Source organism: Pseudophryne corroboree, chromosome 3, assembly GCF_028390025.1.
Source record: "Pseudophryne corroboree isolate aPseCor3 chromosome 3, aPseCor3.hap2, whole genome shotgun sequence".
Lineage (NCBI taxonomy): Eukaryota > Metazoa > Chordata > Amphibia > Anura > Myobatrachidae > Pseudophryne > Pseudophryne corroboree.
The window spans coordinates 704,409,872-704,698,229 of record NC_086446.1 but is presented as its reverse complement, the minus strand read 5'-3'; the positions used below and the strand labels follow the sequence as shown (position 1 = coordinate 704,698,229).

Sequence of the window (288,358 nt, the reverse complement as noted above, 5' to 3'; positions counted from 1 at the left end):
CCCGCTCGTATTCTTCATCCGCAGGTAATCACTTCCTCGGGCAAATATCAGTTGCCGGATCCTCAAACTCAGCCAAGTGTGACACAGTAGAGGCAAAGTTTTCCCTCAGGATGATGCTGGCATTCTTCAGGAGACAAACGGGACCAATTGATTTGCATGGGTTCATCCTGACTTGGTGACGCAGCTTACCTGGGAGGGAGAGGCCGGAACTTAGGCCGATCTGATCGGCTACGCTCACAACCACGCTACCACATGTGGAGATCCACTGTGACACAGAGCGAAATTAACTGTTCAAGTTGATCAGGAAGATCCCTGGTGACCAACTCATCCTTAAAACGATCCGACAGCCTGCTCCAGAAGAAGGCCCTGAGGGCTTCGTTATTCCAGTGCAATTCCGATGCAATGGTCTAGAATTGGACTACGTACTGCCCTACAGAACAAGAGCCTTGTCGAACATGGAGCAATTCGGTCAAAGCTGCGGTGGACCTACCGGGCTCATCAAAAATTCTTCGGGAAAGAAGCTATGAAGTTGGTGTAATTGGAGACTAGTGGGTCTGAACGTTCCCATAACGGAGATACCCAATCCAGTGCCGAACCCTTGAGCAGGGAAATGATGTAAGCCACTTTGGATCGATCCTAAGGGAAGTTATGTGAGAGCAGTTCAAAGTGCACCTCGCACTGGTATAAGAAGCTGCGACAATGCTTTGAATCTCCATTATATCGGGATGGAGTAGGAATCTGGAGACGAGACCTAACCGCTACCAAAGGCTGGGCACTACTGGAGACTACTACCAGAGTGGGAACTGGAGCGGGGCCTGGAGCAACAGAGTTGCTTGTATTTGATACAACCAGACAATTCCTGAAGATACTGCATCACCTGACCATGTGCCACCTCCTGACTGTACACGGGAAGCCAAACTCTGTATGGCGCTTGCTTCCACGTTCTAATCCTCCAAGTCCATTGGGCCTGAGTATACTGTCACAGACCTGGGACGGGAGAGTTGGGCACTCGGGGATTCTTCCAATGGTCGGGAAGAGGAACCGTAGCTGGGTCGAAATAAAGACGGCTGGATGTATGTCTTCCTCATGCAGATTTATAAGTAGCTAATGCTAGGGAACGATTCCAAAGAACGCTGAATGAAGAAATTAAATGATGACTTGAAAACGATGCTAAAGAAGAATGAAGAAATGAGTGATGACTTGTGAAATGATGCTGAAGGACACTGAATGAAGAAAGGAGTGGTGACTTGTGAATGATACTGAAGAACACTGAATGAAGAAATGAGTGATGACTTGTGAACGATGATGAAGGACACTGAATGAAGAAAGGAGTGGTGACTTGTGAATGATACTGAAGAACACTGAATGAAGAAATGAGTGATGACTTGTGAACGATGATGAAGAACACTGAATGAAGAAATGAGTGATGACTTGTGAACGATGATGAAGAACACTGAATGAAAAAATGAGTGATGACTTGTGAACGATGATGAAGAACACTGAATGAAGAAATGAGTGATGACTTGTGAATGATGATGAAGAACACTGAATTAAGAAATAAGTGATGACTTGTGAACGATGCTGAAGAACACTGAATGAAGAAATAAGTGATGACTTCTGAACGATGCTGAAGAACACTGAATGAACACTGGAAATGCTGGAGCTCATTGAGCTGGGAAAGACACTTGATACACACTGGAAACGCTGGAGCTTCACTGAACTGGGAAAGACACTGGATACACACTGGAAACGCTGGGAACCAGATCTCCACGAAAGGCAGAGTGAGCCTGGGAGTAGCTAAACAGCGACGATATTCAGGCGCCGGAGCTTTGCACGGCGTCTCCTTTTGAACTTCCCGCTCAGTTCCTATTGGCCGCTGCGGTCACGTGATGGCCGACATTCTTCATTGGCTTTCTCCCGACATGTGACCGCTGGGGACAATGGCGGTGCCCACGGGCCGAGCAGCAGGCAAACCTCCGCCGCCTGACTGCCGAGTCCAGCAGCTCCCAGACATGGCCCGGCAATGGAGCACACAGCGGAAGGGTGAACGGCGCCTTTTTGTGACATTGACAGTCGCGCAATAAGGATGCTAAACCGATTGGCGTGGCTGATTCTCGTGCTGCATGGTATATTGTGGCTAGGTGTATGAGGACACATCTGTACATACATGAATAATACGTATACAGATGCAACAAGTCCCATAATGGAGGAATTATTAGTACTATAAGTAAAAGGAATACACGCTTTGTTGCCAAAAGGGAAAGATTCGGCCCAAAGCAACCTATGAGGGTTTATTCCAAAATGAAACAGGTGGTTATGCACACTATTTAGGGGTGATGTATCAAGCCTCCTAAGAGTGAAGAATGTGCTAGCTTACAAGCTTATTGGTTGCTATGGCCAACTTCTCCACATGTCTGCTTCTCCATTTTTTAGAAAGTTTGATACATTTGCCCCATAGACTTTGTGGCTGTACATCTGTAGACCGACCATTCCTTGTTTAGCCATACAAATTAATGGTGGTGGCTCTTTATTGCACAAGCAGAGTCCTCCCCAAATATTTATGCTATAATGATTAATTTCCACATACCCTGTGAGTGTCCCGATGTAGAGGTCAATAAGTGTAGCTAGTAGTAAATAATATGTTTAATAACTGTGTCTTCCATCATGTACAGAGCTGATATGTAAGAGATAGCAACCATGTATTCAGTTATCTCAACTATTAACTGGCGTATTTATAATAGGTGCATTGTATGGTGCACACGGGCCCCCCGAGGTCCAGGAGGGCCCACATCGCACACCCTACAGCCATTATTTTTAATACTTACCCTCCATAGTCCTGCGGTGCAGCAGCAGCTTAACAGAAATCACTGGTAAAATGTTGCAGCGCCATTTTCCCGCTGTTCTGCTCATGCACAGTAGGAAAATCACTGGGGAAATGCTCGCTGCGAGCTCTACAGCGCAGCCGGCTAGAGAGGAGGGGTCTCAGACGGAGCCTGCACACGGGCCTCCTCCTGTCTAGATATGCCACTGCAACCATTGTGTTGCATTTAAGCATCCAGCTACATAGTGGTCTCTTTGACAAAAGCTGCCTGACAACCAGATAGGTGAGCCCCACTTGAGTGCCATGGTTGCATGGACTGGGTTCTTCAAATGATGGGCTAGGCAATTACTGTAGATCACACTAGAGAGCGGGGTTAAACACTCATGCTGATAGGCTGCATCATTCAACTCTGTTGCCACCACACCATATCCAAACCGAGTGAATTCAGTGTGATCAGATCTTGATGTGCCATAATGAGCCTTCACACACAAACAGCAAGTGCCTAGTTTGGTTGCACTGTCCGAATTGAAGAAAATAAATCTTAGTTTCAGCAGCTTTAGTTGGGGGGAATAACATACCTCACAACTTTTGTGGCCGTCAAGGAGGGACATCGGCGCGGCGTACCCGCGCCTGCCGGGGAAAGGGGTGTGGCCTCTGGACAGGGGCGTGGCTTCGAGGGAGTGTCCCCCGGTTTTCATCTTTGGGGGCATGCACAGCGCTCTGTGAGCCGCTGGCATGCCCCCTCTCCCTCTAGTTAATAGACGCTGTGCCCATGCGCACAGCGTCTATTCACCGCTGCTCAGAGCAGCGAGTGCAGGAGACTACCAACTGCCCCACCCCCACCCCCACCGCTGGACACTGTGGCCCGCGGGTGGGACAGCGGGACAGTCCAAAAAAAACGGGACTGTCCCGCGAAAATCGGGACAGTTGGGAGTTGTGGAATAATAATAATTATTATTATTATTATTATTATAATAATCTCATCTCTTATGAAAACTAAACAAGTTATAACAAGAAGTACACTAAAATAAACCCAAACTAGTTTTTATATATACAGTAGTTTTGTTTTGTTTTTTTACTTCATGATGTGCCACCAGTGTAGAAACCACTGATTGACACTAAGCTAAAAATTAAATTACTCTTTTGCAGTGGTCCTCAAGCTCTGGGGTCTATTTACTAAGCCTTGGGGCCAGATGCATCATTGTTTGGAAACTGATCAAATGGAGAGTGAAAAAGTACCAGCCAATCAGCTCCTACCTGCCATTTTTCAAACACAGCCTGTGACATGGCAGTTAGGACATGATTGGCTGGTACTTTTTCACTCTCCATTTTATCACTTTCCAAGCGATGATGCATCTAGCCCTTGGAGAGAGAAAGTGGACAGGGAAAAAGTACCAACCAACCAGATCCTGTCATTTTTTAAACACAGTCTGTGACATGGTGGTTAGGAGCTGTTTGGCTGGTACTTTATCTCCATCCACTTTATCTCTCTCCATGGCTTAGTAAATAGACCCCTCAGTCCTCAGGAGGACCCCTAACAGATCACGTTTTTCAGGTCACTCAGCAAGTGCACTGTGTAATGTGACCAATTGTCACATTTTAAAGATCCACAGGTGACCTGGAAAACATGAACTGTTTGGGATCCTTAGCACTGGCGTTTCTACAATGGGTGCAGTGTGTGCAGTGCACACGGGCCCCTGAGTCCAGAGGGAGCCCCCACCGCACACCCTGCACCCATTTTTAAAATACTCACCCCTCCAGAGTCCAGCACCGGAGTCCAGCGCCGGCATCCGCAGCACTGTGAAAACACAGTGAAAATGGCTCAGTGGCAATTTTCACGGAGTTTTGCGCATGCGCAGTAGAGAAATCTCAGGGAAAATGGCCACCACGCCATTTTCCAGGAGATCCAGGAGATCCAGGAGATCTGCGCATGCGAAGTAGAGTCTGAGCCATCTAGTGCTCAGACTCTACAGCGCTCCTGGCAGAGAGGAGGGGGCCCGAACGGAGGAGGCTGAACACGGGCCTCCTCCTCTCTTAAAGCACCCCTGGTCCTTAGGACCGAGTTGGAGAACCCTTGCTTTTTTGCAATTATCGGTCCCCAAAATCTTGCTGCCTGGCACAGCTGCCTCACCCTGCTTTATAACAGACCCACTTTTGGTTGAATACAAATAATATTTTATTTACTAGCTGAAACTACTACTGTCAGATATAGTACATACTAAAATATTCATCAGAGAACTTCATATTACATACTAGTAGTAGCTTCTGTTCATAGATGTGTGTTACCAGATAGACATAAGTATGGGCCTAATTCAGCATGGATCGCAAAAGCAAAATGTGGGGCAAATGTAACATGTGCAGAGAGAGTTAGATTTGATGGGGTAGATTTTTGTTTCTGTGCAGGGTGTACAGTAGATTTCAGTTTGAACACACCCCACTCAAATCTAACTCTCTCTGCATGTTACATCTGCCCCAGGGCTGTAACTAGTTATGTCCGGAGGGGGTACCGCACATAGCGCTGCAGGGTAGGGGGCGCTGTTGGTGGCACTTGACAATTATGTGTTTTAATTTCTTTCACTTGCAGCTTCTCATTTTTTGAGCCCAGCATCTACTGACCGTCCCTGTCTCCTATCCTGATCCCTTCTGTCGCTAATACCTATACAACATTCAACTAATTTTGAGATTTCTTTGTTATTCAGTCACACTGTCTTACATTATAAGATGCTGTCAAAGTCGAAAAATATCGTAATGCATATGCCTTGTACTAACCCCATGCACATGCCCGCTACGCGTGCACTCGCTCTTCCGTGCTTGCGCATATCCGCAACTTGCGTAACGGAGCTTTTCACGGCCATGCGCCTTAGCGCGTGGTATGCGCATTTAGGGTAGAGTTTGTGAACGCATAGAGGGTTATTAGAACATTACATATTTAACCCAAATATTGTACATTTTAGATATAGTTCCCCTAGACCATGTCAGCGAGTATTAATAGTTTAAACAGTTCCTGGACTAAGGGATTCGCCTTTGCATGATAGGAAGGGTCAGATAAAGGTTGGAATGTGATGTCTAGTATCCAGCTGTAGGGTATTTTGAGGGTAACATTCCGGTGTTAGTTAGAGAAAGATTGCATGTTCCTGCGTATAGTTATGTGCAAAAGTAGAATATGAACATTAACTGTATTTGCTGTGTTTTATGTATGCGGCGGGAATCCAGAGGATACCACCCACAAGAGCAGTTGGGGAAAGACATCGCCCACCTATTCAAATCCACCTATGACCTTTTCTGTAATGAAGAGACACATCCCTGTGTCCAATGGACAATGAGATTACAGTGACCATTGTATTGTGTATGCATGTTGTGTATAAAAAGACCATTGTTGCCTGGCCGGTCAGAGGACTCTGAACGCTATCTGTATGACCAGCGGAGTACCGAGCCGGGTTGCGCTTGCGAACATTCTCACGTATGTACATTCTCTGTAGCCATTATTCTGTTTAGATTTACTTGTTAGTCTGTAGTGTATAATTTGTATTGCTTTACCTTTTTGGAATCAATCCACTGTGGCCTTAGAGGAACCCTGTGGTTTCAACTACAAATCGGTGTGGTGTCTTCACTTTCCTGCAAGGGGGTTTAAAGTAGATTTATCTGTATAAGGTGTATTGGTATTGGTATTGATAAGGTGTACGCACTGCGGATACTTTGTACCGTCAGCGCTACTTAAGGTTAAACGTATTACATCGTTGCAGTACTTTGCTGCTAAGGTTTAAAGTGTAAGCATATCATTACATTGTATCATTAACAAGGTTTAAAGGTTATCAATTTGTGTGTGCGCTCGCTGTGTGTTCTCTGTACACTCAGCGCGGAGTGTGTACGCCAAGTGCGTACCACGTGCAGGACTCTGTATGCAAATAGCGTACAAAGTGCGTAGCACGTGCATTTAGTCTAGCGGCTATAATAGTGTAATAGTGTATTTAGAGGTATAGCTTTGCGGTCTAAGATAATATCGACATTATCAATGCTGACATACCTGGGATTCGAACCCATTGCCTGTGGCATTGCAGTCAGATATTCTATTAATTGAGCTATCTGCTCTCACATAGGAAGGTAGATAATTCTAATCTAGAGAATTCTACCTATTTGAAGCTTACCTTGCACTTTGTGAAAAAAATGATCAGCATTGCGTCTGATCTGAGCAGATCTATGTAGCGTGTGGCTGGAAGAGATTGGATGTGTAGCTGCACGCTACATAGATCTGCTCAATTGCAATGATGATTATTTGTTTTACAAAGTACCAGTAGCTTCATATAGTGTTCATAGTTTTTATGCAGGATCAAAGAGCTCAATGAGTAGGGTGTTTGATTAGAATTCAACATGTTATAGGTTTGAATCCTGGGTATGGCAGTATATTGAAATGTGTTATTTAATAAAGGGTGTTGTTACTGAATAACAACGTGCTCTCAAGTTAAGTGCATGAATGTGGTATAAAGAGAATTTGTGTCCAAATCCATTTTCTTGAGGGGGGGGGGGGGGGGCATGGTTTTGCCCAGTAGAGAAAGATTTTTCTTTTGCGATCCATGCTGAATCAGGCCCTATGTCATTTGGAAGTTCCCATGGTGACACCTAGGTTTATTTTGCGATCACAATTGCCCCCCATCACTCTAGACGGGTATCTAAACACTTCAGGTGTTAAAACATTGTTTTAAACTATAGTTTTGGAAATTCTTAAATCTCATTTTGTGTTGTTTTCTAACAGAAGAAGAAGCGTCTATGATATATTATGTGCCTAACCAATGAGGTGAGTGTATGCCAATGAGCACTTTGTGCCTTAATGATGTCTCTTGTCCCTTGACTATACATAGGCTGCTGTCTCATGACTGCCGGGCTCAGGCCAGCGCCGCAAGTATGGCGGTATGTCGTACCAGTAAGAAATTTCCAGGCGGTACTCTGTACCACCGGGCCGTCCACCATACTGCATCCCGCTGGCTTCATTCTTTGTGAGGGGAGGAGAGCGCAGCGCCTCTCCTGCCCCTCAATTCTCTTTGATGCCCGGTCTCACTCTCCATCGGCGGCGAAGTGAATCTGAATAAGGCACCGGTTTGCTAGCCAATCAGAGCTTACGGACCGGCAGCCGCGGCTTCTGATTGGCTGCCGGTCCGCGAGCTCTGATTGGCTAACGAACCGGCGCCTCATTTCAGATTGACCCCGCCACCGCCGCTGAAGAGTGATACCGGGCATCAAGGAGAAATGAGGGGCAGGAGAGGTGCTGCGCTCTCCTACCCTCACATAGAAGAAACAGAGCCAGCGGTAAGGAGGGGTGTGTGGGGTGGGGGGAAGGGGGGGGGGAAATAAGCGCACAGTGGGGCAATGTATATCTGGCACAGGGTGGCATTGTATTTGTATATCTGGCACTGTGGGGCAATGTATATCTGGCACAGGGGGGCATTGTATATCTGGCACTGTGGGGCAATGTATATCTGGCACAGAAGGGCATTGTATATCTGGCACAGTGGGGGCATTGTATGTCTGGCACAGGGGGGCAATGTATATCTGGCACTGTGGGGGCATTGTACACTGCTCAAAAAAATAAAGGGAACACTTAAACAACACAATGTAACTCCAAGTCAATCACACTTCTGTGAAATCAAACTGTCCACTTAGGAAGCAACACTGATTGACAATCAATTTCACATGCTGTTGTGCAAATGGAATAAACAACAGGTGGAAATTATAGGCAATTAGCAAAACATCCCCAATAAAGGAGTTGTTCTGCAGGTGGTGACCACAGACCACTTATTAGCTCCTATGCTTTCTGGCTGATGTTTTGGTCACTTTTGAAAGCTGGCGGTGCTTTCACTCTAGTGGTAGCATGAGACGGAGTCTACAACCCACACAAGTGGCTCAGGTAGTGCAGCTCATCCAGGATGGCACATCAATGCGAGCTGTGGCAAGAAGGTTTGCTGTGTCTGTCAGCGTAGTGTCCAGAGCATGGAGGCGCTACCAGGAGACAGGCCAGTACATCAGGAGACATGAAGGAGGGCAACAACCCAGCAGCTGGACCGCCACCTCCGCCTTTGTGCAAAGAGGAACAGGAGGAGCACTGCCAGAGCCCTGCAAAATGACCTCCAGCAAGCCACAAATGTGCATGTGTCTACTCAAACGATCAGAAGCAGACTCCATGAGGGTGGTATGAGGGCCCGAGGTCCACAGGTGGGGGTTGTGCTTACAGCCCAACACCATGCAGGACGTTTGGCATTTGCCAGAGAACACCAAGATTGGCAAATTCGCCACTGGCGCCCTGTGCTCTTCACAGATGAAAGCAGATCCTCACTGAGCACATGTGACAGACATGACAGAGTCTGGAGACGCCAAGGAGAATGTTCTGCTGCATGCAACATCCTCCAGCATGACCGGTTTGGCAGTGGGTCAGTAATGGTGTGGGGTGGCATTTCTTTGGGGGGCTGCACAGAGGTAGCCTGACTGCCATTAGGTACCGAGATGAGATCCTCAGACCCCTTGTGAGACCATATGCTGGTGTGGTTGGCCCTGGGTTCCTCCTAATGCAAGACAATGCTAGACCTCATGTGGCTGGAGTGTGTCAGCAGTTCCTGCAAGACGAAGGCATTAATGCTATGGACTGGCCCGCCCATTCCCCAGACCTGAATCCAATTGAGCACATCTGGGACATCATGTCTCGCTCCATCCACCAACGCCACATTGCACCACAGACTATACAGGAGTTGGCGGATGCTTTAGTCCAGGTCTGGGAGGAGATCCCTCAGGAGACCATCCGCCACCTCATCAGGAGCATGCCCAGGCGTTGTAGGGAGGTCATACAGGCACGTGGAGGCCACACACACTACTGAGCCTCATTTTGACTTGTTTTAAGGACATTACATCAAAGTTGGATCAGCCTGTAGTGTTTTTTTCCACTTTCATTTTGAGTGTGACTCCAAATCCAGACCTTCATGGGTTAATAAATTTGATTTCCATTGATAATTTTTGTGTGATTTTGTTGTCAGCACATTCAACTATGTAAAGAACAAAGTATTTAATAAGAATATTTCATTCATTCAGATCTAGGATGTGTTATTTTAGTGTTCCCTTTATTTTTTTGAGCAGTGTATATCTGACACAGGGGGGTATTGTATATCGGGCACTGTGGGGGCAATGTGTATCTGGCACTGTGGGGGCAATGTATGTCTGGCACTGTGGGGGCATTGTATATCTGGCACTGTGGGGGCATTGTATATCTGGCATAGTGGAGCATTTGTGTATCTGGCACAGTGGGGCAATGTGTATCTGGCACAGCGGGGGCATTTGTGTATCTGACACAGTCGGGGCATTTGTGTATCTGGCACAGTGGGGGCAATGTATATCTGGCACTATGGGGCAACATTTATCTGGCACTATTGGAGTCCCCCATATGTGTATCACGCCCCCATTTTCATTGGCCACGCCCCATGTGGCATTTGCACACGCACACAGTACCTATATGACATTTTTTATACATGCACCACTGGCTCAGGCCAGAAAATGTGGGCCTCCGCTGTGTTGTTGTAACATAGGCTGATATGACATTTGGACCACACTGGAGATGGAGATAATATTCTCATTGAGCTTTATGTGTGTTATCTTTCTCATCAACTGCAGTGATCCTCATAGAACAGATAAGGCTCAATCTGACACTATTGAGATTGTATACCGCTAACAAGACAGTATCAGACCACTAAAGCATCAGGCAATGAATATAACGTGAAGAATGTTGCTGCACAATCATGGAACTGGAGAGCCCTATCTTCAAGGATATTTCCAGCCAAAATTAAACATTGTATTTGTGGTGGAATTAGGTGAATACAGATAAATAAGAAAATCACTTACCTACGGAACACTTTTTGGATACTCTGACTTTGAAGGTCTATATTAAGAGTCTAATGAGCAGGATGAGCCAATCCTGTGCAACTACAAGTTATTAGTATTGATAAGGTGTCATCAAAGCTGCAACCCCATAACCGCATTTGCTTGAGCAACTATATTTTTTAAAAACAATATTTTTAATTAACATTATATATATTAAAACTGTTGCCTACAATTCATACAATTCAACTGCCATCATAAATACTGGTGTAAAATGTGAAAACACATCAAATAAAGTTGTCAACTTAATAATTTTTTTAGTATGCACTTTAAATTGCAGGACTCATAAACTGCTATTTGTGGATTATGTGGATGTTTAATTTTTACACATTTCATATGGTAGATATTCATTTTAGAATTTGGAGGTACAGTATAGGGGCCTATTTATTTAGGTATTTTTATCTTATTGAAGTAACAGGATCATTGCATCACAATGTAATGCATCGGCCTCATGCGTCACAACGCACACCATGACATGCATATATCAGAGCATGACAACACACTCAAGAGTGGTATATCAAATACTTATAAAATGCATGGTATAATGGGGGTCATTCCGAGTTGTTCGCTCTGTAAATTTATTCGCATCGCAGCGATTTTCCGCTTAGTGCGCATGCGCAATGTTCGCACTGCGACTGCGCTAAGTAAATTTGCTATGCAGTTAGGAATTTTACTCACAGCTTTTTCTTCGTTCTGGTGATCGTACTGTGATTGACAGGAAGTGGGTGTTTCTGGGCGGAAACTGGCCGTTTTATGGGTGTGTGTGAAAAAACGCTACCGTTTCTGGGAAAAACGCGGGAGTGGCTGGAGAAACGGAGGAGTGTCTGGGCGAACGCTGGGTGTGTTTGTGACGTCAAACCAGGAACGACAAGCACTGAATTGATCGCAGATGCCGAGTAAGTTTCGAGTTACTCAGAAACTGCACAGAGATGTCTTATCGCAACATTGCGAATCTTTCGTTCGCAATTTTAAGAAGCTAAGATACACTCCCAGAGGGCGGCGGCTTAGCGTGTGCAAAGCTGCTAAAAGCAGCTTGCGAGCGAACAACTCGGAATGAGGGCCCATGACAGAAATCCCACTAACATGATTAGACTGTGTATTATTTCCCATCAAACCGCACACCTCCTAGCGTGATCACTGAACTGTTACCAAAACCTTGTCACAGATCCACAGCTGTATCACTCCACGGGCCAAATGTAATAGAGTGAGAGTTTAAAAAAAGTGAGAGATTTGGTAAGGTTTTGCAGTTTTTTTTAAAGTCTCAATCATTTACACAGCAAGATCAACCTGGTTTTGCAGTGTAAATGATTGCCACTTTAAAAAAAAACTGAAAAACCTTACCAAATCTCTCACTTTCTGAAACTCTCACTCTTACATTTGGCCCCACAACTGTAAATAATAGCATCATTCAAAGAGACACTACTCACAGAAAAGCAGCATAGAGTATCACTGCCCCACTGACAGCAGCACATCACTGACAGCAGCACATCCCTGGCTCACTGACAGCAGCACATCACTGACAGCAGCACATCCCTGCCTCACTGACAGCAGCACATCACTGACAGCAGCACATCCCTGCCTCACTGACAGCAGCACATCACTGACAGCAGCACATCCCTGCCTCACTGACAGCAGCACATCACTGACAGCAGCACATCCTGCCTCACTGACAGCAGCACATCACTGACAGCAGCACATCCCTGCCTCACTGACAGCAGCACATCACTGACAGCAGCACATCCCTGCCTCACTGACAGCAGCACATCACTGACAGCAGCACATCCCTGCCTCACTGACAGCAGCTCCAAAAAGAAAAAAAGGCGCCTCTAAGAGCCTAAGCTGACATGCTGCTCGCTGCTCTCAAAAATATAGGGTATTAGCAACCCTACAAAGACAACAAAAAACAAGAATATAGAGAGCGCAAGCAGACTATATTAACAATATTTAATGATATTAAAACTGCACAAAAGAAACAGTAATATTGAATATATATATGCAATTAATACTAAATGAATAAAAAAATGAAAAAATGGGATCCTCCAGCTTACAGTCCATTAAATGCAATAATGAATTCCAAGTGATACAGTCAAAAAGCTCCTTCTATTTAGAGCAATGGATTCATCAATTTGTGTTTAAAATAATTTTGCAGATATTTCACTTCTCTCAGAAGTTGTTTATTCCGGAGAGTCACTTATCCTTTGTTAGATTTTTAAATAACAAATGTGCTGCTTGCTCCAGCACTTTATATTCCAAATGGATAACAGCTTTATATGTTGGAAAAAGTCTTCCAGTGTGCTTTACAGCGGCTCCGTCTACCGGTCTCTCTAAAGCACACTCGGGAAATCATTCAATGTGATAGCCGCTTACCGCATCCGGATGAGTTCAAATTAACGGCACTGAAGACCACCATACACCAGACAGCTGCACCGCGGACTCCCGAGTGGAATAGATGACGGCCACGGTCCCCGTTTAGCAAGGCGGACCACTGCGGGTGGCTGTAATGAGAACAGATCCAATGGTGCGGTGCAGAAAGATGCAATAGATGATAGATGTCAGCAGCATTAATGGAGAGTGCCGGGATCCCAAGTCCAGAAAGACCCTGACGCGTTTCTCGACCTACATACACTGGTCGTTTCCTCAGAGGGAGAAAGTAACTGACAGCAGCACATCCCTGCCTCACTGACAGCAGCACATCACTGACAGCAGCAGATCCCTGTCTCACTGACAGCAGCAGATCCCTGTCTCACTGACAGCAGCACATCACTGCCTCACTGACAGCAGCCCATCACTTTCTCACTGTCAGCAGCCCATCCCTGCCTCACTGTCAGCAGCCCATCCATGCCTCACTGTCAGCAACACATCACTGACAGCAGCATATCCCTGCCTCACTGACAGTAGATCCCTGCCTCACTGTCAGCAGCCCATCTCTGTCTCACTGTCAACAGTCCATCCCTGCCTCACTGACAGCAGCCCATCTCTGTCTCACTGTCAACAGTCCATCCCTGCCTCACTGACAGCAGCATATCCCTGACAGCAGCACATCCCTGCCTCACTGACAGCAGCATATCCCTGACAGCAGCACATCTCTGCCTCACTGACAGCAGCACATCCCTGCCTCACTGACAGCAGCCCATCCCTGCCTCACTGTCAGCAGCCCATCCATGCCTCACTGTCAGCAGCCCATCTCTGTCTCACTGTCAGCTGCCCATCTCTGTCTCACTGTCAACAGTCCATCCCTGACTCACTGACAGCAGCCCATCTCTGTCTCACTGTCAACAGCCCATCCATGCCTCACTGTGAGCAACACATCACTGACAGCAGCATATCCCTGCCTCACTGACAGTAGATCCCTGCCTCACTGTCAGCAGCCCATCTCTGTCTCACTGTCATCTGCCCATCTCTGTCTCACCGTCAGCTGCCCATCTCTGTCTCACTGTCAACAGTCCATACCTGCCTCACTGACAGCAGCACATCCCTGCCTCACTGACAGCAGCCCATCCCTGCCTCACTGTCAGCTGCCCATCCCCGCCTCACTGACAGCAGCACATCCCAGCCTCACTCTCAGCAGCCCATCCCCGCCTCACTGTCAGCAGCCCATCCCCGCCTCACTGACAGCAGCCCATCCCTGCCTCACTGAGAGCAGCCCATCCCCGCCTCACTGACAGCAGCACATCCCAGCCTCACTCTCAGCAGCCCATCCCCGCCTCACTGTCAGCAGCCCATCCCCGCCTCACTGACAGCAGCACATCCCTGCCTCACTGACAGCAGCACATCCCCGCCTCACTGTCAGCAGCCCATCCCTGCCTCACTGTCAGCAGCCCATCCCCACCTCACTGACAGCAGCACATCCCCGCCTCACTGACAGCAGCACATCCCTGCCTCACTGACATCAGCCCATCCCCGCCTCACTGTCAGCAGCCCATCCCCGCCTCACTGACAGCAGCACATCCCCGCCTCACTGACAGCAGCCCATCCCCGCCTCACTGACAGCAGCACATCCCCGCCTCACTGACAGCAGCACATCCCCGCCTCACTGTCAGCAGCCCATCCCCGCCTCACTGTCAGCAGCCCATCCCCACCTCACTAACAGCAGCCCATCCCGCCTCACTGTCAGCAGCACATCCCCGCCTCACTGTCAGCAGCACATCCCCGCCTCACTGACAGCAGCACATCCCTGCCTCACTGTCAGCAGCCCATCCCCGCCTCACTGTCAGCAGCCCATCCCCACCTCACTAACAGCAGCCCATCCCCGCCTCACTGTCAGCAGCACATCCCCGCCTCACTGACAGCAGCCCATCCCCACCTCACTGTCAGCAGCTCATCCCCACCTCACTAACAGCAGCCCATCCCCGCCTCACTGTCAGCAGCACATCCCTGCCTCATGGTCAGCAGCCCATCCCCGCCTCACTGTCAGCAGCCCATCCCCGCCTCACTGACAGCAGCACATCTGTATCTGTTTCACATTACATCATAAAGCTATTTTGTCACAACAGGGGCCATTTTATGAGATAGATGTATCATTCTTGGGTGTGCAGTCATGCTCTGATACATGTACACCTTGGGTAGTTGATTGCACTTGAACTTATATCGTACGTATATCAGAGTATAAGCCACACACCGAAGAGTACTATATCTATTACATACAGTATCTCTCATATATCTTCATAGAAAAGATGCAGTGCAGCAGGCAGTAGCTCTTGTTGGGGGTGGGACCAGGTAAATACTGTTATTAGGCAGGGTCTCTAGGGGGCATATGCCCCAGAGGCCAGATTTTAGGGGGTGACCTCTAGCTGACGGAAGAGTTCCGGATGTACGTACATATGAAGGTAATCTCTTGCTGTCTCCCCCCCCCCCCCCCCCCCCCCCCATGTGCCGCAGTTTCCAGGCTGCTCCCTGGAGAGACCATCTTTCCTGGTGGCCCCTGGGGCTGCAGGGCTGGCCGGAATGATGGCGGCTTATAGCCACCCGCAGCGGGTGGAGATGGTGGCTGTGGAGCAGGGGGATGAGCTGTGAGCATTGTGCCAGCTTGATGGCTCCTCCGGTGATGGACATGGAGCAGCAGTGGGCGGACAGGTAGTACATGAAGATGCACATGGAGCTCCTCATCCTGGAGACCCAAGTGGATGCACTGCAGGAGGGGGACGAAGGGGCAGCCTTTAATGTGGACACTTGGCAGCGGGTGGAGGGTGAGTGGTGGCACCTCCTTATGCTGGCTCTACAGAGGTGGTGGAAATACAAGTCCCAGCATGGACTGACATGAATAATTATCTGTCTGTTTATATAGGTCAGCATGAGCAACTTACACTGCAGTAGTGTTACTGGGGAACTCTGCTTGTGTTGTATATCCAGAATATAGAGAATATTAATGTTGGTGACACTGTTAACAGTTCATATTTAAGGTTAATTTGGAGTATATATGAGTGTCAATTTTGATTCTTGACACAGGTACTAATATTTAAGACACTTTGTGAATATCATAGATTAAAACTTAATTTTTAATAATACTCAAAAAGAACTAAAAATCATTAAATATCACATAAATACTGTATGTATGTATAAGGTTTCAGCTAATAGAAAAGACTGTGGCCTTAATATTAAAACAACTGAAGATGTTAGGCCTGCTGGTTGTGTTATAAACTATTTAAAAGTAAACCGATGGACAATAAATCAGTTGCGCAGTTTCCTCAATGTTACGCTAACTGTTTACACTTTATTCCTAGCTACAGTGCTTAAAGTGGGCCGGAACGGGGCGGAACTGCGTTCCGTCACTTCAAATTGAAGGCGGAACCAGTTCCGCCTCCGTCCGACCACTAGCGTCTGATCAGTGCACTTGGAAGCTTGCAGCACCCGCCAGCCAATCCTGGCTCATGGGCGGACCGGCTGCCAATAAAAAGAAAGCAAGGCTTTTTTTTTTTCAACTGGGTGAGCCTGTGAGCCAATCATGGCTCGCGCACCGCCAGCCAATGAGAAGCTGCCTAGTGGCAGCTTCTCATTGGCTGGCGGTCCGCCAGCCGTGATTGGTGCACAATCGGCGCCATAATCAGATTCAAAGAGCGGCCTATTCTTTTGATCAGCAGCAGGTCCGCAGGAATGGCTGACGGCTGCTGACAACGTCAAACCTCACTACAGCTGGGACCCACTGACGCACCCTGCTACTCCTCCGTCCCACTGACAGAGGTGTGCTCCCTCCTCTCTCCCGCATCTAGCAGTGTGCAGTCCCCGGATAGCCGCCTCCCTCCAGTGCAGTGCCTCCGGCTGTCCCAATCCCTAAGATGCCGGTGGACAGCACATTTCACAGTTCAAGCTTGAGGCTTCTCTCACAAACAAGCAAATAAATAAACAATGGCCCTCATTCCGAGTTGTTCGCTCGGTATTTTTCATCGCATCGCAGTGAAAATCCGCTTAGTACGCATGCGCAATGTTCGCACTGCGACTGCGCCAAGTAACTTTACTATGAAGAAAGTATTTTTACTCACGGCTTTTTCTTCGCTCCGGCGATCGTAATGTGATTGACAGGAAATGGGTGTTACTGGGCGGATACACGGCGTTTCAGGGGCGTGTGGCTGAAAACGCTACCGTTTCCGGAAAAAACGCAGGAGTGGCCGGGGAAACGGTGGGAGTGCCTGGGCGAACGCTGGGTGTGTTTGTGACGTCAACCAGGAACGACAAGCACTGAAATGATCGCACAGGCAGAGTAAGTCTGGAGCTACTCTGAAACTGCTAACTCGTTTGTAATCGCAATATTGCGCGTACGTCGGTCGCAATTTTAAGAAGCTAAGATTCACTCCCAGTAGGCGGCGGCTTAGCGTGTGTAACTCTGCTACATTCGCCTTGCGAGCGAACAACTCGGAATGAGGGCCATTGTTTATTTATTTGTGAGGAGAAGCCTCAAACTTGAACTGTGATCTGTGCTGCCGCGGTACAGCTCCGTGCAGCCCTTTCATTTTCCAAGCAGTGCAGGGGACACTCACTGCACTACTCATCGGCAGGAACTCCGTCTTCCTCGGCTCCAGTCCACAGCTGCCAGTGCCTCCCATTATTTCACAGGTCAGATGTGTGTGAGCTGCTGCTGTCCCTGGGGAAGGAGGGAGAGGGGGAGTGTGTGTGTACTATCTGCAGTCCCAGCATATGTGTGTGTGTGTAATTTGCAGTCCCATTGTGTATATGTGTGTGTGTGGGGGGGGTGAGCATGTGTGTAATGTATTCTGCAGTTTAAGTGTCTGTGTGTGTGTGTGTGGGGGGGACAGTCTGCGGTCCCAGTGTGTGTGTGTAATTTGCAGTCCCATTGTGTATATGTGTGTGTGGGGGGGGGGGGGGGGGTGAGCATGTGTGTAATGTATTCTGCAGTTTAAGTGTCTGTGTGTGTGTGTGTGGGGGGGACAGTCTGTGGTCCCAGTGTGTGTTTGTAATTTGCAGTCATGGTGTGGTGGGGCAGACTGCAGTCCCAGTGTGCGTGTGTATGTACAGTCTGCAGTCCCAGTGTGTGTGCGGGGGCATTTTATTTATATATCACACACACACACGCCCCCCATCCTACCAAATCCTGTGTTTACCCCTGCAGTGGACGATGAGGGTGCTGCTACAGGAGTTCGGAGTTGTTGCACTGCTGTTCGGGATCTTTCTGTGAGTACCGGGGGTGAGACCCCCTCGCTGTGTTTATATAGTGATACTGCTCTGTATGTATCCAGCTGGGGTCCCCTACCCCCATCTTGGCTGTGCATTGGGTTACATGCTTCCCAGGTTGCAGGTGTAGTTTTAGGCTGGCTCAGTTTTTTCATTAACGTTAAAGTAACAGTGATGTAATTAGGTGTATTGGAGCTGATTTTTAATTGGGGGTAATATTGTGTGGCTACGCCCCTTCTTAGTGAGGCCACACACCCTTCTGCGGCGCGCGCCTACAGCGCGCAGGTGATAGTGGGGATGAGTTCCCCCACCTCTCCAGGACCACTTTAAGCCCTGCCTAGCTATGGGCGTATCTATGCATAGCGCCACTTATCGTACCTTTTGGGCATTGTGACGCTCTCTTAATAGCCTGGTGAATGTATATATATATATATCACTACAGCAATATAACACACTTAAACCTTAGCATAGCGTCGGAAGCGTCCCTGACGCTTCACCAGATTAACAAAATAACTTAGTCGAGACAGAGTAGTATATTTGGATTAAAGGTCCAACCCAATAACCTAGCGGACACAAGGGGATAACAATGCTAGTGCTACACTGTAGCAACACAATACAATTCAAAGATACAATAATATGTACATTAATATAAAACAGACACAGGGGAAATAAATGCAAGTACAATTTGCAATACAACTATACCAATACAATAGTAACAGTTACCGTCATACATACGCTAGTTTCCCTGGTGCAGGCAGCCAGTCATCAGAGCAGAGAGAGAGAGAGAGAGAGAGAGAGAGAGAGAGAGAGAGAGAGAGAGAGAGAGAGTGTGTGTGTGTGTGTGTGTGTGTGTGTGTGTGTGTGTGTGTGTGTGTGTGTGTGTGTGTGTGTGTGTGTGTGTTAGTTCTGAGATAGGTGAGTTCACTACCTGGGCCAGGAGTGTGCTCTTTTATACTAAAGTTCAAGAGGTAGTACAATAGGTATATAGTATATAGATAGATAGCCTCCTGCTATTACAATTACGTTATGAAATATACACTGCTCAAAAAAATAAAGGGAACACTAAAATAACACATCCTAGATCTGAATGAATTAAATATTCTTATTAAATACTTTGTTCTTTACATAGTTGAATGTGCTGACAACAAAATCACACAAAAATTATTAATGGAAATCAAATTTATTAACCCATGGAGGTCTGGATTTGGAGTCACCCTCAAAATTAAAGTGGAAAAACACACTACAGGCTGATCCAACTTTGATGTAATGTCCTTAAAACAAGTCAAAATGAGGCTCAGTAGTGTGTGGCCTCCACGTGCCTGTATGACCTCCCTACAACCCACACAAGTGGCTCAGGTAGTGCAGCTCATCCAGGATGGCACATCAATGTGAGCTGTGGCAAGAAGGTTTGCTGTGTCTTTCAGCGTAGTGTCCAGAGCATGGAGGCGCTACCAGGAGACAGGCCAGTACATCAGGAGACGTGGAGGAGGCCGTAGGAGGGCAACAACCCAGCAGCAGGACCGCTACCTCCGCCTTTGTGCAAGGAGGAACAGGAGGAGCACTGCCAGAGCCCTGCAAAATGACCTCCAGCAAGCCACAAATGTGCATGCATCTACTCAAATGATCAGAAACAGACTCCATGAGGGCGGTATGAGGGCCCGACATCCACAGGTGGGGGTTGTGCTTACAGCCCAACTCCGTGCAGGACGTTTGGCATTTGCCAGAGAACACCAAGATTGGCAAATTCGCCACTGGTGCCCTGTGCTCTTCACAGATGAAAGCAGGTTCTCACTGAGCACATGTGACAGACGTGACAGAGTCTGGAGACGCCAAGGAGAACGTTCTGCTGCCTGCAACATCCTCCAGCATGACCGGTTTGCCAGTGGGTCAGTAATGGTGTGGGGTGGCATTTCTTTGGGGGGCCGCACAGCCCTCCATGTGCTCGCCAGAGGTAGCCTGACTGCCATTAGGTACCGAGATGAGATCATCAGACCCCTTATGAGACCGTATGCTGGTGCGGTTGGCCCTGGGTTCCTCCTAATGCAAGACAATGCTAGACCTCATGTGGCTGGAGTGTGTCAGCAGTTCCTGCAAGACAAAGGCATTGATGCTATGGACTGGCCTTCCCATTCCGCAGACCTGAATCCAATTGAGCACATCTGGGACATCATGTCTCGCTCCATCCACCAACGCTACGTGCACCACAGCCTGTCCAGGAGTTGGCGGATGCTTTAGTCCAGGTCTGGGAGGATATCCCTCAGGAGACCATCCGCCACCTCATCAGGAGCATGCCCAGGCATTGTAGGGAGGTCATTCAGGCACGTGGAGGCCCCACACACACTACCGAGCCTCATTTTGACTTGTTTTAAGGAATAGGTAATTGAAAATATCTTTGGCGCTACCACCTTTATGTTAAGTTGCAAAGAAATGACATGATTTTTGGAGGAATAATAGAAAAGTCTATATGAATGTCCCAGATAATTTCTCTGTAAGTGACTTTGATCTTGCTTTCCTCCAAGTTTCTTTAGACCTTGAAATTCCTTATGGATATGTGTCCATACAAACAAAGGAAAAAAGGGATATATAGTGTAGTATTTTTCTTAGAAATATGGTTCAAATTTATTTCATATAGCAAAAAGATATAAAACATTTAAAAAGATTTTTCTTCCATCCAATTAAAAGTAGGTTCTTCACTTTATGTATATATGATTGGAACCGTACCGTGTCAAGCTCCCAGCATGGAGCAATGGAAAGAGCAAAAGATTGGAGTCTCCGGAATTCCTCCTTACTCCCTCCAGGCTAAACACCGGCAGCTGGACCAGGCGGGCTCCTTTATATAAGAGTGTTTCAATATTAACAAGTGTCTGTTGGTTTTAGTTCACCTGATATAGTTTTTAATTAGTGGAGTAGCATCAGACATGTGTTTTAGTAATTAGAGGGCTCCGGTATATAAAAATGCCCGAAACTATGGAGGCGGTACTTCTGATGAAACAGCCCCTGTGCTCGAGGCTGAGAAACGCGTCAAGCATCCCGCCCGACGTCCTGTCCGGTATCCTGGGTATTCAACACCCAACACACCAGCAGTGTACTTAGCGGTTCCTGCTACGGAAGCACGAGCGAACGGCTTTTGGCCCCGATCAGCCGCGAACGGCTTTCTGGTCCCGACTAGCCGCGCTCTGAAGTGGTCCGGTGAAGCGCAGCTTCCATCCAGTGTTACTGACATCTTCTTCTGTGCCGCTGTTTAGCGGTGTGGGCAGCCGGCGCCCACCATCAGGAAGGTGATATGGGAAATTTCTCTTATTGAAAGGCCTGGGTAAGCTTTTTTGCATGAGACTGTACAAATAGCGATCCAGCTTAAAAGTCACTGCACACTTATGGAAACATGTTTATCTAAGCTACCCGCAGAAAGCCTGCCTTTATCTGATGAGACTTTAATATACCAGCTGATTATAAATATATATTACTTCACTGTGGATGGACTTCCTAAACAGCATCTAAGGAATTCATGTGATTTAATTAGCCCATGCATGGAGCTTAACCCTTCAAGTACTAGTACAATATAATTGCTGCAGTATTTATCGGAAATATAAGTGGGTTTGTTCCTTTAAGGGAGTTTTTTCAATGTATTTATAATTGTTACCATTTTTAATTATTAATGTTTTGGTGTAAACTATATGTTAAATATTCCAGGATAATTGGTCTATTCACTGAAATTGTGACAGTTATATATATAAAAATACTTTTTTAATAATACATTTTATTAATACTGTTTAATGGTAGCGCTTCTCTGAGTATTTTTTGTTCTGGGCTCCTTTCCAAATATGGATGCAGGTAGATGGATCAGATGGCCGCCAACGCGTTTCGAGTTCTGGTAAACTCTTCCTCAGGGCAGAATGATCCCTACCTGCATGCATCCCTTTTTTATACTGAAATTGACCCGGAAGTGAAACATCAATTTCCTGTTTTGCAAATTAAAAATATTCTCACACCTACTTTTTCACTGGTTTATCGCCCAAACACATTTTAATCACCAAACCAATAATTATGATGATACCACAGAGACACAGGAGCAGCTTCCCTATGCTGGATGTGAGTAGGTCTGATTGTTCCATATTATCTCCCAATTTCCTGGTTTCTGGGAATTGGTGAAATCTAAATATATCAGGGATTTATCTACATGGTACTGGTGGAGTCTTAGGCTAGGGGCTCTAGATATATTCTATTTCCTGTCCACCGGTCTTCCTCCCATGTAACTCAAGTACCTCTGATAACTTTAGTGGGTATGGGATTAAGCCTACATTATTTTGTTCTTGAGGTACCTGTGAGCACACCCAACATTCTTGTTTAGTTTAAGACCTTACCCACTAGTGAGTGTTAATCACTCAAGGGATGTCTGTCAAGTTCTGCCTTATTGCTAGACTGACATCTTTGGATGCACTCATCTTCAATTATAGGGTCAAAATACTTACAAATACAGTATTCCTCAAACAATAACCCCTCACATTGTCTTCTGAACTCCATACACTCCAGACCTCTTACCCACTCCTGCTTTGAGCAAAGTGTCAGACTGTGCCTGGGATTCTATCAAGTCATCGTCGTTTCCTGAAAAACCTGTCCCAGGCCTCCACTCAATTCTATCGACTCTTCGCAAAAATAAACTGTCCTGAGAGAAATAAAGGAAAAACAAAAGGGAAAAAAAGGGAAAAAGAAAAATGGTTATTGCCGACGATCTTCCATCTCTCAGCCAAAGTGATATATCCTCCGTTTCACTTCTTTCATGAGCTTCTTCCGGGTTACTAGCTTTCTAGTAATGCGACGAATGGACCCAAGTCTCTCTTTCTGCTAGTTTCAATGAAGTGGTGCTGATTAACAAAACTTGTTACGATCCCTCCCAAAGGTCTATCAAACAACCTGAGCGTGAAAACATTTTGAATCATCACATAGTCCCCTGGTTCAATATCATGACAGTTTGAATTTGGCATATCTGGAATCAACCGTTTTAAGTTCTTTTGCTGTTCTCTCAAGTGCTTATTCATTTTTATGAGGTATTGAACTGTCACCTCATTGTTGCATTTTAAATCGTCCTGAGGATCTATCATCACATGGGTTGCCTCACAAAAAGAATTTCAAAAGGTGATAAATTGAGAGGAGCACTGGGAGTGGTCCTGTTGCTATACAACACCAGCGGCAGTGCCTCTGGTCACAGTAGTCCAGTTCCAGTCATCACTTTGCTCAATTTGCTCTTGCAAGTACTATTCACTCTCTCCACCGTTGCACTGGCTATCAATTCCCAGGAGTTTGCTCATGGCCTGAAAGACCTCCCCCATGAAGTGGGTACCCTTATCACTTTCAGTAATCCCAGGGATACCATGTTTACATACAAATTCTTGCACTATCTTCTTGGTAGTGAAGACAGCGGTGTTAGAGGCAGCTGGGAATGCCACTATCCCAATATCAATACAAACTAACACATATTTCAAATTTCTACAGGGTGGTAGCTGTATAAAGTCAATTTGTATTACCTGAAAAGGACTGTCTGCAGGAGGGATATGGGATGGCTCTGTTGGTACTGCCTTACCAATGTTCTTCCTCAGGTAAGTAAGACATGGCTTTCCTGATTACCTGAGAAGAGAGTCCTGGTGCACTCCAATAGGCTCTCACTAGTCAGCATATTCCTTCCTTGCCCTGGTGAGTCAGACCATGTGCTGCTTCATCTAGGCTGTGGAGATATGCTTTGGGAGCCACTGGCTTACCTTGTCCATCTCTTCAGAGTCCGGACGACTCTTGACCATATCCCTTTGCCTTCCAGACCACCTTTTCCTGTGGGGAACACAAATTTTGCCTTTCGATTAATTTCTGGGTGTTCGAAGGTGGGTCTAGGTATATTGTACACCTCTGTAGAAGAAGGCAAACAGATACTGGCTGTCAGGGTGAAGTGGGACAGAAAAAAGAAAACAGAACAGAGGTCAATTACAGTAAAGTGGGTAGAATGAGGAGGAATTTGCATTAGGATGACAGCTGGATTAGGCACTACGGGGAATTGTCTCTCAACTACTTTGTTTACCCTTCTTAAATCCTGCACTAGCCTGAAGCCCCTCCCCCCACTTTTTTTTTTTTTTACTGGAAAGATGGGACTATAGGTTGTGCTGGAAGTTCTGATTAGAATTCCCTGTTGGAGCAGCCTTTCAATTGCAGGATGCACCCCTGATTCCACTTCTGGCTTCAGGGGGTACTGTAGTATTCTTGGAGCTGTCCTACAGTCTTTTAATTGGATTACTATGGGTGCTACATTCGCCATTAATCCAGCGTCCTGTCCATCTTTGGTCCAAAGGGAACCCGGTATTTGCGAGATAATTTCCTCTACCTGAGATGGATGTGAATCTAGAACGGGAGAATGCAACATTAGTCTTTGGGGAGTGTCCAACATGTTCTGTACTTCCCGAGCAAAATTTCCTGGGGTGTCAAAAAATACACCATCAGGGGTACACTAAATCACACATCCCATTTTACAAAGCAAATCTCTTCCCAGTAAGTTAGTAGGGGCCGCTGTAGCCAGGAGAAAAGAGTGTTTGGCTGTCACGGACCAATAGTAACCTCTGCTTGCTTAGTTAAAAGGTAATGTTGCACAGTTCCCGTTAGCACCATTCCCAAAATAGTTCTCCCAGTCATTTCTTTGTACTTACCTATGTTTCTATCATGTATAATCAAAGCTAAGGGGAGAGTTTAGAACAGACCTGGCCGCCCCTGTATCTACCAGAAAGGTTTGCTTCACGCCGGCTATGCTGACCCATACCTGAGGTTCGCTTCTAAGGTGTCGAGTCAGCCTAACCGGCTGCAGGATACAGGTGTGACCCGCCTTCTATTGGTGTGCCTGACCCACCCGTGAAATAGTGTCAGCTAGAAAGTGAGGCGGGGCAGGCGCCGGGACCCATCTGACTCCTCCCAGTCCCTTTTATGTGTGCTGTATCTCCTAGTATTCCCTGTCACATTTTCTAGATGTGTGACCCTCTTTATTGCAATTATAGCATACAATAGGTTTTCTCTTGGGTTCCTCGTATGTGGTGTTTGCATGCGCAGCTGCGGTTTGGCTAGAGCACTACTAAAAGCTTGGATGCAAACAGTCATTAACTTGTCTGATTGTATCTCCCTGCGTTTGTGAATGTTTTTATTGTGGTCAATGGCAGATTCCCTTAAGGCGTCTACTGTCATGCCCATCCAGTTATGAAAGGAAGTCTGCACTCTGACCCTCAAGGTTTCTTTAAGCCCATCCATCAGCACAGAGACAACCATCTCCCTATGATGCGTGCTGTCTTTGAGGTTGGTGATACCTGTGTGCTTGGATATGGATTGTAAGGCCTTGCTGAAATATTTGCTCGCCGATTCACTATCTTTCTGCTTGATAGTGAATATCTTGCTATATTCGATTGTCGTCGGAAAATATACACCCAATTGCAGATTGATCAGACGTATATTTTCCTGGTTATCTGCATCGCTTAAGGACTTGTCTTCCCCCACATTACAATTCCAAATGAATTTCGGGATGTCAATATGGGATGGAAGACAAGCCCTTAACACGACCCGCCAATCTTTATTGCTGGGTTTGTGCACGTTACCCAGATCCTTTATACATTTCTGACATGCAATCAGATCTTTCTTGGGATCTGGGAATTCTGCAATAATGGACCACAGTTCCGACCTAGTCCAGGGACAGTACATATTCACTTGCCTTACAGGTATCACCCCTTCTCTGTCTGCCTTTCCATAGGGGATGTCTAGGGTGGTATCCGGTTGATAGACAGACAGTGTCTAGTTAGACAGTCAATAGATAGACACCATATGTTAGACAGACATTAGGTCGACAGGGTCAAAATGTCGACATGAAAAAAGGTTGACAGGTCAAAAGGTCAACGGTCAAAAGGTCGACATGAAAATGGTCGACATGAAAAGATAGACTAATGTTTTTTTAAATTTAACATGCTTTTGGACTATTTCATACCTTCTCTATCCATGTTGGCATAGAGTTGGTTATAAACCTTGTGGTGAGCGCAGCGAGCCACCGAGCCCGAAGCATGGCGAGCGAAGCGAGCCCCGCGAGGGTATGCCTTTCTACAATTGGGGGTCCCAAATGACAAAACTATCCACACAAACCACAAAAATGCAAAAAACATGGTGTCTATCTTTTTCATGTCGAGCATTTTCATGTTGACCTTTTGACCCTGTCAACCTTTTGACCCTGTCAACCTAATGTCTGTCTAACATATGGTGTCTATTGACTGTCTAACTAGACACTATCTTTTATACCGGAACCATCTAAGGTGCGCAGGGGGTACGTCTGTGCCACTTCCAAGCTCTCAGACACGATATTGGGTATTGTCTCTGTGCTGTGTAGTGCACCATACTTACCTACCTCTCCTGCTGTGTCGCTGACGTCAGCCGTCTTCACTGCTTGGGAAGCAGCACCCCTTCTGACTGCCTGGCTCTGCCCTTCATTTAGATTTATCACATAGGAGACGGCTGAGGTCAGGGTCATTTCATCATCACTTTCGGATTCCTTAAAGGGAGTTAACACAGGGTATAAGTTAGACGTCTTCACAATTTTGTCAGGCACTTAGTTTCCCCCTTGACGGTAACTGCCCCCTCATGTGCATATGGAGGGGGTGGTGCAGTGGCATTTACCAGGCTAATTGCACTTGCATTGGCTAAACTATTTTCCCCCTGTGCCCGACCTTCCTGTTGCCACAAGTTGAGACAATCATTATGCCTTATTCTTGCTTTGCGTGATGAGAGCAGGCATACCTTATCTCTAACAGCGTGTAAAATGTCCGGATCAAAACTGCCAACGCTCGGAAATTCTACTTTACTCTCAGCGGTCATTTTAACCCATTCCGCCATGTGAGCAACTGCGTACTCTCCGTATTTTATCTTCATGATGAACCTGGCAGACCTTTTGGGTCTTTCTTGCTCCTGATCTCTAAGTAGCACGGTCTCCCTGCGTGAACCTCTATTTCCTATTGTGATGAGATAAGATGTTCCCTGTCAGCAGAGCCCGGTGGGCAATTTTCTGAGGACCCCCAAAGACTCCTTCCTCAGTAGGCACAGCTAGTCCGACAACTAAGCGAACAGCGCACGCTACTAGGGAAATGTAATCTCAATCACATCCATATCTCACCTTCGGCCGTGCGGACCAATCATACAGCACAAGCAGTGGCGCATGCAGGGGAGGTTTCCGAGTACCCCCCTGATGAGCCAAATGTGTTATTGTTGAGACAGAGACAGCACTGTCTCCGTCGCAGCCCAAAAGCTGCGATCATGACCGCTACCGCTACCGCGGACCTCCTGCAGCACCAGCAGAGAGCTACAGTACGTAGCTCTCTGCATAGTGAAAGTCCGGGGGGGGAGGGGAGAGCTGGTGGCTGTGGGAGTCCCTGGTGGTATGTACCACCATTTATTTATATTTAAGTGTATTAGGGGACATATATGTATATATATATATATATATATATATATATGTGTGTGTATGTATATACAGTGTGTGTATTTATGTATGTGCATTTATTTATGTGTATTTATATATATATATATATATATATATGTGTATATATAGAAAACAATCCAACAATGTGGAGGTGCACTCATCCAATAACAAGGTTTCAGACAGCTTCAGTTTTTCACAGTGGTTTTATTGTAGTCGATATCAGGCTTATTTCGGTCGACGTTTCGATCCTCTGCTTAGGATCTTTATCAAGACAAGCTTCAATATACAATAGTTTGAAGGCATCACATATATAACTATAAAGAAAACAGACAAATACATTTAAATATACATACAATGAACAAAAAAACAAAAACATTAATGGACTACCAGACCCCTATAACCTTGGTATATGATAAATCACCAAATACTATCATATGTGCGATGCCACCAATTGATCCACTGCCACCGTGAGCAAGCCACAAAGCCATAGGTGTGTGCCACCAGAAACCGATGTATACTATTCGTACCTCAACATATCATGCAGCAATATCATTCCACACTAATGTAACTAACGTCATACACTTACTCGAAAAAATCAATTAGTGATATTCAGACAGTAACGGGGCTGTAGAGTTCATAAGTCAACAGTCAGACGACGATACTGCAGTAATACATCAAAACATATGGAAATGGAGACACGTCTGGAGACATATACATATCCATGTGCATACATCAAGACATATGCAGATCTGTGAATAGGCCACCACCAATCAATAGAAAAAATACTTACTCAGAAAGTTACCTAATTCTCAATCAAGGAGCAACCCAGACAACCGTAGTAGTAACTATGAAACAAATACCAGAACGCTGAAACACCCATCGTATGGAGGCCCGCATGTGTGCATATATCCAGTCAAACATAAAAATTCAGTACTCACCAACGAGGTTCAGAACTCCCTCCAAACTTAAACAGCCACACAAAGTTGAGGCTTTAGTGCTGACCTTATATACCCCCACACAGGAAATGGACAGTGTGTAGGTGAAAAAGTACCGTCCTCACGTTGTTCTACTTAATCAACTAGGTGAATGCCATCATAACAAACCTCTCATATACACTCCTGGACGCCACAATATACAGGTGACATAAAAAACGCAACTGGAAACCTAAATAACACATAACTTAATAACGCTGTCCGTGGGACGCATTGCGTTCCACCTCCCGATCCCGGAAGCGCCTAAGGTTCAGCAACGGAAGCCGTGAAGGTTCAAAAACCAAATCACACTATCGCAACATCCGCTAGCACCACCCGTGTAACGCAATGCGTTCCACGTCCAAAACAGGAAGTGTCCAGGACCCGGAGGTCACGATTTAAAGGCAAAAAGAATGTGCACAACGCATAATGCCACAAAAAAATTTGCTCGGCAGAGGGTCACACCACCACACAACATCATAGGCAGTGCACCCCATACTGTGAACCGCCAATTCAGATGTACTGACAAGGTCTATAAATGTAGTGAGCGCTCATAATATTGCTAGTAACAATACCACCTTGTAGAAAAAAACAACCAAGTAAAACTTCTAGAGTAATATCAGAAGTTGCCTACTGTAGGAATAAAGGCAACAAACGACTTATGCTGCTCAGAATGACAGTGAATCAGGGACAGATGAAAGGACACAAACGAAGGGATACATAAAGATGAAGGTTATAAGGACATGGGAGTCGAAGTTTACAGAAATTTGTAATAATCAAAAATAACAAGAATAATACATATATTGATAAAAAGTGTAAAAATTACACTGCCAGTAAGGCACCACACGATACACAAAGATGACATATCATGAAACTAGAAAATTCATATAGAACATCACTTGATCACAAGAATCTCACATTTATTGCACGTATATCACCTATGTACTGAATAAGCTCTATGTAATTGTGTACCATGTTTTGCCTCTACTAACAAAAATAGATGAAAGGAATTAGACCCCTTACCACATCAAAATGCCACGGCAGGGGCCAATTCCTGTGCACTAGTCTATACAAGACACCTAACTTATAGAAAGGCATTCATGGCTGAATGTTCATTGAGGCCTTTTCGGTGACACGGTATTGAGGTGCGAAATCAGAAACTCTCCCGTCTGCGTAATGCTAACTTGCGGTCCCCCCCATAAGGTAGCGGTGGAACCCAGTCAATCAACCTGCATTTTAAATTCGCGACCTGATGCCCTCTCAGCAAGTAATGTCGGGCTACAGGCTTGTCAGTATTGCCTGTTTGAATTGCAGTTCTAATGGACAACCGGTGGTTTGCCATTCGTTCCCGAAAACAACGTGTGGTGAGCCCTACGTAGCATAGTCCACAAGGACATGTCAGGGTATATACCACGTGATCGAGCTTACAATGCAGGTGAAACCTGATTTTAATATTCTTCCCTGAGTGCGGATGGGGAAATGTAGGGCCAGTAAGAAGGGATCTGCATGTAGTGCACTTCCCGCAGGAAAAACATCCAGGTTTACTACTCATGATCTGTAGAAAGTTTAATTTGGTCTCGGGTACCAATGTTGGCCTCATCAGCATCTGTCTTAGATTGGGTCCTCGCTTATATGCCATCATAGGAGGATCCATATGTGTGAAAGGTAACCCTGGATCAGATTTTAAAATTGGCCAGTGTTTACGCAAAGTTTTTCTCGTAAACTGGGCATAATTATCATACTTGGTGGAAAAAACCATTCTATTATTCTTTGCAGTAACCCTAGGTACAGTGCGACTGAAGATGTTTCTAGCTTTACGTAAACTGTTGCCAATCACCTTAGACGAATAGCCTCTTTCAATGAACCTTAGTTTCATTTCATTCAACTGTTCCTCCCTGGTTACCCCATCATTATTGATGCGCATTACACGCAAAAATTGCGAGATAGGTAAGTTGTCTTTTAACGAGGGAGGGTGGAAGCTACTGGTCAATAAGGTGGTGTTCCTATCAGTGGGCTTTCGATATAAAGAAGTAACAAATGCTGCATCCTTTATAGAAACCTTCATACACACACATACGTATGTACATATATATATATATATATATATATATATACACACACATATACATATATATATACACACGCACACACACACACACAAATAAATGCACATACATACTTACATACATAAATACACACACACTGTGTATATATATATATATATATATATATATATATAAAAGAAGTGTGGGTGGTAAATGGTGCTACTCCTTCCCTTAATGCCTGGAAATGTCCTTTTCCCTATTTAAGGGTTAATCTCCAATGGTTTGCTGTCCAGGCTAACCGTTTGAAAATCTAAAAGACAAAAGGTGAGAATAGGCGCCTCCTAGTGCAGTATTTAATATATATTGTGGCCACCACCTTTGGTGTCACCCCAGTGGATTCAAGGTTTACCTTGAGAGGTGGAATTCCAACCACCTATTTGTATGGCATAATATCACGATTTCAAATGTAAAATAGGGATAGTTTTCATCAGTGTTATCCTGGTGGTGCTTCTCCCCATTTTTGACCTCGTATATACACGTTTAGACAACGAAAAAACTGCGGCACTCCCAGACTTGCTTTTTAAAAAGTTTTTAAATAGGCATCTTCCATTACGCTGTGAAGGAGCCGAGTTCCGATCCTTCACAGCGGGATGGAAGACGCCTATTTAGGTGAGTTGTCAGTACACACACCGTTTGTCTGTTTTATATGTTGTGCTTGAAAACGGTGCTGTAGGGGCACCGAAACGTTGCACCTATGCAAGATGATTTTGCTTCACTAAAAACTTTTTAAAAAGCAAGTATGGGAGTACCGCAGTTTTTTTCGTTGTCAGTATCTGTACCCACACTGAAGGTACCCGAACACCAACATTATCCAGCGCAGAGTGCCAGATCGATTTTTGTTTTTTTATATATATATATATATATATATATATATATGTATATATATATATATATATATATATATATATACAGTATATTATAATTATACTCGCATACACACCCATGGAAACACAGCTGAATAAATCCTGCGTTTGCCCCCTAGCACAAGGACATTTGTTCTCCTTGTACCCTGCGATTGGTGAAACTGTATGTACTTGGCAGACCCTTTGGATCTGCTTTGTTCCGGAACTAGTGTTTCTTAACCAACACTATCGCCTCTTAACCAGCGATTTTTTTACCTTTATTTGGGAGACAATTTAACTAGACTATGTCCCCTGCACCTGGCTAATCGGTTTCAACTGGGCTACGATTCCAACACCCTCATATCCTAAACCTCACTATCGCTTCTTAACTAGCGTCACTTCACTATCGCTTCTTAACTAGCGTCACTTCACTATCGCTTCTTAACTAGCGTCACTTCACTATCGCTTCTTAACTAGCGTTCGCCTCTTAACCAGCTTTTAATGAAGAGTGAATGTGAATGTGGGTCCCAAACAATACCTTCTACAATTATATTTCTGTACAGAAACTTTCTCTGGTTGACAGTTCCTCACCGGATGTTACACGAGTATAAACCCATTAACTAATAATTTGGAATAAAATCAATAAGTTTGAATTGCTTTACTGGAAACGAAATAAAAACTACTATCATATTAATAGTAGTCCTATTAATAGTATAATTGAATATACTTATTAATAGGATTGTTTTGCGTACCGCCCGCCGCTGGACCTACACGTGCACTGTGTACGCAGTGAATGTAAGTGACCACGTGTATGCATGTGCGTGAGTTACACAACCACACCCACAGACGCCGATGGAAGTGCATCAGTGACGCAACGTTAGTACATGACAACGAACGCACGTGTGATGGTACCGCAACATGTGCACACAGTCACACCCTCTTTACGTGTGTACGGCACAACGTGTTGCCAAACACATGATGTGAGCATGCTTTCCCGTTGCTTCACGTGCGTGCGTCACTCACGCTATGCGTTACGGATGCCTCGTGTCACTGTATAGGCCCAAGCTTAATACCACATGGCAAGTTGTCGTGTGGTAGAGGCTTGGGCCTAAAACACACAACCAAGGGCATAGCTACCATAGGTGCAGGGAGTGCAGCTGTTATGGGGCCCAGAGCTGAAGAGGGGCCTACTTTCCCTGTCAAATGACATGTGTTATATACATTTTTCACTATTGGGAGTACATAATGGCCCTTACAGCTTTTTGCCATGGTGCCTGCAATATTTATATGTACAATATGCTCCTGGGCCTACTCATTGTAATGTGGTATAAAATGAATATAGTTAATATATAAAGGGGGGACAGAATGCTCAACTTAAATTAATATAAATGGGGGTGCAGGTAGCAGAACAATATTATCGGGGTGGGGGGCAGTTTATGGAGCTTACTACATGTGTAACTGGGGATGATTCAGAGGCGATGGCTGCAGCAGCAGTGATCGCACTCTGAAGGCTTTTGTGGAGTCCGCACGTGTACCCAGTAAGTCCCAGTGAGATGCATCTCACTGGGGTGATCGCCTCTGCCTGATTGACAAGCTGAGGTGGGGCAGGAGGGGGCGTGCCAACGGTGTTAGAACCGTTGCGGGAGTGGCCAGTGGCGGCTGCGTGATGTCACACACAGCCGCTGCGACCCGGGAGGTGGTGGGTAGCTGCCTGTCAGTGCAGCTAGACTGCGCAGGTAGGGAGCTACTTGGCAAGGGGGTGGTAAATAGGGCCTGACATGCGGGGCGGACTAGCCCTGTGCTGAGCATCCCCCCGCATGTCAGAGAAACTGACTAAATTTAGCACATCTACGATCAGGTCTGAATCACCCCCTGTGTTTCTTCCACAAGTTTTATGGTGATTTTCTTTAAACCAGGCTGTTGCTGTTGGTTAATGTAGGGTGTGCTTGGTATTGTTCTCATGTCATAGAATGGATCTCGTGTCGATAATCTAAAAGTGTATTATAGAGGGGTGAAGTTCTCTCCTATTAAAAGTAATTTATGTGTCATAAAATTATAGATGACTCCACTTATTCACAGCACTGAGGTTGTGGGTTTGATTCCTACCATGTGTCTGTATGGAGTTTGCATATTCTCCCCTTGTGGTTTCCTCCCACAGGTTGTTTCCCGACATAAATTAACCTTAGTGTGCAAGTGTGTGTGTGTACACTACAGTACATGAGGTAGGGAACATAGATTGTGAGCTTCACTGGGGCCAGAACTGATGTGAATGGCCAAATATTCTCTGTACAGCACTGCGGAATATGTGTGCGCTATATAAATAACTGTTAATAATGATAATAATTTTTCTCGGCAAGAAAATGCAGTTCAGTGGTGATTTTATACAGTTAGACACTAAAATAACTTTATTCTGTGATCTAAGTAATAACAGTAAGGTGAGTGTGACACACAGTATATTAATAATACAATGTAGAGCCATAGTTATTGTTGAAGTGCGGTGATAGGTAGCAATAGCCCCACTTTAATCTACACTGCTGCTTGTCACATTTTCTTCTCACCCTATGGTATTGGCACACCCCCTCCCACGCCTAGAGCTCCATAGTATGGAGGGCACAGCCCTTAACGTCGGTGGAACATCTGTTCCGGCCCCCGCTGGACTTATCTTCTAGCTTGGAGGCAGCCTGGGATTCCCCCAGACACTCCTCCCACTCTCTCGTCTCCTCCTTCTCTGCATTGAGCAGGAAAACACACCACAGTGCGAGGAGTGTGTGCTGTGTATGATGGCGGGGAGCACAGGCTATGGATTGATAGCTACCTCCCAACCCAACACTTGTAGTTCAAATAGTCATAAACTGCTCACCTGTACGGTGCCTGGGCATAGAAAAAGTGAATTACCAGAGAGAGACCAATGTTAATGTATTTACATAATTTGTGTTTACAGAGTCCGCTTATTTAATAGCCAGTATTAGCATTCCTGCAGACTTTGAAAGAATAGTTTTCAAGGAGCACCATTTTCTTATTTCCCTTATTTTTCACAGTGGCTGTGCAGCCTGCAGGGGTAGAGGGGGCAGGCATGGAAACATGTGAAGAGGAGCAGCTACAAGCTGTAGACCTGCTCTGGCATTTACTGAGCGCTGCGGCTGTAAAGTAAGGAGGGTAATGGAGAAAAGGATGGGCCAGGATGTGAGGGATGGAGCAGAATGATGGAGGAGAGGGAAAGCCAGAATGTGAGGGAACGAGGAGGTGCCGGAGTACGAGTGATGGAGGAGAGAGGGAGCTGGAGTGTGAAGGAAGGAACAGGTGATGGAGGAGAGGAGCTGATGGAGTATGAGGGATGAAGGAGATGAGGTGCCGGAGTACGAGTGATGGAGGAGAGAGGGAGCTGGAGTGTGAAGGAAGGAACAGGTGATGGAAGAGAGGAGGTGCCACAGTATGTGGGATGAAGGAGAGGAGGTGCCAGAGTGTGAAGGATGGAGGAGTTTGGGAGCCAGAATGTGAGGGAAGGAGCAGGTGATGGAGGAGAGGAGGTGCCAGAGTATGAGGGATGAAGGAGAGTGGGGGTGGGGGTGGCGGAGTGATGGAGCAGAGGGGGAGCCAGAGTGTAAGGGAATGAGCAGGTGATGGAGGAGAGGAGGTGCCGGAGTATGAGGGATGGAGGAGAGGGGGAGCCGGAGTGTGAGGAAAGGAACAGGTGATGAAGGAGAGGAGGTACTGAAGTATGAGGGATGAAGGAGAGGAGGTACCGGAGTATGAGGTATAGAGGAGAGGGGGAACTAGAATGTGAGGGAAGGAGCAGGAGATGGAGGAGAGGCGGTACTGGAGTGTGAGGGATGGAGGAGAGGGAGAGCCAGAATGTGAGGGAACGAGGAGGTGCCGGAGTACGAGTGATGGAGGAGAGAGGGAGCTGGAGTGTGAAGGAAGGAACAGGTGATGGAGGAGAGGAGCTGATGGAGTATGAGGGATGAAGGAGATGAGGTGCCGGAGTACGAGTGATGGAGGAGAGAGGGAGCTGGAGTGTGAAGGAAGGAACAGGTGATGGAGGAGAGGAGGTGCCACAGTATGTGGGATGAAGGAGAGGAGGTGCCAGAGTGTGAAGGATGGAGGAGTTTGGGAGCCAGAATGTGAGGGAAGGAGCAGCTGATGGAGGAGAGGAGGTGCCGGAGTATGAGGGATGAAGGAGAGTGGGGGTGGGGGTGGCGGAGTGATGGAGCAGAGGGGGAGCCAGAGTGTAAGGGAATGAGCAGGTGATGGAGGAGAGGAGGTGCCGGAGTATGAGGGATGGAGGAGAGGGGGAGCCGGAGTGTGAGGGAAGGAACAGGTGATGGAGGAGAGGAGGTACCGAAGTATGAGGGATGAAGGAGAGGAGGTACCGGAGTATGAGGTATAGAGGAGAGGGGGAACTAGAATGTGAGGGAAGGAGCAGGAGATGGAGGAGAGGCGGTACTGGAGTATGAGGGATGGAGGAGAGGGGGAGCCGGAGTGTGAGGGAAGGAACAGGTGATGGAGGAGAGGAGGTGCCGAAGTATGAGGGATGAAGGAGAGGAGGTGCCGGAGTATGAGGGATAGAGGAGAGGGGGAGCCAGAATGTGAGGGAAGGAGCAGGTGATGGAGGAGAGGAGGTGCCGGAGTATGAGGGATGGAGGAAAGGGTGGGCCGGAATGTGAGGGAATGAACAGGTGGGATACGGTCATTAGCTCGACACCACTTAGGTCGACAGTCATTAGGTCGACCACTATTGGTTGACAGGGTCATTAGGTCGACAGGGTCATTAGGTTGACATGTACTAGGTTGACAGTACAAAAGGTCGACATGAGGTTTTTTTAAAAAAATATTTTTGGACTTTTTAATACTTTACAATCAACGTGGACTACAATTGGGAAGCAGGGCGAGCGAAGCGACCCTTGCGAGGGGACACGGTGCACTAATTGGGGTTCCCAGTCATTTTACGAAGAAAACGACACTAAAAAAAGTAAAAAAACTCATGTCGACCTTTTGACCTGTCAACCTAGTACATGTCGACCTAATGACCATGTTGACCTAATGACCCTGTTGACCTAATGCATGTCGACCAATAGTGGTCGACCTAATGACTGTCGACCCAATGACCCATACCCCAACAGGTGATGGAGGAGAGGAGGTGCCGGAGTATAAGGGATGAAGGAGAGGAGGTGCTGGAGTATGAGTAATGGAGGAGAGGTGGGGCCGGAGTGTGAGGGAGGGAACAGGTGATGGAGGAGAGGAGGGGCTAGAGTGTGAGGGATGGAGCAGAGGAGGTGCCGGAGGCCCTAGGGGAATATGCAGGTCATGAGGCAAATTCTCAGCTTTAGCACATTTCTATATGCCATCAGACCACCCAGCCTTCAGACGCCTTCATATGCCCATATACTGTATGTCATTACACACACTTCCACATGTCTCTTATATTCCATTAGACCAAACTAGACATGCCAACTGACCCCACCCCATCATAGACTGTACCCCTTATTTAAGGCTACTTCAGAAATGTCCTTGGCTGGTTTTCCATCCCAATCCGCCCCTGCCTCCATGAATGTCAGAGCAGAGCAAGTGTTCAAAACCCGGCAACTTGCAGCATACACCAGGCCCTGGGGTCTCCTCTCCCATATTTAAGTGGTGTGTCAGTAAGTTTATCTGTGGTGTGTGTGTGTGTGTGTGTGTGTGTGTGTGTGTGTGTGTGTGTGTGTGTGTGTGTGTGTGTCAGTAAGTGTCTGTGTCAGTAGGTTTATCTGTGTTGTCTTTGTCAGTAAGTGTGTGTGTCAGTAAGTGGAATCTGTGTCAGGAAGGGGTGTCTGTGTTAGTAAGTGGTACTGTAGGGGGTGTTTGTGTCAGTAAGGGTGTCTGTGTCAATAAGGGGTGTCTGTTTATGTAAGTGTATTTGTGTCAGTAAGGGGTTTCTTTGTCAGTAAGAAGTGTCTGTTTATGTAAGTGTGTCTGTGTCAGTAAGGGTGTCTGTGTCCGTAGGGCTGTTTGAGCCAGTAAGTGTGTTTGTATCAGTAAGTGTGCCTGTGTCAGTAAGTGTATCTGGGTCAGTGCATTTGTGTCAGTAAGGGGAATCTGTGTTAGTAAGGGGTGTCTGTGTCAGTAAGTGGTATCTGACAGTAAGGGGTGTTTGTGCCTGTATGTTTGTGTCAGTAAATTGTATCTTTGTCAGTAATGGGTGTCTGTCATTAATTATGTATGTGCCAGTAAGTGGTCTGTGTCCATAAGAGGTATCTGTCAGGAAGTAGTGTCTGTGTCTATAAATGTGTGTGTCAGTAAAGTGTGTCAGTGTGTATGTGTCAGTAAGTCTTTGACAGTGGTGTGTGTGTGTGTGTGTGTGTGTGTGTGTGTGTGTGTGTGTGTGTGTGTGTGTGTGTGTGTGTCTGTATCAGTGCATCTGTCAGTAAGTGGTGTCTGTGTCGATAAGTGTGTCCCAGGAGCCCTCGGTCGCCAATCTACTCTGTATTGTATTTTCATGTTGTTACAGCTCTCTGTATTATTTGGCAGTCACTGCTATGCTCCCTGTATGATATGGTGGTCATTGATGCTCTGTATTATATGGTGGTCACAAACTTTTTCTTGTTATAGTTAACTATTAAGTGGTTAAAGGTAAGCACTAGCTACTGTATGACCTCCACGGTGATAGCCACACTCATGGCACAGATCACACCCCCTATTTATACCAAACTGGTCACATCACTAGTCACACCACTGCAGCGCTTGTCACACCTCCTTCCGAGGCACACAATAGGCCCTTCATAAGTTTCAGATCCAGGCCCATGTGGACCTTAATCTGGCACTGGAGACACCACATTTGTGGCCAAAGTCAGTGTGACACAGAAGAGACTGAATCATAATCCAGCACAACTGTTGGAGGGGTAAACGTGATGTTTTCTGCTTGAGCATTAGAGAGAGGTTCTTCTCAATTATTTCATGTTAGGGACTCACTCAAATGAATGGCTCTAATTAGTCAACCTTAATTTTGATTTATTATTGATGTTCCACATTTTGGGATTATTTATTTAGAAGATACGCATTTGTTGTACAGGGATCTTCTTTTCCTAAGGGCTGCGTAGGGTTATCGCAAGACCTTGCGGTGTTAGAAGAACAGAGTTTCAGTGATCTTGCATTGCATCAGCTTTCCATTGCACTGCAGCACTAGATGGGCCAGGAGCTCCTGTGAGGCACAAACAGTTACTGAATAAGGCCCACTATGGAGTCTCATGGTGGCTTACAGACAGGACGATGTCTGGCTTGCCAGGCTGAGGCATGCTGTGGGCACAGAGGTTAGCATTTCCTCCCACAGTCCTACATATATCAAGAAATAAGTTTGGACTGTAGAGTGGTAAACTCCACTAGGGCAGGGGCTCACTAACAAAAAAAGTTACTGCACAGTCGTGCTTAGTACTTAATATGAATAAAATAAACAAGACACACAGGTATGCTCACATGTGTGTAACTGGGATACAGAGGTATGCTCATATGTGTGTAACTGGGAGCTGTGAAAAACAAAAATAAGGCATCTGCCACAAAATATGTAACTAAAAATGCAAAAAAAATTTAAAAAAAAGAAACCCACGAGATTTTCACAAAATAAGTCTCCAGAATACGTGGAGGGGAAAATATCCAATCTTGATCCTGTGGTATACACCAGTTTATTTGCATCCCAGCATTAAATCCGAGATTATCTTAATCCCTGAAAATGGAGAAGGAGGTTTTGGCCCCTAGTATTTCAGTTTGCCCAGTAATGTGGTAATTAATAATTAAATATTTGCTTGGTTGTAGTCCTTTCTGTTGCACACCAATATAGGAGTGGAGGTGAAAGCCTGTGTATTGTTCCTGATTGCATGTGCCTCTCTAATTTTTAACCACCTTCTTGACACTGTCCTCTTCCTCTTGCCTCTTCTCATAATGAGAAAAGTAATCAAATATGGAGTTGGTTTGTTTGTAGCTAGCTAAGATTCAGAGAACTTGGAAAGCTTTTTCCAGGGGGACCACCTGTCGCTGAAATGATGGGTTTATTAAACTGTGCATATCCTGTTTAAACAACATAAGGATGAGTGGGAGGGCCCAAGACAATTCCATCTTGCACCTCTTTTTTTTCTTTGCATTATGTGCTCTTTGGGGCCTAGTTTTTAAAACCGCCATCCTGTCTGACACTGCAGTGCCACTCCTAGATGGGTCAGGTGTTTGTGCCGCCCACTTGTGTCGCTTAGCTTAGTCATCCAGCTACCTCATTGCACCTCTTTTTTTTCTTTGCGTTATGTGCTCTTTGGGGCCTAGTTTTTAAAACTGCCATCCTGTCTGACACTGCAGTGCCACTCATAGATGGGACAGGTGTTTGTGCCGCCCACTTGTGTCGCTTAGCTTGGTCATCCAGCTACCTTGTGCAACCTTTTGGTCTAAAAACAATATTGTGAGGTGTGAGGTGTGCAGAATAGACTGGAAATGAATGTTATTGAGGTTAATAATACCATAGGATCAAAGTTACCCCCAAATTCTGTGATTTTAGCTGTTTTATGTTTTTTTCACAAAAATCATCCAGATCCAAAACCAAAACCTGAAAGAGTGGTTTTGGTAAAACCAATCCAGATCCAAAGCACGAGCGGGGATCCAGATCCAAAACCAAAACACAAAACCCGAAAAGTGTCCGCCGCACATCTCTGCTTCTTACACATAATTTCACAGCTTCAATATAAGAAAGGCTCTATGCACCAGGATAAGTGAATCACAGTGGTGGACAAAATTGCACCTGGCTTGAAAATGTATATGTGTAACTAAAAGATAGGAGAGTAGATCCAAATGTTACAGTTGTCTTCCTGCCTCTGCCTTTCAGTCAGTGTGCCACACAGTGAACGGCTGGTGAGAGAGCAGATTTGCTAGTGTAGGTTAAAAAGTAGAAAGGAGACAGGGGCTTAACTAGAACTTTGTTGGCCCTATAGCAAAATATTTAAGGGGCCCCCTAACTCAGGTCTCCAGCAGAGTGGGTATGGCTAAGTGCAGTACAAGAGATGTGGATAGTAGGGATGTGCACTTGAAATTTTTCGGGTTTTGTGTTTTGGTTTTGGGTTCGGTTCCGCGGCCGTGTTTTGGGTTCGAACGCGTTTTGGCAAAACCTCACCGAATTTTTTTTGTCGGATTCGGGTGTTTTTTTCAAAAAACCCTAAAAAACAGCTTAAATCATAGAATTTGGGGGTCATTTTGATCCCACAGTATTATTAACCTCAAAAACCATAATTTCCACTCATTTTCAGTCTATTCTGAACACCTCACACCTCACAATATTATTTTTAGTCCTAAAATTTGCACCGAGGTCGCTGGATGACTAAGCTAAGCGACCCAAGTTGCCGACACAAACACCTGGCCCATCTAGGAGTGGCACTGCAGTGTCACGCAGGATGGCCCTTCCAAAAAACACTCCCCAAACAGCACATGATGCACAGAAAAAAAGAGGCGCAATGAGGTAGCTGTGTGACTAAGCTCAACGACCCAAGTGGCCGACACAAACACCTGGCCCATCTAGGAGTGTCACTGCAGTGTCACGCAGGATGGCCCTTCCAAAAAACACCCCCCAAACAGCACATGACGCAAAGAAAAAAAGAGGCGCAATGAGGTAGCTGTGTGAGTAAGCTAAGCGACCCTAGTGGCCGACACAAACACCTGGCCCATCTAGGAGTGGCACTGCAGTGTCACGCAGGCTGGCCCTTCAAAAAACTACTCCCCAAACAGCACATGACGCAAAGAAAAAAAGAGGCGCAATGAGGTAGCTGTGTGAGTAAGCTAAGCGACCCTAGTGGCCGACACAAACACCTGGCCCATCTAGGAGTGGCACTGCAGTGTCACGCAGGATGGCCCTTCAAAAAACACTCCCCAAACAGCACATGACGCAAAGAAGAAAAAAAAGAGGCGCAATGAGGTAGCTGTGTGAGTAAGCTAAGCGACCCTAGAGGCCGACACAAACACCTGGCCCATCTAGGAGTGGCACTGCAGTGTCACGCAGGATGGCCCTTCAAAAAAATACTCCCCAAACAGCACATGACGCAAAGAAAAATTAAAGAAAAAAGAGGTGCAAGATGGAATTGTCCTTGGGCCCTCCCACCCACCCTTATGTTGTATAAACAGGACATGCACACTTTAACCAACCCATCATTTCAGTGACAGGGTCTGCCACACGACTGTGACTGAAATGACGGGTTGGTTTGGACCCCCACCAAAAAAGAAGCAATTAATCTCTCCTTGCACAAACTGGCTCTACAGAGGCAAGATGTCCACCTCATCATCATCCTCCGATATATCACCGTGTACATCCCCCTCCTCACAGATTATCAATTCGTCCCCACTGGAATCCACCATCTCAGCTCCCTGTGTACTTTGTGGAGGCAATTGCTGCTGGTCAATGTCTCCACGGAGGAATTGATTATAATTCATTTTAATGAACATCATCTTCTCCACATTTTCTGGAAGTAACCTCGTACGCCGATTGCTGACAAGGTGAGCGGCGGCACTAAACACTCTTTCGGAGTACACACTTGTGGGAGGGCAACTTAGGTAGAATAAAGCCAGTTTGTGCAAGGGCCTCCAAATTGCCTCTTTTTCCTGCCAGTATAAGTACGGACTGTCTGACGTGCCTACTTGGATGCGGTCACTCATATAATCCTCCACCATTCTTTCAATGGTGAGAGAATCATATGCAGTGACAGTAGACGACATGTCCGTAATCGTTGTCAGGTCCTTCAGTCCGGACCAGATGTCAGCATCAGCAGTCGCTCCAGACTGCCCTGCATCACCGCCAGCGGGTGGGCTCGGAATTCTGAGCCTTTTCCTCGCACCCCCAGTTGCGGGAGAATGTGAAGGAGGAGATGTTGACAGGTCGCGTTCCGCTTGACTTGACAATTTTCTCACCAGCAGGTCTTTGAACCCCAGCAGACTTGTGTCTGCCGGAAAGAGAGATCCAAGGTAGGTTTTAAATCTAGGATCGAGCACGGTGGCCAAAATGTAGTGATCTGATTTCAACAGATTGACCACCCGTGAATCCTTGTTAAGCGAATTAAGGGCTCCATCCACAAGTCCCACATGCCTAGCGGAATCGCTCTGTGTTAGCTCCTCCTTCAATGTCTCCAGCTTCTTCTGCAAAAGCCTGATGAGGGGAATGACCTGACTCAGGCTGGCAGTGTCTGAACTGACTTCACGTGTGGCAAGTTCAAAAGGTTGCAGAACCTTGCACAACGTTGAAATCATTCTCCACTGCGCTTGAGACAGGTGCATTCCACCTCCTATATCGTGCTCAGTTGTATAGGCTTGAATGGCCTTTTGCTGCTCCTCCATCCTCTGAAGCATATAGAGGGTTGAATTCCACCTCGTTACCACTTCTTGCTTCAGATGATGGCAGGGCAGGTTCAGGCGTTTTTGGTGTTGCTCCAGTCTTCTGTACGTGGTGCCTGTACGCCGAAAGTGTCCCGCAATTCTTCTGGCCACCGACAGCATCTCTTGCACGCCCCTCTCGTTTTTTAAATAATTCTGCACCACCAAATTCAAGGTATGTGCAAAACATGGGACGTGCTGGAATTTGCCCAGATTTAATGCACACACAATATTGCTGGCGTTGTCCGATGCCACAAATCCACAGGAGAGTCCAATTGGGGTAAGCCATTCCGCGATGATCTTCCTCAGTTGCCGTAAGAGGTTTTCAGCTGTGTGCGTATTCTGGAAACCGGTGATACAAAGCGTAGCCTGCCTAGGAAAGAGTTGGCGTTTGCGAGATGCTGCTACTGGTGCCGCCGCTGCTGTTCTTGCGGCGGGAGTCCATACATCTACCCAGTGGGCTGTCACAGTCATATAGTCCTGACCCTGCCCTGCTCCACTTGTCCACATGTCCGTGGTTAAGTGGACATTGGGTACAGCTGCATTTTTTAGGACACTGGTGACTCTTTTTCTGAGGTCTGTGTACATTTTCGGTATCGCCTGCCTAGAGAAATGGATCCTAGATGGTATTTTGTACCGGGGACACAGTACCTCCAACAAGTCTCTAGTTGGCTCTGCAGTAATGATGGATACCGGAACCACGTTTCTCACCACCCAGGATGCCAAGGCCTCAGTTATCCGCTTTGCAGCAGGATGACTGCTGTGATATTTCATCTTCCTCGCAAAGGACTGTTGGACAGTCAATTGCTTGGTGGAAGTAGTAAAAGTGGTCTTACGACTTCCCCTCTGGGATGACCATCGACTCCCAGCAGCAACAACAGCAGCGCCAGCAGCAGTAGGCGTTACATGCATCGGAGGAATCCCAGGCAGGAGAGGACTCGTCAGAATTGCCAGTGACATGGCCTGCAGGACTATTGGCATTCCTGGGGAAGGAGGAAATTGACACTGAGGGAGTTGGTGGGGTGGTTTGCGTGAGCTTGGTTACAAGAGGAAGGGATTTACTGGTCAGTGGACTGCTTCCGCTGTCGCCCAAAGTTTTTGAACTTGTCACTGACTTATTATGAATGCGCTGCAGGTGACGTATAAGGGAGGATGTTCCGAGGTGGTTAACGTCCTTACCCCTACTTATTACAGCTTGACAAAGGCAACACACGGCTTGACAAATGTTGTCTGCATTTCTGTTGACATACTTCCACACCGAAGAGCTGATTTTTTTGGTATTTTCACCAGGCATGTCAATGGCCATATTCCTCCCATGGACAACAGGTGTCTCCCCGGGTGCCTGACTTAAACAAACCACCTCACCATCAGAATCCTCCTTGTCAATTTCCTCCCCAGCGCCAGCAACACCCATATCCTCCTCATCCTGGTGTACTTCAACACTGACATCTTCAATCTGACTATCAGGAACTGGACTGCGGGTGCTCCTTCCAGCACTTGCAGGGGGCGTGCAAATGGTGGAAGGCGCATGCTCTTCACGTCCAGTGTTGGGAAGGTCAGGCTTCGCAACCGACACAATTGGACTCTCCCTGTGGATTTGGGATTTCGAAGAACGCACAGTTCTTTGCTGTGCTTTTGCCAGCTTGAGTCTTTTCATTTTTCTAGCGAGAGGCTGAGTGCTTCCATCCTCATGTGAAGCTGAACCACTAGCCATGAACATAGGCCAGGGCCTCAGCCGTTCCTTGCCACTCCGTGTGGTAAATGGCATATTGGCAAGTTTACGCTTCTCCTCCGACAATTTTATTTTAGATTTTTGAGTCCTTTTTTTACTGATATTTGGTGTTTTGGATTTTACATGCTCTGTACTATGACATTGGGCATCGGCCTTGGCAGACGACGTTGATGGAATTTCATCGTCTCGCCCATGACTAGTGGCAGCAGCTTCAGCACGAGGTGGAAGTGGATCTTGATCTTTCCCTATTTTTGGAACCTCAACATTTTTGTTCTCCATATTTTAATAGGCACAACTAAAAGGCACCTCAGGTAAACAATGGAGATGGATGGATACTAGTATACTTATGGATGACGAGCGACTGCCGACACAGAGGTATCTACAGCCGTGGACTACCGTACTGTGTCTGCTGCTAATATAGACTGGATGATAATGAGATAAAATTAAAATATATATATATATATATCACACTAGTACTGCAGCCGGACAGGTATATATTATGTAATGACGGACCTGCTGGACACTGTCTGTCAGCACTGCAGACTCCTAAAGTAAGCTACTAGTATCAAGAAGATAGAAAAAAAAAAAACCACGGGTAGGTGGTATACAATTATGGATGGACGAGCGACTGCTGACACAGAGGTAGCTACAGCCGTGGACTACCGTACTGTGTCTGCTGCTAATATAGACTGGATGATAATGAGATAAAATTAAAATATATATATCACACTAGTACTGCAGCCGGACAGGTATATATTATGTAATGACGGACCTGCTGGACACTGTCTGTCAGCACTGCAGACTCCTAAAGTAAGCTACTAGTATCAAGAAGATAGAAAAGAAAAAAAAAACACGGGTAGGTGGTATACAATTATGGATGGACGAGCGACTGCCGACACAGAGGTAGCTACAGCCGTGGACTACCGTACTGTGTCTGCTGCTAATATAGACTGGATGATAATGAGATAAAATTAAAATATATATATATATATCACACTAGTACTGCAGCCGGACAGGTATATATTATGTAATGACGGACCTGCTGGACACTGTCTGCAGAATGCGTTTATAAAAACACCACACGACGAGTGTTTAACTTTTTCAGGCAGACAATCACAATATACTGGTGGTCAGCAGACAATCACAATATACTGGTGGTCAGCGGTCACTGGTCAGTCACACTGGCAGTGGCACTCTGGCAGCAAAAGTGTGCACTGTACTTAAAATATGTACTCCTGCTATAACTGCTCCCCAGTCTCCCCCACAATTAAGCTGTGTGAGCAGTGAGCACTCAGCACAGTCAGATAATGATATACAGTATTACATATGATGCAGCACACTGGGCTGAGCACAGATATGGTATGTGACTGTGTCACACTGTGTATCGTTTTTTTTCAGGCAGAGAACGGATTAATTAAACTGGTGGTGGTCACTGGTCACTGGTCACACTATCAGCAAGTAGTACTCCGTCCTAAGCAGACAATCACAATATACTGGTGGTCAGTGTGGTCACTGGTCAGTCACACTGGCAGTGTGGCACTCTGGCAGCAAAAGTGTGCACTGTACTTAAAATATATTATTTATGTACTCCTGCTCTAACTGCTCCCCAGTCTCCCCCACAATTAAGCTGTGTGAGCAGTGAGCACTCAGCACAGTCAGATATATAGTATTACATATGATGATGCAGCACACTGAGGCTGAGCACAGATATGGTATGTGACTGTGTCACACTGTGTATCGTTTTTTTTCAGGCAGAGAACGGATTAATTAAACTGGTGGTCAATGGTCACTGGTCACACTATCAGCAAGTAGTAGTACTCCAGTCCTAATATGCTCCCCAAAATTAGTAAATAGTGTCTCTAACTCTCTACTCTCTTCTCTATAAACGGAGAGGACGCCAGCCACGTCCTCTCCCTATCAATCTCAATGCACGTGTAAAAATGGCGGCGACGCGCGGCTCCTTATATAGAATCCGAGTCTCGCGATAGAATCCGAGCCTCGCGAGAATCCGACAGCGGGATGATGACGTTCGGGCGCGCTCGGGTTAACCGAGCAAGGCGGGAGGATCCGAGCCTGCTCGGCCCCGTGTAAAAAAAGCTGAAGTTCGGCGGGTTCGGATTCCGAGAAACCGAACCCGCTCATCACTAGTGGATAGTGTTGCCTATATTGTTTTTCACCATTATCCTTTATTAAAACTCTATGGGTATCGGGCAATGGCCAAAATAGGAATGGGGGGGGGAGTCACCAGGACTGTGTGGGTAACTCAATGTGCTTTTACCTGCCGCTCTGCTGCAGAGGGGTGGGAGTCTGCCTATCTATCTATTTATTTATCTCACTTCTGTCATATTTCCCTTTTCTTTCTTTCTTTCTTTCTTTCTTTCTTTCTTTCTTTCTTTCTTTCTTTCTTTCTTTCTTTCTTTCTTTCTTTCTTTTTCTTTCTCCTTCTTTCTTTCTTTTTCTTTCTCTCTTTTCCCTTGTTGGTTTAATACCTGCTCCCCTGTCCATTTCCAAACACTGTTGTTGTGTTTGTTTAATAGAATTTCTATCAAAACCCATTTTTGTAAAAAAATATATTTTATTTAGACATCACAAAATCAACTGCACAGCAAGTTTAATTTGGCATTGTAATCACAAGTGTAGATCAAAAGTGTTTGTCATATATCAAAATATATAATACGCACCAATGGCACAATAAATTCGTATTAACCAATACCAATACTGTTGTTACAGCTTAAATAAGACAAATAATAACAGTAGAAAAATAGTACAGAAAATCTGTTTTATAAACTGTTGTTTTAAATTATCTGACTGAATCTTATTAGCTACTTCAGGGGTGGCCAACCAGTCAGTGACAAAGAGCCAAAAAACCTTGTTAGGTACGTCAAAGAGCCGACATCAAGCCGATGACACACATGCAAAAATGGAATGTGGCCTTGTGCCTGCTAGACCACGTCCCTGGTATAAAATACACTGAAAAAGCCAGAAAGACATAAAATATTTTTTTTAAAGCCAGATCCATTGAAAAAGCCACTTTCACAAAAAATAATTGAAAAAGCCAGATTCACATAATAAACTTCAGCTCCCCCATGTGTCCCTCCTGCCAGCACCCTCCTGTCACTCCAGCCCGCTCCCCCATGTGTCACTCCTGCTAGAACCCTCCTATGTCATTCCAGCCAGCTCCCCCGTGTCACTCCAGCCAGCTCTCCCATGTGTCACTACTGCCAAGACCCTGCTGTGTCACTCCAGCCAGCTCCCCCATGTGTCACTCCAGCCAGCAACCTCCTGTCACTCCAGCCAGCTCAGCCCATGTTTCATTCCTGCTAGCAACCTATGTCACTCCAGCCAGCTCCCCCGTGTCACTCCTGCTAGCTCTCCCATGTGTCACTCCAGCCAACACCCTCCTGTCACTCCAGCCAGCTCTCCCATGTGTCACTCCAGCCAACACCCTCCTGTCACTCCAGCCAGCTCTTCCATGTGTCACTCCTGCTAGCGCCCTCCTATGTCACTCCAGCCAGCTCTCCCATGTGTCACTACTGCCAAGACCCTGCTGTGTCACTCCAGCCAGGTCTCCCATGTGTCATTACTGCCAAGACCCTGCTGTGTCACTCCAGCCAGCTACCCCATGTGTCACTCCAGCCAACACCCTCCTGTCACTCCAGCCAGCTCCCCCATGTGTCACTCCTGCTAGCACCCTCCTATGTCACTCCAGCCAGCTCCACCGTGTCACTCCAGCCAGCTCCCCCGTGTCACTCCAGCTAGCTCCCCCATGTGTCACTCCAGCCAGCTCCCCCATGTGTCACTCCTGCTAGCACCCTATGTCACTCAAGCCAGCTCTCCCATGTGTCACTACTGCCAAGACCCTGTTGTGTCACTCCAGCCAGCTCCCTCATGTGTCACTCCTGCTACCACCCTCCTATGTCACTCCAGCCATGTGTCATTACTTCCAGCACCCTCCCGCGTCACTCCTGCCAGGACCCTCCTATGTCACTCCAGCCAGCTCTCCCATGTGTCACTACTTCCAGCACCCTCCTGTCACTCCAGCCAGCTCCCCCATGTGTCACTCCTGCTACCACCCTCCTATATCACTCCAGCAAGCTCCCCCATGTGTCACTCCTGCTACCACACTCCTATGTCACTCCAGCCAGCTCTCCCATGTGTCGCTCCTGCTACCACCCACCTATGTCACTCTAGCCAGCTCTCCCATGTGTCACTACTTCCAGCACCCTCCCACGTCACTCCTGCCAGGACCCTCCTGTGTCTCTCCAGCCAGCTCTGCCACGTGTCACTCTAGCCCACCCTCATGTATCACTACAGCTCCCCCATCAAATCGTGCCATTGCAGCAGTCCCTAATGTGTCCTCTGTTTGCTTGTGGGTGTCTCACCTCTAGTATCCGACTCCTGCAGTTTTCAGTCCCTGTAGTGCTGCTGCGTGTCTGTCTGGAGTGCAGCGGTTTCTGTATCTGTTGTGGTCACATGATTTAGAGTGTTGGGAGCCACATTTGAATAAAGAAAGAGCCACATGCGGCTCAAGAGCCACAGGTTGGCCACCGCTGAGCTAGTTGGTACACTCTTTAATCAATTTCTATAATGGTTGCTGTCAGAGTGAATAAAAGAGAGACAGTCAGTGGGTTTGGAATAATTCAGAGTTAACAGTCTATTCTCCTTTGTGTATATCATAAGATCCACAAAATTCACCTTACTTTCACTTTTCTCAAATGTGAATGTAATATTGGCAGAATTGGAATTCAGGTTTGTTTGTTTTTTAAAAAGATCTAATGTGGCAGAATCACCCTTCCAAATAAACATAACATCGACAATGTGTCTCATCCAGGACACCAGACTTGTGCCATTGGTATGTTCACCCCAGATCTTACATGCCTCCCTATGTGCCATACATAGGTTGGCATAACTAGGCGTGAGTGTGCTGCCCATGGTGGTCCCTTTGAGTTGTAAATCAAAGGAACCACTGAACCAAAAAAGTCGTTATGTAATATTAAAGAGATACCCTCCAAAATGAAAGTTTTATGATTTTCTGTCATGGATTACGGGTCAAGAAAGAACTTTGTTGCTTCTAGACCAAAAGCATTGTCTAGGATAGTATATAAGCCACCCCTATTAATAATCACTATCCCGCCACCCTTATCGGCGTGTGTAATCACAATAGATTTGTTATTTTGTAGTGATTTGATGGTCAACCTCTCATTTTTGTAATGTTTCCTTTGTTTTTTTATTACAATTTTTTCTAAGTCCTCCTCAACCAATTTCTTGAGTTTATACATTTTTTTGAAATTACATCCCTGTAAAAAGAAAGTTATTACTGTAATGCTAATTGTATTTATTGAGTGTGTAAAATGTTTGGGATACTGTATATGCGTGGTGTGAATTAGATGCATGTGCAGACACAAGACTCAGTCTACTGTGTCTGACTCTGAATAAGGCCTATAATGTTGTATAATATGCTATAGTGGTGCTTGCTATATAAGATAACTACAAAAGGGACATGCAAATAATGTCATTCACCTTTTATCTACGTATCTTACTCATTATGAAAATGTGCAGAGCTGCATTAAATAGACAATAGCAGTTACCAAAACAAAAAATAATAATACACCTTCTGCCTGGCATTGGTATGTCAGTAGTTAGCAGCTGGTGTGAAATTCTGATTATCACACCAAACATGCTGCAGCATACAGTACTATACCATGCATGGTAAATATATGTATCATTTCTTATATAGATTTAGATAAAGTTACATTTTTTAATGTCACTTAAAAGCAAAAAGTTTATTTACCTCTGCTGTATATATATAGCTATATAGACAAATAGATGATGAACAGATAGAGTAGATAGAAAACATTCAGTGGTAAAATAAAAAATATTCAGTGGTAAAAACACTCCCAATTGATCTGTGAAATTAACATGTTGAAAAACCTGAATTAACAATTCCAATCCATCTGTGGCCCAAATCTGTGATCTGTGAACCCCATAAATTGCAGATTTATTGAAACAATCTATGTCCCAATTGACTGCTGATGTACAGTATGAGTCCCTTAAGCTATTTCCTGGTAGGTTGATCATGTAACAGGTTTGCATCATAAACAGTCAGCTTTGCTATAACTGCTGCTGCTTGGTGAAAAACTGTTAGTTGGGAGGGAAGAGGAAGGATGGGAGGGAAGGGACGATTGGTTGGGAGTGAAGTAGGAAGAAGGGAGAGGAGGGGTGGGGAACAGTAGGAAGGAAGACGGGGAGGAGGGGTGGAAGGATAGGGGTGGGAAGGAAGGGAATGGGGTGCAAGGCATTGGAGGGAGGGATGAGGGAGGTAGGGTAAGGTGATGTGGGAGGGGATGGGTGGGATGGCTGTTAGGGGATAGGTGGGAAAAGTGCAGGATGACAGCGTGGGTTTAGAGTCAGAGGAATTTTGAGAGAAAAAGTGGGAGTTAGGGTGATAAGATGTATGATATGGGAGTCAGTGGTATTTAGGGAGGAAGGGAGTGTGGGAGGATGGAAAGTGGGATGGTGGTAGGATGTTTGGTTGTGTGGGTGTGTGAAAGGTAGGGTTGGAAGGATTTAGGGACAGAAGGAGGAAGTGTGGGAGGAAGTATTTAGAGAGGGAGAGAGTGTGGATGGGACACAAAGTAGGCAGGAGGGAAGGAGTGTAGATGGGAAATATTTGTGGATGGACAGAGGGACTGTAGGAGGGAAGGAAAGGGGCGGGGGGCATTTAGGAATGCAGAGAAGGAAAGTGTGAGGGACTAAGGGAGTTTTAGAGGAAGGGTGGGAAGGAAGAAGGGAGTGTCTGGATTCAGTAATGGAGGGAGTGTGGGAGGGATTTATGGATGAAGAGAGAGTTATGGATCAATGGGTGAACCTTAAAAAGGATGAAAGTATCTAGGTTAACCCCAAAAGGTTGACAGGCACAATGTCAACATAGGAAAAAGGTTGATATTGACAAAAGGTCGATCATGTAAAAGTCAACACAGGAAAAGGGCGACATGAGGATTTTTTTTACTTCTTGGTGTCGTTTTCTCCGAAAAATGACTGGGAATCCCAATTAGTGCAATTAAGTATGAAAAAGTTGAAAATGAATTTTTTTCCCCCAAAATCTCATGTCGACCTTTTGTCAGTGTCAACCAATAGTGGTCAACCTATTAACTGTCGATCTTCATATTGTCTACCTATCATCCAGATACCGCAGAGAGTGGGTGTAGAAGGAAGAGAAGTGGGCAGGAGGAAGTTAAGGATCAAGTGTTGTTGGATGGATGAATGGATTCCAGTCTGATAATGAACTGTATGACAATGTTAAAAAAAAACAACAACCCAAACACATTAACCAGGATGCCTGAGGCACCCGAAGCATAATCTGCAATAAGCATCTGCTGGAGCCGAGATAACACATGGGATCGGGGACTTACCCGCGATAACACATGGGATCGGGGACTTATCCCCAATCCCATGTGTTTTCGCGTGATTACGGGTCCAATTTCGGCCAATCAAAACGGGCTTTAATTGGATACTGCAATAATGACCATCGGTTATTATTTGCAATATCCAGCCATTTTGATCTGCTGAAACGGCTTTGGGGTTATTTGGATTCCCCCCTATATTTAACTGCCCCCCCCCCTCCACAGCTCACACTGCTCTCCTCACACATTACTGCCCCACACAGCTCACACTTCCCCTTCACACCTTACTGTTCCTCCCACCAGCTCATTTACCTCATCTCACCTCACTGCCCATATAACTGCTCCCCACCCCTCACATTGGGCCTAATTCAGACCTGATCGCTAGCAAGCGATTTTTGCACTGCTGCGATCAGCTAGTCACCGCCTACAGGGGGAGTGTATTTTAGCTGTGCAAGTGTGTGAACGCATGTAGCAGAGCTGTACAAACAGATTTTGTACAGTCTCTACGGAGCCCAGGACTTACTCAGCCGCTGCGATCACATCAGCCTGTCCATGACCGGAATTGACGTCAGGAACCCACCCTGCAAACGCATAGACATGACTGCGGTTTTCCAGACACTCCCTGAAAACGGTCAGTTGACACCCACAAACGCCTTCTTCCTGTCAATCTCCTTGCGATCGCCCATGCGAACGAATCCGTCGCACAAACCCATCGCTGAGTGGCGATCCGCTTTGTACCCGTGTGACATTCCTGCGCATTGTGGTGCATATGCATGCACAGTTTGGACCTGATCGCCCGCTGTGCAAAAATGCACAGCAGCGATCAGGTCTGACTGACCCCCATTGCTTCCACCACAGCTCACTGCCCCATCATCCTTTCCCCCACACACACACACACACACACACACACACACACACACACACACACTCTTAGCTGATAAGCAGTAGAGTAGTTCTGTCACCCTCTTTGCCTGGCCTGGAAATCTGCAGCGGCTCCAACTCCCTCCCTGACAGCAGCCCTGCTCGGTCCTATGTAGCTCTTTACCCCTGCTCAGAAGTCTCCAGATGAAAAAAGTGCCAGCTGCTCAGATGAAGCTGCTTGCCCAGGGTGGGGGAAGGGGGTGGCATACTTATGTACTTATGTGCCGCCACAGCAAATGCCTACTAATGGGAAATATGCCAATGTACATACATACAAACTGGATGTGCTTTCCTGAGGGGTGTCCTGTGCCGGATCTCATGTGCACAACACGTTCAGTGCATGATGACACTGTTCGACTTTTTTTGAGTATTATTTAAAGGTAAGTATAATATGCAATTGCTACAACAAAGAGTAACCAAAAAAGGAGTTTGTCTTTTATTCACTCACTTGTGAATTTCTCCAATTCATAATGCATAATGCAAACCTGTATTTTTTTCTATATATCATTCTATGGGCTAAATGTAATAGCCTGCGAGTAGCCAGAGGTAACATAGTAGCACAACCTCACCTCCCACAATCTCATTATCTATTGATGGCACTACTATCTCCTCTAGCCCCCAAGTGCGCTGTCTTGGAGTAATCTTTGACTCCTCCCTCTCCTTCAAACCACACATTCAGCACCTCTCACAAACCTGCCGTTTTCATCTAAAAAATATTTCCAGGATCAGACCCTTTCTCACCCAGAACGCTACTAAGACCCTTATCCTCACTGGTCATCTCCAGACTGGACTACTGTAATCTCCTCCTGACTGGCATTCCTGACAAATACCGCTCTCCACTCCAATCTATCCTCAATGCTGCTGCCTGGCTCATTTTCCTCACCAAAGGCACTATGTCCACCTCTCCTCTCCTACAAGACCTTCACTGGCTTCCCTTCCCTTTCAAAATCCATTTCAAGCTTCTCACACTCACTTTCAAAGCCCTCACCCACTCCTCTCCCATCTACATCTCTGACCTTATCTCTCTTTTCTCTCCCACCCGTTCTCTTTGCTCTGCTAATGCACGCCACCCTTCCTGTTTACTGATTACTTCCTCCCACTCCTACCTCCAAGATTTCTCATGTGCTGCTCCAACTCTCTGGAATTCCCTACCTCTCCCCCTCGGACTCTCCATCTCTCTACAAAACTTCAAACGGGCTCTCAAGACCCACTTCTTCACCAAACCCAGCCAAATCTCATCCTAACCCTCTGTGTCACCCCTGTCTGTCTACCCCTCTCCTTTAGAATGTAAGCTCTCACGAGTAGGGCCCTCTTCCCTCATGTGCTTATCCTTTCTCTTACTTTAATAATCTTCAACTGCATCAACTGCAAAGTCATCTGACAGCTGATACTTATTTCAGTGTTATCTGCTGATGTAGCTATGTTTATTTACCCTGTACTTGTCCTATATTGTCTTCAACTGTAAGTTGCTGTTTTCCTGTTTTAATTATTTGTTTATGTACTCTATAATTGGGCACTGCGGAACCCTTGTGGCGCCATATAAATAATGGATAATAATAATAATAATAATAGTTCATGAGGTTGAAAAAAGGCAAAATGCCCATCGGGTTCAACCTGTAATCTGTATTAAGATGAAAACATTATCATGTCCCTGCTGAAGTAAACATTTTTAGGATTAATTAACAACTATAATTCATTTACTGTACCTCCCAGGTTATCAAAGGCAATTTTTTTTTTTAAATGCTATAACCTTGGATATCTTTTTAGTTAGAAATTTATCCAATCTATTTTTGAATGTATTTACAGACTCCGCCATTACCACCTTCTCTGGCAGGGAGTTCCAAATCTTTATTGCCCTAACTGTGAAGATCCCTTTCCTACATTGTGTACTGAATTTTCTCTCCTCTAGCCTTAGCGAGTGCCCACGTGTCCTATACAGTTTTTTTTAATGAACAAATCCCCTGATAACTCCTTGTGTTGCCCCTTTACATATTTGAAGATATTAATAATGTCTCCTCTTAGACGCCTCTTTTCTAGAGTATACATATTCAACCTAATAAGTCTTTCTTCGTAGTCCGGTGCCTCTAGCCCTTTAATCAATTTAGTAGCTCGCCTTTGAACTCTTTCGATTTCCCAGATATCTTTTTTATAATGTGGTGCCCAAAACTGAACACAATATTCCAGGTGTGGACATACCAATGATTTGCACAGTGGCAGGATTACACTCTTGTCCCTTGCCTCAATTCCCCATTTTATACACGCTAGCACCTTACTTGCCTTCTTTGTTGCACTTTGACATTGTGTACTGTTATTAAGCTTATTATCTATGAGTACCTCAAGTCTTTTTCCACTAATGTTTCCCCTAGATTTTCCCCATTTAATCTGTAGGATGCTAGTTTATTCTTTGTCCCAAAATGTGTAACTTTGCATTTTTCTATATTAAACCTCATTGTCCATTTGGTTGCCAAATTTCAAGTTTAAAAAAGTCATTCTGTAGAGACTCCACATTGATTTCCGAATTAATTACCCTACACAGTTTAGTATCAAAAGCAAAGATTGACACTGTGCTTTCCAGGGCTGTTCCTAGGTCATTAATAAAAAATATTGAACAATAGTGGCCCTAGTACGGACCCTTGTGGTATTCTGCTGACTACTGTTGCCCAGCTGGAAATTGAACACTGCTCACTGTTCCCTATTATCCACCCAACTACTTATCCATGTACAAATAGTTTTACCTAGGCCTAGCTCCATTAATTTAAGAATCAGTCTCCTGTGCAGCACTATATCGAAGGCTTTTGCAAAATCTAAATAGACCAAATCCACAGCTTTCCCCTGGTCAAGATTGTCGCTCACTTCCTCGTAGAAGTTAATTACGTTAGTTTGGTATGATCTGTCCCTCACAAACCCATGCTGGTTTATGCTAATAATCTTAGCAGTCTGCAGATAATCCTCTATGCTATCTCTTAAAATCCCTTCCAATATTTTACCCACTATAGATGTCAAACTAACTGGTCTGTAATTACCATGATGATTTTTAGTTTCCTTTTTAAATAATGGCACTACCTCAGCTATACACCAATCTTTTGGTACCATGCCTGATCAAATTGAACTATAGAAGATCAAGTATAGGGGTCTTGCTAGTTGTGACTTAAGCTCCATAAGAACCCTCGGATGAAGTCCATCTGGGCTCGGTGATTTATTAATTTAATTTTGCTTAGTCTCTCCCGGATTATATCCCCACTTAAGCAAGTATTTAGCCATGTGGCATTATCGTCACTGTCATTATAAACTACTCCCACCATCTGTTCATCTCTGGTGAACACTGATGAAAAAAATTTGTTCAGTATTTCTGCTTTTATTTTGTCATCATTAATCAAGACTCCCAATTCATCTTTTATTGTACCTACTTTCTCCTTTTTTAACCTATTACTGTTTATGTATTTAAAAAACTTTTTAGGATTGGTTTTACTCTCTATAGCAATTTGCTTTTCGTTATCTATTTTAGCGCTCGTATTACTTTTTTGCTTCTTTTATTGCATTCCTCGTAGTACTGGAATGACTCCACCGTTCCATTAGATTTAAATGCTTTGAAAGCACGTCTCTTTTTAACCATTTCTTCCTTGACCTTCTTATTAAGCCACATAGGTTTGATTTTAGTACTCCTGCGTTTACTGCCCATGGGAATGAATTTGCGAATGTTGCTATCGAGTAACCCTTTTAAAGCCTCCCACATTTCTGTAGTATTCTCCCCATGAAACAAAACTTCCCAGTCAACGTCATTTAGTGCATGTCTCAGCATACTGAATTTAGCTTTTCTAAAGTTAAATGTTTTGGTTGATCCCTTATAGCTATGTTTCTGGAAACTGATGTCAAATGTGATCATATAGTGTCAGGTCCTCAACTAATTAAGACAAGTAGTGATCCTTTAACGTATTTAAGAACCTGTTACCCCTAGCTTTTACACATGAATCGTTACTCCAATTTATATCAGGATAATTAAAATCCCCAATCACTAAGATGTCCCACAATCCCGCAGCTTTTTCAATTTGCTGCAAGAGTTGTTCTTCCTCTTGTATGCTAACATCCGGCTGTTTGTAGCACGTGCCTATGACAATTTTCTTAGCATCAGTACCCCCACTTGAGATTTCAACCCATAGTGACTCCACGTTATCTCCTGTCCCTTCATAAATAAACTCCTTTAAGTACGATTTTAGAGATGGTTTAACATAAAGACATACACCTCCTGCCCTTTTGTTAGCTCTGTCCCTCCTGAAAAGAGTATATCCCTCCAAGTTTGCAACCCCATCGTGAGAGTCGTCCAACCATGTTTCCATTATACCTATAATATACTGATCCTTTAATGCAAGTAATTCAAATTCCCCCATTTTATGCGATAGGCTACTTGTGTTCGCAAGCATACATTTTGATGTACTATTTCCCTTGTCCATTTGTTTTTTAATGGTATCCTATCGTTATTTATTAATGCCTTCCACTACTTACTCTTACCGACAGTTATTCTCCTCCCTCCCTCTCCACCCCATCATATTTAATACAGCCCTACTTACTAATTACTCTGATCGATCCATCAAGTCTTATGAAACCCTCCCCCCCGACATAAGTGTTTTCACTTGTGATAAGGACATCATTTTCTATATGCCACAGTGCTGACCCACAGTCGTCGTTAGTTTAGATCCTTGCAATACCTTCGGTACTACCCTTGTTAGAACCCATGTAAATATCCTTACTGGCTGCTCTTTCCCTTACCCCTTCTCCACCCCCATTTAGTTTGTTACCTCCATCCTTACTATTCTCACTGCATGACCCATAGATTCTAGCTAAGGCCTCCCCCCAGGCTCTTAGTTTAAGAACTCCTCCAACCTTGTGACCATCCTTCCACCCAAGAACCGCAGCCCCCTCCTCACTCAGGTGCAATCCACTGTGAAAAAAAGATGGTGTAAGTAGGTTTTTTTTGGAATCTGCACTGGAAAGAATGCAAAATATTCAAGCATGAATAGAATAATGAATAGAATATTATCATAAACCAACATAAAATTATCGAATTGCCCTTGTGGGTCAAAGATCTAATAATGACATAGTTGGCAGTGCCCCCAGAAATAGTTCAGAAAAAACTATACTCTTTTGGGGGGATTTGCGTAGAGGCAAAAGACTGTTTGGTCTTTCTGGGGCACACTTTAGTCGTAATTGATTAAAATATTTTGTTAACAGAGAATGTAATAAAACTTAACGTTTAATGCTGTCATTAAAATTTCAGAACGATCAAAAAATTTTAAAAATGTAATCAATGAATGACTCCTCGTGTTTCTTCCAATATTTGTTAATATACAGTATACAGTCAAAATCGTATGTTACGTTAAATTATATGTCTTAACATGAAGAGAACACCTTTGGAGTAAATAATGATCAAGGTAATAATGCTCAGAGCGACAATCTCATATGTTTTGTTCTTCTATCCTTGACATGTAAAATTTATTGAAGTATCACTTGCATAGAACAAAAAAACATGGGCTGTTCTCATCAATCAGCAGCTCTTATGCTATTGGTACTTATTCGTATTGATTTTCTGTCTTGATATATGTTTGAGATAAAGTTGATGTGAATTAAATCTTAAACATTAAAAGTCACAATTAATTTAAGGAATCGGGAAGACAGAAAGAATACCAGACACTTCTGCTTTTGCTCATCTGTTGCCATTGAATGAGCAATGAGAGAGTGTTATTTGCCTATTGTTTTGGTATTGGAAAAAGTAAAGTACACTTCTGCTTTCCTAGGTGTTTGAATAGTTCAGTCTATATATTTCTACAGTACCCGACATTCCCAGAAGGTCTCCCTTTCCGGTACTGATCAGGCCCAACACTGCTTGGCTTCCAAGATCAGATGGGATCGGGTATGACCAGTGTGGTGTGACTGTAGATAGTAGAAAAGCGTCACTAATAATCGCCTATATTACCTGTATTGGATGAGAGAGTGTATGTTGAAAAGATGTATGTATGCTCAGAGGATAACACAAATATACCCTTGTAAAGAACAGGAATTTGGAAAAAGTGAGAAGGAAGATAAGTTTTACACTTCTGCTGTCCAGTGGGAAGTCTCTGTTGTTAAGTTTAACATTGCAGAGCAGCAACCATGAGAGAGTATGAAAAATGAAGATTTTTAGAGAAAGTATAAACTAATTTTAGAAATCTTTAATAAATCAAATTGTTAAAGAAGAAAAATCAGAATAGTAGATATCGGATCCTAGCAAAAGTAGGGGTAGAGAAGTTAATTTATGATCCCTTGAAAATTGCACCTAACATCATTATAGTTTATTCCAGGATAAATGATTCTTAGTCTGTGGTAATACCACATAAGCAGGCTTTATCTCCCAAAGTGGAACTGTTGCGAATTCAAAATTGAGGAAAGAAACAATTGTATCAGTCACATACAAAGAGCAACATGTATGATTAGGCTACACTGAATGTATTCAGCGAATTGTATAAAACTCTCTATCACCAGTTATGTTTTTTGATCGTTCTGAAATTTTAATATGACAGCATTAAACGTTAAGTTTTATAAAATTCTCTGTTAACAAAATCTTTTCATCAATTACAACTAAAGTGTGCCCCAGAGAGACCAAACAGTCTATTGCCTCTACGCAAATCCCCCCAAAAGACAAAAAGATGGCGCCTGACTGAGAAGTCCGCCCAATGTTCTAGGAACACAAACCCCTCCTTCGTACACCAGTCTCTAAGACACACATTTGCCTCCCTAATCTCCCTCTACCTCCCTGGGCTAGCGCGTGGCACAGGTAATATTTCGGAGAATATTACCATAGATGTCCTTGCCTTTAGTTTCTGGCGTAAGTCCCTATAAACTTTCCCACCTTCCACTAACTTTGTCGTTGGTGCCAACGTGCACCAAGAACACCAGGTCTTTCCCAGCCCCTCTCAACAATCAATCTAACCAGTCCGTGATGTGCCGAACCCAAGCACCTGGGAGACAAGAGACTGTACGGCAATCATGGTCCCGGTAGCAGATTTCCCTGTCTGTCTTCCTGATAACTGAATCCCCTACCACCACGATCTGACAAGGTATCTTTCTTTTTTTTTCCCCATCTGTGCCGGAGGGACCACTCCTCTGGTTGCTAGAGGGAACAGTTTCCTGCAGCCCTGTCATTTCCTCACTATCATCCAAAGAATCTTAGTCCAATCGGGCAAATTTGTTCGGGTTTGATAGTTCAGAGATGTCATGCCAGAGATGCCTCTTAACCCTCTTTTTCCTCTTTCTAACTGTGACCCAGCTGGCTACCTGGTTGCCCTCGTCTACTGGTGTGACCCCCTGCAACTCCTCCACCGTTCTATCTATGCTTTACTCTAGATTGTGAATACCTCTCAGTCTTGTAATGGTCTGCTCTAGGTCAGTTACCTGGGCTTCTAGGGCAGCCATTCGCACAAATCCCACGCAGATGTATTCACACTGGCACTGTTGCTCCAGATGCACATACATCGTGCACGACATGCATTTTGTTAGAACTCTAACTCCCTGTTACCAACCAAAATACAATTAAAAAAACAAAACAAAACAAAAACAATACAAACTATGCAATACTGTAATACAGTCTAGCTGTGAAGAGAAACAATAAACAGCAAAACAGTCAGTATAGTAAAGTTAATGATACTTGCGTATCCGGTGGGAATCTGGACCTTTCTGGACCTTCTGCAACACAGCCACCCACAGTCTCCTTACACACAGAGCGGCAGCCACTCTCCGCTGCCCTATCTGATCAGGCAGCTCCCTTTCAGCATCACCCACACACTCTCTCCCCTGAGCAGACTCCTCACACACAAAGCGGAGTCACCGCTGCCGCTCCACTCTGTACCCGCTCTGACTCTGGAGCCCGCAACTCCTGCCTGCTGTGAAGCTGCTCCTGATTCCGGTTCACGTACAGTGCTCTTGCTGAATTACTAGAAACTGGGACTGTAATAATAAGCAATGAAAGAAAATTCATAACCAACTTTTAGAGGGAATATATGGGGTAAATGTAATAGCCTGCGAGTTGCCGGTGCAAGATTTTGTTTGAGTCTACCCATTTTTTTTAAAGTGGCAATCATTTGTAAGGCAAAACCAAGCTGGTTTTGGGCAGACTCACACAAAGCCCTGTACCTCTGGCATTTCGCAGGCTATTACATTTACCCCATATATTCCCTCTAAAAGTTGGTTATGTATTTTCTTTCATTGCTTATTATTACAGTCCTGTACAGACTGGTCATCTTTTTGGCAGAATGTACTAAAGTTTTAAGAAATGTTCTAGAATTCCACTATGCAATAGTCTTTAATATGATTAGTACAGATTTAATGAAGTAATAAACTTATTTAAATCCTGCCGGATAAGATGACATATCGCTCAATTCATGCTGGTGAGAGCCAGCCCTAGGCATAGGAGAACTAAGGAAAATGCCTAGGGCATTTGATATACCTAGGGGCACAAGCAGCTTCTGCTGATTAAAATGATATGCGGCATGCCTATGTTCTGTGTGTGACTGCGGCTGTATCTGCATAGGAAATGCTACATTACAGTGTATTCCTGGAAATCACTGTAACATAGCATTTCGTATGCAGATTCAGCCACAGTCGCACACAGAATATAGGCATACTGCATATCACTTTAATCAGCAAAACCTGCTTGTGCATCCTAGCCACATAATAATGCAAATAAGAGGCATTTTCATCAAACAAAGGCGCCCAACGTTAGCAGAGCTGCCAGCTGACTCAAGCATCTCCTGCTGTATGGCGTATTGAGGCAAGGTGTATGAGAACACATCTGTATCCAAGCAGAGGTCACAGTGTTAGCGGCCATGTGAGTCCTGTGTGTGGGTTCCTTGTGCAGTAGTGTTCGGCATATGTGTAAGGGGCATTATGTGTATAAGGGCAATAATAAAGGTTGGGATAATGTGTAAGGGGCATTATGTTTATAAGGACATTAACAATATGTCATATGTGTAAGGGGCATTACTGTGTGGTATTATGTGTATAAATGCATTACTAATGTGTGGCATTATGTGTATAAGGTGCTTTACTGTGTGGCGTAACGTATAGAAAGGGCACTACTGTGTGGCCTAATGTGAATAAAGAGCAATATGATGTGGTATAATATCAATAAGGAGCAATTCAGTGTGATGTAATGTGAATAAGGGTCACTACTGTGAGGAGTAACGTATATAAAATAAAGTAGTACTACTGTGTGATGTAACGTGAATAACGGACACTATAGCATGATAACATGAGAATAAAGTTGCACTACTGTGTGGCGTAATTTGAATTGGGGGTACCAATGTATGGCCATGCCCCTTCCCAGCAAGAACACACCCCTTTTTGAGCTGTGTGCCGAATGTGTGCACTGTTCCTATTTAAAATATAAGCACCAAAATGAGAACTGCTTTGGATAAGGTGTGATGGTGCTGGGAAAGTCTAGAAATATAGTGAGTAGGAGCACCAAAATGAGGGGGGGGGGGGGGGGGGCACCAGCCAAAATGTTGCCTAGGGCATCATACTGGTTAGGGCCGGCTCTGCTGCTGGTGCCATGGTCACTAGGGATATCGTCAGGTTTGATGTGCTGCACATCAAACCTGATATCGCTAGCATCCTATAGTATGCTAATACGGACAGAACATAATCGTTCCATCCTTCATTAAAGTTGCCCCAGTGTGTGAAGGCAGTTCTGCCTGACTGGGATTTGTTCCGATGTCAGAACAAATCCCCGTCCCTCCAGTGTGTGTATCCAGTTTTACCCTAACCACCCCCCCACAGCCTAACCCTAACACCCTTCACAGTCTAACTTTCCCCCTAATGAATAACACTATCCCAACCCCTGTACTTACCTCTGGGATGTGTCGGCCTCCTATCAGGATCCAACTGTTGGTATTTTGATCACATGCAATTTTGGGACAGACTGTACGAATAGGGAAGCAGTCAATTGACCGACGATCAGGATCCCGGCGGTCAGGATACTGACACCGGAATCCCGACACCTGCTAAAATACCGGCGGACAGAATCCTGACCGCCGGATGGTTTCCACACTTGGGTAGTGGTTTCCCCACTTGGGTGGAGGTCCACGCCACCACCTGAGGGGGAATAGAACCTTGTGGCGACCGAAGCGTGGCGAGCGCAGCGAGTCTGCAAAGGAACACACTGTGCTCGCAGCCAGGATCCCAACGTTGGCCTCCTGACCAGCGGGATACCGACCACCAGGATCTCATAGTGATCCCTACAAATAAAAGGAAGAATCCCTAAAGCAGACTGCCCATAAGGTTCAACAAGGGTGACAGTGGGACAGTATCCATTTGGCAGGTCGACCCTACTTGGTCAAATGGTCGACACATGGAAATGGTTGACACAAGGCAGGTCGACATATGAAAAGGTCGACATGGCTTTTTAAAAAAAAAATTTTTAACTTTTTAAAACTTTACCATCCACGTGGACTACGATTGTAGTAACCCGTGCCGAGCACAGCGGTAGCGGAGCGAGGCACCTTGCCCACAGCATGGCGAGAGAAGCGAGCCAAGCAAGGGGATGCGGTAAACTAATTGGGGTACCTGGTCATGTTACAGAAAAAATGACACTAAAAACAGTTAAAAAATCCATGTTGAGCTTTTCATGTGTCGACCTTCCCGTGTCGACCATTTCCATGTGTCGACTATTTGTCCATGTTAACCATGTCAACGTCAACCAATAGTGGTCGACATAATGACTGTCGACCTTAACATAGTCGACCATTTATACCAGAACCCAGTGGGACATGTGTCCAGGGAGCCCATACTACTGTATTAAAGTGTTACATTTTGTGGCTTCATTTGCTTTATCCACTCCAAAACATATTATTGTATCAATTTGACATTGACTGTTAAGCTATAACATTTTTCATACTCATCTCTCAAGAAGATGTGAGGCCAGGATCAAATTTGTCAGGTCTGGTCGGTGTTCATTCTTCTATATGGGGGTTACAGAATGATACTTTATTGTACTGTTAATGTATATTTAGTTAATTAACTTAGTAATAAATAAGTTCATTAAAACTATTTAAATGTTGTTAGTATTCTTATGATAATCCTCAATTTATTATCAGGCATAGAAATGTAAAACCTTAAGCACTTCCAGGAGCCCGCAGCCGCTTACAAACTGTCAAACTGCATTCGATGGCTGGTAATTATCAAATACCTGCAATTTGATGGAAAATGGTACTCTGATACCACATTCAGATCACAAATGCCGGATCCCACCCGGTAAGAGAAACGTGTCCTTACCGGGTGGGATCCAGCATTTGCTCTGCTATGGTGGCTTTCCGACCCGGCAATATACCGGGTCGGTTGCCATAGCAGCGGTGGGGCGCAGCAGCAGCAGGGCGGGGTTGGAGGCAGCGCTGGGAGATGAGCTCATCTCCTGCGCCGCCTCTCCCTATGCTGTGAATGGGAACCGTGTCGCATCGACGCGGCTCCCATTCACACTGCGCCTGACCCGGTATTCAACCCGGGTATAATCCTTCTTTTATACCGGGTTGAATTACCGGGTCAGGCGACCCGCTAATTCCCGCAGAGTGCTTTCACATCGCACACTGACCCGTGTCGACACGGCAATATGCCGTGTCGATACCGGGTTATTTGTGCGATGTGAAAGGGGTACTATTGGATTGGGAACATCGATGGCTGCTAACCATCGGTTTCTATTGTCCATCTCTACTCTAAAGCCCATAGCACCCTAACTTTGATTACATAATAGGCATACCCTCCAACATTTCCCACATAAAAACTGGTACAAATTAGAAAAGGGGGCGTGGCCACATCCCCTTTCCTATACTTTCACTGGAAATTTGGAGAGTCAAAAATTGGTACAAAGCCCTTTTTGGCAGGTACAGACCACAAAAAATGAATAAAGCACAAAGTGATATAGGCCCTCATTCCGAGTTGTTCGCTCGCTAGCTGCTTTTAGCAGCCGTGCAAACGCTAAGCCGCAGCCATCTGGGAGTGTATCTTAGCTTAGCAGAAGTGCGAACGAAAGGTTCGCAACACTGCTACAAAAATAGATTGTGCAGTTTCTGAGCAGCTCGAGACCTACTCCTAGCTTGCGTTCACTGCAAACTATTTAGTTCCTGTTTTGACGTCACGAACACGCCCTGCGTTCGGCCAGCCACGCCTGCGTTACCCCAGGCACGCCTGCGTTTGTATCTGACACGCATGCGTTTTTACACACACTCCCCGAAAACAGTCAGTTACCTCCCAGAAACACCCACTTCCTGTCAATCACTCTGCGGCCAGCAGTGCGATTGAAAAGCGTCGCTAGACCTTGTGTGAAACTGCATCGGCTTTTGTGAAAGTACGTCGCGCGTGCGCATTGCGCCCCATACGCATGCGCAGAATTGCCAATTTTTTGCCTGATCGGTGCACTGGGAACGAAAGCAGCTAGAGATCAACTCGGAATGACCACCATAGCGCGCTCAAAGATAACATGTATCCAATTAGCCAATATAGTTACAATCAAATGATAACATAAAGGATTCACCCTTTGTTTTGGCTTTAGTCAATAAGTTGTTAAACAGTATCAACTTGGTATGTTCCAGACTCCAAAGGATCGGATCTGAAAAATAAGTGTTTCTCTTGTTCCACACTCATAATAGGCATATGTTGTAACATCCCAATAAGCTTTTGCCCATTGGGATGTTACAACATATGCCTATTATCAGTGGCGTGCGGTGAGGTCAGTGGCTGGTGAGGCACTGCAGCCATAATGTCTGCCGAATCCTGCCAATGACCCCTACCGCCGCCAAGCCTATGCCCGCTACTGCCCCTGAGACGATGCCCGCTGCCACCGCCAGTGGCTTACAAACTCGCCCACCATCAACTGACCCAGCCCTCCGCCACTAATTTGCATCTCAGTCCGATGCCGCCAATTCCCGCTGCCTGCCTGCTCATCATACTTGTGATATATTGTACATTTTTATAGAAAAAATAATAATAGTTAGTGTTTGGGACTGGGGAAGGGAGTGGGAGGAGGACATGAATGCAATTTTGTTGTCCAGGGCTTCCATTAACTTAATAGCACCGTGGATGTGGCGCTATTAAGTTAATGGATGTCCTGGACAACAAAATAGCCAGCAGAGGGTGACGCCAGAGAGAGGGTGAAAGCAGTGGGTGACAGGGAGTGGGTGACGCCAGAATGTGACAGGAAGAGCGTGACGCCAGGAAGAGCGTGACGCCAGGGAGAGGGTCACCAGGGAGAGGGTGACAGCAGTGAGTGATGCCTGGGAGAGGGTGGCGGGAAGGGTGATGCCAGGGAGAGGGTGACAGCAGTGGGTGATGCCAGGGAAAAGGTGACAGAATTCTGTCTGGTGTCTGGAAGAAGGAGCAGTAGCTCCGAAACGTTACATCAATAAACATACCAGCATTTTTTCATATGTTCTACCCTGTGAGTGCCGTTCATGCCGCGTTTGGAGAATTATAGATAGATAGATAGATAGATAGATAGATAGATAGATAGATAGATAGATAGATAGATAGATAGATAGATAGATAGAACGGATAAACAATGGCGGCACTCTGGAGACTCGGTTAAAGATGTGTAGAAATAGTGCTGTTTATTCAACGTTTCGGGGTACAAGCCCCCGTCTTCAGGATACACAACCGTTAGTGTATCCTGAAGACGGGGGCTTGTACCCCGAAACGTTGAATAAACAGCACTATTTCTACACATCTTTAACCGAGTCGCCAGAGTGCCACCATTGTTTCTCCGTTCCATACATGCAGACCGCTGTGTTTGTTGAGGAGGGCACTGGAGCAGGAGCTTACAGTAGCTCACTTTGCCCATGGGTGAGTGCCAGACTTGTTTGCCTTCTATATATATATATATATATATTACACATACAGTACATGCACATATTCATACACAAACACATACACATGAATACATACTGTACATACACAATTGCACAAACTCACAGACATACTGTACTACATGCAAACATACAAATACACACAAACATTGGCTTTAAACTTACAGAGTCCATCTCGGGCTGGGAGCAGAAAGTGTGGCAGTGGTGGAGATGCTATAAGCAGAGAGCTCCTTAGCTCTCTCTTGCCGCTGCAGATCCGCGGTCGCGATCGCGGCTTTTGCTGAGACGGAGACAAAGCTGTCTCCGTCTCTGTGTGCGCCACTGCAGAGTCGTGCAGACTATTCCTCTTTTCAGCTGCAGACCCGGGTCCCGTTCTGTCGGTCCCCGCAGACCCCACTTGATGACGCTCATGGCCGGATGCAGTAACAGTGACAGGGGCATGCTTTCAGATACGCTGAAAGCACGCCCCTGCTGTTCAGCGGCACTTGGACAGGTGCCGCTTCCATTCATTTTTTCAATGGGCTTTTACAGCCCTCTGCTTGTCCCTGCCCCCTGCCCGCCCCCTGCTTCCGGACCATCACAATGGAGAGCAGGAGGCACCGTTCTCGGTGCCGCAAAATACATTTTAACATCAATTCAAACTGTAAAATGATTCACATAATATAAATAAAATACTTATGACACAGAAAATGTGTCATAAGTATCTTCTTTGTATTATTTTAATCATGAATGACAGGGGAGGCACTGCCTCCCCTGACTGCACGTCCCTGCCTATTATCTCCTGTACTTTGTAAGTGCAATTAGAAATTATGCCTACTTGGTTCCAAAAGGACTACTATACTATATTTGCTTAATTTTGTGTTTCTCTGATCAGGCCCGGCGCTACCTCCTCAGCGAAGGGATGCAGTGCAGGGAGGCGCTGGGACGGAGAGGCGCTCCCCCTGCTCTGAATCCCTTCCCTGCTGCTGCGCCGTCCTGTCCCCCCTGCTGCTGCTGCCAGCTGCTGTGCTGTCACTGTATGACAGGCACTGGCAGCAGCGCCGGCAGCATGAAAAGCCTCCTCCCCTCCCCTCACCTGTGTGACAGCGGCTGTGTACGGATCAGAGGAGGGGGCGGAGCTAAATGGGCCAGAAGGGGTGGAGCTAAATGGGCCAGAAGGGGGCGGAGCTACACAGACCAGGCTGCTGTACAGAGAGAGGGAGAGTAATTACAGTGGCGGCCAGCCAGACTTCGGTAAGTGGAGGGTGAGAAAGAAATGTGTGTGTGTGTGTATATATATATGTGTGAATTGTGTGTGTGTGTGTGAAGTATGTGTGCGCGCGCATTATGGACGCTACTACTGGGGGGGGCATTACTTGTAAGGACCCTACTACTACGGGGGGCATTACGTATAACAACGCTACTACTGGGGGGGCATTACATGTAAGGACGCTACTACAGTGGGGCATTACGTATGACAACGCTACTACTGGGGGGGCCATTACATACCCTCCAACATTTTACACACAAAAATCGGTACAAATTTGAAAAGGGGGCGTGGTCACGGGTAAAGGGGGCGTGACCACGCCCCTTTTCCTATACTTTCAATGGAAGTTTGGAGAGTCAAAAATAGGTACAGACCATAAAAAAAAGGTACTGTACCTATTAAAAAGGTACAGTTGGAAGGTATGCCATTACATGTAAGGGCGCTACTACTACAGGGGTAGCATTACATGTAAGTACGCTACTACTACTGGGGAGGCATTACGTATAACGACGCTACTACTGTGGGGGCATTACATGTAGGAACGCTACTACTACAGGGGGGGCATTACATGTAAGTACACTACTACTACTACTGGGGGGGCATTACGTATAAGGATGCTACTACTGGGGGAGGGGGAATTACGTATAAAGACGCTACTACTGGGGGGCATTACGTATAAGGACGTTACTATTACTGGGGGGGCATTACGTATAAGGACGCTACTACTACAGGGGGGCATTACGTATAAGGATGCTACTACTACTGGGGGGTACAAAAAGTACACAACTGGGCAAAACTATGTGCACTGCCGGTGGGGCAGATATAACGTGCAAAGAGAGTTAGATTTGGGTGGGGTGTGTTCAAACTGGAATCTAGATTGCAGTGTAAAAATAAAGCAGCCAGTATTTACCCTGCACAGAAACAATATTACCCACCCAAATCTAACTCTCCCTGCACGTGTTACATCTGACCCATAGTATTGCCTAGTTATGTGCTTCCCTGCTTCGCTTGCAACTCTGAATTTCTGAAACAAGCCTTTAGCTCAGAAGACACAATGCAGCCAACCAAACTACAAATCCCGTCATGCCCTGCTGGACTACTGACATCACTTCCGGACCCTCAGAGACGTCGCGACCATGTGAGAGCATGTGACCAAATCCCCGTGACTCCTAGCCATACAGCGAAGGCGGGGTCCTGACTGCTTGATGGTCGCTGTCCCAGGCACTCAGACCCCACTGCCCACAGCTGGCAACCCGGCTTCTGCTTCCGTTTTGCTTCCGGCTTCCGGTCTTGCTGAGCAGAAGGAGAAGTGGAAGGAGAGGAGTAAATGAGGAGTCACATGATTATGTGTAGGGATCTTTGATGATAGGGTAGGGATCAGGGGGGCTGCTGGTCACCTGTCACCTGTATTTGGGAATGAGCAGATGATATCAGGTTCATAGAAGGTCCTTGCAGGAGAGTGTGTGTGGTTAGGGGTGACTTGAAGGGACAGCTACTGGCATGCTCAGTCTGTGAGTTAGATATAATTGGTTTTGTGACCTGTACTGCAGGTCAGGATATTTCATGCCAGTGATTATTTAGGGTGAGGGGTGTCTTGTGCAGTGCGGGGAATGCTGTGCCCCCTGACGTGGAACTGAAACACTTGAATCTAAGAAAACAACATATTTGCTGCTTAAGGGGCGCAGAAGGATTGTCCGCTGAGAGCTGTCGCATCCCATTGGAAAGAAAAGGACAGATACAGGTAATATGTATACAGTTTAACAGGCTGCTGTTGGGAGGCTGGTCCCAAAATGCCCTGTCACTGCTGGGACTTGTGGTTCCATGAAAGCTGGAGAGCTGCAGGCTGCTAGTCTCTGGCCTAACGTCACATAAAGGGCAGAAATAAGCACACAGACACATGTAAAACATGGGCAATTGCTAATTCAGTTACGTACTGAAGATCACATGTTTCCATATGAAAACAGGTTTCTCAGCCCTCATTTAAAAAGTATTTACTGGGCAGAATTAGAAATATTGGACCTTAGCAGAAAGTGTGCCTGCCATCTGGCATGGACTTCGCAACTAATGGCTGATGCAAATGTTTTGTAGGTTTTTTTTATTTTAACCATCTTCACAATTAACCCATACAAAATAGTTTGTCAGTTCATTCCGTTGTTGTGTTATCCCTAGAACAGGTTACATTGTTGACTATGTTCTTGTTGGGACGATAATCCTTGCACCATGTTGTCGCTCCCTGTAAGAAAAAAAAAAAAGTACTTTGTTTTTTACTAGGATTTACATTGTGGTGTTGTCGGTGTTCTTGCGTAACTCTGATTTGTGCTGTCAGGCCCCCATTATAAAGTTAAAAGCAAATGTTTCACCAAGAGAAACCTTTTTCTGCGGCGTGGGGGTGGGGGAACTATAATATGCACAACCTGAGTCAGAGTTTTGGGGGGAGCATGGCCTAGGATAATGCTAAAATGCAGTGGGCAGTGCAGAATCAGATGGTTAGATTGAGTGCAAATTCTGTCCCAAGGCAAATATGTATTTCTAAATCGGCCTTAGCATCCACCTATAGCATACGTAGTACTGTACCTAATACGGTTACAAGAGGCAAAGAGCACATACCGGTATATACAATCTAAGACTAAGAAATCCCTCTGCTAATTGAAAACTTTTTTTCTGTTGTATTTTTTATTTCACTATTTTATTTTATTTTTTAAATTGCGTTTTACATGCATGTCATCATTGGTTAATAAAAGCCAGCTCTTTGGCTCATGCGTTTCACTGTCATGGTTCTGATACTTATGCATCTGCAGCAGTGCTTTTTTTCCTCTTTACACCTTTTATCAATACGGTCAAATAATCCAGGCCTTTGTGTTGCATGCATTGATGCTCTGATTTTAAAAAGTAGGAGATGAATGCAGTTACCACTTGTTTTCTAACTCTCTAATAAACTTTCCAAACATTATGTTAGTGAGAGCTATATAAAAATCTTTTATGCACTAAATTTGGGAGCCATCAACCTCATAAGCTACTTGCACACTTGTCCTTGGCGCCTTCATGCAGTTGTGAAATCGTTGGTGGGAGGCTTTGAAAGTGGCTTCTGCTTCTTTTATTGCATGAAGCAACTGCTGTATTCAACACTCGGATAACCATCTTCCATGTAATAGTAAATGACACAAATTATATCTAAACCTTCAGTATGGACATAAAACAAATGATTCTGTTTATAGTAAATAGGAATGAAACCTTTTAATAACAAGTTTCTTTTCTTTCTCTTTTCTTACCAAGATAGGCTTTGTCTGTGCCTTTAAAAGCATTTCCTCCCGCTGCATAGCATGTCCCTCATGCATATTTGGTTCCCTTGTGACATTATGAAATAAGCAGTTCCTCTATAGAAGCTCTCTGACATTCTCTTGTGCAGGAGAACGTATCCACTTTAGTCATGCTGAGTGTTTACCCTTCCTGCGGCAGACTTTTGCCAGCTTGCCCGCACCTTAGGCGCCTGCTGTACATGTTTGCATTTCTGATCTGGTTACTGCAATATAAAAGTAAGTAGTTACAAGGGTATTCTGGTGCTGCGGTGCTTGTACACATTTTGCATTTAAGTGTAGCTAAATGCTGAGACTGAAAATGACTGTTTTAAACTTACATCTATGTACATACACTAATGATGAATTTCCAGTTTCCTTATAATAATCTTTCTCTAACCTTTGTGCTCCCTGCAATTTTCCTTCCTTCCTTGTTCTCTCTGATAAATAATAAAATGTAACCGAGGGGCGTTTTGGGATTTGTTACACGGCAGGGGAATTCAACATGCAGCCCTCCAGCTGTTGTGGAACTACACATTCCAGCATGCCCTGACATAATTTAGCTATTAGGGCATGATAGACTGAGGCAAGGCATTCTGCGTTGTATATTTCCACAATAGTCGCATGTTGAATACCCATGTTATGTGGCATAACTGCACCACACCCCCTGTATGTCATCCTCATACACACACAGTGCCACTGAACTATTGACCTGGATGCAGTTGTGACCTCGCATTTCTCCATACTCAGTACTTATTCTTTTACAGGATGTATGCACAATTGTGGTGCGTCTGCCTAGCAGCTTGCTCAGCTATCACCTTTGGGCAGCTTGTCGATGATTGCATCCTTTCGGGAGGTGATAAGTCTAAAACAGAACAAGAAATACTCCAAAGGCTGGCTCCATTAAAGAACAAAAGGTAACCATGCACTGACAGGAACATCAGGGTCAAACATGCTTTCACAGACAGCTTGTGCTAAAGTGATATAACATATGCGCCAGTATGATATGTGTAAACTGAGAGAAAGAAAAAAGGAAAACTAACAGCAAGTTAAATAAGTTTTAAGTATGCATCTGATGCTGCTATTTCTTAGCTGTCCACCTAATAAATACTATCTCCTTTTCAAAATCTCTCTGGAGATGTTTTGTAGTATGGCTTCCAGTTACATACCTACACACACAAACGCTGGGTCACACTATATCATGTGATGGGGAAAGGTGGAGAAGGGGGGATTAGAGCCAGAGCTCGGGGTTGGGAGGTACCAAAGCCTTACTGCTCACTAAATCGTGTGCCTGGTTGCCATGATAGTCACATGATCTCTGTATCATTATTAACCACAGTAAGGGCGGGATGTATTTAAATACATTGCCACCCACCGCAGCGATGCTAATCGCATATGTTCTAACATATGCAATTAACATTGCAATGCGGTGACAGAGGCCCCCCGTAATACCTGTCAGAAGGTGTGTCTCTGTGGGGTCCGTCACCTCCCAGCCCCAGGAGGTTATGTGTGCTGGGAGTCCCCGGGCTCCTCCTCCCCCCTGCAGCCGGAAGCAGAAATGGCTGTGCTGCCGTGGGAGAATGAGCTGTGGGATCGTGGAGCGGCACCGGTGGCTGCCTGAACACTGATGAGGGGGGGTGGGCGGGAGGGTGTGGCGGCAGATGCAGCGGTGCGAAAAAAGCCCATAGGCTTCTATAGGGTATCGCCATAAAAAGATGGTGATAAGCTCAGTGGCGAAAACCCGGCAGCCGGGTCTTAGTACATATGAAAATGCGGTACCGGATTTTCCCTTTAGTACATCCTGCCCTAAGAAACAAACCAAGGAAAAATGGTAATTGCCAGTATTATTCTTATAGTCTGCTACAGTGATTTAGGTAAATAAAAGAAACATACCTATGTCCATGGTATATCTCCTGAAAGGCTAAGCATTCAGCAGTGGTCATGAATTCATGAGAAAAAACAGTTTAGTTAGCCTTATAGAAGAACTACATAAATAGACTGAGGCACAGGTGCTTACCACATCATCTGCTATTACTATATGTTTGGGGTATTATGAAAACCTATTTCGCTGATAATGCACATCACACTATAATAGATGCACCACTCTATACTGTCCCTACGATAGCTACATAAATGTGTTAGGGGAACATAATAATTAAATCCAAGCAAGGTTCAGTGACCTAGATTTATTGATTGATGTAACTAGGACACGGGTATACAAATGACTGGGGTGATATGTATTTTGTGTTGAAATGCAGAGATGTCTAATTCCCTTTTTTTTTCTTTTTTTCTTTTTTTTTAGGTTTCAGACCACTGTTCAGTTAGACAAAGATACTTTTACTTATACGTTTGAAGTTTGTGGACGGGTCGATAATAGCAGTAAAAGCTCCAATGAAGGGCTAGTGCAGACCAAAGCTGGCTCCCCAGAGACCACTGTGATTGGCCGGATCAATGACACCCACATCATTAATGGAAGTAAGACTTAATTGTCTCAGTGGATCTCATAATGTGTAAAGATTTACTGCACAGTACCGTAATACTGTAATGAAGCAATATGACAGCCTGTCTGCTCCTGGAAGTTCAGATCTCTATTTAAATTGACTTAAACCGTATTGATAATTATTCCTAAAAGAATAATATAATGCTAAGCTTGGGCTATGTTTATAAATCTGATGTTTTTTGCTTTAAGAGGATGTTTATTGTGTTTGTACATTGCAGAATAAGAGCACAATCTATTTAGGCACCGGTAGAGTGACAATCAATCCTACATCTCTAGCTTGCTGCCTTGGTATCATCCTTGTCTGCACTGTCCTGTGTTCCCCACATTCAGTTGGTTTCCAGAGCCCGTTGCATGTATCTAAAAAAACATATCCGAATCTGCCCCGTTTCCTACATAAGACATTGCAAAAACTCTCATTCATGCACTCCTTATTTCCTGATGGATTACTGCAATAGTCTCCTCACTAGTCTTTCCCAAAATCAGACTCTCACCACAACAAACTATTTTGACTGCAGCTGCGAAGCCGATTTTCCTTGCAAAATTATTATTTCTCTATCGTCCTAAGTGGATGCTGGGGTTCCTGAAAGGACCATGGGGAATAGCGGCTCCGCAGGAGACAGGGCACAAAAAAGTAAAGCTTTTACCAGATCAGGTGGTGTGCACTGGCTCCTCCCCCTATGACCCTCCTCCAGACTCCAGTTAGATTTTGTGCCCGAACGAGAAGGGTGCAATCTAGGTGGCTCTCCTAAAGAGCTGCTTAGAGAAAGTTTAGCTTAGGTTTTTTACTTTACAGTGAGTCCTGCTGGCAACAGGATCACTGCAACGAGGGACTTAGGGGAGAAGTAGTGAACTCACCTGCGTGCAGAGTGGATTTGCTGCTTGGCTACTGGACACTAGCTCCAGAGGGACGATCACAGGTACAGCCTGGATGGTCACCGGAGCCGCGCCGCCGGCCCCCTTGCAGACGCTGAAGAGAGAAGAGGTCCAAAATCGGCGGCTGAAGACTCCTGAGTCTTCATAAAGGTAGCGCACAGCACTGCAGCTGTGCGCCATTTTCCTCTCAGCACACTTCACACAACAGTCACTGAGGGTGCAGAGCGCTGGGGGGGGCGCTCTGAGAGGCAAATAAAAACCTTATTAGAGGCAAAAAATACCTCACATATAGCCCACAGAGGCTATATGGAGATATTTAACCCCTGCCTAACTTCAAAAATAGCGGGAGACGAGCCCGCCGTAAAAGGGGCGGGGCCTATCTCCTCAGCACACAGCGCCATTTTCTCTCACAGAAAAGCTGGAGAGAAGGCTCCCAGGCTCTCCCCTGCACTGCACTACAGAAACAGGGTTAAAACAGAGAGGGGGGGCACTGATTTTGGCGATATTGTATATATATAAAAGATGCTATAAGGGAGAAACACTTATATAAGGTTGTCCCTATATAATTATAGCGTTTTTGGTGTGTGCTGGCAGACTCTCCCTCTGTCTCCCCAAAGGGCTAGTGGGTCCTGTCCTCTGTCAGAGCATTCCCGGTGTGTGTGCTGTGTGTCGGTACGTGTGTGTCGACATGTATGAGGACGATGTTGGTGAGGAGGCGGAGAAATTGCCTGTAATGGTGATGTCACTCTCTAGGGAGTCGACACCGGAATGGATGGCTTATTTAGAGAATTACGTGAGAATGTCAACACGCTGCAAGGTCGGTTGACGACATGAGACGGCCGACAATCTATTAGGACCGGTCCAGGCGTCTCAGAAACACCGTCAGGGGTTTTAAAAACGCCCATTTACCTCAGTCGGTCGACACAGACACAGACACGGACACTGAATACAGTGTCGACGGTGAATAAACAAACGTATTTCTCATTAGGGCCACACGTTAAGGGCAATGAAGGAGGTGTTACGTGTTTCTGATACTACAAGTACCACAAGAAAGGGTATTATGTGGGAGTAAAAAAAAAAAAAAAAACTACCTGTAGTTTTTCCTGAATCAGATAAAATAAAATGAAGTGTGTGATGATGCGTAGGGTTACCCCGATAGCAAATATTGGCGTTATACCCTTTCCCGCCAGAAATTAGGGTACGTTGGGAAACACCCCTTAGGGTGATAAGGCGCTCACACGCTTATCAAGTGGCGTTACCGTCTCCAGATACGGCCGCCCTCAAGGAGCCAGCTGATAGGAAGCTGGAAAAATATCCTAAAAAGTATATACACACATACGGTGGTTATACTGCGACCAGCGATCGCCATCAGCCTGGAGATGCAGTGCTGGGTTGGCTTGGTCGGATTCCCTGACTGAAAATATTTTATTCATGTAGAGCATTTAATAGGATGCATTCTATATATATGTATGTGAGATGCACAGAGGGATATTTGCTCTCTGGCATCAAGATAAGTGCGTTGTCCATATCTCCCAGAAGATGTCAGGGACACGACAGTGGTCAGGTGATACAGATCCCATACGGCAGATGGAAGTATTGCTGTATAAAGGGAAGGAGTTATTTGGGGGTCGGTCCATCGGACCTGGGGACCACAGCAACAGCTGGGAAATCCAACCTTTTTTACCCCAAGTTACATCTCAGCTAAAAAAGACACCGTCTTTTCAGCCTCAATCTTTCCTTTCCCATGAGGGCATGCAGGCAAAAGGCCAGTCATATCTGCCCAGACATAGAGGTAAGGGAAGTAGACTGCAGCAGGCAGCCCTTTCCCAGGAAAAGAAGCCCTCCACCGCGTCTGCCAAGTCCTCAGCATGACGCTGGGGCCGTGCAAGCGGACTCAAGGTGGGGGGGTAGTCTCAAGAGTCTCAGGGCGCAGTGGGATCACTCGCAAGTTGACCCCTAGATCGTACGAGTATTATCCCAGGGGTAAAGATTGGAGAGTCGAGACATCTTCTCCTCGCAGGTTCCTGAAGTCTGCTTTACCAACGGCTCCCTCCGACAGGGAGGCAGCATTGGAAACAATTCACAAGCTGTATATCCAGCAGGTGATAATCAAAGTACCCCTCCTACGACAAGGAAAAGGGTATTATTTTTCCACACTATATTGTGGTACTGAAGCCAGACGGCTTGGTGACACATAGTCTAAATCTAAAATGTTTTGAACACTTACATAAAAGGTTCAAATCGAGATAAAGTCACTCAGAGCAGTGATAGCGAACCGGAAAAAAGGGGACTATATGGTGTCCCTGGACATCAAGGATTACCTCCATGTCCAAATTTTGTCCTTCTCATCAAGGGTACCTCTGGTTCGTGGTACAGAACTGTCAATATCAGTTTCAGACGATGCCGTTTGAATTATCCACGGCACCCCGGGCCTTTTTACCAAGGTAATGGCCGAAAAGATGTTTCTTCAAAGAAAAAAGGCATCTAAATTATCCCTTACTTGCACCTAAAAAGGGCAAGTTCCAGAGAACAGTTGGAGGTCGGAAGAGCACTATCTAAAGTAGTTCTTCGACGGCACGACTGGATTCTAAATATTCCAAGAATCGCAGCTGTTTTCCGACGATACGTCTGCTGTTCCTAGGGATGATTCTGGACACGGTTCAGAAAAAGGTTTTTCTTCCCGAGGAAAAAGCCAAGGAGTTATCCGACCTGTCAGGAACCTCCTAAAACCAGGAAAGGTGTCTGTACATCAATGCACAAGAGTCCTGGGAAAAATGGTGGCTTTTTACGAAGCAATTCCATTCGGCAGATTCCATGCAAGAATTTTCCAAAGGGATCTGTTGGACAAATGGTCAGGGTCGCATCCTCAGATGCACCTGCGAATAACCCTGTCGCCAAGGACAAGGGTATATCTTCTGTGGTGGTTGCAAAAGGCTCATCTATTGGAGGGCCGCAGATTCGGCATACAGGATTTGATCCTGGTGACCACGGACGCCAGCCTGAGAGGTTGGGGAGCAGTCACACAAGGAAGAAACTTCCAGGGGGTATGGACGAACCTGGAAAAGTCTCTTCACATAAACATTCTGGTACTAAGAGCAATCTAAGATGCTCTAAGCCAGGCGGAACCACTCCTGCAAGGAAAACCGGTGTTGATTCAGTCGGACAACATCACGGCGGTCGCCCATGTAAACAGACAGGGCGGCACAAGAAGCAGGAGTGCAATGGCAGAAGCTGCCAAGATTCTTCGCTGGGCGGAGAATCACGTAATAGCACTGTCAGCAGTGTTCTTCCCGGGCGTGGACAACTGGGAAGCAGACTTCCTCAGCAGACACGATATTCACCCGGGAGAGGGGGGTCTTCATCCAGAAGTCTTCCACATGCTAATAAACTGTTGGGAAAGACCAATGGTAGACATGATGGCGTCTCGCCTCAACAAGAAACTGGACAAGTATTGCGCCAGGTCAAGAGATCCACAGGCAATAGCTGTGGACGCACTGGTAACACCTTGGGTGTACAAATCAGTATATGTGTTTCCTCCTCTGCCTCTCATACCAAAGGTATTGAAGATTATACGGTGAGGAGGAGTAAGAACAATACTAGTGGCTCCGGATTGGCCAAGAAGGACTTGGTACCCGGAACTTCAAGAGTTGGTCACGGACGACCCGTGCCCTCTACTTCTGAGAAGGGACCTGCTACAACAGGGTCCCTGTCTCTTTCAAGACTTACCGCGGCTGCGTTTGACGGCATGGCGGTTGAACGCCAGATCCTAAAAGGGAAAGGCATTCCAGAAGAAGTCATTCCTACCTTGATTAAGGCAAGGAAGGAAGTCACCGCGAAACATTATCACCGCATTTGGCGAAAATATGTCGCGTGGTGCGAGGATCGGAGTGTTCCGACGGAGGAATTTCAACTGGGTCGTTTCCTACATTTCCTACAATCAGGATTGTCTATGGGTCTCAAATTGAGATCTATTAAGGTTCAAATTTCGGCCCTGTCAATATTCTTCCAAAAAGAATTGGCCTCAGTTCCTGAGGTACAGACTTTTGTTAAAGGAGTACTGCATATACAGCCTCCTGTGGTGCCTCCGGTGGCACCGTGGGATCTAAATGTAGTTTTAGATTTCCTCAAATCCCATTGGTTTGAACCATTGAAAAAGGTGGATTTTAAATATCTCACATGGAAAGTGACTATGTTACTGGCCCTGGCTTCCGCCAGGAGAGTATCTAAATTGGCGGCTTTATCTTATAAAAGCCCTTATCTAATCTTCCATTCGGATAGGGCAGAACTGAGGACTCGTCCGCATTTTCTCCCTAAGGTGGTATCAGCGTTTCACCTGAACCAACCTATTGTGGTGCCTGCGGCCACTGGCGACTTGGAGGACTCCAAGTTGTTGGACGTTGTCAGAGCCTTAAAAATATACATTTCAAGGACGGCTGAAGTCAGAAAATCTGACTCGCTGTTGATACTATATGCACCCAACAAGTTGGGTGCCCCTGCTTCTAAGCAGACGATTGCTCGTTGGATTTGTAACACAATTCAACTTGCTCATTCTGTGGCAGGCCTGCCACAGCCTAAATCTGTTAAGGCCCATTCCACAAGGAAGGTGGGCTCATCTTGGGCGGCTGCCCGAGGGGTCTCGGCATTACAATTCTGTCGAGCAGCTACGTGGTCGGGGGAAAACACGTTTGTAAAATTCTACAAATTTGATACCCTGGCAAAAGAGGACTTGGAATTCTCTCATTCGGTGCTGCAGAGTCATCCGCACTCTCCCGCCCGTTTGGGAGCTTTGGTATAATCCCCATGGTCCTTTCAGGAACCCCAGCATCCACTTAGGACGATAGAGAAAATAAGAATTTACTTACCGATAATTCTATTTCTCGGAGTCCGTAGTGGATGCTGGGCGCCCATCCCAAGTGCGGATTATCTGCAATACTGTACATAGTTATTGTTAACAAATTCGGGTTATATTGTTAAGGAGCCATCTTTAAGAGGCTCTTTCTGTTATCATACTGTTAACTGGGTTTAGATCACAAGTTGTACGGTGTGATTGGTGTGGCTGGTATGAGTCTTACCCGGGATTCAAATTGCCTCCCTTATTGTGTACGCTCGTCCGGGCACAGTACCTAACTGGAGTCTGGAGGAGGGTCATAGGGGGAGGAGCCAGTGCACACCACCTGATCTGGTAAAAGCTTTACTTTTTTGTGCCCTGTCTCCTGCGGAGCCGCTATTCCCCATGGTCCTTTCAGGAACCCCAGCATCCACTACGGACTCCGAGAAATAGAATTATCGGTAAGTAAATTCTTATTTTCTCTAACGTCCTAAGTGGATGCTGGGACTCCGTAAGGACCATGGGGAATAGCGGCTCCGCAGGAGACAGGGCACAAAATAAAAGCTTGAGATATCAGGTGGTGTGCACTGGCTCCTCCCCCTATGACCCTCCTCCAAGCCAGTTAGATTTTTGTGCCCGGCCGAGAAGGGTGCAAACTAGGTAGCTCTCCAGAGCTGCTTAGAATAAAAGTTTAGTTAGGTTTTTTTATTTTCAGTGAGTCCTGCTGGCAACAGGCTCACTGCATCGTGGGACTAAGGGGAGAAGAAGCGAACTCACCTGAGTGCAGAGTGGATTGGGCTTCTTAGGCTACTGGACGTTAGCTCCAGAGGGACGATCACAGGTTCAGCCTGGATGGGTCACCGGAGCCGCGCCGCCGTCCCCCTTACAGAGCCAGAAGAGACGAAGGTCCGGTGAAAGCGGCGGCAGAAGACATCCTGTCTTCAAGACTAAGGTAGCGCACAGCACCGCAGCTGTGCGCCATTGCTCTCAGCACACTTCACACTCCGGTCACTGAGGGTGCAGGGCGCTGGGGGGGAGCGCCCTGAGACGCAATATAACACACATATACCTTAGCTGGCAAAAGGAATACATCACATATAGCTCCAGGGCTATATGGATGTATTTTTTCCCCTGCCATTTTACACAAAAAAGCGGGAGTTAAGGACGTCGTGAAGGGGCGGGGCCTATCTCCTCAGCACACTGGCGCCATTATTCCCTCACAGCTCCGCTGGAAGGACGGCTCCCTGATTCTCCCCTGCAGTACTGCATCTGATTCAGGGTAAAAAAGAGAAGGGGGGGCATTTTGGCAGCAAATAACTAGATTAACAGCAGCTATAAGGGATTAACACTTATATAAGGTTATCCCTGTATATATATAGCGCTGGGTGTGTGCTGGCAGACTCTCCCTCTGTCTCTCCAAAGGGCTAAGTAGGGTCCTGTCCTCTATCAGAGCATTCCCGGTGTGTGTGCTGTGTGTCGGTACGCGTGTGTCGACATGTATGAGGAGGAAAATGAGGTGGAGGCGGAGCAGTTGCCTGTGTTAGTGATGTCACCCCCTAGGGAGTCGACACCTGACTGGATGATTGTGTTTAAGCAATTAAGTGATAATGTCAGCAATTTACAAAAAACTGTTGACGACATGAGAAAGCCGGCAAATCAATTAGTGCCTGTTCAGGCGTCTCAGACACCCTCAGGGGCCCTAAAACGGCCGCTACCTCAGTGGGTCGACACGGATCCAGATACAGATACTGAATCTAGTGTCGACGGTGACGAGACAAACGTAATGTCCAGTAGGGCCACACGTTACATGATCACGGCAATGAAAGAGGCATTGAACCTTTCTGACACTACAAATACCTCAAAGGCGGGTATTATGTGGGGTGTGAAAAAACTGCCAATAGTTTTTCCTGAGTCTGAGGAAATAAATGAGGTGTGTGATAAAGCGTGGGTTTCCCCCGATAAAAAACAGCTAATTTCTAATAAGTTATTAGCACTATACCCTTTCCCGCCAGAGGTTAGGGCACGGTGGGAAACACCCCCTAGGGTAGATAAGGCGCTCACACGTTTATCTAAACAAGTAGCGTTACCGTCCCCTGATACGGCCACCCTCAAAGAACCAGCTGATAGGAGGCTGGAAAATATCCTGAAAAGTATATACACACATACTGGTGTTATACTGCGACCAGCAATCGCATCAGCCTGGATGTGCAGTGCTGGAGTCGCATGGGCGGATTCCCTGACTGAGAATATTGATACCCTGGATAGGGACAATATTCTGTTAACTATAGAACATTTAAAGGATGCATTGCTATATATGCGTGATGCGCAGAGGGATATTTGTACCCTGGCATCAAGAGTAAGCGCAATGTCCATCTCTGCCAGAAGAGCATTATGGACCAGACAGTGGTCAGGGGACGCAGATTCCAAACGGCACATGGAAGTATTGCCGTATAAGGGGGAGGAGTTATTTGGGGCTGGTCTAACAGACCTGGTGGCCACGGCAACGGCTGGAAAATCCACCTTTTTACCCCAGGTTACTTCACATCAACAGAAAAAGACACAGTCTTTTCAAACTCAGTCCTTTCGTTCCCATAAGTACAAGCGAGCAAAAGGTCACTCTTTTCTGCCCAAGGGCAGAGGAAGAGGAAAAAGGCAGCACCAGGAGCAGAAGCCCTCCCCTGCTTCTGCCAAGTCTTCAGCATGACGCTGGGGCTTTACAAGCAGACTCAGACACGGTGGGGGCCCGTCTCAAGAATTTCAACGTGCAGTGGGCTCACTCGCAAGTGGATCCCTGGATTCTACAGGTAGTATCACAGGGGTACAAACTGGAATTCGAGGCGTTTCCTCCTCATCGGTTCCTGAAGTCTGCTTTACCAAAGTCTCCCTCCGACAGGGAGGCAGTTCTGGAAGCCATTCACAAGCTGTACTCCCAGCAGGTGATAATCAAGGTACCCCTCTTACAACAGGGGAAGGGGTATTATTCCACACTATTTGTGGTACCGAAGCCGGACGGCTCGGTGAGACCAATATTAAATCTAAAATCTTTGAACACTTACATAAAAAGGTTCAAATTCAAGATGGAGTCACTCAGAGCGGTGATAGCGAACCTGGAAGAGGGGGACTATATGGTGTCGCTGGACATCAAGGATGCTTATCTCTACGTCCCAATATATCCTTCTCACCAAGGGTACCTCAGGTTTGTAGTACAAAACTGTCATTATCAGTTTCAGACGCTGCCGTTTGGATTGTCCACGGCGCCTCGGGTCTTTACCAAGGTAATGGCCGAAATGATGATTCTTCTACGAAGAAAAGGCATCTTAATTATCCCTTACTTGGACGATCTCCTGATAAGGGCAAGAACCAAGGAACAGTTAGAAGTCGGAGTGGCACTATCTCAGGTAGTGCTAAGTCAGCACGGATGGATTCTAAATATTCCAAAATCGCAGCTGATTCCAACGACACGTCTACTGTTCTTAGGAATGATTCTGGACACAGTCCAGAAGAAGGTGTTTCTCCCAGAGGAGAAGGCCAGGGAGTTATCCGAGCTAGTCAGGAACCTCCTAAAACCAGGACAGGTCTCAGTGCATCAGTGCACAAGGGTCCTGGGAAAAATGGTGGCTTCTTACGAAGCGATTCCATTCGGAAGATTCCATGCAAGAACTTTTCAGTGGGATCTACTGGGAAAATGGTCCGGATCGCATCTTCAGATGCATCAACGGATAACCCTGTCGCCAAGGACAAGGGTGTCTCTCCTGTGGTGGCTTCAGAGGGCTCATCTACTAGAGGGCCGCAGATTTGGCATTCAGGATTGGATCCTGGTAACCACGGATGCCAGCCTGAGAGGCTGGGGAGCAGTCACACAGGGAAGGAATTTCCAGGGCTTGTGGTCAAGCATGGAAACATCTCTTCATATAAACATTCTAGAACTAAGGGCCATTTACAATGCCTTAATTCAAGCAAAACCTCTGCTTCAGGGTCAGGCGGTGTTGATCCAGTCGGACAACATCACGTCAGTCGCCCACATAAACAGACAGGGCGGCACGAGAAGCAGGAGGGCAATGGCAGAAACTGCAAGGATTCTTCGCTGGGCGGAAAATCATGTGATAGCACTGTCAGCAGTGTTCATTCCGGGAGTGGACAACTGGGAAGCAGACTTCCTCAGCAGACACGACCTTCACCCGGGAGAGTGGGGACTTCACCCAGAAGTCTTCCACCAAATTGTAAACCGTTGGGAAAGACAAAAGGTGGACATGATGGCGTCACGTCTAAACAAAAAACTGGACAGATATTGCGCCAGGTCAAGGGACCCTCAGGCAATAGCAGTGGACGCTCTGGTAACGCCGTGGGTGTACCAGTCAGTGTATGTATTCCCTCCTCTGCCCCTCATACCGAAAGTATTGAGAATCATAAGAAGGAGAGGAGTTAGAACTATACTCGTGGTTCCGGATTGGCCAAGAAGGTCTTGGCACCCGGAACTTCAAGAGATGCTCACGGACGAACCGTGGCCTCTACCTCTAAGACAGGACCTGCTACTGCAGGGGCCTTGTCTGTTCCAAGACTTACCGCGGCTGCGTTTGACGGCATGGCGGTTGAACGCCGGATCCTGAAGGACAAGGGCATTCCAGAAGAAGTCATCCCTACTCTGGTAAAAGCCAGAAAGGAAGTAACTGCAAAACATTATCACCGCATTTGGCGTAAATATGTTGCGTGGTGTGAGGCCAAGAAGGCCCCTACACAGGAATTTCAACTGGGTCGTTTCTTGCATTTCCTGCAAACAGGACTGTCTATGGGCCTAAAATTAGGGTCCATTAAGGTTCAAATTTCGGCCCTGTCGATATTCTTCCAGAAAGAACTGGCTTCAGTACCTGAAGTTCAGACATTTGTGAAAGGGGTGCTGCACATACAGCCTCCTTTTGTGGCACCTTGGGATCTCAATGTTGTGTTGAGATTTCTAAAATCACACTGGTTTGAACCATTGTCTACGGTAGATTTAAAATATCTCACGTGGAAGGTGTCGATGCTGTTGGCCTTGGCTTCAGCTAGGCGTGTGTCAGAATTGGCGGCTTTATCATGTAAAAGCCCTTACCTAAATTTTCATTCTGACAGGGCGGAATTGAGGACTCGTCCTCAATTTCTACCTAAGGTGGTTTCTGCATTTCACATGAACCAACCTATTGTGGTACCTGCGGCTACTAGGGACTTAGAGGACTCTAAGTTGCTGGACGTTGTCAGGGCCTTGAAAATATATGTTTCCAGGACGGCTGGAGTCAGGAAAACTGACTCGCTGTTTATCCTGTATGCACCCAACAAGCTGGGTGCTCCTGCTTCAAAGCAGACGATTGCTCGTTGGATTTGTAGTACAATTCAGCTTGCACATTCCGTGGCAGGATTGCCACAGCCAAAATCAGTAAAAGCCCATTCCACAAGGAAAGTGGGCTCATCTTGGGCGGCTGCCCGAGGGGTCTCGGCTTTACTACTTTGCCGAGCAGCTACTTGGTCAGGGGCAAACACGTTTGCTAAATTCTACAAATTTGATACCCTGGCTGAGGAGGACCTGGAGTTCTCTCATTCGGTGCTGCAGAGTCATCCGCACTCTCCCGCCCGTTTGGGAGCTTTGGTATAATCCCCATGGTCCTTACGGAGTCCCAGCATCCACTTAGGACGTTAGAGAAAATAAGATTTTACTTACCGATAAATCTATTTCTCGTAGTCCGTAGTGGATGCTGGGCGCCCATCCCTAGTGCGGATTGTCTGCAATACTTGTATATAGTTATTGTTACAAAAAATTCGGGTTATTATTGTTGAGCCATCTTTTCAGAGGCTCCTTTAAATTTATCATACTGTTAACTGGGTTCAGATCACGAGTTGTACGGTGTGATTGGTGTGGCTGGTATGAGTCTTACCCGGGATTCAATATCCTTCCTTATTATGTACGCTCGTCCGGGCACAGTATCCTAACTGGCTTGGAGGAGGGTCATAGGGGGAGGAGCCAGTGCACACCACCTGATATCTCAAGCTTTTATTTTGTGCCCTGTCTCCTGCGGAGCCGCTATTCCCCATGGTCCTTACGGAGTCCCAGCATCCACTACGGACTACGAGAAATAGATTTATCGGTAAGTAAAATCTTATTTTTTCTGCTGCTCCGCTCGGTCAGTTTCTCCATTAGTTACCTATATTCTACTGAATTCAGTATAATATTTTTTTTTTTACTTAAACATAAGGCTACTAACCAAACTACACCAACGTACATCTCTTCGCTTATCTCCAAACATCTCCCAACCTGACCTCCATAAGGTATCCAGTCTAATTACTTCCTCTCTATACAGTCCACACACAACCTCGCATATGTTCTCTTTCATTACTTTCACACCCAGCTGACCTTAGGCCAACATTGCAGTGTGACTGGATAATACAGTACCTCTGCAGTGTCGCTGGAGCGATATGTAGTATGTGACTATTTCCCTAAAGATTGTAAGCTTGTGAGCAGGGCCCTCCATCAGTCTGTCTGTTTTTACCCAGTCTTGTATATTCTTGTTTTGTTCCAAATTGTAAGGCTCAATGAAATATGCTGCACCATGTAAGTAACCGTTAATAAATAATACGAATAGTGCCCCTATATTCCTTTGTGCCTTACAATTGGGAGCAAAACGGTAATAAAAAATAAGACTGGGTAGTAACAGACAAAGAGGTCAGAGGGCCTGCTTCCAGGCTTACAGTCTATATACCAAAGAGGTCGCCGTACCCGACTCCCCACACACCCCTTCCTGATTGCATTGGCTTTCCTGAGATCCAGCTGTCACCTGTCAATCGACTTAGGCGCAGTGCACCACAGAACTGGCATTTTATGAACCATGGAGGTAGAATACAATGTGCAGTGTTTAGCTGACCGGCCACTGTGTTTAGAACAAATTAAAATAAAGTTTCTCATACGTCCTAGAGGATGCTGGGAACTCCAAAAGGACCATGGGGTATAGACGGATCCGCAGGAGCTTGGGCACACTATAAAGCCTTAAACTGGGTGTGAGCTGGCTCCTCCCTCTATGCCCCTCCTCCAGATCTCAGTTAGACTTTGTGCCCAGGAGTGATGGGTCACACACTAGGGGAGCTCTCCTGAGTTTCTCTGAAAGACTTTTAGGTTTTTTATTTTCAGGCAGACCTGCTGGCTACAGGCTCCCTGCATCGTGGGAGTGAGGGGAGAGAAGCAGACCTACTTCTTCTTCTTAGTTTAAAGGCTCTGCTTCTCGGCTACTGGACACCATTAGCTCCAGAGGGTTCGATCACTTGGTGCGCCTAGCTGCTTGTTCCCGGAGCCACAACGTCAATCCCCTCACAAAAGCCGGAAGAAAGAAGCCGGGTGAGTATTGGAAGAAAAGAAGACTTCAGTGACGGAGGTAACAGCAGCGGTAGGGCTGTGCTCCAGGCTCCCACACACCAACGTCTCTGGCAGGGCGCTGGGGGGGAGCGCCCTGGGGGCATGTTGCTGACGGTCTACAATGCTGTCGGGGGACATATTACGGTGCCTGGGCACAGCGTATGTTCACCCCGCCAGGGTGCTGGAGGGGGGAGAGACAGCGGTAGTGCTGACTCCCTGCTCCCGCGCTTACCATCACCTGCAGGGTGCTGGGGGTAGGGGAGCGCCCTGGGCAGCATATAGCATAAATTCTGTACTTCACTGGCAGGGGGACATACTTTGGTGCCCACCCCGCCAGTGCGCCGCGAACGGGAGGGAGCGGTAACGCTGCGCTCTCTGCTCCCGCTCCCCATCGGCCTGCAGGGCGCTGGGGGGGAGCGCCCTGGGCGGCATTTATAAAAGGATCCCGGGCGGGGGAGCATACCCGGACACCGGGTGTCTTCAACCCCAACGGCTTCCGTGGGTGCAGGGGGGGCGCCCTGGGCTGCGTTGGGACAAAAAGTAAGTTATACAGGGGGTTACCCCCTGCATATAGGGTCCCCAGCTAGTTTTTAGGGTATTATATATTTATATAATTGAGCGGGCTTAAGCGCGCTGGGAGGGGGCGGAGCTTAGCCCTCACAGAGGAGTCAGCGCCATTTTCCTCAGGTCCCCACCAGGATTTACTGTATAGTAAGAAGGAGGGGGGGCACAGTGTTTTTAATGCTATATGGGTGTCGTATAGCATTATGTTTAATAATGGACGCATAATCCTTGTTGTGATACATAAATTCACTGTTTCCCTGTTTTTTACCCACTATCGGTTAGTCGACCTATGTCGACAGGTGTGAGGGCTTTGTCACAAGCTGCTGTGGGGATAACTGTCGGCTTCGCCGACGCTTGGCGGTACTTGATTCGAAAAATTAAGTATTAGCAGGTTGGTTTTGTGTGCTTGAAAACAAGTAAACACGCTAGGGGAGACACAGTTGTTGGTGGATGCCCTGTCGGCATCAACTGTATTTCTGGGGTAAAAAATTAACAGGCTGTTATTGCCTTGTACCTGTATTTGTATATGTATGTATGTGTGTGTGTATATATATAATGTATGTTTACAGTGAATCAATCAGCGGCACTCAGAGACTGGGACAGCCATGAATAAAGTTCTAGGTGCTTTTAATCCAGATAAGCAAAAAATAAGTGGTCCAACGTTTCGGGGAGCGGACGCCCCTTTGTCAAGGTGAACAAATACAGAGTGACAAATAAACAGAGTGTGTTACCTTTATGGTGCAGAAGACCCAGGAGGCGGGAGGAACAGCGGTGTCCGGGGGAGCGTGGCGCTTCCGTCCCGGTGAGTGTGACGTATGTGCGCCTCAGTCACATGGTTCCAGCGCGTCATTGGAATCCGACGGTACCACGGCAACCAGGCACGCTGCTGCCATGGTTACCAGGCACTCCGTGGCTTGCTGCTCGCGGAGGTCGTGTGCCGGGGCTGTAAATACAATCAAAATCATGAAGTACAAGAGTGTAATAAAAGGAAGCATAATGTGCACATGAATAAACGTATAGGAAGTGGCCTCTATGTAATGTGGCCTACAGGACTGGTACCATAGAAACAAATAAAAGACTAGCGATGGCTGAATTCTAAACATATGAACACATGCCTATGCTACTACATGCAAGATGATAAATATTGAACGTCAGCTGGACTAACATATAGCTTAGTGCCTTGTCTTGTTGATAAGGTAAACCAGCCAGCAAAGCGTTCATTAAAAACGACATGATAAACGACTGGAAAAAGATAATATAGTGTCCAGATGTGACTACACAAGGCAGCCAGATCAGTCAGTTTAAAAGATGCTCCATTGGATTCTATCGTTAAGCCCGCTGGGTTTCACGGTGTTCAATTTAAACATCCAGCTTACTTCCCTTTTGAGCAAAGTGCCTGCCCTGTCACCTCCTCGCAGGCTGCTGGGAATGTGGTCAATGATTTGAAAGCGAAGCTCGTTGAGGGAATGTTGTTTTTCAACGTAATGTCTTGCCACGGGTTGTTCAGATTTCTTTTGTGCCAGTGCAGCCTTCACCGCAGATCTATGTAGTGCAAAACGTTCCCTGGCGTTCCGTATAGTTTTGCCTACATATTGGTATTTGCAGGGGCAAGTGATAAGGTAGATGATAAAGGTGGTTGTGCAGGTGAGCACGTGTCGTATCTTATATGTCCTGCCGGTGGAACTGGAGGTAAAGGTGGTACCCGGGTTCATGTATTTGCATGTCTCACAGCCCAAGCATTTATAACATCCCGCTGACTTGGTCAAAAAATTGGTAGCAGGTGTCTGATCAAGGCCTGTGATATCGGTACGGACTACAACATTTTTAATGCTCTTTCCCTTTGTGTGACACACCATGGGTCGCTTGTTACGTAATAGGGTGAGGCTGTTGTCCGTCGTCACAATGGGCCACAAGGCCCTGAGGGCTCGGGGGACAACTGGGCTGGATGTATTGTATCGGGAAACAAAAGGTACAATCTGCTGGTCACTCTTGATTTTCTGTTTCAAGAGGTCGTTTCTGTTCATAGTAGCCACTAGTTGCTCATGCTCACGAAGAGGTCCACTCTTGTAACCTCTGTTCACGAACCGTTTGGTTACTTCAGTTAGTGCGCCTTTACGTTTGGCAGGGTCGCTGGTAATTCTGGCTGCCCTGATGTATTGTGACTTGGGTAAACCTCTTTTGAGGGCTGCTGGATGATGGCTGTTATGGCGCAACAAGGTATTCTTATCGGTGGGCTTATGATATACTTCGGTATGTATCACATTGTCTTTGATCACATTTACGTCTAGGTAATTCAACATGTTTGGGTCGCATTGTGCTGTGACTTTGATGGGTGAATCTCTGCTGTTGATGGAGGCAATAAGAGCTTCAAATCTTGCTTTGCCGCCGGTCCACAGAATGAAGACGTCGTCTATATACCTGGAATAGAATATAATGTGTTGAGTAAATTCGCCATTGGTGAAGAACATTTATTTGTTCTTCCATTAGCATGAAGACATTTGCGAAAGAAGGAGACAAGTTGCTGCCCATGGAGCAGCCACTGACCTGGCGATTAAAATTTCCCGTCAAATAAGAAATAATTTCGGATTAACGTTAATTTTAATAGTTGAAGAAATAACGTGTGATCCAGGCTTGGCATTTGAGTTTGAATTAAGAATGCTTGCATGGCTTTTAGGCCTTGATCATGTGGTATGCTCGTGTAGAGGCTACAAATATCCACTGTACAGATCATGGTCCCCGTGGGTAAGATGCCGACGGAATTGAGCTGGTTAAGAAAGCTGGTAATGTCTTTGATGTGCTTCGGTTGTTGGCTGATACAACTGGTAAGTCTAACTTCGTGAGTTAGCCTCCTTCACAACGGTTGGTGAAGCATTTTTTTGTGGGATGCAGTCGTTTTAACCGGTTCGATACCGACAGTGGAAGGTTGAAAGGTAAGAGTTCTGCAGCCTTGGTAGGTTCGCAGAAGTGGATGTCGTTTTCTGTTTCCAACACATCCACCACTTGTCGCTGAGTCTATCTGGCTAGTTCCCACTCCGGTGAGCGCTCGTCTAATAATTTCAGTTAGTCCAGGAATAGACTAATACTTGTGAGTTATTTATAGAATCCAAAAGGGGAGCATTCTGAGTTACAGTTGTTCCCCTTACTGTTTTTCTAATAGATCTTGCCGTACCCCTCTGGATGGGGAGGTAGTACGCTACGTCATACAGAGGTGCGTCAGGTTCAGGACATTGTCCGGTTGTCCCTGTATAAAGGTGCAAATCGTTGTTTCTCTCTGACTGTTCTTCGACACAAGGATTGGCTGTTGTTTCCACCGACACAGTTGTCGGAGGTGGGTTTCAGAGTAGATACTGACCGGTTAATGTTCTGTGTTTTTCCTGTGGAAAGAGGTCTGAGGATCCATGGTTGGATCAGCTTTGCTGGGACACTTCATCAATATGTTCGGTTACTAAAACAGATGGGTGCGGCCTACGAGGCCTGTTTTGGTGAGCAGGTTTACTGCCAGAGTGGCTTTCAAGGGGCCAGTTGGAATTGTGGTCCGGGTTTCACCTGCACATGCACCGGAATATAATCCTAAAGGCCAGGACATCACTCCTGTGGTGTCTGCTCGGTTCTCTCCTTCTAGAGGGATGAAGGTTCGGGATCCAGGTTTAGATCCTGGTATCCATGCATACAGATCTCCGAGGCTGGGGAGCAGGCCTTGCAAGGGACGTATTTCCAGAGGTTAAGGTTAAGTTGGAAAGCTTGTCTGCAATAAGCTTTCTTGATTTAAGAGATATTTTCGACTAACGTATTCTTCGTGTTCGGCCCATGTTAGTTCTGCCAGACCACTTGTCAGCAGTGGCGTAAGTAAGCCGCTATGACGGAACAAGGAGCAAAGCGGCAATGGCAGAAGATGCACAGTTTTGCCGTGGGGCGAAAAGTCTGGTAGTATTCGTTCCGGTGGTAAGCGAAGGAGAAATAGATTTCCTCTGCTGGCGCGATCTCCATCCGGGAAAAATTTAGTCATCGTCGAGAAGTTTTCACCGATGTGACAACTTTTTGTGGAGGGTCGCAATTGGTCATGTTGGCGTCTCGCTTCAATGAGAGGCCTCAGGGATATTTTTTCAGGTCAAGGGACACCCTCATGACACCGTGGGTGTTTTTAGTCGGTCTATGTGGCCTCTCCTCTTTCATTTTTTTCTGAAGGTGATAAACGTAAGAAGAACAAAGGTTCAGGCGATCCTCCCGGATCTGATCTAGCCAAGGAGGTTTTGCTATCCAGTTTTTCATGATTTGCTCATGGGAGATTCCTGCCCTCTTCCTTTACGTGAGGAACTGTTACAACTACATCAGGGTGTGTATCAAGACTTACCGCGACTGCGTCTGACGGCTGAATGCCATATCCTAAGCCGGAAGGATGTTCTCAGTGAAGCCATTTCCTCAATGTTTCAGGCTAGGACAGAAGTAACGGCAAAGCCTTACCACCGTGGTTGGCGCAATTCTGTGTCTTGGTGTGAATCCAGGATGGTTCCTACGGAAGACTTTCAGCTAGGTCGTTCTTATCCATACTTTCAAGCCGGTGTGGATGCAGGCCTACAGTTAGGCTCCATTTCGGTGCAGTATGGCCTTATTATTTTCTTTAAAAAAAAAAAAATTCTCTCTTGGAAAGTGGTCATGCTATTGGCTTTGGCGTCCGCAAGGCGGGTGTCGGAAGTGGTGGTTTTGTCTCACAAGAGCCTTGTTTGATCTTCCAGGTGGATAGAGAGGAATTGTGAACTCGGATTGTAGTTCTGCCAAAGAGTGGTTTCTGGTTTTCGCAGAAAACAGTCTATTTTTGATGCCGGTGGTTACTTAGACATTAGCTGATTCAGTCTCTCAGTGTTACCGGGGATTTGAATATTTAGGTCGCCAATTTGGCTCAGTTTGGAGAAACAGAGGCTCTGTTTGTCCGGTATGCTCCCAACATGCTTGGGGCGGCTGCAGTATGCAGTCTGTTACACGCTGAATCTGTTATACGATTTGGCATGTTTGTTCTACGGTTGGATTGCCGTGACCGAAGTTGGTGGAAGCCCATTCTAATGGAAAGATGGGCTCTTCTTGGGCGGATGCCCGAGGAGTCTAGGCGGTTCAACTTTGCCGAGCGGATTATTGGTCGGGATCAAATGCTTTTGCTATGCTCTACGAGTTTGATACCATGATTGTTGGGAACCTTTTGTTTGCTCATTAGGTGCTGCAGAGTCGTCCGCACTCTCCCGCCCGTTTTGGAGCTTTGGTATAAACCCCATGGTCCTTTTGGAGTCCCCAGCATCCTCTAGGACGTATGAGAAAATAGGATTTTAGTACCTACCGGTAAATCCTTTTCTCTTAGTCCGTAGAGGATGCTGGGCGCCCGTACCAGTGCGTACGGTGTCTGCAGTTAGTGTTTTTGGTTACACCCTGGTGGTGTGTCTTCTCAGTCAGGCGCTTGCTACCGTTTTTCATGCCATGGCATGCGGGGTCTTATTTTTGCTTATGTGGACACACGGTTTGTGTTACATATTCTCTCAGCATGTGGCTGTGTTTTGTTCATGCCGTGGGCTGGTATTCTACTGAATGCCACGTTCTACGGTGTGTTTGAGGTGTGAGCTGGTAGGACACTCACCGTGTTTATAACAATAAATTCTTTCCTCGAAATGTCCATCTCTCCTGGGCACAGTTTTCTAACTGAGGTCTGGAGGAGGGGCATAGAGGGAGGAGCCAGTTCACACCCAGTTTAAGGCTTTATAGTGTACCCAAGCTCCTGCGGATCCGTCTATACCTCATGGTCCTTTGGGAGTCCCCAGCATCCTCTACGGACTAAGAGAAAAGGATTTACCGGTAGGTACTAAAATCCTATTCTTACCACCCACTCCATTACAGACACCTGAAGCTCCTCCCACTTCTTTAGGACATTGTCCTTATGGGATCTGATACAGGTCAAAAAGCTGGGAATGTAGTCGTCTGACATGGTGACATCACTGATTTAGTCAGTGATGTCATCACTGACTAAATCCACCAATCCACACCGTGCATTTCTGCAAAGCAAGTATGCCAAAGTGTCAGTAATTGTGTGCCTGCTCTTCTGTGGCAGGGGAATGAAAGTCCATGGTGGACGTGCTTAAGTATAAACTTTGATCTGTGGTTATTGGCTTCACAATACACCTCATTTGATTGACACACACAGCCTATGTGCAAAATTAATTAATGCTTATGAGCCCTTAATTTTCATGGTTCTCACGTGTCTCCCGGCTACCTTGTATCATGTACTACGTATATAGGATAGCATCTGGCATGCTGTCACACCCAGAGAAGTACAGTGAACAAAGTATGTGGAATTGTTGCATGATAACATAGTTCTACAGACTGTTCCATCAGTACAGTGGTGTATCTATAATGGGTGCAGGGTGAACGATGCAACATGAACCCCTGGGTACCCACACCACATATCATGCACCCGTTTAGTATGCTTACGTCTTAGGAGTTCCGCATCGGTACTGCACAATGGCAGCGTAAATGGTGGGCCGCCATTTTTCTGGGATTTACAAATGCGCAGTGCAGAAATCACCAGAAACATGGCACAAGCGCCATTTTCCCAGAGGCCTGCGCATGTGCAGTAGGACCTGCCACACTGCCAGAGTTTACTGGCAACATGCCAGGGCCTGATTAAGGCTGGTGGGGGCCCCCCAGTACTAACAATGGGGTCTATTTTCTAAGCCTAGGAGACGGGGACTCTGTGTGTGTGTGTGTGTGTGTGTGTGTGTGTGTGTGTGTGTGTGTGTGTGTGTGTGTGTGTACTTCGGTACAGCATGTGGCTATTACCCTCTGCAGCCCGGCAGACGCGCTCCACTGAACTCTGCACAGAACTCTTGCGATATGCTGCAAGACGTGTCTGCTCTGAACCTCCATCACAGACGCTACATGCAACAGCTGAGCTGCCGCAGAGGACTACACTGGCAGTACTGGGAATTGCAGACACTGTGGGGTCCCGGGAAGGCTGCCGCTGTTGCCCCCCTGCCCCCTTCCGGCCCTGAACAGCACCACAGAGAAAGGAGCGGGGCCACACGAAGGCTGCTCATTGGTCCTTCACCATAGCAATCTACTATTGAGTTTCCCCCAAGGTAACCTACAGATGTATCCACGCCTCCCTGTACGTTAAAGAACTCTTCAAGCCATGCCCTGCCATGGCATGACTCGTAGTGCCGAGCGTTTTTACGTGTGACTTTTCCATTAAAAGATGCACAAACAGCTTATGCTGATTAACATGATATGTGGCATGCCTATATTCTGTGTGCGACCATAGCTGTATCTGCATATGAAATTCTACGCTACAGTGTTTTCCTGGAAAACACAATAACGTATCACTTCGTATGCAGATCCAGTTGCAGATGCAGAGAGAATATAGGCATGTCGCATATCATTTTAATCAGCAGAGTCTGCTTGTGCATACCATGCGCATACAAAGATGCCCGACGCTAACAGAGTTGCACAGGACCTGTCAGCTTACTCGCGCCAGGCATCTCCGGCTTCGTGATGTATTGAAGATATATGAAGATGCATCTGTATTGAAAGGGTACTGTCCATATTCTGCAAACGGTGGAGATGTTGTCAAACTCAGTCTGTTGTGGCCACACCAGTAATAATTCAGACAATTTTATAAGCTTTTACATTGTATATTCTTACAAATGTAGTTTTTTTTTACTTCTTTACGGTTGTCCATTGGGATGGCTGTGAAATGTATTTACTAATGGTGCCCGTGCACTTGTGCGATATCGCGCTTTGATCTTCCTTGCAGCTCCCCGTGCGGTAAATTGCATCGAAAGTGCTATTTTGGTGCATTCGATGCGCATACAATCATGTGATTTATCGTATGCCCCTTGCAACCAGAGATCGGGTGGCCAGTGGTGTAGCCTGCATACCTTGTTTGGAGCAGAGCATCGTGCTTCCAGCCTCTTTCCTGTATCCTGTGCACAATGGGTGGAGGGGAGTGTACAGGAAGTGAGCTAAATACCTCGCAGATCGCACATCGCAGTGCGATAAATCGAATGTGGTAAACACAGCATGTGCGATCCGATAAATATTATGCAGCACATAACATCTTGAGATGCGAGATTCGACCAGCGTGCCTGCACATCGCATCGGGGGATACATTCCATATGCATACAATCCTGTGATTTATCGCACTGATGCGGTCGAAATCGAAGGCTTGTACCAGATATCTCACAAGTGTATGGGCACCATAAGAATCACTGGGGAACTTCAAGCCTTACTGATACCTTACTGATATCAAGTTATAGAATGTCAATAGTTCAACCCAAAATGACATTTGCAGATGATCGCTACATGTAAGATTGGAATAAAGTACCAAGTACGGATACTATTTTAATATTTGCATTTCTGTCTTTGTTCCGCAGCGGATTGGATTTTGCTTTTCTACAAATCCGGGGATAAATATGACAATCATTGCGGCCAAGAACCGAGGAAGGCTATGGTCATGATATCCTGTAACAAAGACACACTGGCGGTATGGGGGCAAATATTTGCGAGATCTCCTTTGCTGTACTCCTTAAAAAAACTATTTGTGTGTGTTGTTTTGTTTTTACTGTATATCTACTTTGATACTTTGTAATAACAACAGTGCTGTGCGTTTGTATATCATTTCTAAATAACTGAGCATCTGGTACGCTTAGTGTGGATCACTTATTTTAATATGTTTTCTTCCTTCTTGGCAGAATGGCTTCACGGTGGTTAATGAAGAGAGACAAAAGTTAAATGACTGTTTCTACCTCTTTGAGATGGACAGCAGTGTTGCCTGCCCTGTGGTGGAATATCATCTCAGCGTGGGCTCCATTCTACTTATTGTGTGAGTCTTACGTGAGAGGGTCATGGCAAAAAATATATATATTATTCCTTTACAAAGTGAACATTTTATTAGTAAATCTCCACTTTGTGGCTACAAACGTACGTTCTCAGTGGATCAGGAGTGTTAGTGAACTGTAAACACCTACTGCTTAGGAGGGATCAGGTTGGCAGTATACCTCTGCTGTGGTGCCTCATTCTAAATCCTGAGCTGCTGGTTTCTGCAATAAGAAAATGAATGAGAAAACGCAATTTGAAGCTGCTTATGACATTGAGAGATTTAGATTCTGGCTTCTGCTGGTAAGGTTTGATGCATTCTTGGAGCATTTCCTAGCAGGATGAGAGGTGGCTAGATCATACCTAGATGACTGGTATTAAGTCTACAGCAGGCATGTTCAAACTGCGGCCCTCCAGCTGTTCAGAAACTACACATCCCAGCATGCCCTGACACAGCTTTAGCATTCTCTGACAGCAAAACTGCGTCAGGGCATGCTGGAATATGTAGTTTCACAACAGCTGGAGGGCCGCAGTTTGGACATGCCTGGTCTACAGGAACTTTGGATGGAAATCAGGCATACAGTATGTTACTCCTGAACTGTGTATTTGCCCCTTGTGTGCAGAGTTGGAGGTATCTTATCATGTGCCAGTCACCATTTCCATCAGTGCGCGCTGCTCTATAGCAGGTCCAAACGATAAACCTCCAAACAGGTGCCTTTGTGCTTGTGATCAACTCTGCACAGCCTGCGGTTCTGACAACACACCCTCACTGAACTTTGCCTATATGAGAGTGCAGAATTAAAGATCCGTATCCCCTCTGAAGTCATAAATGGAGATCCAGTTGAAATACGTTAAGACTCTGCATTGCCTGTACTTTCATGTGCTCAGTTATGTGCAGTTCAGAGACGCATTCTACTTTAGGCACATTTTATGTCCGCCATCATCTGGAATCCTGGCTACCTTTGGCGAGGAATAAGAAGAGTTATAAGTGGAAGTGGCAGTTAGAACCAGTCCCATGACTGGGTACCATACAATGATGCCTAGAGGCATTGTGTTAAATTCCCCCGGTGTGACTTGTGTGCATCCTGGTCAAGACAGGTGATTGAAGAATAGCATATACAGTAGAAAAGTAGCGTGCATTCAATGTGTTATCAATGTTACAGTATTTATTTCCGTACTACCTTGCTAAATGCTCACTATGTTTTCCAAGTACTGTGTGCACAACGTACAGTTCAGTTATTCATAGATTTATATACATTTGAATACATGGCTGGGTTACACATTCAGTCCAGTTTAAATGAATAGTTTGTGTGTACTTTTGGCCTGTCTAACTTCTTTCTGCATTTCTCACTAAGGGGGGGATGTACTAACTTACCGCCAGCCTCCACCGCCCTGCGCCGCTGACGCCGACCTCCCTCCCCCCCCAGCCTCCCTCCGTCTAGGCAGCCTGGACCCAGAAGTCAAACTCCTCCTCCCCCTAGCAACACAACCGGAGGTCCTTCTGGCTGCAGGGAGGAGGAGGCGGCGCCCTGGACAGCCTGCTGCTGCTTCCCAGCCTGGGAGGAGTGTGGAGAGCCCAGGGATGTGACAGAGACCCCCCGCACATCACCTCACAGGTATTGCGGGAGGCCTCCATCACCGCATTGCGATGTTAATTGCATATGTTAGTACATATGTGATTAACATTGCTGCGATGGTCGGCGATGTATGTTAATACATCCCGCCCTTAGGGTGAGATTTAAAAAATGGGAAGATGGAGTGTTGCCCATAGCGGCCCATCATATTCTATATATCATTTTATAGACTGTACTAGATACGAACTAGAACCTGATGGGTTGCTATGAAACCTCCACTTTTCCTCTTTAGAAGGTTTGCTAAATCTAGCACACAAAATCAATTTATTAAGATTCGCAGTAGGAGATACACAAACCAATAAATGTCTGAACGTGTAAACCCCACTTTTACCTCTTTACTGCTAAGGATGAGTGGGACTTGTCCTAAGCACTGCAGTGGTTCATGTGGTGGGGGAGGGGGGGAGGGATCTTGCATCAAAGTCCCCCTTTAATAATAAATGTATCTGGGAGGTGGGAGAGCTTGATGAAACAGACTGTAATTCATGCATGGTTTCTCCCCTCCAGGTTTGCCGTGGTGGTTGCACTGTATATTATTTGTGGTTTCCTATATCAGCGCTTTGTGGTGGGAGCCAAAGGTATGGAGCAGTTCCCAAATTACACCTTCTGGCAAGAGTTTGGCAACCTTGTAGCGGTTAGTATTATAATTTGAAGCTAACAATTGTTTGTGATGTTCCCCAGTGTGCCTCAGTGATTTGCCCAGTGCTCTTCAAGGTATAGGACTCTTCCCCCTCCTCAGGAACCTACTCTGTAAAGTAAATGTGCACCTTGATGAGCAGAGAGGTGGAAATTCTTCATAGGTGCGCTGTGCAATAATGTAACTTCTCCCCAAGTCTACGCTCCTACCACCCCTTTAAACTTTTCTCCTAAAATACTTCTTGCTTTGGCCACCTGTAGAATTTTGCGTGTAGTGAAATTGATGGACTGAAGATGGTGGCAGGTTTCACCTGCTGTTACCAACCGCTAAGTATAAGCTAGGTCCAGGGTGCTTAAATGGAGACATGACCCCTAAATTTAGATGGTTGCCATGATACTGTGTTCTTTTGTTTTCAAAATAAAACCTTTATATTATGTACTAGATATGCTTAAATTCAAGTATCACGTTTTTGATAACTGGGTCTATGGTGAGATAATCTCTACTTTGTGCCCTTTTTTATATTTCAATTATTATTGGTGCTTGATCAGCCATTAGGCTGCACCCTAGGGTACCAGGTCTTGGGGAGGGAGGCACTGAGGTGGCAGCCAGGAAATAAAGTAAAGACCTAACTGATTCCATGCTGGCGGTGGCCATGGACATTCATTGCAATAATATTTGTATGAGAAGGGGGTGAGGGTGTACTCTGAGTCAATTAGCCTAGGGTTTCTGGAACTTCTAATAAGGCCGTGGCACAAACAGCAATACTCCAGTGTTCAGGATTTACAGAACCACTGGCCTGTAGTTTATTCACCATTTGTCTGAATGGCATAGACAGCATTCAGTGTGGCTCTAGCAATTACATCAGCGACTTATTCCCACAACTTTGTCACTGTCTATACACGGGCCAGCTCGCTCAGCCTGTTTCCCTGAACCAAACACAAAACAGTCTATGTAAGCCTCCTCCCCAAGCACTATCCTCTAATTACTCACACCCATGTGGTGCACCTGTGTATAGAGATATGTAGGGAGTGAATTAACCCTGTCTTTACCATAAGACCCACAGAACAGGCATTAATCTCTTTCACAAGAGACTGGGACAAACTACCCTGTTTGTCACACACAAATACATAATTACAGTGTACAGTTAGTATAATTATGTAGGGAAAACAGAAGGAGAGGATATTGTTCACTCAAGTTTAAAATCTATAGGGAATATGGCTGGACACCATATTTAGGAGAAGGCAATAACTGCAGCACTAGGAGGAGGGGGGGATAAGCCAGAATGAAGAAAATTAGTTTTAAGGGCATGTTTGTAAGCGGTCTAAAAGTGTACCAGCATGGGTGGACATACCAGAGGATGGAAACAGCCTGGAGTGGGAGTAGATGAGACTAAAGAGAGTGTGCATGATTATGTGAGGAAATGAGGCCGGGGTGATTGGATATGGGATGCTTACGATCAGAATCCCTATACCTGCTAGGTAATAGGCCCTACACACTGGCCGATTTTCTGAAAGATATGAACGATCTCGTTCATAAATGAACGAGAACTCGTTCATATCTTTCAGTGTGGAGACTCCAGCGATGAACGATGCGCGGCCCTGCGCTCGTTCATCGCTGGTCTCCCGTCGGCTGTGCATGCAGGCCAATATGGACGATCTCGTCCATATTTGCCTGCACTTCAATCCAGCCGCATGACGGGGGGAGTGAAGAAACTTCACTCCCCCCATCACTGCCCCCCCCGCCGCCGGGTCGCTCGTCGGCCGTATCCGCCGTCGGCCAGCTCGGCGGCGGGTCGGCCAGTGAGTAGGGCCCCTTAGTATTCTAACTATCCCTTTTTGGTACCTAACCCTAACTCTCCCCCCGCAGCCTAACCCTAACCTCCCCTATACTGCTTAAACCTAACCCTGCCCTCCACAGCTGTAAACCTAACCATCCCTGGGATTCCAACGTCTGCATTGTGAGCGGTGTCCATGTTTCCGGCGCCGGTCTTCTGATCAGTGTATGGATTCTGGCGTTAGTATATGGGGATGTAGGTAAGATTCATGCGTGATTGAGAGATTTGTAGCTGAGGCGTAGTGCACTTTTGAAGGAGTGAGATGTATGTTGCAAATTATGGTATAATCTCATTAAATGGTTGATCTTACAGAAAATGAGAACCATTCACTTGTATGTGGTGGAATTTGAAGCATACAATTGGAGATTGAGCAGTGTTCTAAGAGATGATTGTATCCAAGAGCCGACCTTACTATCTGGGTGGATATTTTATCAAGCTCTTCTTTACCTTTATTTTTAGGACGGATGTGATTTTGTTTGCCGATCTCAACCTCGATCTGCCGAGACGGCCTACAGAGGAGTAGGAGATGACCAGCTCGGTGAGGAGCCAGAAGAAAGAGATGACCACCTTCTACCTATGTGATTCTTGGTCACCTATGACCTTTCTGTGAAACATAGCAATTGGAAGAAGCACATACCTTCCATCACTTTCTTCCCTGCTGCTTTAGAACCTCTTTTTCTTTCCTAATGCTTCTCCGCTGCAGTATGGGATGAAAGTCCCCATGACCTTCCCCCTTGTGGAGTTATTGCTGCCACAAGTATAAGTCTGCACTTGTGTAGGCACCTGCTATGTGATGTACGTGAGAGTAGAGCCAATATCGTTCTTTCTGTCGGTAGTAAGAAGCGAGCCAGATGTCTCCTGCTATATTAGCACTGCAGAGCTACAGGCCTAAAGACCAAAATACAAACTCAGGATATGTCCGGAAACTGATATAAGAGGCAGAAGTCTATGGAAGGACTTTGGTATTACTGGGTTGGCGGGTACATTAGCAAACTAAGGTGGGGGGGGGGTTTAGTAGTCCATGTTCAGAGGGATTAAATGGCAGATGAGATCACTTTTTAGGTATTACTCATAAGATGTAGTATACTTTTTGTTTGTATGGTCTGTTGTATAACTTCACCAAAATTGGGCACACACTGTCTTCAACTCACTTTTTACACACTTGAAAACACGAGAAAAAAAACCCTTCAGCATAACAACGCCTGTGGACCTTATTGGTTTATGTGTGCTTCACACTTAGTACAGCGTCAGATCCACCATTACACCTCCTTGCGTTGCTTCTTGTCTACTACCTTTTCCAATATTTTTTTTTTTTTTCCGGGCATCTAACTTTCTATGGGTGTTTATATCTTGTGTGACTTATTGGTGAGTTTCTGGGTTTTGTTTTGTTTTTGTTTTTTATACAAAAAAAAAAATAAAGTAAAAAGAAAAAAATGGATAAGTCTATAATTTGTCAATGGGTATAGAGACAATGGGCAGAATTCCGTTGCTTTACTGCACCCGATCTACCGTTTAAAGTGGGGTGGTAGTCAATTAATCTTTTTAGCTCTGCTGTCGTGCCCATAGAAGCCTGGCTTAGTCGCGTAAAGCAGTTAAACCTGACCAAAGTGCTGAATGCAGTTGTGAAAAGTGCCATTTGGGCACCCAAATTGGTCACTTTTTGTGCATTCCAGCTCGCCACCCCCGGGAGTACAAGCCGAAATGCAGACTTAGGCAGCCATTTGTGCCTGAATGGAGCTAAAATGTAATAGCTCCATTTGGGCGCCATCTAATGGCAGTCAGCAGAAAAATGATTATTCTGTCCTATGTATATTTAACATTGTTGCAGTGGATAGAAGTGGTCGCATGTTTTTTCACATGGTGTATGTTCCTTTTCAAGCTAAAATTATTGCATTTTGGCTAGTTGTTAAAGTACATATAATTGATATCTGCAGTATTGCAAAGTTAATTGTGAGTACACAACGACCGATTCCTAAACTCAAGACACGAAGTACACAAACCGCTTTTTATATCTGTCAGTGGGTGCTGACAGTTTTGCTTGCTATAGAGATCACTAACTTACGTTGCAGAGCCTGTAGGTTAAACAATATGTAGGTTAGACATAATATAAGAGCCCATTTGAATCCATTCTTTCTTTCATTTAAGGCTTTTACACCCTAACACAAGACTAGAGTATTGCCCCCGTTCAAACAGAATCATAAGTGAGCTGGACTCTTACTGCACGACTAGAATCGGGCATGACAGCTAGCATAAATGTTTTATTTTTCCAACCACTTTGCAGTCACTGCATAGATTCTTATGTAACTGTGTCAGACAGTAAGTAGACAACTTATATATTGATGCAGAAACATATTGAAATTGCACACGGAGATGCAATTTCAGAGGGCCAATCTGGGTGATAACAGAGGTGCCTAGCCAGAAGCTGGCGTTTCACAGTTACTGACGGTGCTTAAAAACGCAAGTGCAAGGACACGAGTGCCTATGTTCAGATGGAGAATCTGCGCCTCCAGAGGGCCGGTGCAGTGACCAATGTAATACGGACAGCGGTGGATTAGCTCCGCAGCCGGTGGGTGTCTCAGTAGGAATCCCATCAGAAGTGGCATCCGCACAATGACGCAGTCACGGCTGCAACTGTGTGCACATCAGAATTATGCCCCTTGTGGTTTCTTTGTAGGGTTGTATATGTAAAAGTAACCAATAATACCTAAAAAAAACAATGCCGATAAAATGCTAAATATACAGTACACCTGAAACAAAATATGGTCACTTCCATATGAAGCAACTAACGTTAATTATCTTTTAGCAGTGGTACCTATCAAGATATTATGGCTATAGTAGATGGTAAGTTGACAGAAGGTACTTTAGGCTCCACAGCCTAACCCACCTCCCCCCTTAGTGCCATAACCGCACACGGTGGTACTTAACTCTAACCTCCTGAGTTCCGGCCCTAACCCACCTGCAATACTTACGGTCAGGATTCTGGCTGTCTGGATCTTAACCGCGTCGCAGCTGAAGATATGGGCAGGTGTAAAGTCCTGAGTGACTTCATAGAATCATTAAGGTCAGACAATTGGGTCTAACCTTTTCCAAAACATCAGGACTCTTCGGGTGCAGCAATGGTGAGTAGTCGGAGCAAAAGGAACATGAACTGCAGACAGGGTGTTGCAGCCAAAACTCAGTCATCAGATATGTCAACCAAGGCTATCCTGTTTGGTACAAAGGAACTGGCACAAATGCCCATTTTAATGATGGTGATAGGAGTAATGTATTAGAACACAAAAGTGCATCCAACCCTGCTGTGTAGCCACAGGCCACTCGTAGTGCCACGCTGATGGGCATGCAACTGTCGGAAATGGACCTTGGACCAGTGAAGGAAGGACCCCATGTCCAATCAATTCCATTTTCTCAGCCACTAGGGAACACTGGAAGCAGCTGAATACACAGAGGTATAGATGGTGGCTATAGGGAGCTGGCACTTTAAGTTTATAAAGAAGTGTAATGGCTCCTCCCTCTCTGTCCTCCATCAGCCCTCAGTTTTTAGAATTGTGCCGAGGGAGCCGGTCATCTTGGCTGAGCTCCAGTTTAATTCTTTTACTTCTAATTTATTTTAATTTCTTTATCTTTAACAAAAAAGCCTCAGGATACTCTGCCACTTAGGGGTGTGAAATTCCATTATTTTAAATAAACATTTACATACCAGTGTTATAATATACTGAAGACGCAAGTGGCGTCTAATTACCATATACAATAATAGTGCGCTGAGTGTCGCAGCACTATGTCCCTTAAGAGAAAGCAAGTAGTCGCACACATGGCTTACTGAGGTCCAACGCTCAGATGTATATAAATGTATTTGATATTAAAAAGGTATGCATACAAAATAACATGTACAATATATCATTCAGTATAACATATATAAGCCTAAGTAAGTGGTACAGAGTTAGTTACATTTTCATAAGAAACAGTTACATTCAGTATACATCACCCTTGGCTCAGAGGACAGGCATCACCAGATGGAATCGACAACACTGCACTTCCTGGGCAAGGGAAAGTACTTATATACTGTGTATTGGAGAAGGTACACATCTGGGGCTGGGGCTTCTGCTATTGGTCCAGGAGAGGGAGGTTTCTCATTCATTGTGTGTTATTGGTCAGTTTGAACACTGGGCGATACCTAATCTTGTGATGTGATTACAGTTTAGGTGGGAGCCCAGAGGTAAAGTCCAGTTCAAACCGACCACAGTATCATACAGGAATATACATGAATCCGGTATCGCTAATAACTTGTTGCTGCAATAGGTGACAATATCCTTGCAACCACCGAATTATTACTTATGTGACCCTGAACAATTTGATCCCACACACAGTGTCCTTATGCAGTCCCGTCTCTGTACTACATGCATGGCTTGATATTTAATGAAACTATATATATATATATATACACACAGTTAACCAATTGTATAAAGGCTATGTTATAACTCATTGTGTAGGGGACAGGTCAATGCTGTTTAAATCATAAAGCCATAATACATATGACATATCACTATTAATTCAAGTATCAATATCTGGTCTGTATTTTATTGGATACACAATGAGGAATCTGCATATCTTTAGCTATTGTATCTTATCTAGCTTCTTGTTTGTTAGAGACAATGACAACAATTGAGGTAAACAATGGTATTTACACATTCAATCAGTCAAAGGTCTATCTTCCATGGACACAATGTCTGTTTGGATGAAACAATCTGATATGTTTAAGACACTATTTGATTTGTATTCCTGGATGTACCACATTTGAGTGTATGTAAGAAATATTTGCTATTTTGTTACAGTATGATATTTATTAACAAATGCATCTTCTGATAGCATGCGTATTTGACGCATCCATTAGTAAATGCCATAGTGTATTCTAAATATTGAAATATGCAAATTTGACTTTGACAGGGGTCTATTCATGAAGCAGTAAAAAGTGTGGAAAAGTGAACCAGTGGAGAAGATGCCCATGGTGACCAATCAGCATTGAAGTAACATTTATAATTTGCATACTATACAATTGTACGGAGCAGCTGATTGGTTGCCGTGGGCAACTTCCCCACAAGCTCACTTCTCCACTCTTTTCACTGCTTCATCAATAGACCCCTAGAGAAGTGGGGTACGGGTGCCAGTCACTCTTGCAGAGCCATGCTCAACATGGTATCTCATACACAGGAAGGGATTGCAGTGTTTATCTGAAAAGCACTGTATCCCCAACAGATGGCCGCAATCCTGAGGCACATTGCCGGTGAGTAACATATCACCACATTACACCAGTGCGAAAGCAAGGGAATGCAGCGGCCCTCTCCCGCTGCGTGCTAATGGTCGGGGAGGGTGTGTACATTACACAGTGCAGCAGACAGCTTCTGTGAGCTGCGCACCTACACATAGTGTACCAGGCACCCAGAAATGGGCTTTGGGTCCCTGTTAGGGATGGCCATCGACCATCAATGATTTGAAATCATTGATGGTCTATAACCGATGTTGAATACTTTTACCATCGATGGTGTATAACCAGATGGTTATGCACCATCGATGGTAGCTGTATGCACGATGGATTTTATCCCCACCTTTTGATTTTAGGGCTGCCTGTTGCTGCACCGTACTGCTAGGCTGTCAGCCAGCAGCCCTGCGCAGCCTATGGCTCTTACACTATGTGTAAGTGCCGGAATAGGATGTCCCTCCTCTTTAAGTGGCTGAGCTGTCACTCACAGCTCAGCACCGCCCGAGCTCTTATACAGAAGAGCAAGCACCCAGCGCATGTGCATAAACACCGATGGTAAAACCATCGATGGCTATGCACAGAACACTTAGCTACCATCGATGGTTTTATTCGCCATCGATGGCGGTAGCACCAATGGCCATCCCTAGTCCCTGTTCAGTGCTGTTTAGGGGAGGGGCAGAGTCAATCGAGCGGGCTTGTGCTTGTTAATCAAGGCAGGGCGGGCTCCCTAAGCTGCAGGCAGCATAGTGACTGCCAGTTAAACTTGTCTCTCTCTTTCTCTACAGAACTAGGACTAGGTACCATTTTAATCTACCTGCCTTATACATGCCCTGGAGACACAGGGGTACAGGCTTATTGTAGCTCTATTCTTCCTGCCTATTAGACTCACTTTCTCTTGCTATAGTTGAGTGTGTGAGTGGTGTGTGTAACCTTCAGTTTTTACAATTAATGTCAGGGGACCAGTTGCTTAGGCGTCACAAAAGCTTTTTGTGTACACAAAATGTAATAAAAAGGCACACACTGAAGATTCCTCCTTATGTGAAATGTGCTGCGGAGGTCATCACAGGACTTCAGTTTCACCCCCTGGGTAGGGCTCACTGGAACTATGTTGCAGTTATATTCTGAGATAGCAGCGTTATGCAAAACTTGTGAGTCAGTTAGTGAGGACCCTCCACAGGGCTCACTTTCTGCTGAACCGCCTATGGTAACTGGGTTTGACAAATCTGTGGAAGGTCTGCCAAAGCTACTAGATCCTTCTACAAGTTGAGGACATCTTTACGGCTGACTAAGAAGCGACTGTTAGTGCAGATCCTCCAGTCAGGCGAAGACCTTATGTCAGAGGTTCTCAAACTCGGTCCTCGGGAGCCCACACAGTGCATGTTTTGCAGGTAACCCAGCAGGTGCACAGGTGTATTAATTACTCACTGACACATTTTAAAAGGTCCACAGGTGGAGCTAATTATTTCACTTGCGATTCTGTGAGGAGACATGCAAAACATGCACTGTGTGGGCCCCCGGGGACCGAGTTTGAGAACCTCTGCCTTATGTCCTAGGACGAAGTAGATGATGATCGTGAGTTAGGTGAGATTACAGACACTGAGTATTTGACTCCTTAGGAGGCCACACAAAGGGTTAAACCCAGTGGCGTAGCTAGGGTTTTTGGAGCCCAGGGCAAGATGTAAAAAAAAAAAAAAAAAACCAACAGCAAAAGAAGCATGTGTGCACACGGTGGGGAAAAGGGGTGTGGCCACTGAAAATGTCCCACTGTGCCAGATACAATGCCCTCCAGTGCCAGATACATTGCCCACAGTGCCAGATACAATGCCCCCCAGTGCCAGATACAATGCCCCCCAGTGCCAGATACATTGCCCCACAGTGTGCCAGATACATGCCCCACAGTGTGCCAGATACATGCCCCACTGTGCTCTCTCTCTGCCCCCCCCCCTCCTCCCCCCCGGTCACTTACAGAGTCACCGGCGCTGCTTGTTCTATGTGAGGGGAGGAGAGCGCCTCTCCTTCCCCTCACCGCTCCAGGACAGGTCTCCGGCGGCTGTGTGGCGCCGGTTCGCTAGCCATTCAGAGCTCGCGGACCGGCAGCCAATCAGGAGCCGGTCCGCAAGCTCTGATTGGCTAACGCCGCCGGAGGCCGGACACAGCAGCGCTGCTGGCGGCGCTGCTAGGGCTTTCAGCGGCGGTGAGGGGAGGGAGAGACTGTGCGCTCTCCTCCCCTCATATTTCGGCTTTCGGCATGACGGGGGCATGATGCCCTGGCCGCCGGCAGCGCCCGCCTCTCCTGGGCCTGCCAAGGCGCCCAGGGCACGTGCCCCACTCTCCCTACCCTAGATACGCCTCTGGTTAAACCCCTCATTTTAGCAGTCCGACAGATATTAAATGTATCTGATATGGTGACACCAGATTCCCAGGACACTTTTATTTGGCAAGAAGCAACGATCATCGGTAACTTACCCTTTTTCACAGAAGCTTGATGATCAGCTTTCAGAAGCTTGGAAAAACCTAGATAAGCTGTTTCAGATGCCAGAAAGGTTTCTAACAAATTACCCCTTTCCAGCGTCAATGACGGAAAAATGGGAAACTTCTCCCCAGGTGGATTCCTCTGTCACCAGAATTATCAAAAAAGATGGCATTGCCGGTCCCAGGTGCAACCTCTAAAAGACCTGGGGTATCACTTAGACCAACTTTAGTCAGTTCATGGGTTAATAAGGCAGTGGAACACTGAGCCACTAAATTTGTCAAGGGTTTACAGGAGGGAGTTCCAGGTGATGAGGTAATAATCCTAGTGAAACACATTAGGGAATAAGCAATCTATTTAGGTGGAACTGCTTGAGATATTGGTCAGAAAAATTCCAGAATTTCAGCATCTGCTATTGCGGCAAGGAGAGCGCTTTGGTTGCGCTCATGGCAAGAAGACGCAGAGTCTAAAAGGGTGGTGGAAGCTATTCCATTTACAGGGGAGAGTTCCTTTTTGGTAAGGAACTAGATAAGTGGATTTCTCAAGGGGCGGGGGGATCCACTTTTCTACATATGCCGACTCTGCAACCAAAAGGTTCCTATATGGGAACCTCCTTTTGGAACGTGCAAACCTTTTGAAGAAGAGGAAGGATTGCAACTCAGAGAGGTAGAGGATGAGGAAAGTAACAAGCAGTTGATCGTCGCCAAGAGCCAAGGCCCGCAGAGAAGACCGTGTCATGACCATGGTGGTGTAGCACTTTCGGAATTTTTAAAATGCCTGGTTTCTCATATCCAAGGATGTATGGGTTCGCAAGCTTATATCCAGAGGATACAAACTAGATTTCAAAGTTTTGCCACGAGTCAGGTTTTTCACAACAGGTCTAACAGTATCACAAGACAAGCGAATAGCTCTTCAAGGAACAATACTATCTCTGGTGGACTCAGCAGTGTTATTTCCTGTTCCACCTCACCAAAGGAAAGAGGGTTACTATTCAAATCTTTTTGTAGTACCCAAACCGGACTGATCGGTAAGACCAATCCTGAACCTGAAGTCACTAAATCAGTTTCTTGCCTATTATCAATTCAAAATGGAATTGATCAGTTTGGTCATTGTAAGTTTGGAACCCAAGGAGTTTCTCATATCCCCGGACAGAAAAGATGCGTACCTCCATATTCCGATATGGGGACCACATCAAACCTTTCTCAGATTTGTGATACACCAGGACCATGTTCAGTTCAGAGCCTTACCATTCGGACTGTCTACAGCTACCAGAGTGTTTACCAAGATCATGTCAGTGATGATCGCATATCTCAGATCATTAGGAGTTACGGTTATTCCATACCTGGACGATTTCCTCATCAAACCACCGTCCGTGGCTCTTCTCCAGGAGCATGCTCTGTTAACTTACAACATTTTGTACAGCACGGTTGAATAATCAACTTCAAGAAATCCAAGCTTCTGTCATCGCAGCATCTTCAGTTTCTCGGGATGATACTGGACACAAATGCACAGAGAATTTTCCTACCGGAAGACAAGGCTCTAAGTATCCAAATTATGGTTCAGAAGGTACTCAAGACTTGGACAGTTTCAGTCCACCTGTGTATTCGCTTGTTGGGGAAAATGGTTGCACCCTTTGACGCCCTGCAATTCAGTCATTTTCATTCATGACCCTTCCAGCTAGATCTCCTGCACCAATGGTCAGGGTCTCATCTAAAAATCCACAAGCTGATTCATTTAAACACAGATGATGTTTACAGATGAACAATCTCATTGCGGGCAAGAGGTTCGGAGTGTGAGGATTATTCTGATGATGGATGCCAGTCTCATCAGTTGGGGCGCCATAGTACTAGACTTGCAGTTCCAGTGTCATTGGTCACGACAGGAATCGCTGTTACTGATAAATGTGTTGGAACGGAGAGCGATTTACAATGTGCTGCTGGAAGGCACCCACGTTCTCCACTCAAGAGCGGTAAGAATACAGTCTGACAATGCGAAGGCTGTCACGTATGTCAACAAACAGGGAGGAATGCGAAGTTGCATGGTCAAGCAAGAGGCAGCACGGATTTTGCACGGGGCCGAGCACAATGAGGTAATTCTTTCAGCCGTGTTTATTTCGGGTGTGGACAATTGGGAGGCTGACTATCTCAGTCATCAGGATCTCTATCCGGGAGAATGGGCTCCTCACCCAGAAGTGTTCGGAGCTCTGGTATGACAGTGGGGCCAACCACAGGTAGATCTCATGGTGTCCATACTGATTCATCAACTTCCCTGATACGTGTCCAGGACACTGGATCCTCAGGCAGAGGCCTTGTCCATACGACCTCATCAATCTGTTCCCACCTTTTCAGCTTCTTCCTCGAGTCCTCAAAAGAATCAAGTGAGAATTCACCATGGTGATTCTGGTAGCACCAGATTGGCCTCAAAGAGCCTGGTTCTCGGAAATACACTCTCTTCTGGCCACTACCTCTACATCCGGATCTCTTACAAGGACCCTTTGTACACCACGATTTACCGCAGATGTGTTTAATGGGGTGGTGACACGATCTGGGTAATTCATCACCATTTCTTACCAAGTGTCTGCTGAGAGTGGCCAAGCGCTCAAAGCCTGGATTCCACCTGCGCTGTCTATGTGCAGCACGCTGTGTAACATGGCCTCAGTCTCTCACATGCTAAAGTTCAAACAAACTTTCCCTCCAGATTCAAACATGGGCGCAGCCATGTTTGGATTCATCACATGTTGCTTTACAGCCTATCAGCTGCACTCTGGACTCTGCCCGATTACCCAGCAGCTGCACTCTGGACTCTGCCTAATAATCCAGCCAATCCCTGCTCACCAGCTGGGATAAATATCCTGCTCCAGGGCTGGATAATTGTCAGTGCTTTGGTTGTCAAACCTTGAACACGTCTCTCCTGTCTGTGGAATCTACAGTTCGAGTCTCCAGGTATTCCAGCTCCTGTGTTCAACTCCTGTCATTCAGCTCCACTTACAGACCCGCACCGGTTACCAGCTTGCGGTGCAGCCTGACTTCCGTGGTTCCAGCTCTGCTCCTTGGTTATCTGCTGTGATACCTACATCAGCTTTCAGCTTCCAGCGTTGGACTCTGTTCCGCTTCCAGCTTCCAGCAGTGTTTGGTATCTCTCCACTCCCGTTGTTTGCAGCTCTCCAGCTACATCGGTGTTCCGCCATCGATCTCCAGCTACATCGGTGTTCCGCCATCGATCTCCAGCTACATCAGTGTTCCGCCATCGATCTCCAGCTACATCGGTGTTCCGCCATCGATCTCCAGCTACATCGGTGTTCCGCCATCGATCTCCAGCTACATCGGTGTTCCGCCATCGATTTCCAGCTACATCGGTGTTCCGCCATCAATCTCCAGCTCCATCGGTGTTCCGCCATCAATCTCCAGCTCCATCGGTGTTCCGCCATCAATCTCCAGCTCCATCGGTGTTCCGCCATCAATCTCCAGCTCCATCGGTGTTCCGCCATCAATCTCCAGCTCCATCGGTGTTCCGCCATCAATCTCCAGCTCCATCGGTGTTCCGCCATCAATCTCCAGCTCCATCGGTGTTCCGCCATCAATCTCCAGCTCCATCGGTGTTCCGCCATCGATTTCCAGCTTCATAGATATTCCTCACTATCAATACTCATCACCATCAATACTCACCATCGGACTCTAACATCATCAGTGAGTTCTGCTACACCTTCCCGTCTGGTCCGGTTCTATCCTGCATTCCCGGCAGTTCTCCTGTGTTTTTCTCAACCTCTCTGCATCTATCTCAACTCCAGCTCTCAAGAGTATAACCTGCTGGTCAGTACCTGCTTGTTTCCCTCTACAGTGGTTAGTTGTGGCCAACGGACATTACATCTCCGGGTCTTGCAGTGCCTTTATTACCAACTCATTCTACATTGCCACAATATCCTTCTACCACTGCGCTAAAGGAACTGTACTGTTGTTTTCATTGCACAATCTACCGTTGAATCACCTGAACTGTCTAGGTGTATCAGAACTGTGTGTTTAATAAACACACTTTATTTTACCACGTTGTCTTTGTCACGCTTTCGGGCTTCAGTGCCTAATCCTCTGCATGTCTAAGAACCCTATCCAACCATCCCGGTTCACTTACACTCCAGCCCCTACAACGGAGGCCTCCCCTCAGTTGTGACAGTAAGCACTAACCATATGGATCCGGCCGGAGACCAGCCCGATGCAAGAACTTGCAGCCCGCCTTGAAAATCAGGAGGCTGCACAGGGCCACGTGATTCGCTGTCTCCAGGACCTCTCCTCCCAGCTGGATGGGATACAAACAACCCTCCATGGTTCAGGGGCATCCAGTGTGCTGACTGCAGTACTTTCGGTGGTAACCCCACCCACCATTCATATTTCTGCTCCTCGTCTCCATTTGCCAACACCTGCCAAGTTCGATGGTTCCCCAAAAGCCCGTTGAGGTTTCCTAAATCAGTGTGAGATACACTTTGAGTTACAGCCTGGCAATTTCCCAACTGACCGCACCAAGGTTGCTTACATCATCTCTCTCCTCAGTGGCTCCACCCTAGATTGGGCATCACCTCTATGGGAGAAGTCTGATGCCCTGCTCTCTTCTTATGCAGACTTCATGGCAACCTTCAGGCACATCTCCGATGAACCAGGACGTGTGACATCTGCCTCCACTGATCTTCTCCGGCTTCGTCAGGGGACATGGACAGTCGGTCAATATCTGGTTCAATTCCAGATCCTAGCGTCTGAACTTTCTTGGAACGACGACGCTCTCTATGCGGCCTTCTGGCATGGGTTATCCGAACGGATTGAGCTAGCTACCAGAGACTTACCTCCAAAGTTAGATGAGCTTATATCCCTCTGCACCAAAGTTGATCTCCGGTTCCGCAAAAGGGCGGTTGAGCGAGGAAGGGCTATGCTTCCCAAGACCTCTGCCGTTAATCTTCTTCGTCAACCATCTCTGCCAAAAGATGATCCCATGCAGATCAACTGCTCTTGTCTGTCGCCTGCAGAGCGTAGAAGACATCTGTCCGAGCACCTGTGTCTCTATTGTTCTGCTCCATCTCATGTCATCAACGCTTGTCCAAAGCGTCAGGGAAACTCCAAATCCTAGCCAGCCAAGGAGAGGGCTGGCTAGGAGTATTGAACTCCTCTCCATCTTCATGTGATTGCAATCTCCCTGTGTCTCTTCAAGTATCTCAGCGCTTCAGGAATCTCATCGCACTTCTGGATTCTGGAGCGGCTGGGAATTTCGTGACTGCAGAATTTGTTAAACGGTGGTCCCTACCCACCGAAAGACTTTCATCTTCCGTGTGCCTGACTTCTTTGGATGGCAGCAGGATCTGTGATGCAGTCGTTAACTTCAAGACTCTGCCTATCCATCTGAAGGTAGGAGCTCTTCATTCTGAACGGATATCATTCCTAGTTATTCCGAAGACTATGCATCCTGTGGTTTTAGGCCTCCCATGGATTTGTCTCCATAATCCACAGATTGATTGGACGACTATACACATTCTGGCATGGAGTCCTCCTTGTTCCAGGACCTGTCTTCAAAAGGTACTTCCAGCCTGCACTTCTTCTTCCAAGTCTTCAGATGTTCCGCCTCCACCGTACCAAGATTTCACTGATGTCTTCAGCAAGTCCTCCGCTGATATTCTTGCTCCTCATAGGGAGTGGGATTGTCCTATTGATATCATTCCAGGGAAGACTCCACCTCGGGGACGCAGTTATCCGCTGTCACTTCCAGAGACCCACTCCACGGAGGCGTATATTAAAGAGCACCTGCCAAAGAGTTCATCCGACCTTCGTCTTCTCCAGCTGGCACAGGATTCTTCTTTGTGAAAAAGAAAGATGGCGGTCTACGACCATGTATTGACTACCGTGGGCTTAACGACATCAGTGAAAAATCGGTATCCTTTGCCTCTCATCACCGAGCTATTTGACCGTGTCAGTGGAGCCACCATCTTCTCAAAACTAGACCTGAGGGGTGCATACAACCTCATCCGTTTCCGGAAGGGTGACGAATAGAAGACTGCGTTTAACACTCGTGACGGACATTATGAGTACCTCGTCATGCCTTTCGGACTCAGCAATGCTCCAGCGGTATTTCAGCATTTCGTGAACAAAATTTTCCGAGATATCCTGTACCGTCATGTCGTGGTCTACCTCGATGATATTCTCATCTTCGCCAATGATCTGAAGGAACATCGTTGCTGGGTCAAGGAAGTCCTGTCCCGTCTCCGTGCCAACCATCTCTATTGTAAGTTGGAAAAGTGTGTCTTCGAGGTCAAATCGATTCCGTTTCTAGGTTACATTGTGTCTGGTTCCAGATTAAAGATGGATCCTGAGAAACTCCAAGCTATTCGTGATTGACCGATACCCACGTCACTTAAAGGTGTTCAACGGTTCCTGGGATTTGCAAATTATTACAGAAGGTTCATTTGTGGCTTTTCTACTGTGGTGGCACCAATCACCGCTCTCACAAGGAAAGGTGCCAATCCCTCCAAGAGGCCCGAAGAAGCTACCCCCAAGCCTTTCATCTTCTTAAACAGAAGTTTGTCTCTGCTCCAGTTCTGAAACAGCCGGATACCAGCTCAAACTTCATCCTGGAGGTGGATGTCTCTTCAGTTAGAGTCGGCACAGTTCTGTCTCAAAGAGCCGATGATGGCCACGTCCCTGTGGCTTCTTCTCATGGAAGTTCTCTCCGGCTGAGCGCAACTACGTCATTGGTGACCAAGAACTTTTAGCCATCAATCTCGCTCTCAAAGAATGGAGATATTTATTGGAGGGAGCTTCTCATACCATCACTATTCTGACAGATCACAAGAACCTTCTGTATTTGAAAGCTGCTCAATGCCTCAATCCTAGTCAAGCCAGATGGGCACTCTTCCAGGTCTGACTGTAAACTCTCATTTTGTCCAGGGTCACAGAATCACAAGGTTGATGCTCTTTCCCGCTCCTGGGAGCAAGAAAATCGGTCTGAAACCACTGGTAATCATCCTATTATTATCGATCCAGTGGCAATCTCCGCCATGGGAGTGGACTCTATGCCTCCACTAGGGAAAAGCCTCGTTAAACCGGCACTCAGAAGGAAGCTCCTGCAATGGGCACATTCCTCTTGCTTCGCCGGACACGCAGGTATTCAGAAGAGCATCGAATTTGTTTCCAGATCATACTGGTGGCTGACCCTAAAAAAAGACATTACAGAATTTATTGCATCCTGCCCCAAGTGTGTCCAGCACAAGGTTCCACACCAGTCGCCTGCTGGACAACTGGTACCCTTGTCTATTCCTCATCGTCCATGGACCCATTTATCAATGGACTTTACTACAGATCTTCCTGAGTGTAACAAATATAATACCATCTAGGTGGAAGTTGACCGGTTCACCAAGATGGCTCACTTCGTCCCTCTCACCGGTCTTCCGTCAGCTTCCAAGCTGGCTCAAGTTTTCATGCTAGAGATTTTCAGATTACACAGTCTCCCTGAAGAGATTATTTCTGACAGAGGTGTCCAGTTTGTAGCCAAATTCTGGCGAAGTTTGTGTTTGCCACTCCAAGTTAAGTTAGTTTTCTACTGCCTATCACCCCCAAACCAATGGGCAAACCGAGAGGGTGAATCAGGACTTGGAGTCCTTCCTCCGCATTTACATCTCTTCTTCTCAAGACAACTGGGTTCATCTTCCGTGGGCCGAATTTTGCCATAACAATCAATACCATTCTTCATCTTCTTCCACGCCATTCTTTACCAACTATGGGTTCCATCCCAAGGTCCCTGAGTTTCAACCGCTTCCAGCAACATCAGTACCTGCAGCTGTTATCACCCTTCGTTAGTTCTCCCAAAACTGGAAGAATGTTCGAGCAGCTCTACTAAAAGCTTTATCAAGGTACAAGAGGTTCGCGGACAAGAAGCGTAGGGCTATCCCTGCCCTCAAACCAGGAGATCGTGTTTGGCTGTCCACCAAAAATCTGAGATTGAAGGTTCCTAGTATGAAATTTGCTCCTCGGTATATCGGGCCCTATTAGATTGAACAATTTGTTAATCTGGTCGCTTATAAGCTCAAATTGCCTCCGTTTCTGAAAATCCCCGAGAACTTTTCATATTACTCTCCTCAAGCCAGTGATTCTGAATCGTTTCCACTCAGCGCTCCCAACTGCACCCAAGGTCCAGACTCAACGAGGCGTTGAGTATGAGGTCGCTAAGATTCTGGACTCACGTTTCCGGTATGGTCACCTCCAATACCTGATTGATTGGAAGGGCTATGGCCCTGAGGAACACTCCTGGACAGATGCATAAGATGTCCAGGCTTTCCACGCCAGATTTCCTCACAAGCCTAAAATGTGTCCTGGGGCCACCCCTAAAGGAGGGTGCTGTCACGATCTGGGTAATTCAGCACCATTTCCTTCCTTCCAAGTGTCTCCTGAGACTGGCCAAGCGCTCCAAGCCTGGATTCCATCTGCGCTGTCTGCGTGCAGCATGCTGTGTAACATGGCTTCCGACTCTCACATGCTAAAGTTCAAACAGACTTTCCCTCCAGATTCAAACATGGGTGCAGCCATGTTTGGATTCATTACATGTTGCTTTACAGCCTATCAGCTGCACTCTGGACTCTGCCCGATTACCCAGCAGCTGCACTCTGGACTCTGCCTAATTATCCAGCCAATCCCTGCTCACCAGCTGGGATAAATATCCTGCTCCAGGGCTGGATAATTGTCAGTGCTTTGGTTGTCAAACCTTGAACACATGTCTCTCCTGCCTGTGGAATCTACAGTTCGAGTCTCCAGGTATTCCAGCTCCTGTGTTCAACTCCTGTGATTCAGCTCCACTTAGAGACCAGCACCGGTTACCAGCTTGCGGTGCAGCCTGACTTCCGTGGTTTCAGCTCTGCTCCTTGGTTATCTGCTGTGATACCTACATCGGCTTTCAGCTTCCAGCGTTCTGCTTCCAGCTTCCAGCAGTGTTTGGTATTTCTCCACTCCCGTTGTTTGCAGCTCTGCAGCTACATCGGTGTTCCGCCATCGATCTCCAGCTACATTGGTGTTCCGCCATCGATCTCCAGCTACATTGGTGTTCCGCCATCGATCTCCAGCTGCATTGGTGTTCCACCATCGATCTCCAGCTCCATCGGTGTTCTGCCATCGATCTCCAATTCCATCAGTGTTCCGCCATCGATCTCCAGCTTCATCGATATTCATCACTATCGATACTCACCATCGGACTCTAACCTCATCGGTGAGTTCTGCTACACCTTCCCGTCTGGTCCGGTTCTATCCGGCATCCCCGGCAGTTCTCCTGTGTTTTTTTCAACCTCTCTACATCTATCTCAACTCCAGCTCTCAGAGTATAACCTGCTGGTCAGTACCTGCTTGTTTCCCTCTACAGTGGTTAGTTGTGGCCAACGGACATTACATCTCCGGGTCTTGCAGTGACTTTATTACCAACTCATTCAACATTGCCACAATATCCTTCTACCACTGCGCTAAAGGAACTGTACTGTTGTTTTCATTGCACAATCTAACGTTGAATTACCTGAACTGTCTAGGTGTATTAGAACTGTGTGTTTAATAAACACACTTTATTTTACCACGTTGTCTTCGTCACACCTTCAGGCTTCAGTGCCTAATCCTCTGCATGTCTAAGAACCCTATCCAACCATCCCGGTTCACTTACACCCCAGCCCCTACAACTGAGGCCTCCCCAGGTCAGACTCAGCCCTCAGTTGTGGCAGGTGGCTGTTGAAGCAGACATTCTGAGCCATCAAGGGATTCCGGATGCAGTAATACCTACAATGTTGTGGGCTAGAAAACCTGTTACTGCAGTCCTTTACCATCGCATATGGCCTGGTGTTAATGTCAAAAGTTTCAAACAGGGTTTTTTCACCTATTTCGGTTTCTATTGTTTCTTCAAGTGGGATTAGATTCAGGTCTCCATCTGGGATCTCTGAAGGCACAGGTTTCTGCATTGTTAGTATTCTTCCAGCGTCGATTGGTGCTTCTTCCAGGAGTGCAGACCTTCTTACAGGGATTGCTCAGAATTCAACCTCCGGTTGTACCACCTACAGCACTTTGGATTCCAACCTCGTACTTGACTTTCTCCAGTCCAGTTTCTTTGAGCCCCTAAAATATGTGGACTTGAAATACCTTATATGGAAGACTGCCTTTTAACTAGCCTTGGATTCAGCTCAGAGGATCTTGGGGTTAAGTATGTTATCCTGTAAATCTCCTTACATAATCTTCAATGATGCTAGTGCCAAATTGAGGACACATTTGTCTTTTCTTCCAAAGGTTGTTTTGGCTATTCATATCAATCAACCTATTGTGGTCCCATCTCTACGGGATGATTCTGTGATGCCTTCCACCCTGGATGTGGTTCAGGCTTTGAAGATGTATATAGCCAGAACAGCGCCTTTTGCGTAAATTTGATTCTTTGTTCGTATTGTATGATGCACCCCGCCGAGGGTGGCCAACTACAAAGCAGACACTGGGATGACGGATTCGATTGACTGTTCATCAGGCTTACCTTAACAAGGTTTAAAGGCCTGCAGTGTCAATATTTGCTCGATCAACACGTTGTGTAGGGGCATCATGGGCTGCAAGTCGGGAAGCCACGACAACCCAAATCTGCCGAGCAGCAACTTGGTCTCGGATTCATATTTTTGTTAGGTTCTACAAGTTTGATACATTTGAGGCTCCAGCTTCTGGGTTTGGCCGCTTAGTTTTACAGGTTCTTTAGCACTTTTCCACCCAGGGGTGAAACTTTGGGACGTCCCCAGTGTCTTCAGCTCCTTCCAGTCTCTTAGTCTAGATATATAAAAAGGGATCCCAGATGTTTGGTATTGGAGATGCGCTATGTATAGCTTTGCATCAGGTCAATAATGTAAGTGGATCACACTAAAGAAGTGGATTATACAAGAGGATTCCTTTATGATGCTTCGCATAGCGCAGAATCACTTGCGGACGCCGTGGAACGCAAACAGAAGTTCCGGGTAGAACGCATGATGCCACTTCCAGTTCCGGCATGGTGATATTGTAATTACTATCTTTTGAAATGCGAATTATCTCAATGGCACGCAAATGAGTCATTTCCTGTAACAAGCAGACGGAAATTAGCCAATTAAGGTGCAATTAGGTAAAGTACTACAGGGTATTTAAACCCCCAGTGTGGACTGCATGTTATCCATTCTTGAAAAAGGTTATCATAACCGAAACGCGTTGTGTGGACTACTTGCACCTTGGAGAACACTGAAGGGGGAGACATCTAATCGGTCTGTTGAAGCCTCCTGCGGTAGTGCCGAGCTTAACAGCCTGGGATCTGAACTATCATATAGCTAGCCAACCGCAGCACCTGCTTTTGGTGAGAGACTGATATAAGTCTGATGCCCCTCATGCACTGTGTCACTTTAAATATTGTACTGTGATGAATGAAAATTGCACTATTAATGTGCACCATGTCACTTTACCGATGCACTTTCATTTTTGTATTTTTCATGTGAAATATGACTGTATTTAGTCACTGTATCCAAGTTGTGTTGGAATGTTTATACAAAATAATATTTTAATATAAATCTCTCTTTAGCAAAATATCTAGGGGATACCGGCGCCTATAGATATATACTTTTCTTTGGTATTATTTCACATGTGGAACTGAGTGCTCTGTTCCTATTTTGTACATATAAGGCTGCTTGGTTGTCTCCCGTACTGCACAGAAAAAAAGGTATTCACACTTTTCCTTTTTAGATTTCAATCTAAGTCGCTGCTTGATTTTGCTTCTTGAATGTTTTGAAGTTCACAGCAGACAAAGAGGTTTATTTACTAAGCTGTGGATGGAGATAAAGTTCCAGCCAATCAGCTCCTGCCATGTCACAGGCTGTGTTTGAAAAATGACAGTTAGGAGGTGATTGGCTGGTATTTTATCTCCATCAAAGGCTTAGCAAATAGACCCCAAAGTTTGTAAATTCCTCTAAGATTTTACCATGCTATGTATGTGATTAAGCAACTCAATATAGTAGACAAATGAATAAAAAAAGACGAGCGCTAATAACATTTGTAAGTGGCACCTGTAAAGATAAAAATATTTGTTCATCAATTTATTAATGTTTGTAGCTCTTTATTGAGTATGTGAGTGGAGTCCGGCATGTGCCTGCAATCGTCCATGTTTTGGGTGGAAGCAGGTAAGGCAGATGATGATAAAAACGGTCTCTAACTCACCTTATGTTGTTCCTCCAATAGGCAATATTATTTCCACAGCTGTAGATAGCCATGCAGGGCTCCAGGGGATCGGGCTCCCATTTGTGGCTTCTGCACCATGTGGTTCCTATGCACCTGGCCACAGTGGGCTGCTGTGATGACATCAGACCGGTGGTTATCGTGGCTTGGCGCAGCAAACAGCATGGGCATCCATTTGAAGTACTGGATACCCAATATCCTACATTTTACTTACTGCATCCTGGCTTTGGCACACCCAGAAAATTAGGGTTTGCAGGAACAAAGGCCAATCCCCCCCCCCTCCCCCCACACACACAGCTGCAGCATGTCAATCATTCTGCAGCTAGGGAGAACTGCGAGCGACAACACGACTCATTCTGCATACGCAGACCCACAATAATCGCAGCAGTGGGTTTGTGTGCTCTGAATCAGGCCCAATGTCCTCTGCATGCAGGATTTACGCCGCACAGATTATCTACTTGTCTTGTACGACTCGCATAAGGGTTGATGGCCAGCTTGCCAACAGCCCATTAACTCATTGGATCACTGCTGTCAGGCTCTCCATTCCAGTCCGTGTAACCGCTCACTCTTCTAGATTTGGGTCTTCATGGGCAGCAAATCAGGGTGCCTTCAATTAGCAGCTGCAGAGCGGCATACAGTATTGGTTATTTGTGCACACATTTGCAAAGTTTTATACATTTGACACCTTTGTGTCCAGGGATGTAAGCTTTTTGTACAGGGTGTTGCACGTCCTCCCTTGTGTTCGGCAAGGTGCCTCGCTCAACTACCGCTGTGATCGGCACAGGTTACTATTCCTAATCGTAGTCCATGTGGATGGCAAAGTATGGAAAAGTTGAAAAAATAAATAAAACGTGTCAACCATACGTGTGTTGACCTTTTGACCTAATGCATGTCTACCATTAGTGGTCAACCTATTGACTGTAGACCTTTTAGTGTAGATCTATAGACCAGATACATAGCTAGAGATGTGGTTACCCTTGCAGCTCATTGATACAATGCTTAATTCCTCCTATAAATGATTCAAACCGTTGTCTCATGAATACCTGCATGCCTTTGGTCTGTCATAGTATAAAACAAAGAAATTGTGAAAAGACAAATTGTTTATTCTCCACATCTATTCTATTTATTTGACTCTTTATATTCTAAAATGGCCTGAAGATTTGCCTGTACCCCTTATAAAATATAATAATTTATATTATAATGATATTTCAAACTAATTGCTTTCTTAAATTAGTACCACATCTTCAATCATATATTTGGTCACTCAACCAATTTAAATGTAGAAAAGGGTTCACTCTGCTGTTTGGCATCATCATAAGCACCACACTTGAAGATGAACCAGAGAATATAAAGGAGAGAGTTGTCTGAGTAAATCAGAAAGAAAATTATAGACAAGCAAGTTAAAGATTTGGAGTGAAACATACTGGCCAGTGTCAGAAAGCGGTCTCAGATCTTTGGTCCTTCAAGAAGATAATGACCCAAAAATTCAGTTAAAAGCAGCCAAGAACAGAGCAGAACAAAACATTGGACTGTTCTAAAGTGGCCTTCTGAATCCTATCGAACATCTATGGAAAGTGGCCTTCTGAAAAGCATGCAGTCTGGAGAAGGCTCCCATCAAACTTGAAGCAGCAGGAGCAGTTCGCTGGGAAAGAGTGGGCCAAACTACCTGTTGACAGGTGAAGTCTGGCTATGCCAATTTATTCATGTCCTATTGGAAGGACCAAACCGTTTGGCGGGATGGTGTTCTGGGGGCAAACCTGGTGCTCTGGCGCAGATACATTGATGATTTGCTATTCATTTGGAGTGGGGACAAGGAAGAACTTAAGTCCTTCTGCAGTTCACTGAATGACGAGTTTAATATTAAACTCACTGTGAATGTTAGTAGTGAGGAACTAGTTTTCCTTGAACTTTGTATCTATATAAAAGAACAAACCTTACATACCCGGTTATATAGGAAACCGACTGACTCAAATAGCTATATTGGTATGGTGTTGATAGTCAACACCACACCAATTGGCTGAACAGTATCCCTTATAGTCCAATATACGAGTTAAACGTAATTGCAGATTCAGAAGTCTGTCAAACTCAGTCTATTGATATGACCAACCGATTTTTACAAAAGGGGTATAAAAAAGAACTTCTTAATGAAGCCCTAACTAAGGTCAATACCTTTGAATGAAAAGATTTTATCGGTAAATCAAGATCAGTTGCCAAAAGTGATACACATCAGTGGTCGTTTATGTCTAATTATAATTGTCCGCATAAAGAAATTGATCGCGTTTTTAACAAACATTGAAATATCCTGAGAAAAGACCCTGTGATAGGTTCCTGTCTACCGATAAAACCAGCTTTTACATATAGAAAGTCAAATTCTCTAAAGGATAAATTAGTACACAGTGCAATTGAGACCAATAAAATAAGTAGTATCCTTACTCAGGGGTTTCATTGTTGCGCTATGTGTAAACATGAGCAAGGCAACTAAAGGTCCCAGTAAATTAAAAGAAATTACAGTAAAGGGGGCCAATCACTACATCAGGAAATTCATAACTTGTAATTCCAAGAACGTCATATATGCTATAGAATGCCATTGCTCTCTGCTTTACATAGGTAAAACCACAAGATGCTTAAAAACAAGACTTTCGGGACATCTTTATAATATCAAAAAGGGGTTAGAAACCCACTCACTGTCCTCCCATTTTAAACATGTAAGCATAAGGCTCTAACCAACTGGACCCCGTTCTGGAGACTTGACACTGCTGGCTCTGTGATGAATCGGATTACCAGTGACATACCCCATTGGGTGATATATGTTTTTAAATCTTTTATCCATGTGAGTGTGTTTATGTCAGAATAAATTTTATATGTGATGAAGCTGTATTGCACTATGTCCGTATTCCTCTGAGTTCACAGCCCATACAGATGTTTGTTGGATTTGAGGTGTTATACCCTCTGGTGGATGATATGCAGTACTGACTCATACTTATGTGAGGGGAACCTATAAAACTTCCAATAACTTTTGCACTATTGGCTGCACTATGTCGGTTTTGTTTTAATTCTGCAGATATCAATTTTCTCTGAAAAGAGTTAATTTGTCAATCAAATAACAAAAAGTAAGTTGTGATCTTAATTTCACTACTTGTTGTATGGTGGCGCCAGGTGTGGTAATTTTTCTGTAGTGTTCTATTTGGGGTCTTAGTGAAAACTCATTTGTACCATATAGGCTGCCATTTTAATTATAAGCGCAGATCAAACAACTATTCTTGTTTTAGGTGAAGTCTCACTGAAAGCGACAGCTATCACAGAGCTACAGAAATCACTTGCTTGCAGTGATTGCCTCTAAAGGTTGTGCAACAAAATATTGTTATGGGTCCTATTATTTTTGTCACTGCCATTTTCACTTATCTTATTATTTCAAACATTCTGTTGAATCAAACAAAATCTGATTTCTATTAAGTATAGAATAAACAATAATGGATACCAATTCCTTCTGCCACTTTCAAGTAATTTCAGAGAAATATGGGTTCTTTGTTTGTGGAAGAGTACAAACATATTTGTCCACATTCCCTGAGAATGTGTTTCTTACAGCAAGTTTCCATTTTTGCTATCCTTTAGTGGACATCCATTTTCAAATGCAGAGTTTAACTGATGCATCTGTGACTTTATCAGCTTAGAAGAGGAGTCCCTGTTACTTGCTATTTACATACTAGCATCTCTGGAAGCCACCGCTTGTCCCTGCTTGCATTACCAGGAACCAGCAGGTAAAACACTAATCAAAATAGCACTTCACAAAGCTAAGGAGAAGTCACACTATGTACTTTTCCAGCTTGTTTATTTTTATTGTCTATGCAGCACTGACTAAGGTGTTAACACATTCATGAATGGTATAAAGCTGAAAAGGAAATCTATTTTTTTTTATTTTCAGGGGCAACACAAGCACATTCATCACTTTCACATAATCTAAAACTGGGAATACACTATACAATTATCTGGCAGATCATCTGCCAGATCTGGCTCGTTGGAACGAAAACTGGTAATGGATGAGCGCAAATAACAATCGACAATTTGCTCTAAAACACTGGAAAATGGACAAAACCTGTTCAGGTAAACTGGTTAAATCCTTGATTTAACCAGTTTGAATGAACAACAGTTTTTGCCTGTTTTGCAAATTGTCGATTGTAATTTGCTCTCATCCATTACCAGTTTTCGTTCCAACCAGCCAGATCTGGCAGATGATCTGCCAGATAATTGTATAGTGTATTCCCAACTTTAGTCGTGTGTATGGAACAGTGGGTTTTTGTATTTGAGACGCACAGGTTTAATAATAAGAATTTACTCACCGGTAATTCTATTTCTCATAGTCCGTAGTGGATGCTGGGACTCCGTAAGGACCATGGGGAATAGCGGCTCCGCAGGAGACTGGGCACAACTAAAAGAAAGCTTTAGACTACTGGTGTGCACTGGCTCCTCCCACTATGACCCTCCTCCAGACTTCAGTTAGGATACTGTGCCCGGAAGAGCTGACACAATAAGGAAGGATTTTGAATCCCGGGTAAGGACTCATACCAGCCACACCAATCACACCGTATAACTAGTGATACAATACCCAGTTAACAGTATGATAACAACTGAGCCTCTCAACAGATGGCTCAACAATAACCCTTTAGTTAAACAATAACTATATACAAGTATTGCAGACAATCCGCACTTGGGATGGGCGCCCAGCATCCACTACGGACTACGAGAAATAGAATTACCGATTCTATTTCTCTGACGTCCTAAGTGGATGCTGGGACTCCGTAAGGACCATGGGGATTATACCAAAGCTCCCAAACGGGCGGGAGAGTGCGGATGACTCTGCAGCACCGAATGGGCAAACTCTAGGTCCTCCTCAGCCAGGGTGTCAAACTTGTAGAATTTAGCAAATGTGTTTGACCCCGACCAAGTAGCTGCTGGGCAAAGTTGTAGAGCCGAGACCCCTCGGGCAGCCGCCCAAGAAGAGCCCACCTTCCTCGTGGAATGGGCTTTTACTGATTTAGGATGCGGCAGTCCAGCCGCAGAATGTGCAAGCTGAATCGTACTACAGATCCAGCGAGCAATAGTCTGCTTTGAAGCAGGTGCACCCAACTTGTTGGGCGCATACAGGATAAACAGCGAGTCAGTCTTTCTGACTCCAGCTGTCCTGGAAACATAAATTTTCAGGGCCCTGACTACGTCCAACAACTTGGAAGCCTCCAAGTCTTTAGTAGCCGCAGGCACCACGATAGGTTGGTTCAGATGAAAGGCTGATACCACCTTAGGGAGAAATTGGGGACGAGTCCTCAATTCTGCCATATCCATATGGAAAATCAGATAAGGACTTTTACATGACAAAGCCGCCAATTCTGATACACGCCTGGCCGAAGCCAAGGCCAACAACATGACCACTTTCCACGTGAGATATTTCAATTCCACGGTCTTAAGTGGCTCAAACCAATGTGACTTTAGGAAATCCAACACCACGTTGAGATCCCAAGGTGCCACTGGAGGCACAAAAGGGGGCTGAATATGCAGCACTCCCTTAACAAAAGTTTGAACTTCAGGTAGTGAAGCCAGTTCTCTCTGGAAGAAAATCGATAGAGCCGAAATCTGGACCTTAATGGAACCCAATTTTAGGCCCATAGTCACCCCTGACTGTAGAAAGTGCAGGAAACGGCCCAGCTGAAATTCTTCCGTTGGGGCCTTCCTGGCCTCACACCACGCAACATATTTACGCCATATGCGGTGATAATGGTTTGCCGTTACTTCTTTTCTAGCTTTAATCAGCGTAGGAATGACTTCCTCCGGAATGCCCTTTTCCTTCAGGATCCGGTGTTCAACCGCCATGCCGTCAAACGCAGCCGCGGTAAGTCTTGGAACAGACAGGGCCCCTGCTGCAGCAGGTTCTGTCTGAGCGGCAGAGGCCATGGGTCCTCTGAGATCATTTCTTGAAGTTCCGGGTACCAAGCTCTTCTTGGCCAATCCGGAACAATGAGTATAGTTCTTACTCCTCTTCTCCTTATTATCCTCAGTACCTTTGGTATGAGAGGAAGAGGAGGGAACACATAAACCGACCGGTACACCCACGGTGTCACTAGAGCGTCCACAGCTATCGCCTGCGGGTCTCTTGACCTGGCGCAATACTTTTCTAGCTTTTTGTTGAGGCGGGATGCCATCATGTCCACCTGTGGCCTTTCCCAACGGTTTACAATCGTTTGGAAGACTTCTGGATGAAGTCCCAACTCTCCCAGGTGGAGGTCGTGTCTGCTGAGGAAGTCTGCTTCCCAGTTGTCCACTCCCGGAATGAACACTGCTGACAGTGCTAATACGTGATTTTCCGCCCATCGGAGAATCCTTGTGGCTTCTGCCATCGCCGTCCTGCTTCTCGTGCCGCCCTGTCGGTTTACATGGGCGACCGCCGTGATGTTGTCTGACTGGATCAGTACCGGCTGGTTTTGAAGCAGGGGTTTTGCCTGACTTAGGGCATTGTAAATGGCCCTTAGTTCCAGAATATTTATGTGCAGGGAAGTCTCCTGACTTGACCATAGTCCTTGGAAGTTTCTTCCCTGTGTGACTGCCCCCCAGCCTCGAAAGCTGGCATCCGTGGTCACCAGGACCCAGTCCTGTATGCCGAATCTGCGGCCCTCTTGAAGATGAGCACTCTGCAGCCACCACAGCAGGGACACCCTTGTCCTTGGAGACAGGGTTATCAGCCGATGCATCTGAAGATGCGATCCGGACCACTTGTCCAACAGGTCCCACTGAAAGGTTCTTGCATGGAACCTGCCGAATGGAATTGCTTCGTAGGAAGCTACCATCTTTCCCAGGATCCGCGTGCAGTGATGCACCGACACCTGTTTTGGTTTTAGGAGGCCTCTGACTAGAGATGACAGCTCCTTGGCCTTCTCCTCCGGGAGAAACTTTTTTCTGTTCTGTGTCCAGAACCATTCCCAGGAACAGTAGACGTGTCGTAGGGACCAGCTGTGACTTTGGAATATTTAGAATCCAGCCGTGCTGTTGTAGCACCTCCCGAGATAGTGCTACCCCGACCAACAACTGTTCCCTGGACCTCGCCTTTATCAGGAGATCGTCCAAGTACGGGATAATTAAAACTCCCTTCTTTCGAAGGAGTATCATCATTTCGGCCATTACCTTGGTAAAGACCCTCGGAGCCGTGGATAGACCGAACGGCAACGTCTGGAATTGGTAATGACAATCCTGTACCACAAATCTGAGGTACTCCTGGTGAGGATGGTAAATGGGGACATGCAGGTAAGCATCCTTGATGTCCAGTGATACCATGTAATCCCCCTCGTCCAGGCTTGCAATAACCGCCCTGAGCGATTCCATCTTGAACTTGAATTTTTTGATATATGTGTTCAAGGATTTAAAATTTAAAATGGGTCTCACCGAACCGTCCGGTTTCGGTACCACAAACATTGTGGAATAGTAACCCCGTCCTTGTTGAAGTAGGGGCACCTTTACGATCACCTGTTGTGAATACAGCTTGTGAATTGCCTGTAACACTGCCTCCCTGCCTGAGGGAGTGGTTGGTAAGGCAGATTTGAGGAAACGGCGGGGGGGAGACGTCTCGAATTCCAGCTTGTACCCCTGAGATACTACTTAAAAGATCCAGGGATCCACCCGTGAGCGAGCCCACTGATTGCTGAAATATTTGAGACGGTCCCCCACCGTACCTGGCTCCGCCTGTGGAGCCCCAGCGTCATGCTGTGGACTTAGAGGAAGCGGGGGAGGACTTTTGCTCCTGGGAACTGGCTGTATGCTGCAGCTTTTTCCCTCTACCTCTGGGCAGAAAGGACGCGCCCTTAACCCGCTTGCCCCTATTGGGCCGAAAGGACTGTACCTGATAATACGGTGCTTTCTTTGGCTGTGAGGGAACATGGGGTAAAAATGTAGACTTCCCAGCTGTTGCTGTGGAAACGAGGTCCGAGAGACCACCCCCGAACAACTCCTCACCCTTATAAGGCAGAACTTCCATGTGCCTTTTAGAATCTGCATCTCCTGTGCACTGCCGAGTCCATAACCCTCTCCTGGCAGAAATGGACATTGCACTTATTTTAGATGCCAGTCGGCAAATATCCCTCTGTGCATCCCTCATGTATAAAAGTGCGTCTTTAATATGCTCTACGGTTAGCAATATAGTGTCCCTGTCTAGGGTATCAATATTTTCCGACAGGGAATCTGACCACGCAGCTGCAGCACTGCACATCCATGCTGAAGCAATAGCTGGTCTCAGTAAAACACCTCTGTGTGTATATATAGACTTCAGGATAGCCTCCTGCTTTCTATCAGCAGATTCCTTCAGGGCGGCCGTATCCGGAGACGGTAGTGCCACCTTCTTTGACAAGCGTGTGAGCGCTTTATCCACCCTGGGGGATGTTTCCCAACGTGCCCTATCCTCTGGCGGGAAAGGGTACGCCATTAGTAACCTCTTAGAAATTACCAGTTTCTTATCAGGGGAAGCCCACGCTTCTTCACACACTTCATTTAACTCCTCAGATGGAGGAAAAGCTACTGGTAGTTTTTGCTCTCCAAACATAATACCCTTTTTTGTGGTACCGGGGGTAACATCAGAAATGTGCAACACATTTTTCATTGCCTCAATCATGTAACGTGTGGCCCTACTGGAAGTTACATTAGTCTCATCGTCGTCGACACTGGAGTGAGTATCCGTGTCGACATCTGTGTCTGCCATCTGAGGTAGCGGGCGTTTTAGAGCCCCTGATGGCTTTTGAGACGCCTGGGCAGCACAGGCTGAGAAGCCGGCTTTCCCACATTTGGTATGTCGTCAAACCTTTTATGCAAGGAGTCGACACTGTCGCGTAATTCCTTCCACAGCACCATCCACTCAGGTGTCGACCCCGCAGGGGGTGACATCACATTTATCGGCATCTGCTCCGCCTCCACATAAGCCTCATCAAACATGTCGACACAGCCGTACCGACACACCGCATACACACAGGGAATGCTCTGACAGAGGACAGGACCCCACAAAGCCCTTTGGGGAGACAGAGAGAGAGTATGCCAGCACACACCAGAGCGCTATATAACACAGGGATCCCACTATAAATGAGTGTTTTCCCTTATAGCTGCTTATTTTATATATACTGCGCCTAAATTTAGTGCCCCCCCTCTCTTTTTTACCCTTATGTAGCTTGACAACTGCAGGGGAGAGCCAGGGAGCGTCCTTCCAGCGGAGCTGTGAGGGAAAAATGGCGCCAGTGTGCTGAGGGTGATGGCCCCGCCCCTTTTCCGGCGGACTTCTCCCGCTTTTTCTGGAATTCTGGCAGGGGTATTTTTACACCTATATAGCCTTCCTGACTATATATGGTGTAGATTTGCCAGCCAAGGTGTCTTATATATTGCCCTCAGGGCGCCCCCCCCCCCCCAGCGCCCTGCACCCATCAGTGACCGGAGTGTGAGGTGTGCATGAGGAGCAACGGCGCACAGCTGCAGTGCTGTGCGCTACCTTGTTGAAGACAGAAGTCTTCTGCCGCCGATTTTCAGGAACACTTCTTGCTTCTGGCTCTGTAAGGGGGCCGGCGGCGCGGCTCAGGGACCGAACAGCGAGGTCGGGTCCTGTGGTCGATCCCTCTGGAGCTAATGGTGTCCAGTAGCCTAAGAAGCCCAAGCTACCACCAGTTAGGTAGGTTCGCTTCTTCTCCACTTAGTCCCTCGTTGCAGTGAGTCTGTTGCCAGCAGATCTCACTGTAAAATAAAAAACCTAAAATATACTTTCTTTCTAGGAGCTCAGGAGAGCCCCTAGTGTGCATCCAGCTCAGCCGGGCACAAGATTCTAACTGAAGTCTGGAGGAGGGTCATAGTGGGAGGAGCCAGTGCACACCAGTAGTCTAAAGCTTTCTTTTAGTTGTGCCCAGGCTCCTGTGGAGCCGCTATTCCCCATGGTCCTTACGGAGTCCCAGCATCCACTTAGGACGTCAGAGAAAAAATGATTAGCCTAGAGTTTCCCATACTCTGCCACTGCAGTCCAGGTTTAAGGATATCTATGCTTAAATCCAGATGGTTAAATCAAATTGACTGGGGTACTAAGTAAGTCACCTGTGCTCAAGCATGGTTATACTGCACTGTAGTGGCAGTTTGGGAAATTCTGGTTAGCCTGTAAATGACCCCTACCATGACTACAACGGTATTTCTTAACCAACTACCTGGAACATTTGTCAGGTTACTTTCTCCTCTTCGCTGCTTTTTTGGCTGATATGGAAGTAATCTTGCCCCAGTTCAGTGTTTCCTTCAGGATGAGAACACCTCTGCAGGCCACAGCTTAGAAACTTTTTAATCAAGAGCTTTGACGTATATGTATGCCAAGTGCAGCAAGGTTACACACTACTGGCTTAAGCACCAGATTTGTTCAAGGCACCTATGTGGGAGGGTGTGGTATGACTTGTCGACAGTTAGCATGTAGTAGTCAGTCATCAAGATGACTTGAGAATGTCAACAGGGTTGAACTGTCGACATACATCAGCATGTCGATAGTGACCATGTTGACATTCATCATGTCTACCTGGATATATCGACATGATTCAACAAATCGTCCCTAATGGTCTACAGCATCTTCTTCCAAGCCCCGGTGGTGATGCGACAGTCCCTTCTGGCACGGACCAGTGATGCTGCAGCATTCCACTAATTCTCCCTACATCCCTAACCCTCCCGGCGGCACTATATCCTGTCGGCATCCTCAGAATGTTGACACTTCAGATGCCAACATTGTGAACCTGTCGACAGTTTGAGGATGTTGTTCTGGTGCCAGTCGACAGTTTGAACCTTGTTGACATTTATCTGTCAACATTATAAACATTGATGTGGTTACTGTTGACCAGATACTATGTAGACCCATCACCTCTAAAGAGTAAAATTGGCATGTCTTCAGGCTACATAGGCGTCCCAGTTAATGTTAATTAAAAAAAACGTGAAAACCCCCCCCCCCAATAACTGTAGAGACATATCTTATGGGAGGTAAGTTCTCTCAGCAGGCTTCATCTGCCAGACTGAAGAACCCACCTGTTGGCTGAACAGAAGCACTGCGCTTACATCACTGCAGTATGAACCATTTACATCACACCACCCCGAAATCCAAAGCAATGATTATTTTATTTCATTGTCTTCAAGTGCTGACAAAATGTAACAAAACAAAAAAGGGAAAAACATTCCAATTCCCTCCCACCCACTGCTGCTATATTCAGCTGGCCAAGTCACAGCATTCTATGGTCAGTGTTACTCCCCAGAGCGCTTACATAAAAACCTACAGAAAAGAAAATATATATTTATATATGTCAGAAATAAAAAGGGATAAAATACAAATGGGGAAAAATGCCATTACAGCAAGGATGATAACAACCAATGCAAACAATAAAGGGAACTTTAAAAATCTGTTACTCCAGGTGAAATGGTAAAAGTTTACCTGGATCATAACCAGTATGATAGTGTGCTGTGCTTGTTAGGGTTTGTAAATGACTCTACTGGTCCCGTTCACACTGCGGAGGCTGTGACTCAAACAATATTCAACCTATAAATTCACTAGGAATCCGTAACAGTACTGAGGCATCTCTTGTACCAAGTAAAGGAATGGATTGAATATTGGCTCAGCTCCATCTTGTGCAGGTGACTGTAGACCTTGGTGACCACATAGGAGGGTGCTGTGCCCAGCAGATGCATTTGCAGCATGTCAGTACAACAATAACAGGGATGGTCTTTAATGAGATGAGTATTATTAAGGCTCAGATCCCAAAGTGCGGGATGCTGGTTCACACTGGGGCTTAGGGGAAATGAAGACTGCAGTAGCGCAGCAGTGGTCTGCCTGTGACTGGGGATATCAATAGGCAGTATTGCATGCTGCAGCAATGTCTGTGGCAGATTAGTATGTCCAACATATCAAACCATTGCATATATGTGCAACAGACGAGCATACACTAATAATAGGCACACAGGGAAAAGTGTAGACATGTTTGAAATACGCATCCCTACAGCAAGTGTAGTCAGGGGATCTCACTATATACATTCAGACACATGTAGAAATATGTGTACATGAGAAGTCAGTAAAGAGACCCCTGTACAAACAACCTCAATCTGTATCTTGTCTACAGATATGCTACATGTGTGTAGACTGAGGTCTGCAGCCCCCTCCTGCAACTACTACTATACTCTCCCCTCCATAGACATACCATGTCTAGTTTATAAGGAACATTATTCTGCACAAGGACTGGCCTGTAGTAAGTCTGTTTCTGCCTGGAGCTTCTCCTTGGCAGGCATAGTACATGTATGAACAGATACAGAAGATATAGATTATATATTTAGAGTAATAATGAGGAGATGATAAAAGAAGAGCTTGGAACACGAGTGTACGGGAGTGTTTTAGAAGTGGTGGCTAGTTGTGAAGACCACTGATGTCCCACTTTTCCTTAAAGTTCTGCTTACTGCTTCCATAAATCACTCTCTTGGGAAACAACAGGGGGCCACCGGTCTGGGGGAGGCCTCGGTTGTTTTCTCTGCCACCTTGTGCTTGTAGAGAAAATGCAGTAAGTTAAGTCTCCTTTAACAAGTTGATTTTGGCGCAGATTTTCAATGCAGGTCCAAGTTTTATATTCAGGGCGCTCATCAGATGCTCCTCCTTCAGAAGTAATAAAGCCTGCCCATCAATCTCTTGAGATCGGAAGTCTTCGGCTAAATCTTGGCATCCTGAAAGGTAAGGTAAATTCAAAAACATTTTTTCCATGCTCCATATCATAAGGATGTGAAAGCTATTACCAGAACTCCTCATAAATCATTTGGGCCCCTAATTGGAACCAAACAAATACAAGCAGGTTTTTGGCCAGCCAGAGGAAAAAGGAATGAAATTACATTTGCTCCCAGACCTATAGCATTTGCACTATTTGCCCAAAGTTACAACGCACCAATGTACAGAGATTGCCCCATGCCCTACGGCAGTGGTCCTCAAACTCTGTCAGAGACCCCAAACAGTTCATGTTTTCCACATCACCTAACAGGTGCAGCCATTACTCACTGACACATTTTAAAAGATCCACAGGTGGTGCTCATTATTTCACTTGTGATTCTAGGAGACCTGGAAAACATGAACTATTTTGAGGTCCTGAGGACATAGTTTGAGAACCCATACAGTGTCTTTTTTCCCAAATGCAGCTACAAGAGCTCAGAGTTTCATGGAACTTACTGTACAAAAGGTCTCTATGTACTCTCTCATCAACGTAAAGAGTTCTCCCTGTCCCATGACATCAATGCTCAAGTGCTCCCCATGCCCAAGGCATTTACAAGCAACATACCCCCTTGTCTGCTTACACCAGTACTGTACTGTAAGGCCTGTCCCAATGCTCTTATACACAGAGTCCTCCTTATCCCATGGCTCCCCACACACATTGCTTTTTTTTTTACAAATTAAACCATAAACTGTTCCCAGTTATTTGGAAAAGAGCTACGTTTCCATTACCTTGTAAAGATGAAATAAACTCATACACTTCCTCCACACTCCAGCGACTGGGATTGCTCGACAGAAACATGGGATTAATTCCCAGCAGTTCAGAGTTTGAGGGACCACTGGTGGGGGTACTCCCATCTCGCTCCCCGTGTGGCGTTCTGCAAGATGGAGGGACAGGGGAGGTGGGAGAGAAGGCCTCGTCGTAGCTGGAGTTGTCAGATCCGCGGCTGGAATCCTCCTGCAAGAGAGGAGGGAGTCAGGAGGAGAAAGAAACCCAGCCATAGTTATGTAGAGGGAGATGGCTAGAATTTAAAAATAACTTTAAGGATTATTAACTATCATACTCTTAAAAGAATAAGCATGTAACTAACCACTCGTGGGTATTTTTTTCATAGGAAAACAATAGTAATTATTCAGCTCTCTGTAAAACTGTTAAGGGGCGTCATATTGCCTAAGGACTCATAAACTGTTATGCTCTGGTTTGCACTGTAGCATGTACAGCTACAAGTAATCAGACTATATTTATTAGTTTATTATTTACAGTTTCTTATTTAGCACAGCATATTCCATTGCGTTTTACAATTGGAAACAACAGTGATCAGACAAACTGGGTAATAACAAACAGCTATAGTGGTAGGAAGGCCCTGCTCGCAAGTTTACAATCTATAGTAAATTAGGAAGGATACACAATGTTTGGAAATTTAGAGGCTAGAGGAGAGAGTCTATATGAACAATACGTTCCACATTAAGAGACAAAGGCGTCTATTTACTAAGCCTGGGAGATAAAGTACCAGCCAATAAGCTCCAAACTGTCGTGTCACGGGCTGTGTTTAAAGAATGACAGCTAGGAGCTGGTTGGTGGGAACTTCATCTGTGTCCAAGTAAATAGACCCCTAAATTTTGAAATTGTTACTGTAGCCATAAACTACTGTGAGAATGGATATTTTGGTTGAAATAAATGTAGTTAAAAAAAAAACATTTTCAACAATTCATGTATAATGAAAAATAATATCTTAATATCAGGGCCTGATTCAGATATGTACACATTGCTGATTTATGGAGTAGAGTGATTATTGGCTAAATGCACAGGCATCACAGTACTTGCACACAAGGGTATTAACCAAACTACACAAATGTACATCTCATTGCTCATCTCAGAATATCTCCCAACCTGACCTCTCTGCTCTGAGTCTCGCACCCACACACATTACGCACTCCCATTTATTGCAGGACTTACACACCTGCAATGAATGGTAATTGAAACGCACTTACTCTGTGGAACGCCCTCCCACGCATAATAAGACTCACCTGCAGTCTTCAAACGTTCCCTGTACTCACCTCTTCAGGCACGCTTACCAAATTACGGAAACGCTCACATAACCTTCATAAAACGTTTTCATCCAATTACATCCCCACTGTACTGTCTACACCTATCCTCATATTTTCTCTTTCTTCACTTTCCCATCCTCCTGTTCCCAGGCCAACATTGGCTGTGTGACCACATCATGCAGCCCATCAAGAACCATTGGACCATTATGCAATAGGTAGCACCTATCCTTGTGTATCAATGACTATGACTGTCTGTAATTAGTTTTGTTTTATCACTGTTGTTTCCAACTGTAAAGCGCAACGGAATTCTGCGCTATATGAGAGACTGCTAATAATAACAACAACAACAATAATAATAATAATAATAATAATAATAATAATAATATCTTAGTGGTTTGACAATGTGTCTGTAGGGTTGGGAATACCACCTTCTTAAGTGCCAGTATAGGCTCGGTCACATTCACACACTGCAATAAACTTGTCTCTTTACGTAAACTACTACAAAGAAACATTAAGGGAGTTATGCAATAAGTTCCAAGATTACGGATCTGGCAGGATTTCAGTGAGTTCGCTGCTCAATTTAAAGTGGCAATCAGTTATTATGCTGGCTTCAAATTACAAAAGTGAAACCAAAGTTGTGACAATGCTGAAGATCTTCCTTATAGTCTTTGCATAGACGGGTTTCAAAGTAAGAAGGCGCAAGGCACCTCTGTTACCCGTAATCGCTTTCCCTGGATCTTGGCACGTGCAATCTCCGAGCTGTTTCTCCGTGGGCCGCGCCTGCGCACTCTCACGCCTCCCGCTTCCTGGAGCTCCTTTAGTTTCTTTCTCTGAAGACGGAGTTGGTGGCTGCAGCTGACGTTATATCTGAGAGAAAAGGTTTTGTTGAGAAGTTAAACACTAAACATCCTTACTTAGAGTACAAGCAAGCTACAGCAACCGCATACAGTACTTCCCACATGTTGCAAAAATAGGATTTTGGTACTTACCAGGTAAATCCTTTTCTTTGAATCCATAGGGGGCACTGAAGTACTCTTGGGATATGGACGGCTTTAGCAGGAACAGGACACTGAATATTTCAATTTAGAACTCTCCTCCCCTTCATAACCCAGAGTACCTCAGTGTTTTTTACTGAGCCGAACAGGAGCGATAGAGAGGTTGACAATGGAGAATTACATATAACATAACGGACAACAATAAAGTTGACACATAACGTTACTGACAACTAAACAGTTGACACCATAACCGATAGAACTTGAAAATTTGAACCAAACGGTGAGAGTGTGTTACCATAAGATCCCCTGAACTTACCACAACCCAGGTAAACTGCTCTGGGTGGGCGTCCAGTGCCCCCTATGGATTCAAAGAAAAGGATTTACCTGGTAAGTACCAAAATCCTATTTTCTTTTTCATCCACTAGGGGTCACTGGAGTACTCTTGGGACGTACGAAAGCTTCCCTCGTGGGCGGGAGAGCTGTTTGGCACCTGTAACACTAGGCGGCCAAAGCTAGACGCTGATGCCGCAAACGTATCAAACTTGTAAAAGCGCACAAACGTGTGCACTGATGACCATGTAGCCGCACGGCAAAGCTGCGTCGTAGAAGCCCCATGAAGTTCCCACAGAAAGTGTGGAATGAGCTGTTACTGATGTAGGCGGCTGTAACCTAGCATGAAGGTAAGCCTGACGTATGGTCAGTTTTATCCATCTGGATAAGGTCTGCTTAGAAGCTGGCCAACCCATCTTGGCAGCATCATAGAGAACAAACAACGTATCCGTCTTACGAACTGAAGACGTTCGGGATACATAAACGCGTAATGCGCGTACCACATCCAAAGTTCCAGAATTTCCTGTTAACACAGGAACTACTATTGGTTGATTGATGTGAAAAGATGACACTACCTTTGGTAAGAAAGCGGGATTCGTCCGAAGTTCCGCGCCGTCATCATGAAACACCAAATACGGTGGCTTGCATGACAAGGAACCCAAATCTGAAACACGCCTTGACGAAAATAAGGCTAGTAGAAAGATTGTTTTCCAAGTGAGAAACTTAATATCCACTTGTTGTAAGGGTTCAAAATATGAAGACTGTAAGAAATCTAAAACCAGATTCAAGTCCCATGGCGCTGTAGGTGGAATGAATGGAGGCTGCACTCGGAGGACACCTTGCAGAAAAGTGTGTACAGACGGCAATAGAGCCAATCGCCTTTGAAAGTAAATTGACAAAGCAGATACCTGCACCTTTAGTGTAGATAAACGCAGTCCTCCATCTAACCCCGTCTGTAGAAATAACAAAAGACGGGATAACTTGAAAGATGATGTCGGAAACTTCCGAGCTTCACACCAACCTATATAGGCACGCCAAATTCTGTAATAATGAGCTGCCGTAACCGGCTTCCTAGCACGTAACATGGTTGGTATAACAGATTCTGGAATGCCCTCTCTTCTTAAGAGGGCGGTCTCAACAGCCACCCCGTCAAACGCAGCCGCGCTAAATCGGGGTAAAGGAACGGACCCTGTTGTAACAGGTCCGGACGTAGTGGGAGCGGCCAAGGATCGTCTGTGAGTAGTCAGCGGAGATCCGAGAACCAAGCTCTCCGAGGCCAATGAGGTGCCACTAGTATGACTGTGGCGGACTTTCTTTTGATCCGTTTTAGCAACAGAGGGAGCAGCAGAAACGGTGGAAACAGATACACGAGGCTGTACGGCCACGCGATTGTGAGAGCATCCACCGCCACTGCCTTTGGATCTCGCGTTCTGGACACATACTGGGGCGTTTGGTGATTGTGGCGAGATGCCATCAGGTCCACTTGAGGGTAACCCCACCTCTGGACCAACATGTGAAACACTTCTGGATTTAATGCCCATTCTCCTGGATATAAATCCCGACGGCTGAGATAATCCGCCTCCCAGTTGTCCACTCCCGGAATGAACACTGCCGACAATATCACTTGGTGATGCTCGGCCCAATTGAGGATTCAAGCTACTTCCCGCATTGCCATGCGGCTTCTCGTTCCTCCTTGTTTGTTGATGTACGCGACCGCCGTCGCGTTGTCTGACTGCACCTGGACAGTCTGAGACCGAAGCATGTGCACTGCTTGTCGTAGCGCATTGTAAACTGCCCAGAGTTCCAGGACATTTATAGATAGCAATCTTTCGTGATCCGCCCAGAGACCCTGGAGCTGACAATTTTGAATGACAGCTCCAACCTCTGAGACTCGCGTCCGTCGTTAGAATTATCCAATTCCAGGCGCCGAACCGTTTCCCTGCGGTTAGATTGTGTACTTTGAGCCACCAGAGTAGAGATACTCTGGCCCGTGGTGACAACCTCACCCTGTGGTGAATCTGCAGATGCGAGCCCGACCACTGTGCGAGCACATCCAGTTGAAAAGGACGTGAGTGAAATCTTCCGAACTGAAGCGCTTCGAAAGCCGCCACCATTGTGCCTAAGAGGCGAATGCACAAATGTACCAAGACTGTGCGTGGCTTGAGCACTAATTGTACCAGATGACGAATAATCTGTACTTTCTGTTCTGGTAAGTAAATTATTTGATTTACCGTATCGAGAATCATACCTAGGAATTGAAGTCGTTGAGACGGAATTAGATGTGATTTCTTGAAGTTGACAGTCCAACCGTGCTGAACTAGTACATTGTACGTTAGCAACGCATGTTGGAGGAGCATCTGTTGAGACGGAGCTTTGATGAGCAGATCGTCCAAGTACGGTACTATTATCACTCCCAGGGATCTGAGATGAGCTATCATCACAGACATCACTTTGGTGAATACCCGAGGCGCTGACGAGAGGCCAAACGGTAGAGCCTAAAACTGGTAATGGTTCTGCCGTAACGCAAAACGCAAGAACCTCTGATGAGGTGGCCAAATCGGAATGTGTAAGTACGCATGCTTGAGATCCAGCGCAATCATGAATTCCTGTGGCTCCAAACCTGCAATTACTGACCGCAGAGATTCCATCTTGAATCTGTAGTAAGTGACGTACTGATGGAGACCCTTTAAGTTCAATATTGGCCTGACCGAACCATCCGGCTTTGGTACCACAAACAGACTGGAATAATAACCCTGACCTTGTTGGTGTACAGGGACCGGAATCAAAACTGCTGAATCCAGCAGAGACTAAATGGCAATTTGCAAAACCGCCCTCTTGTCGTTCGACACAGGCAGTCCTGTCTTGAAAAACCGCAGTGGTGGGAGACAGTCGAACTCTATTTTGGAACCTTTTAACACTAAATTGCGGATCCACCCATCTGTGGATGTCTGGAACCACACCAAATGGAACGTCTGAAGGCATGCTGGAGATCCGAGATGGGCTGGGAGCCCGTCATGCCACTGGCTTGTCGGTGACCTTTGCGTCCTGACGACTGGTGTTGGTTTGTTGGAAACCACGTCCTCGACCTCGTCTGCCAGGCGTGGCTGTTCCTCTACCACGGCCTCGAAAGGGCTGAGGTCTAAAAGATTTGAACGCCGGGCCAGAGTATTTCCGTCTAGGTACAGTTGGAGGCAATGGTAGGAAAACAGACTTTCCTCCCGTGGCCTCAGAAATCCATTTGTCCAATTCAGGACCAAACAACTTCTCGCCACCATAAGGTAACGCCTCTATACCTCTTTTGACTTCTGCCTCCGCTTGCCAAGAACGCAGCCAGAGTGCTCGTCATGCTGTAACTAGCGACGATGAAAGGCGAGAAGTGAGCAGACAGAAGTCAGTAGAAGCTGTACATAGATACTCAGCAGCTTCACAGATTTGATCAGCGAGAAGTATAAGGTGATCGTCATGTAGGGCAGACTTGAGTTCTGTTATCCATACTATTAGCGCCTTAGTTACCCAAATGCCAACCAACCCAGGTCTAAGCAACACCCCTGCTGCTATATACATGGACTTTAGCATAGCTTCTATTTTACGGTCTGAAGGGTCTTTAAGCGTAGTAGCCGTTGGTACCGGTATGGTTAATTTCTTTGTAAGTTTTCACACAGACGAATCCACCATTGGCGGATTCTCCCATGTAGATGTCACAGACTCTGGAAACGGGTAACTAGACTAAAATCTGCGAGGTATAGAAAACAGTTTATCCGGATTCTTTCGTGTTTCTACTAACATCTTATTAAGAGATTCCGAAACAAGAAAACACATCGGAGATCTGTCGTTTAGTAAATACGACTTCATCATTTGTCAGAGGCTCCTCAGTTTCTGTAAACTTCAGAGACTGACGCACCGCTCTGATGAGATTATCAATGCCTGGGCTGTCAAAATCTTCACTATCTGACTACTGGTCTACTTCGCCCTCCTCACCCTCATCTTGCGCAATCAGGTCTGGCATAGAATCGTCAGAATGCAACATAGAAGAAACTGGTAAATCATAAGACAAATGAAATTTATCCCTTCTACCTAAAGTGGACTTGGACTGTTGGCAAGACTGAGACCCCTCCGGTAGTTCTAGCGGTCTCATCCTAGACTCAGATCTTGCCGCTTCCCGCTCTTGTCGAGCGGCGGCCAATTTTGATTGCAATCCAGCCATGACATCTGTTAGCATAGCCCATGGAGGGTCCGGGGATGAAACCGGCTTTGAAACCGGTGCGGAAATTGTATTCGTATCAGAATTCACAAAATATACTGTACATGTGGTAGATCCATCCGGTAACACACTGTTACAGACCTTGCAGTGAAACTGCTTTTTAGTTTTTGCTGGTGCCTTACTCATTATGCAGACAGACAATACAATAGACAAAGACAGACAACTTGCACGACTCAGTAATATAGTACTAAGGTGTGTCTATATATATATATATATATATATATATATATATATATATATATATATATATATATATATATATATATATATATATATATATATATATATATATATATATATATATCTGGCCAAGTGCAGTGCACGTGGCCAGTACTATATGAAATCTGATCCCAAATTCCCACTAACACCCCTGCGCCTCCGGTGGAGTAGTGATGCAGGACAGGAACGTTCTGGAATCACAACAGGAAGAACAGGAAGCATGGTTAAAATGGTCCCCATGCCATGCTTACAGTTAAAATCACAGTACAGGTTATAATTTGAGAAAAACATATATAACCTGAAAATATGCTGTTTAACAAATCCTGTTAATAAAGGCTTAATAGCCTATACAATTCTTACAACCCATGCAGCCTTGTATACTGCTGCTGCTATGGGTATTATACACTTCTCCCCCCTGTGCAGCTGCGCTGCCTGAGAGACTTCTCTCCTCCTCCCCCCCCCCCCCCCCGCCAGTGGCTCAGTGTACCGCTGTATATTCCAGCGTGGAGCGAGTACATGGAGCCGGGAAACGTTACAGGGAGCCGGGGAGCGCGTGCCCTGTTCCTGCTAAAGCCGTCCATATCCCAAGAGTACTCCAGTGACCCCTAGTGGATGAAAAAGAAATGCCAATTGTCACAGCTAGAAAGAAAATGAGGAAGAGTTTTGCCGAGGCACAAAAATGGGATTTTTTTTACTCACTGAAAAATCTCTTCCTCGGATTCCATCAGGGGGACGTTGCGTCATTACATCTAACCCCTCCCACCTCCAGCAGAGCCTCAGTCTACGATTAGCCAAACCGCATGGAGGAAGCACATAATAAAAACAACCAGAACAATGTCAATAAAACCAGATAAGGGAGCGAAGGATTGCAGCGTCCCCTAGATGGATTCAGAGGAAGAGATTTTACGGTGAGTAAAAAATCCCATTACCTCTACCATCTATCTGGGGGACGCTGCGTCATTACCTCTGGGAATTCCCAAAGCAAGCTAACAGAGGAAAGGTGGTGGGGGACGACACATTCTGTGTCACCCACTACTAGACGGCCCTAATGACCCATGCACTGGCCAGGATGGGACGTAGGGATACTCCCGTCAGGGTGAATATGGACTTTAAGACAGCTTCACTTTTCCTAACTGCTGGATCCTTTAAGGTGGTGGTTTGTACAGTGGGAATCACTGTTGCTTTTGCCAATCTTGTGATGGGTGTGTCCACGTTTGGCGGAATCTCCCATAACTTGGTGTCCTCGTCCTTGAAAGGATATAACAACTTAAGCTTCTTGGGGACCTGGACCTGTGTATCAGGCATCAAACAGGCTTCCTTTAATTCCTCATCAAAATAAGAAAATGAAGGAAAAACTGCCACCCGAGCCTTTTTCCTTTTAAATAACGAAGTGGAAGTAGACTCCAGTACCGAGGCTTCCTCGAGCTGTAACGTCTGACGAACAGCTTCAATCAAAAGTTTGACCCCAGAGTCTGAAGAAGAACTGTCTTCATATCCAGGAGTGTCTTCCCAATCTTGGTCCATCTCCCTATCCTCCTGAAGAGAGGCATCTGAATCACCTGGAAAGGAGACAGGGGAGGATGCTGGCCTGGGCCTTGTACCAGTGGACCCTGAGGAAGTCACCATCTTATTTAAAGAAGTGGCCATTTCGGACAAACACCTGACCATGTTACGGGCCCAGAGGGGCTCCTCAGCTGCATCAGAGGAGGGTCTAACATCAGAACTAGATACTGCATTCATCAGCACCATAAGACTGTTGTAGCTCGGCTCTAGCGTCTGCCATAGCTCTGGCCCATTGTGGCATATCAGACTGGGCTGCCGAAGTGCCAGGAAGCGATACAGCGGGTGTTGCAGCGCAGCCTGAGCAGAGAGTACCCGGATCTGTGCAGCCTTTAGGTAATTTCTTGGCACATTGTGCACAAGAGAAATAAACAGCAGAGCCTGCTTTGGTTTTAGACCCTTTATCTGGCTTGCCTGACATTGTAAATAACAGCAAATTATTTAACAGTTTCTTATATAGCGCAGCAAATTCCGTAGCGCTTTACAATTGGAAAATAAGAATTTACTTACCGATAATTCTATTTCTCGTAGTCCGTAGTGGATGCTGGGAACTCCGTAAGGACCATGGGGAATAGCGGCTCCGCAGGAGACTGGGCACAAAAGTAAAGCTTTAGGACTACCTGGTGTGCACTGGCTCCTCCCCCTATGACCCTCCTCCAAGCCTCAGTTAGGATACTGTGCCCGGACGAGCGTACACAATAAGGAAGGATTTTGAATCCCGGGTAAGACTCATACCAGCCACACCGTACAACCTGTGATCTGAACCCAGTTAACAGCATGATAACAGAGGAGCCTCTGAAAAGATGGCTCACAACAATAATAACCCGATTTTTGTAACAATAACTATGTACAAGTATTGCAGACAATCCGCACTTGGGATGGGCGCCCAGCATCCACTACGGACTACGAGAAATAGAATTATCGGTAAGTAAATTCTTATTTTCTCTGACGTCCTAGTGGATGCTGGGAACTCCGTAAGGACCATGGGGATTATACCAAAGCTCCCAAACGGGCGGGAGAGTGCGGATGACTCTGCAGCACCGAATGAGAGAACTCCAGGTCCTCCTCAGCCAGGGTATCAAATTTGTAGAATTTAGCAAACGTGTTTGCCCCTGACCAAGTAGCTGCTCGGCAAAGTTGTAAAGCCGAGACCCCTCGGGCAGCCGCCCAAGATGAGCCCACCTTCCTTGTGGAATGGGCTTTTACAGATTTTGGCTGTGGCAGGCCTGCCACAGAATGTGCAAGCTGAATTGTACTACAAATCCAACGAGCAATAGTCTGCTTAGAAGCAGGACCACCCAGCTTGTTGGGTGCATACAGGATAAACAGCGAGTCAGATTTTCTGACTCCAGCCGTCCTGGAAACATATATTTTTAGGGCCCTGACTACGTCCAGCAACTTGGAGTCCTCCAAGTCCCTAGTAGCCGCAGGTACCACAATAGGCTGGTTCAAGTGAAACGCTGAAACCACCTTAGGGTGAAACTGAGGACGAGTCCTCAATTCTGCCCTGTCCGTATGAAAAATTAGGTAAGGGCTTTTATAGGATAAAGCCGCCAATTCTGAGACACGCCTGGCTGAAGCCAGGGCCAACAGCATTACCACTTTCCATGTGAGATATTTTAAGTCCACAGTGGTGAGTGGTTCAAATCAATGTGATTTTAGGAACCCCAAAACTACATTGAGATCCCAAGGTGCCACTGGAGGCACAAAAGGAGGCTGTATATGCAGTACCCCCTTGACAAACGTCTGAACTTCAGGAACTGAAGCCAGTTCTTTCTGGAAGAAAATCGACAGGGCCGAAATTTGAACCTTAATGGACCCTAATTTTAGGCCCATAGACAGTCCTGTTTGCAGGAAATGCAGGAAACGACCCAGTTGAAATTCCTCTGTAGGGGCCTTCCTGGCCTCGCACCACGCAACATATTTACGCCAAATACGGTGATAATGCTGTACGGTTACATCCTTCCTGGCTTTGATCAGGGTAGGGATGACTTCATCCGGAATGCCTTTTTCCTTCAGGATCCGGCGTTCAACCGCCATGCCGTCAAACGCAGCCGCGGTAAGTCTTGGAACAGACAGGGTCCCTGCTGGAGCAGGTCCCTTCTTAGAGGTAGAGGCCACGGGTCCTCTGTGAGCATCTCTTGAAGTTCCGGGTACCAAGTCCTTCTTGGCCAATCCGGAGCCACGAGTATAGTCCTTACTCCTCTCCTTATGATTCTCAGTACCTTGGGTATGAGAGGCAGAGGAGGGAACACATACACTGACTGGTACACCCACGGTGTTACCAGAGCGTCCACAGCTATTGCCTGAGGGTCCCTTGACCTGGCGCAATACCTGTCTAGTTTTTTGTTGAGGCGGGACGCCATCATGTCCACCTTTGGTTTTTCCCAACGGTTCACAATCATGTGGAAGACTTCTGGGTGAAGTCCCCACTCTGCCATTGCCCTCCTGCTTCTTGTGCCGCCCTGTCTGTTTACGTGGGCGACTGCCGTGATGTTGTCTGACTGGATCAGCACCGGCTGACCTTGAAGCAGAGGTCTTGCTAGGCTTAGAGCATTGTAGATGGCCCTTAGCTCCAGGATATTTATGTGAAGTGATGTCTCCAGGCTTGACCACAAGCCCTGGAAATTTCTTCCCTGTGTGACTGCTCCCCAGCCTCTCAGGCTGGCATCCGTGGTCACCAGGACCCAGTCCTGAATGCCGAATCTGCGGCCCTCTAGAAGATGAGCACTCTGCAACCACCACAGGAGAGACACCCTTGTCCTTGGTGACAAGATTATCCGCTGATGCATCTGAAGATGCGACCCGGACCATTTGTCTAGCAGATCCCACTGGAAGGTTCTTGCGTGGAATCTGCCGAATGGGATTGCTTCGTAAGAAGCCACCATCTTTCCCAGGACCCTTGTGCATTGATGCACTGAGACTTGGCCTGGTTTTAGGAGATTTCTGACTAGTTCGGATAACTCCCTGGCTTTCTCCTCCGGGAGAAACACCTTTTTCTGGACTGTGTCCAGGATCATCCCTAGGAATAGAAGTCGTGTCGTCGGGATCAGCTGCGATTTTGGAATATTTAGAATCCAACCGTGCTGGCGCAGCACTATCTGAGATAGTGCTACTCCGACTTCCAACTGTTCCCTGGATCTTGCCCTTATCAGGAGATCGTCCAAGTAAGGGATAACTAAAACTCCCTTCCTTCGAAGGAGTATCATCATTTCGGCCATTACCTTGGTAAAGACCCGGGGTGCCGTGGACAATCCAAACGGCAGCGTCTGAAACTGATAGTGACAGTTCTGTACCACAAACCTGAGGTACCCTTGGTGAGAAGGGTAAATTGGGACATGTAGGTAAGCATCTTTAATGTCCAGAGACACCATATAGTCCCCTTCTTCCAGGTTTGCAATCACTGCTCTGAGTGACTCCATCTTGAATTTGAACCTTTGTATGTAAGTGTTCAAGGATTTTAGGTTTAAAATTGGTCTCACCGAGCCGTCCGGCTTCGGTACCACAAATAGTGTGAAATAGTACCCCTTTCCCTGTTGTAGGAGGGGTACCTTGATTATCACCTGCTGGGAATATAGCTTGTGAATGGCTTCCAATACTGCCTCCCTGTCTGAGGGAGACGTCGGTAAAGCAGACTTTAGAAAACGGCGAGGGGGAGACGTCTCGAATTCCAATTTGTACCCCTGAGATACCACCTGAAGGATCCAGGGGTCCACTTGCGAGTGGGCCCACTGCGCACTGAACTTCTGGAGACGGGCCCCCACCGTGCCTGAGTCCGCTTGTAAAGCCCCAGCGTCATGCTGAGGATTTTGCGGAGGCGGGAGAGGGCTTTTGTTCCTGGGAACTGGCTGTTTGTTGCAGCCTTTTTCCTCTCCCTCTGCCACGGGGCAGAAATGAGGCGCCTTTTGCCCGCTTGCCCTTATGGGGCCGAAAGGACTGCGCCTGATAATACGGCGTCTTCTTAGGTTGAGAAGCTACCTGGGGTAAAAATGTGGATTCTGATAGACCTACCCCAAATAACTCCTCCCCCTTATAAGGCAATACTTCCATGTGCCTTTTAGAATCCGCATCACCTGACCACTGCCGCGTCCATAAACCTCTTCTTGCAGAAATGGACAGCGCGCTAACTCTTGATGCCAGTCGGCAAATATCCCTCTGTGCATCACGCATATATAGAAATGCATCCTTCAAATGCTCTATAGTCAGTAATATACTGTCCCTATCTAGGGTATCAATATTTTCAGTCAGGGAATCCGACCACGCCAGGCCCGCACTGCACATCCAGGCTGAGGCGATTGCTGGTCGCAGTATAACACCCGTGTGAGTGTATACACATTTTAGGATATTCTCCAGCTTTCTATCGGCAGGTTCCTTTAGGGCGGCCGTATCAGGAGAGGGTAGTGCTACCTGTTTAGACAAGCGTGTGAGCGCTTTATCCACCCTAGGGGGTGTTTCCCAACGTGCCATATCCTCTGGCGGGAAAGGGTACGATGCCAATAACCTTTTAGGAATTATCAGTTTTTTATCGGGGGAAACCCACGCCTCATCACACACTTCATTTAATTCCTCGGATACAGGAAAAACTACAGGCAGTTTTTTCTCACCAAACATAATACCCTTTTTAGTGGTACTTGTATTATCAGAGATATGCAATACATTTTTCATTGCTTCAATCATGTAACGTGTGGCCCTAGTGGAAGTCATGTTTGTCTCCTCATCATCGACACTGGAGTCAGTATCCGTGTCTGTGTCTGCCATTTGAGGTAACGGGCGTTTTAAAGCCCCTGATGGCGTTTGAGACCCCTGGACAGGCACAAGCTGAGTAGCCGGCTGTCTCATGTCGTCAACTGTCTGTCGTAAAGAGCTGACACTGTCACGCAATTCCTTCCATAAGCTCATCCACTCAGGTGTCGACTCCCTAGGGGGTGACAACTCTATAATAGGCAATTGCTCCGCCTCCATCTCATTTTCCTCCTCAAACATGTCGACACAATCGTACAGACACACCGCACACACACAGGGAATGCTCTGATAGAGGACAGGACCCCACTAGCCCTTTGGGGAGACAGAGGGAGAGTATGCCAGCACACACCAGAGCGCTATATATATACAGGAATACCACTATAAAATGTGCTTTTCCCTTTATAGCTGCTGTTAGTATTAAAACTGCGCCAAATTAGTGCCCCCCTCTCTTTTTTTACCCTTTTCTGTAGTGCAGGACTGCAGGGGAGAGTCAGGGAGACGTCCTTCCAGCGGAGCTGTGATGGAAAATGGCGCCAGTGTGCTGAGGAGATAGGCTCCGCCCCCTTCTCGGCGGCCTTTTCTCCCGCTTTTTGGTGAGTTCTGGCAGGGGTTAAAATACATCCATATAGCCCTGGGGGTTATATGTGGTGTATTTATGCCAGCCAAGGTGTTTACATTGCTGCTCAGGGCGCCCCCCCCTAGCGCCCTGCACCCTCAGTGACCGAAGTGTGCCTGAGTAACAATGGCGCACAGCTGCAGTGCTGTGCGCTACCTTGTTGAAGACTGATGTCTTCTGCCGCCGATTTTTCCGGACCTCTTCTTGCTTCTGGCTCTGTAAGGGGGCCGGCGGCGCGGCTCTGGGACCGAGCTCCGAGGCTGGGCCTGTGTTCGGTCCCTCTGGAGCGAATGGTGTCCAGTAGCCTAAGAAGCCCAAGCTGGCTGCAAGCAGGCAGGTTCGCTTCTTCTCCCCTTAGTCCCTCGATGCAGTGAGCCTGTTGCCAGCAGGTCTCACTGAAAATAAAAAACCTAAAACTAAACTTTCACTAAGAAGCTCAAGAGAGCCCCTAGTGTGCACCCTTCTCGGCTGGGCACAAAAATCTGAGGCTTGGAGGAGGGTCATAGGGGGAGGAGCCAGTGCACACCAGGTAGTCCTAAAGCTTTACTTTTGTGCCCAGTCTCCTGCGAAGCCGCTATTCCCCATGGTTCTTACGGAGTTCCCAGCATCCACTAGGACGTCAGAGAAATAATGATATAACAAAACTGGGTAATAAACAGTCAGAGGTAGGAAGGCCCTGCTCGCAAGCTTACAATCTATAGGGAAATAGGCATGGAAACACAATGATAGGTGCTATCTATTGCCTAGTTGTCCACCAGATTGCAAAGGTTCCTGGTGGGCTGTGTGATATGGTCACACAGCAATGATGAACTGGGGGCGAGAGGAAGGGAAAGTGAAGGATGAGAAGATATGTGTGGACTGTGCAGAGTGGATGCAACTTGATAGGAAGGTTTATGAAAGTTATGTGGGCGGTTCTGGAATTTGATATGCTTGCCTGAAGAGGTGAGTTTTCAGGGAACGCTTGAAAGTTCGGAGACTAGAGGAGGGTCTTATGGTGCGTGGTAGGGCATTCCACAGAATGGGTGCAGCCCGATGAAAGTCCTGCAATCTTGAGTGGGAGCGAGTAATGAGTGTGGATGAGAGACGCAGGCAGTGCTTAAAGTGGTTCAAGAGAGGTGGTGGAACTCACTCCCCCCTCCCCGCGGCACCCATGTAATAAAAGGCAAAAAAGGGGCATGGTCTCGAAAAGAAAGGCGCGTGGTCACACAATAGTAATAATGCCCACAGTAGTAGCACCCAGTGGTCGATGTGGAAATTTTGAAGTGGGGGTATGGACAAGTGAAGGTTGTAATTATGTGCGTGAAGGGGGCATGGCCACTCAGAAGGGGGCGTGTCCTTCCGTGTAGTTTACCACACCATATACGCCTTATACACATTATGCACCACAATAGTAGGACCCCCTTACTGGTGCCCCTTCCACATTATAGCACACGGTATGAGCCGAAATTCACATGCACACGGTATGAGCCGAAATTCACATTATAGAACACAGTGACAGCAGGGATAGGGAAAGTGACAGAGAGAGGGACATGGAAAGTGACAGAGAAAGGGACATGGAAAGTGAGAGGCACAGCAAGGGCATACAGTAGGGACTAGGGAGAGAGAAAGGCAGCAGGGTAAGATTACCTGTTTAGCAGGTGCGGTGGATGAGGAGGCTGTGGTAGGCGTGGGGTGGAGGAGGCTGTGGGCCTCGGAGATACTGCGGATGAGGAGGCTGTGGGCGTGCAGAGGTCTGCAGGCTGCAAAGGAGGCTGAGGGCGGCTGCAGCGGATCTGGGACCAGGCTGGCTTTATTATCCCCCAGCGGTAATGCCTCTACAGTTATGACCCCAGTAGAACAACCCTGTTCAGCCTAACATCTTTCCTTATGAATGGTAAGATGCCATGTGTGTCTGATAATTGCAATCAAGGCCTAAAACCCCACCCCCAGTTACAGAGCATGCCATAAAAGGCAAATAAAACAAACACTGACATAGGAGTTTACCAACTATTTCAAAGTTGAAATAAAGTATCATCCTAGAATACAATTTTGCTTATGACAGAGGTTCCCAAACTGTGTGCGGTGGCTCCATGGGGTGGGTGCCCTGGGTTGGTGGTCCAGGACCAATTCAAATTATTCATGGTCAATAAAATAGGCAAAACCAGTGCTGGTGGCTGCCAGTCATAAAATATGTGGCCAAACAGAAGCAAATCTTGTCCCTCACCACACAACTGACCCTAAGGATGACATATAAACGCAATCTACTTAATGTAATATTTCTTTCTAAATTTCTCAATAAGAAATTTTTGGCCTAGGGGTGCCGTGAAATTTTTTTTTTTATATTCTAGGGCGCCGTGATTCAAAAAAGTTTGGAAACCACTGGCTTATGATGTAAAAATTGACAGTGTAGATTACCTAATATAATAAAAATATCACTGCAGAATCGATATTCTAAGCAGACTCAAACTCCAAATGATGAGTGTAGATTACCTAATGTAATTAAAATTAAATTATCCTAAACAGTGTCGGCAACCTTAATCACAAATAGTGAAAATCAGCCAGAAAATATGTGAGTGGGCTTATAACTAAGTAACGGTCCCAGCACACTAGCAGAAATGATGAGAAAAAAAATAAGAATTTACTCACCGGTAATTCTATTTCTCGTAGTCCGTAGTGGATGCTGGGGACTCCGTCAGGACCATGGGGATTAGCGGCTCCGCAGGAGACAGGGCACAAAATTTAAAAGTTTGACCACTAGGTGGTGTGTACTGGCTCCTCTCCCTATGACCCTCCTCCAAGCCTCAGTTAGGATACTGTGCCCGGACGAGCGTACACAATAAGGAAGGATTTTGAATCCCGGGTAAGACTCATACCAGCCACACCAATCACACCGTACAACTTGTGATCTGAACCCAGTTAACAGTATGATAACGTAGGAGCCTCTGAAAAGATGGCTCACAACAATAAACAACCCGATTTTTTTGTAACAATAACTATGTACAAGTATTGCAGACAATCCGCACTTGGGATGGGCGCCCAGCATCCACTACGGACTACGAGAAATAGAATTACCGGTGAATAGAATTACCGGTGAGTAAATTCTTATTTTCTCTGACGTCCTAGTGGATGCTGGGGACTCCGTCAGGACCATGGGGATTATACCAAAGCTCCCAAAGGGGCGGGAGAGTGCGGATGACTCTGCAGCACCGAATGAGAGAACTCCAGGTCCTCCTTAGCCAGGGTATCAAATTTGTAGAATTTTACAAACGTGTTCTCCCCTGACCACGTAGCTGCTCGGCAGAGTTGTAATGCCGAGACCCCTCGGGCAGCCGCCCAAGATGAGCCCACCTTCCTTGTGGAGTGGGCATTGACAGATTTAGGCTGTGGCAGGCCTGCCACAGAATGTGCCAGTTGAATTGTGCTACAAATCCAACGAGCAATCGTCTGCTTAGAAGCAGGAGCACCCAGCTTGTTGGGTGCATACTGAAATATATATTTTCAATGCTCTGACAACGTCCAGCAACTTGGAATCCTCCAAATCGCTAGTAGCCGCAGGCACCACAATAGGCTGGTTCAGGTGAAACGCTGATACCACCTTAGGCAGAAAATGAGGACGCGTCCTCAATTCTGCCCTGTCCGAATGGAAAATCAGATATGGGCTTTTATACGATAAAGCCGCCAATTCCGACACTCTCCTGGCTGAAGCCAGGGCCAGTAGCATGGTTACTTTCCATGTAAGATATTTCAAATCTACCGATTTGAGTGGCTCAAACCAAGGGGATTTGAGAAAATCCAAAACTACATTGAGATCCCACGGTGCCACTGGGGGCACAACCGGGGGCTGTATATGTAGTACTCCTTTTACAAAAGTCTGGACTTCAGGAACTGAAGCCAATTCTTTCTGGAAGAAAATCGACAGGGCCGAAATTTGAACCTTAATGGACCCTAATTTGAGGCCCATAGATAATCCTGTTTGCAGGAAATGTAGGAATCGACCCAGTTGAAATTCCTCTGTCGGGGCCTTCCTGGCCTCACACCATGCAACATATTTTCTCCAAATGCGGTGATAATGTTGTGCAGTCACCTCCTTCCTGGCTTTGACCAGGGTAGGGATGACCTCTTCCGGAATGCCTTTTTCCCTTAGGATCCGGCGTTCAACCGCCATGCCGTCAAACGCAGCCGCGGTAAGTCTTGGAATAGACACGGTCTCTGCTGAAGCAGATCCCTTCTTAGAGGTAGAGGCCACGGATCTTCCGTGAGCATCTCCTGAAGTTCCGGGTACCAAGTCCTTCTTGGCCAGTCCGGAGCCACTAGTATCGTTCTTACTCCCCTTTGCCGTATAATTCTCAGTACCTTGGGTATGAGAGGCAGAGGAGGGAACACATACACTGACTGGTACACCCATGGTGTTACCAGAGCGTCCACAGCTATTGCCTGAGGGTCTCTTGACCTGGCGCAATACCTGTCCAGTTTTTTGTTGAGGCGGGACGCCATCATGTCCACCATTGGTCTTTCCCAATGGACTACAATCATGTGGTGAACACTGCTGACAGTGCTATCACATGATTTTCCGCCCAGCGAAGAATCCTTGCAGCTTCTGCCATTGCCCTCCTGCTTCTTGTGCCGCCCTGTCTGTTTACGTGGGCGACTGCCGTGATGTTGTCCGACTGGATCAACACCGGCTGACCCTGAAGCAGAGGTTTTGCCAGGCTTAGAGCATTGTAGATTGCTCTTAGTTCCAGTATATTTATGTGAAGAGACGTTTCCAGGCTTAACCACACGCCCTGGAAGTTTCTTCCTTGTGTGACCGCTCCCCAGCCTCTCAGGCTGGCATCCGTGGTCACTAGGACCCAGTTCTGTATGCCGAATCTGCGGCCCTCTAACAGATGAGCACTCTGCAACCACCATAGCAGAGACACCCTTGTCCTTGTCGACAATTTTATCCGCTGATGCATCTGCAGATGCGATCCGGACCATTTGTCTAGCAGATCCCACTGAAAAATTCGTGCATGGAATCTGCCGAATGGAATCGCTTCGTAAGAAGCCACCATTTTTCCCAGGACTCTTGTGCATTGATGCACAGACACTGTCCCTGGTTTTAGGAGGTTCCTGACGAGTTCGGATAACTCCCTGGCTTTCTCCTCCGGAAGAAATACCTTTTTCTGAACAGTGTCCAGAATCATCCCTAGGAACAGCAGACGTGTCGTCGGGATCAGTTGGGATTTTGGAAAATTCAGAATCCACCCGTGCTGTTGGAGCACTACTTGAGTTAGTGCTACTCCGACCTCCAGCTGTTCTCTGGATCTTGCCCTTATCAAGAGATCGTCCAAGTAAGGGATAATTAATACGCCTTCTCTTCGAAGAAGGATCATCATTTCGGCCATTACCTTGGTAAAGACCCTGGGTGCCGTGGACAATCCAAACGGCAGCGTCTGAAACTGATAATGACAGTTTTGTACCACGAACCTGAGGTACCCTTGGTGTGAAGGGCAAATTGGGACATGAAGGTAAGCATCCTTGATGTCCAAGGACACCATAAAATCCCCTTCTTCCAGATTCGCTATCACTGCTCTGAGTGACTCCATCTTGAACTTGAATCTTTGTATGTACAGGTTCAGAGATTTCAGATTTAGAATAGGTCTTACCGAGCCGTCCGGCTTCGGTACCACAAATAGCGTGGAGTAATACCCCTTTCCCTGTTGTAGAAGGGGTACCTTGATTATCACCTGCTGAGAATACAGCTTGTGAATGGCTTCCAATACCGTCGCCCTGTCTGAGGGAGACGTTGGCAAAGCAGATTTTAGGAACCGGCGAGGGGGAGACTTCTCGAATTCCAACCTGTAACCCTGAGATACTACCTGCAGGATCCAGGGGTCCACCTGCGAGTGAGCCCACTGTGCGCTGAAATTCTTGAGGCGACCCCCCACCGCCCCTGAGTCCGCTTGTAAGGTCCCAGCGTCATGCTGAGGCCTTTGCAGAAGCCGGGGAGGACTTCTGCTCCTGGGAAGGGGCTGCTTGCTGCAGTCTCTTACACTTTCCTTTGCCTCGGGGCAAATATGAATGTCCTTTTGCTCGCTTGTTCTTATAGGAACGAAAGGACTGCGGCTGAAAAGACTGCGTCTTTTTCTGCTGGGAGGGGACTTGAGGTAAAAAGGTGGACTTCCCGGCTGTTGCCGTGGCTACCAAATCCGATAGACCGACCCCAAATAATTCCTCCCCTTTATACGGCAATACTTCCATATGCCGTTTGGAATCCGCATCGCCTGACCACTGTCGTGTCCATAGACTTCTTCTGGCAGATATGGACATCGCACTTACTCTTGATGCAAGAGTGCAGATATCCCTCTGTGCATCTCGCATATAAAGGAATGCATCCTTTAATTGCTCTATAGTCAATAAAATACTGTCCCTATCCAGGGTATCAATATTTTCAGTCAGGGAATCCGACCAAGCCACCCCAGCACTGCACATCCAGGCTGAGGCGATTGCTGGTCGCAGTATAACACCAGTATGTGTGTATATACTTTTTAGAGTATTTTCCAGCCTCCTATCAGCTGGATCCTTGAGGGCGGCCGTATCAGGAGACGGTAACGCCACTTGTTTGGATAAACGTGTGAGCGCCTTGTCCACCCTAGGGGGTGTTTCCCAGCGCGCCCTAACCTCTGGCGGGAAAGGGTATAACGCCAATAACTTCTTTGAAATTAGCAGTTTTTTATCAGGGGTAACCCACGCTTCATCACACACGTCATTCAATTCCTCTGATTCAGGAAAAACTACAGGTAGTTTTTTCAGACCCCACATAATACCCCTTTTTGTGGTACTTGCAGTATCAGAGATATGCAAAGCCTCCTTCATTGCCGTGATCATATAACGTGTGGCCCTACTACAGCCCCTGACGGTGTTTGAGACGCCTGTACAGGTACTAACTGGTTTGCCGGTCGTCTCATGTCGTCAACCGACTTTTGCAGCGTGCTGACATTATCACGTAATTCCATAAACAAAGCCATCCATTCCGGTGTCGACTCCCTAGGGGGTGACATCACCATTACCGGCAATTGCTCCGCCTCCACACCAACATCGTCCTCATACATGTCGACACACACGTACCGACACACAGCAGACACACAGGGAATGCTCTGATAGAAGACAGGACCCCACTAGCCCTTTGGGGAGACAGAGGGAGAGTTTGCCAGCACACACCAAAGCGCTATAATTATATAGGAACAACCTTATATAAGTGTTGTTTCCTTATAGCTGCTTAAATATATATAATATCGCCAAAAAATGCCCCCCCTCTCTGTTTTTTACCCTGTTTCTGTAGTGCAGTGCAGGGGAGAGCCTGGGAGCCTTCCTAGCAGCGGAGCTGTGTAGGAAAATGGCGCTGTGTGCTGAGGAGATAGGCCCCGCCCCCTATTCCGGCGGGCTCTTCTCCCGGTTTTTCTGAGACCTGGCAGGGGTGAAATACATCCATATAGCCTCATGGACTATATGTGATGTATTCTTTTTAGCCAGAAAGGTATTAACATTGCTGCCCAGGGCGCCCCCCCCAGCGCCCTGCACCCTCAGTGACCGCCGGTGTGAAGTGTGCCTGAGCGCAATGGCGCACAGCTGCAGTGCTGTGCGCTACCTCATGAAGACTGAAAAGCCTTCAGCCGCCGGTTTCTGGACCTCTTCTTACTTCGGCATCTGCAAGGGGGTCGGCGGCGCGGCTCCGGTGACCCATCCAGGCTGTACCTGTGATCGTCGCTCTGGAGCCAGTGTCCAGTAGCCTAAGAAGCAAATCCATCCTGCACGCAGGTGAGTTCACTTCTTCTCCCCTAGGTCCCTCGTTGCAGTGAGCCTGTTGCCAGCAGGACTCACTGAAAATAATAAAACTATCAAAACTTTTACTCTAAGCAGCTCTTTATGAGAGCCACCTAGATTGCACCCTGCTCGGACGGGCACAAAAACCTAACTGAGGCTTGGAGGAGGGTCATAGGGGGAGGAGCCAGTACACACCACCTAGTGGTCAAACTTTTAAATTTTGTGCCCTGTCTCCTGCGGAGCCGCTAATCCCCATGGTCCTGACGGAGTCCCCAGCATCCACTAGGACGTCAGAGAAAAACTTGGTAAGATAAGGCCTGTGGGCTAAATACAGTGTACTGTAATAGTCCCACATCAAATCAGTGTATAGAGTATAAAATCAGTGGGCTAAATACCAAATCAGTAAAAGTCCCACAATACTTGCTGTGTGGTCTGTCCCTGTGTGGAGGATGACAGGCAGCGTTACCCAGCGTGCTGTAGCAGAAAAGGAGAGAGCAATGGCGCCAGGGACTTCCTGCAGTGCTGTATGGTGTGGAGCTTACGGTACGCATCCCTGGGAGATGCCCAAGCAAATCTCCCGACCACGGGAGCAGGCGGTGGCGGGGCTAGTCTGTAAGGAGTGCTTTCAAAAAGGCGGTGCTCTGATGCAAGGGTGGGCTTAGCGGCGCCGCAAAATGGGACCCCAGTGCTGATTTAAGCAAGCCCCAAATCTCTTTTCACTAGCGCCGGGCAAGACAGGGCAGCGACCCCCCCCCCCCCACACACACACAATGTAGCACACAGGGGGTGCAAATGGCAGAGCTGCGCTGGCGAAAGCATACACACAGGGGACACAGCAACACAAGGCTGCTCTTACCTGATCCAGCGCCTCCTGAGATTTCTGTGATCTGGTGGGAGGGTGACCCAGGGACCACAGTGGTATAGTGACTCCCCAAGAGGCAGTAAAGAGTGTGAGAGAGGAGAGCTCACAGAAGCTCCTAAACTAAACATCATCACTCTGGTTATGCTTGTCGCCTGTAATAGGGACTAAGCAGCCATTTAAAAGTAAAATAAAGAAACCAAACCTAGCTAAAATCTAGAAAGAAATAAAAAGTGTGCCTTTCCTTCAAAACACAAAAAAATAGACTTCTCTGCTGTAGATGGGAGGAGTCAGCTTTTAGTGTATTTTTTTGTGCCTAACCTCCATAGCTCACACTCTAACCCCAGAGGTAATGACGCAGCATATCCCAGATGGATGATAGAGGAACAGGATAGATATTCCTAAAAACAGTAAATGTTAAAGACTTTTAATAACTGGCAGAGTAATACTATAGCAAATACTGTATACTGAGAACTACTTTTGAAAAGCATGTTTCATACTGTAGGACTGTTTTTACCTAATTCTACATATGTGCAGAGAAAGCCTACAGTAGCTTACTTAGATATTTTATACATCTTATATCCAATGTATCTTCACGTTTGTTTCCTTTGTATTTTATGCAGATTCTACTGTTAATGAACAGTATCAAGTACAAACAGTAAAGGGCCCTACAAACTAAGCGATTACACTGAAAGATATGGACGATCTCGTTTATTAATGAATGAGATAGTGTTCATATCTTTCAGTGTGTAGGCACCAACAATGAACTATGTGCAGCCATGTGCACGTTCATCGTTAGTGCCAGCTCGTTTAAACATGCAAGCCAATATGGACAATCTCATCCATATTAGCATGCAGGGCTATGGAGCCGGGTGACAGGGGGTGCGAAGAAACTTCACTCGCCCCGAAATCCCCCCCCTCCCTCCCCTCCTCCCACCTCCGGGTCGCCTGTGTCGGGCACATCAGCGGCACATCGCACTGTGGGGGTAATTCTGAGTTGATCGCAGCAGAAACTTTGTTAGCAGTTGGGCAAAACCATGTGCACTGCAGGGGAGACAGATGTAACATGTGCAGAGAGAGTTAGATTTGGGTGGGTTATTTTGTTTCTGTGCAGGGTAAATACTGGCTGCTTTATTTTTACACTGCAATTTAGATTGCAGATTGAACACACCACACCCAAATCCAATATTACACACTTCACAGTGCGAGCTAAGAGTTTATTCTTTACTAGGGGCTTCACTCTTTATGAGGCTTGATACATCTTTCCCATTATCCATCAACAATTCTTAGGAACTTAAGTCAAATTATGTATGCCACTGTTTTAACAAAGACTTTGCATACAACACCTTTCTTAGAAAAATATAGGATTTTAATACCTACCGGTAAATCCTTTTCTCGTAGTCCAGGGATGGGGAACCTTCAGCCCTTCAGCTGTTGTAGAACTACAAATACCAGCATGCCTTGCTACATTTTTGCTATTTGGCCATGCTTAAACTGTTGCAGGACATGCTGGGATGTGTAGTTCAACAGCTGGAGAGCCAAAGGTTCCCCATCCCTGTCGTAGTCCTTAAGGGATATTGGGGACACATTAGTACGATGGGGTATAGACAGGGTCCAAAGGAGCCAGTGCACTTTAAATTTCTTCCACTGGGTGTGCTGGCTCCTCCCCTCTATACCTCCTCCAACAGGCAGTTATAGGTAAAACAGTGGCCGAAGGAGAAAGGACATACTTGAGAGAAGGAACATAACAATAAGTGTGGTGCGATTTACACACCAGCACACCATAACATAACCGAGCCAGCAACGGCTGGCAACATAACAGCAACAGCTGAACAGGTAAAACAAAACAGAGAACCTGCAGAAAGTCACCGCACAGAGGCGGGCGCCCAATATCCCTTATGGACTACGAGAAAAGGATTTACAGGTAGATATTAAAATCCTATTTTCTCTAGCATCCATAAGGGATATTGGGGACACATTAGTATGATGGGGATGTCCCAAAGATTCCAGAACGTGTGGGAATGTGCGGAGATATCTGCAGCACGCCTGCCCAAACTAGGTATCCTCTTTGGCCAGGGTATCAAATTTGTAGAACTTCACAAAGGTGTTCTTCACCGACCAGGTAGCAGCTCGGCATAGTTGCAGGGCCGAGACTCCATGGGCAGCTGCCCAGGAAGAGCCCACCAATTTTGTAGAGTCGGCCTTCAGAGACTTAGGAATAGGTAAGGCTGCCGCCACATAGGCCTGTTGGATATTAAGTCGAATCCAACGAGCAATAGACTGCTTTGAAGCAGGGCAACTCTTCTTCTGCGCATTATAGAGCACGAACAAGGAATCCGTCTTTCTGATCCGAGCCGTCCTCTTGACATAGATTTTCAAGGCTCGCACAGCATCCAATGCATCCGGAGGCGCAGAAGTGCCAGAACTGGACGGAATCACAATAGGTTGATTCAAGTGAAACGCGGAGACAACCTTCGGCTGGAACCGCTGTCTAGTCCTGAGCTCCGCTCTGACCTTGTAAAAGACCAAGTATAGACTTTTACATGATAAGGTCCCCAATTCCGAGACACATCTAGCAGAAGCCAGGGCCAGTAACATCACCGTCTTCCACGTGAGGTACTTGTCTTCCACCGTCATCAGAGGTTCAAACCAGGAGGACTGCATAAAACGTACCACCACATCCAAATCCCAAGGTGCCGTAGGCGGCACAAACGGAGGTTGTATGTGAAGCACCCCTTACAAAAAGGTCTGAACTTCTAGCAATAGAGCCAACTTCTTCTGTAAGAAGACGGAAAGAGCTGAAATCTGGACCTTAATGGATCCCAGACGTAAGCCTTTATCCACTCCAGTTTGCAGGAAACGAAGGAATCTTCCCAAGTGGAAGTCTGCAGATGGATATGTGCGTTCCTCGCACCAGGAAACATATCTCCACCAGATATGATGATAGTGTTTTGACGTCACAGGTTTTCTGGCTTGCACCATACTGGCAATGACCTTTTTGGAAAGCCCTTTGTGAACTAGGATGTTCCGCTCAACCTCCATGCTATCAAATGAAGTTGCTGTAAGTCCGGGTAGACGAACGGTCCTTGCTGAAGAAGATCCCTTCTTAGTGGCAGAGGCAAAGGGTCTTCTACGGACATGTCAGGGAGAGCCACGTACCACGCTCTTCGGGGCCAATCCGGGGCAATCAAGATTGCTTGCATTCCTTGATGCCTGATCCTCTTGAGCACCGTTGGGATCAACAAAATCGAGGAAATAGGTAGACCAGCTGGTAAGGCCAAGGCACTCACCTGAGGGTCTCTGGTCCGTGCGCAATAGTGGCGAAGCTTCTTGTTGAGGCGAGACGTCATCACATCAATCTGTGGGCATCCCTACCGGTCGATGATCTGTTGAAACACCTGAGGGTGGAGTCCACACTCCCCCGGGTGGAGATCGTGTCGACTCAGGAAGTCCGCTTCCCAGTTGTCCACTCCCGGAATGAAGTTTGCGGACAGTGCTCTTGCATTTCATTCCGCCCAGAGGAGTATCCTTGACACTTCTCGCATGCAGGCCCTGCTTTTTGTCCCTCCTTTGTCCCTCCTTGTCGATTGATGTCCGACTGAACCTGGATTGCCACATTACGGAGCAGAGGGGAGGCCTGAATCAGAGCACTGTAGATAGCCCGAAGTTCCAGGATGTTGATCGGAAAGTAGGGCCTCTTGGGCAGACCACCTGCCCTGGAACTGTGCCCCCTGGGTGACAGCTCCCCAACCTCTTAGACGCGCATCCGTCGTGAGGAGGACCCAATCCTGAATCCCGAAGTGTCGACCTTCCAGTAGATTGGAAGACTGTAGCCACCACAGGAGAGAAATCCTGGCCTGAGGTGACAACTGAATCATCCGGTGCATCTGGAGATGGGAACCGGACCATTTGTTCAGAATGTCCAATTGGAAGTGTCTGGTATGGAACCTTCCATACTGTATTGCCTCATACGAGGCCACCATCTTTCCCAACAATTTGAAGCAAAGATGAATGGATATTCGAGCAGGTCGGAGAATCATGCGAACCATTACCTGGAGCGTTCTCGCTTTGTCCTCTGGGAGGAATAATCGTTGTGCTACAGTATCCAACAGCATACCCAGAAACAGGAGCCGTTGAGGCGGGTCCAAGTGGGACTTCTGCAGATTTAGGATCCACCCGTGGTGAGACAGAAGTTGTATCGTGCAATCTATATGGAGCAGGAGAAGCTCCCGGGAATTTGCTTTTATCAGGAGATCGTCCAGGTAAGGGACAATGTTGACCCCCTGGACTCTGTAGTTGAAACATCATTTCCGCCATCACCTTCGTGAACACCCTCGGAGCAGTAGACAGGTCGAAGGGTAACGTCTGGAACGGATAGTGATCGTTCAGCAGGGCAAACCTCAGATAGGCCTGATGAGGAGGCCAAATCGGGATATGGAGGTAGGCGTCCTTGATATCCAGGGATACCAAGAATTCCTGTGGTTCCAGGCCTGCGAACACCGCTCTTAAAGAATCCATCTTGAATTTGAAAACCTTCAGGTAAGGATTCAAGAACTTCAGATTCAAAATGGGTCTCACAGTCCCGTCTGGTTTTGGTACTACGAATAGGCTGGAGTAGTAACCTTGTCCCTGTTGATTCAGGTGCACTGGAACAATGACCTGGGACTGGACCAACTTTGTGATGGCCAGTAGCAGCGTAACACACATTTTCCAAAGCTGGTAAGCTTGATTTGAAAAATCGTTGGGGAGGAGTACTGTCGAACTCCAGCTTGTAACCCTGAGAAATTAGTTCTTTTACGCAGACATCCTGGCAGGAACCTTCCCAGATGTGACTGAAGCGATGTAACCGAGCTCCCACCACGAGATCCTCTCGGGTTGGGCGGGCACAGTCATGCTGAAGCTTTTGCGGAAGCTGAACTGGTGCTCTGTTCCGGAGAGCCGGCAACGGCTGGTTTCTTAGGCTTACCTCTGGTGCCTCTAGCTGCGTTGGAGGCACCCCTGGTCCTAGATCGAAATCTAGTGGACCGAAAGGACTGGGTAGATGGTCCCCGGTAGGTACGTCTAGCAGGGGGAGCCCCAGATGGAAGAAACATGGAATTTCCATTCAGCTGTAAAGGGAAGAGATTCCACATTGCGATTGGAGTCAGCGTCTGCAATCCACTGAGGCAACCATATGGCTCTGCGAGCAGATACAGCCATTGCAGTGGTCCTAGCGTTAATATTGCCAATCTCATTTAGGGAGTCACAGAGGACTCTAGCCGTGTCCTGAATGTGTTTGAGGAAAGTAACTGTAGTAACCAGGGTCATATCTCCCGAGAGACTCTCCTGAATTTGAGTAGCCCAGGAATGAATTACATGTGTCATCCAGCAACCTGCAATGACTGGTCTTTGAGATATACCCGCAGCAGGATAGATAGATTTCAGTGTGGCCTCAATTTTTCTATCCCATGAGTCCTTTACCGTAAAGGATCCTGGGGCAGGGAGTACCGCCTTCTTGGAAAGGCGAGACACAGACATTTACAGCTGGAGATTCTTCCCTGAACTTTCTGCCTTCAGGGGCAAAGGGGAAGGTATGCAAAAATCGTTTTGACACCTGATATTTTTTATCAGGAGTTTTCCAGGCTAATTTAAACAAATCATCTAATCCTTGGAATCAGGAAATGTGACAGTCCGTTTGTCTTGTAGGAGGAAAAATGACTGCTGATTTGTAGCGTCCTCGAGGGGGAGCTTTAGCACATCCCTTATAGCCAAAATGAGGGGTTCAATACCCTGTACAGGGGTGGAGTCCCCACTTATGGGGTCCACATCATTCTGTATATCATCCTCAGTATCTGATAGGAGTGCAGGTAAAGCACGTTTATGTGCACCTGTAGTAGACAGAGGGGGATGGAGGGGGGCATCAGCCCTGGCAGCTAGACTTGCTACTGCTTGTTGCAGTTCTTGTGTTTTATTGGCATTAGCAGTTAATTGAGATGACATATCAGACATTATAAACACAAAAAACAAAATTCCTGCGCACTGATCAAGGGTATAAGACACTCTATTAGATGTCAGTAAATGAAAAAACCCATCTAGGTTTAGCGTTCAGAATGGGTATGAAAGAACAGTCTCAGTGGATCAATTTCAGAGACGGTTAAAGTTCAAAAAATAAGATTTTACTCACCGGTAAATCTATTTCTCGTAGTCCGTAGTGGATGCTGGGAACTCCGAAAGGACCATGGGGAATAGCGGCTCCGCAGGAGACTGGGCACAACTAAAGAAAGCTTTAGGTCACCTGGTGTGCACTGGCTCCTCCCACTATGACCCTCCTCCAAGCCTCAGTTAGGATACTGTGCCCAGAAGAGCTGACACAATAAGGAAGGATTTTGAATCCCGGGTAAGACTCATACCAGCCACACCAATCACACAGTATAACTCGTGATACTATACCCAGTTAACAGTATGAAAACACTGAGCCTCTCAACAGATGGCTCAACAATAACCCTTTTGTTAACAATAACTATGTACAAGTATTGCAGACAATCCGCACTTGGGATGGGCGCCCAGCATCCACTACGGACTACGAGAAATAGATTTACCGGTGAGTAAAATCTTATTTTCTCTGACGTCCTAGTGGATGCTGGGAACTCCGAAAGGACCATGGGGATTATACCAAAGCTCCCAAACGGGCGGGAGAGTGCGGATGACTCTGCAGCACCAAATGAGAGAACTCAAGGTCCTCCTCAGCCAGGGTATCAAATTTGTAGAATTTTGCAAACGTGTTTGCCCCTGAACAAGTAGCAGCTCGGCAAAGTTGTAAAGCCGAGACCCCTCGGGCAGCCGCCCAAGATGAGCCCACCTTCCTTGTGGAATGGGCTTTTACTGATATAGGATGCGGCAGTCCAGCCGCAGAATGCGCCAGCTGAATTGTGCTACAAATCCAGCGAGCAATAGTCTGCTTAGAAGCAGGAGCACCCAGTTTGTTGGGTGCATACAGGATAAATAGCGAGTCAGTTTTCCTGACTCTAGCCGTCCTGGAAACATAAATTTTCAAGGCCCTGACTACGTCCAGTAACTTGGAATCCTCCAAGTCCCTAGTAGCCGCAGGCACCACAATAGGTTGGTTCAAGTGAAAAGCTGATACCACCTTAGGGAGAAACTGGGGACGAGTCCTCAATTCCGCCCTATCCATATGGAAAATCAGATAAGGGCTTTTACATGACAAAGCCGCCAATTCTGACACACGCCTGGTCGAAGCCAAGGCCAATAACATGACCACTTTCCACGTGAGATATTTTAGATCCACGGTTTTAAGTGGTTCAAACCAATGTGATTTTAAGAAACTCAACACCACGTTGAGATCCCAAGGTGCCACTGGAGGCACAAAAGGGGGCTGAATATGCAGCACTCCCTTTACAAAAGTCTGAACTTCATGCAGTGAAGCCAGTTCTTTCTGAAAGAAAATCGACAGAGCCAAAATCTGGACCTTAATGGAACCCAATTTTAGGCCCATAGTCACTCCTGACTGTAGGAAGTGCAGAAATCGACCCAGCTGAAATTCCTCCGTTGGGGCCTTCCTGGCCTCACACCACGCAACATATTTTCGCCAAATACGGTGATAATGGTTTGCGGTTACTTCTTTCCTAGCTTTTATCAGAGTAGGAATGACTTCCTCCGGAATGCCCTTTTCCTTTAGGATCCGGTGTTCAACCGCCATGCCGTCAAACGCAGTCGCGGTAAGTCTTGGAACAGACAGGGCCCCTGCTGTAGCAGATCCTGTCTGAGCGGTAGAGGCCATGGGTCCTCTGAGATCATTTCTTGGAGTTCTGGTTACCAAGCTCTTCTTGGCCCACCCGGAACCACGAGTATCGTTCTTACTCCTCGCCTTCTTATTATCCTCAGTAACTTTGGTATGAGAGGCAGAGGGGGGAACACATAAACCGACTGGTACACCCACGGTGTCACTAGAGCGTCCACAGCTATTGCCTGAGGGTCTCTTGACCTGGCGCAATATTTCTCTAGTTTTTTGTTTAAGCGGGACGCCATCATGTCCACCTGTGGCCTTTCCCAACGGTTTACCATCAGTTGGAAGACTTCTGGATGAAGTCCCCACTCTCCCGGGTGTAGATCGTGTCTGCTGAGGAAGTCTGCTTCCCAGTTATCCACTCCCGGAATGAACACTGCTGACAGTGCTAACACGTGATTTTCCGCCCATCGGAGAATCCTTGTGGCTTCTGCCATCGCCATCCTGCTTCTTGTGCCGCCCTGTCTGTTTACATGGGCGACTGCCGTGATGTTGTCTGATTGGATCAGTACCGGCTGGTTTTGAAGCAGAGGCCTTGCCTGACTCAGGGCATTGTAAATGGCCCTCAGTTCCAGAATATTTATGTGTAGGGAAGTCTCATGACTTGACCAAAGTCCCTCGAAGTTTCTTCCCTGTGTGACTGCCCCCCAGCCTCAAAGGCTGGCATCCGTGGTCACCAGGACCCAGTCCTGTATGCCGAACCTGCGGCCCTCTTGAAGATGGGCACTCTGTAGCCACCACAGTAGAGATACCCTGGTCCTTGGAGACAGGGTTATCAGCCGATGCATCTGAAGATGCGATCCGGACCACTTGTCCAACAGGTCCCACTGAAAAGTTCTTGCATGGAACCTGCCGAAAGGGATTGCTTCGTAGGAAGCTACCATTTTTCCCAGGACTCGCGTGCAATGATGCACCGATACCTGTTTCGGCTTCAGGAGGTCTCTGACTAGAGATGACAGCTCCTTGGCTTTCTCCTCCGGGAGAAACACTTTTTTCTGGTCTGTGTCCAGAACCATCCCCAGGAACAGTAGACGTGTCGTAGGAACCAGCTGTGACTTTGGAATGTTTAGAATCCAACCGTGCTGTTGTAGCACTTTCCGAGATAGTGCTACCCCGACTAACAACTGCTCCTTGGACCTCGCCTTTATAAGGAGATCGTCCAAGTACGGGATAATTAAAACTCCCTTTTTTCGAAGGAGTATCATCATTTCGGCCATTACCTTGGTAAACACCCTCGGTGCCGTGTACAGTCCAAACGGCAGTGTCTGGACTTGGTAATGGCAATCCTGTACCACAAATCTGAGGTACTCCTGGTGAGGATGGTAAATGGGGACATGCAGGTAAGCATCCTTGATGTCCAGGGATACCATGTAATCCCCCTCGTCCAGGCTTGCAATAACCGCCCTGAGCGATTCCATCTTGAACTTGAATTTTTTTATGTATGTGTTCAAGGATTTTAAATATAAAATGGGTCTCACCGAACCGTGCGGTTTCGGTACCCCAAACAGTGTGGAATAGTAACCCCGTCCTTGTTGAAGTAGGGGCACATTGACTATCACCTGCTGGGAATACAGCTTGTGAATTGCCTCTAGCACAGCCTCTCTGCCTGAGGGAGTTGTCGGCAAGGCAGATTTGAGGAAACGGCGGAGGGGAGACATCTCGAATTCCAGCTTGTACCCCTGAGATACTACTTGAAGGAAACAGGGATCCACCTGTGAGCGAACCCACTGATCGCTGAAATTTTTGAGGCAGCGCCCCACCGTACCTGGCTACGCCTGTGGAGCCCCCGCGTCATGCGGTGGACCCAGAGGAAGCGGGAGAAGAATTTTGATTCTGGGAACTGGCTGACTGGTGCAGCTTTTTTCCTCTTCCCTCGTCTCTGTGCAGAAAGGAAGCGCCTTTGACCCGCTTGCTTTTCTGAAGCCGAAAGGACTGTACCTGATAATACAGTGCTTTCTTAGGCTGTGAGGAAACCTGAGGTAAAAAATTTTCTTCCCAGCTGTTGCTGTGGATACGAGGTCCCAGAGACCATCCCCACATAATTCCTCACCCTTATAAGGCAGAATCTCTATGCGCTCAGCATCACCTGTCCAGTGACAGGTCTCTAATACCCTCCTGACAGAATGGACATTACATTAATTTTGGATGCCAGCTGGTAAAATATCCCTCTGTGCATCCCTCATATATATATATGTTAGCAAACTAGTATCCCTGTTTGACAGGGTCACCGACCACGCTGCAGCAGCACGATCTGCAGGTCTCAGTCTAGTACCTGAGTGTGTAAATACAGACTTCAGGATAGCCTCCTGCTTTTTATCAACAGGTACCTTCAAAGTGGCCGTATCCTAAGACGTCAGTGCCACCTTTTTTGACAACCGTGTGAGCGCTTTATCCACCCTAGGGGATATCTCCCAGCGTAACTTATCCTCTGGCGGGAAAGGGTACGCCATCAGTAACTTTTTATAAATTACCAGTTTCTTATCGGGGGAACCCACGCTTTTTCACACACTTCATTCACTCATCTGATGGGGGAACAAAACACTGCCTGCTTTTTCTCCCCAAACATAAAACCCATTTTTAGAGGTACTTGGGTTAATGTCAGAAATGTGTAACACATTTTTTATTGCCGGGATCAAGTCACGGATGTTCCTAGTGGATTGTGTATATGTCTCAACCTTGTCGACACTGGAGTCAGACTCCGTGTCGACATCTGTGTCTGCCATCTGAGGGAGCGGGCGTTTTTAAGCCCCTGATGGCCTTTGAGACGCCTGGGCAGGCGCGGGCTGAGAAGCCGTCTGTCCCACAGCTGTTACGTCATCCAGCCTTTTATGTAAGGAGTTGACACTGTCTGTTAATACCTTCCACCTATCCATCCACTCTGGTGTCGGCCCCACAGGGGGCGACAGCACATTTATCGGCATCTGCTCCGTCACCACATAAGTCTCCTCATCAAACATGTCGACACAGCCGTACCGACACACCGCACACACACAGGGAATGCTCTGATGAGGACAGGACCCCACAAAGCCCTTTGGGGAGACCGAGAGAGTATGCCAGCACACACCAGAGCGCTATATAATGTGGGGATTAACACTATAACTGAGTGAATTTTCCCCAATAGCTGCTTGTATATACAATATTGCGCCTAAATTTAGTGCCCCCCCTCTCTTTTTAACCCTTTGAGCCTGAAAACTACAGGGGAAAGCCTGGGGAGCTGTCTTCCAGCTGCACTGTGAAGAGAAAATGGTGCCAGTGTGCTGAGGGAGATAGCTCCGCCCCTTTTTCAGGGACTTTTCTCCCGCTTTTTTATGGATTCTGGCAGGGGTATTTATCACATATATAGCCTCTGGGACTATATATTGTGATTATTTTGCCAGCCCAGGTCTTATTATTGCTGCTCAGGGCCCCCCCCCCAGCGCCCTGCACCCTCAGTGACCGGAGTGTGAAGTGTGTATGAGGAGCAATGGTGCACAGCTGCAGTGCTGTGCGCTACCTTGGTGAAGACTGATGTCTTCTGCCGCCGATTTTCCGGACCTCTTCTTGCTTCTGGCTCTGTAAGGGGGGCGGCGGAGCGGCTCCGGGACCGAACACCAAGGACGGGCCTGCGGTCGATCCCTCTGGAGCTAATGGTGTCCAGTAGCCTAAGAAGCCCAAGCTAGCTGCAAGCAGGTAGGTTCGCTTCTTCTCCCCTTAGTCCCTCGGTGCAGTGAGCCTGTTGCCAGCAGGTCTCACTGTAAAATAAAAAACCTAACATATACTTTCTTTCTAGAAGCTCAGGAGAGCCCCTAGTGTGCATCCAGCTCGGCCGGGCACAAAGATCTAACTGAGGCTTGGAGGAGGGTCATAGTGGGAGGAGCCAGTGCACACCAGGTGACCTAAAGCTTTCTTTAGTTGTGCCCAGTCTCCTGCGGAGCCGCTATTCCCCATGGTCCTTTCGGAGTTCCCAGCATCCACTAGGACGTTAGAGAAAAATATATATACTACAGTCAATCCTTTTGCTGATCTCCTTTGAATATAGAAGATCAGGCCAATAGTTTGAAGCAATGTCCCAATAAAATTAATTTTAACAGTCAAATGTAGATTCTCTTATCTGGCCTCGTCCTGGGTCCTCCAACCAAACAGTAAACGTGATAAAACTTGAATTCAGTCAACCCAACCGTTTTTCAATTCTTTGTCTCTGTCCTCAAGCAGTGGTACATGAAAGACAAATATTGGGGAATCATAGTGCAGACTTATAAAAGTTTATTTAAACACGTTTACAATTAAAAGACTTAGCATGCGTACCCTAAGTGACCTTCGGTGGAAGGAACAATAATAGGCGTATAGGGGTAATACAGAAGCTTCCCCTATTAAGCTTTTACCTTCACCGAGTTCTGGGCCGCAGGAAACACCAACGCGTTTCAACCAGTATGGTCTTTATCAAGGTGACCATACTGGTTGAAACGCGTTGGTGTTTTTTTGAACTTTAACCGTCTCTGAAATTGATCCACCGAGACTGTTCTTTCATACCCAGTCTGAACGCTAAACCTAGATGGGTTTTTTCATTTACTGACATCTAATAGAGTGTCTTATACCCTTGATCAGTGCGCAGGAATTTTGTTTTTTGTGTTTATATTGTGTTTTAGTGATTGGTGCGAGTCACGTTTAATTTCTGCAGCCAGACTTTAAGCAAGGAGCGCAGGTGATTATCCATTTTTTGCATTCACATATCAGACATTATATTTTTGATATCCCCCAGGAGGGCTTGTGACTCTCCCCCACATTGTCAGCATTTTGTGATGGCTTGACTACACTGCTCACATGATAAGGAGCCAGATGAGGGAGGGGAGAATCTGGCATCACATACACTGCATAATTTTGTTTCACCATTATGGAGTAACACACAATAATACAAACAACCCTACTCTACTGCACGTGAGAGGAGACAAATAGTAAGAGAGGACACCAGCACACCACCGCTGCAAAGCCCCAGTGAGGCTGTCAGCGTTATTAGATAGATATATCAGTTAAACTGTTTCTAACTAGGATTCCCCTAGAGGAATATTGTGCACAAATTGTGGCTCTTCCCCTACTCAAACACACTGTACCAGTGCGGCCCGGGACGGCTATTTGGACTTTAAAGAACTTGTTTGAGAACTTTTTATGGGTTCTCAAACCCTCTGGTAATTCTTCCGCTTTTTTCCCCTGTGGCTCCCACACCTGGGTTTTATCATTTCCACAATCTGTCTATATTTACTGTTTTATGTGAATTGTGTCCTCCCTCCCCTTTCATTGTTTATTGTGTATGTATATGTGATTAAAAAAAAAAAACTGTACTACACATGTGCTCTCCTCTCCCCTCTATTTGCATATGCTGCATTTAAACAATTCACGTTGCGAGGAGGAGGTGTGAGCCTTTGGAGGTCGGACACTACGCCCTAGAAGAAAAAGGGCTGTATACGCTACTATCATTGTTTATAAACGCCCAGTAATTCATACATTGTTTGTTTTAGGCGCCTAGCGGGACCCGTGGTCATAATTTTTTATGTGCTACACTGTACCAGTGATCCAGCGTGTGACAGACCGGAGGATCTGTGTGAGGCTGCTGCAACTGCTTATGCAGAGGAAGGCGCCAAAATGCAGTTGAGCCCGCTCTGATATAGCTCCGCCCCCCGTAATGGTCCCAGAGCTACTGTTACATATTTATACTGGCTATGTCTCCTAAATGCGCTGTAGTGTCACATAAATGTTAAGTACAGCTAATGTCAGCCAGTGTCAAACAGGGGCTACAGCGGGTCCCCCCAGGAGGGACCCGTAGGCCTCACCCGCGCTTTTGCCGCACTATGAACCAGAGGACCCCGATGTGTACTCACCACCGACGACCACCTTCAGGCAGCATTAGGGGTGTGCGGCATGCTGCGACAGGTAAGGTGCAGTGCCCCGCTGAACAAACAGCCCCTCAAGGTGCAGCGGGGAAGCGGCTCTGCACCTCACAAGACCGGTGACCGCCCCCCCTCCCCTCCCCCCTAACTCCCATGGCGCAGGTATGCAATTGTCCAAACAGCATACCGAAAATAATAAAGTTTTAAAATAAATTGAAGAAACCTCTCTGGAGCTGCAGAGATGCACATCCTCTCCTGAGGGCACTTTTTTCTAAACTGCCTGTGGGAAGATCATAGAGGGGAGGAGCCAGTACACCCAGTGGAAGAAATTTAAAGTGCACTGGCTCCTTTGGACCCCGTCTATACCCCATTGTACTAATGTGTCCCCAATATCCCTTATGGATGCTAGAGAAAAGCTAAATAAATGTTTTCTTTTATGCAGAGTGCTTCATAATTAATGAAACATCCTGACTGAGGTTTGCAGTCAAGATGGTTGCCCACACAGCCCAAAAGGAAAGACTTAATGGTACTTCAACAGGAATTATTGCAGATCAACCTTTATTGTATTCTTAGGGCAATATACAGTAACTGCACTAAGGAGTCTATGTACTAAGCCTTGGAGAGATACAGTGGATGGAGATAATTTATCAGCTAATCAGCTCCTATCTGCCATGTTACAGTTTGGAGATGGTTCTCGCTCTCTTAGGCTTAGCAGACAGACAGCCTATGTCAGTAATACTTCTTCATTCTCCTCTGCTACTTCCACAGGCTTACCTTTTCCCACAAGTGATCGAGCAGAACCTCTTTGAGCCACGAAATTGCATTGCTGGCGCAAACTTCCCACAGTACTCACACTTCAACATCTTTGTGCTACCAGAATCTGTAAATCATGATGTTAAATGAAGAAAAGTGTCACAGGGGAAATGGGAACACATGGAATGCAGCAGGTGGTATGCACAAATGAGAGAGAACGAGAAAAGCAGATGTTACAAAAAATCCATAGAAAATATTTAGGGACACAGAGGCAGCTGTACTTAGCCTTGAAGAGTGAAAAAGTGGAGAGAGATAAAGCCTCAACCAATCAGCTCATAACTGCCATGTTTCAGGCTGTGTTTGAAAAAACGAAAGTTAGGAGCGGGTTGGTTGGTACTTTATCTCTCTCCACAGCTTAGTACATCTCCACCACAAAGATAAAAGCAAACACTTTCTGGGAGTTCTAAGTCATCCATACAACAATGCGTTCACAGCATTACCCCAATTATTCCCAGCTAAAAATATTCAGCTTGTTTATCCAGAAAATGAAGAATGCCTGGACATGGGCCCCTTAGTTGAGGTGGTGGAGAGAAGAACTTTTTAGGACTCTATACAAATTCTCTGTGCAGAAAGAAGGAGTCAAGAGGCAAATGTGCCAAGATAGGGTGGGATGTAATGGAGTCCGAGTTCGGCGGCCATGCCAGATTAACGCAGATTTTTTTTTTTTTTTAAAGGGGCAATCATTAAAAGGCATGGAGCCTTGTACATGATTGACCCTTTAAGAAAAGTCAGAGTTCGGCAGTCATCTCGCATGGCAAACGAACTTGGACTTCAATACATCCTGCCCATGATGTCAAAATACATGTGTAAGTAAATGGAAATATGTGCATTCCTAAACCGGTTGTCTGCAAGTGCATTGTCTTCACTTGCAGCTATGTATTACATCTGAACGCTATAAAAATAAGCCCTGACCACCAATGCACATAAAATGAGATCCTCAGAATGAGGTGTCAAACATAAAAATTGAAGACAGAAAGGTCTGCCTAGTCTGCAGTTTTCTGTGATCGTGGTTGTAATGGTTTGTTTTTTTAATATTAAATTACATATTTTAGATTAAAGTCTTAACAGGTTTGTCCTCTGCATTTAAAAAAAAAAATTTTTTTTTTCACTTTATGCGTCCCAACTACAACTGCGGGAGAACATTCCAAACAGTAATCACCCTTACCATAAAAATGTCCTGTCTTATGAAAATTATTTATTATCACCCTCCAGATCCAAAAGGTGTCCCCTTAGTCTAAAAAACAAAAAAAACAAACCTCCACTGTTTAAATACTGCCATCACAAGCTCTATTAATACTTTTTACATGGCGTTAAAAAGTTTCTATATCACTTCTGTCTATTCTCTCCTCTAAGCTGTACATGTTCAGGTTCTGCTGTCCTTTCTAAGAAAATAGATATGCTACCAATTCGCCATTTTGCTAAGACTTTGCGTAATAACTTCTATTTTATTATTATTATTCTATGTGTATTCACTTATCCAATCATATCCATTATTTTAGTTATAATTAAAAAAAAATGCCCTAGTTTTGTTTAAAATGATGAGCAAATCCATACCGGCTTGGATCTATAAGTGTACAGGGGGGATTCAATTCAATCAGCATTCATTAAGCACATTCTATAAAATGATAGCTAGAATCTGATTGGTTGCTATGGACAACTTTAACACTCTTTAGAAGGCTCAATTAAATGTTTGGAACAATGTGGAATTATACAGTGAGAAAGGATCCTCAGTTTGTTAAATTACAGCGCAACTAAACATAGATTTTCAGGGAGCGCTGCATGTACAGATATAAACCCCTTCATTTTCTTTAGATGAAGCTACATCTTGGATTGCATCTTTTACAAACGGAATTAAGTGTTGCATGTAAGCAAGTCACAATGCTACTACTCCTATATCAGGTCTGGCCAACCTGTGGCTCTGCAGCTGTTGTGAAACCGCAAGTCCCAGCAAGCCCTGCAATAGTTTTGCTATTAGGCAATGCTAAAACTGTGGCAGTGCATGCTTGGATGTGTAGCTTCACAACAGCTGGACAGCTACAGGTTGGCCAGGCCTGCCCTACATTTAGTAAGTGGATGATTCCAGTCCACTCCAGGCATATGGAAATATAGATTCATTACCTAACATTTCATTGACATCGAAAGCATTTCCTCCACTAAACCTTCTACCCAATGCAACACCCTGTTCCGGTGATCAGTAAATTGTTCCCCTAACTAAATATTCTGAAGTCTAACTGTAGTGCCCTGTATTTAATTTGATATCCTTCTTCTTACATAAAGTTACTCCACCTTTTATATTTTACATTTTTTTTTTTTTTTAATAAGCTGTACTTGTGAATAACTACGTTTCACTCATTGTCATCACCGTGACTCTGTAAGAGCTACAGGATCTAAGAAATCGCTTGAAGCAACTGTAATCATTTTGGGCGCTTAATTCCTAAACGGCGAGCTTTTGTATAGCTGTAACATAAAATTTAGAGAGGCTTAATGCTTTTGGAAAAAGATCTGAAGATAATCACAACCAATAGAGGATAAACAGAACGGTGAGGAAAAGTACAGTAAGAGAACGTAAACTAAGACTGGGTTCTCACAGGACATAAAGGAAGCGTGGAGACATACCACTGAGAGTCTGGTCTACTGTAGAATTAGGTGGAGGACTCTCTGCAGGAGCCAACACTGTCCCAGGTGCAGACAGCTTCTCTGGGTCCTTGGGAATCTGAGGACTCCCAACCTAGAAAGAGACAAGAGTAATTCCCCTCAACCAACAACAGCAAATAACTTTGATAGTGATCAATTTGAAAGGTGCTTACAGGAAAGGGTTCTGCTCCCTCCTGGATCACAAAGCCCTCTATAATATGAGTCAGGATCTGTGGCTTCACAATGGCTTGTGGGGGCTTGGAGTCACTGTGCTGACGAGAAGTGACCAAAAGTGTGGGCGCACAAGGAGGAGCAGACACAGAGAGAGCAGGAGGGACTTGAGAGACAACTTCAGACTTATCTGTGGAGTATAGAGTGCAAATAAAATGAAACCAATTTGTGACAAAGAATTGATGACCATTCACGTAGTGTCAACAGTGCAGCACATACATATGAGCAATATCAGATGCAGGTGACAGGTGATAAAAAGAGGTAAAAGTCCCCCAGGTAAGTGTTGAAGGAAGACAGGAAGCAGACACAGGTTAGAAATACATCACAGTCACCCACCAGCAGGAGTGTTGCTCTCCTCCACCGTTGGTGGAACATCTGCAGGGGGGGATGTTTTCGCAGGTAGTGTTGGGGATTCCTCCCTGTCCTCCTCTGACTCTGCCTTCCTCTTCACAGCTCCAGACATCTTGTTCTTAATTAAAAAACAAAACAAATTTAGCTTAGATGAGTCCAATAAAAATAAAAAAAATATTAACCCAGTTATTTATCCCTTGTAAACACTCACCTGCAGGACGCCATAAAAGGCAGCTTGGGCTTCCTGCACAACTCCAGACACAGACGTCGGAACAGGGGCTGGAGAAGGAGAGACTGTCATCTGTGCCAAGGAAGACCCCTGTGATGGAACCTGGCTGGTGCCCAAGGCAAGTGCTTGGGCAGGACCTTGCTGTCTTGCACCAACAAGTTGTACAGGAATGTGAGGCTGATTAGGAGGGGGAGTAGGAAGTGGTCGAGCACCCTGAGTAGGTTTTGCTGCCAGGTGCCCTTGGAGGTTTAAAGGAGGAACCCCTTTCCCAGGTTGTTTTGGTTGAATGGGTACAGGGGCTTTTGTTGGCAATGTTGCCTCAGGAGTCTGCAGCATAGGTTGTACAACCAGGGTCTGCTGTGAAGGGGGTGCCTGCAGAACTTGCTGTGAAGGAGCCTGAGGCTGCTGCTGTGCCAGCTGTAGGTGAGCGGAGGCGTGGACAAGCTGAGACTGTCGGTGCTGGTGGATGGCAATTTGCTGCTGGAAAACCACCTGTTTCTGTTGCAGAACCGAGTGAGGCTGAATGTGCGTGTATGTAGCTACAGAAGAGAGAATTAAGAAGGATTAGAGAATGTAAAAGGACAAAGGAAATAAAATATGGAACGATCAGTGGATTGAAAAAGTGGATGAGAAGAGAAACTTAAAGGAGAGATAAAGAAGCGAGAAGGACATTTAAAAATGCATGAAAAAGTTTGTGGGAGAAGTTGGGAAGGAGGACAAAACAAAGGGGTTACAAAACGAAAAGTGAGACAAAAGAAAAATGAACCAGTTGTGAAGCAATCACTCACAATCACAATAAAATAAACACAATAAAATGGGAGCAATCGGTCTGCCAGATCACTCCCGCCTGCGCATATCTGGCAATGTACGACCAATATGTAGGTGCCTGTGATCGCTAGCAACGTCGTCAGGTTTGATGTGCTGCATATCAAACCTGACAATATTGCTACAGTCCTGTAATATGCTAATGATCATGTTTCGGACTTCATTAACATTATTCTAGTGTGTAAGGGCAATCTGGCCTGACGGGCATTCGCTCCGATGACGGAACGAATGTCTGTTGCTTAAGTGTGTACCCAGCTTTACTTTACTTAAAAAGTAATGCTTTATAACAGGATGACAGGGAAGTCAATTGTTCAGTAGCATCAATCAATAACACCCTTGTTTAAGACAGAGCAATACTTAGGCCAAACAATCTTGTTAGCTAGAGAGGAGACATCATTCTGAACTCACCAGAGCTTATCAGGGTCTGGTTGGGTGCTGGTGTTGCAGCTCTGGTCAAGTTGATACCGACACTCTGCTGCACAGCCTCTCCTTCTGCCTTTCGCCCTTCTGCCTCTGTCTGACTCCCCTGACTCACTGTGCCCCCTGCTGGAATCAATGGGCTCTTCACAGTCTGTGGTACTGGGGAAGAGGGCAGATGTGAGGGTGCAGAGGAAGAGGGCACTGGGTGAGTAGTTAGTTTGGACGGAGTAGGAGCAGGATGGGCGATGGTTGTTCCTGCAGCAGTGGAGGTGGGTTGAGCAGTCTGCTGGCCCCTAACAGCCAGATTTTGAACCTGTAGAATAAAAACACAGTGGAAACAATATTTAAAAGATGCAACTGAGTGTTCTGTGTGAGACACACGCTACAAACAGTAATTCTCTGGGAGAAGCCCAAGACCTGTTGGCTCTAAAGAAAATACACCAGGTTGCTTTAGCCTTATAAACATCGCTGCTTTTTAATTGAGTCCTGTTGGAGAAAGAGCGCTATATAAATAAAATGATTACATTTGGCCCAGGGTGTCTATCATGATCATCTACATGTGTTAGTCCCAACGTAACTGTGGCTGGGCAGAGCTCTGTAGGTTTGACTTTCATGAAAGGAGGCTACAAAATCCAAGGAGGAAGTTCACTTACTTGGTCAGAATCTTGATGCATGGCTTGGTTCTGGGGGGATGTTACTTCCTGCTGGACAGTAGCAACTGAGCCATTGGGCATCAGAATAAGTTGCGAGTTCAGAGGGACGCCACGGCCAAGGGAACGGTTTACCTGTAGAAGGTTACCCAGCTGCGGCTGCTGCAGGGAGAAGAATGGCAATGAAAAAATAGCAGATGTAAAACATGGACACCTATCAAGATTCATTGTATGTTTTGTTATGGGCAAGGTTAAAACGTTATACGACATTGAACCGTGCACTACCAGATGTGAGACCCATTAAACAGATAGTAATAGCGCTATAAAATAGTGACATATATGAGGAATGTTATTCACAGAAAAAGGAGTTCTCACTGGGGTCATTAACTGAAGCTTCATCCAAAATAGATCAGATTTTACGGGTCCCTTCACCTACATTTTATGGCCTAGTAACGGAAATTAAATAGAATATAAATTGCTTTTTCTTATCCCAAAAAAACCCCAAGCAATAAAAAGGATACTGAAAAAAATAAACTGATAGACAACTTTCTGGGGATACCTCCGTGGTTTTTAAACACATCTTATTTTAGTTTGATTTCACCTTAAGCACATGCATTAAGTTAATACAATGGAAATAATTTATTTTAACTAGTATAAAAAAATAAGATTTTAAACCTACCGGCAAATCTTTTTCTCCTAGTCCGTAGAGGATGCTGGGGACTCCGTAAGGACCATGGGGTATAGACGGGCTCCGCAGGAGACATGGGCACTATAAAGAACTTTAGATGGGTGTTCACTGGCTCCTCCCTCTATGCCCCTCCTCCGGACCTCAGTTAGAGAACTGTGCCCAGAGGAGACGGACAGTACGAGGAAAGGATTTTTGTTAATCTAAGGGCAAGATTCATACCAGCCCACACCATCCACACCGTATAACCTGGAATATACGCAACCAGTCAACAGTATGAACAAAAACAGTATCAGCCAAAGACTGATCTCAACTGTAACATAACCCTTATGTAAGCAATAACTCTATACAAGCCTTGCAGAAATATGTCCGCACTGGGACGGGCGCCCAGCATCCTCTACGGACTAGGAAAAAAAGATTTACCGGTAGGTTTAAAATCTTATTTTCTCTTCCGTCCTAGAGGATGCTGGGGACTCCGTAAGGACCATGGGGATTATACCAAAGTTCCAGACCGGGCGGGAGAGTGCGGTTGACTCTGCAGCACCGATTGAGCAAACATGAGGTCCTCATCAGCCAGGGTATCAAACTTGTAGAATTTTGCAAAAAAGTGTTTGAACCAGACCAAGTCGCCGCTCGGCAAAGCTGTAATGCCGAGACGCCTCGGGCAGCCGCCCAAGAAGAGCCCACCTTCCTAGTGGAATGGGCCTTTACCGAATTTGGTAACTGCAATCCAGCCGTATAATGAGCCTGCTGAATCGTGTTACAGATCCAGCGAGCAATAGTCTGCTTAGAAGCAGGAGCGCCAACCTTGTTGGCTGCATACAGGATAAACAGTGCCTCTGTTTTCCTAACCCGAGCCGTCCTAGCTACATACATTTTCAAGGCCCTGACTACATCAAGGAACTTGGAATCTTCCAAGTCATCTGTAGCCACAGGTACCACAATAGGTTGGTTCATATGAAGCCACTTTAGGCAAAAATTGAGGACGAGTCCTTAATTCCGCTCTATTCACATGGAAAATCAGATAGGGGCTTTTGTGAGACAAAGCCGCCAATTCGGATAACCGCCTTGCAGATGCCAAGGCCAACAACATGACCACCTTCCAAGTGAGAAATTTTAACTCAACCGTTTGAAGAGGTTCAAACCAGTGAGATTTTAGGAACTGTAACACCACGTTAAGGTCCCAAGGTGCCACTGGAGGCACAAAAGGAGGCTGTATGTGCAGCACTCCCTTGACAAAAGTCTGGACTTCTGGGAGAGAAGCCAATTCCTTCTGAAAGAAAATTGATAGGGCCGAAATCTGTACCTTAATGGAGCCTAATTTTAGGCCCATATCCACTCCAGTCTGTAGAAAGTGGAGAAAACGGCCCAGATGGAATTTCTCAGTAGGAGCATTCTTGGCTTCACACCAAGATACATACTTTCTCCAGATACGGTGATAATGTTTCGCCGTCACCTCCTTCTGGAATGCCTTTCCCAGCTAGGATTCGGTGTTCAACCGCCATGCCGTCAAACGTAACCGCGGTAAGTCTTGAAAAACGCAGGGCCCCTGTTGCAACAGGTCCTCTCTGAGAGGAAGAGGCCACGGATCTTCCGTGAGCATTTCCTGAAGATCGGAATACCAGGCCCTTCGAGGCCAATCTGGAACAATGAGTATTGTCCGCACGCTTTTCAGTCTTATGATTCTCAATATCTTTGAGATGAGTGGAAGAGGAGGGAACACATAGACCGACTGAAACACCCACGGTGTCACCAGGGCGTCTAATGCTACTGCCTGAGGGTCCCTTTACCTGGCACAATACCTCTGAAGCTTCTTGTTGAGGCATGACGCCATCATGTCGATTTGAGGAAGTCCCCAATGACTTGTTATCTCTGCAAAAACTTCTTGATGAAGTCCCCACTCTCCCGGATGGAGATCGTGTCTGCTGAGGAAGTCTGCTTCCCAGTTGTCCACTCCCGGAATGAAGACAGCTGACAGAGCGCTTATGTGATTTTCCGCCCAGCGAAGAATCCTGGTGGCTTCCGCAATTGCCGCTCTGCTCCTTGTCCCGCCTTGGCGGTTTACATGAGCCACGGCTGTGACGTTGTCTGATTGAATCAGAACCGGTAGGTCGCGAAGAAGATTCTCCGCTTGACGTAGGCCGTTGTATATGGCCCTCAATTCCAGCACGTTGATGTGTAGACAAGCCTCCTGGCTTGACCATAGTCCCTGAAAGTTTCTTCCTTGTGTGACTGCTCCCCATCCTTGGAGGCTTGCGTCTGTGGTCACCAGAACTCAGTCCTGAATGCCGAACCTGCGACCCTCTAGAAGGTGAGAACTCTGTAGCCACCACAGGAGAGACACCCTGGCCCTGGGGGACAGGCTTATTTTCTGATGAATTTGAAGATGGGACCAGGACCATTTGTCCAGAAGGTCCCACTGAAACGTCCTCGCATGAAACCTGCCGAAGGGGATGGCCTCGTAGGTTGCCACCATTTTCCCCAGTACTCGAGTGCATTGATGGACTGACACTCTTTTCGGTTTCAACAGGTCTCTGACTATGTTCTGGAGTTCCTGGGCTTTTTCCATTGGGAGAAAAACCCTCTTTTGTTCCGTGTCCAGAATCATGCCTAAGAAAGATAGCCGAGTTGTTGGAACCAACTGTGACTTTGGTAGATTCAGAATCCAGCCATGTTGTTGCAGCACTCTCAGGGAGAGCGCCACGCTTTTCAGCAACTGATCTCTCGATCTCGCTTTTATCAGGAGATCGTCCAAGTACGGGATAATTGTGACTCCCTGCCGGCGCAGGATCACCATCATTTCCGCCATTACCTTGGTGAAAATCCTCGGGGCCGTGGAAAGCCCAAACGGCAACGTCTGAAACTGGTAATGACAGTCCTGTACAGCGAATCTCAGGTACGCCTGATGAGGGGGATATATGGGGACATGAAGGTATGCGTCCTTTATGTCCAGTGACACCATAAAATCCCCCCCTTCCAGGCTGGAGATAACTGCCCGGAGCGATTCCATCTTGAATTTGAACTTTTTCAAGTACAGGTTGAGGGATTTTAAATTTAGAATAGGTCTGACCGAGCCATCCGGTTTCGGGACCACAAACAGGGTTGAATAGTACCCCTTCCCCTGTTGAACTAGGGGAACCTCGACAACCACTTGTTGTTGATATAGTTTTTGAATTGCAGCTAAAACTATCTCCCTTTCCGGGGAAGAAGCTGGTAAAGCCGATTTGAAAAACCGGCGAGGAGGCACATCTTCGAATTCCAGCTTGTAACCTTGGGATACAATTTCCATTGCCCAAGGATCCACGTCTGACTGAACCCAGACGTGGCTGATGAGTCGAAGACGTGCCCCCACCGGCGCGGACTCCCCCAGTGGAGTCCCACCGTCATATGGTGGATTTAGTAGAAGCCGGGGAGGACTTCTGCTCCTGGGAACTAGCCGTAGCAGGCAGTCTTTTCTCTCTACCCTTACCTCTGGCGAGGAAGGAAGAGCCCCGACCTCTTCTGGACTTATGCGACCGAAAGGACTGCATCTGATATTGTGGCGTTTTCTTTTGCTGTGGGGAAACGTAAGGTAAAAAAGTAGATTTACCCGCGGTAGCTGTGGAAACCAGGTCCGCGAGACCTTCCCCAAATAAATCCTCACCTTTGTAAGGCAAAACTTCCATATGCCTCTTTGAGTCGGCATCACCCGTCCATTGGCGGGCCCACAGGGTTCGCCTAGCAGAAATCGCCATGGCGTTGGCTCTCGAACCTAGCAGACCAACGTCTCTCTGAGCGTCTCTCATATATAAGACTGCGTCTTTAATGTGACCTAAGGTCAATAAAATGGTATTCCTATCCAGGGTATCAATGTCAGCTGACAAAGTATCCGTCCAAGCCGCTACAGCGCTACAAACCCAAGCCGACGCTATTGCCGGTCTGAGCAAGGCCCCCGTATGTGTATAAATTGATTTTAAGGTAGTTTCCTGTCTGCGATCAGCAGGATCCTTGAGGGCTGCCGTGTCTGGAGACGGCAGCGCCACCTTTTTGGACAAGCACGTCAATGCCTTATCCACCCTGGGTGAGGATTCCCACCGTAACCTGTCCTGCGCAGGAAAAGGATACGCCATAAGAATTCTCTTGGGAATCTGCAGTTTCTTGTCTGGAGTTTCCCAAGCCTTTTCAAATAATGCGTTCAGCTCATGAGATGGGGAAAGGTTACCTCAGGTTTCTTTTCCTTAAACATGTGTACCCTCTTGTCAGGGACAGAGGGTCATCAGTGATATGTAAAACATCCTTTATTGCAATAATCATATAATGAATACTTTTGGCCACCCTTGGGTGTAACCTCGCATCATCGTAGTCGACACTGGAGTCAGAATCCGTGTCGGTATCAGTGTCTGCTACTTGGGACAGGGGACGTTTCTGAGACCCTGAAGGGCCCTGTGACACAGTCAAAGCCATGAATTGACTCCCTGTTCTATCCCTGGACTCTGCTTTGTCAAATCTCTGATGTAATAAAGACACATTTGCATTTAAAACATCCAACATATCCAACCAATCAGGTGTCGGCGTTGCCGACGGAGACACCACAATCATCTGCTCCACCCTCCTCCTTAGATGAGCCTTCCGCTTCAGACATGCCGACACACGCGTACCAACACCCCCACACACTCAGGGATATATCTATATGGAGACAGTTCCCCAATAAGGCCCTTTGGAGAGACAGAGAGAGAGTATGCCAGCACACACCCAGCGCCACATCACACTGGAAACAAAATTCCCAGTTAAAACAGCGCTTTAAAATATATATATATATAATAAGATTTTACTTACCGATAAATCTATTTCTCGGAGTCCGTAGTGGATGCTGGGGTTCCTGAAAGGACCATGGGGAATAGCGGCTCCGCAGGAGACAGGGCACAAAAAGTAAAGCTTTTCCGATCAGGTGGTGTGCACTGGCTCCTCCCCCTATGACCCTCCTCCAGACTCCAGTTAGGTACTGTGCCCGGACGAGCGTACACAATAAGGGAGGATTTTGAATCCCGGGTAAGACTCATACCAGCCACACCAATCACACCGTACAACTTGTGATCTAAACCCAGTTAACAGTATGATAACAGCGGAGCCTCTGAAAGATGGCTTCCTTCAACAATAACCCGAATTAGTTAACAATAACTATGTACAATTTATGCAGATAATCCGCACTTGGGATGGGCGCCCAGCATCCACTACGGACTCCGAGAAATAGATTTATCGGTAAGTAAAATCTTATTTTCTCTATCGTCCTAGTGGATGCTGGGGTTCCTGAAAGGACCATGGGGATTATACCAAAGCTCCCAAACGGGCGGGAGAGTGCGGATGACTCTGCAGCACCGAATGAGAGAACTCCAGGTCCTCCTTAGCCAGAGTATCAAATTTGTAAAATTTTACAAACGTGTTCTCCCCTGACCACGTAGCTGCTCGGCAAAGTTGTAATGCCGAGACCCCTCGGGCAGCCGCCCAAGATGAGCCCACCTTCCTTGTGGAGTGGGCCTTTACAGATTTAGGCTGTGGCAAGCCTGCCACAGAATGTGCAAGTTGGATTGTGCTACAGATCCAACGAGCAATCGTCTGCTTAGACGCAGGAGCACCCATCTTGTTGGGTGCATACAATATAAACAACGAGTCAGATTTTCTGACTCCAGCTGTCCTTGCAATATATATTTTTAATGCTCTGACAACGTCCAGTAACTTGGAGTCCTCCAAGTCACTTGTAGCCGCAGGCACTACAATAGGCTGGTTCAGATGAAATGCTGACACCACCTTAGGGAGAAAATGCGGACGAGTCCGCAGTTCTGCCCTGTCCGAATGGAAAATCAGATATGGGCTTTTGTAAGATAAAGCTGCCAATTCTGACACTCTCCTGGCAGAAGCCAGGGCTAGAAGCATGGTCACTTTCCATGTGAGATATTTCAAATCCACCTTTTTTAGTGGTTCAAACCAATGAGATTTTAGGAAGTCCAAAACCACATTTAGATCCCACGGTGCCACTGGAGGCACCACAGGAGGCTGTATATGCAGCACTCCCTTAACAAAGGTCTGGACTTCAGGGACTGAAGCCAATTCTTTTTGAAAGAAAATCGACAGGGCCGAAATTTGAACCTTAATAGATCCCAATTTGAGACCCATTGACAATCCTGATTGCAGGAAATGTAGGAATCGACCCAGTTGAAATTCCTCCGTCGGAGCACTCCGATCTTCGCACCACGCAACATATTTTCGCCAAATTCGGTGATAATGTTGCACGGTTACTTCCTTCCTTGCTTTAATCAAAGTAGGAATGACTTCTTCCGGCATGCCTCTTTCCTTTAGGATCCGGCGTTCAACCGCCATGCCGTCAAACGCAGCCGCGGTAAGTCTTGAAACAGACAGGGACCCTGCTGAAGCAAGTCCCTCCTTAGAGGTAGAGGCCACGGATCTTCCGTGATCATCTCTTGAAGTTCCGGGTACCAAGTCCTCCTTGGCCAATCCGGAACCACTAGTATCGTTCTTACGCCTCTTTGCCGTATAATTCTCAATACTTTTGGTATGAGAGGCAGAGGAGGAAACACATACACCGACTGGTACACCCAAGGCGTTACCAGCGCGTCCACAGCTATTGCCTGCGGATCTCTTGACCTGGCGCAATACCTGTCCAGTTTTTTGTTGAGGCGAGACGCCATCATGTCCACCATTGGTCTTTCCCAACGGGTTACCAGCATGTGGAAGACTTCTGGATGAAGTCCCCACTCTCCCGGGTGAAGATCGTGTCTGCTGAGGAAGTCTGCTTCCCAGTTGTCCACTCCCGGGATGAACACTGCTGACAGTGCTATCACATGATTCTCTGCCCAGCGAAGAATCCTTGCAGCTTCTGCCATTGCCCTCCTGCTTCTTGTGCCGCCCTGTCTGTTCACATGGGCGACTGCCGTGATGTTGTCCGACTGGATCAATACCGGTTTTCCCTGAAGCAGAGGTTCTGCCTGGTTTAGAGCATTGTATATTGCTCTTAGTTCCAGAATGTTTATGTGAAGAGACGTTTCCAGGCTCGTCCATACTCCCTGGAAGTTTCTTCCTTGTGTGACTGCTCCCCAGCCTCTCAGGCTGGCGTCCGTGGTCACCAGGATCCAATCCTGTATGCCGAATCTGCGGCCCTCCAATAGATGAGCACTCTGCAACCACCACAGAAGAGACACCCTTGTCCTTGGAGACAGGGTTATCCGTAGGTGCATCTGAAGATGCGACCCTGACCATTTGTCCAACAGATCCCTTTGGAAAATTCTTGCGTGGAATCTGCCGAATGGAATCGCTTCGTAAGAAGCCACCATTTTTCCCAGGACTCTTGTGCATTGATGTACAGACACCTTTCCTGGTTTTAGGAGGTTCCTGACAAGCTCGGATAACTCCTTGGCTTTTTCCTCCGGGAGAAAAACCTTTTTCTGAACCGTGTCCAGAATCATCCCTAGGAACAGCAGACGAGTTGTCGGCATTAACTGGGATTTTGGAATATTCAGAATCCACCCGTGCTGTTCTAGCACTTCTTGAGACAGTGCTAATCCCATCTCTAGCTGTTCTCTGGACCTCGCCCTTATTAGGAGATCGTCCAAGTATGGGATAATTAATACGCCTTTTCTTCGAAGAAGAATCATCGTCTCGGCCATTACCTTTGTAAAGATCCGAGGTGCCGTGGACAATCCGAACGGCAGCGTCTGAAACTGATAGTGACAGTTTTGTACAACGAACCTGAGGTACCCCTGGTGTGAGGGGTAAATTGGAACGTGGAGATACGCATCCTTGATGTCCAAGGATACCATAAAGTCCCCCTCTTCCAGGTTCGCTATCACTGCTCTGAGTGACTCCATTTTGAACTTGAACTTCTTTATGTACAGGTTCAAGGACTTCAGATTTAGAATAGGCCTTACCGAGCCATCCGGCTTCGGTACCACAAAAAGAGTGGAATAATACCCCTTCCCTTGTTGCAGAAGAGGTACCTTGACTATCACCTGCTGAGAGTACAGCTTGTGAATGGCTTCCAACACCGTCTCCCTTTCGGAGGGGGACGTTGGTAAAGCAGACCTCAGGAAACGGCGAGGTGGATCTGTCTCTAATTCCAACCTGTATCCCTGAGATATTATCTGCAGGATCCAGGGATCTACTTGCGAGTGAGCCCACTGTGCGCTGTAATTTTTGAGACGACCGCCCACCGTCCCCGAGTCCGCTTGAGAAGCCCCAGCGTCATGCTGAGGCTTTTGTAGAAGCCGGGGAGGGCTTCTGATCCTGGGAAGGAGCTGCGTGTTGCTGTCTCTTCCCTCGACCTTTGCCTCGTGGCAAATATGAATAGCCCTTTGCTCTCTTATTTTTAAAGGAACGAAAGGGCTGCGGTTGAAAAGTCGGTGCCTTTTTCTGTTGGGGAGTGACTTGAGGTAGAAAGGTGGATTTCCCGGCTGTAGCCGTGGCCACCAAATCTGATAGACCGACTCCAAATAACTCCTCCCCCTTATACGGCAAAACTTCCATATGCCGTTTTGAATCCGCATCGCCTGTCCACTGTCGCGTCCATAAAGCTCTTCTGGCCGAAATGGACATAGCACTTACCCGTGATGCCAGTGTGCATATATCCCTCTGTGCATCACGCATATAAAGAAATGCATCCTTTATTTGTTCTAACGACAGTAAAATATTGTCCCTGTCCAGGGTATCAATATTTTCAATCAGGGATTCTGACCAAACTACCCCCGCACTGCCCATCCAGGCAGTTGCTACAGCTGGTCGTAGTATAACACCTGCATGTGTGTATATACTTTTTTGGATATTTTCCATCCTCCTATCTGATGGATCTTTAAGTGCGGCCGTCTCAGGAGAGGGTAACGCCACTTGTTTAGATAAGCGTGTTAGCGCCTTGTCCACCCTAGGAGGTGTTTCCCAGCGCTCCCTAACCTCTGGCGGGAAAGGGTATAATGCCAATAATTTCTTTGAAATTATCAGCTTTTTATCAGGGGCAACCCACGCTTCATTACACACGTCATTTAGTTCTTCTGATTCAGGAAAAACTATAGGTAGTTTTTTCATACCCCACATAATACCCTGTTTAGTGGTACCTGTAGTATCAGCTAAATGTAACGCCTCCTTCATTGCCAAAATCATATAACGTGTGGCCCTACTGGAAAATACGGTTGATTCGTCACCGTCACCACTGGAGTCATCGCCTGTGTCTGGGTCTGTGTCGACCGACTGAGGCAAAGGGCGTTTCACAGCCCCTGACGGTGTTTGAGTCGCCTGGACAGGCACTAATTGATTGTCCGGCCGTCTCATGTCGTCAAACGACTGCTTTAGCGTGTTGACACTATCCCGTAGTTCCATAAATAAAGGCATCCATTCTGGTGTCGACCCCCTAGGAGGTGACATCCCCATATTTGGCAATTGCTCCGCCTCCACACCAATATCGTCCTCATACATGTCGACACACACGTACCGACACACAGCAGACACACAGGGAATGCTCCTAATGAAGACAGGACCCACTAGCCCTTTGGGGAGACAGAGGGAGAGTTTTGCCAGCACACACCAAAAGCGCTATATATATATCAGGGATAGCCTTATAATAAGTGCTCCCCTATAGCTGCTTTGTTATATAAAAATATCGCCATAAATTTGCCCCCCCTCTCTGTTTTACCCTGTTTCTGTAGTGCAGTGCAGGGGAGAGACCTGGGAGCCGTCCTGACCAGCGGAGCTGTGAGAGGAAATGGCGCCGTGTGCTGAGGAGATAGGCCCCGCCCCTTTTCCGGCGGGCTCGTCTCCTGCTATTTTGAGAAATCAGGCAGGGGTTAAATATCTCCATATAGCCTCTAGGGCTATATGTGAGGTATTTTTAGCCTTTATAGGTACTCATTTGCCTCCCAGGGCGCCCCCCTCCCAGCGCCCTGCACCCTCAGTGACTGCCGTGTGAAGTGTGCTGAGAGGAAAATGGCGCACAGCTGCAGTGCTGTGCGCTACCTTTAGAAGACTGCAGGAGTCTTCAGCCGCCGATTCTGGACCTCTTCTGTCTTCAGCATCTGCAAGGGGGCCGGCGGCGCGGCTCCGGTGACCATCCAGGCTGTACCTGTGATCGTCCCTCTGGAGCTTGATGTCCAGTAGCCAAGAAGCCAATCCATCCTGCACGCAGGTGAGTTGACTCCTTCTCCCCTCAGTCCCTCGCTGCAGTGATCCTGTTGCCAGCAGGAATCACTGTAACATAAAAAACCTAGCTAAACTTTCTCTAAGCAGCTCTTTAGGAGAGCCACCTAGATTGCACCCTTCTCGGCCGGGCACAAAAATCTAACTGGAGTCTGGAGGAGGGTCATAGGGGGAGGAGCCAGTGCACACCACCTGATCGGAAAAGCTTTACTTTTTGTGCCCTGTCTCCTGCGGAGCCGCTATTCCCCATGGTCCTTTCAGGAACCCCAGCATCCACTAGGACGATAGAGAAATATATATATATATATATATACATACATACATATATATACACACACACATACTCACTGCGCCAATTAAATGTGCCCCCCCCCTCTTTTTTGCCCTCTGTCACCGTGTTCAGCAGGGGAGAGTCCGGGGAGCCAGCTTCTCTGCAGTGTGCTGTGGAGAAAATGGCGCAGGTTAGTGCTGGAGGATCAAGCTCCGCCCCCTCAGCGGCGGGCTTCGGTCTTGCTCAAATTTCCAATACTGGCGGGGGCTTATTTTATATACCGTCTCCGCAGCATATACATATGTTAGCCAGTCCCTAGAGGTTTATTCTTGCTGCCCAGGGCGCCCCCCCTGCGCCCTTCAGTGCCCGCTGTGTGTGGGAGCAATGGCGCGCAGCGTTACCGCTGCACGTTACCGCTGCACGTTACCTCAGAGAAGATCTGAAGTCTTCTGCCGCCTTTGAGGTCTTCTTTCTTCTTATATTCACCCGGCTTCTATCTTCCGGCTCTGTGAGGAGAACGGCGACGCGGCTCCGGGACGAACAGCGAGGGTGAAACCTGCGTTCTGACCCTCTGGAGCTAATGGTGTCCAGTAGCCTAAGAAGCAGAGCCTATCATTTAAGTAGGTCTGCTTCTCTCCCCTCAGTCCCACGATGCAGGGAGCCTGTTGCCAGCAGTGCTCCCTGAAAATAAAAAACCTAACAAAAGTTTTTTTCAGATAAACTCAGGAGAGCTCCCCTGTAGTGCACCCAGTCTCCTCTGGGCACAGGATCTAACTGAGGTCTGGAGGAGGGGCATAGAGGGAGGAGCCAGTGCACACCCATCTAAAGTTCTTTATAGTGCCCATGTCTCCTGCGGAGCCCGTCTATACCCCATGGTCCTTACGGAGTCCCCAGCATCCTCTAGGACGTAAGAGAAAAAGTTATATTCTCAAAAACATCAGTCAGCAATTTTGTGCACCAAGGCGGATTTCTTTTTCCCAAAATCTTTTGGAAATTGTGTGGGGTATACCTGTATCTTTGGTCCTATGTAATTCTGAAGTATTAAAGACACCAGCATAAATATATATTAAATAAGTATTTGAAGGGGACACAGTCAGATTTTATTCATATACAGATCATAATTCCAGTGCAGTGATCACTTTCTTTTGGTACAACCTTGTGGCTGTGACCGGACAACTGTAATGCTGATAAAGTCTCAACTTCCATTCAGAGAATTAAACAGTCCTACAGTATAACATTGTGCTTGCATACATTCCTGAGCCTGTTAGTTGCGCAGTAGACGGCTGCACGGGTAACACTTAGGGGGATTTTATTTTAACTAAACTGCAGGTTTTCAAAACCGTTGCGGTTTTTGACTGCAGAATTTAGAACAGCAACTACCATGTGATTGCCTATTTCAATGCTTTTGTGGCAAGCGTAAGTTAAATATAATGGTGAATCAAAGTTGAATCTGCGGTATTAACTTTACAACACATTGCGTTGGAAGGAAATACATTTTTTGTTACTGGTCCACTCCTTTAAACTACTTAAGATTCCTGCTTAATATACTGTAGATCAGGGGTGGCCAATCAGTCATCGACAAAGAGCCAAGAAAAATCTTTGGGCATGCCAAAGAGCCGACACCATGTGCACGCCAAAGGCAAGTGTGCAAAAATGGGGCATGGTCTTGTGCCTGCTAGCTCACGCCCATTATAAAATACATTGAAAAAAACAGGTCCAAAATAAAATACATAGAAAGGGACAAATCCACATAAAATACATAAAAAAAAGCCAGATTCAAATAAAATAAATTTTAAAGCAAGACTAACCTAATACACTTAAGTTCCTCCATGTGTCACTCCAGCCCCCCATGCCACTGTAGTAGCCCTTCATGTGTCCAGCAGCCCCTGCTCCAAACCCAATGTGGTCCATGCTGAGGTAGTTGTAGTCCCCCTTTGCTTGCCAGTGGGTTCTCACCTAGTATCCAGCTCCCTCAGTCCACTTAGTGATGCTGGCACTGTGTGCCCGGCTGGAGCACAGTGGTTTCGGGGTCTTTTGCAGTGACCTGACCTCAAGTGTCAGGAGCCACATCTGAATTAATAAAGAGCCGCATGCGGCTCAAGAGCCACTGGTTGGCCACCACTGCTGTAGATTATCGCTTTCATTATTGACTATTCATTATGCATGAAATTTTATACAGAAATCCTTTCCGTGGATTGACACATCTCACTTACCCGCAGATACATTTGAGTCTGTGACTGGCTGAGAGGCGGGGAACTGGCATTACTTAGCAGAACGGACTGGGTGAGTGTTGTTGCGCTGGGGGCGGTGACATTCTGGGCACGGCTCAGTAGCTGTCCCGATGAGCTGGTTGACAGACTGGCCTGCGGAGGAAAACATGAAAGGAGTTATAAAATCTACCAAAAACACAGAGCTCTTCCCGAAATACATGGTTATATTTGCTAAGTGAATTTGCAAAGTGACAGATAAACAGACAGTAAGGAATGCATTGACTCAGTAAATTGCAATCCCATTATCCAAGGTTATGTCCCCTTCAATGTATTCCACTTACTGATCCTTGTGTGGTGCTCGTTTGCTGATTGGAAACTGTATTGGGAGAGGCAGCCTGGCGGGTAGCAGCAATGGTAGCCTACAATTGGGAAAAAGAAAATCAGCCAATAGTCGTTTTGTGCCCAAAAAATTGAAAGGGGACTTGATTTGTATGTCTAGACCTTTAAACCTAAGATCCAAACTCATTAGAACCAGCAAGACACAACTTTTAGAGAGAGAGACAGAGAGAGAGAGAGAGAGAGAGAGAGAGAGAGAGAGAGAAAGAAAGAAAGAAAGAAAGAGAGAGCGAGCGAAAGAGCGCAAACCTTACTTGCAACAATTGGGCTTCCCAAATTGTACAGAACATACCAGCTCATGTGACACTAATCCTACTCATTCCATAGAGTTCCTATGTGAGGGCAGATAGAAGTGAGCAGTACTCCTACTCACAGACACTCAATCATGCTATTGTTCTATGTGAGGCTTGCTCCTTCTGTATATGTAACATAGATATTCAGGCTGACACACTGAGCCAGAGAGGCACAGGCTGGCATAGAATGGGGAGAGACAGACTGGCAACATATTAATATGCTGGTTGGCACACAACAGATATAATTACAGCATACGTTGATGATCACATGACCTGGTATAAATGAGCTGAAGGATGAAAGGCTGGTTTAGCAGTGCACTGTGGTTCATTTAAAGTATGATCTTCCATGGAAATTTTGTGCACTGGACGTTTTTTGCACAGACACATGGAAATATCTTTTTATACACAACTCATATTTTACTTTTGTCATTTGCTTAATCCTGACCTAACATATGTTTAACTTGCATTTTAGGTTTAGTGGTCATTGAAATCAATTACTACTTGACCAATTGCTAAAATGGGATTTCTACAGAGGATGTTTTTTTAATTGCACTATTCAGCCAACGCACAAAGTTGCATTCACGATACACTATATGGACAAAAGTATTTGGACGCCTGACCATTACACCAACAGGGACTGTTATGACACTGTATTCAAATACATATAATTTAACATGGAGTTGGTCCCCCTTTTGCAGCTATAACAGCTTCCACTCTTCTTGGAAGGCTTTCCACAAGATTTTGGAGTGTATCTATGGGAAATTGTGCTCATTCATTCTGTAGAGCATGTATGAGGTCAGGCACTGATGTTGGACAAGTAGGCCTGGCTCGCAATCTCCGTTCCAGTTCATCCCAAAGGTGCTCAATGGGGTTGAGGTCAGGGCTCTGTGTGGGCCAGTCAAGGTCTTCCACAATGAACTTATCAAACCATGGGCCTAATTCAGACCCGATCGTAGCCACACCCTGACATGCGGGGGGACGCCCAGCACAGGGCTAGTCTGGCCCACCCTATACCGCACAGGTACAAAAGCATTGCGCGGTGGCGATGCTTTTGTACCTGAGAAGTAGCTCAGTCATGAATAGCTCAGACAGGGGCACAGTCATGTTGGAATAGAAAAGAGCCTTCACCAAACTGTTGCCACAAAGTTGAAAGCATAGCATTGTTAAAAATATCTTGGTCTGCTGAAGCATTAAGATGGCCCTTCCCCGGAGATAAGGGGCCTAGCCCAAACCCTGAAAAACAGCCCCATACAGTCAGGTAGTTAACTTTCTCCCAGTATCCACCAGACTCGCCCATCTGACTGCTAAACAGAGAAGCGCGATTGATCACTCCACAGAACACGTTTCCACTGCTTCACAGTCCTGCATCAGTGTGCTCTACACCACTCCATCCGACACTTGGCATTGGACTTGGTGATGTGAGGCTTGCATGCAGCTGCTCAGCCATGGAAACCCATTCCATTAAGCTCCTGCTGCACAGATTTTGTGCTTACATGAATGCCAGTGGACGTTCGGGACCCTTCAGCTATGGAATCAATAGAGTGTTGTCGACTTTTATGCACTTTAGCAGTCATTGACCCCGCTGTGACTTTACGTGGTCTTGCACTTCTTGGCTGAGTTTCTGTTCCTATATGCTCCACCTTTCTAATAATATCACTTACAGTTGACCGTGGATTATTATTATCCTTTATTTACATATATTGCGCCACAAGGGATCAGCAGCGCCCAATTATAGAGTACATAAATGAAAAATCAATACGGGATAATAGTGACTTACAGTTGAAGACAACATAGAACAAGTACAGGGTAAATAAACATTGACATAAGTATTAGGGTGGCAGAAACCGCGGGATTAGGTGCCGTCGAGGATGTTTAAGAAAGAGAAGGATAAGCACATGAGGGTTGAGGGCCCTGCTCGTAAGAGCTTAGCAGGGATGAAATGTCACAAATCGTCTTTTTGTAAAGGTGGCATCCTAACACAGTAGCACGCTTGAAGTCACTGAGCTCTTCAGAACGACCCATTTTGTATCGCAAATGTTTGCAAATGGAGATTGCATGGCTAGGTTCTTGATTTTATACACATGTGGCAACGGGTTTGATTGAAACATCTGAATTCAATTATTAACAGGAGTGGCCAAATACTTGTCCATACAGTGTATGTATTTATGCCATTAAAATAAATAAAAGAAAGAGTGTCTAAAAAAATAACTGAAATATAAAAGCACATCAGTGTAAAAGAGTGATAGGAATTCTGATGTGAAGTTCATGCTAGGACGACTATTATTGTTGGCTGCCTGGGCTGGTACTTTAAATCTATGGATTGTTTCTCCTACCAATGATTCCTTCCTGCAAATGCCAACATTATTATGCTCATGGTTTCTATAATTTCTGCAAATTGTTAAACGTTTTGTCCTATAGGAGAAAAATGCTGTATGAATAAAATTATTCTTATATTAATTAAAATTCATGGATTGGAGTGTTAAAACAAAATATGCCCACTGCAGTCTATTTCACGGGATATGCAGGCACTGACTGACAGCTTGGTGAACTTGCTTTGCAGATCAAAACTGTATGGGTAGGTTGGCTCATATAGGAAAGAGCCAATGAGGTCACAGCAACTCTAGTTAGTACCTGCAGGATCAGCTTTTTGACCAGAGTAATATTCCGTCAGGGCATGGTCTTAAACAGGTGGGATGAGCCTCAATACTATTGATTGTGAGGAAATAGAATTTTTTCCTTACAATAATAATAAAAAAAAAAAAATTAAAGAAAAGCAGTATCAGAAGCGATGTATGCAGCAGAACTCCTACAATAGCCAGGATCCGGTCTGAAGATCGACAGTGTCTAGGTCGACAGTCAATAGGTCGACATGTTCTAGGTCAACAGGTCAAAAGGTCGACATGAGTTTTTCACATTCTTTGTTTTTACTTTTTCATAATTAAAGATCCACACGGACTACGATTGGAATGGTTATTTGTGCCGAGCGCAGCGAGGCACCATGCCCGAAGCATGGCGAGCGAAGCGAGCCATGCGAGGGGACACTGTGCACTAATTGGGCTTCCCGGTCACTGTATGGAGAAAACGACACAAAACCCCCCATGAAAAACTCATGTCGACCTTTTGACCTGTTCACCTAGAAACCCTGTCGACCTAGTGACTGTCGACCTAAACACTGTCGATCTAATGATCCACACCCCAATAGCCATATCAATATCATGCTCACAAACAGAAAGGCATGAGATATCAAGAAGTGCAAAGAAGGATAAAACTCATTTTTAACACAGCTGCAATGAAATGTCAGGTGAATAGGATTAACTTCACCATGTTTACACAGTACCAATGCAGTAATGTTAGATCCTCAACATTATTTATTCATAGGCTTACTATAATATCCCTTTAATTCGGGACACCAATGATTTACACTGGTTCTATGGCTGATTTAAACCAGGTGAAGTGCAGGCTTCAATTTAGCCAGCCACAGAACCTGTGCAAATAGGAGGCCCAGATTAAAGGGATATAATGGCCAAACTACTTAATAAGATTAAAACACAAAACCTCAATTCTCAAAAGCAATACACAAACTTTTTGGAGAATAAAAGGCCACCACTTACTGCAGCACTCCCTATTCACACTGCCGTCCATACTAACCATCACAAATATTAGAGCAAATTTACTTGCTTTAAATCTATCCCAACTGATTCTGTTTACAATACCGCAATCCCTATAATGCCATGTATAGTCTCTGTCAAAAGCTTTGAGATCACACTGCAGTTTAGATAATTACATCCTAGTAGCGCCAGACAATGTAGATAAGAGTGCAACAACTGACCCTTTGTTTTAGTCCCTTTCCAGCACAGATGACTCACCTGCTGGACCGCAGCAAGACTATGCAACTGTGCATTACTAAGCTGCTGTTGCAACATCAACTGGTGGAAATACTGCGCTGCGTTGGGTTGTCTATGCAAAGCCTGCAGGGCCTGTGGAGAAAGGTATATGTTAAAGACCGCACAACACACAGACCTTGAACTAATGGTGCTTTGGGCAGGTTGTTGCAATGTGACCTGGTTAATCTGTAATAAAGCTCTTGGACCAAACAATACACTGAAACACATAATCTCTCTAATCTGAAAACATAACAGAACAACAGTCCCTTAAAAGCAATGTTTCCTAATGTCACAAAGCCTCATGTGTCCTAAACTGCGGGAACCTAAAGTCCACTTGTTGTTAGTAAGAGGATCAGTTAGTTTGCACATTGGGCTTGATTCTGATATGTTAGGTATTGCAGAGCCACAGGAAATTGCCTGTGCAATACTGTACAACTCAACACAAATGCACTGCTAACAAATCCAAACCAGGTCCTCTGTCAGTCTTAGGGGCCCTATACACGGGAGAGATGTGTGCTGAGCGAACCGCTCAGCACACATCTCTCCCGCCGCTCAGAACAGCGTGATGTGTGCTGAGCGTGCAGGGGGAGACGGGGGCCAATCTAGCACCAGCGATAGCGATGCGCGGGGCTGCGCATCGCTATCGCTGTAGGGGCTACACATGAGTGATCCATGCTTAAAATCTAAGCAATCTAGTCAGATTGCTTAGATTTTAAGCATGGATCTCTCCGTGAGTACCCCCTTTACTTTACAATCAAAGGAAAGATTATGGGAAATAACTGTACTGGCTTTACAAGCAAAGTCATTGCATTTTTTTTCTTTTCTTACCAAGAAGTATTAAAGAGGATTTAAAACTTGTGACTAATGTACTGGCTTGTACATACTCACCTGTTTCATTTAGTAAATATGTAACTTTACTTTTCTGTGTGTGTCGGCTGTGTACTTAAGCAAAGTGGTTTATTTGTGTTGCCCATAAATTAATGAAACTGATGCTGCATGCTTTTCATGGGGTACAGCTATATTCAGACACAGCTCTGGCAGCCCTTATAAAAGGCATGGCTAACAAGGACAGAAGGCACCCTGACAAAAACGAAACATATCAAGAGAATATGCAAGTTGGTAAGAGTCTGAATGACTTCTCCATCTGAAGATTACAGGATTTGTTTAGCATGGGACATAATGTTTTTCTGCAGGTACACATGAAATAATAGGATTTTAATACCTACCGGTAAATCCTTTTCTCTTAGTCCGTAGAGGATGCTGGGGATGCTTCAAGAACCATGGGGTATAGACGGGATCCGCAGGAGACATGGGCACTTTAAGCTTTTAAAAGGGGTGTGAACTGGCTCCTCCCTCTATGCCGCTCCTCCAGACTCCAGTTATAGGAACTGTGCCCAGGGAGACGGACATTTCCGAGGAAAAGGATTTATTTAAATTTTTAAAACTAAGGCGAGATACATACCAGCTTACACCTCAAACACGCCGTACAACATGGCATTCAACAACAACGCATGCAACGGCATGACCAACATCAGCCACAGACTGACTGAACTTAACTCAACATGAGTGTAACCATAACCAAACTGCAGATACAGCCCGCACTGGGACGGGCGTCCAGCATCCTCTACGGACTAAGAGAAAAGGATTTACAGGTAGGTATTAAAAACCTATTTTCTCATACGTCCTAGAGGATGCTGCGAATGCTTCAAGAACCATGGGGTTTATACCAAAGCTCTAGAACGGGTGGAAGAGTGCGGATGACTCTGTAGCACCGATTGACCAAACAAGAGGTCCTCCTCAGCCAGGGTATCAAACTTTTAAAACTTCGCAAAGGTGTTTGAACCCGACCAAGTAGCAGCTCGGCAAAGCTGTAATGGAGAGACCCCTCGGGCAGCCGTCCAGGATGAACCCACCTTTTCTGGTAGAATGGGCTTTCACCGATTTCGGTAACGGCAATCCTGCCGTAGAATGAGCCTGCTGAATCGTATTACAGATACAGCGCGCAATAGTCTGCTTGGAAGCAGGAGCCCCAATCTTGTTGGGAGTCCACAGGACAAACAGAGCCTCTGTTTTCCTAATCTGCGCCGTTCTGGCGACAGATTTTCAAAGCTCTGACCACATCAAGAGACTTCGGTTCCGCCATGGCGTAAGTAGCCACTGGCACCACAATAGGCTGGTTTACGTGAAATGATGAAACTATGTTTGGCAGAAATTGCTGACGAGTTCTCAACTCCGCTCTATCAGCATGGAAGATTAAATAGGGGCTTTTGTGAGACAAAGCCGCCAACTCAGATACCCGCCTTGCGGATGCCAAGGCCAACAACATGACTACTTTCCAAGTAAGGCATTTTAAATCAACCTTGCGTAAAAGGTTCAAACCAATGAGATTGCAGGAACTGCAATACCACATTAAGATCCCACGGTGCCACAGGGGGCACAAATGGAGGTTAGATGTGCAGCACGCCTTTCACGAAGATCTTAACTTCTGGAAGGGAGGCCAATTCTTTCTGAAAGAAGATTGAGAAGGCCGGAATTTGTACTTTAATGGAGCCTAACTTTAGGCCCGCATCCACACCTGCTTGCAAAAAATTTAGCAAACGCCCCAGCTGAAAATCCTCCGTAGGAGTCTTCTTGGAGTCACACCAAGACACATATTTCCTCCAAATACGGTGGTAATGCTTTGCCGTTACTTCTTTTCTAGCCTGAAGAAGTGTGGGAATGACTTCACTGGGAATACCCTTCCGGGCTAGGATTTGGCGTTCAACCGCCATGCCGTCAAACGCAGCCGCGGTAAGTCTGGATACACGCACGGTCCTTGTTGTAACAGTCCTGCCGTAGAGGAAGAGGCCAGGGATCTTCTATGAGCAACTCCTGAAGATCTGGATACCAGGCCCTCTTTGGCCAGACTGGAAAAATGAGTATCGCCTGAACCCTTGTTCTTCTTATAATCTTTATCACCTTTGGAATGAGTGGAAGTGGAGGGAACACATAGACCGACGGAAACACCCACGGTGTCACTAGGGCGTCCACCGCTACTGCTTGAAGGTCCCTCGACCTGGAAAATATCTCTGAAGTTTCTTGTTGAGGCGAGACGCCATCATGTTTATTTGAGGAATTCCCCAACGACTTGTCACTTCTGCAAAGACCTCTTGATGAAGACCCCACTCTCCTGGAAGGAGATTGTGTCTGCTGAGGAAGTGTGCTTCCCAGTTGTCCACTCCTGGAATGAAGACTGCTGACAGAGCGCTTGCATGTCTCTCCGCCCAGCGAAGAACTTTCGTGGCCTCGGCCATCGCCGTTCTGCTCTTTGTTCCGCCCTGGCGGTTTATGTACGCCACTGCTGTTATGTTGTCTGACTGAATCAAGACGGGCAGACCGCGAATAAGATGTTCCGCTTGCAGAATGCCGTTGTAAATGGCCCTTAATTCCAGAATGTTTATGTGCAGACAAGCTTCCGGGCTTGACCATTTTCCCTGAAAATTTCTCCCCTGTGTGACTGCTCCCCAGCCTCGGAGACTTGCATCTGTGGTCACCAGGATCCAATCCTGAATCCCGAACCTGCGTCCCTCCAGAAGGTGAGAACTGTGCAGCCACCACAGGAGGGAAATCCTGGTCCTGGAAGATAGGATTATTTTCCGGTGCATGTCCAGATGAAACCCGGACCACTTGTCCAACAGGTCAAACTGAAACACTCTGGCATGGAACCTGCCAAACTGAATGGCCTCGTAGGCCGCCACCATCTTCCCCAGCAACCGAGTGCATTGAAGAATCAACACTCTTGCCGGTTTCAGAAACTGTTTTACCATGTTCTGTATTTCCAGAGCTTTTTCCTCTGGAAGAAAAACTCTCTAATTCTGTATCCAGAATTATACCCAGGAACGACAGCCGTGTTGTCAGAACCAACTGTGATTTTAGCAAGTTTAGGAGCCAACCATGTTGTTGCAGAATCGTCAGTGAGAGCGCAACGTTTTTCAGCAATTGGATCTCGCCTTTATGAGGAGATCGTCCAAGTACGGGATAATTGTGATTCCCTGCTTGCGCAGGAGAACCATCATTTCCGCCATAACCTTGGTGAAAATCCTCGGAGCCGTGGACAGACCAAACGGCAACGTCTGAAATTGGTAATGACAATCCTGAACACCAAACCTCAGGTAAGCCTGATGTGGAGGATAGATGGGGACGTGTAAGTAGGCATCCTTTATATCGACCGACACCATAAAATCCCGCTCCTCCAGACTGGAGATCACTGCTCGGAGAGTTACCATCTTGAATTGAAGTTTTTTAGAAAGAAATTGAGGGATTTTAGGTTCAGAATCGGTCTGACCGAGCCATCCGGCTTCGGGACCACGAACAGGCTCAAATAAAAGCCTTCTCCCTGTTGTGACGGGGGTACCGTGACAATGACTTGATTTTGACACAGCTTTAGTACTGCAGCGCATACTACCTCCCTTTCTGGAAGAGAAGCTGGCAAGGCCGATTTGAAAAATCGGTGAGGGGGCACGTCTTGAAAATCTAATTTGTACCCTTGGGTTACTATTTCTAATATCCAAGGATCCAGGGCCGAGTGAACCCAGACCTGACTGAAGAGTTTGAGACGTGCCCCAGCGTCATGTGGTGGATTTGGTAGAAGCCGGAGAGGACTTCTGTTCTTGGGAACTTGCCACAGCCTGTGACCTTTTTCCCCTTCCTCTTCCTCTCGCAGCAAGGAAGGAGGAGCCTCGTCCTTTTTTGTATTTATTGGGCCGAAAGGACTGCATATGATAGTGGTGCGTTTTCTTTTGTTGTGCAGGAACATAAGGTAAAAATTATGACTTACCCGCGGTAGCCGTAGATACCAGGTCACCAAACAAGACACTACCGTTAAACGGTAGAGACTCCATAGTCTTCTTAGAGTCAGCATCAGCATTCCATTGATGAATCCACAATGCTCTACTAGCTGAGACTGCCATGGCATTGGCCCTTGATCCCAAAAGGCCAATATCCCTTGCAACTTCTTTTAAATATGCTGCAGCGTCCCCGATATGACCCAGAGTCAAAAGCACGCTATCCCTGTCCAGGGTATCTATCTTATGCTGCATTCACACCGCAAATGCCGGGTCCTACCCGGTAAGACAAACGTGTACTTACCGGGTGGGATCCGGCATTTGCGCTCCGTTGCAGGCTTCCCGACCCGGCAATATACCGGGTCGGTTGCCATGACAACGGAGGCCGCAGCAGCAGCAGGGGCGGGGGTGGAGGCGGCGTCGGGAGATGAGCTCATCTCCAGCGCCGCCTCTCCCTATCTTGTGAATGGGAACCGTGTCGCATCGACACGGCTCCCATTCACACCACACCTGACCCGGTAATCAACCCGGGTAAAACCCTTCTTTTTTACCGGGATGATTTACCGGGTCAGGCGACCCGCTAAATCGCCCAGTGTGCTTTCACATCGCACACTGACCCGGTTCGACACGGCAATATGCCGTGTCGGTACCGGGTTATTTGTGCGATGTGAAAGGGGTATTAGATGACAAGTAATCTGCCCGCTTTTCAATAGCGCTACTCACCCATGCCGAAGCAACAGTAGGTCTGAGTAGCGAACCTGTAGTGACATAAATGGATTTTAGTGCATTTTCCTGCTTACGATCCGCAGGATCCTTTAAGGCTGCCGTGTCTAGAGACGGAACTGCTACCTTTTTGGACAGACGCGATAGAGCTTTGTCCACCGTTGGGGTTGACTCCCACTTTTCCCTGTCCCCAGAGGGGAGCGGATATGCCACTGGAATTCTTTTGGGAACCTGTACCTTCTTGTCAGGATTTTCCCAAGCCTTTTCAAAAAGAGCGTTCATTTCATGAGAGGGAGGAAACGTTACCTCAGGTTTCTTTCCTTTAAACATACAGACCCTTGTATCAGGAACAGCAGGGTCCTCCGTGATATGTAATACGTCTTTTATCGGCTCTTAGCCAGTTTAGGATTCAATCTGGCATCACTATAGTCAACACTGGAATCAGAGTCCGTGTCAGTATCCGTATCTGCTATCTGGGTAAATGCACGTTTCTGTGACCCCGAAGGGATCTGAGCTTGCGACAATGCATCCTCCATGGATTTTCTCCATGTCTGGTTCTTAGACTCAGATTTATCTAATCTCTTAGTCAACCGAGCCACTCAACATATTTACCCAATCAGCCGTCGGCGGCGCCGACACGGTCACTCCCACAGCCTTTTCTGTCCCCACTCCAGCCTCCTCCTGGGAAGATCACTCAGCCTCAGACATGTCGACACACGCGTACCGACACCCACAACCACACTGGGGCTATAGGAGACAGACCCACAGCAAAGTCTGTTAGAGAAACACAGAGGGAGTTCTGCCAGCTCACAACCCAGCGCCTATCCCGGTTCTGAAGCGTGTAATATACTGCCCAGACCTGTTAGCGCTTTTAAATTAAATAAAATTGCACCAAATCACTTGTGCGTGCCCCCCCCCCCCGTTTTGTACCCTGTTACTTGTACAGTAGGGAGGCCAGGCTCAGTGTCTCTGCAGCTGTGAAGAGAAAATGGCGCTGGTTAGAACTGTGAGGTGCTAAGCCATGCCCCCTTAATCGCGCGCTTCAGTCCCACTTATTTTTATATATTTATACTGGCGGGGGGCTGTATTTAGTGCCCAGGCACTGTATACTCTTGTGCCAGTCGTTATTAAGGTTTTAAGCTGCCCAGGGCGCCCCCCCTTCGCCCTGCAGTGCCGTTTTGTATGTGGGAGCATGGCGCACAGCGCGGCCGCTGCGCAGTACCTCAAAAGCCGTCACTGAAATCTTCTGCCATCACTGAAGTCTTCTGATCTTCTTCTACTCACCCGGCTTCTGACTTCTGGCTCTGCAAGGGGGGTGACGGCGCGGCCCCGAGAACGAGCATCTAGGCGTACCTAGCGATCAGACCCTCTGGAGCGAATGGTATCCAGTAGCCTAAGAAGCAGAGCCCTGAAACTCACAGAAGTAGGTCTGCTTCTCTCCCCTCAGTCCCACGATGCAGGGAGCCTGTTGCCAGCAGGTCTCCCTGAAAATAATAAACCTAACAAAAAGTATTTTTTCTGAGAAACTCTGGAGAACTCCTCAGTGTGCATCCAGTCTCACTGGGCACAGAATCTAACTAGGGTCTGGAGGAGGGGCATACAGGGAGGAGCCAGTTCACACCCCTTTTAAAGTCTTAAAGTGCCCATGTCTCCTGCGGATCCCGTCTATACCCCATGGTTCTTGAAGCATCCCCAGCATCCTCTAGGACGTATGAGAAAAATGCATGCATTTACATACATTTGGTCATTCTGATGCCTGTCAAGATGCAACCAGTTGTAAAACAACATAACTTACAAGTACGTATACTTACACCTTACTATAAACAAGTGACTATTTGTAAGGCTAGGGCCACACATAGCGGCCAGGCAGGTGCCGCTGAACGGGATCCGCTAGGCTGGGAGGAGGGTTCTGTGTTCACACGGGATTTCATAGAACACAGTGTGGCACAGCCACAAATGTATGTGTTCACACTGAAATCCCATCGTCCTGCCGTCCGGCCCAACCGCAGCATGCTGTGGTTGGATACGGCAGCGGCGGGACAGCCACACATGTGTGGGCGCCAATGTGCAGACTCCTTCCTGCCAAGCAAGTCCCACTGAACGGGACCCGCTTAGCCACAATGTGTGGCCCTACCCAAATGCTAAAGTCCCACTACCTCTTTGTACACAACAAAATGATGTAATGAAGTGTCATAAACACAAAAAGACTAATGTGTCAATTTATTAAATATAAAATTAAATATAAACCAAATCCAAATAAACTGAATCCAGACTTGATTTTTCTCTTTAAAATGTAAATGAGAATATTGTTTCCTGCAGCATTAAGTAATGTAAACAGACATATGCAGCTTTATATAACACGGCTGGAACACGATTTAAGTATGATCAGTTGGAAGACAACCAGACGTGGCTAGACTGCGATCCTGAATGTCGATGTCATCACTCTATCTACAAGAAATATGCCAGATAAAAGGCATGTCTGCAGATGCTTTCATATCCAACTGTGCAGCAGCTCTTACGGTATATGACCTATGAGCTTGCCCATCTCTCAAGGCCTATTATGACAAATTACATGGCCCTATGTGGGCACTGCTATTATGTAGTGTTAGGACTGCTGATATCGGATAAGCCATGAAGTGCCTCAGCAGCTTAACATGTGTTTGCAAACATGTGTGACTAATTCTCTGGATTTCTATTAAAAGATAGGTTCAGGGATGGTTACAGGTAATTTTTCCTCTGTCTGTTGGTTGTCCATCTCTCAAGGTGCCATCAAAAGACATACAAAACTGTATATAGGGACATATGCAAACACATCTTTGGTGCAAATACTACATATGGAAATACAAAAAAAAATAAGATTTTACTTACCGATAAATCTATTTCTCATAGTCCGTAGTGGATGCTGGGGACTCCGTCAGGACCATGGGGAATAGCGGCTCCGCAGGAGACAGGGCACAAAAGCAAGCTTTTAGGATCACATGGTGTGTACTGGCTCCTCCCCCTATGACCCTCCTCCAAGCCTCAGTTAGGTACTGTGCCCGGACGAGCGTACACAATAAGGAAGGATCTTGAATCCCGGGTAACACTCATACCAGCCACCCCAATCACACTGTACAACTTGTGATTTGAACCCAGTTAACATTATGATAACAATGAAGTAGCCTCTAAAAAAGATGGCTCACAACAATAATAACCCGATTTTTTGTAACAATAACTATGTACAAGTAATGCAGACAATCCGCACTTGGGATGGGCGCCCAGCATCCACTACGGACTATGAGAAATAGATTTATCGGTAAGTAAAATCTTATTTTCTCTAACGTCCTAGTGGATGCTGGGGACTCCGTCAGGACCATGGGGATTATACCAAAGCTCCCAAACGGGCGGGAGAGTGCGGATGACTCTGCAGCACCGAATGAGAGAACTCCAGGTCCTCCTCAGCCAGGGTATCAAATTTGTAGAATTTTGCAAACGTGTTTGCCCCTGACCAAGTAGCTGCTCGGCAAAGTTGTAAAGCCGAGACCCCTCGGGCAGCCGCCCAAGATGAGCCCACCTTCCTTGTGGAATGGGCATTTACAGATTTTGGCTGTGGCAGGCCTGCCACAGAATGTGCAAGCTGAATTGTACTACAAATCCAACGAGCAATAGTCTGCTTAGAAGCAGGAGCACCCAGCTTTTTGGGTGCCTACAATATAAACAGCAAGTCAGACTTTCTGACTCCAGCCGTCCTGGAATTATATATATATATATATATATATATATATATATATATATATATATATATATATATATATATATATATATATATATATATATATATATATATATATATATATATTCAGGGCCCTGACAACGTCTAGCAACTTGGAGTTCTCCAAGTCCCTAGTAGCCGCAGGCACCACAATAGGTTGTTTCAGGTGAAACGCTGACACCACCTTAGGAAGAAACTGGGGACGAGTCCGCAGTTCTGCCCTGTCCGAATGGAAAATCAAATATGGGCTTTTGTAAGACAAAGCCGCCAATTTTAACAATCGCCTGGCCCAGGCCAGGGCCAACAGCATGGTCACTTTCCATGTGAGATATTTCAAATCCACAGATTTGAATGGTTCAAACCAATATGATTTGAGGAATCCCAACACTACGTTGAGATCCCACGGTGCCACTGGAGGCACACAAGGGCTGTATATGCAATACTCCCTTGACAAACGTCTGGACTTCAGGAACTGAAGCCAATTCTTTCTGGAAGAAAATCTATAGGGCCGAAACTTGAACCTTAATGGACCCCAATTTGAGGCTCATAGACACTCCTGTTTGCAGGAAGTGCAGAAAACGACCTAGTTGAAATTTTTTTCGTGGAGCCTTCCTGGCCTCACCCACGCAACATATTTTCACCACATGTGGTGATAACGTTGTGCGGTCACCTCCTTCCTGGCTTTGACCAGGGTAGGTATGACCTCTTCCGGAATGCCTTTTCCCTTAGGATCCGGCGTTCAAACCGCCATGCCGTCAAACGCAGTCGCGGTAAGTCTTGGAACAGACAAGGTCCCTGCTGGAGCAGGTCCTTTCTTAAAGGCCGATGCCACGGTTCCTCTTGGAACAGACATGGTACTTGCTGAAAGCAAATCCCTTCTTAGCTCCCGAGGCCATTAGTCCTCTGTGAGCATCTCTTGAAGTTCCGGTTACCAAGTCCCTCTTGGCCAATCCGGAGCCACGAGTATAGTTCTTACTCCTCTATGTCTTATAATTCTCAATACCTTGGTTATGAGAAGCAGAGGAGGGAACACATACACCGACTGTTACACCCACGGTGTTACCAGGACGTCCACAGCTATCGCCTGAAGGTCTCGTGACCTGGCGCAATACCTGTCCCATTTTTTGTTCGGGCGGGACGCCATCATGTCCACCTTTGGTCTTTCCCAACGGTTCACAATCATGCGGAAAACTTCCCGATGAAGTTCCCACTCTCCCGGGTGGAGGTCGTGCCTGCTGAGGAAGTCTGCTTCCCAGTCGTCCACTCCCGGAATGAACACTGCTGACAGTGCTATCACATGATTTTCCGCCTAGCGAAAAATCCTTGCAGTTTTGCCACTGCCCTCCTGCTTCTTGTGCCGCCCTTTCTGTTTACGTGGGCGACTGCCGTGATGTTATCCCACTGGATCAATACCGGCTGACCTTGAAGCAGAGGTCTTGCTAAGCTTAGAGCATTATAAATTTGCTCTTAGCTCCAGTATATTTATGTGGAGAGAATTCTCCAGACTTGATCACACTCCTTGTGTGACTGCTCCCCAGCCTCTCAGGCTGGCCTCCGTGGTCACCAGCATCCAATCCTGAATGCCGAATCTGCGGCCCTCTAGAAGATGAGCACTCTGTAATCACCACAGGAGAGACACCCTTGTCCTTGGATATAGGGTTATCCGCTGATGCATCTGAAGATGCGATCCGGACCATTTGTCCAGCAGATCCCACTGAAGAGTTCTTGCGTGAAATCTGCCGAATGGAAGCGCTTCGTAATAAGCCACCATTTTTACCAGGACTCTTGTGCAATGATGCACTGACACTTTTCCTGGTTTTAGGAGGATCCCGATTAGCTCGGATAACTCCCTGGCTTTCTCCTCTGGGAGAAACACCTTTTCCTGGACTGTGTCCAGAATCATCCCTAGGACCAGCAGAGACGTGTCGTCGGAACAACTGCGGTTTTGGAATATTTAGAATCCACCAGTGCTGTCGTAGAACTACTTGAGATAGTGCTACTCCGACCTCCAACTGTTCTCTGGACCTTGTTCTTATCAGGAGGTCGTCCATTTTCTTTGAAGACGAATCCTCCTTTCGGTCATTACCTTGGTAAGGACCCGGGGTGCCTTGGACAATCCAACGGCATCGTCTTGAAACTGATAGTGACAGTTCTGTACCACGAACCTGAGGTACCCTTGGTGAGAAAAGGCAAATTTTGGGACATGGAGGTAAGCATCCCTGATGTCCCGGGACACCATATAGTCCCCTTGTTCTTTGCTATCACTGCTCTGAGTGACTCCATCTGGATTTGAACCCTTGTAAGTGTTCAAATTTTCCAGATTTAGAATAGGTCTCACCTAGCCTTCAGTACCACCATATAGTGTGGAGTAATACCCCTTTCCTTGTTGTCGGAGGGGTAATTTTATTATCACCTGCTGGGAATACAGCTTGTGAATTATTTTCAATACTGCCTCCCTGTCGGAGGGAGACATTGGTACAGCAGACTACAGGAACCTGCGAGGGGGGAAACCTCTCGACATTCCAATCTGTACCCCTTGGATACTACTTGTAGGATCCAGGGGTCCTGTACGGTCCCAGCGTCATGCTGAGAACTTGGTAGAAGCGGTGGAGGGCTTCTGTTCCTGGGAATGGGCTGCCTGCTGCAGTCTTCTTCCCTTTCCTCTATCCCTGGGCAGATATGACTCTTATAGGGACGAAAGGACTGAGGCTGAAAAGACGGTGTCTTTTTCTGCAGAGATGTGACTTAGGGTAAAAAACGGTGGATTTTCCAGCAGTTGCCCTGGCCACCAGGTCCCATGGACCGACCCCAAATAACTCCTCCCCTTTATACGGCAATACATCTTTGTGCCGTTTGGAATCTGCATCACCTGACCACTGTCGTGTCCATAAACATCTTCTTGCAGATATGGACATCGCATTTACTCTTGATGCCAGAGTGCAAATATCCCTCTGCGCATCTCGCATATATAGAAATGCATCCTTTAAATGCTCTATAGTCAATAAAATACTGTCCCTGTCAAAGGTATCAATATTTTTAGTCAGGGAATCCGACCAAGCCACCTCAGCTCTGCACATCCAGGCTGAGGCGATCGCTGGTCGCAGTATAACACCAGCATGTGTGTGTATACTTTTTAGGATATTTTTCAGCCTCCTATCAGCTGGCTCCTTAAGTACGGCCCTATCCGTAGATGGTACCGCCACTTGTTCTGATAAGCGTGTGAGCGCCTTATCCACCCTGAGGGGTGTTTCCCACGCGCCTTAACTTCTGGCGGGAAAGGGTATACCGCCAATAATTTTCTATCGGGGGAAACCCACGCATCATCACACACTTCATTTAATTTATCTGATTCAGGAAAAACTACAGGTAGTTTTTTCACCTCACACATAATACCCTTTTTTGTGGTACTTGGAGTATCAGAAATATGTAACACCTCCTTCATTGCCCTTAACGTGTGGCCCTAAAAGAAAATACGTTTGTTTCTTCACCGTCGACACTGAAATCAGTGTCCGTGTCTGGGTCTGTGTCGACCGACTGAGGTAAATGGGCATTTTACAGCCCCTGACGGTGTTTGAGACGCCTGGACTGTTCGCCGGCCCTCTCATGTCGTCAACCGGCTTGCAGCGTGTTGACATTGTCACGTAATTCCATAAATAAGCCATCCATTCCGGTGTCGACTCCCTAGAGAGTGACATCACCATTACAGGCAATTTGCTCCGCCTCCTCACCAATATTTTCCTCATACATGTCGACACACACGTACCGACATACAGCACACACATAGGGAATGCTCTGATAGAGGACAGGACCCACTAGCCCTTTGGGGAGACAGAGGGAGAGTTTGCCAGCACACACCAAAACGCTATAATTATCCAGGGACAACCTTTATATAAGTGTTCCTCCCTTATAGCATTTTAATATATATACATATCGCCAAATCAGTGCCCCCCCTCTCTGTTTTAACCCTGTTTCTGTAGTGCAGTGCAGGGGAGAGCATGGGAGCCTTCCCACCAGCCTTTCTGTGAGGGAAAATGGCGCTGTGTGCTGAGGAGAATAGGCCCCGCCCCCTTTTCGGCGGGCTTCTTCTCCGGAGTTTTAGATATCTGGCAGGGGTTAAATACATCCATATAGCCTCAAGGGCTATATGTGATGTATTTTTCGCCATACAGGTATTATACATTGCTGCCCAGGGCGCCCCCCCCCCAGCGCCCTGCACCCTCCGTGACCGCTGTGTGAAGTGTGCTGACAACAATGGCGCACAGCTGCAGTGCTGTGCGCTACCTGATGAAGACTGAGAGTCTTCTGCCGCCTGGTTCCGGACCTCTTCATCTTCAGCATCTGCAAGGGGGGTCGGCGGCGCGGCTCAGGGACGAACCCCAGGGCGAGCCCTGTGTTCCGACTCCCTCTGGAGCTATGTCCAGTAGCCTAAGAATCCAATCCATCCTGCACGCAGGTGAGTTGAAAATCTCTCCCCTAAGTCCCTCGATGCAGTGAGCCTGTTGCCAGCAGGACTCACTGAAAATAAAGAACCTAAAAACTTTTTCTAAGCAACTCTTTAAGAGAGCCACCTAGATTGCAACCTTCTCGGCCGGGCATAAAAATAAGAATTTACTTACCGATAATTCTATTTCTCGGAGTCCGTAGTGGATGCTGGGGTTCCTGAAAGGACCATGGGGAATAGCGGCTCCGCAGGAGACAGGGCACAAAAAGTAAAGCTTTTCCAGATCAGGTGGTGTGCACTGGCTCCTCCCCCTATGACCCTCCTCCAGACTCCAGTTAGGTACTGTGCCCGGACGAGCGTACACAATAAGGGAGGATTTTGAATCCCGGGTAAGACTCATACCAGCCACACCAATCACACCGTACAACTTGTGATCTAAACCCAGTTAACAGTATGATAACAGAAGAGCCTCTGAAAGATGGCTCCCTAAACAATAACCCGAATTAGTTAACAATAACTATGTACAAGTATTGCAGATAATCCGCACTTGGGATGGGCGCCCAGCATCCACTACGGACTCCGAGAAATAGAATTATCGGTAAGTAAATTCTTATTTTCTCTATCGTCCTAGTGGATGCTGGGGTTCCTGAAAGGACCATGGGGATTATACCAAAGCTCCCAAACGGGCGGGAGAGTGCGGATGACTCTGCAGCACCGAATGAGAGAACTCCAGGTCCTCCTTTGCCAGGGTATCAAATTTGTAGAATTTTACAAACGTGTTCTCCCCTGACCACGTAGCTGCTCGGCAGAGTTGTAATGCCGAGACCCCTCGGGCAGCCGCCCAAGATGAGCCCACCTTCCTTGTGGAATGGGCCTTAACAGATTTAGGCTGTGGCAGGCCTGCCACAGAATGTGCAAGTTGAATTGTGTTACAAATCCAACGAGCAATCGACTGCTTAGAAGCAGGCGCACCCAACTTGTTGGGTGCATACAGTATAAACAGCGAGTCAGATTTTCTGACTCCAGCCGTCCTTGAAATGTATATTTTTAAAGCTCTGACAACGTCCAACAACTTGGAGTCCTCCAAGTCGCTTGTAGCCGCAGGCACTACAATAGGCTGGTTCAGGTGAAACGCTGATACCACCTTAGGGAGAAAATGCGGACGCGTCCGCAGCTCTGCCCTATCCGAATGGAAAATTAAATAAGGGCTTTTATAAGATAAAGCCGCCAGTTCAGATACTCTCCTGGCGGACGCCAGGGCCAGTAACATAGTCACTTTCCATGTGAGATATTTCAAATCCACATTTTTTAGTGGTTCAAACCAATGGGATTTGAGGAAATCTAAAACTACATTTAGATCCCACGGTGCCACCGGAGGCACCACAGGAGGCTGTATATGCAGTACTCCTTTGACAAAAGTCTGGACCTCAGGAACTGAGGCCAATTCTTTTTGGAAGAATATTGACAGGGCCGAAATTTGAACCTTAATAGATCCCAATTTGAGACCCATAGACAATCCTGATTGCAGGAAATGTAGGAAACGACCCAGTTGAAATTCCTCCGTCGGAGCACTCCGATCCTCGCACCACGCAACATATTTCCACCAAATGCGGTGATAATGCTTCGCGGTGACTTCCTTTCTTGCCTTAATCAAGGTAGGAATGACTTCTTCTGGAATGCCTTTTCCTTTTAGGATCTGGCGTTCAACCGCCATGCCGTCAAACGCAGCCGCGGTAAGTCTTGGAATAGACACGGTCCCTGCTGAAACAGGTCCTGTCTTAGAGGTAGAGGCCACGGATCGTCCGTGACCATCTCTTGAAGTTCCGGGTACCAAGACCTTCTTGGCCAATCCGGAGCCACTAGTATCGTTCTTACTCCGCTTTGCCGTATGATTCTCAATACCTTTGGTATGAGAGGCAGAGGAGGAAACACATACACCGACTGGTACACCCAAGGTGTTACCAGCGCGTCCACAGCTATTGCCTGCGGATCTCTTGACCTGGCGCAATACCTGTCCAGTTTTTTGTTGAGGCGAGACGCCATCATGTCCACCATTGGTCTTTCCCAACGGTTTATTAGCATGTGGAAAACTTCTGGATGAAGTCCCCACTCTCCCGGGTGAAGATCGTGTCTGCTGAGGAAGTCTGCTTCCCAGTTGTCCACTCCCGGGATGAACACTGCTGACAGTGCTATCACGTGATTCTCCGCCCAGCGAAGGATCCTGGCAGCTTCTGCCATTGCACTCCTGCTTCTTGTGCCGCCCTGTCTGTTTACATGGGCGACTGCCGTGATGTTGTCCGACTGGATCAACACCGGTCTTCCTTGAAGCAGAGGTTCCGCCTGGCTTAGAGCATTGTAGATTGCTCTTAGTTCCAGAATGTTTATGTGAAGAGACTTTTCCAGGCTCGACCACACTCCCTGGAAGTTTCTTCCTTGTGTGACTGCTCCCCAGCCTCTCAGGCTGGCGTCCGTGGTCACCAGGATCCAATCCTGTATGCCGAATCTGCGGCCCTCCAATAGATGAGCCCTCTGCAACCACCACAGAAGAGATACCCTTGTCCTTGGAGACAGGGTTATCCGCAGGTGCATCTGAAGATGCGTGCATTGATGTACAGACACCTTTCCTGGTTTTAGGAGATTCCTGACCAGGTCGGATAACTCCTTGGCTTTTTCCTCGGGAAGAAAAACCTTTTTCTGAACCGTGTCCAGAATCATCCCTAGGAACAGCAGACGAGTTGTCGGCATTAATTGGGATTTTGGAATATTCAGAATCCATCCGTGCTGCTTTAGCACCTCTTGAGATATTGCTAATCCCATCTCTAGCTGTTCTCTGGACCTTGTCCTTATTAGGAGATCGTCCAAGTATGGGATAATTAATACGCCTTTTCTTCGAAGAAGAATCATCATCTCGGCCATTACCTTTGTAAAGACCCGAGGTGCCGTGGACAAACCAAACGGCAGCGTCTGAAACTGATAGTGACAGTTTTGTACAACGAACCTGAGGTACCCCTGGTGTGAGGGGTAAATTGGAACGTGGAGATACGCATCCTTGATGTCCAAGGATACCATAAAGTCCCCTTCTTCCAGGTTCGCTATCACTGCTCTGAGTGACTCCATCTTGAACTTGAACTTCTTTATGTACAGGTTCAAGGACTTCAGATTTAGAATAGGCCTTACCGAGCCATCCGGCTTCGGTACCACAATTAGAGTGGAATAATACCCCTTCCCTTGTTGTAGAAGAGGTACCTTGACTATCACCTGCTGAGAGTACAGCTTGTGAATGGCTTCCAAAACCGTCTCCCTTTCGGAAGGGGACGTTGGTAAAGCAGACTTCAGGAAACGGCGAGGTGGATCTGTCTCTAATTCCAACCTGTACCCCTGAGATATTATCTGCAGGATCCAGGGATCTACCTGCGAGTGAGCCCACTGCGCGCTGTAATTTTTTGAGACGACCTCCCACCGTCCCCGAGTCCGCTTGAGAAGCCCCAGCGTCATGCTGAGGCTTTTGTAGAAGCCGGGGAGGGCTTCTGTTCCTGGGAAGGAGCTGCCTGTTGCTGTTTCTTCCCTCGACCTCTGCCTCGTGGCAGATATGAATAGCCCTTTGCTCTCTTATTTTTAAAGGAACGAAAGGGCTGCGGTTGAAAAGTCGGTGCCTTTTTCTGTTGGGGAGTGACTTGAGGTAGAAAGGTGGATTTCCCGGCTGTAGCCGTGGCCACCAAATCTGATAGACCGACTCCAAATAACTCCTCCCCTTTATACGGCAAAACTTCCATATGCCGTTTTGAATCCGCATCGCCTGTCCACTGTCGCGTCCATAAAGCTCTTCTGGCCGAAATGGACATAGCACTTACCCGTGATGCCAGTGTGCAGATATCCCTCTGTGCATCACGCATATAAAGAAATGCATCCTTTATTTGTTCTAACGACAGTAAAATATTGTCCCTGTCCAGGGTATCAATATTTTCAATCAGGGACTCTGACCAAACTACCCCAGCACTGCACATCCAGGCAGTCGCTATAGCTGGTCGTAGTATAACACCTGCATGTGTGTATATACTTTTTTGGATATTTTCCATCCTCCTATCTGATGGATCTTTAAGTGCGGCCGTCTCAGGAGAAGGTAACGCCACTTGTTTTGATAAGCGTGTTAGCGCCTTGTCCACCCTAGGAGGTGTTTCCCAGCGCTCCCTAACCTCTGGCGGGAAAGGGTATAATGCCAATAATTTCTTTGAAATTATCAGCTTTTTATCAGGGGCAACCCACGCTTCATCACACACGTCATTTAATTCTTCTGATTCAGGAAAAACTATAGGTAGTTTTTTCACACCCCACATAATACCCTGTTTAGTGGTACCTGTAGTATCAGCTAAATGTAACGCCTCCTTCATTGCCAAAATCATATAACGTGTGGCCCTACTGGAAAATACGGTTGATTCGTCACCACTGGAATCAGTGCCTGTGTCTGGGTCTGTGTCGACCGACTGAGGCAAAGGGCGTTTTACAGCCCCTGACGGTGTTTGAGGCGCCTGGACAGGCACTAATTGATTGTCCGGCCGCCTCATGTCGTCAAACGACTGCTTTAGCGTGTTGACACTATCCCGTAATTCCATAAATAAAGGCATCCATTCTGGTGTCGACCCCCTAGGAGGTGACATCCCCATATTTGGCAATTGCTCCGCCTCCACACCAATATCGTCCTCATACATGTCGACACACACGTACCGACACACAGCAGACACACAGGGAATGCTCTAAACGAAGACAGGACCCACTAGCCCTTTGGGGAGACAGAGGGAGAGTCTGCCAGCACACACCAAAAAGCGCTATATATGACAGGGATAGCCTTATAATAAGTGCTCCCTTATAGCTGCTTTATATATATCAAGATATTGCCATTAAATTTGCCCCCCCTCTCTGTTTTACCCTGTTTCTGTAGTGCAGTGCAGGGGAGAGACCTGGGAGCCGTCCTGACCAGCGGAGCTGTGAGAGGAAATGGCGCCGTGTGCTGAGGAGATAGGCCCCGCCCCTTTTTCGGCGGGCTCGTCTCCCGCTATTTTGTGAATACAGGCAGGGGTTAAATATCTCCATATAGCCTCTGGGGGCTATATGTGAGGTATTTTTAGCCTTTATATAGGTTTACATTTGCCTCCCAGGGCGCCCCCCCCCAGCGCCCTGCACCCTCAGTGACTGCGTGTGAAGTGTGCTGAGAGGAAAATGGCGCACAGCTGCAGTGCTGTGCGCTACCTTTAGAAGACTGCAGGAGTCTTCAGCCGCCGATTCTGGACCTCTTCTTACTTCAGCATCTGCAAGGGGGCCGGCGGCGCGGCTCCGGTGACCATCCAGGCTGTACCTGTGATCGTCCCTCTGGAGCTGATGTCCAGTAGCCAAGAAGCCAATCCATCCTGCACGCAGGTGAGTTCACTTCTTCTCCCCTCTGTCCCTCGTTGCAGTGATCCTGTTGCCAGCAGGAATCACTGTAAAATAAAAAACCTAAGCTAAACTTTCTCTAAGCAGCTCTTTATGAGAGCCACCTAGAATTGCACCCTTCTCGGCCGGGCACAAAAATCTAACTGGAGTCTGGAGGAGGGTCATAGGGGGAGGAGCCAGTGCACACCACCTGATCTGGAAAAGCTTTACTTTTTGTGCCCTGTCTCCTGCGGAGCCGCTATTCCCCATGGTCCTTTCAGGAACCCCAGCATCCACTAGGACGATAGAGAAAACCTAACTGAGGCTTGGAGGAGGGTCATAGGGGGAGGAGCCAGTACACACCATGTGATCCTAAAAGCTTGCTTTTGTGCCCTGTCTCCTGCGGAGCCGCTATTCCCCATGGTCCTGACGGAGTCCCCAGCATCCACTAGGACGTTAGAGAAAATAACAATAATTGCATAAAATTCTAAATGAGCCCTTATGTGTTCCTTATGGCTGGCAATTAAAAACCCTAAGCTTCTAAGTCTTGAATAACACATCACAGGAAGCACTAGTGTATTTAATATAAATAGCATATAATATAACTAGGTCTATATAACAAATATAGCAAACCTGTACAGCCTGGCGTTCATATAGAGACATCTGTGATATCTGTGGACGGGAACTGGCACCAGGCGCTGTGCTCCCATTGGTCGAGGTGGAGTTCTGCTCACTCTCGGTCTCCATGTTGGCGCCCAGATCTAAAATAAAAAAGGATTTAATTAAAAAAATAAAATTCCCTTAGTTCGCTGTATGCAGAGTTTTTAAGAACCAAATGAGCTTCAGATTTCTTTTACTGAAATTACGCCTCCCCCACCATGTTCTCAGGCAGCCACATACTGTACACATCAGATTTCAGAGTATGAGTTCAGATAAGATTTGTTTTTATGGAATATTTAATTTTGCCTCTATATGTACCAAATAATAATAAATATATATTTTTGCACATTACTACTTACTTGCAAACATTTCTCTACTAAAGAGGCAGAGGCAGTGAAAAATGATGCCAGTCAGGTTAGCGCATCTTACATATGTTACAATGCAGATTTCCATGACTCCGACACCTACGTCTGTCTGGCCTGATGGGGGAGCTCGAACCCAAGTACAGCAAAATTGTGCTTGCAACAGGGTTGGCTGGTTAAAACCACCTTTGTTTAAACCAATTTTATTTATTTATTATGCTTTTACTACAGGCACGGCGCCGTGACTTCTTAAAAAAAGCCTATGGGGTATATTCAATTAGCAGTGATAACGGACTTTTCACGTGAAAAGTCCGGTTTTCGGGTGAAAAAACGGACTTTTCACGTGAAACGCAATTACAGGCTATTTAATTATCCTGGAAAATTTATCGGTGATCATTTTTTCACTAATTTCACTTCACCTTCTCTGAAGCAGGTGAAAAGTTGGGAAAAGTCACTATTTTAAGGTAAAAATGTTTGGATATGGTACAGAACTCCTGGGACACCCCCCTTAATGACTAATTAGGCACGTTGAAGTTTTTAATTATTTTTAATTGGCCAATAATGACATGTCATTTTTGGGGTGAAAAAGTAAAAAGTGATGGAAATTGGGGTTCAAGGTATGGGACAGGTATATCGGGGTGCATTATGAGTGGGACAGGTGTTTTTTAGGCTTGCAGATGGGAGTAATCTGTCTGTTTCCACTTTTTTTTTTTAAAGTACCCTAAAATGACCCAAATATATACTTATACCCATTTTCATGTACCCCAAATTTAATGAGAGCATTTATTTTGCTAAAAAAAAAAACTTGCTTTCTATAATTTTTTTGCATTTTAAAAAAAAATGCATATAACAGCCATTTCACACAATTTAAGTCCCCAAAAACGCTCTAATGTGATCTCTAACACACTTCTCTTCTGTTTTCCTATGTTAGTTTAGCATTTTTTGGGGTACAGGCTGATTTCCCCATTTTCAGCTGCACTTTTCACTGCAAGAATTTTCACGTGAAACCCGGTCGGAATTGAATAGGTCGAAAAACGGAGCGTTTTCGCGGCAATTTTCGGCCGATTGCCGCGAAAAATTGCAGCGAATTTGCGGATAATTGAATACCCTAGTATTACAGTAAAAAAAAAATAAGATTTTACTTACCGATAAATCTATTTCTCGGAGTCCGTAGTGGATGCTGGGGTTCCTGAAAGGACCATGGGGAATAGCGGCTCCGCAGGAGACAGGGCACAAAAAGTAAAGCTTTTTCCGATCAGGTGGTGTGCACTGGCTCCTCCCCCTATGACCCTCCTCCAGACTCCAGTTAGGTACTGTGCCCGGACGAGCGTACACAATAAGGGAGGATTTTGAATCCCGGGTAAGACTCATACCAGCCACACCAATCACACCGTACAACTTGTGATCTAAACCCAGTTAACAGTATGATAACAGCGGAGCCTCTGAAAGATGGCTTCCTACAACAATAACCCGAATAAGTTAACAATAACTATGTACAATTTATGCAGATAATCCGCACTTGGGATGGGCGCCCAGCATCCACTACGGACTCCGAGAAATAGATTTATCGGTAAGTAAAATCTTATTTTCTCTATCGTCCTAGTGGATGCTGGGGTTCCTGAAAGGACCATGGGGATTATACCAAAGCTCCCAAACGGGCGGGAGAGTGCGGATGACTCTGCAGCACCGAATGAGAGAACTCCAGGTCCTCCTTAGCCAGAGTATCAAATTTGTAAAATTTTACAAACGTGTTCTCCCCTGACCACGTAGCTGCTCGGCAAAGTTGTAATGCCGAGACCCCTCGGGCAGCCGCCCAAGATGAGCCCACCTTCCTTGTGGAGTGGGCCTTTACAGCTTTAGGCTGTGGCAGGCCTGCCACAGAATGTGCCAGTTGGATTGTGCTACAGATCCAACGAGCAATCGTCTGCTTAGACGCAGGAGCACCCATCTTGTTGGGTGCATACAATATAAACAACGAGTCAGATTTTCTGACTCCAGCTGTTCTTGCAATATATATTTTTAATGCTCTGACAACGTCCAGTAACTTGGAGTCCTCCAAGTCACTTGTAGCCACAGGCACTACAATAGGCTGGTTCAGATGAAATGCTGACACCACCTTAGGGAGAAAATGCGGACGAGTCCGCAGTTCTGCCCTGTCCGAATGGAAAATCAGATATGGGCTTTTGTAAGATAAAGCTGCCAATTCTGACACTCTCCTGGCAGAAGCCAGGGCTAGAAGCATGGTCACTTTCCAAGTGAGATATTTCAAATCCACCTTATTTAGTGGTTCAAACCAATGAGATTTTAGAAAATCCAAAACTACATTGAGATCCCACGGTGCCACTGGAGGCACCACAGGGGGCTGTATATGCAGCACTCCCTTAACAAAGGTCTGGACTTCAGGGACGGAAGCCAATTCTTTTTGAAAGAAAATCGACAGGGCCGAAATTTGAACCTTAATAGATCCCAATTTGAGACCCATAGACAATCCTGATTGCAGGAAATGTAGGAATCGACCCAGTTGAAATTCCTCCGTCGGAGCACTCCGATCTTCGCACCACGCAACATATTTTCGCCAAATTCGGTGATAATGTTGCACGGTTACTTCTTTCCTTGCTTTAATCAAAGTAGGAATGACTTCTTCCGGCATGCCTTTTTCCATTAGGATCCGGCGTTCAACCGCCATGCCGTCAAACGCAGCCGCGGTAAGTCTTGAAACAGACAGGGACCCTGCTGAAGCAAGTCCCTCCTTAGAGGTAGAGGCCACGGATCTTCCGTGATCATCTCTTGAAGTTCCGGGTACCAAGTCCTTCTTGGCCAATCCGGAACCACTAGTATCGTTCTTACGCCTCTTTGCCGTATAATTCTCAATACTTTTGGTATGAGAGGCAGAGGAGGAAACACATACACCGACTGGTACACCCAAGGCGTTACCAGCGCGTCCACAGCTATTGCCTGCGGATCTCTTGACCTGGCGCAATACCTGTCCAGTTTTTTGTTGAGGCGAGACGCCATCATGTCCACCATTGGTCTTTCCCAACGGGTTACCAGCATGTGGAAGACTTCTGGATGAAGTCCCCACTCTCCCGGGTGAAGATCGTGTCTGCTGAGGAAGTCTGCTTCCCAGTTGTCCACTCCCGGGATGAACACTGCTGACAGTGCTATCACATGATTCTCTGCCCAGCGAAGAATCCTTGCAGCTTCTGCCATTGCACTCCTGCTTCTTGTGCCGCCCTGTCTGTTCACATGGGCGACTGCCGTGATGTTGTCCGACTGGATCAACACCGGTTTTCCCTGAAGCAGAGGTTCTGCCTGGCTTAGAGCATTGTATATTGCTCTTAGTTCCAGAATGTTTATGTGAAGAGACGTTTCCAGGCCCGTCCATACTCCCTGGAAGTTTCTTCCTTGTGTGACTGCTCCCCAGCCTCTCAGGCTGGCGTCCGTGGTCACCAGGATCCAATCCTGTATGCCGAATCTGCGGCCCTCCAATAGATGAGGACTCTGCAACCACCACAGAAGAGACACCCTTGTCCTTGGAGACAGGGTTATCCGTAGGTGCATCTGAAGATGCGACCCTGACCATTTGTCCAACAGATCCCTTTGGAAAATTCTTGCGTGGAATCTGCCGAATGGAATCGCTTCGTAAGAAGCCACCATTTTTCCCAGGACTCTTGTGCATTGATGTACAGACACCTTTCCTGGTTTTAGGAGGTTCCTGACAAGCTCGGATAACTCCTTGGCTTTTTCCTCCGGGAGAAAAACCTTTTTCTGAACCGTGTCCAGAATCATCCCTAGGAACAGCAGACGAGTTGTCGGCATTAACTGGGATTTTGGAATATTCAGAATCCACCCGTGCTGTTTTAGCACTTCTTGAGACAGTGCTAAGCCCATCTCTAGCTGTTCTCTGGACCTCGCCCTTATTAGGAGATCGTCCAAGTATGGGATAATTAATACGCCTTTTCTTCGAAGAAGAATCATCATCTCGGCCATTACCTTTGTAAAGATCCGAGGTGCCGTGGACAATCCGAACGGCAGCGTCTGAAACTGATAGTGACAGTTTTGTACAACGAACCTGAGGTACCCCTGGTGTGAGGGGTAAATTGGAACGTGGAGATACGCATCCTTGATGTCCAAGGATACCATAAAGTCCCCCTCTTCCAGGTTCGCTATCACTGCTCTGAGTGACTCCATTTTGAACTTGAACTTCTTTATGTACAGGTTCAAGGACTTCAGATTTAGAATAGGCCTTACCGAGCCATCCGGCTTCGGTACCACAAAAAGAGTGGAATAATACCCTTTCCCTTGTTGTAGAAGAGGTACCTTGACTATCACCTGCTGAGAGTACAGCTTGTGAATGGCTTCCAAAACCGTCTCCCTTTCGGAGGGGGACGTTGGTAAAGCAGACTTCAGGAAACGGCGAGGTGGATCCGTCTCTAATTCCAACCTGTACCCTTGAGATATTATCTGCAGGATCCAGGGATCTACCTGCGAGTGAGCCCACTGCGCGCTGTAATTTTTGAGACGACCGCCCACCGTCCCCGAGTCCGCTTGAGAAGCCCCAGCGTCATGCTGAGGCTTTTGTAGAAGCCGGGGAGGGCTTCTGTTCCTGGGAAGGAGCTGCGTGTTGCTGTCTCTTCCCTCTACCTTTGCCTCGTGGCAGATATGAATAGCCCTTTGCTCTCTTATTTTTAAAGGAACGAAAGGGCTGCGGTTGAAAAGTCGGTGCCTTTTTCTGTGGGGGAGTGACTTGAGGTAGAAAGGTGGATTTCCCGGCTGTAGCCGTGGCCACCACTGATAGACCGACTCCAAATAACTCCTCCCCCTTATACGGCAAAACTTCCATATGCCGTTTTGAATCCGCATCGCCTGTCCACTGTCGCGTCCATAAAGCTCTTCTGGCCGAAATGGACATAGCACTTACCCGTGATGCCAGTGTGCAGATATCCCTCTGTGCATCACGCATATAAAGAAATGCATCCTTTATTTGTTCTAACGACAGTAAAATATTGTCCCTGTCCAGGGTATCAATATTTTCAATCAGGGACTCTGACCAAACTACCCCAGCACTGCCCATCCAGGCAGTCGCTACAGCTGGTCGTAGTATAACACCTGCATGTGTGTATATACTTTTTTGGATATTTTCCATCCTCCTATCTGATGGATCTTTAAGTGCGGCCGTCTCAGGAGAGGGTAACGCCACTTGTTTAGATAAGCGTGTTAGCGCCTTGTCCACCCTAGGAGGTGTTTCCCAGCGCTCCCTAACCTCTGGCGGGAAAGGGTATAATGCCAATAATTTCTTTGAAATTATCAGCTTTTTATCAGGGGCAACCCACGCTTCATTACACACGTCATTTAATTCTTCTGATTCAGGAAAAACTATAGGTAGTTTTTTCATACCCCACATAATACCCTGTTTAGTGGTACCTGCAGTATCAGCTAAATGTAACGCCTCCTTCATTGCCAAAATCATATAACGTGTGGCCCTACTGGAAAATACGGTTGATTCGTCACCGTCACCACTGGAGTCATCGCCTGTGTCTGGGTCTGTGTCGACCGACTGAGGCAAAGGGCGTTTCACAGCCCCTGACGGTGTTTGAGTCGCCTGGACAGGCACTAATTGATTGTCCGGCCGTCTCATGTCGTCAAACGACTGCTTTAGCGTGTTGACACTATCCCGTAGTTCCATAAATAAAGGCATCCATTCCGGTGTCGACTCCCTAGGGGGTGACATCCTCATATTTGGCAATTGCTCCGCCTCCACACCAATATCGTCCTCATACATGTCGACACACACGTACCGACACACAGCAGACACACAGGGAATGCTCCTAACGAAGACAGGACCCACTAGCCCTTTGGGGAGACAGAGGGAGAGTTTGCCAGCACACACCAAAAGCGCTATATATATATCAGGGATAGCCTTATAATAAGTGCTCCCTTATAGCTGCTTGTTATATCAAAATATCGCCATAAATGTGCCCCCCCCTCTCTGTTTTACCCTGTTTCTGTAGTGCAGTGCAGGGGAGAGACTTGGGAGCCGTCCTGACCAGCGGAGCTGTGAGAGGAAATGGCGCCGTGTGCTGAGGAGATAGGCCCCGCCCCTTTTCTGGCGGGCTCGTCTCCCGCTATTTAGAAAAATTAGGCAGGGGTTAAATATCTCCATATAGCCTCTAGGGCTATATGTGAGGTATTTTTAGCCTTTTTAGGTAATCATTTTGCCTCCCAGGGCGCCCCCCTCCCAGCGCCCTGCACCCTCAGTGACTGCCGTGTGAAGTGTGCTGAGAGGAAAATGGCGCACAGCTGCAGTGCTGTGCGCTACCTTTTGAAGACTGCAGGAGTCTTCAGCCGCCGATTCTGGACCTCTTCTGTCTTCAGCATCTGCAAGGGGGCCGGCGGCGCGGCTCCGGTGACCATCCAGGCTGTACCTGTGATCGTCCCTCTGGAGCTTGATGTCCAGTAGCCAAGAAGCCAATCCATCCTGCACGCAGGTGAGTTGACTCCTTCTCCCCTCAGTCCCTCGCTGCAGTGATCCTGTTGCCAGCAGGAATCACTGTAAAATAAAAAACCTAGCTAAACTTTTTCTAAGCAGCTCTTTAGGAGAGCCACCTAGATTGCACCCTTCTCGGCCGGGCACAAAAATCTAACTGGAGTCTGGAGGAGGGTCATAGGGGGAGGAGCCAGTGCACACCACCTGATCGGAAAAAGCTTTACTTTTTGTGCCCTGTCTCCGGCGGAGCCGCTATTCCCCATGGTCCTTTCAGGAACCCCAGCATCCACTAGGACGATAGAGAAAATAAAAAAAAAATAAGAATTTACTTACCGATACTTCTATTTCTCGTAGTCCGTAGTGGATGCTGGGAACTCCGTAATGACCAAGGGGGATAGCGGCTCCGCAGGAGACTGGGCACAAAAGTAAAGCTTTAGGACTACCTGGTGTGCACTGGCTCCTCCCCCTATGACCCTCCTCCAAGCATCAGTTAGGATATTGTGCCCGGACGAGCGTACACAATAAGGAAGGATTTATGAATCCCGGGTAAGACTCATACCAGCCACACCAATCACACCGTACAACCTGTGATCTGAACCCAGTTAACAGCATGACAACAGAGGAGCCTCTGGAAAGATGGCTCACAACAACAATAACCCGATTTAGTTAACAATAACTATGTACAAGTATTGCAGACAATCCGCACTTGGGATGGGCGCCCAGCATCCACTACAGACTACGAGAAATAGAATTATCGGTAAGTAAATTCTTATTTTCTCTGACGTCCTAGTGGATGCTGGGAACTCCCTAAGGACCATGGGGATTATACCAAAGCTCCCAAACGGGCGGGAGAGTGCGGATGACTCTGCAGCACCGAATGAGAGAACTCCAGGTCCTCCTCAGCCAGGGTATCAAATTTGTAGAATTTAGCAAACATGTTTGCCCCTGACCAAGTAGCTGCTCGGCAAAGTTGTAAAGCCGAGACCCCTCGGGCAGCCGCCCAAGATGAGCCCTCCTTCCTCGTGGAATGGGCTTTTACAGATTTTGGCTGTGGCAGGCCTGCCACAGAATGTGCAAGCTGAATTGTACTACAAATCCAACGAGCAATAGTCTGCTTAGAAGCAGGAGCACCCAGCTTGTTGGGTGCATACAGGATAAACAGCGAGTCAGATTTTCTGACTCCAGCCGTCCTGGAAACATATATTTTCAGGGCCCTGACTATGTCCAGCAACTTGGAGTCCTCCAAGTCCCTAGTAGCCGCAGGTACCACAATAGGCTGGTTCAGGTGAAACGCTGAAACCACCTTAGGGAGAAATTGAGGACGAGTCCTCAATTCTGCCCTGACCGTATGAAAAATCAGGTAAGGGCTTAAACAGGATAAAGCCGCCAATTTGACACGCGCCTGGCCGAAGCCAAGGCCAACAGCATGACCACTTTCCATGTGAGATATTTCAAATCCACAGATTTAAGCGGTTCAAACCAATGTGATTTTAGGAACCCCAAAACTACATTGAGATCCCAAGGTGCCACTGGAGGCACAAAAGGAGGCTGTATATGCAGCACCCGCTTGACAAACGTCTGAACTTCAGGAACTGAAGCCAGTTCTTTCTGGAAGAAAATCGACAGGGTCGAAATCTGAACCTTAATGGATCCTAATTTTAGGCCCATAGACACTCCTGTGTGCAGGAAATGCAGGAATCGACCCAGTTGAAATTCCTCTGTAGGGGCCTTCCTGGCCTCGCACCACGCAACATATTTACGCCAAATGCGGTGATAATGTTTTGCGGTTACATCCTTCCTGGCTTTGATCAGGGTAGGGATGACTTCATCCGGAATGCCTTTCCATTCAGGATCCGGCGTTCAACCGCCATGCCGTCAAACGCAGCCGCGGTAAGTTTTGGAACAGACAGGGTCCTTGCTGGAGCAGGTCCCTTCTTAGAGTTAGAGGCCACGGGTCCTCTGTGAGCATCTCTTGAAGTTCCGGGTACCAAGTCCTTCTTGGCCAATCCGGAGCCACGAGTATAGTTCTTACTCCTCTCCGTCTTATAATTCTCAGTACCTTGGGTATGAGAGGAAGAGGAGGGAACACATACACTGACTGGTACACCCACGGTGTTACCAGAGCGTCCACAGCTATTGCCTGAGGGTCCCTTGACCTGGCGCAATACCTGTCCAGTTTTTTGTTGAGGCGGGACGCCATCATGTCCACCTTTGGTTTTTCCCAACGGTTCACAATCATGTGGAAGACTTCTGGGTGAAGTCCCCACTCTCCCGGGTGGAGGTCGTGCCTGCTGAGGAAGTCTGCTTCCCAGTTGTCCACTCCCGGAATGAACACTGCTGACAGTGCTAACACGTGATTTTCCGCCCATCGGAGAATCCTTGTGGCTTCTGCCATCGCCGTCCTGCTTCTTGTGCCGCCCTGTCGGTTTACATGGGCGACTGCCGTGATGTTGTCTGACTGGATCAGTACCGGCTGGTTTTGAAGCAGGGGTTTTTCCTGACTTAGGGCATTGTAAATGGCCCTCAGTTCCAGAATATTTATGTGTAGGGAAGTCTCCTGACTTGACTATAGTCCTTGGAAGTTTCTTCCCTGTGTGACTGCCCCCCAGCCTCGAAGGCTGGCATCCGTGGTCACCAGGACCCAGTCCTGTATGCCGAATCTGCGGCCCTCTTGAAGAGGAGCACTTTGCAGCCACCACAGCAGACACACCCTGGTCCTTGGAGACAGGGTTATCAGCCGATGCATCTGAAGATGCGATCCGGACCACTTGTCCAACAGGTCCCACTGAAAAGTCCTTGCATGGAACCTGCCGAATGGAATTGCTTCGTAGGAAGCTACCATTTTTCCCAGGACTCGCGTGCAGTGATGCACCGACACCTGTTTTGGTTTCAGGAGGCCTCTGACTAGAGATGACAGCTCCTTGGCTTTCTCCTCCGGGAGAAACACTTTTTTCTGTTCTGTGTCCAGAACCATCCCCAGGAACAGTAGACGTGTCATAGGGACCAGCTGTGACTTTGGAATATTTAGAATCCAACCGTGCTGTTGTAGCACCTCCCGAGATAGTGCTACCCCGACCAACAACTGCTCCCTGGACCTCGCCTTTATCAGGAGATCGTCCAAGTACTGGATAATTAAAACTCCCTTTTTTCGAAGGAGTATCATAATTTCGGCCATTACCTTGGTAAATACCCTCGGTGCCGTGGACAGACCAAACGGCAACGTCTGGAATTGGTAATGACAATCCTGTACCACAAATCTGAGGTACTCCTGGTGATGATGGTAAATGGGGACATGCAGGTAAGCATCCTTGATGTCCAGTGATACCATGTAATCCCCCTCGTCCCGGCTTGAAATAACCGCCCTGAGCGATTCCATCTTGAACTTGAATTTTTTTATATATGTGTTCAAGGATTTCAAATTTAAAATGGGTCTCACCGAACCGTCCGGTTTCGGTACCACAAACATTGTGGAATAGTAACCCCGTCCTTGTTGAAGGAGGGGCACCTTGACTATCACCTGCTGGGAATACAGCTTGTGAATTGCCTCTAGCACTGCCTCCCTGCCTGAGGGAGTTGTTGGCAAGGCAGATTTGAGGAAACGGCGGGGGGGGAAGACGTCTCGAATTCCAGCTTGTACCCCTGAGATACTACTTGAAGTATCCAGGGATCCACCCGTGAGCGAGCCCACTGATTGCTGAAGTTTTTGAGACGGGCCCCCACCGTACCTGGCTCTGCCTGTGGAGCCCCAGCGTCATGCGGTGGACTTGGAGGAAGCGGGGGAGGACTTTTGCTCCTGGGAACTGGCTGTATGCTGCAGCTTTTTCCCTCTACCTCTGCCTCTGGGCAGAAAGGACGCGCCTTTAACCCGCTTGCCTTTATGGGGCCGAAAAGACTGTACCTGATAATACGGTGCTTTCTTTGGCTGTGAGGGAACATGGGGTTAAAATGCTGACTTCTCAGCTGTTGCTGTGGAAACGAGGTCCGAGAGACCATCCCCGAACAACTCCTCACCCTTATAAGGCAAAACTTCCATGTGCCTTTTAGAATCTGCATCACCCGTCCACTGCCGAGTCCATAATCCTCTCCTGGCAGAAATGGACATTGCACTTATTTTAGATGCCAGCCGGCAAATATCCCTCTGTGCATCTCTCATGTATAAGACTGAGTCTTTTATATGCTCTATGGATAGCAATATAGTGTCCCTGTCTAGGGTATCAATATTTTCCGACAGGGAATCTGACCACGCAGCTGCAGCACTGCACATCCATGCTGAAGCAATAGCTGGTCTCAGTATAATACCTGAGTGTGTATATACAGACTTCAAGATAGCCTCCTGCTTCCTATCAGCAGGCTCCTTTAGGGCGGCCGTGTCCGGAGACGGTAGTGCCACCTTTTTTGACAGACGTGTGAGCGCTTTATCCACCCTAGGGGATGTTTCCCAACGTGACCTATCCTCTGGCGGGAAAGGGTACGCCATTAGTAACCTTTTAGAAATTACCAGTTTCTTATCGGGGGAAGCCCACGCTTCTTCACACACACATCATTTAATTCCTCAGATGGGGGAAAAACCACTGGTAGTTTTTTCTCCCCAAACATAATACCCTTTTTTGTGGTTCCTGGGGTAATATCAGAAATGTGCAACACATTTTTTATTGTCTCAATCATGTAACGTGTGGCCCTATTGGAATGTACATTTGTCTCATCGTCGTCGACACTGGTTTCAGTATCCGTGTCGACATCTGTGTCTGCCATCTGAGGTAGCGGGCGTTTTAGAGCCCCTGATGGCTTTTGAGACAGCTGGGCAGGCACAAGCTGAGAAGCCGGCTGTCCCACATCTGATATGTCGTCAAACCTTTTATGTAAGGAGTTGACACTTTCACGTAATTCCTTCCACAAGTCCATCCACTCAGGTGTCGGCCCCGCAGGGGGTGACATCACATTTATCGGCACTTGCTCCGCCTCCACATAAGCCTCCTCATCAAACATGTCGACACAGCCGTACCGACACACCGCACACACACACAGGGAATGCTGAGGACAGGACCCCACAAAGCCCTTTGGGGAGACAGAGAGAGAGAGTATGCCAGCACACACCAACAGCACTATATAACACAGGGATTAACACTTTAACTGAGTGATTTTTCCCAATAGCTGCTTGTATACACAATATTGCGCCTAAATTTAGTGCCCACCTCTCTTTTTTACCCTATGTAGTCTGGAAACTGCAGGGGAGAGCCTGGGAGCGATCCTTCCAGCGGAGCTGTGAGGGAAAATGGCACCAGTGTGCTGAGGGAGATAGCCCCGCCCCTTTTTCGGCGGACTTCTCACGCTTTTTTCTATGTATATCTGGCAGGGGTATTTTACACATATATAGTCTCTATGACTATATTATGTGTTTTTTTTGCCAGCCAAGGTACTTAATATTGCAGCCCAGGGCGCGGGCGCCCCCCCCCAGCGCCCTGCACCCATCAGTGACCGGAGTGTGAGGTGTGCACGGGAAGCAATGGCGCACAGCTGCAGTGCTGTGCGCTACCTTGTTTGAAGACCGAAGTCTTCTGCCGCCGATTTCCAGGACTCTTCTTGCTTCTGGCTCTGTAAGGGGGACGGCGGCGCGGCTCCGGGAACGAACGATCGAGGTCGGGCCCTGTGTTCGATCCCTCTGGAGCTAATGGTGTCCAGTAGCCTTAGAAGCCCAAGCTAGCTACAAGTAGGTAGGTTCGCTTCTCTCCCCTTAGTCCCTCGTAGCAGTGAGTCTGTTGCCAGCTGATCTCACTGAAAATAAAAAACCTAAAATAAACTTTATTTTTCTAGGAGCTCAGGAGAGCCCCTAGTGTGCATCCAGCTCAGCCGGGCACTAAATTCTAACTGAGGTCTGGAGGAGGGTCATAGAGGGAGGAGCCAGTGCACACCAGGTAGTCCTAAAGCTTTCTTTAGTTGTGCCCAGTCTCCTGCGGAGCCGCTATTCCCCATGGTCCTTACGGAGTCCCAGCATCCACTTAGGACGTCAGAGAAACCTTCTTTTGTTCCGTGTCCAGAATCATGCCTAGGAATGATAGCCGAGTCGTTGGAACCAATTGTGACTTTGGCAGATTCAGAATCCAACCGCGCTGTTGCAGTACTTTTAGGGAGAGCGACACGCTCTTCAGCAACTGGTCTCTCGATCTCGCCTTTATCAGGAGATCGTCCAAGTATGGGATAATTGTGACTCCCTGCCTGCGCAGGAGCACCATCATCTCTGCCAATACCTTGGTGAAAATCCTCGTGGCCGTGGAAAGCCCAAACGGCAACGTCTGAAACTGGTAATGACAGTCTTGTACAGCGAATCTCAGGTACTCCTGATGAGGGGGGTATATGGGGACATGAAGGTATGCATCCTTTATGTCCAGTGACACCATCAAATCCCCCCCTTCCAGGCTGGATATTACAGCTCGGAGCGATTCTATCTTGAATTTGAACTTTTTCAAGTACAAGTTTAGGGATTTTAGATTTAAAATGGGTTTGACCGAACCATCCGGCTTCGGGACCACAAACAGGGTTGAATAATACCCTTTTCCCTGTTGGACCAGAGGAACCTTGACCACCACTTGCTGTTGACACAGCTTTTGAATTGCTAACACTACTCCCCTCTCCGGGGGGTGAAGCTGGCAGTGCCTACTTGAAAAATCGGCGAGGGGGCACCTCTTCGAATTTCAGCTTGTAGCCTTGGGAAACAATTTCCATCACCCAAGGATCCACGTCTGAAAGAATCCAGATCTGGCTGAAAAGTCGAAGGCGCGCCCCCACTGGTGCGGACTCCCTTAGGTGAGCCCCAGCGTCATGCGTTGGATTTTGTAGAAGCCGGGGAGGACTTCTGCTCCTGGGAACTAGCCGAAGCAGGTGTTCTCTTTCCTCTACCCTTACCTCTGGCAAGGAAGGAGGAGCCCCGACCTCTTCTGGATTAATGCGACCGAAAGGACTGCATCTGATACTGTGGAGTTTTCTTTTGCTGTTGGGGAACAAAAGGTAAAAAGGTAGATTTACCTGCGGTAGCTGTGGCAACCAGGTCCGCGAGCCCCTCCCCAAACAACACTTCACCCTTGTAAGGTAAAACCTCCATATGCTTCTTCGAGTCTGCATCACCCGTCAATTGGCGGGTCCATAGAGCTCGTCTCACAGAAATAGCCATGGCATTGGCTCTGGAACCCAGTAGCCCAACGTCTCTTTGTGCGTCCCTCATATATAAGACTGCGTCTTTAATGTGGGCTAAGGTTAATCAAATGGTATCCCTGTCTAGGGTATCAAGGTCAGCTGACAAGGTATCTGTCCATGCTGCAACTTGCGCTACATACCCAATGCCGATGCTATTGCCGGTCTGAGCAAAGCACCCGTATGCGCATAAATAGACTTTAAAGTAGTCTCCTGTCTGCGATCAGCAGGATCCTTGAGGGCTGCCGTGTCCGGAGACGGCAGCGACACCTTCTTGGACAGGCGCGTTAAAGCCTTGTCCACCCTGGGAGAGGATTCCCAACGTACCCTGTCCTGTGCAGGGAAAGGATACGACATAAGAACCCTTTTGGGAATCTGCAGTTTTTTATCTGGAGTTTCCCAAGCTTTTTCAAATAACTCGTTAATCTCATGAGATGGGGGAAAGGTTATCTCAGGTTTCTTTTCCTTATACATGCGCACCCTCGTATCAGGGACAGAGGGGTCCTCAGTGATATGCAAAACATCTTTTATTGCAATAATCATACACTGAATACTTTTTGCCACCCTTGGGTGTAATTTTGCATCATCGTAGTCGACACTGGAGTCAGAATCCGTGTCGGTACCAGTGTCCACTATTTGGGATAGGGGACGTTTTTGAGACCCAGGAGGGTCCTGTGACCCAGTCCAATCCGTGGATTAACTCTCTGCTTTCTCCCTGGACTCTGCTTTGTCCAGTCTTTTATGTAATGAGGCCACACTCGCATGTAACATATGCCACATGTCCATCCAATCATGAGTCGGCATTGCCGACGGAGAAACACCACACATCTGCTCCACCTCCTCCTTGGATGAGCCTTCCGCTTAAGACATGCCGACACGAACGTACCGACACCCCCACACACACAGGGATATATCTATAAGGGGACAATTCCCCAACAAGGCCCTTTGGGGAGACAGAGAGAGAGTATGCCAGCACACACCCAGCGCCAAACTGACACTGGAATAACCCAGATAGCGCTTTTTATATATATATATATATATAATCAATGTTATACACTCACTGCACCTTAAACATGCCCCCCCCCCCCCCCTCTTTTCAGCAGGGGAGAGTCCGGGGAGCCAGCTTCTCTGCAGCGTTCTGTGTCTTTGGAGAAAATGGCGCTGTTAGTGTTGAGGGATCAAGCTCCGCCCCCTCCAGCGGCGGGCTTCGGTCCCGCTTCAATATTCAAAAAATGGCGGGGGATCTCTTCATTTACTGCCTCCGCAGCCTAATGTACCCTTTTTTGCCAGACTTAGAGGTTCATTGCTGCCCAGGGCGCCCCCCCTGCGCCCATCTGTGCCCGTTCTGTGTGTGTAGCATGTGGGAGCAATGGCGCGCAGCGGTAAGATCTGAAGTCTTCTGCCGCCTTGAAGTCTTCTTTCTTCTTATACTCACCCGGCTTCTATCTTCCGGCTCTGCGAGGAGGACGGCGGCGCGGCTCTGGGACGAACTGCGGGGTGAGACCAGCGTTCCTACTCCCTCTGGAGCTAATGGTGTCCAGTAGCCTAAGAAGCAGAGCCTATCATTTAAGTAGGTCTACTTCTCTCTCCTCAGTCCCACGATGCAGGGAGCCTGTTGCCAGCAGTGTTCCCTGAAAATAAAAAACCTATTAAAATTCTTTTTCAGAGAAACTCTGGAGAGCTCCCCTGTAATGCACCCTATCTCCTCTGGGCACAAGATCTAACTGAGGTCTGGAGGAGCGGCATAGAGGGAGGAGCCAGTGCACACCCATACTAAAATAAGATTTTACTTACCGGTAAATCTATTTCTCGTAGTCCGTAGTGGATGCTTGGGACTCCGTAAGGACCATGGGGAATAGACGGGATCCGCAGGAGACATGGGCACTTTAAGAAAGAATTTAGATTCTGGTGTGCTCTGGCTCCTCCCTCTATGTCCCTCCTCCAGACCTCAGTTAGAGAAACTGTGCCCGAAAGAGCTGACAGTACAAGGAAAGGATTTTGGAAATCCAGGGCAAGACTCATACCAGCCACACCAATCACACCGTATAACTTATGATAAACTTACCCAGTCAACAGTATATACTGAACAACAACAGAGCATCAGTTCAACCCTGATGCAACAGTAACATAGCCCTTATTGCAGCAATAACTATATACAAGTATTGCAGAAAAAGTCCGCACTTGGGACGGGCGCCCAGCATACACTACGGACTACGAGAAATAGATTTACCGGTAAGTAAAATCTTATTTTCTCTAACGTCCTATTGGATGCTGGGGACTCCATAAGGACCATGGGGATTATACCAAAGCTCCCAAACGGGCGGGAGAGTGCGGATGACTCTGCAGCACCGATTGAGCAAACAATAGGTCCTCCTCAGCCAGGGTATCAAACTTGTAGAACTTTGCAAAAGTGTTTGAACCTGACCAAGTAGCAGCTCGGCATAGTTGTAATGCCGAGACCCCTCGGGCAGCCGCCCAAGAAGAGCCCACCTTCCTAGTGGAATGGGCTTTAACTGATTTTGGCAGCGGCAATCCAGCCGCAGAATGAGCCTGCTGAATCGTGTTACAGATCCAGCGAGCAATAGTTTGCTTTGAAGCAGGAGCACCCAGCTTGTTGGATGCATACAGGAGAAACAGTGACTCCGTTTTCCTGACTCTAGCCGTTCTGGCTACATAAACCTTCAAAGCCCTGACCACATCCAGTAACTCGGAATCCTCCAAGTCACGAGTAGCCACAGGCACCACAATAGGTTGGTTCATATGAAAAGATGACACCACTTTTGACAGAAATTGTGGACGGGTCTGCAATTCTGCTCTATCCATATGGAAAACCAGATAGGGGCTTTTATGTGACAAAGCCGCTAATTCTGACACATGCCTAGCCGAAGCCAAGGCTAATAGCATGACCACTTTCCACGTGAGATATTTTAACTCCACCATTTTAAGTGGTTCAAACCAGTGTGATTTCAGGAAACTTAACACCACGTTAAGATCCCAAGGTGCCACTGGAGGCACAAAAAGAGGCTGAATATGCAGCACTCCCTTACAAACGTCTGAACTTCTGGTAGAGAAGCCAACTCTTTTCGAAAGAAAATGGATAGGGCCGAAATCTGGACCTTAATGGAACCCAATTTTAGGCCCAAATTCACTCCTGACTGTAGGAAGTGAAGGAAACGGCCCAGCTGGAATTCCTCTGTAGGAGCATTCCTGGCCTCACACCAAGAAACATATTTTCGCCATATACGGTGATAATGTTTAGCTGTCACGTCCTTCCTAGCCTTTATCCGCGTAGGAATGACCTCGTCCGGAATGCCCTTTTCTGCTAGGATCCGGCGTTCAATCGCCATGCCGTCAAACGCAGCCGCGGTAAGTCTTGGAACAGACAGGGCCCCTGTTGTAACAGGTCCTGTCTTAGAGGAAGAGGCCACGGGTCCTCTGTGAGCATTTCTTGCAGATCTGGATACCAGGTGCTTCGTGGCCAATCTGGAACAATGAGGATTGTTCTCACTCCTCTTTTTCTTATTATCCTCAGCACCTTGGGTATGAGAGGAAGAGGAGGAAATAATAAGAATTTACTTACCGATAATTCTATTTCTCGGAGTCCGTAGTGGATGCTGGGGTTCCTGAAAGGACCATGGGGAATAGCGGCTCCGCAGGAGACAGGGCACAAAAAAGTAAAGCTTTACTAGGTCAGGTGGTGTGCACTGGCTCCTCCCCCCATGACCCTCCTCCAGACTCCAGTTAGGTACTGTGCCCGGACGAGCATACACAATAAGGGAGGCATTTTGAATCCCGGGTAAGACTCATACCAGCCACACCAATCACACCGTACAACTTGTGATCTAAACCCAGTTAACAGTATGACAACAGAAAGGGCCTCTTAAAGATGGCTCCTTAACAATAACCCGAATTAGTTAACAATAACTATGTACAAGTATTGCAGATAATCCGCACTTGGGATGGGCGCCCAGCATCCACTACGGACTCCGAGAAATAGAATTATCGGTAAGTAAATTCTTATTTTCTCTATCGTCCTAAGTGGATGCTGGGGTTCCTGAAAGGACCATGGGGATTATACCAAAGCTCCCAAACGGGCGGGAGAGTGCGGATGACTCTGCAGCACCGAATGAGAGAACTCCAGGTCCTCCTTTGCCAGGGTATCAAATTTGTAAAATTTTACAAACGTGTTCTCCCCCGACCACGTAGCTGCTCGGCAGAGTTGTAATGCCGAGACCCCTCGGGCAGCCGCCCAAGATGAGCCCACCTTCCTTGTGGAGTGGGCTTTTACAGTTTTAGGCTGTGGCAGGCCTGCCACAGAATGTGCAAGTTGAATTGTGTTACAAATCCAACGAGCAATCGACTGCTTAGAAGCAGGTGCGCCCAACTTGTTGGGTGCATACAATATAAACAGCGAGTCAGATTTTCTGACTCCAGCCGTCCTTGCAATGTATATTTTTAAGGCTCTGACAACGTCCAACAACTTGGAGTCCTCCAAGTCGCTAGTGGCCGCAGGCACCACAATAGGTTGGTTCAGATGAAATGCTGATACCACTTTAGGGAGAAAATGCGGACGAGTCCGCAGTTCTGCCCTATCCGAATGGAAGATTAGATAAGGACTTTTATAAGATAAAGCCGCCAATTCAGATACTCTCCTGGCAGAGGCCAGGGCTAGTAACATAGTCACTTTCAATGTGAGATATTTCAAATCCACCTTTTTCAATGGTTCAAACCAATGGGATTTGAGGAAATCTAAAACTACATTTAGATCCCACGGTGCCACCGGAGGCACCACAGGAGGCTGTATATGCAGTACTCCCTTAACAAAAGTCTGGACCTCAGGGACAGAGGCCAATTCTTTTTGGAAGAATATTGACAGGGCCGAAATTTGAACCTTAATGGATCCCAATTTGAGACCCATAGATAATCCTGATTGCAGGAAATGTAGGAAACGACCCAGTTGGAATTCCTCCGTCGGAACCCTCCGATCCTCGCACCACGCTACATATTTTCGCCAAATGCGGTGATAATGTTTCACGGTGACTTCCTTCCGTGCCTTAATCAAGGTAGGAATGACTTCTTCTGGAATGCCTTTCCCTTTTAGGATCTGGCGTTCAACCGCCATGCCGTCAAACGCAGCCGCGGTAAGTCTTGAAAAAGACAGGGACCCTGCTGTAGCAGGTCCCTTCTCAGAGGTAGAGGCCACGGTTCGTCCGTGAGCATCTCTTGAAGTTCCGGATACCAAGTCCTTCTCGGCCAATCCGGAACCACTAGTATTGTTCTTACTCTTCTTTGCCGTATGATCTTCAATACCTTTGGTATGAGCGGCAGAGGAGGAAACACATACACTGACTGGTACACCCAAGGAGTTACCAGTGCGTCCACAGCTATTGCCTGTGGATCTCTTGACCTGGCGCAATATTTGTCCAGTTTTTTGTTGAGGCGAGACGCCATCATGTCTACAATTGGTCTTTCCCAACGGTCTATTAACATGTTGAAGACTTCTGGATGTAGACCCCACTCTCCCGGATGAAGATCGTGTCTGCTGAGGAAGTCTGCTTCCCAGTTGTCCACGCCCGGGATGAACACTGCTGACAGTGCTATCACGTGATTCTCCGCCCAGCGAAGAATCTTGGCAGCTTCTGCCATTGCACTCCTGCTTCTTGTGCCGCCCTGCCTGTTTACATGGGCGACCGCCGTGATGTTGTCCGACTGAATCAACACCGGCTTTCCTTGCAGGAGAAGTTCCGCCTGGCTTAGAGCATTGTAGATTGCTCTTAGTTCCAGAATGTTTATGTGAAGAGACTTTTCCAGACTCGTCCATACTCCCTGGAAGTTTCTTCCTTGTGTGACTGCTCCCCAGCCTCTCAGGCTGGCGTCCGTGGTCACCAGGATCCAATCCTGAATGCCGAATCTGCGGCCTTCTAATAGGTGAGCCTTCTGCAACCACCACAGAAGTGACACCCTTGTCTTTGGTGACAGGGTTATTCGCAGGTGCATCTGCAGATGCGACCCTGACCATTTGTCCAACAGATCCCTTTGGAATATTCTTGCATGGAATCTGCCGAATGGAATTGCTTCGTAAGAAGCCACCATTTTTCCCAGGACTCTTGTGCATTGATGTACTGACACTTTTCCTGGTTTTAGGAGGTTCCTGACCAGATCGGATAACTCCTTGGCTTTTTCCTCTGGAAGGAAAACCTTTTTCTGAACCGTGTCCAGAATCATTCCTAGGAACAGCAGACGAGTTGTCGGGATTAAATGGGATTTTGGAATATTCAGAATCCACCCGTGTTGTCTTAGCACCTCTTGAGATAGTGCTAAAGCTGTCTCCAGCTGTTCTCTGGACCTTGCCCTTATTAGGAGATCGTCCAAGTATGGGATAACTAATACGCCTTTTCTTCGAAGAAGAATCATCATCTCGGCCATTACCTTGGTAAAGACCCGAGGCGCCGTGGACAATCCGAACGGCAGCGTCTGAAACTGATAGTGACAGTTTTGAACAATGAACCTGAGGTACCCCTGGTGTGCGGGGTAAATCGGAACGTGTAGATACGCATCCTTGATGTCCAAGGATACCATAAAGTCCCCTTCTTCCAGGTTCGCTATCACTGCTCTGAGTGACTCCATCTTGAACTTGAACTTTTTTATGTAGAGGTTCAAGGACTTCAGATTTAGAATAGGCCTTACCGAGCCATCCGGCTTCGGTACCACAAATAGAGTGGAATAATACCCCTTTCCTTGTTGTAATAGGGGTACTTTGACTATCACCTGCTGAGCGTACAGCTTGTGAATGGCTTCCAACACCCTCTCCCTTTCGGAAGAGACGGTTGGTAAGGCAGACTTCAGGAAACGATGAGGAGGATCCGTCTCTAATTCCAACCTGTACCCCTGAGATATTATCTGCAGGATCCAGGGGTCTACCTGCGAGTGAGCCCACTGCGCGCTGTAATTTTTGAGACGGCCCCCCACTGTCCCCGAGTCCGCTTGAGAGGCCCCAGCGTCATGCTGAGGTTTTTGCAGGAGCCGGGGAGGGCTTCTGTTCCTGGGAAGGAGCTGCCTGTTGGTGTCTCTTCCCTCTTCCTCTGCCTCGTGGCAGGTACGACAAGCCCTTTGCTCTCTTATTTTTGTAGGAGCGAAAAGGCTGCGGTTGAAAGGTCGGTGCCTTTCTCTGTTGGGGAGTGACTTGAGGTAAAAAAGTGGATTTCCCGGCAGTAGCCGTGGCCACCAAGTCTGATAGACCAACTCCAAATAACTCCTCCCCTTTATACGGCAAAACCTCCATGTGACGTTTTGAATCCGCATCGCCTGTCCACTGTCGTGTCCATAAGGCTCTTCTGGCTGAAATGGACATAGCACTCACCCGAGATGCCAGTGTGCAAATATCCCTCTGTGCATCACGCATATAGATAAATGCATCCTTTATTTGTTCTAACGACAGTAAAACATTGTCCCTATCTAGGGTATCAATATTTTCAATCAGGGATTCTGACCAAACTACTCCAGCACTGCACATCCAGGCAGTTGCTATAGCTGGTCGTAGTATAACACCTGCATGTGTGTATATATTCTTTTGAATAACTTCCATCTTTCTATCTGATGGATCCTTAAGTGCGGCCGTCTCAGGAGAGGGTAACGCCACTTGTTTGGATAAGCGTGTGAGCGCCTTGTCCACCTTAGGGGGTGTTTCCCAGCGCGCCCTAACCTCTGGCGGGAAAGGGTATAATGCCAATAACTTTTTTGAAATTATCAACTTTTTATCAGGAGCAACCCACGCTTCATCACACACGTCATTTAATTCTTCTGATTCAGGAAAAACTGTTTGTAGTTTTTTCACACCATACATAATACCCTGTTTTACGGTATCTGTAGTATCAGCTAAATGTAACGTCTCCTTCATTGCCAAAATCATATAACGTGTGGCCCTACTGGAAAATACGTTTGAATTTCTACCGTCGTCACTGGAATCAGTGCCCGTGTCTGGGTCTGTGTCGACCGACTGAGGCAAAGGGCGTTTTACAGCCCCTGACGGTGTTTGAGGCGCCTGGACAGGCATTAATTGATTGTCCGGCCGCCTCATGTCCTCAACTGACTGTTTAAGGGAAGATAAACCATCACGTAATTCCACAAATAAAGGCATCCATTCTGGTGTCGACCCCCTGGGGGGTGACATCTGCATATTTGGCAATTGCTCCGCCTCCACACCAATATCGTCCTCATACATGTCGACACCACGTACCGACACACACCGCAAACTCACAGGGAATGCTCTAATGAAGACAGGACCCACTAGCCCTTTTGGGGAGACAGAGGGAGAGTCTGCCAGCACACACCACAAAGCGCTATATATACAAGGGATATCCTTATATTAAGTGCTCCCTTATAGCTGCTTTAATATATATATATATAGCCATTAATGTGCCCCCCCTCTCTGTTTTACCCTGTTTCTGTAGTGCAGTGCAGGGGAGAGACCTGGGAGCCGTTCTGACCAGCGGAGCTGTGACAGAAAATGGCGCCGTGTGCTGAGGAGATAGGCCCCGCCCCTTTTTCGGCGGGTTCTTCTCCCGCTATTTTTCCAGTCAGGCAGGGGTTAAATATCTCCATATAGCCCCTATGGGCTATATGTGAGGTATTTTTAGCCTTGTATAAGGTTTATATTTGCCTCTCAGAGCGCCCCCCCCCAGCGCTCTGCACCCTCAGTGACTGCCCAGTGAAGTGTGCTGAGAGGAAAATGGCGCACAGCTGCAGTGCTGTGCGCTACCTTATGAAGACTGAGGAGTCTTCAGCCGCCGGTTTCCGGACCTCTTCACGCTTCAGCATCTGCAAGGGGGTCGGCGGCGCGGCTCCGGGACCGGACTCCACGGCTGGGCCTGTGTTCGATCCCTCTGGAGCTAATGGTGTCCAGTAGCCAAGCAGCAAATCCACTCTGCATGCAGGTGAGTTTACTACTTTCCCCCTAAGTCCCACGTTGCAGTGATCCTGTTGCCAGCAGGACTCACTGTAAAGAAAAAAACCTAAACTAAACTTTCTCTAAGCAGCTCTTTAGGAGAGCCACCTAGATTGCACCCTTCTCGTTCGGGCACAAAATCTAACTGGAGTCTGGAGGAGGGTCATGGGGGGAGGAGCCAGTGCACACCACCTGACCTAGTAAAGCTTTACTTTTTTGTGCCCTGTCTCCTGCGGAGCCGCTATTCCCCATGGTCCTTTCAGGAACCCCAGCATCCACTTAGGACGATAGAGAAAAATAGACCGACTGGAACACCCACGGTGTCACCAGTGTGTCCACAGCCATCGCCTGAGGGTCTCTGGACCTGGCGCAATACCTCTGTAGCTTTTTGTTGAGGCGGGACGCCATCTTGTCTATCTGTGGCCGTTCCCACCGACTCACAATCTGTGCGAAGACTTCTGGATGAAGTCCCCACTCTCCCGGGTGTAGGTCGTATCTGCTGAGGAAGTATGCTTCCCAGTTGTCCACTCCCGGAATGAACACTGCTGACAGTGCGCTTACATGATTCTCCGCCCAGCGAAGAATCCTGGTAGCTTCCGCCATTGCCGCTCTGCTCCTTGTGTCGCCTTGGCGGTTTACATGAGCCACTGCGGTGATGTTGTCTGACTGGATCAGAACTGGTTGGTCGCGAAGTAAGGCCTCCGCTTGACGTAGGGCGTTGTATATGGCCCTTCGTTCCAGGATGTTGATGTGCAGACAAGTCTCTTGACTTGACCAAAGACCCTGGAAATTTCTTCCCTGTGTGACTGCTCCCCAACCTCGGAGGCTTGCGTCCGTGGTCACCAGGATCCAATCCTGAATGCCGAATCTGCGGCCCTCGAAAAGGTGAGCACTCTGCAGCCACCACAGGAGCGACACCCTGGCCCTGGGGGACAGGGTGATCAATCGATGCATCTGTAGATGTGATCCGGACCACTTGTCCAACAGATCCCATTGGAAAGTCCTCGCATGGAACCTGCCAAAGGGAATGGCCTCGTATGAGGCCACCATCTTTCCCAGGACTCGAGTGCAATGATGCACGGACACCTGTTTTGATTTCAAAAGGTTCCTGACCAGAGTCATAAGTTCCTGGGCTTTTTCTATCGGAAGATAAACCCTTTTCTGGGTCGTGTCCAGAATCATGCCCAAGAAAGGCAGACGAGTCGTAGGAACCAACTGCGACTTTGGGATATTGAGAATCCAGCCGTGTTGTTGTAACACTTTCAGTGAAAGAGATATGCTGTTCAGCAACTGCTCTCTTGATCTCGCTTTTATGAGGAGATCGTCCAAGTACAGGATAATTGTGACACCCTGCTTGCGCAGGAGCACCATCATTTCCGCCATTACCTTGGTGAAAATCCTCAGAACCGTTGAGAGACCAAACGGCAACGTCTGAAATTGGTGATGACAGTCCAGTACCGAAAATCTTAGGTAGGCCTGATGAGGTGGATAAATGGGGACATGAAGGTACGCATCCTTTATGTCCAGTGACACCATAAAATCCCCCCTTCCAGGCTGGCGATGACCGCTCTTAGCGATTCCATCTTGAACTTGAACCTCTCCAAGTATAGGTTCAGAGATTTTAAATTCAATATGGGTCTGACTGCACCGTCCACAAACATGGTCGAATAATAACCCATTCCCTGTTGAAGGAGGGGAACCTCGACCATCACCTGCTGAAGAGACAATTTTTGTATTGCATTTAACACTATCTCCCTCTCTAGGGGGGAAGACGGTAGGGCCGATTTGAAAAACCGGCGAGGAGGCACCTCTTCGAATTCCAGCTTGTAACCCTGAGACACAATTTCTATTGCCCAGGGATCCACCTGGGAGTGAACCCACGTGTGGCTGAAATTCCGAAGACGCGCCCCCACTGGCCCCGACAGTGGAGCCCCAGCGTCATGCGGTGGATTTTGCATAGGCCGGGGAGGACTTCTGTTCCTGGGAACTAGCTGTATTGTGTAGCTTCTTTCATCTGCCCCTCCCTCTGGCAAGAAAGGACGCACCTCGGACTTTCTTGTTTCTTTGTGAACGAAAGGACTGCATTTGATAATGCGGTGCTCTCTTAGGCTGTGAGGGAACATAAGGCAAAAAATGTGACTTTCCAGCCGTAGCTGTGGAGACCAGGTCCGAGAGACCTTCACCGAACAATTCCTCACCCCTGTAAGTTAAAACCTCCATATGCCGTTTTGAGTCGGCATCACCTGTCCATTGCAGAGTCCACAGGACCCTTCTGGCAGAAATCGACATAGCGTTTATTCTAGAACCCAGCAGACTAATGTCTCTTTGAGCATCTCTCATATAAAGGACAGCGTCTTTAATATGCCCCAGGGTCAATAAAACAGTATCCCTATCTAGGGTATCAAACTCCTCTGATAAGGTATCAGTCCATGCCGCTACTGCACTACAGACCCAGGCCGACGCGATTGCCGGTCTGAGCAAGGTACCTGAATGTGTATAACTGGACTTCAGGGTACCCTCCTGTTTGCGATCAGCAGCATCCTTGAGGGCAGCCGTATCCTGGGACGGCAGGGCTACCTTTTTGGATAAGCGTGTTAAAGCTTTGTCCACCCTAGGGGAGGACTCCCATCGTAACCTGTCCGTTGGCGGGAAAGGATACGCCATAAGAATCCGTTTGGAAATCTGCAGTTTTTTATCTGGAGATTCCCAAGCTTTTTCACATAACTCATTCAGTTCGTGTGAGGGGGGAAAAGTTACTTCAGGTTTCTTTCCCTTATACATATAAACCCTTGTGTCAGGGACAGGGGTTTCCTCTGTGATGTGCAAAACCTCCTTAATTGCTATAATCATATATCGGAGAGATTTAGCCAACTTTGGCTGTAACTTTGCATCATCGTAATCGACACTGGAGTCAGAATCCATGTCGGTATCTGTGTCAACAATTTGGGATAGTGGGTGCTTATGAGACCCGACGGTCCCTGCGACATAGGATCAGGCACGGGTTGAGACCCTGACTGTCCCAATGCATCAGCCTTGTCTAATCTTTTATGCAAGGAATTAACATTATCATTTAAAACCTTCCACATATCCATCCAATCAGGTGTCGGTGCCGTCAGCGGAGACACCACATTCATTTGCTCCCGCTCCTCTCCCACATAGCCTTCCACATCAGACATGTCGACACAAGCGTACCGACACACCACACACACAGGGAATGTCCTTTCTGAAGACAGTTCCCCCACGAGGCCCTTTGGAGAGACAGAGAGAGAATGCCAGCACACACCCCAGCGCTATATAACCCAGGAATAACACAGTAACTTAATGTTAACCCAGTAGCTGCTGTTTATATACTTTTTTGCGCCTAATTATGTGCCCCCCCTCTCTTTTCAACCCTCTTCTACCGTGTATCAGCAGGGGAGAGCCTGGGGAGCTTCCTCTCAGCGTGCTGTGGAGAAAAAATGGCGCTGGTGAGTGCTGAGGGAGAAGCCCCGCCCCCTCGGCTGCGGGCTTCTGTCCCGCTTAAATTTAATTTCTTTGGCGGGGGCTCCTACATATATACAGTGCCCAGCTGTATATATGTGTTCATTTGCCAGAATGAGGTCCCAAATGCTGCCCAGGGCGCCCCCCCCTGCGCCCTGCACCCTAACAGTGACCGGAGTATGTGTAGGTGTGTGGAGCAATGGCGCACAGCTGCAGTGCTGTGCGTTATCTCCAGTGAAGATCACAAAGTCTTCTGCCGCCTGTGAAGTCTTCTTGCTTCTCATACTCACCCGGCTACAGTCTTCCGGCTCTGCGAGGGGGGCGGCGGCGCGGCTCTGGGACGGACGGCGAGGGTGAGATCCTGCGTACCGATCCCCCTGGAGCTAATGATGTCCAGTAGCCTAAGAAGTAGGACCTAGCTTCAGAGAGTAGGGATGCTTCTCTCCCCTCAGTCCCACGATGCAGGGAGTCTGTTGCCAGCAGAGCTCCCTGAAAATAAAAAACCTAACAAAAAACTTTCTATCAGCAAACTCAGGAGAGCTCACTGAAAAGCACCCAGCTCCTCTGGGCACAGAATCAAACTGAGGTCTGGAGGAGGGGCAGAGAGGGAGGAGCCAGTGCACACAAGGAACTAAATTCTTTCTTAAAGTGCCCATGTCTCCTGAGGAGCCCGTTTCTCCCCATGGTCCTTACGGAGTCCCCAGCATCCTCTAGGACGTTAGAGAAATAAAGCAGCCAGTATTTACCCTGCACAGAAACAAAATAACCCACCCAAATCTAACTCTCTCTGCCAAATGTTATATCTGCCACACCTGCAGTGCACATGGTTTTGCCCAATTGCTAACAAACTTGCTGCTCCGATCAACTCAGAATTACCCCCAAATCCTTCACTTGCTCCCCTTCGGAATCCAATTCAAGCCTCTCAAACTAACTTACAAAGCCATCACTCACTCCTCTCCCGTTTACATCTCTGACCTTATCTCCCTTTAAACTCCCACCCGTCCTCTTCGCTCACCTAATGCACGCCGCCTTTCTTTCCTACAAATTACCTCCTCCCTTTCTCTGGAATTCTCCACCTTTCTACAAAACTTCAAATGGGCTCTCTAGACCCACTTCTTCCCCAAACTCTTATCCTAAACCTTCTGTCCCACACTCACTGTCTACCCCATCTGTGTCACCCCTGTCTGTCTGTCTCCTTCAGAATGTAAGCTCTCACGAGCAGGGCCCTTTTCCCTCATGTGCTTTTCCTTCTTTTACTTAAACTATATTCTAGTCCACAGGTTCTCAAACTCGGTCCTCAGGACCCCACACGGTGCATGTTTTGCAGGTCTCCTCACAGAATCGCAAGTGAAATAATTAGTTCCACCTGTGGACCTTTTAAAATGTGTCAGTGAGTAATTAATTCACCTGTGCACCTGCTGGATTACATGCAAAACATGCACTGTGTGGGGTTCTGAGGACCGAGTTTGAGAACCTATGTTCTAGTCCACAGGTTCTCAAACTCGGTCCTAAACCTTCTGTCCCACACTCACTGTCTACCCCATCTGTGTCACCCCTGTCTGTCTGTCTCCTTCAGAATGTAAGCTCTCACGAGCAGGGCCCTCTTCCCTCATGTGCTTTTCCTTCTTTTACTTAAACTATCTTCTAGTCCACAGGTTCTCAAACTCGGTCCTCAGGACCCCACACGGTGCATGTTTTGCAGGTCTCCTCACAGAATCACAAGTGACATAATTAGTTCCACCTGTGGACCTTTTCAAATGTGTCAGTGAGTAATGATGATTACACCTGTGCACCTGCTGGGTTACCTGCAAAACATGCACTGTGTGGGGTCCTGAGGACCGAGTTTGAGAACCACTGTTCTAGTCCATACTCTCTTTGACAGCACCAATTCCCAGCCAGTAAGCAGTGATGTGTGAAACAGGGAAGCCTGCACAAGAGCATGTCATCCCACAATTACGAAGATTCATTATCCTATTTTTAAAACAGTGGGGCAGATGTATTAACCTGGAGAAGGCATAAGGGAGTGATAAACCAGTGATATGTGCAAGGTGATAAAGGCACCAGCTAATCAGATCCTAAATGTTAATTTACATATTGGAGCTGATTGGTTGGTGCCTTTATCACCTTGCACATCACTGGTTTATCACTTCCTTATGCCTTCTCCACGTTAATACATCTGCCCCAGTGTCTGATGTGACTGCATGCAGAGTTCTGTATGAGTTGGTCTTAACCTTGTAGCGATACATCAGTACAATGCAGTTTGTCCCTCTAGCTCAGTGGTTCCCATACTTGGTAGTCAAGGAACACTTATGCCCCCTACACATTAGGCGACCCGGCGGCAGGGGGGGGGTGTGACGGGGAGAGTGAAGTTTCTTCACTTCCCCCGTCACCATAGCACTGCATGCTAATATGGACGAGATTGGCCATATTGGCCTGCATGCATAAGCAACCAGGCACCAATCATGAACGAGTGCGGGGCCGCGCATCGTTCATCGTTGGTGCCTATACACTGACCGATATGAACGAGTTCTCGTTCATTGATGAATGAGAACGTTCATATCGATCACTGTTATCGCCCAGTGTGTAGGGCCCATAACAGTTCAGGTTTTAAGTATATGCATGCTTGGCCACAAGTGACTTAATTAGTACCTCAGTCAATATGATTTAACCGCTTGTGCTGAGCCATGCATGTACTTAAAACATGGGGAAAAACCATGGTGCATTTGTCAGATCATACAGAAACTAGAAAAATGTTTTATGGTGTAAAATAAAAATGGAACACAAAAACCACTGAACGCACACTACTATAGCTCTTAAGGCAGAGATGCGGTGAGTACATATCAATCAACATATGTGGTGCACAACCCCCCCGATGGCCCGTACAGACTCGCCAATCCACCGCCGAGCTGGCCGACCGCGGATACGGCCGACTCGGCTGCTGGGGGAGGGAGTGACGGGGGAGTGAAATTTTTGCACTCCCCACCGTCATCCGGCGCTATAGCAATGCATGCCAATATAGACGAGATTGTCCATACTGGCCTGTATGCATAAGCAACGGTGCACCAACGATGAACGAGCGCGGGGCCGCTCATCGTTGGTGCCTACACACTGCACGATATTAATGAACGAGAACGTTCATATCGTGCAGTGTTATCTGCCAGGGCCCTTAAGAGTCAAACTGTAGTATGACCGGTGCTTTAACTATTGAAATGCAATAGAAGTACAGTGGTAATACGAGCTGCTCACTGGTCCTGACATATATAGCAAATATACAGCAAAACACATTTTTACCTGTACTATAATGCTATTGACTTATTCATGCAACTCAATACATATATTTATATATCACAACGTTTGCATGTGAATACTTTGCAGTCACTAATCATGAAGATACCATAGGGTCAATTTCATGAGAACCTCACACTCTTATGCTCTCATCATTAGCACTGATCTCGCAGCAGAGGGGAGGCTGCAGCAACAAATAAGCCATTGGTGTATGTATATATACATTAATCGTACAGCAACATGACCTTATTGTACTCCGGTTATACTGAAGATTAAGTGGTCTATTCAATTGTTTTTTGGTTGGCAATAATTAACACCCAATGTGAAGTTAAATTTTTTGGGTGCGATGCAAAAATATAGTGCCATTTGGGCACCCAATATCCAGACTTTTTACACATTTCTGCATGCCACCTCAAGTGGCTGTGAGCAGAAATAGAGGGTCTCGAGGTACTCATGCCTGATCGGAGCAACAATTGAATTTTTCTGTTGGGTGCCCATTAATTAGCACCACCTAAAATACAATTGAATGGCCCACTAATACCACTTTTACCAAAAACCCAGGTTCGACCCAAGCTTCCGGACACAGTTCCAACCTGAGTCAGCCCCATTTATGCCGCTTTCCCATCGATATACCAAGGGACTTGTGCACGGGTCCTTCCTGGGTGCGACCCAGTTGAGACCCCTTTCAGACTGGCGGCACCAACCCAGCAAATTGCCGGGTTGGTGACGTGTGCGGAGGTGGGACGCCTGTCCCTCTAACACCGCCTCTGCCTATACTGTGAATGGGTCCCAAGTCGCATCAACCCGGCAACCCGTTCACACCGCACCTGACCCAGTAATAACCCTGCTTTATTTAGTGTTCCTTCTAGGCTGTTTCAGCAGGGTGCTGCACCCTGCCCATTTTTGAAATGTGAAAAAGCACCCTGCCCTTTTTCAGTGCACCCTGCAGGACCATAAATCGCCCCCTTGTATACAGAATGCAGCAGTCAGAGTGCATGGTACACTGTTGTCGTCTACTCCTTGCCCACCTCTGAAATTAGAACACAATTTCTATCCTTTAGCCAACTGGCAGAGGAGGCACTGTAAATAACACAGCACTCTGATAAAGAGGGAAAGAACAGGGTAAGCAGTGAGCATGTACTGCTTACAGTATTTCCCTAGTAGAACAGACTTTTTTCCCCCCTATATATTTTAACCCATTGTTTAACTTTTCTGTTTTATAACACATAGAAGACTGGACATATACAGTATGTTTCTCAGTACAGATGTTAGGTGTCTTATATGTATGCATGGGTATATGATTTACTAAGGGCAAAATGTATGTACAAAAACTATAAACATATGCGCTATGCTTTGTGCGCAAAGCGCCACATCAAAAATGTGCCCTTCAAAATAAAAATGTGCCCTCTTCAATGCTCAGCACCCTGCCCTAAAAAAATCCTAGAGTGAACACTATTATTCCTGGGTTGAAATACTGGGCCAGGTGACACGGAAATTCGGGACTTACCCCTTTCACACCGCACATCAGCCCGGCAATATATCGGGTTATTTGTGCGGTGTGAAAGGGGTATGACACTTAACCCAGGTATAAACAAGTGTGCAATTACTGCGCTTGTGGATACCTATTTCACATAGGTTTTATGTTGTTTAATAAAACTAGTCACTCAAAATGTATGAAATAAAAATATTTAAGAAGGCCTGCATAATATAATCAAATTTAATAAAACTCATATACACAAACAAGTCACAAGCAATAATATACAAGCTTTCAAAACAAATGTTAGCATAACTATTTATTCTCCCTTTCACAGATATGTACATGAATAAAAATACTTTTCTAAAATAACAGGAGCAATATACATTTTTCTAAAATAACAGGTGCAATATAATATTTCCTTTTCATAACCTCCCAATAAGTCTCTCCTCCAAAGTTAATATACAGTATATATTGTTCAGTTTTTTGCAACAGATGCAACCAGAATGGTTACTTATATCCAAATGTTAACAGTTTTGAATGGTCAGAGCTCTGAATCAAAATAAAGGTAATATTGTATTACCGGCGTTCCGGCTAGGATTCGCTTTCCAGGCTGAGTAAGTATTGTATACTTATCCCTTGGTGTGTCTATTAGATTACGGCCGCGGGCATCTCCGCTTGCACCCGTCTTCCCGATGGTGATTGGTATCCGGCCGCGCATACCTCTGCTCCCTGGAATCTCAAGGCAGCCTGGAAAGCGAATCCTAGCCGGGACGCCAGCTATAGAATATTACATTTATTTTGATTCAGAGCTCTGACCATCCAAAACTGTTAACATTTAGATATAAGTAACCATTCTGGTTGCAAAAAAACTGAACAATATATATTAACTTTAGAGGATAGACTTATTGGGAGGTTGTGAAAAGAAAAATAGGATTTTAGTACCTACCAGTAAATCCTTTTCTCGTAGTCCGTAGAGGATGCTGGGGACTCCAAAAGGACCATGGGGTATAGACGGATCCGCAGGAGCTTGGGCACACTATAAAGACTTAAACTGGGTGTGAACCGGCTCCTCCCTCTATGTCCCTCCCCCAGACTCCAGTTAGAGAACTGTGCCCAGGAGAGATGGACATTTCGAGGAAAGAATTTATAACACAGTGAGTGTTATACCAGCTCACACCACAAACATACAAACATGGCCTTCAACAGAATACCAGCCCACGGTATGAAACCATACAGCCATATGCTAAGAGAATATGTAACACCAACCATGTGGCAACCCAACCACTAATAAGAAAGCACCTGCCATGGTATGAACAAACGCAGCAATAGCCTGAAAGATAAGAAACACCACAAAGTGTCACCAAAACCAATACTGCAGACATAGTACGCACTGGGAAGGGAGAGTGTGGACGACGCTGCAGCACCGAATGAGCAAAACAGGTCAGCAAAGGTGTTTGAAACCCGACCAAGTAACCGCTCGGCAAAGTTAACCCGCCGAGACACCTCGGGCATCCGCCCAATAGGAGCCCATCTACCTAGTAGAATGGGTCTCCCCCAACTTTGTTCACTGCAATCCAGCCGTAGAGCTAGCACGCCGAATCTTATCCCAGATATAGCGTGTAACAGACTGCAGAGACGCATGCGCCCCAAGCACGCTGGGTGCACACCGGATAAACAGAGCCTCTGTTACCCCCAACTGAGCCCAATTGGCGACATAAATCTTCAAAGCCCTGACTACATCGAGAGACTTTGAAGCAGCCAATGCTGAAGTTACCACAGACATCAAAATAGGCAGGTTTTCCGAGAACACCGAAAATCCTTTCTGGCAGAACTATTATCCACGTCCTCAAACCTATCCACTTGGAAAATCAAACAGGGCTCTTGTGAGACAAAGCCGCTACTTCCGACAACCGCCTTGCAGTCGCCCGAAGGGGAAACGCATGACCCCTCACCAAGAAATTAAATTTGACATAACCATTAAATAAGATTTTACTCACCGGTAAATCTATTTCTCGTAGTCCGTAGTGGATGCTGGGGACTCCGTAAGGACCATGGGGAATAGACGGGCTCCGCAGGAGACTGGGCACTCTAAAAGAAAGATTTGGTACTATCTGGTGTGCACTGGCTCCTCCCTCTATGCCCCTCCTCCAGACCTCAGTTAGGATACTGTGCCCGGAAGAGCTGACACAAGAAGGAAGGATTTTGAATCCCGGGTAAGACTCATACCAGCCACACCAATCACACTGTATAACTCGTGATACTATACCCAGTTAACAGTATGAAATATAACAGAGCCTCTCAACAGATGGCTCAACAATAACCCTTTAGTTAGGCAATAACTATATACAAGTATTGCAGACAATCCGCACTTGGGATGGGCGCCCAGCATCCACTACGGACTACGAGAAATAGATTTACCGGTGAGTAAAATCTTATTTTCTCTGACGTCCTAGTGGATGCTGGGGACTCCGTAAGGACCATGGGGATTATACCAAAGCTTCCAAACGGGCGGGAGAGTGCGGATGACTCTGCAGCACCGAATGAGAGAACTCAAGGTCCTCCTCAGCCAGGGTATCAAATTTGTAGAATTTAGCAAACGTGTTTGCCCCTGACCAAGTTGCAGCTCGGCAAAGTTGTAAAGCCGAGACCCCTCGGGCAGCCGCCCAAGATGAGCCCACTTTCCTCGTGGAATGGGCTTTCACTGATTTAGGATGCGGCAATCCAGCCGCAGAATGCGCCAGCTGAATTGTGCTACAAATCCAGCGAGCAATAGTCTGCTTAGAAGCAGGAGCACCTATCTTGTTGGGTGCATACAGGACAAAAAGCGAATCAGTCTTCCTGACTCCAGCCGTCCTGGAAACAAAGTTTCAAGGCCCTGACTACATCCAGTAACTTGGAATCCTCCAAGTCCCTAGTAGCCGCAGGCACCACAATAGGTTGGTTCAAGTGAAAAGCAGATACCACCTTAGGGAGAAACTGGGGACGAGTCCTCAATTCTGCCCTATCCATATGGAAAATCAGATAAGGGCTTTTACAAGACAAAGCCGCCAATTCTGACACACGCCTGGCCGAAGCCAAGGCCAATAACATGACCACTTTCCACGTGAGATATTTCAGATCCACAGATTTAAGTGGTTCAAACCAATGTGATTTTAGGAAACTCAACACCACATTGAGATCCCAAGGTGCCACGGGAGGCACAAAAGGGGGCTGAATATGAAGCACTCCCTTTACAAAAGTCTGAACTTCAGGCAGTGAAGCCAGTTCTTTCTGGAAGAAAATCGACAGGGCCGAAATCTGGACCTTAATGGAACCCAATTTTAGGCCCATAGTCACTCCCGACTGTAGGAAGTGCAGAAACCGACCCAGCTGAAATTCCTCTGTTGGGGCCTTCCTGGCCTCACACCACGCAACATATTTTCGCCAAATACGGTGATAATGGTTCGCGGTTACTTCTTTCCTGGCTTTTATCAGCGTAGGAATGACTTCCTCCGGAATGCCCTTTTCCTTTAGGATCCGGAATTCAACCGCCATGCCGTCAAACGCAGCCGCGGTAAGTCTTGGAACAGACAGGGCCCCTGCTGTAGCAGATCCTGTCTGAGCAGTAGAGGCCATGGGTCCTCCGATATCATTTCTTGAAGTTCTGGGTACCAAGCCCTTCTTGGCCAATCCGGAACCACCAGTATCGTTCTTACTCCTCGCCTTCTTATTATTCTCAGTACCTTTGGTATGAGAGGCAGAGGAGGGAACACATAAACCGACTGGTACACCCACGGTGTCACTAGAGCGTCCACAGCTATCGCCTGAGGGTCCCTTGACCTGGCGCAATATCTCTTTAGCTTTTTGTTGAGGCGGGACGCCATCATGTCCACCTGTGGCCTTTCCCAACGGTTTACCAACAGTAGGAAGACTTCTGGATGAAGTCCCCACTCTCCCGGGTGTAGGTCGTGTCTGCTGAGAAAGTCTGCTTCCCAGTTGTCCACTCCCGGAATGAACACTGCTGACAGTGCTAAGACGTGATTTTCCGCCCATCGGAGAATCCTTGTGGCTTCTGCCATCGCCATCCTGCTTCTTGTGCCGCCCTGTCGGTTCACATGGGCGACTGCCGTGATGTTGTCTGACTGGATCAGTACCGGCTGGTTTTGAAGCAGGGGTTTTGCCTGACTTAGGACATTGTAAATGGCCCTCTGTTCCAGAATATTTATGTGTAGGGAAGTCTCCTGACTTGACCATAGTCCTTGGAAGTTTCTTCCCTGTGTGACTGCTCCCCAGCCTCGAAGGCTGGCATCCGTGGTCACCAGGACCCAGTCCTGTATGCCGAAACTGCGGCCCTCTAGAAGATGAGCACTCTGCAGCCACCACAGTAGAGACACCCTGGTCCTTGGAGACAGGGTTATCCGTTGATGCATCAGAAGATGCGATCCCGACCACTTGTCCAAGAGGTCCCACTGGAAGGTCCTCGCATAGAACCTGCCGAATGGAATTGCTTCGTATGAAGCCACCATTTTTCCCAGGACTCGTGTGCAGTGATGCACCGATACCCGTTTCGGTTTTAGGAGGTCTCTGACTAGAGATGACAGCTCCTTGGCTTTCTCCTGCGGGAGAAACACTTTTTTCAGTTCTGTGTCCAAAATCATCCCCAGGAACAGTAAGCGAGTGGAAGGAACCAGTTGTGACTTTGGAATGTTTAGAATCCAGCCATGCTGTTGTAGCACTTCCCGAGATAGTGCTACTCCGACCAGTAACTGCTCCCTGGACCTCGCCTTTATAAGGAGATCGTCCAAGTACGGGATAATCAAAACTCCCTTTTTTCGAAGGAGTATCATCATTTCTGCCATTACTTTGGTAAACACCCTCGGTGCCGTGGACAGTCCAAACGGTAGTGTCTGGAATTGGTAATGGCAATCCTGTACCACAAATCTGAGGTACTCCTGGTGAGGAAGGTAAATGGGGACATGCAGGTAAGCATCCTTGATGTCCAGGGATACCATGTAATCCCCCTCGTCCCGGCTTGCAATAACCGCCCTGAGCGATTCCATCTTGAACTTGAATTTTGTTATGTAAGTGTTCAAGGATTTCAAATTTAAAATGGGTCTCACCGAACCGTCTGGTTTCGGTACCACAAACAGTGTGGAATAGTAGCCCCGGCCTTGTTGAAGTAGGGGTACCTTGACTATCACCTGCTGGGAATACAGATTGTGAATGGCCTCTAGCACAGCCTCCCTGCCCGAGGGAGTCGTCGGTAAGGCCGATTTGAGGAAACGGCGGGGGGGAGGCGCCTCGAATTCCAGCTTGTACCCCTGAGATACTACTTGAAGGATCCAGGGGTCCACCCGTGAGCGAGCCCACTGATCGCTGAAATTCTTGAGGCGGCCCCCCACCGTACCTGGCTCCGCCTGTGGAGCCCCACCGTCATGCGGCGGATTTGGAAGAAGCGGGGGAGGACTTTTGGTCCTGGGAACCTGCTGTGTGTTGCAGCTTTTTCCCCCTTCCTCTGCCTCTAGACAGAAAGGACCCGCCTTTTCCCCGCCTGTTTTTCTGGGGTCGAAAGGACTGTACTTGGTAATACAGTGCTTTCTTAGGCTGTGAGGGGACATGGGGCAAAAATGCAGACTTCCCAGCTGTTGCTGTGGAAACAAGGTCTGAGAGACCGTCCCCGAATAACTCCTCACCCTTATAAGGCAAAACTTCCATGTGCCTTTTAGAATCTGCATCTCCTGTTCACTGCCGAGTCCATAAGCCTCTCCTAGCAGAAATGGACAATGCACTTATTCTAGATGCCAGCCGGCAGATCTCCCTCTGTGCATCTCTCATGTATAAGACTGAGTCTTTTATATGCTCTATGGTTAGCAATATAGTGTCTCTGTCTAGGGTGTCAATATTTTCCGACAGGGAATCTGACCAAGCAGCAGCAGCACTGCACATCCAGGCTGAAGCAATAGCTGGTCTCAGTATAACACCAGTGTGTGTGTATATAGATTTTAGGATAGCCTCCTGCTTTTTATCAGCAGGTTCCTTTAGGGCGGCCGTATCCGGAGACGGTAGTGCCACCTTTTTAGACAAACGTTTGAGCGCTTTATCCACCCTAGGGGGAGTTTCCCAACGTGACCTATCCTCTGGCGAGAAAGGGAACGCCATTAGTAATTTTTTTGAAATCACCAATTTTTTATCGGGGAAAGCCCACGCTTCTTCACACACATCATTCAATTCCTCAGATGGGGGAAAAACTACTGGTAGTTTTTTCTCCCCAAACATAATACCCTTTTTAGAGGTACCTGGGTTTATATCAGAAAGGTGTAATTGCACGTAATTCCTTCCATAAGTTCATCCACTCAGGTGTCTGCCCCGCAGGGGGTGACAACACATTTATAGGCATCTGCTCCGCCTCCACATAAGTCTCCTCATCAAACATGTCAACACAGCCGTACCGACACACCGCACACACACAGGGAATGCTCTTAAAGGAGACAGGACCCCACAAAAGCCCTTTGGGGAGACAGAGAGAGAGTATGCCAGCACACACCAGAGCGCTATAATAATACAGGGACTAACTGAATTATGACCCTTTATAGCTGCTTATTGTATTAAACTGCGCCCAAATTTAGTGCCCCCCTCTCTTTTTTACCCTTTCTGTAGTGTAGACTGCAGGGGAGAGTCAGGGAGCTTCCTTCCAGCGGAACTGTGAGGGAATAATGGCGCCAGTGTGCTGAGGGAGATGGCTCCGCCCCTTTTTCGGCTGACTTTTCTCCCGCTTTTTTCTGTATTCTGGCAGGGGTAATTACCACATATATAGCCTCTGGGGCTATATATTGTGGTTATTTTGCCAGCCAAGGTGATATTATTGCTGCTCAGGGCGCCCCCCCCCCAGCGCCCTGCACCCTCAGTGACCGGAGTGTGCAGTGTGTATGAGGAGCAATGGCGCAATGGTGCTGTGCGCTACCTTGGTGAAAACTGAAGTCTTCTGCCGCCGATTTTCCGGACCATCTTCATGCTTCTGGCTCTGTAAGGGGGACGGCGGCGCGGCTCCGGGAACGAACACCAAGGACGGGTCCTGCGGTCGATCCCTCTGGAGCTAATGGTGTCCAGTAGCCTAAGAAGCCCAAGCTAGCTGCAAGCAGGTAGGTTCGCTTCTTCTCCCCTTAGTCCCTCGATGCAGTGAGCCTGTTGCCAGCAGGTCTCACTGTAAAATAAAAAACCTAATTTAAACTTTCTTTCTAGAAGCTCAGGAGAGCTCCTAGTGTGCAACCAGCTCGGGCCGGGCACAGAAATCTAACTGAGGTCTGGAGGAGGGGCATAGAGGGAGGAGCCAGTGCACACCAGATAGTACCAAATCTTTCTTATAGAGTGCCCAGTCTCCTGCGGAGCCCGTCTATTCCCCATGGTCCTTACGGAGTCCCCAGCATCCACTAGGACGTCAGAGAAATAAAGGTTCCAACCAGTGAGACACAAGAACTCAACACCACTTCAAGATCCCACTGTGCCAATACGGCACAAAGGAGGTTGGATGTGCCGTACACATTTCACAAAAGTCTGAACTTCCGGAAAGGTGGCCAATTTTTTCTTTTTTTACTTTTAAAAGAAAAATCATAAGGCCAAAACTGCCCTGAAAGCCAAATACTGTGTTAAGGCTATTCCGGTACTTCTTTCCTAGCCTGAAGAGTTGTGGAAAATGACCCCCTGGGAATATCCATTCGGACTAGGATAAGGCATACAACCTCCACGCCGTCAAACGCAGCCGCGGTAAGTCCTGATACACGCCCGGATCCTATTGTAACACTTCCTCGCCGAGAGGAAAAGCCCAGGGATCTGATATGAACAAATCTTGGAGAACCGGATACCAAGCCCTCCTTGGGTAGACCGGAACAATGAAGATCGCCGGAACCTCTGTTCTTCTTACCTCCATCGCCCTCCGCAGAGTGAAAGCGGAGGGGACACCTATACTGAAAACACTCAAAGCGCCACGAGGTCGTCCACCGCTATAGCTCAAGTGACCCTTTACCTGGAATCCTATTCCTGAGGTCTCTCGTTGAGGCGAGACGCCAACATGCCCAATTGAGACACTTCTCAAAGACTTGTCACCACTGTGAAACTTCTCGATGACGACAGTCCTTCTCCCGGATGGAGAGGGCGTCTGCAGAGGAAATCTATTTCTCCTTTGTTTACGTCCGGAGCGAAGACTGCTAATATCACCTTTACAAGTCTTTCCACTCAGGGAAACCATTTCAGCTTCTGCCAATGGCGCTACGGTCCTTGTTCCGCCCTAGCGACTTACTTACGCCACTGCTGTCAAGTTGTCCGAAAGACTTAATACGGGCAGATCATGAAGAATAATGTTCTTAATTAAAAAAAAAAAACTTATTGTAGAAAAGCTTCTCAGCTTGACCCTTTCCTCTGGAAATACTTCCCATGTAAGGACAACTCCCCAGCCTCTGCTACCTGCATACCTGGACACCAGGATCTAATCCTGGATCTCGAAACTTCGTCCCTCTAGGAGGTGAGAACTGAGCAGACGCCACAGGAGTGATATCCTGGACATTAGAACTATATACCGGTGCATGTATCGGTGAGACCCGGACCACAACTCCAACAGGTCCCCTGAACTCCACTCCGGCATTCGACTCGCTCACCGAAAAAGCCTCTTAGGCCGCACCCAACTTCCTCATCAACAGAACATACTGATGGAGTGGCACCACAAATCTGACCCGACTCAGAATCCTCAGACCTCTTTTTCACAGGAAAACACAGAGCCTCAACCGTTCAGTATCTACCCTGATACTACCTTCGACAGCTGTATCGTTGGGAACAACAGCCCTTCCCTGTGTTGAAGAACAATCAGAGAGAAACAACGATTTGGACCCCTTGTTTCTTGACCTCACCTCAAGCAGGCGAACAACTCAGTACAGAATAACAATAGCTCTTACTCTAGCGAGAAAACCATCCTACTACCATCACTCCAGTGAAACAGCCAAGACAATCCTGGCTATCCCTCCAGGTAATCTGAATGCGTAGAATAACACATGAAAACATTTTCCCTTTTTTTTTTTTTTTTATATATATAACCGGGACAGGAGGACAAGGCCCGAACCTGAAACCCCCCTGGTATGGCGCCGCGTACTACCTCCCCTTCCAGAGGGGAAACGGCAATATCCATTAGAAAACCAGGGAGGGGAAACATCAATAATCCAAAATGTTCCGCTTTGGATTCCACAAATAACTCACCGGTCCCAGTCTATCCCCAGACTAACCGAAAGTAGTAACTGAGTCCTGACCAGAGCGGGGTCCCGCCATATAGACCGTGCGACAATGTGTCGTATGTGGTAGGAACAGAAAAGACATCTTCTGCGAACCTAACAAGGCTGCAGAACTCTTACCTTTTCACCCTTCACAGGCTGTACAAAAAGGGAAACAAAAACTGTATTTAACCGATAAAAATGACTGCATCCCCCAAAAGAATGCGTCACCACCTGTTGCCAGGGAACCTAACTCCCGAAGTTAGACATACCAGGAATATCCACCAAGATCGGCTGAACTGAGGCATCCCCCCAACCAGCGGAACACCGTCCCAGGGAACAAGTCCAGTAACTCTCGGAATCAGCCTCAGCCGTCCCCTGGCCATACTACCTGTATACGTACGGCAATCTGCTGCAAATTATAGAGAAGATCCAACATAAGGAACCTCCTCTCACTCATTAGGGTAAATCTATTTTATGACTTACCGAACACAAACACTCCCACATGTGCCTGTAACGGAAAACTCTCACAGCATAGAAAATAATTATATCACTTAGCTTTCCTGTATATGATCCTTTGAGACAGGGCCCCATGTCGACCAATCGTTGACTTTCACAATATTCCATCCGTGGTGGAACAGGAAAAAACCTTCGGACTTCTGGAGAGGGTGTGAGTCACGGCCGACCGAGAGCTTCCTCAATAGAGCGATCAGCACATGCGAAGAAATACTATTAATTCAGTATTCAATCATAAATCATAATATAAATTTACATATTGTAATACACATATAGCCACATATCCTAAATTATATATATATATATATATATATATATATATATATATATATATATATATATATATATATATATATATATATATATATATATATATAATAAGAATTTACTTACCGATAATTCTATTTCTCGGAGTCCGTAGTGGATGCTGGGGTTCCTGAAAGGACCATGGGGAATAGCGGCTCCGCAGGAGACAGGGCACAAAAGTAAAGCTTTTACAGGTCAGGTGGTGTGTACTGGCTCCTCCCCCTATGACCCTCCTCCAGACTCCAGTTAGGTACTGTGCCCGGACGAGCGTACACAATAAGGGAGGATTTTGAATCCCGGGTAAGACTCATACCAGCCACACCAATCACACCGTACAACTTGTGATCTAAACCCAGTTAACAGTATGATAACAGAGGAGCCTCTGAAAGATGGCTTCCTAAACAATAACCCGAATTAGTTAACAATAACTATGTACAAGTATTGCAGATAATCCGCACTTGGGATGGGCGCCCAGCATCCACTACGGACTCCGAGAAATAGAATTATCGGTAAGTAAATTCTTATTTTCTCTATCGTCCTAAGTGGATGCTGGGGTTCCTGAAAGGACCATGGGGATTATACCAAAGCTCCCAAACGGGCGGGAGAGTGCGGATGACTCTGCAGCACCGAATGAGAGAACTCCAGGTCCTCCTTTGCCAGGGTATCAAATTTGTAAAAATTTACAAACGTGTTCTCCCCTGACCACGTAGCTGCTCGGCAGAGTTGTAATGCCGAGACCCCTCGGGCAGCCGCCCAAGATGAGCCCACCTTCCTTGCGGAATGGGCCTTAACAGATTTAGGCTGTGGCAGGCCTGCCACAGAATGTACAAGTTGAATTTTGTTACAAATCCAACGAGCAATCGACTGCTTAGAAGCAGGTGCACCCAACTTGTTGGGTGCATACAGTATAAACAGCGAGTCAGATTTTCTGACTCCAGCCGTCCTTTAAATGTATATTTTTAAGGCTCTGACAACGTCCAACAACTTGGAGTCCTTCAAGTCGTCTGTAGCCGCAGGCACTACAAGAGGCTGGTTCAGGTGAAACGCTGATACCACCTTAGGGAGAAAATGCGGACGCGTCCGCAGCTCTGCCCTATGTCGAATGGAAAATTAAATAAGTGCTTTTATAAGACAAAGCCGCCAGTTCAGATACTCTCCCGGCCGAAGCCAGGGCCAGTAACATAGTCACTTTCCATGTGAGATATTTCAAATCCACATTCTTTAGTGGTTCAAACCAATTGGATTTGAGGAAATCTAAAACTACATTTAGATCCCACGGTGCCACCTTAGGCACCACAGGAGGCTGTATATGCAGTACTCCTTTGATAAAAATCTGGACCTCAGGGACTGAGGCCAATTCTTTTTGGAAGAATATTGATAGGGCCGAAATTTGAACCTTAATAGATCCCAATTTGAGACCCATAGACAATCCTGATTGCAGGAAATGTAGGAAAACGACCCAGTTGAAATTCCTCCATCGGAGCACTCCGCTGCTCGCACCACGCAACATATTTTCGCCAAATACGGCGATAATGCTTCGCGGTGACTTCCTTCCTTGCCTTTATCAAGGTAGGAATGACTTCTTCTGGAATGCCTTTTCCTTTTAGGATCTGGCATTCAAACGCCATGCCGTCAAACGCAGCCGCGGTAAGTCTTGAAAAAGACAAGGACCCTGCTGAAGCAGGTCCCTTCTCAGAAGTAGAGGCCACGGATCGTCCGTGACCATCTCTTGAAGTTCCGGGTACCAAGTCCTTCTTGGCCAATCCGGAGCCACTAGTCTTACTCCTCTTTGCCGTATAATCCTCAATACCTTTGGTATGAGAGGCAGAGGAGGAAACACCTATACCGACTGGTACACCCAATGTGTTACCAGCGCGTCCACAGCTATTGCCTGCGGATCTCTTGACCTGGCGCAATACCTGTCCAGTGTCTTGTTGAGGCGAGACGCCATCATGTCCACCATTGGTTTTACCCAACGGTTTAATAGCATGTGGAAAACTTCTGGATGAAGTCCCCACTCTCCCGGGTGAAGGTCGTGTCTGCTGAGGAAGTCTGCTTCCCAGTTGTCCACGCCCGGGATGAATACTGCTGACAGTGCTATCACGTGATTCTCCGCCCAGCGAAGGATCCTGGCAGCTTCTGCCATTGCCCTCCTGCTTCTTGTGCCGCCCTGTCTGTTTACATGGGCGACTGCCGTGATGTTGTCCGACTGGATCAACACCGGTCTTCCTTGAAGCAGAGGATTCGCCTGGCTTAGAGCATTGTAGATTGCTCTTAGTTCCAGAATGCTTATGTGAAGAGACTTTTTCAGGCTCGACCACACTCCCTGGAAATTTCTTCCCTGTGTGACTGCTCCCCAGCCTCTCAGGCTGGCATCCGTGGTCACCAGGATCCAATCCTGCATGCCGAATCTGCGGCCCTCCAATAGATGAGCCTCCTGCAACCACCACAGAAGGGATACCCTTGTCCTCGGCGACAGGGTTATCCGCAGGTGCATCTGAAGATGCGACCCTGACCATTTGTCCAACAGATCCCTTTGCATGGAATCTGCCGAAAGGGATTGCTTCGTAAGAAGCTACCATTTTTTCCCAGGACTCTTGTGCATTGATGTACAGACACCTTTCCTGGTTTTAGGAGGTTCCTGACCAGGTCAGATAACTCCTTGGCTTTTTCTTCGGGAAGAAAAACCTTTTTCTGAACTGTGTCCAGAATCATCCCCAGGAACAGCAGACGAGTTGTCGGCATTAATTGGGATTTTGGAATATTCAGAATCCATCCGTGCTGCTTTAGCACCTCTTGAGATAGTGCTAAACCCATCTCTAGCTGTTCTCTGGACCTTGCCCTTATTAGGAGATCGTCCAAGTATGGGATAATTAATACGCCTTTTCTTCGAAGAAGAAATATTATCTCGGCCATTACCTTTGTAAAGACCCGAGATGCCGTGGACAAACCAAACGGCAGCGTCTGAAACTGATAGTGACAGTTTTGTACAACGAACCTGAGGTACCCCTGGTGTGAGGGGTAATTGGAACGTGGAGATACGCATCCTTGATGTCCAAGGATACCATAAAGTCCCCTTCTTCCAGGTTCGCTATCACTGCTCTGAGTGACTCCATCTTGAACTTGAACTTCTTTATGTACAGGTTCAAGGACTTCAGATTTAGAATAGGCCTTACCGAGCCATCCGGCTTCGGTACCACAAAAAGAGTGGAATAATACCCCTTCCCTTGTTGTAGAAGAGGTACCTTGACTATCACCTGCTGAGAATACAGCTTGTGAATGGCTTCCAAAACCGTCTCCCTTTCTGAGGGGGACGTTGGTAAAGCAGACTTCAGGAAACGGCGAGGTGGCTCTGTCTCTAATTTCAACCTGTACCCCTGAGATATTATCTGCAGGATCCAGGGATTTACCTGCGAGTGAGCCCACTGCGCGCTGTAATTCTTGAGACGACCGCCTACCGCCCCCGAGTCCGCTTGCGAAGCCCCAGCGTCATGCTGAGGCTTTTGTAGAAGCCGGGGAGGGCTTCTGTTCCTGGGAAGGAGCTGCCTGTTGCTGTCTCTTCCCTCGTCCTCTGCCTCGTGGCAGATATGAATAGCCCTTTGCTCTCTTATTTTTAAAGGAACGAAAGGGCTGCGGTTGAAAGGTCGGTGCCTTTTTCTGTTGGGGAGTGACTTGAGGTAGAAAGGTGGATTTCCCGGCCGTAGCCGTGGCCACCAAATCCGATAGACCGACCCCAAATAACTCCTCTACGCATCGCCTGTCCACTGTCGTGTCCATAAAGCTCTTCTGGCCGAAATGGACATAGCACTTACCCGTGATGCCAGTGTGCAGATATCTCTCTGTGCATCACGCATATAAAGAAATGCATCCTTTATTTGTTCTAACGACAGTAAAATATTGTCCCTGTCCAGGGTATCAATATTTTCGATCAGGGACTCTGACCAAACTACCCCAGCACTGCACATCCAGGCAGTCGCAATATCTGGTCGTAGTATAACACCTGCATGTGTGTATATACCTTTTTGGATATTTTCCATCCTCCTATCTGATGGATCTTTAAGTGCGGCCGTCTCAGGAGAGGGTAACGCCACTTGTTTTGATAAGCGTGTTAGCGCTTTGTCCACCCTAGGAGGTGTTTCCCAGCGCTCCCTAACCTCTGGCGGGAAAGGGTATAAAGCCAATAACTTCTTTGAAATTAGCAGTTTTTTTATCGGGGCACCCCACGCTTCATCACACACGTCATTTAATTCTTCTGATTCGGTAAAAACTACTGGTAGTTTTTTCACACCCCACATAATACCCTGTTTAGTGGTACCTGTAGTATCAGCTAAATGTAACATCTCCTTTATTGCCAAAATCATATAACGTGTGGCCCTACTGGAAAATACGGTTAATTCGTCACCTTCACCACCGGAATCAGTGCCTGTGTCTGGGTCTGTGTCGACCGACTGAGGCAAGGGGCGTTTTACAGCCCCTGACGGTATTTGAGGCGCCTGGACAGGCACTAATTGAGTGTCCGGCCGCCTCATGTCGGCAAACGACTGCTTAAGCGAGTTGACGCTATCCCGTAATTCCACAAATAAAGGCATCCATTCTGGTGTCGACCCCCTAGGAGGTGACATCCTCATATTTGGCAATTGCTCCGCCTCCACACCAATAACGTCCTCATACATGTCGACACACACGTACCGACACACAGCAGACACACAGGGAATGCTCTATACGAAGACAGGACCCACTAGCCCTTTGGGGAGACAGAGGGAGAGTCTGCCAGCACACACCAAAAAGCGCTATATATGACAGGGATAGCCTTATGATTAAGTGCTCCCTTATAGCTGCTTTTATATTAATATATTGCCATTTATTTTGCCCCCCCTCTCTGTTATACCCTGTTTCTGTAGTGCAGTGCAGGGGAGAGACCTGGGAGCCTTCCTGACCAGCGGAGCTGTGACAGAAAATGGCGCCGTGTGCTGAGGAGATAGGCCCCGCCCCTTTTTCGGCGGGCTCGTCTCCCGCTATTTAGTACATTTAGGCAGGGGTTAAATATCTCCATATAGCCTCTGGGGCTATATGTGAGGTATTTTTAGCCTTTTTAAAGGTTTTCATTTGCCTCCCAGGGCGCCCCCCCCCCAGCGCCCTGCACCCTCAGTGACTGCCGTGTGAAGTGTGCTGAGAGGAAAATGGCGCACAGCTGCAGTGCTGTGCGCTACCTTAAGAAGACTGCAGGAGTCTTCAGCCGCCGATTCTGGACCTCTTCTTGCTTCAGCATCTGTGAGGGGGCCGGCGGCGTGGCTCCGGTGACCATCCAGGCTGTACCTGTGATCGTCCCTCTGGAGCTTCATGTCCAGTAGCCAAGAAGCCAATCCATCCTGCACGCAGGTGAGTTCACTTCTTCTCCCCTCTGTCCCTCGTTGCAGTGATCCTGTTGCCAGCAGGAATCACTGTAAAATAAAAAACCTAAGCTAAACTCTCTAAGCAGCTCTTTATGAGAGCCACCTAGAATTGCACCCTTCTCGGCCGGGCACAAAAATCTAACTGGAGTCTGGAGGAGGGTCATAGGGGGAGGAGCCAGTACACACCACCTGACCTGTAAAAGCTTTACTTTTGTGCCCTGTCTCCTGCGGAGCCGCTATTCCCCATGGTCCTTTCAGGAACCCCAGCATCCACTTAGGACGATAGAGAAATATATAAAATCGGATTGTCCCGAGCCTTCTGGTCCCCAGTGACATTAATGTGGTTTGAACGTGTATGACCATGTACTGAAAAGCCCCAGTTGTGGATCTACCAGGAAACATTATAGTCGACAGAAAACCTCAGAATTCGTCGACAGCAGGGATTAGACACCAGGCAAAATTACCGACTTGCGACCCCAAGCGGTCCGAGAGAAGCAACGTACAACTGTATATACACAGGTATAAGTCAGATACAGCATGTCCATTTACCCCAGCGACAACAGTCGGTGTCGACAGGATCACCCATATAGCATGGTGCCTCATAAGATTACCTTTTATGTTGTAGCGAGTACCCACGGACGTCGGCGATGCCGACAGGGAACTCCATAGGTGTTTATAACAGAACACTGACGCCCGTCGACACAAGTGTACTAAAATGGGTATATCTGACAGGGGGCACACAGAAAGTACACACAGGAATGATTTCATGGTCATTCCTAACCCCACTAGTGTTATACAAGTGCCACATAACACTAAAACACCTTCCTCCCCCCCCCCCCCCTCCCCCCATGTTTGTGCCTTACAAACTTCTTGGCGGGGATATAAAGAAAATGGCGCTGACTGTGTGAGGCTAAGCCCCCCCCCTCGGTGTGCTATAGCTTCACCCTATTATATATATCATGGTCAGGCCCCGTAGTGTAAAACCACTACACTACATACCATCAGAAACAATGCTGCTCAGGGCACCCCGTGCGCCCTGCACCCCAGGCAACCGTCAGCGTGTGGGAGTCCCGGCGCGCCGTGTGGCCGCAGCGGGTCATCGCCTGCGGCGCCCTGGACCCTCAAAACACAATCTATATATGCTGCCCAGGGCGCCGCCACCCACCCCCCCCGGCGCCCTGCACCCATGGAAGCCGGCGGCAGGGGGAGAAATGGCGCACAGTGCGCTATAACGCGCCGGTGGGGGTCAGGTACACGGAGCCCCCGCAGCGCAAGTTGTCACCTGAAAACAAACTAAGTCGCTGCCCAGGACGCTCCCCCCCCCCCCCCCCCCAGCGCCCTGTACCCGTGTAAGCGGCGGCGGGGGAATGAAATACGGTGCCCAGGCACCGAAATGCTTTTAAAGGTCAGCCTTATTAAGAAAACCAGTAACTTGCTGCCCAGGGCGCTCCCCCCCAGCGCCCTGTGAGTGCGTTGGTGCGTGGGAGCATGGAGCACAGCGTGACCGCTGCGAGTTACCTCCGTTACTGAAGTCTTCTACCGTCACTGAAGTCTTCTGTTCTTCCAATACTCACCCGGCTTCTTACTTCTGGCTTCTGTGAGGGGATTGACGGCGCGGCTCCGGGAACAAGCAGCTAGGCGCACCAAGTGATCGAACCCTCGGGAGCTAATGGTGTCCAGTAGCCGAGAAGCAGAGCCTTTGAACTAAGAAGAAGTAGGTCTGCTTCTCTCCCCTCACTCCCACACTGCAGGGAGCCTGTAGCCAGCAGGTCTCCCTGAAAATAAAAAGCCTAACAAAGTCTTTCAGAGAAACTCAGGAGAGCTCCCCTAGTGTGTGACCCATCACTCCTGGGCATAAAGTCTAACTGGAGTCTGGGGGAGGGGCATAGAGGGAGGAGCCCGTTCACACCCAGTTTAAGTCTTTATAGTGTGCCCAAGCTCCTGCGGATCCGTCTATACCCCATGGTCCTTTTGGAGTCCCCAGCATCCTCTAGGATGTAAGAAATATTATTTTTATTCATATACATATCTGTGAAAGGGAGAACAAATACTTACGCTAACATTTGTTTTGAAAGCTTGTATATTATTTCTTGTGACTTGTTTGTATATGTGAGTTTTATTAAATTTGATTATATTATGCAGGCCTTCTTAAATATTTTTATTAAATCATACATTTAGAGGACCACTAGTTTTATTAAACAACATTACATTTACATACAATATAAAACTTATGTGAAATAGGTATCCACAAGCGCAGTCATTACACACTTGTTTTTTCCTTTGTCTATCAGGGATGCCTACCAAATCCTTAATTACATGCAGCTCAGGTGGATCATATTGCTCATGAGAGTGCAATTAGACACATTTTTTATATATATATATATCTTGCTGGGGTGTGGTATGGAAAGTAGATAGTAACAGTAACTAGGTCGACAGGGTCTTTAGGTCGACATGAGTTTTTTTTGGTGTCGTTTTCTTCGTAGAGTGACCGGGAACCCCAATTAGTGCACTGTGTCCGCTCGCCATAATTCGGGCAAGGAGTCTCGCTTCGCTCGGCACAGATTACCGTTCCAATCGAAGTCCACGTGGATTGTGAAGTATAAAAAGGTTCAAAACAAAAGGGAAGAAAAAAAACTCGTGAAAAACTCATGTCGACCTTTTGACCTGTCGACCTAGAGACTGGATCCCATATTTCTGTATACCAATTTTTTAACAGCGCCAGGAGTGGTAGTTTCAGTTACTACCAGTGTTGAAGTATCTACTGAACCCAGGTATAGACTAGACTTTGGTTGACAGTATCTAGGTCGATCACTATTGGTCGACAGTAAGTAGGTCGACAGGGACTCTAGGTTGACATGAAAAAAGATCAACATGATTTAAAAAAAAAAAAGTGTGTGTCGTTTTCTTTGTAGAGTGACCGGGAACCCCAATTAGTGCACCGTGTCCCCTGCGCTCGGCACAGGTTACTGTTCCCAATTCTAGTCCACGTGGATCGTAAAGTATGAAAAAGTTCAAAAATGGAAAAAAAAAATGTGAGAAACTCATGTCGACCTAGAAACTATGTCGACCAATAGTGGTAGACCTAGAGACCGGATCCCCCCAGGTACACCCTGCATGTCACTCACAGACCATCACTTAAGAAGGACCTCTGCATGCACAGCCAATCAGCAGATTTTAAGCATAACCCGAGTCGGATAACGTGGGTTGAGCTGTTTATACTGCATCGTTACCAGAGTCCAACCCTGGTAGCTACCAGTCAGATTCCCTCGTCACTTGACCCGGTTTATTTTTCAAAGACCCTTTTACACCAAGCTGTGACCAGAGTCAAAAGTTCAGTGTAATGGGTTCTACGCACTGACAGATATCACTGCACGATATGAACGTTCTCGTTCATTAATGAACAAGAACTCGTTCATATCGTGCAGTGTGTAGGCACCAATGATTAACGATGCGCGGCCCCGCACTCGTTAATCGTTGGTGCCCCGACGCTTATGCATGCAGGCCAATATGGACAATCACGTCCATATTAGCATGCATTGCTATGGCGCCGGGTGACGGGGTTGGGGGAAGGGGGGGTTGGGGAGGAGTGATCGCCGAGTGTGTAGGGCCCTTAAAAGGGGGTAAAAGAGGCAACATTTTTGTATTGTAGTGCACTAAGCATAGATATATAAGTAATCAAGCAAATAGTCCAAAAACGGAGATTTATTTTTTTAATAAAAATACTAAGTATATTTATGAGGACTGGTCTTCGTTTGTGTCAGCATAAGTACTGAGATGTACTGTACATGGTCTTTTTCTGTGAATGCACAGAACAAAATAATGCATTTCACTTGGAAAAAAACTGAAAATTGCAATAATGTCCAACTATAAATGAGCCCCTAAGTGTTTTCTGAGCTTAAAATTGAAAGCAAAACATTATGTACAAGAGGTATATAGTAAGGTATATTGTGCTTGAATGGGTAGACCTTTCAGTACAAACATTTGAGAGTGTTTCCCAAATTTCACATAAGATTACATGTTCTAATCAGTGTGAGTAAGCTTTTAGGCAAAACTATGCCATTTATTTTTCATCAGATGTTCAGTATTAAAATAGTAATACTCACAATAGATCACCTCTTGTAAAGTAATACACATGCATGTTGATGTAGATAATGCACACACCTTATACATAAGGGAATGCTTTTGCAATAGCACTCTGTAGAACTTTGAAAATGAAATGTAATAAATGGAGAGAATACTGGCACAAAGGATTAAAACTAATTCTCAGCGTATCTTCACAACACTGAAATAGTAATGATATAAACCAAAGTGCATATAATGGGGGTGGGTGTGTGTGTGTGTGTGTGTGTGTGTGTGTGTGTGTGTGTGTGTGTGTGTGTGTGTGTTTGGGGGGGGGGGGGGGGGGGCAATAAAAATGCTTTTTGGGTGCTCAAATTCCCACCATGGCCCCAACTGTGCGGAGTTTGTATATTCTCCCAGTGCTTGCGTGGGTTTTCTCCGGGTACTCCGGTTTCCTCCCACAATCCAAAAATATACTGGTAGGTTAATTGGCTCCCAACAAAAATAGGATTTTGGTACTTACCAGGTAAATCCTTTTCTTTGAATCCATAGGGGGCACTGGAGTACTCTTGGGATATGGACGGGCGTAGCCGAACAAGGGCACTGAATATTTAAATTTAGGACCCTCCCCCCCCTCCATATCCCCGAGTACCTCAGTGTACGACCTCAGTGTTTTTTACTGAGCGAACAGGAACGATATAGAGAGGTTGACAATGGAGAATACCTATAACATAACGGACAACACAATGTTGACCCATAACCTTACTGTCAACTAAACAGTTGACACCATAACCGATAGAACTTTATAATTTGAACCAATCGGTGAAAATGTGTTACCATAAGCTCCTTTGAGCTTAATATCAATGAAGTAAAACTTGTTACCCTAAGCTCCCTTGAGCTTAACACAACCCAGGTAAAACTGCTCTGGGTGGGCGTCCAGTGCCCCCTATGGATTCAAAGAAAAGGATTTACCTGGTAAGTACCAAAATCCTATTTTCTTTATCATCCACTAGGGGTCACTGGAGTACTCTTGGGACGTACCAAAGCTTCCCTCGTGGGCGGGAGAGCTGTTTGATACTTGTAACAGTAGGCAGCCCAAAGCTAAATGCTGATGGCGCCACCATTTATAACGTGTAAACGTGCACAAACATGGTGCACATGAAGGCTATATAGCCGCGTTTTAGACACTCCACGACCCACTGGGTCTGACATTCCCACAGAACCTGTGGCATGAGCTATTACTGACGTAGGCGATTGTAACTTAGCCTTAAAGTAAACCTGACTTGTAGTCATTATTATTACCCAACTGGATAATGTCTGCTAAGAAACTGGCTAACCCCAGTTGGCAGTATCATAGAGAACAAACAACGTATTTATATCACATACTGTTGACGTTCGGGACATATATAAACGCGTAATGCGTGTACCACATTCAGAATTCTAGAATGTGCTGTCCACACAGGAACCCCTATTGGTATATTGATGTGAAGAATACGAAAGCGTGATTCGTCCGAAGATCTGCTTTGTCATGAGAAAACTCAAATACGGTGGCTTGGAATACAAGGCACCCAAATATGAAAACAAAACCCTTGCCGAAGCCAAGGCTATAAGAAAATTGTTTTCCAAAGTGAGAAACTTAATTCCCATTTGTTGAAAGGGTTCAAAATATGAAAACTGTAAGAAATCTGAACCCAACTTCAAGTCGCCTGGCGCTGTAGGTGGGATAAATAGAGTGTGAACTTTGATGACACCTTGTAGAAAGATGCGTACAGACGCCAATAGAGGCAAACGTCTTTGAAAATAAGTTTACCACACAGATACCTGCACTCTTCGTGCAGATCAACGCAGTTTTCCATCCCACCCCGTTTAACAGAATACGGGTTACTTGAAGGATGATGTTGGAAACTTCTGAGGTTTACAACCTATGTAAGCACACGAAATTTTGTAAAAATGAGCTGCCTTAAACGGCTTACTATTTCGTAACATGGTTAGTATAACCGATACTGTAATGCTCAATTTCTTAAGAGGGCGGTCTGCACCCTCACCCCGTCAACCGCAGCTGCGGTACCTAGATAATAGGTACATAGGTAACTATGGGTAAACTAACGTTCCCTGATGTAACAGGTTGGACGTATTATGAGCGGGCCAAGATCGTGTGCAAGTATTCCTTGAAAATTCGAGAAGCAAACTTCTCCGAAACCCATGAGCTACCACCAGTATGACTGTGACAACTGTCTTATGAGCCGTTTTGACAACAGAGAGAGCAGCGGAAACTGGTGGAGCCAGATACACGATGATGAATGACCACATGAATGTGAGAGACTCCACCGCCACTGCCCTTGTGATCTGTTTTGTACACATACTGAGCTTTTGTAATTGTGGCGAGATGCCATCATGTATACTTGAGGGTAACCCCCTTCTGTGGACTCACCTATGAAACACCTCTGGATTTAATGTCCAGTTTTCAGGATCCAAATTCTGACGGGTGAGATCCTCTGTCTAACAGATGTCCACTCACGTAATGATCTCTTGACATTTTCACATAATGGTGTTCTGAGCCATTGAGGATTTGAGTCACATGCCGCATTGCCATGCGGCTTCTTGGTTCTCACTGGTTGTTGTGTATGCAACTGCCGTTGCCTTGTTTGACTGCTTAAGGCCAGCGTGAGACAGGCATCAAACATTTACCTGAAACTCATGGTTGTTCCTCTCCACAGAAATCTTTAGTAAAAGGCGAAAGATTTATTCGTTCTGAAGAGAAAATAGAGTATATACCTGGTCAGACTGAAAGCGAATCATGTATTGCATTGTAAAATGCACAGAGTTCTAGGACCTTTATCGACAGCAATCTGTCGTGTTTTAGAACCTTTGTCGCTGATTTTAACTACAAATCCTGACCCTCTGCGACTGTCGTCCAGAGTATATGCACCCTTTTCCCTCTGTGGGAAACGCGAGTGAAGGGTGGTGAACTAAATTGAAAACACATCTTTATTCTTAATAGGTGAATACACCAATGTACCGCTAGTGTGCGTGTTTTGCACTAATTACTAGACGTACATTTGTTATTGCTGGTGTAGTAGGTAAAAGTCTTTGATTTACCGTATTTATCATCTTACCTAGGCATTGACATCGTTTAGACGGAATTAGATGCGATTGTTTTCGAACTTGATCTGCTACCGCAGTATACCTTAGTAGCGCAAGTTAGAGGAACTTTGTTGAGACAGAGTTCTTATGTGAGATGAGCTATCATCCCAACATCACTTTGGTAAATACCCAAAGCGATAAGCAACGGTAGATATGAAATGGTTAATGGTTGTGGCGATTTGCAAACGCTAGAACCTGTGATGAACATACCGGACTGGGTAAATACGCATTGTCAAGATCAAATGCAATTATGCAAATTTTGTGGCTCCAATAAGCAAATACTAACCGCAGAAAATCCATTTTCTACTGTAGTAAATGACTTTTGATATTGCGACAGAGCTGTTTGGTCTTGCTAAAACAGAGGTGAATAAATAACTCTGACTCTGTTGGCGTACTACTGCCTGGTTTATAAACCAGCAAAGACTAAATGACAACCTGCCAAACCGTTCGACAGAGGCAGTTTTGTACTTTAAGCTGTAAATAGCTGAGACATGTATGAGTTGAAGTCCTGAAACCTCGCAAATGTAACATGTAAAGACGCGCTTCCACAATTGTAAAAGAGGTCATTAAACCACTGGCTTGCTGACTGTAACGTCCTGTCGTTACAAGGCGTGACTGTTTCTTATAAAGGAATAAAACGCCGTTACAAGTATTGTATGCGCTAATGGCAGAATATCCTAAAGGGATAAAATGGCGTTACACATATATCAAATTTAGGAGCAAACAAGCTCTGGTCTTGTCGCACTTAACTAGCGACAATGAAAATAACCGGCGTTAGCAGAAGCTTTACAGATATACTTTGCAGCTTCTTTTAACAGTGATCGGCATGGTTCCATACATAGATTCTAGTGACCCAAATGTATCTGTGGTTTTTATAATGTTTTCCAAAACCCCGCACTATCTGAATGCTGGACTAATGTACACTTCTCACTTGTAGTTATCGGTGTGAGATTTGACATAGAATCGTGCATTAAATTATAAGACTAGTGAAATAAACACTCTGGTACCCAAAGGAAAATTGTCACTTTGGAAAGACTGTCTTTTGTTAGCGCTGGCGGAGTTATTCTGAGACTCCGATTACCGCTGTTTTAATTTGAATTGCCAATGTTAACATTTTTAGTCTGCACTAGAGCCTTATTTGCTATGTAGACAGACATCATAATAGGCAACAGACAGACACTTGCACGCCTTAATAACATTATTATATGGCATATATCTCTATATATATATTGCTGAACAGCATATTTATTAGGAAACTAAATTGTTCTTTATGTGAAAAGCAGTTCACATGGGCATGAAACCCGAACCAAATTCCTACTAACACCCCTGCGCCTTCTGGTGGCTTAACGATGTAGGGCAGGAATGTTCTAGAATTATCCTGAAGTAAAAATTCCCACTAACACCCCTGCGCCTCCTTGTGGATTAGAGGTGTATGGTCTAGAATTATAACTGGAAAACCAGCAATGATTAAAATGGCCGTCATGCCATGCTTTCACAGAAAATCACAGTACAGTTTACCTGCTGCAGTTTTAATATATATAGGCTTAATAGCCTATTATACAGTTACTATGCTTATATACAGTTATAACCCAGTTGTAGGATACAGTAAAATATATGCATTTAGTCAAATAATATGAGCACTGCCTGCAGTGTATTTATTTTGCAACCTTAACCAAAAATAACAGAAAACTTGGTTAAACGTGCAATAGGTTATGCCACTGATAACCTATTGCCAGCCAAAGCCTCATATATATATTATATATATATACAAAGTGTTTACACATATAATCAGTTCATACTGATATTATAGACAGTTATGCCAGCAAAAGCTTTATTATATATTATATATATATAAAACGTGCTGTATATCACAGTACACAGTGTACATTGTTTAAAGTGCTGCGCTGCTTGAACCCATGCAGCCTTTGCTGCTGCTATGGGTATTATTCCCCCTCCCCCCCCCCCCCCCCTGCATCCCCATGTTACCTGCAGCGTACGGGGATCGGGTGCAGGGAGAGCAGGAGAGCCTGTATCTAGCGCCGGGGAGCCGACCGGAAGCTCCTTCTTTCAGCAGTACACAGTCTCCCTGTGTCTGCGGTGTTTCACTGGGAGAGTGGCCGGCGTCCTTGAGTGACGTGCGGCCGCTCTTTAGTACACAGGAGAGTGTCGGCGGCGTGCCGGGCCATCCGAGCAGTGAGAGCGGCCGGCGTCTGAGTGACGTGCGGCCGCTCTGTTTAGATGAGCGCCCGGAGAGTGCGGCATAGCGGTGCCGCATCAGAGCAGTGAGAGCGCCCGGAGAGTGCGGCATAGCGGTGCCGCATCAGAGCAGTGAGAGCGCCCGGAGAGTGCGGCATAGCGGTGCCGCATCAGAGCAGTGAGAGCGGCCGGCGTCTGAGTGACGTGCGGCCGCTCTGCTTAGTTCAGCCAAGGAGTCGGCGCTGCGTAGTGGTGGCGGGCCCTCAGAGCAGTGAGAGCGGCCGGCGTCTGAGTGACGTGCGGCCGCTCTGCGCGTATAATGTAAGGAGAACCTTTCTCATTCTAACCACTATCAGGTGGAACTTCATTGCTTCAGCGGGACCCGTCAGCGGCGCCCTGTACAGTTAACACTCACACAGCAGGGCGGCAGCGTGAGCTGACCGCCCTGACCCCCTCACCATACCTTGTAGTGTCGTACTTCTGTAAGCTCCGTCCAGATTGTGACGGGGCTTCCATCCTGGCTGTGACGGGGCTTCTTACTGTAAGCACCGTCCAGTTTTCAGCTCTCCTCCTGGCTGTGACGGGCTTGTAATCTCCGTCCAGTTGCAGTAGGAGACATCTGCCTGTGGCTGTGAGGGTGCTCTTTGTGAGGACCGACACGCCATGCGCTGCCTTGTAGCGCCTGTGGCTGTGAGGGTGCTCTTTGTGAGGACCGACACGCCATTCGCTGCCCATGCAGCGGCACTATCCCGGACCCATGTTTTTCCAGAAACTTGTGCTAAGTGTAAAAATAAAAAGTAAAAATTTAAAAATAAAAATCCAAGTGTGGATATACCACAAGCCTTGTTCGTGCTGTGAGCACCGAAAAAACACTGAGGTCGTACACTGAGGTACTCGGGGATATGGAGGGGGGGGGAGGGTCCTAAATTTAAATATTCAGTGCCCTTGTTCGGCTACGCCCGTCCATATCCCAAGAGTACTCCAGTGACCCCTAGTGGATGATAAAGAAATTAACCCTAGTGTGAATGTGTGTGCGTGTACATGTGGTAGGGAATATAGATTGTAAGCTCCACTGGGGCAGGGTCTGAGGTGAATGGGCAAATATTCTCTGTAAAGCTCTGCGGAATATGTGTGCGCTATATAAATAACTGGTAATAAAAATAATGATAAAAGCATCGGGTTAAGTCACGCAAGTGCCTAAGCCCCACTAAAATAGTGCCCGCAATGTGAAAAGTCCCGTTTGGACAACCTTTTACACTTTACAGCTCGCCACCTCAGGAGGCGGCAAGCAGAAATGTTGAAGCCAGCAGTGATGGCACCCGAAGAGCAGAACAATTGAATTGCTGCCATCAAGTGCCATCTAGTGGCTGGTGCCTAAAAGAAACAACTGAATCGCCCCCAACGAATACATTTAGATAAAATATATTAAGGGCTCATGTATATATTTTGTGTGTGTCCATTCAAAATCCTAAAGCAAATTGTTTCAACATGTTAAGCAATTATGCATGTAAAAGAATCATGGGGCTTGACTGTGAATTGGGAATAAAGCAAGAAAGAGCAAGTAACTGTGCACCTGGACAAACCATGTTTGCAAGGGATGCAAATCCATATTTGTTTTTATTTTCTTGCATGCAGGCTAAATACTGTCTGCTTTTGCATGTAGCCCACAAATGATGGCCAGTTTTATTTTTACACTTCACTTTGGACACTCCCCTCCCAAATGTATATCTCTGCACATTTTACATCTGCCACATCGGCAGTGCAGCATGGTTTTACCAAAGTGCACACTGACTTGCTTCTTTCACTACTTATAGTCAGGCCCTTTTGGGCAGATGTATTAACCTGGAGAAGGCATAAGGAAGTGATAAACCAGTGATATGTGCAAGGTGATAAAGGCACCAGCCAATCAGCTCCAATATGTAAATTAACAGTTAGGATCTGATTGGCTGGTGCCTTTATCACCTTGCTCATATCACTGGTTTATCACTTCCTTATGCCTTCTCCAGGTTAATACATCTGCCCCATTGTTCCTTTAAGGGCCGTACCGACGGGGAGATTTCCCCCAGAGATGTGTGCTGAGCGATCTAGCACAGACTGCTCATTACAGCGTGATGTGCTGGGCAGGGGGAAGCGGACAGGCGAAATGAGCGACCTGCACCGGCGATACAGACCGTACATCGCTGTTGCCGGCACCCCTACACACGGAGCGATGTTCAGCTAATTTCTAAGCTATATATATATATATATATATATATATATATATATATATATATATATATATATATATATATATATATATTTTTTTTTTTTTTTTTTTTTAAATATTGTGTAAACATAAAAATGGACTAAAAAAAAAAAAAAAAAAAAAAGGCTCAACATTGAAGAAAGAAAAAAAAAAGTGCTCTAGATTACCGTAGCCTATGAATGATGATTTTGGTTCCACTTTATGAATAAATAGGACGGAGGTAAATAGACAAGAGTCAATGCACCCAGACTTCACAAAATGCTACAACTTTATCCACAAGCACATACATTTGGTCCCATGATTACTAAATCCACACGCACATACAAGATTACTACAGCCATGCACGCATACATTTGGTCATAAAATGTATTTTCTATAACATGCTGCAGTTTATCTGAATGTGCGTGTCCGGGATGATCTGGAATGCATTTGTTTCTACTGGTTTTGCATTTACTGAATGTATGGGGAAAACAAAACATATACTAGTAAAGCCGATAAACCAAAGCAAAAGAGATCACATGAGCATTGCTGTGTGTGTGTGTGTGTGTGTGTGTGTGTATGTATATATATATATATATATATATATATATATATATATATATATATATATATATATATATATATAGCAACAATGGTGCCCGGCACTCCTGGTCCTAATTCTGTATAATTGCCTGGGTGCCCTCCAATGGTGGTGTAGATAAGCGTTCAGAAAGAAAAGGAGTCACTCCAGGTCTTTAAAGTGGATAAAACTTCAAAGCTTGTATTTAAAACATAATCACGAAACCAACGTTTCGGGGCCCGCAGCACCTTTGTCAAGGAGCTGCGGGCCCAGAAACGTTGGTTTCGTGATTATGTTTTGAATACAAGCTTTGAAGTTTTATCCACTTTAAAGACCTGGAGTGACGCCTTTTCTTTCTGAACGCATATATATATATATATATATATATATATATATATATATATATATATATATATATACATATACACACACACAGTACAGATGTAATCACTGATCACCACGTATGTATGACCATATGTTGACTGTGGTCCTAGGCAGCTGAAGGACTGCTAGAAGCTGACAGGCCATGCTGAGACTTGTAGTCCCAGGAGAGCAGCAACAGCACAGGCTGGTAAAAGTTACACACACAGTGTGGCTGGTGCAGTGGCAGTAATGCACGCTGCCTGGACACTATACAGAGTATATATACACATTATATGTGTGTACACAGGGAGTGGGGGGGGGAGGAGCTCAGTGTCCCCAGCACACATACACACTGGCAGGGACCCGGGGACCCCCAGCCTCCCCGCTCCAGTCACACAGAGCTCCCGGTCCCGCACTGACCCCTTCTTGACCTCCCCAGACCCCTCCGTCCCGCGCTGACCTTTGACCTCTCCCCGCCGCTCACTCCGAGCTCAGCGTCTCCCTCTCTGTCTGGCTCTTTCTCTCAGCCCCCCACGTCATTTCCTGTCAGACGTCCCGACTTCCGGAGCACGTGACCCCCGCCGCCGTCCTCCGCCTCCTTCTCTTCGCCTTGCACCTTGTTGTCATGGGAACGGGGGAGGTTTCCATCTCTTCCTTCCCTGCTGGTGCTGCAGCTGTTGTGTGTGTACTAGAACACTTTACCTCAATAGTATAATACCCCGTAGCCCGTACTATCCGTTATCCCTGCGCTTCCACATGTGACGGTGACACATGAAGTATCATATATTGCGCATACATACGCTGCAGCGCTGTACAGAGAATATCATGTTGTCTATCACTGAGGGTTGGATGAGTGGAGAAGTTGCACATAGCTAAGTTTGCTGTAATACACCTCTAATCCTGCACATTTATGGTTTACTTTACACATGATCTGGGGTTGACGGAATCCAAGCCTGTGTTTCCCCAGGTTATCACCCACAGAGCCTGTGTAAATGATGGGTGTCCTGAATTAAAGAGATATTAAGGCAAACCTAACCATAGTAACCTACCATCTATGATTTTATAGAATGTACTTGATAAATTGCAGCTTAAAGCTGATTGGTTGCTTAGTCTTTGTCCCCTCCTCACCCTCGTGCAGCTGGATTGATCCGTCTGTTGAGAGACTCCTCATTCCATGCATTTCTGGCTGGCAATATAGCGCTAATCATGTGATCACATGGAACCATTCCATCTCGTTGGTGGGTAGGCCGACTGCCATACTCATTTGCATACCTCCTAACTGTACCGATTTTCGCGGGTCAGTCTCGTTTTTGGGGACTGTACCGTTGTCCTACCCACGGACTGCAGTGTCCTATGGCAGTGGGGGGGAGAGTTGGGAAGCTCCTGTCACTCTCTGTAGTGAATAGACGCTGTGCGCATCATGGGAGACGCAATGACTGGGGGCATGCCAGCAGCTTATAGGGGTGTATTAAGGTATACCGGCGGCAAGGATCCCGGCGGACAGCATACCGGTGCCAGGATCCCAACTGCCGGCATACCGACAGCTGGGAGAACGCAAATGAGCCCGTAGCGGGCTCACTGCGCTCGCCACGCTGCGGGAACGGTGGCTATTTATTCTCCCTCCAGGGGGTTGTGGACCCCCAAGAGGGAGAATAGTTGTCGGTATGCCAGCTGTCGGAATTCCGGCACCAGTATACTGAGCGCCGGATTCCCAACAGCCGGCATACTGAATACCACCTGCTCATAGAGGGCATGAACCCTCAATGAAGAATACGGGTGCGTGGCTCGCAATCGCGGGCACTCCTGCAAAGCCACACCCTTTTTCAGGCACACGCAGCTCCACCACGCAACAGAATCCTGCTTTAGCAGCTCCAGATGGAGGTATGCATTTGTAGCATGCAGGCAGAAATGGAACGCCTGTTTCAGACAGGTCTTTTACACCCAGCATGGGGTGAAAGCAATTGCAGATACTTCTGTTTCTGCAGGTGCAGGAATACCGGTCTCTTGAGGTGTCAAAGCCGCTTCCCTGCTGCAGGACCACTGTCCTGAGGGGCTGTTGGAACTGCAGGGCATTGCACCTTGGCGAACGCAATTGCAGCACGCCGCACACCCCTAACATTGCCTGAAGGTGAAAAGAGTGGTGAGTACAAACCGGGGGCCTCGCTAGAGGGGTCCCTCGGATCTTGGTGCGGCGCAATCGCACGGGTGGCACACGGACGCTCTACGGAGGGATACGCTATAGCCCCCCTGTGTGCACTGGCAGCGGTGGTGAAAACAAACATTTATGTTATGTTTCTTTCTCTGACGTCCTATTGGATGCTGGGTACTCCGTAAGGACCATGGGGTATAGACGGGCTCCGCAGGAGACTGGGCACTCTTAAAAGAAAGATTAGGTACTATATCTGGTGTGCACTGGCTCCTCCCTCTATGCCCCTCCTCCAGACCTCAGTTAGTATCTGTGCCTGGCCAGAGCTGGATGCACCCTAGGGGCTCTCCTGAGCTTCCTAGAAAAGAAAGTATTTGTTAGGTTTTTTATTTTCAGTGAGATCTGCTGGCAACAGACTCACTGCTACGTGGGACTGAGGGGAGAGAAGCGAACCTACCTGCTTGCAGCTAGCTTGGGCTTCTAAGGCTACTGGACACCATTAGCTCCAGAGGGATCGAACACAGGCCCAGTCCTCGGTCGTCCGGTCCCGGAGCCGCGCCGCCGTCCCCCTTGCAGAGCCAGAAGAACGAAGAGAAGTTGAAAATCGGCGGCTGAAGACTCCGGTCTTTATTAAGGTAGCGCACAGCACTGCAGCTGTGCGCCATTGCTCCCTTAGCACACCACACACTCCGGTCACTGATGGGTGCAGGGCGCTGGGGGGGGGGGGGGGGGGGCGCCCTGGGCAGCAATTAGATTACCTTACTTGGCGAAAAGCACATAATACAGTCTGATAAACTGTATATGTGCATTAGCCCCCGCCATTAAAGTACATAAAAGGACAGAAGCCCGCCGCTGAGGGGGCCGGGCCTTCTTCCTTAGCACACCGGCGCAATTTTCTCTTCACAGCTCAGCTGGAAGGAAGCTCCCCAGGCTCTCCCCTGCAGTATCCTGGTACACAAAGGGTAAAAAAGAGAGGGGGGGCACATAAATTTAGGCGCAAAACTGTGTATATAAGCTGCTATAGGGGAAAAATCACTCAGTATAGTGTACATCCCTGTATTATATAGCGCTGTGGTGTGTGCTGGCATACTCTCTCTCTGTCTCTCCAAAGGGCCTGGTGGGGGAACTGTCTTCAAATAGAGCATCCCCTGTGTGTGTGGTGTGTCGGTACGCGTGTGACGACATGTCTGAGGTAAAAGGCTCCTCTAAGGAGGTGATAGAGCGGATAAGTGTGTGGGAGGGTGTCTCCGTCAACAACGCCGACATCTGTTTGGATATGTGTAAGTGCTGAGGTAAAATTATTGCACAAAAGGTTAGGGAACAGAAAGGAAATCTACCCTGGTCTGTCCCTATGTCACAGAGTCCTTCAGAGTCTCTCTATGTTCACTATCCAAAATAACAAAGTATCGACACGGAGTTTAACTCCACTGTCGACTACGATAATGCAAAGTTACAGCCAAGAGGGCTAAAAGATATTCAATATATGATTATTGGAATAAAAGATGATTTGCATATCACTGATGACTCATCTGTCCCTGACACGAGAGTACACATGTTAAGGGGAAGAATGCTGAGGTAAATTTCCCTCCTCTCATGAGGAAAAAGAGCGGGAATCTCCAGACAAGAGACGGCAGCTTCCCACAAGAGAATTCTCAGGCTGTATCCTTTCCCCACTAGGGCCAGGATGTGTTGAGAATCTTCCCCTTGGGTGTCCTGTATGCACTAGCTATTCTCAGGGATCCTGCAGATAGCGTGCACATTCTAGTATACTACCCAGACCGGCGATTGTGTCGGCATGGGTTTATAGCGCTGTGGCAGCGTGGACAGGTACCTTATCAGCAGAGATTGAGACCCTAGTATGCATATAAATATTTTCTCTATCGTCCTAAGTGGATGCTGGGGTTCCTGAAAGGACCATGGGGAATAGCGGCTCCGCAGGAGACAGGGCACAAAAGTAAAGCTTTTACAGGTCAGGTGGTGTGTACTGGCTCCTCCCCCTATGACCCTCCTCCAGACTCCAGTTAGATTTTTGTGCCCGGCCGAGAAGGGTGCAATTCTAGGTGGCTCTCATAAAGAGCTGCTTAGAGAGTTTAGCTTAGGTTTTTTATTTTACAGTGATTCCTGCTGGCAACAGGATCACTGCAACGAGGGACAGAGGGGAGAAGAAGTGAACTCACCTGCGTGCAGGATGGATTGGCTTCTTGGCTACTGGACATGAAGCTCCAGAGGGACGATCACAGGTACAGCCTGGATGGTCACCGGAGCCACGCCGCCGGCCCCCTCACAGATGCTGAAGCAAGAAGAGGTACAGAATCGGCGGCTGAAGACTCCTGCAGTCTTCTTAAGGTAGCGCACAGCACTGCAGCTGTGCGCCATTTTCCTCTCAGCACACTTCACACGGCAGTCACTGAGGGTGCAGGGCGCTGGGGGGGGGGCGCCCTGGGAGGCAAATGAAAACCTTTAAAAAGGCTAAAAATACCTCACATATAGCCCCAGAGGCTATATGGAGATATTTACCCCTGCCTAAATGTACTAAATAGCGGGAGACGAGCCCGCCGAAAAAGGGGCGGGGCCTATCTCCTCAGCACACGGCGCCATTTTCTGTCACAGCTCCGCTGGTCAGGAAGGCTCCCAGGTCTCTCCCCTGCACTGCACTACAGAAACAGGGTATAACAGAGAGGGGGGGCAAAATAAATGGCAATATATTAATATAAAAGCAGCTATAAGGGAGCACTTAATCATAAGGCTATCCCTGTCATATATAGCGCTTTTTGGTGTGTGCTGGCAGACTCTCCCTCTGTCTCCCCAAAGGGCTAGTGGGTCCTGTCTTCGTATAGAGCATTCCCTGTGTGTCTGCTGTGTGTCGGTACGTGTGTGTCGACATGTATGAGGACGTTATTGGTGTGGAGGCGGAGCAATTGCCAAATATGAGGATGTCACCTCCTAGGGGGTCGACACCAGAATGGATGCCTTTATTTGTGGAATTACGGGATAGCGTCAACTCGCTTAAGCAGTCGTTTGCCGACATGAGGCGGCCGGACACTCAATTAGTGCCTGTCCAGGCGCCTCAAACACCGTCAGGGGCTGTAAAACGCCCCTTGCCTCAGTCGGTCGACACAGACCCAGACACAGGCACTGATTCCGGTGGTGAAGGTGACGAATCAACCGTATTTTCCAGTAGGGCCACACGTTATATGATTTTGGCAATAAAGGAGATGTTACATTTAGCTGATACTACAGGTACCACTAAACAGGGTATTATGTGGGGTGTGAAAAAACTACCAGTAGTTTTTACCGAATCAGAAGAATTAAATGACGTGTGTGATGAAGCGTGGGGTGCCCCGATAAAAAACTGCTAATTTCAAAGAAGTTATTGGCTTTATACCCTTTCCCGCCAGAGGTTAGGGAGCGCTGGGAAACACCTCCTAGGGTGGACAAAGCGCTAACACGCTTATCAAAACAAGTGGCGTTACCCTCTCCTGAGACGGCCGCACTTAAAGATCCATCAGATAGGAGGATGGAAAATATCCAAAAAGGTATATACACACATGCAGGTGTTATACTACGACCAGCTATTGCGACTGCCTGGATGTGCAGTGCTGGGGTAGTTTGGTCAGAGTCCCTGATCGAAAATATTGATACCCTGGACAGGGACAATATTTTACTGTCGTTAGAACAAATAAAGGATGCATTTCTTTATATGCGTGATGCACAGAGAGATATCTGCACACTGGCATCACGGGTAAGTGCTATGTCCATTTCGGCCAGAAGAGCTTTATGGACACGACAGTGGACAGGCGATGCGTAGAGGAGTTATTTGGGGTCGGTCTATCGGATTTGGTGGCCACGGCTACGGCCGGGAAATCCACCTTTCTACCTCAAGTCGCTCCCCAACAGAAAAAGGCACCGACCTTTCAACCGCAGCCCTTTCGTTCCTTTAAAAATAAGAGAGCAAAGGGCTATTCATATCTGCCACGAGGCAGAGGACGAGGGAAGAGACAGCAACAGGCAGCTCCTTCCCAGGAACAGAAGCCCTCCCCGGCTTCTACAAAAGCCTCAGCATGACGCTGGGGCTTCGCAAGCGGACTCGGGGGCGGTAGGCGGTCGTCTCAAGAATTACAGCGCGCAGTGGGCTCACTCGCAGGTAAATCCCTGGATCCTGCAGATAATATCTCAGGGGTACAGGTTGAAATTAGAGACAGAGCCACCTCGCCGTTTCCTGAAGTCTGCTTTACCAACGTCCCCCTCAGAAAGGGAGACGGTTTTGGAAGCCATTCACAAGCTGTATTCTCAGCAAGGTGATAGTCAAGGTACCTCTTCTACAACAAGGGAAGGGGTATTATTCCACTCTTTTTGTGGTACCGAAGCCGGATGGCTCGGTAAGGCCTATTCTAAATCTGAAGTCCTTGAACCTGTACATAAAGAAGTTCAAGTTCAAGATGGAGTCACTCAGAGCAGTGATAGCGAACCTGGAAGAAGGGGACTTTATGGTATCCTTGGACATCAAGGATGCGTATCTCCACGTTCCAATTACCCCTCACACCAGGGGTACCTCAGGTTCGTTGTACAAAACTGTCACTATCAGTTTCAGACGCTGCCGTTTGGTTTGTCCACGGCACCTCGGGTCTTTACAAAGGTAATGGCCGAGATAATATTTCTTCTTCGAAGAAAAGGCGTATTAATTATCCCATACTTGGACGATCTCCTAATAAGGGCAAGGTCCAGAGAACAGCTAGAGATGGGTTTAGCACTATCTCAAGAGGTGCTAAAGCAGCACGGATGGATTCTGAATATTCCAAAATCCCAATTAATGCCGACAACTCGTCTGCTGTTCCTGGGGATGATTCTGGACACAGTTCAGAAAAAGGTTTTTCTTCCCGAAGAAAAAGCCAAGGAGTTATCTGACCTGGTCAGGAACCTCCTAAAACCAGGAAAGGTGTCTGTACATCAATGCACAAGAGTCCTGGGAAAAAATGGTAGCTTCTTACGAAGCAATCCCTTTCGGCAGATTCCATGCAAAGGGATCTGTTGGACAAATGGTCAGGGTCGCATCTTCAGATGCACCTGCGGATAACCCTGTCGCCGAGGACAAGGGTATCCCTTCTGTGGTGGTTGCAGGAGGCTCATCTATTGGAGGGCCGCAGATTCGGCATGCAGGATTGGATCCTGGTGACCACGGATGCCAGCCTGAGAGGCTGGGGAGCAGTCACACAGGGAAGAAATTTCCAGGGAGTGTGGTCGAGCCTGAAAAAGTCTCTTCACATAAGCATTCTGGAACTAAGAGCAATCTACAATGCTCTAAGCCAGGCGGAACCTCTGCTTCAAGGAAGACCGGTGTTGATCCAGTCGGACAACATCACGGCAGTCGCCCATGTAAACAGACAGGGCGGCACAAGAAGCAGGAGGGCAATGGCAGAAGCTGCCAGGATCCTTCGCTGGGCGGAGAATCACGTGATAGCACTGTCAGCAGTATTCATCCCGGGCGTGGACAACTGGGAAGCAGACTTCCTCAGCAGACACGACCTTCACCCGGGAGAGTGGGGACTTCATCCAGAAGTTTTCCACATGCTATTAAACCGTTGGGTAAAACCAATGGTGGACATGATGGCGTCTCGCCTCAACAAAACACTGGACAGGTATTGCGCCAGGTCAAGAGATCCGCAGGCAATAGCTGTGGACGCGCTGGTAACACCTTGGGTGTACCAGTCGGTATATGTGTTTCCTCCTCTGCCTCTCATACCAAAGGTATTGAGGATTATACGGCAAAGAGGAGTAAGACTAGTGGCTCCGGATTGGCCAAGAAGGACTTGGTACCCGGAACTTCAAGAGATGGTCACGGACGATCCGTGGCCTCTACTTCTGAGAAGGGACCTGCTTCAGCAGGGTCCTTGTCTTTTTCAAGACTTACCGCGGCTGCGTTTGACGGCATGGCGTTTGAATGCCAGATCCTAAAAGGAAAAGGCATTCCAGAAGAAGTCATTCCTACCTTGATAAAGGCAAGGAAGGAAGTCACCGCGAAGCATTATCGCCGTATTTGGCGAAAATATGTTGCGTGGTGCGAGCAGCGGAGTGCTCCGATGGAGGAATTTCAACTGGGTCGTTTTCCTACATTTCCTGCAATCAGGATTGTCTATGGGTCTCAAATTGGGATCTATTAAGGTTCAAATTTCGGCCCTATCAATATTCTTCCAAAAAGAATTGGCCTCAGTCCCTGAGGTCCAGATTTTTATCAAAGGAGTACTGCATATACAGCCTCCTGTGGTGCCTAAGGTGGCACCGTGGGATCTAAATGTAGTTTTAGATTTCCTCAAATCCAATTGGTTTGAACCACTAAAGAATGTGGATTTGAAATATCTCACATGGAAAGTGACTATGTTACTGGCCCTGGCTTCGGCCGGGAGAGTATCTGAACTGGCGGCTTTGTTTTATAAAAGCCCTTATTTAATTTTCCATTCGACATAGGGCAGAGCTGCGGACGCGTCCGCATTTTCTCCCTAAGGTGGTATCAGCGTTTCACCTGAACCAGCCTATTGTAGTGCCTGCGGCTACAGACGACTTGAAGGACTCCAAGTTGTTGGACGTTGTCAGAGCCTTAAAAATATACATTTAAAGGACGGCTGGAGTCAGAAAATCTGACTCGCTGTTTATACTGTATGCACCCAACAAGTTGGGTGCACCTGCTTCTAAGCAGTCGATTGCTCGTTGGATTTGTAACAAAATTCAACTTGTACATTCTGTGGCAGGCCTGCCACAGCCTAAATCTGTTAAGGCCCATTCCGCAAGGAAGGTGGGCTCATCTTGGGCGGCTGCCCGAGGGGTCTCGGCATTACAACTCTGCCGAGCAGCTACGTGGTCAGGGGAGAACACGTTTGTAAATTTTTACAAATTTGATACCCTGGCAAAGGAGGACCTGGAGTTCTCTCATTCGGTGCTGCAGAGTCATCCGCACTCTCCCGCCCGTTTGGGAGCTTTGGTATAATCCCCATGGTCCTTTCAGGAACCCCAGCATCCACTTAGGACGATAGAGAAAATAAGAATTTACTTACCGATAATTCTATTTCTCGGAGTCCGTAGTGGATGCTGGGCGCCCATCCCAAGTGCGGATTATCTGCAATACTTGTACATAGTTATTGTTAACTAATTCGGGTTATTGTTTAGGAAGCCATCTTTCAGAGGCTCCTCTGTTATCATACTGTTAACTGGGTTTAGATCACAAGTTGTACGGTGTGATTGGTGTGGCTGGTATGAGTCTTACCCGGGATTCAAAATCCTCCCTTATTGTGTACGCTCGTCCGGGCACAGTACCTAACTGGAGTCTGGAGGAGGGTCATAGGGGGAGGAGCCAGTACACACCACCTGACCTGTAAAAGCTTTACTTTTGTGCCCTGTCTCCTGCGGAGCCGCTATTCCCCATGGTCCTTTCAGGAACCCCAGCATCCACTACGGACTCCGAGAAATAGAATTATCGGTAAGTAAATTCTTATTTTAAGATGCTGTCTTAAGTGATAGATATATAATTTTCTCTATCGTCCTAGTGGATGCTGGGGTTCCTGAAAGGACCATGGGGAATAGCGGCTCCGCAGGAGACAGGGCACAAAAAGTAAAGCTTTAGGATCAGGTGGTGTGCACTGGCTCCTCCCCCTATGACCCTCCTCCAAGCCTCAGTTAGATTTTTGTGCCCGGCCGAGAAGGGTGCAATCTAGGTGGCTCTCCTAAAGAGCTGCTTAGAAAAGTTTAGCTTAGGTTTTTTTATTTTACAGTGAGTCCTGCTGGCAACAGGATCACTGCAACGAGGGACTTAGGGGAGAAGAAGTGAACTCACCTGCGTGCAGGATGGATTGGCTTCTTTGGCTACTGGACATTAGCTCCAGAGGGACGATCACAGGTACAGCCTGGATGGTCACCGGAGCCTCGCCGCCGGCCCCCTTGCAGATGCTGAAAAGAGAAGAAGGTCCAGAATCGGCGGCAGAAGACTCCTCAGTCTTCTTAAGGTAGCGCACAGCACTGCAGCTGTGCGCCATTGCTCTCAGCACACTTCACACGGCAGTCACTGAGGGTGCAGGGCGCTGGGAGGGGGGCGCCCTGGGAGGCAATGTAAACCTATTTTTTGGCAAAAAATACCTCACATATAGCCTCCGGGGGCTATATGGAGATATTTAACCCCTGCCAGAATCCGTTGAAGAGCGGGAGACGAGGCCGCCGAAAAAGGGGCGGGGCCTATCTCCTCAGCACACAGCGCCATTTTCCCTCACAGAAAGGCTGGAGGGAAGGCTCCCAGGCTCTCCCCTGCACTGCACTACAGAAACAGGGTTAAAACAGAGAGGGGGGGCACTAATTTGGCGTTAGAAATATATAAAAAGATGCTATAAGGGAAAACACTTATATAAGGTTGTCCCTATATAATTATAGCGTTTTTTGGTGTGTGCTGGCAAACTCTCCCTCTGTCTCTCCAAAGGGCTAGTGGGTCCTGTCCTCTATCAGAGCATTCCCTGTGTGTGTGCTGTGTGTCGGTACGTGTGTGTCGACATGTATGAGGACGATGTTGGTGAGGAGGCGGAGCAATTGCCTGTAATGGTGATGTCACTCTCTAGGGAGTCGACACCGGAATGGATGGCTTATTTAGGGAATTACGTGATAATGTCAACACGCTGCAAGGTCGGTTGACGACATGAGACGGCCGACAAACAATTAGCACCCGTTTACCTTAGTCGGTCGACACAGACACAGACACGGACACTGAATCCAGTGTCGACGGTGAATAAACAAACGTATTCCTTATTAGGGCCACACGTTAAGGGCAATGAAGGAGGGGTTACATATTTCTGATACTACAAGTACCACAAAAGAGGGTATTATGTGGGATGTGAAAAAACTACCTGTAGTTTTTCCTGAATCAGATAAATTAAATGAAGTGTGTGATGATGCGTGGGTTCCCCCCGATAGAAAATTATTGGCGGTGTTAGGGCGCGTTGGGAAACACCCCTTAGGGTGGATAAGGCGCTCACACGCTTATCAAAACAAGTGGCGGTACCGTCTATAGATAGGGCCGTCCTCAAGGAACCAGCTGACAGGAGGCTGGAAAATATCATATAAAAGTATATACACACATACTGGTGTTATACTGCGACCAGCGATCGCCTCAGCCTGGATGTGCAGAGCTGGGGTGGCTTGGTCGGATTCCCTGACTAAAAATATTGATACCCTTGACAGGGACAGTATTTTATTGACTATAGAGCATTTAAAGGATGCATTTCTATATATGCGAGATGCACAGAGGGATATTTGCACTCTGGCATCAAGAGTAAGTGCGATGTCCATATCTGCCAGAAGATGTTTATGGACACGACAGTGGTCAGGTGATGCAGATTCCAAACGGCACAAAGGTGTATTGCCGTATAAAGGAAGAGGAGTTATTTGGGGTCGGTCCATCGGACCTGGTGGCCACGGCAACTGCTGGAAAATCCACCGTTTTTACCCTAAGTTACATCTCTGCAGAAAAAGACACCGTCTTTTCAGCCTCAGTCCTTTCGTCCCTATAAGAGTCATATTTGCCCAGGGATAGAGGAAAGGGAAGAAGACTGCAGCAGGCAGCCCATTCCCAGGAACAGAAGCCTTCCACCGCTTCTGCCAAGCTCTCAGCATGACGCTGGGACCGTACAGGACCCTTGGATCCTACAAGTAGTATCCCAGGGGTACAGATTGGAATGTCGAAACGTTTCCCCCTCGCAGGCTCCTGAAGTCTGCTTTACCAAGGTCTCCCTCCGACAAGGAGGCAGTATGGAAAAAAATTCACAAGCTGTATTCCCAGCAGGTGATAATCAAATTACCCCTCCTACAACAAGGAAAGGGGTATTATTCCACACTATATTGTGGTACTGAAGCCAGAAGGCTAGGTGAGACCTATTCTAAATCTAAAAAATTTGAACACTTACAAAGGTTCAAAGCAAGAGGGAGTCACTCAGAGCAGTGATAACGAACCAGGAAGAAGTGGACTATATAGTGTCCCGGGACATCAGGGATGCTTACCTCCATGTCCCAAATTTGCCCTTCTCACTAAGGGTACCTCAGGTTCGTGGTAAAGAACTGTCACTATCAGTTTCAGACGCTGCCGTTTGGATTGTCCACGGCACCCCGGGTCTTTACCAAGGTAATGGCCGAAATGATGATTCTTCTTCGAAGAAAAGGCGTCTTAAATTACCCCTTACTTGGACGATCTCCTGATAAGGGCAAAGTCCAGGGAACAGTTGGAGGTCGGAGTAGCACTATCTCGGATACTGCTACAACAGCACGGGTGGATTCTAAATATTCCAAAATCGCAGCTGATCCTGACGACACGTCTGCTGTGCCTAGGGATGATTCTGGACACAGTCCAGAAAAAGGTGTTTCTCCCGGAAGAGAAAGCCAGGGAGTTATCCGAGCTAGTCAAGAACCTCCTAAAACCAGGAAAAGTGTCAGTGTATCATTGCACAAGGGTCCTGGTAAAAATGGTGGCTTCCTACGAAGCAATTCCATTCGGCAGATTTCACGCAAGAACTTTTCAGTGGGATCTGCTGGACAAATGGTCCGGATCGCATCTTCAGATGCATCAGCGGATAACCCTATATCCAAGGACAAGGGTGTCTCTCCTGTGGTGGTTACAGAGTGCTCATCTTCTAGAGGGCCGCAGATTCGGCATTCAGGATTGGATGCTGGTGACCACGGAGGCCAGCCCGAGAGGCTGGGGAGCAGTCACACAAGGAAAAAATTTGTCTGGAGACTTTTCTCCACATAAATATACTGGAGCTAAGGGTAAATTTATAATGCTCTAAGCTTAGCAAGACCTCTGCTTCAAGGTCAGCCGGTATTGATCCAGTGGGAAAAACATCACGGCAGTCGCCCACGTAAACAGACAGGGCGGCACAAGAAGCAGGAGGGCAATGGCAAAAACTGCAAGGACTTTTCGCTGGGCGGAAAATCATGTGATAGCACTGTCAGCAGTGTTTCATTCCGGGAGTGGAAACTGGGAAGCAGACTTCCTCAGCAGGCACGACCTCCACCCGGGAGAGTGGAAACTTCATCGGGAAGTTTTTCCACATGATTGTGAACCGTTGGGAAATACCAAGGTGGACATGATGGCGTCCCGTCTGAACAAAAAACGGGACAGGTATTGCGCCAGGTCAAGAGACCCTCAGGCAATAGCTGTGGACGTTCTGGTAACACCGTGGGTGTACCAGTCGGTGTATGTGTTCCCTACTCTGCTTCTCATACCTAAGGTACTGAGAATTATAAGACGTAGAGGAGTAAGAACTATACTCATGGCTCCGGATTGGCCAAGAAGGACTTGGTACCCGGAACTTCAAGAGATGCTCACAGAGGACTTATGGCCTCTGCCGCTAAGAAGGGACTTGCTTCAGCAAGTACCATGTCTGTTCCAAGACTTACCGCAGCTGCGTTTGACGGCATGGCGGTGGAACGCCGGATCCTAAGGGAAAAAGGCATTCCGGAAGAGGTCATTCCTACCCTGGTCAAAGCCAGGAAGGAGGTGACCGCACAACATTATCACCACATGTGGCGAAAATATGTTGCGTGGTGTGAGGCCAGGAAGGCCCCACGAAGAAATTTCAACTCGGTCGATTCCTGCATTTCCTGCAAACAGGAGTGTCTATGGGCCTCAAATTGGGGCCCATTAAGGTTCAAATTTCGGCCCTGTCGATTTTCTTCCAGAAAGAATTGGCTTCAGTTCCTGAAGTCCAGAAGTTTGTCAAGGGAGTATTGCATATACAACCCCCTTTTGTGCCTCCAGTGGCACTGTGGGATCTCAACGTAGTTCTGGGATTCCTCAAATCACATTGGTTTAAAACCAGTCAAATCTGTGGATTTGAAGCATCTCACATGAAAAGTGACCATGCTCTTGGCCCTGGCCTGGGCCAGGCGAGTGTCAAATTGGTGTTTTTTTTCTCAAAAAAGCCCATATCTGTTTGTCCATTCGGACAGGGCAGAGCTGCGGACTCGTCCCCAGTTCTCTCCCTAAGTTGGTGTCAGTGTTTCACCTGAACCAGCTTATTGTGGTGCCTTGCGCCTACTAGGGACTTGGAGGACTCCAAGTTGCTGGATGTTGTCAGGGCCCTGAAAGTATAGGTTCCAGGACGGCTGGAGTCAGGAAAACTGACTTGCTGTTATCCTGTATGCACCCAACAAACTGGGTGCTCTTGCTTCTAAGCAGACTATTGCTAGTTGGATGTGTAATACAATTCAGCTTGCACATTCTGTGGCAGGCCTGCCACAGCCAAAATATGTAAATGCCCATTCCACAAGGAAGGTGGGCTCATCTTGGGCGGCTGCCCGAGGGGTCTCGGCATTACAACTTTGCCGAGCTGCTACTTGGTCAGGGGCAAACACGTTTGCAAAATTCTACAAATTTGATACCCTGGCTGAGGAGGACCTGGAGTTCTCTCATTCGGTGCTGCAGAGTCATCCGCACTCTCCCGCCCGTTTGGGAGCTTTGGTATAATCCCCATGGTCCTTTCAGGAACCCCAGCATCCACTAGGACGATAGAGAAAATAAGAATTTACTTACCGATAATTCTATTTCTCGGAGTCCGTAGTGGATGCTGGGCGCCCATCCCAAGTGCGGATTATCTGCATTACTTGTACATAGTTACAAAAAATCGGGTTATTATTGTTGTGAGCCATCTTTCAGAGGCTC

The 288,358-nt window shown here is 46.9% G+C and overlaps 2 protein-coding genes, 1 non-coding gene and 2 pseudogenes across 7 annotated transcripts; 2 read left to right on the top strand and 3 right to left on the bottom strand.

Annotated features, from left to right (window-relative positions):
- LOC135057409 (alpha-2-macroglobulin-like protein 1) overlaps window positions 1-10,921 on the top strand; it is a 200,749-nt pseudogene extending 189,828 nt beyond the window's left edge.
- Window positions 10,922-58,976: 48,055 nt separating this feature from the next.
- LOC134891217 (5S ribosomal RNA) lies at window positions 58,977-59,095 on the bottom strand (annotated as a pseudogene).
- A 10,342-nt stretch (window positions 59,096-69,437) lies between these two features.
- M6PR (mannose-6-phosphate receptor, cation dependent) lies at window positions 69,438-102,108 on the top strand. Of its 2 annotated transcripts, none has more exons than XM_063962095.1 (7): window positions 69,438-69,634; window positions 72,346-72,495; window positions 73,881-74,053; window positions 96,124-96,233; window positions 96,442-96,572; window positions 98,704-98,830; window positions 101,127-102,108. In XM_063962095.1, the coding sequence occupies exons 2-7, from the start codon at window positions 72,347-72,349 to the stop codon at window positions 101,247-101,249; spliced, it is 813 nt and encodes a 270-aa protein (XP_063818165.1). In that variant the 5' UTR covers window positions 69,438-69,634; window position 72,346; the 3' UTR covers window positions 101,250-102,108. The 2 variants fall into 2 exon arrangements, with proteins under 2 accessions (XP_063818165.1, XP_063818164.1); XM_063962094.1 differs by having other exon boundaries at window positions 69,438-70,026.
- A 29,627-nt stretch (window positions 102,109-131,735) lies between these two features.
- PHC1 (polyhomeotic homolog 1) lies at window positions 131,736-274,732 on the bottom strand. Of its 4 annotated transcripts, none has more exons than XM_063962090.1 (15): window positions 274,656-274,732; window positions 214,270-214,397; window positions 194,475-194,585; window positions 190,261-190,338; window positions 189,923-190,072; window positions 176,587-176,745; window positions 175,922-176,246; window positions 174,671-175,227; window positions 174,445-174,577; window positions 174,051-174,238; window positions 173,860-173,971; window positions 171,205-171,310; window positions 136,129-136,288; window positions 134,105-134,330; window positions 131,736-133,338 (listed from the first exon to the last, which is right to left on the bottom strand). In XM_063962090.1, the coding sequence occupies exons 1-15, from the start codon at window positions 274,705-274,707 to the stop codon at window positions 133,184-133,186; spliced, it is 2,640 nt and encodes an 879-aa protein (XP_063818160.1). In that variant the 5' UTR covers window positions 274,708-274,732; the 3' UTR covers window positions 131,736-133,183. The 4 variants fall into 4 exon arrangements, with proteins under 4 accessions (XP_063818160.1, XP_063818161.1, XP_063818162.1 ...); XM_063962091.1 differs by having other exon boundaries at window positions 136,138-136,288; window positions 274,656-274,730; XM_063962092.1 differs by lacking the exon at window positions 274,656-274,732 and adding an exon at window positions 273,988-274,126.
- LOC134899878 (U5 spliceosomal RNA) lies at window positions 267,677-267,791 on the bottom strand. Its single transcript, XR_010173427.1, has one exon. It is a non-coding gene; the product is annotated as a U5 spliceosomal RNA (small nuclear RNA).
- Window positions 274,733-288,358: the final 13,626 nt, after the last annotated feature.

What these genes read in the sequence shown, in the direction of transcription:
- M6PR (XM_063962095.1), top strand. Translation starts at nt 72,347, where the DNA reads ATGTATGCACAATTGTGGTGCGTCTGCCTAGCAGCTTGCTCAGCTATC. An exon ending in GTAACAAAGACACACTGGCG is followed by an intron (nt 96,234 to 96,441) that starts GTATGGGGGCAA and finishes CCTTCTTGGCAG; the next exon opens with AATGGCTTCACGGTGGTTAA. An exon ending in GGCTCCATTCTACTTATTGT is followed by an intron (nt 96,573 to 98,703) that starts GTGAGTCTTACG and finishes TCTCCCCTCCAG; the next exon opens with GTTTGCCGTGGTGGTTGCAC.
- PHC1 (XM_063962090.1), bottom strand. Translation starts at nt 274,707, where the DNA reads ATGCATGGAATGAGGAGTCTCTCAACAGACGGATCAATCCAGCTGCAC. An exon ending in GGAGAGCAACACTCCTGCTG is followed by an intron (nt 174,239 to 174,444) that starts GTGGGTGACTGT and finishes TATACTCCACAG; the next exon opens with ATAAGTCTGAAGTTGTCTCT. An exon ending in AGCGATTACGGGTAACAGAG is followed by an intron (nt 134,331 to 136,128) that starts GTGCCTTGCGCC and finishes CCTCTCTTGCAG; the next exon opens with GAGGATTCCAGCCGCGGATC.